This window comes from Buteo buteo, chromosome 13, assembly GCF_964188355.1.
Source record: "Buteo buteo chromosome 13, bButBut1.hap1.1, whole genome shotgun sequence".
Classification (NCBI taxonomy): Eukaryota; Metazoa; Chordata; class Aves; order Accipitriformes; family Accipitridae; genus Buteo; species Buteo buteo.
This window is the reverse complement of record NC_134183.1, coordinates 10,560,953-10,774,850: the sequence shown is the minus strand read 5'-3', so window position 1 is coordinate 10,774,850 and position 213,898 is coordinate 10,560,953. Positions and strand designations below refer to the sequence as shown.

Below are 213,898 nucleotides of genomic sequence, written 5' to 3'. Positions count from 1 at the left end.
AAAACACTGTTAGCAAGAACAAACATCTCTCTATTACTGACTCTCCTTGCTCTTCCCCTCTGCTACAGTCATCTGGTTCAGATTAGTCCTGGATAAGGTCCCGTTTTGCTCAGGGAACTAGGAGGGGAACTTGGAGCTATTTCTACTCATTTCAAATATGAATTGAATGTGGCGCACAAATGAAAACGCAATGAGCTCCAACATGTGAAGGGAATCAAAGAGACATGGCAGCTCCTCCCGGTGGAAAATCACTTCTAACGGCATGGGAGATGGAGGGTGGGAGCTGAGTTTCCCACCTCAAAGCGGTGCCCTCGGTCCCCAAACCCCAGGCAACCACCAGGACCCATAGCAATGACCCCTAGCAAGGGGGAAGCTGTGGTTGTAGTGTGGGTTTGAGGGAGAAGCGCAGTTTGGTTAGGCCAGGCCAGCACCGGGGTCTGGCGCTCCTCCGTACCGGCTGGGAGCAGAGGGTCCCAAACTGCTCTCCTGGCACCCATCATCTTCTCACCCCAGCGGGAAACTGCTGTTTTCTCCAGCAAGGAGGAGGGACAGCCTTCCTTGCTCACCTCCCCGGCGAGGGTGCCAGCAGCCTCTGCTAGCTGGCTGGGAGGAAAGCCCTCCTCTCACGAGCGGGAAAAGCTATTCCCAAGAAAAACCAAACAAGAGGGAGCCTCTCAACACCAGCAAGTTAAATCTAGCCCCTTCTTGTGGCTTGTTGTTTACATAGCGCCTGTTTATAGGCAGCTCTTGCCATAGCTGCTAATTTGATAGCATGTGATGGATCGGAAACGCTTTGCAGAAGATGACAGAGAGAAAAACAGCCGTCGCGTCAGAGGCTGGAGCAAAGCAAGAGAGCCAGGGGGAAGAGCTGTTTAGATTTGGGGTTGGTGTGTTTTGGGGAGATAAAGAGATAAATATAACATATTGTGTGTATATACATATAACTCCCTTGGGGTACTCAGAGCTTGACCCTGCCTGGTGTGCTTCTTCCATACGGGTAGGTCGGTGGCTGCTGCAGCACTTGAGCATCGGGTGTGTGATGCAAAGTGCCCACGCAGCAACACCGTCTCCCGCAGCAGGACTTGCCGCAGTGAGGGGCGAGCTGCCTGCAGCCAGGCAGCAGCCAGGAAAGGACGGTCACGTACTACAAGCGAAGACCTCAAGTCCCCCGGCCACAGGAGAGTGATTCAACGCATGCCTGAGCTCCTGATGGCAGCAGAAATAAGGATGTGCTTGAAGTTAACTACATGTTTGTGTGTCCTCCCTCGGGGTCACTGTCTGGAGGTGGGTCTGAAGCAGCCCGAGTTCATTGCAGAGTAGCCAAGGTGTGAGTTACCTGTAAAGGAGTTGCGGTTCTTTTATTTTTTTCACTCTACCCAAAGAAAACTGTGGTTATTCAGGTGTTGAGATGGTGTTTGCAGCCCATCAAGCACTCTGAACTCAGCTTCACCCGGTGCCAGCTAGCACAGAAAACCTGTCCCTCAGCGGGGACACTGCACCAACATCTCAGGGAGACAGATTTCACTGGAAACACAGAGCTGATCTCCACCTTTGAACCTGTTTCACCCTGTCCCTGGCTTTGCAAGGGGGCTGCCTGTCCCCACCTGCATTTCTCCAGCTCAGCAGAGCTGCTGGCTTGCAGCAGCACCTGTCACCAGGCTGGTGGCTCCTGCGGTGGCTCGTCACCGTGTCCCACGCTAAGCATTTGTGTGGTTTCAGGCATTCCTTCTCCTGCATCTCAGCACACCAGTGATGGCTGTGACCTGTTGGCTCTGGGCTAGCTGGGGTGGAAAACACCCTGAGGTCAGCGGGTTTTTCCAGGGCTTTTCAGGAGGTGACCGGGCTCTTGCTGCTAAATGAAGGGCTTGGGCTGGGGGCACAAAAGACTTTAAAATTATTTTTTAAAAGAAGCCTTTTGAAAGTGTTCGCAGTCTTTTGATGGGCTGGGCATGTTGTGGGTTTGGTGGCTCGTGTCCCAGCAAGGATATTTCCAGTGACCTCTCAGATGCGCAGCTCAAAGACAGATTTGCATCTTCTCCCGTGCAGCATCGCTCTCCATGTTGATGGCTCTGAAGCTTTTCTGGCTCAGCCTCCCTAACCCAACATGTGCCACGAGGAGGTCTGAAATCAGATGGCTCATTCGGGTACCTGTGAATGGGTGCTGGCTCCTGAGCTTGGGCAAAATGCTGCTGCCCAAAGGATGTGTGAAGCCTCCATCCTCTTCGTGAGACACAGCGATGTCCTTCCCCCTCTTCTCCTATTTACAGAGGAGCTCCTGGTGCTTTGGTCTCCAGCCAGTGCGGCTGGGTTCCCCAGGGGCACATGGATTTGCAGGCACTGAAGGACTGGCATGGATCAGAGGCAGCGCTGTGAGCTGAGCTTTCAGCATCTCAGTTTGCTGTCAGCTCTGCTCCCCAGCTAAACCTTTTAAAAAAGGCCTGTCCCGTGCCTTGTGCAAACCATGACCTAGCCCTCCTTTCTGAAAATACTTCCCAGCTTCCTTATTTTCTGCCCATACAGAGTTTCTTGGTGGAAAACCAGAGGGCTGAGCATCAGATGGTGCAGAAGAGAAGCTGGGGTCTTCTGGAGCTCTTCCATTGCTCCCTGCTGGAGGAAGATGAACCTGTGGGGTCCCAGAGCAGCTCTAAACCTAAACCCAGGCAGGAGAGATTTAAATGAGCAATAAGTGGGAAAACACAAGGTGATTACAAAAATCCTGCAGAAACCAGCTTTTCCCCCAGCCTGACCAAGGTGAGAAGCCCTCCTTGCATGGGCGGCTCTGCTCTGTCACCGTTCCTCAAAGCCAACATGTTCCCAACATGTTCTCCCCATCCTCCAGCTCCGAGGCAGAGCTGTGGCTCCCACCGCGGGCTGTGTGTTGTGGTAACCCCCTGTGCTTCTCTCACAAAGCTCCTCTCTGCTTCTAGTGCCAATGGCTAAAGCACAAGAGACCAGAGGGACAATATTGGGTTAAAACCATGCACCGAGGTCTCTCAGCTATCTCCTACAGAGGACGTTCCCAACCCAGCAGCATTTGGGTACCATGGGCCCCAAGAGCTGTGGATGAATCTCAAAGAGGTTCCCAGGGTCGTAATATTGTCCCCTATAGAGAGAGGCTGGGTGGACATGGGGGAGAGTAGCAAAAAGGACAGGGGGGTGCAGTCCCCTCCCAGCGGGGACCCGAGTTGAGCCCCTGGGACCATACGGGGAGCTCATTTCCTAACCCTCGTCAGCCTGGGTCTTCCTGGCTAACCACCGCTGCTCAGACAGGCAAATGCCTGACACAGATTTTGATTTAAATGGAGTCCAGATTTAAGACTGCACTGTCACATCTCCTGCTGGGGAAAAACATACATTGAATTTGGAAACCCAGAGGATACAGTGGCAGATCAGAAAGTGGCCAGAGTTGGGAGCTCTCCTCGCAGTGCAGAGGGCATGGAAATGGGACTCCATTTTAAGCAGAGCATCCTGGCAAGAGTCCTGAGCTGTGGGAAGCTAGCCTGGGCAATTTAAGAAGGGTTTTCCATAGCTTGAGTCTGTTGTTTGGTGAATGTGTTTGGCAGTTGTCTCCAATATGCATTTTAAAGGCAAACCTGAAACGCCTGGCCCACTTGCTCTTTTTCCTCTCACAGCACGAGCATCCCCAAGTCTCCCTGGGCTCAGGAGCGGGGGGGGAGGGTGTGTGTGTGACACTGTCGGGGTGGGCAGAGTGACCAGGCCCCCTCAATCGCTCCCACTGACCTGTGTGGGTGACCTGCCAAGGATCCCCACAATGATCACATCACCAGAAATGGGATCTGCTCCCCAGCTGGAAGACCCCACACAATGCTTGGGAAAGGGGCTGGAGAAGCAGCAGCTGATGGGAGCCCACCAAAGCTCCTCACTCCCCCTAGTACCCCCAACCTCTGCACCACTCACCCCCACCTGCCATTCCCACCCAGTTTGCCAGGACAAATTGGAGAAGGAAAATGCTGAGAAACAAGCCCCGAGTCAAACACTTCTCCAAGCGGCTTTTGTGTGTCACCTTCCTATGGCCCTTCATTTTGGGGGTCCGAGCCTGGGGTACTGCAGCATTTTTAAAAGGTTGAGCCTGCAGCACTTTGCAGCATTTTGGGGGTGAGTCCAAGGCACACCACAGCGTTTCTGGGGTGCCAGCCTGGGGCACTGCAGCATCCTTCAGGGACTGAGCCCAGGGTGCACTGCAGCATTTTTAGAGGGCTGAAGCTGGGGTACCACAGCCTTTTGGGGGGAGCTGAGCCAGGGCCACTGCAGCATTTTGGGGGACTGGGTCCAAGATGGACTGCAATATCTTTCAAGGGTTGAGTCTGGGGCACAGTGCAGCATTTTGGGGGGCTGAACCCAGGGTGCAGCACAGCATTTTAGGGGGCCTGAACCTGGGATGCACTGCAGACATTTGGGGAGGGGGGGCTGAATCCAAGGCACACTGTTACATTTTGGGGGACAGAGCCCAGGACACACCGCAGACATTTGGGGGGGTGGAGGCTGAATCCAAGGCACACCATTGCATTTTAGGGGGGCTGAGCCCATGGTGCACTGCAGCATTTTGGGGGACTGAAACCAGGATACACCCCAGCATCCTGGGGAGGCTGAACCCAAGGCACATAGTTGCATTTTGGGGTGCTGAGCCCAGGACACACTGAACATTTTGGGGGGCTAAACCCAGGGTGCACTGCAGCATTGGGGGGGGGGGCTGAAACCAGGATCCACCTCAGCATTTTGGGGGGCTGAGCCCAGGACACACTGCAGTATTTTGGGGAGGTTGAACCCAGGTGCACCGCAGCATTTTGGGGGCTGAGCCCAGGGTGCACTGCAGCATTTTGGGGGGCTGAACCCAGGGTCTACCTCAGCATTTTGGGTGGGCTGAGCCCAAGGTGCACCCTGCCTTTTGGGGGGCTGAACCGAGGGTGCCCAGCAGCATTTTGGGGGGCTGAACCCAGGAACCACCTCAGCATTTTGGGGGGCTGAGCCCAGGACACACCACAGTATTTTGGAGAAGCTGAACCCAGGGTGCACCGCAGCATTTTGGGGGGCTGAACCCAGGAACCACCTCAGCATTTTGGGGGGCTGAGCCCAGGGTGCACCCAGCCTTTTGGGGGACTGAGCCCAGGGTGCACCGCAGCATTTTGGGGGCTGAAACCAGGATCCAGCCCAGCATTTTGGGGGGCTGAGCCCAGGACACACCGCAGTAGTTTGGAGAAGCTGAAAACAGGGTGCACCGCAGCATTTTGGGGGGCTGAACCCAGGACACACCCCAGCATTTTGGGGGGCTGAGCCCAGGGTGCACCGCAGCATTTGGGGGCTGAAACTAGGATCCAGCCCAGCATTTTGGGTGGGCTGAGCCCAGGGTGCCCAGCAGCATTTTGGGGGACTGAGCCCAGGGTGCACCGCAACGTTTTGGGGGGCTGAGCCCAGCGTGCACCCCAGCATTTTGGGGGCTGAAGCCAGGATCCACCTCAGCATTTTGGGGGGCTGAGCCCAGGACACACCACAGTATTTTGGAGAAGCTGAACCCAGGGTGTACCGCAGCATTTTGGGGGGCTGAACCCAGGGTCCACCTCAGCATTTTGGGTGGGCTGAGCCCAAGGTGCACCCTGCCTTTTGGGGGGCTGAGCCCAGGGTGCCCAGCAGCATTTTGGGGGGCTGAGCCCAGCATGCACCCCAGCATTTTGGGGGGCTGAGCCCAGGACACACCGCAGTATTTTGGAGAAGCTGAAAACAGAGTGCACTGCAGCATTTTGGGGCGCTGAGCCCAGGACACACCCCAGCATTTTGGGTGGGCTGAGCCCAGGGTGCCCAGCAGCATTTTGGGGGACTGAGCCCAGGGTGCACCGCAACGTTTTGGGGGGCTGAGCCCAGCGTGCACCCCAGCATTTTGGGGGCTGAAACCAGGATCCACCTCAGCATTTTGGGGGGCTGAGCCCAGGACACACTGCAGTATTTTGGAGAAGCTGAACCCAGGGTGCACAGCAGCATTTTGGGGGGCTGAACCCAGGAACCACCTCAGCATTTTGGGGGGCTGAGCCCAGGACACACCGCAGTATTTTGGAGAAGCTGAACCCAGGGTGCACAGCAGCATTTTGGGGGGCTGAACCCAGGAACCACCTCAGCATTTTGGGGGGCTGAGCCTAGGGTGCACCCAGCCTTTTGGGACGCTGAGCCCAGGGTGCACAGCAGCATTTAGGGGCTGAAACCAGGATCCAGCCCAGCATTTTGGGTGGGCTGTGCCCAGGGTACCCAGCAGCATTTTGGGGGACTGAGCCCAGGGTGCACCGCAGCATTTTGGGGGCTGAAACTAGGATCCAGCCCAGCATTTTGGGGCGCTGAGCCCAGGACACACCCCAGCATTTTGGGGGGACTGAGCCCAGGGTGCCCAGCAGCATTTTGGGGGGACTGAGCCCAGGGTGCCCAGCAGCATTTTTGGGCCGAGCCCGCCCCACCGGCAGCCCCGGCAGCACGGGCGGCCGCGTTTGCCCTCTAGCGCCGGCCGCTTCCCTGCACGGCGGCCGCATCCTGCACCGGGCCCGCGGGGGCGGAGCCTGCGGGCCCCCAGCTCCCCGGCTCCCCTCTGCCCTTGGGGGTTTTGCAAAACCCACCCGGCAGAACCCGGCCCCGCAGCGGGACTTGCGCGGGGTGCTGCGCCGGGCGGGTACCCTGGGGAGGGCTCGCCCCCCCCCCCCTCTTCGCCCCGGGGGTCTCCCCGCTTTGCCCCCAGCCTGGCCAGCCCTGGAGCAGCTGACCCAGAGCAGGCCAAATCCCACCCGGCTCTGGCACCCCACATCAGCTGAAGCCTGTGCCGGTGCCGGCCGTGGCGGGCACCCGTGCTGCAGTGGGGTGCTGAGCTGGGGCTGAGCCAGATCCAACGGCGTGACTCTGTGCAGGACCAGGGGTGAGAGAAGGTGCACAAAGCCACCACAATTTCCACTGAAGCCGTGAAATAATTACAAATTTTTACCAAAATGCATAGCGCTCTCCCCCACCACCCCTTATTTTAGCGGCGGGTGGCCAGGGCTTGCAGCATCAAGGCTGACCGCCTGTGTGCTAATGGGATGGGGTGCTCAGCCCTTGCAGGCGACGGGCACCCCGGCAGCGTGCCGGCACAGACACAGGGCTGTGACAGCATCAGATGGGACAGGACAGCACACGACGCGCAGGACACGCCAGGCAGAGCCTCGGCAGCGATGCACCACAACGCCGACCAGCGCCGCGTGCCTGGCACAGTGGCTGTAAAGCCATTTCCATTCCCTGAGCTTTTTACAAATAGTTTGGAGCAGAATAAATAAAAGCAAACAACGCGCCGCTGGGGAAAGACACAAAGCATGACCAAGGAGCTGGGACGGTGGGGTGCGTTTCCAGGGACCAGCAGTTTCATCAGCTCCGCCGGAGCTCAGCTGTATTTTACACATGGTAGTCGCTGATCCCAAAACTCATGGCAATGGAGGCCGCAGGGGTGCTTGGCCGTCTGCAACCTCCCGTGTCTCAGTTTACCCAGAGGAAGCATGGAAGCCGCTGCCCTCCAAGCACTGACTCTGGGCAGGCACAGGGTTTCTCCAGTGCTATGGGTACATTGGCTGAACAATACTTCACACCCCAAAAATAAAAATTTCTGAGCATCATTGCTAGCAGCTATGTTTATTTGCTAAATGCTTATTTAAACACATGCTTTTTCTGCCCAGGAGGAGAGAGTTTTGGTCCTACTGCCTGCAGACCCACGGCCGAGCCGGGGAGCGAGGGAAGGCGACCCTTTGTGTGTAACACGTGGAGAAAGTGCATCAGCTTTCACCCCTCTTGGCAGTTTTTAAGAGGCTGTTTGACCCCTCTCCGGTGCCAGAAGCGCTCCCTGCCCACCCACACATGCTGCACACGTTTCATGCAGCTCCGGGTTAATTTTCTGGCAAATGTCAGCCAACCCTGTTGGAAACGTGGGTTTGGGGCTGGCGATGGAGAGCCCGCTTCCGCGGGGTGACTCACGCTGGAAGCATGGCCGTGTGCAGCCCACCTCTCAGCCAGATACTGCTGCGAAAAGGTCTCTCGCTGCCGCTTTGTACCGGTCTTGTCTCCGATTCTCCTCCCCTGCTTATTTTCATCACCTTCTGCTGCGGTTGCTGGTAGGAGAGAGCCTGTCGGAGAGCTCAAACAGGGAGGTTTTGGTCAGCTTTGCTGGAGCATGGGCGCATGTCACGAGCTCTGGCCGTTCCTGTGCTCAGCCCCAGCTGGGCTGGAGCCACCTGGGTCTGATCCAGTGCAGCAGCTGCCGGAGCCACAGCTGGCCCCAGATCCTGCCCTCTCCCACGGGACGCACCAGGCAGGGTCCTCCCCTCTGGCACCCAGGGCTGCTTCATCTCCCTCTGTCCCCCGTGTCCCTGTCCCCAGGGCTGCTGAGGGAGCACCCCAGCAGCTTGGTGCTCCGTTTTGGGGCTGCAGCAGGAGTGTGCTGTCAGCTGTGAGTCCAAAGATAAATGAGCTCATCAGGCTGCAAGTGCTAATTAGCAGTCTGTGCTTAAAAGGGTTGGAGCTGGACCAAGGGCAGTGTTTTGTTGGTGTTGCAAGAAGTTGTGATGTCCTACAGCTTCCCCTGGTGCAGGAGTCTGTACTGGAGAGACACCAAAATCTTTCTGCCCAGCTTTGCACCCAGAGCTAGTGTCTTCCCAGGCTGGATGCATGTCTCTGTATGAAGGCTGCTGTGGGGCTGTGTTGGAGGACCCTCTGCCTGGGGTGAGTACTGGGGTCTGTGGCTGCTCGAGTGTGGAGGGTGCTGTCCTGGTTTGTCTGTGGCTGTCAGCAAAGCTCAGCCGTATCTCTAACAAAGCCTGCTGGACCCTACCAGGTGCTGCAGCACCCATGGGTCCCAGGTGCCTCTGAGCACGTTGCTGTTGGGGTCCTGGAGGTCCAGCCTGGCCCCGATGTTGGTTATCTGCGTGGATCTGCCCATGGGCTCTGCAGAGGCAGCTTCTCCTCTGAGCAACACTTTATGGTCTTGCTGCTCTAAGTGGTGTTAGAGAAGGCTGGAGTGAGCTGTTAGCTCTCGCTCTGGGGGCTCAGCTCTGGAGGATGCTGCTTATATGGGCATGAAGTTACGTGACTGTTGGCTTGCTCCTGTATGTGCTACTTAAATGTATCCCTGGGCTAGTGAAATGAGCCCTGTGCATGTCCCCAGGCTCTGCAGGCTCCTCTCTGGCTCCATGCAGGGTGAAAGGGAGCTGTTGACCCCCTCAGATGAAGTCAGGCCAATGCATCTCCTCTGCTGTCAACATCTCAGCTACTTACTGGAAATACCCATTTCATCTCTCAAATAGGAAACCTTGCTATGTAGAGAGAAATGCCTTAATCTCCATTCTTGACTTACTCTGAATTAGCATGTACCTCTGTTTTCCTGGCTCAAACACTACCTGTGGGGCAAAAACCCCAGTGTGACCCTTGCTGGTGTGTGTCCCCCCTCGAGGTGACCATGACCACAGGGCTGAGCATAGCAAGCTTTGGCAGAGGCTGCCGCACCCCAGACCAGACGTGAGGTGATGTGCCGTGCCATGCCCACGTGTATGCTCCGTGGCTGGACACCACGTGGGGCTGGGGACGCCGAGCAGCCCCAGGAGGTGGGACATCCCCCTTCCTTTAGCTGGGATCATCTCTGAAGGGCTTTGGGGTGCATGCTATGGCCCAGCTGCTGGTACAGGGTGACTTCCCATGATTTCCCTTCCAGTGAGCATGAGCGAGCCGGTGCCGTCCCCCCGCAGAGGAGCAGGCAGGGGAGAGCTGCCTGCAGGCAGCAGGGGAGCCAGCACTCTCATTTTTTACGTATTACATGCTTTTCTGTGAATAAACTTGGGAGTTTTAATAGCAATATTGTTTATCTGTCTGTGAATGTGCACACACGTAGGAGGAAGAGAGCGGAGGGAGCTGAAATGACAAAATAAGGAAATTTGGGGATCAGGGACCAGTTGTGCTGATAACTGGGTTGTTGTCGCTGTAGCTGCTGAGGACGCTCTGTGTCCTGGTGAGCTTGTTAGAGGGTCCTGGCACGGGGATGTGAATCCTAAATCTTAAACAGCCTCACCCTCCCCAGCAGTGCAATAAACTGGAAGGAAATGGAGGGCACAGCCTGCCTGCCCTGCACAGAGAGCTCTTGGGAATGAAAAATGGGCTCTTAATTTCAATCTTATGCCATCCTTTGCAGGGGAGTCAGGAAAAGGCTGGTTCTCCAAAATGCTGACCACTGCTACCTTTGCACATCATTCCCCCAGCCCTGAGCTAGGAGAGTTTTGCAAGGGAAATAAAAGCAGCTCAAGCATGAGAAAACCTTGCTGCCAGGCTATGGCAGGTTCACTTCTGGTGTTGGGGAGTCCAGAGCAGCCCCCCAAATGCCAGAAATATCTGCAAAATTTCTTTTTAGAGTGTTCCAGCTTTGCTTTATATTTCTCCTGCCCAGCCACGCAGTGGATAGGGGGATCTGGCTGCAAAACAACTTGGGTAACCATAGGGCTGGATCAAAAGCATTTGTGTTTGGTCCGGGCCCACTTAACACTTCAAAAGGTGATGAAAAGGGGTTGTGTGCATGTGTGTGAAGTGAAAAATACTGTAAAAGATTCCTCTTTTATAAATCCCCACAGCTGAAATGGGGGCCTGGGACAGACAGGCTGCCAAGTGTTGTGGAGAAGAAACCAATCGACCCGCTCTGGTTTGATTTTTCTAACAGACCTAGGCGAGCACAGCAGCAGAACAATAATTTAGAGCTCCCCTAAATGGTTTTCAGGTGTGAGTAGGTAGCATAACATGGGCTATAACACTAAATGAAAGGAATGGTTTTGCTTCCATAAATGTATTAACAATACATCATACTTAAGAGCAATAGAGACTTGGCTACATAAACCGAGATTTTTTTACATGATAGGAGTATGGAAAAAAAGTTGAAGTAGTAATTTTACAGTTGAGAGGTCCTGTGGTGATGGTTATAGCAGGGTTTCTGGACTGGAGAGATCCAGCCAGGGTCTGGATCTGGGCTGCTCAGGTATCAGCAGCATCTGATGGATGCAGGTTGTGCCATTTGAGTGCGGTCCACATGCCGTTGTAGTGTGCTGTGCCAGGATCACTGTGGAGCGCGGTGAGATGTCACCGCAGCCCCTGCCTGGACACCCTCCGTCCCTGAGATCTTGCTGAGCTTGGAGCTGGTGGGTGCAGCATCTCCAGCAAGGACCTGACTGGTCCCAGTGAAAGGCGGCTGCTGGAGGAAGGGTCCCTGGCTGTAACCTTCCCCAGCTTGTCATGCAGGGGCTGCAGGATCATGCCAAGGGCTGGGTGTTGCCTTGGCTCCCTCTGGCATGGGGATGGGAGTGGGATTGGGGTGAAGGCTCTTCAGCCTTTGGCACAGGAACCAGCTCCTGTTGTGTTTCTAATACAGAGCCGACCTACAAGGACCTGCTCCCTCAGGGCTGTGGGTGTCCCACCTCAGCAGTAATTTATCAAGTCAGGCAAAGCTTGCGCCTGGGCTCCCTGACTCCCTGCAGTCTCCAGCCGGTGTTCGTGTAATGCTCCCGATACAATTCTGACGGTGTTGGGGGAAAAAGCACCTTTAAAGGGTTTGGCAAGTCCCTCTTCATTTCTAGAGCAGGGGGAGTGAAGTGTCTGGAGGTTTCATGACATCATTCGAGGCTTTTTTCCCTTCCTCAAACAATAAACAAGTACATTTGCCATGGGCCTGGCTTCCCTTGCCCTGACCACCTGCACAACGTACTGCATCTAATGAAACACATGTTTTCCCAGCAGTCTGGCCTGGAGGAAAATGTCTGCAAAATGACATATTCTTCCAGTTACAGTTTGCAAAATTGTATTTTTTATTTTTTATTTTTTTTCCCTAAAGTGCTAAATATAGCCTCCTTGAGTCAGAAGTGGGACCACTTCTGCCGGCTCAGGGTTAGGAGGTAGCGGAGTAGAAGATGTGCTGCAACGCTGGCAGCAGCCGTGGAGGAGCAGGAGAAAGGAGGAAGTCTGCTTTAATATGGGTAGTGCTTGCGGGGCGATGAAAGTTGTCTTTCCTTGTTACATGCTTAATTAAAAAGGAAGCAAAGGGGGTACTTGTGAATTCTCACGTTCAGCTGAGCTTGGAGGCTGAGCCGAGGGGCCCTCCCGCCGAGCCCTCCCTAGCGTGCATCGGCCCATCCCGCTGGAAAAGGCTGGTTTTAAAAGCGAACGACGTGGAAATAATTAAAACTCCAGGTTTATAAGATGACTTCGAGCTTTTTAAATCTGTAACTACCAAAAGATGTTGAGAACTTTAAAAAATGCAGTGTCTTACCAAGAAGCAGCTGAAATGGAAGGAAGAGAAAGTTGGGACGTGCTGTAAGCAGTCGGTGCCGCTTTGTAACTGGAGCATTGGCAGAAGTGGCTGTGGGCACCGATGCCTTGGGTTTTGAGGGCTCTGGAAAATGAGATTTGCTGAGGTTGCTGTTAAATTATAAAACATCCTTTTTCATCTGAAACCTAAGTTGTTTTTCATATTAGACACCAATATCGACCCGTGTGGGATGAGCAGCGTGTGGCACTCAGCTGTGGTTCACACCGCGTTTTGTTCCATCCCAGCAGCATCCTGACATCAGAAGAGGTGCCTTATACATAATACTTGACTCCATCACAAATATGGCATGCAGATGGCATAGAAAAATCTATATGTCCACTGAAAGAAAGATCTTAAAACCTGCTTCCTGACAGATTTATTTAGTTTATGAAGGTGGTCATTTATTAAAGGGCTGCATTCGGTATAAGTATCTTTTGTGAATAGAATCATTTTTCATTTGTCATAACTTGGAAAATACAAAGTAGACAGCCTGTTTTCTTTACTTTTATTTCATTCTGATGCATGAAGTCTTTTTAGGATAGGATTTTATCAGTGGCGAAGAGATTTTACAGGTGCCTGTGCTGTCTGCCTGGGCTACTCTGAGGACAGGCTCCCCTGGAGCATCCCTGGGCTGGGTCAGGGGCTGTCCCCTGCTTTGCGACAGGCTTGCAGAGGACCACCAGCAGCAGGATCCAGCCGCTTCGGGAGGTCTGGGCTGCAGGGAGAGGTAGAGGGCTGCAGACCCGGGGTGAGATCCAGCACCGTCTGCCAGAGGATACGCTGGAGTTTGGTTTAAAACAGGCAAGTTGCCAGGAAGGTGGGCAGCCCTGGGGACTGACTAATCCCTGCTCTGCCCTCCCGAGTGGGTGCCAGCCCGCTGCAGCTGCTGGCACGTCCCTGGTGTGTGCTGGCGGGGAGTTCTCTCTGTTCCTAATCCGTCCCAGGCCCCGGGCTGGTTTGGGCAGCAAAACATCTTTTTCTTGTTACAAGCCAGGGCAGGTTTCTTGCTGATGCTGCATCCTTCCCCATGAGCCGGCATTTCTGTGACACTGATTCATCCCCACTTGCTGAAATACAGTTGCTTAACCATCCCCGCCTGGCCCCGCTCCTGCCTGGCCCTGAGAGCACTGTCTGGGGACAGTCCCAGGGGTGTGATCCCCAAAACAGGTAAGTGGAGAGCAGGTACAGGACCACCAGGCAGCAGGGGCTTTGCAAGCCCTTCTAGCCATTGCAGGCAGGGCTTCTGCACGTGCCACAACTTGGAAACTGATAATAGTGCAACTTGGAAAATAATAATAGTGCTAAAATAACATGTGGGAAGGGGTGGGAGAAGCCAGAGGAAGCTGTAGTTTGGGAGCTTGAACTAGGTTTGAAAAAAAAGCGGGGGGAGCATGAGTACAGACACCCATGGCTGGGGGGTTTCTTGCCTGCAGCTGTTATAGTGAAGGGGTGACTCTTCCTCCCTCCCATTGCATGGCAAAAGCCATGGAGGGAGCCAAAATCCAAGCAAAGGACAAGGGAAAAACTTAGCAACGCTGTTATGTGATTTTAAGCAAGTGATGGAGTTAAACCTTCAGTGAATTCTTAGACAGAAGCAGGAGCGAGCAGCTCTGATGCTAGTGTGGTTTCAGAGCAATCTTGTCCCTGGGACATCTCTGGACTGGTTTTATGGACTGGAGGGAGGAAAAGAAGCCACCTGCTTTTTGAGGTAATAAGTTCCTTAGCCTGAAATATTTCTCATGTGGATCTCTAGAATCTGCAAGGCATTGTTTAGACGTCAAGACTGTTTCAGTGAGAGCCAGTCTGATGGCGGCAGCTTTAAATGCTGTCACATTTTCCTTTTTTCCATTTTGCTTGGTTCCTTTAGTTGGATGCCTTCTGATGGTGTTTCCTGCTCTGCAGACAATGCTGCATGGCAGAGCCGCTGATGCTCCAGCCAGCACAGGCAGCCAGGGGACGGTGAAAAGTAGGGTCAACGTTCTCTATAAAGAACTGGCTTTCCTGGGGGGGAAAAAAAATTCTGAGAATGTGCTGGTATTCAGCTTTGGAGTAAAAGCTGATTTCATTAACAAAGAAAGTACCTTCTTTTGGTTGATCTTTACTTAAAAATCCAACTTTCAAATTCTTTGGCAGAAGCAGAAAACTTTGCACTGACTCTAGCATCAAATCTAAAGCAGTGTGAGGATGATGCTTTTTGTCTGCCTTGCTCCGCTGCCCCAAACAACTGACCGGGTGCAGCTTGGCACAGTGTGGTCATGACCAGGCTGTCACATCCAAGGTCAATGTGCATCCCCTCTGCTCTCACAGGAGCTGCAGCCAGGGAGGCTTCTCCCTCTCTCTCTCTCCCCTTGTTTTTAAAGCTAATCACTGTTAAACATTGGCGTTTTCAATACATGGGCAGAGTTTGCATTGTGCAAGAGAGCATTTGGAAACAGGAGGCTCAACGCCATTCCCAGCAAAGTCCCCTGGCTTCAGAGACGATGGCCAAAGGGCCACTAAATGCAGCTGAACTCACACCTCCATGCTTGAAACTCAGAGCAGTAGAAAAGCTTTTGACTTTCTGACAAACCAAAGGGGTACGAAGCTGCTTGCAAGCAGATTCATAAAAGGAAATCAAAGAGGGGACACTTTAAAATCCCTAAAGGACCATGTGTGAAGGTATTTGCTCTGTAACGCTAGTGGTGGGGAGGGAAGAGTAGAGCAATTTGCCTCTTGGGAGACCGCACGCCAGGGACATGAAGCACCCTGGGATGCCCTTGCAAGAGGCAAAGCCCTTTCCGCTTGCTCCATTGCAGGGCAGCTGCTGCCAGCTGCCCCACCGGGAGTGAACCCTCCATCAGAGGATGCTTAAGTTGATGCAGGTGATGAATCAGAGGGCAGCAGGGATCTGCCACTGGTGTGCAAACATTACAGCAGAGGAAATATCCTGGGCTGCCACCTCGGCACAGGGATGCGGCCGGCTCCCGGCTGCTGGACATCGGTGTCAGCAAGGCAGGGTACCACGGCACTCATCCTCTGCAGGAGCACTCGGCTGGTAATGGCCTTACCAGAGCACGCACAGCAAAACAGAGCACTCTCCAGATGCCTGGAATGTGTTAAGTCTGTCTCCAGAGTCTAAAAATGGATCATCCTTCCTTTTTTTAGAGAGGGCTGTCTAGAAAATGCCAGCACCAAGTGCCCCTGGAGTCAGGTGAATGGGGAGCTGGGGATCCGGTTTTGCTGCCTTATGGCATTTCTGGTTTGGGAAGGCATTTGAGCTGCCTGGAGGAAGTGTTTTGCGAAAGTATGAAGGCTTGTTATAGCAACCCAATTGCGTCTTGGAGTGGGTAACGTGCTTATTTTCTGCAATGGACTGTTCTGGAGAAATGACCAAAAATATTCAATTCCTAACCTGCATCCAGAGGAGCAAGAATTCCCATTAAAAGCGGTGTGAGGGCTGGGCTCACCCTTTCAATGCCGCGGGTCTGGAGGGCTGGTGTTGGAAGCTGGCATGGAGGCAAGCAACAAGGAGGAACTGGTGGGATTCATGCCGTGATGATCTCGAGCCTCAACCAGATTTGAGGTCAAACTTGTATTTCCCTTTTCTGAAGATTTTGAATCCCCTCAAAGCTTGTGCTAAGAGAGGCTGTTACACCGTTTTCCTTTAAGAGGGGAGAAAAACCACATTTTGGTCTTGGTGTAAAAACTCACATCCCTTTCCTTAACCCTGAAGCACGTTCGGCAAAACCACCAAGTTCTGCAGGACCCGGCTGGGTGATACTGCCAGGGCACCATCCCCACCCTGAGTCCATCAGCTGTTTGGTTTTTTTTTCTGCCACCCTGTGTGCACTAACATTATTTCCCCCCTTGGTAGGGCCAGTGAAGCATGAAGCTGTGGTGGTGCAAGTGATACCCCTTGTGTAATCCCTGGGGAAATGTGGGGAGCCGGAGCAGATGGTGCGCGGGAGATGGATGGTGCACGGAGATGGATGCAGCACCCTTCTCCTGACTGTGCCTCCCCTTTGCACACAACAGGGAGGAAAGCAGGTTTTAAAAGCCTTTTTTTTTTTTTTCCCCCTTCCTTTGCAAAAGATTTTGTGCTCAGAGTTACTTTTACCATCACATATTTTCCCCTCCAGGAGGTTCAGCAGCATATTAATCAAGCTCTCCTCTGATGTTGTGATTTTTATGGACTGCCAACTGCACACAGCCAGTTTGGCATCTCCTCTGACAAATCAAGGTTTAAATGGCTTTACCATTACATGGTAATGGCTTAGCTATGTGTGTCACTTTGGTAGAATTAAACTGGACACCCCCAGCCAGACTAGAATTCATACTGCACAGCGATTGCCTCCAGACAGGGAGGAATTGCTACATGCGGGCAAATGGAGGTAGCAGAAACCTGCAGCTGTGAATAGCACTGCTGTGGAGCAGGAGATAAAATAATATTCATAATAGATAGCTCAGAATAGTTACGCAAGAGGGTTTTTTCTGCAATGGAAAATTTCCCAGGGGAAAGAGTCTGTTTTGATCATGGAGGTATTTAATTTCTTTTTCTTGGTTTGAGAGGGGGTTAAGTGCTCGGGATGCAAGGGCTTTCCCAGGGCCTCTCTGGGGTGATGCACTGAGGATGCACAGGGATCCAGCCAATGCTGGACACTTCAGCCTTCCTTATAGAGCGGGAAAAAACCCAACCATATGATTTATTTTTGTGTGTGCTATATGTGTGGAAGAGGTGTGAGCAGGATCTAGCCTGCGCTGGGGTACCTGGGAACTCGTCTAGACAGTGTGTGCCACGGGTCAGGCGGAGAATTCAGACCACAGTTACTCAGCACAAGCTCTGCCCCAGGGGATTCATCCTAATAATTCATTATCCAGGCAGGGTGGATGTTTGTTCATTCAAAGTAAGAAATAAACAGGGAGAGACTAAATAAATAGAAAAAAAATACGCTGGCTAAGTAAGCAAAGAAATTCCTCGGTAGCAAACACTTCTTTTATGGTTAGGGGTCTGTAAATACAGCACTGGGAAAGCTGCTTGAATTGTGAAGTCACCGCAGCAGTGCCAGACACCTGGGGAGCCTCAGGTCCAGGGTCCAGCTGGGAGAGGAGTGACCTTAAATATAGGGGGGACCCCATCCCCGCAGCTGCTTCCTTGGCCCCCTGCAGCACCGTGGTCCCCTCAGGGGAGGCTACAGCTCTCCCAGCTCCCTGCCCTTGCCATCAGGTCCTGGGGCTCCAGCGATTCTTTCAGCAGGGTTTTAGCACACTTCAGAAAGCAGCTTTCGGTGTGTAAAGTCATCTGTTCAGAGGTGGATGTTTATGCTGGGTGCCGATTGCCAAGACAGCAAGAAACACCCGACAAGGAATGTCTCAGCTATTGATTTTTGTGTATATATTTTTGAAAAAAATATCATTTGCCGAGGCTTTGCTGCCTACCTCAGCCCGGCACCGCTGAGCCCCCGTAAGCCCTGGTCCAGCCGTGAAAGCCTTTGGCCCCAGCACAAGCTTGGTGGCATGGAAGAAGAGGAGCAAAGCATTTTGGCAAGGGCTAATAAATACAGCTTATGCTAATTGAGTGCTGGGAGTTAAGGGCCAAAGTTCTTCCAAACACAGCAGGGGTGCCAAGTGTCTGCTTTCCGGAGGTTAAATTACTTTGCCAACGGGTCTCTGCAGCACCACTTCACCGGAGGAGTTTCTCTTGGGTTAGCATATATTTTATCCCGACCTTGCTTCTGGAGTTGGGTGTTGCTCGTGGCTGCCTCCTCCTCGGTTCCCCCGGAGACCCAAGTGGATGGGGTTCTGTGCCCGCCGGGAATGGTGAGTGCACATGGAAGGACCTGGCAGCCGACACAGGATGCTGAGAGCAGGAACACCAAACTGTGCCGGCAAGGAGTCAGATGTTGAACATGGGTCTTGTAGCATAACTCAGGATTTTCCTGCTTCCAAGGATGCCCTGGGTCCCGGCTCAGCATCTTTCCCTCCTCTCCCAGGCTCTGGTCTCCCTCCACTCCCCTGGACCAGGCTGTATCCAGGGTGATCCAGCTGGGACATTGCTCTTGTCCTCGGGGTAGCGCAAGTGATGGGGAGAACCTTGGGGCACAGAAATAACCCTGGCGTATCCCAAAGTGGGAAACCTTTGGGTCACTCCCCCTGGGCGCTGCGCTGGCAGGGCAGGGGAGGCTCTCGCCTTCCTAGTCTTGTGCTCTATAGAGATGTAACATTTTTCCTGGCTTCACATGAATCTGACAGTCTCTGGGAGAGGCTGGCTTTCTGTTTACATCAGCTTTTGTTTTGGACAACCAACTCTCCAGAGCTCTGAGCTCAGCGGGGCTGTGTGACGGCCAGGCATGACGGCACCACGTGCTCTGCTGGCCTGTGCTCGCCCTCAGCAGACCACTTTGAGCTGCTCCCCATCACCCAAGGGTTACAAATCTGCTCACACCTGACTGCACCCACCCAGGGGTCTGAGCATGTCAAGACCCCCAGGGAGCTGCTGGTAGTCCGGCTTCACACTGCCTTTTCCCTTCCTGCCATGCCAGAACTGCTGGCGGGTGTAATCTTGACCCCAGAGCCAGGTCTTGAGCAGGATTTGGTGCTCGTGAACTGGGGAACATGTGTAACCTGAACATCCAACCTGCACCCATCCTTCCCCTAAAACTGGAATAAGGACCCCTGGGAGCACCAGGTGCATTCTGGACCCTCCACAGCACCATCACCCCAGGGCAGCTTGCGATTAAATCCCCGCATAACACTGTCAGCCCTTCCTCCGTTTATATTAGTGAATTAGGGATTTTGTTTTCATTCCTGGCCTCTGTTTACATTCCTTGTATCCTAGCTTAATTCTTCCAAAACTCCAGAAGCAATAGCATCCAATACATGACACCCTCCAAAAGGTCAGGCACAAGGAGGCATCTGCTGCAGAGAAAGGCTGAAGTTTGGAAAAAATGACCACACGTGGGAAAACCTACAGTGAACTGCTGGGATGACTTCAAAACGTAGGTGAGGAAGGTCAGGCAGCCAGTGAGTCAGTAGCACGAGCTCATGCAGGGTTTGGAGGTGTCAGGGTGAGAGCTTGAGCTGGGACTCGGATGCATAGATGGAGGTTGAAGTTAGTTACTTGTAGGTTTTTCTATTTAAGTGGTGCATGAAGGCTTGCCTGGTTCAGCCATGCAGCTTGTGGTCATCCTCACACAACCTGCGAGGGCACCATCAGTGCAGTATTCCCCTTATACAGATCTTATAAGAAGCCCACCCAATGATGTTAATTTGGGGAAGACACAAGATCTTCCCTTTGGGAATGGCTCAGGAATGGCTTGTGTAATTCCCTGACAAGATCTGCATCCAGATGAACTTACTGCCTGGGTTGAAACTGTCCCCGCCTGCTCTCTCCTGGCTTTTTACTGACTTGTGCCAGCATTTGCAGAAAATGCTGATGGTTGGGAAGGTAAAACCTTGCCTGGGGCTCAGGTGCAGAATTCAGCTCCTGGGTTATGCTTCTGTTGAAGAGATGGGGTGGTTTAAGCCCAGCAGTGTTTGGCCACAGAGCATAGATGACCTCCAATGTGCACAAGCCTTAGTTTGCACCTTGACACTTTTCTTGGAAACTGTCAGGCTTGGAGAGAAAATATGAGTTTTTTGGTCACAAACTTCTGACATCTGAGCCACAAGCAGAAACTTTTCTCAGGAGCCAGACTTTTTCAGGGTCAGAAGCTGAGGGCTGCCCTTCCTCACCAAAAGCTGTTGCTTGACTCTGTTTTGAGGAGGAAACTGCTTTGTTTCTCACTTTCTCCACCAACTTATTCCTGGCTGCCGGAGGGCCCTGAGGGCTCAATGCCACTCATCAGGTTCGTTTTGCCGCACGATTAACCTGTGGGGATGGGTCCTGCAAGCACCTGCAAAGCCCAGCATCCTGGCTCTCAGCACCCCCCTACCCCTCCATCCCCCAGCAAAACCCAACATAAAGAAAACCATCCCAAGGGCTTGCTGAAAGCCAGGCAGACCTCGCAGCAAATCTTTTCCTACCACCCTTCCAAGCGCTTGCGCGGGGACCGGCTGTTTGTTTGCAGCCGCGCCAGTCTCTATTGGAGATGGTTGGTGTGTCAGCCCCACGAGGAAGCAGCGTTGCCGGCCAGTCCTCATCCTCCGTGATGCTCATGTGCAAAACTGCTCGCCTTGCTGCTGCATTCATTGAGTCGGCAGCTGGGAGATGGGGAAAAAAAAACCAAAAACAAAACCAAAAACAATAGCCCTCCTTCAGTTGCCTGAGTTTGTGTTTCAGCCCGTGGCAGCATGTGTGGGACTCCCCGGCTGCCCCCAGCTCTGCGCCGCTGCAGGCAGAGATTTTTGGAAAGCGCTGCCTGGGCTGGATGAAACAGCACTGAAATGGGAGCAGGATCCAAGAATGAAGTGGGAAGGCAGCTCTTAATATGAGCCCAGCTTTTTCTTTTTACAGGATTAACATCATATGATGAATACATGAAAATTATCTTCTGTAGGCTTTTTAGACATTAAGGAGCCCTGCTGCTGAGTTTTCTGCTGGATGTCATGGGATGTCCCCATAACAACTTTTTGCAAGGGGTCGAAATACTAGTATTTCCTTGTTTTTTGTTTTCCCATCCATCACTTCCACTGACAGCTGTTTACATTTTGGAAGCATTACATCAATATTATCACAGCACAGCTCTTCTCCTTTGAACTCCTGGCATTTCTCGTTCATGTGAAGAGGCTCGGTCACATTAAGATGTCCGAGGGCTAATGCTGATAACTCGGCAGAGGAGGGGTCTGCAGAGCGATGCAGCCACAGCAGTGACTGTATAGTTTAAACCAGTTTTGCAGAAGATCAGTCAAGTAAGACCCCGCTCCCCTGCTATTGCAAGTTGGGTCCTATTTAGACTAATGACAAACCCCCACAGATTTGCAAGCTGCTTGCAGACAACCAGCAAAGAGAGACGAAGCAGAAGGGGTCTGATGGCCATCGCTCATGAAGCCAAAGCAGCTCCTGGGGGTTTCTCCTTTTGCTTTGCGGCACAGGAACCATAGCCGACACAGAGAAACCTCTCGAGGCCAGTCCTTTGGCAGGCGTGGAAAAGCAGATCCCTGTAAATCCGACTTTCCGCTGATTTCCAGGTCAGGGAGTTTGAGGCAGGAGGCAGCTGCTGCTGCTCAGTTTTCTATGGAGATTTTTAACTTCTGAAGTGTTGTGCTTGAGACCCCACTTGCTCTGTTTGGGGAGGAAGAGATAACAGGAGACCCAGGACCCTTTCTCTGGTGTTATTTTCCCCATCTTTCCTCCAAAACCCATCAAGCCAGCTGGTTCCAGTGACCTGCTTCCAAATAACCTCTCTGAAAACTGAAGCAAGATGCAAATTTCAAGATTATATAGGCCTTTTGTAATTTTTTTCTTTTTTTGTCATTAATAACTGGCTTGGCTTCCAACTGCATGGGAGAGTTTAGTTCCCAGGAAGGGATTTCCCCTCGCGTGCCCCGTCTGCGGCCCCAGGCCAGGAGCAAGAGCAGTGAGACTGTGACTTCTACTGAGCAGCCACTTCTCAGGGATCCCTCCCTCTGTGCTCTGGTTACTCTGTTTTAAATCTCATCTGTGCTTCCTGCCTGAGCTTTTTAATATTTCCTTTTATCCCCTAAAAAAAACTTTTTAACTTTTACCAAACCAGAAATGCAATTTGTTCTTTTCAGTTGCTGCTATCCTCTGAAATTCTTTTTGCTCCAGAGTTATATAGGGGAGAAAGAGCTGGGAAACATAGTTAAGAACTGAAAATACTTAATTCTGTCAAGCAGGGTTTTGCTGGTGGAAGGAGCACTGTACAAACAAGTTAGAGGATCCACATCTCTGCGCTGTTTTGGATCCTACTGCTGCTTTGATCTCCGTTCCAGACATGTGTCCTCTCCCGCCTGCAGACCCCAAATGTGTATTTTCAGGAGGGAAGAGGGGACAATAAAAAGAAACTGGATCTCCCAGACAGTCTGTTTCATCCAAGAGTGTCTCGAGTGGAGCTTATCTCCTCGCAGACCCCAAGCCATCTGACGGACACTCGGTAGACAGAGACATCGACACTTAGACCCACCTCAAAGATGTTCGCTCTCCGCTGGGTGGGAAGAGGGACAAAAACCCCATCCAGGACCTTCTCTTGCTCTTCTGCTTCGAGAGGAGGAGAGCTGGCACCACAGCGGTGGCTGCAGCGGGCAGACCTCTGGCTTTGCTTTTCTCCTGACTATGAGGTTGGTCTCACCAAGCTGGATCGCTGCAGGCAGCAACTGCAAGTGGAGATGTTCCCGTTCGCAAACAGGGCTTGGGCTGGAGGGCAGGTAGGGAAGGACCTCCTGGGTCACATCTATTGTATGGAAATAAACCAAAGACTGCATTTATCTTTTCTGCTTGGCAAAAGTGGAAGCAAGGCGGTGGCTGGTCCTACCTCCCCAGAGTGCCCCAGTTGGGCTGTGTGGTCTGGTCTGTGGGCACTTGGGCTGTGTCCCAGCCCCAAAGCCTCACCACGGCCAGAGCTGCTGGAAGCTTCCTCCCAGGCATCTCCTCCAAAGGGTGTCCCCAGCCCGGGGACGAAGAGGATGGAGGCAGAAAGTCCCACCCTAGGGATGCTGCTGTGCTTCAGGTATTTTGGGCTGCTTAGCCCAGCCCAGAGGTGACGGGGCCCTAAATGACAATGGTGACTGTTGTGGGGGCATTGGGGATACTGGCCCCAGAGCTGTGTGCAGCAGGAGCACCCCATCATGCCTGAGGGTGGCCCTGGCGGAGGGGAAGAAAACACTCATTAGCAATTTTCCTCTTGCTCCCTTGCTGTTTGCTTCTCAGCCCGGCTCTCCTGGGTACCCATGCCAGCGGAGACGTGCTCATGCCTGGGTAGGTGCTTGGGAAACTTAAGTGGTGTGACCAGTTGCCCCAGGGCTACATGGTAGCCTGTGGCATCACAGCAGTCTCCTCGGTGCCGTGGGCACTGGCCCTGCTCTCTTCCACCCCGGGGGGTGGCATCTGTGCGGAGGTGGTACCTGGGCGGAGGTGGTACCCGGGCAGAGGTGGTACCCGGGCAGAGGTGGTACCCAGCTGGAGGTGGCATCTGAGCAGATGTAGCACCCAGGCTTAGGTGGCATCTGCCTGAGCAGAGGTGGCACCTGAGCAGAAGTGGCACCTGAGCAGAAGTGACACCCAAGGGGAGGTGACACCCAAGCAGAGGTGGCATCCCAGCAGACGTGGCACCTGAATGGAGGTGGCACCCCACAGAGCTGGCACCCCACAACCATCAGTGACCCCACGCAGACCTTTCATCACCAAGCCCCCATCGGGGTGAGGGGTCCCAAGGGGACCCCAGTGGGGTACCACAGGGAGAAGACCAGGGTGCTGCTGTGGGGTTGAAGTTCCCAGCTGGCACGGCCCTGCTGGGAAGCCGATCCCTAAAGGGTGCCGCGGCCGCATGAAGGCTGTCCCCTCTCCCGTCCTCTCCTGCTGTACCTCCTACAAGTTTCGCTCGTCCCTCCCACTCCCTCCCAATGCTCGCCTTCTGTCAGGGAGCCGGGAAAGGCTGGGGATAAGGAAAGGGCTCTGCGAGCGAGGCTACCAGTCTGGCTGGCTGCCTCCCACGGATGCTCGGGGCCGGGGAGCAGGGCAGCCGGTGCTCCCATGGACCTCCCCAGCGGGATGCTCCTCGCCTGCTCCCTCTGCCTCCTGCCCGGTAAGCACCCAGTCCCGCTCCTGCACTCACCCCAATTCCCCAGGCAAGGGGAAAGCAACCGGGAATAACTTTTGCTTGTTTGGGAAAGGTGCTGGAGAAAGCCCAAGGTTAATAAGGCTGTTGTTGGAAAAGTCTTGCCAGAAGCAGGAGGGAGGGAGCGAGGCGGGTGCCTTTGAGGCGGGTGAAGGGGAGTTGAAAGGGATGGAGATCTTTGATGGGCTCCCCAGGAATGAGCGGGCAGGCAGGCGGACAGCACGGCGTCCTCCCGGCCCCCCTCCTCGGCTGGGCTGCTGTTGGAGCGGGATTAGTTAGTGTTTTTCTGAAGCATCGGATGGTGGGGGAAAAAAATAATCCCCCCAAATAAAGCCAGACCCTTTTACCTAGAGTTAACTTTTGTGACCCACAGGTGGTTTGTCCTGTCGCACTTGAGGGGGCTGTGCAAAAGAAAATTGCTTGGGGTTAAATAAGTTAAGAGTGGGTTTAGGCAAGCATTTGGTTTCAGGAGGCGAGCCTGCAGCTCCCTCTCCTACAGCTCACTGGGTGCGGGACAAACCCTGCTGGGGGCTGCAGCAGGACAGGGGGGTTTATGCTTCTTGCTGGCCCCTCGCTGGCGTGCTCAGGCTCTCTTCTTGCAGAAAGAGACTCCCCGGCACTGGTCATTTTTGCTGCAATTACATCTGGCATCCTCCCGCACGCAGCCCAGACTCAGAGCAGCCAGTCTGGGACTGCTCGGTGCTGCAAAAGGGAAAAAGAGCTTTTCCCCTCTACCAGGAGCACTGCCACCAGCTCACGCCTCCCCGGCAGCCTGCAGTGCTTCTGCAACTGCAAACATTTCTAAACATCCTGATGGAAAAGCACGCCAGGGTGGGTTTTTTTTTTTTTTTACTTCTTTTATTTTTTTCCCCTTTCTAATTGCACTGCTGCTCGATCCTTTAAAGCAAGCCGCAGCGGAGCTGCCTTTCTTTGCTTAATAGGGAACATGTGTGTATGCCTTGCATGGCGGCGGCGAGCGTGGCGGGGCGCGGGGCTGCCTGCGTGGAGCTGCCGGGGCCGATCGCTCTGGCATGGAGATGGTGGCACAGACCCGGCCATGCTTACGTGGGCGACCGAGCCCGTGGGGTCAACTCCCCTTAAAGAGATGCTGCTTGTAGATATATGATGGTTATCACAGAGGGGAGTTGGGGGATGTGGCAAATCGGCGACTCCGCCTTGGGCTGAACATGGAAGCCCATGGAGCTGAGCATGGGAAATCCTCCGTGGGAGCGTTTCTGCCCACAGGGGTTTCTGCGTGCGCCTGGAGTAGCTGGCAATGCCGTGTGCCGGTGAGAAGGGTTAATGCTTCCAGCGCTCCGTGGTGGTCTCCAGACCAGGATGCGTTGTGGCTACCGGTCAATATATTTTGCTAAGGACTAATGCTGGTGTTTTGCCATCTGGACTAAAAGCAAGTTTGCGCGATGTGCAGGAGCCCCTGGGCCTGGGGCTGAGCTGAAAGTGCCAGGTTGGGACGTGCATCCTTGGGAATGGTCCCCTCACCATGCAGGCAGCGCTGTCTGTCCTGCCGCAAACCCTCGGGTGCTTTGCTCAAGGGAACCCCCCCCCCGCCTCTCTCCAGAGGTCCTGGGGAACCTCCTGCACGTGGGCTCTGTCCCCACTTTCGCATCGTCCCATGGGCTGGGAGTCTCCGGAGGCACCGTGGCGTCCTCGGCGATTGCCTGGTGATTATTCAGTGCCAAGGGAGGAGACGGGCGATGCCAGCACTTGGCAGCCGGTCCCCTTCCAGCAGCCACCTTGCAGGGTCGGGGACCCCAGCGCCATGCCTCCATGCACAGCCTGTCTTGGGGACAACCCAAGGTTTCCCTAAACTTTGGATCAGGCCAGCCTCTCGTCCCCGAGGCTTTGGTGCAAGCAGGGAGCAGTTCTGGGTCGAAAGCAAGAGAGCCCAGCCAAGGGGTGCTGAGCCACGGCTTGTTAAAATAAATGCATTCAGTGGCCACAGATCACCCAGTTTCTTGCTGACACCGTGCACTGGCAGGGAAGCTGAGGCTTCCAGAAGGATCCGGGGAGGATGCGCTGAGATGTGATGACTTCCCTTGTGTCAGACCATGCATCTGTTTTCTTTCACTGGTTTAGTTTTCCAGAGAAAGTAGTTGGCTCCTTCCCTCCCTAAAGGGTCACCAAATGGTAAAACCATCATGCTTGCTCCATGGGCCACGTTTGGGATTGTGCAGGTGGGTTCCCAAGGGACCCTCCAGTCCAGACTTTGATGGTGGGTACTTAATTTTGGGTGGCTGCACAGCCCCAACAGTGGGGCTGAGGGACTGCACCTCCCCGCCTACCAGTTGTCCATCCACTGGCCAAGGTTTGGCCAGGGAAGGTCCATTAAACAACCCCCCTGAGGTGCATGGGGCTCTGAGAAGCCACCCCCCCCAAAAAATGCCCCCCACAACCTATCGCTTTCCTGGCATCTCCCTGGGAAAGGGGGGGCAGAGACCTGCTGCTATTTATACCTGATGCCATTTGTGTTATTGCTAATGAATGCACTGCAAATGCATAATCAACACATTTCTTAGGGCTGCAAAAGGTGGCCATCAAATGGCTCCTTCCTGGCTTTTGGGGGGCCAGAAAGCTGGAATTATGGAAGCACAAGGTACTTGTGTAGCTAACGCCCCGGGGCTGTTTGTCAGAGATTTTGTGGGTAACCAGGAATGTTACAACACACGAGCCGTCGATGACTGATCCTCTGTTCATCCTCAGTATTCCCTGGCTCACCATCCACCGCTGCAGCAGCCACCAAACCCTGGGTTGTTTCCTAATAGCTGATGACAAACGCTGGCTTTGAGATAGCGACCTGGAGAGGAATTTGGTGCTTTCAGCATCTCATTCAGCAAAAACCGCTTGATAGGAATTAAAGCTAGAGGGAAGCACAGGGACGTGTGGCCCCCCTTGCTCCTTCTCGGGGCCTGCTGGTTTTTGCCCAAACACCCTATATCAAGCTTAAACGTTTTCTAGTTAAGACAAATATTTCAATCCTAAGAAAAGAAAAACTAATATGCATGGCAGATGGGTTGCAGAGGAGCATCCGATGATGCCAAAGCCCATGTGGTGGTGGGGATGGGGTCACAGGAGCCCAGCCCAGCGCTGGGTGGCCGGTGGCATCCCTATGGATGCTGAGGATGCAGGGGTCACAGCGGCGATGCTGGTGTCCATGGACGCGTTGCCCCATCGCAGAGCTCGCATCTCCTGCGTGGGCTTGAGCAATGAGAGAGGAAGCGGGAGCAAGAGCAGCAAGGCAAGTTTCAAAGTGCCAGACCGAGCTGTTTGACCCTGGCACACTCCACGTTTTTGGCAGATGTGAGTTTTCCCCCCACCACACGCTCCCGGGCTCCTCCAGTGAACAGTTTGCTCGTCCCTGCAAGAAAGCAAGAGCCCCGGCGTGGCATGTACTCTTCTTGTGTACCATTCATACCCTTTTCCTTGGGTCACCTGTAGTGTCCTCAAATCCCATGTGTCCTCCTGTGCTGCCCTGGGGACCTGCAGCAGCCCAGCAGCAGGCAAGCTGCCTTCACCCTGGGGAATTCAGCAGAAGAGCCCATGTGGATAGGGACATAGATTCTCATGGGCCAGACTCAGCCCCAGCCTTTGAGATGCTTCTCCCACTGTGTCACTGCCCCGTGTCAGCTCAGCCTCTCCCTAGAAACTCTGTCCCGAGCTGTGAAAGTGCTGGAGGGCAGAGAAACAGGCTGGGTTTGCACCATGCAGTCAAAAAAATTGAGTGCATTTTCCTCACTGTCAAAAAAAAAAGATATTTTCCCAGCACCTCCACTGTAGCTTGCATCTCCTTAAATCCCAAAGGTTTGAAGCAAAGGCAGCAAGCTAAAGCCCCAAACATCTCACGGCAGCAGAAGCAGACTTGGGGCATCACAACAAGTGCCACTAGGCTGCGTTACGGCACCTTCCGGGAGTCCCTTTGCCAGCGGTGAATCCGGTTGCCTGCCCAAAGGATGCAGGCAGGAGGCATGGGCAGAGGTATGGGCAGGAGGATGGTGCTGGGGCCCTGAGAGCATCCCCCTCCAGAAGGTTTCCTTTACAGGGAGGACTTATTTTTATTCTTTTTGGCAGGAAAGGTGGCTTTTATTCCCAGTATTGTTACCCAAATGTGTGTTATTTTTTTTCTTTTCAATATTTGACCTGACAAGAATCAAAAGTTTGGACTCAACAGAAGCTCCAGTTCAGAAAGGAGGTATTTGAGGCTTCCTGCCTTGGCAGCATCACAAGCAAAACATGTGGCTTTTGGTCACTTATTTATGACAGTGATGTCACTCCTGACAAGAAAATGAGACTCGGTTCTTCGGGTTGCTAAATCTCCTTGACAACCTCTCAAAAAGCTCCCATTAGTTTAAGCCAGTTCAAATATTCTCTGATTGTGTTTTTTTTTCTTACTGCCTCGAATGCACCCACATCTGTTGGGTTTCTGAAATTCCTCTCCTCTGCCATCCATTGCCTGGAAACTTTCTCCAGATCATTTTGCTTTTCCAGCCCCATCGCCTCCTCCGGTCCCCACTACCTGCCACGAGCAGGATGCTATGGCACGGTGAGCGGCACAAGCCCCTTGCAGCATTTCTCCCTGCTCCCCCCGCTTCAGACCTTTGCACTTAATGAAGCATTCTTGCTATTTATTTGGTGGTTTATGTTGCTTTTCATGACCAGCCTGGCTGCCTTTTGCAGGAGGCTACAGCTGCACAGTGGAGTCCTAAAGCAAGGAACCATGGGATGGGAGTCCCCAACTTGTCCCAGTGTTCCCGCTCCCCAAAAACCTCTGCTTGGGGTTCTGCAGTACAAAATCAGAGAAACTCTGCTGAATGCAAGAAATGAGGAGAAAACCCATCCTATCCTCTCTGACACTTGCTCTGCACTCAAGTGATGAAGATGCCTCTGCATTACCTGGAATTGAACCTTGCTTGAAATACAACCCACCCTCCCCAAAAGACCCTGTTCTTCCAGCCAGGTCCAGGGTGTCACCCCATCTCACTGGTGGCAGCAATGTGACACCCCAGGGTGCTCCCAGCTCCCCACGACCTCCCCCCCCTCCCCTTGCCCATCACTCCTCTCAGTGGCAAGTCCTGGCCTCTGTTTCTCCACTGGGTAACAGTTAACTCAGAGGAGGTTTTAATTTGTTTTGTAATGCTAAATAAGGTCAATCTACCACAAAATATGCTGGCTCTCATCCCCCCGTCTCCTTTTTTTTTCCCCCTGCTTTCTAGAATTTCTTTTTGTAGGATTTTAAAGCTCCTTACCTCAGCTCTCCTTGGCGAGACTCTGCAGTTCTCTGCTCATGGAGCCAATGTTGCAGACTTGTTCCTATGACTGCAAAAAATCAGGTTTATCCCTAACATTCCTACCTATAAAAACACTTTCCATCCTGAATTTTTCTGCCTGGGAAGCAGCATTCCCAATCTCTCCTGTCGACAACCCCTTTATGCCCCTATAAATACCAAACGTGATCCTTCTGCTGCTTTTAAAGCTGTCCTTAATAAGGATGCCAAGTTCTTTTATTTGTATGAACCATCGAGCAGCTACTTTCTGCCCAAAGGCAAACGAAGAGCCGGGATATCCTGGCTATTGGTATCCATCCCTGCAGCACCGTCTCTGACAAGGTCGTTCCCTGCTGGAACCTGGGCCGTGCCCCTCTGCTTAAGCAAACCCTTGGGGAAAATAATATTGTTGAGAAAAATGCACCTCCTCGTAGAAGCCATGAAGAGTTTGCACCCATGGAGGGTTTGAGTGTGCTGCTGGCCTGAGCCAAAGTGTGTGTGTCTCTGGATTAAGATGCGCGCCGGGATATCATGGGCTGATACCTGCTGGCTATGGGACATGGACCATGGACCATGGGGCATGGGTGGCTGCAGCGTTTTGCAGCCACCAGTAATAGAGGCAACGCAGTGCCAGAGCTCCTTGGCACAGATAATGCTCTTCCCCCCTGCCCGGGGGTGTTCTTTGCCCCCGGCCAATTTCTTCATTGAATGCACCCGGGGGGGGCATAATTTGGGGCAGCTCCTGCACCCATGGATGGGCAAAGGGGCATCTCCAGCAGCCACAAAACACCCCAGTCCTAGGGACACTCACTTGACACCCCCCCCCCATCTGCACACCCTGCTTCTGGGTCCAGCTCCTGGCAGAGGGAGGAGCTGCCAGACCAGTCCCCCAAGATTTGCTCCCTGACAAGCAAGTTGCTCTTGAAGGTTGACCCGCGTGGGCTGTGAGCACCGGGCTCCCCGGAGCTGGGATGCTGTGGCCAGGGATCCTGCTCCCACTGTCCTGCGGGAAGGAGCATCCTCCAGAGCAGCACTGGGGAGAGGACAAAGCCCCCAAATCACCCCATCCTGGCTTGAGCAACCATCCTCGGGGACATGCCTCTCCCTAGCAAACCTCCCAGTGGCACCGGCTTTTGCTTGCCCAGGAAAAGTGAATCCCAGCTTTGACTCTTTGGTACTGCAGAACCCTCGGGGACAGCAGGAGGTAGCCCATGGGGACAGCCAGGCTGGGTGATGGGCTCCAGACGGGGCACGCCTGGTGTGGCCACACATTTTCTATGTACCCCCAGCCCGTGGTCCCTTCTGGGGTGGGTGGTGACATGGTGATGGCCATCTCCACCATGAGCAGCTGCTGCTCCACAGCTGGAGGAGCAAAGCGTTGCAGAGCGGCATTGTCTGTCACAGGGGAGATGTCAGAGGGGAGGAGGGTGCTCTCTTCTTCCCTCCCCATGCCTGGCCTGGCAGCCCTGGCTTCAGCTGACTCACTTTTACAGCAGCCTAGAGGAGAAATGTGCCCAGGCGGCCAAGAAGGCTGATCGCATCCTGGCCTGTATCAGAAATGGTGTGGCCAGCAGGAGCAGGGATGTGGTTGTTCCCCTGTACTGGGAACTGGTGAGGCCGCCCCTCGAGTCCTGTGTTCAGTTTTGGGCCCCTCGCTACAGGAAAGACGCTGAGGTGCTGGAGCATGACCAGAGAAGGGCAACCAAGTTGGTGAGGGGCCTGGAGCACAAGTCTTATGAGGAGCGGCTGAGGGAACTGGGGTTGTTTAGCCTGGAGAAGAGGAGGCTGAGGGGAGACCTTATCACTCTCTACAACTACCTGAAGGGGGGTTGTAGTGAGGTGGGTGCTGGTCTCTTCTGTCAGGTGGCTGGAGATAGGACGAGAGGAAATGGCCTCAAGTTGAGGCAAGGGAGATTTAGGTTAGATATTAGGAAAAATTTTTTTACTGAGAGGGTTGTCAAACATTGGAATGGGCTGCCCAGGGAAGTGGTTGAGTCACCATCCCTGGAGACATTCAAAAAGCGAATAGACAGGGTACTTCAGGACATGGTTTAGTGGGCACGGTTAATGGTTGTACTCAATGATCTTGAAGGTCTTTTCCAACCTAAATGATTCTATGAAATACTTTTTCCTTTATCATAAACCAGAAACACACTTTTGCTTTGGTAGCAGGGGTAGGCACCAGCTCAGCGGCCCGGAGGAGCACGTTGGTGCCTGCCAGGGTGAAGCCCCTTTGAAGGTGGGCTGGGGAAGGGAGCTGCCCTCTAGGGCTTGTGCAGCTGTGGCCTGTAAACCCTAAATGAACCCATTTAAAGCTGCAACCTTGGGGCTGGCTACTCCCTAGAGGCTCAGTGGTGGAGAGACGAGCGCTGGGTGGCTGCAGGTGAGGTGGAGCTGGTGTGCTTTGGATCCTGCAGCCTCCTCTCCATCCTGGCTGGCTGTGGGAATGCTGTGCCACAGATCTGCTGTGATGGGCTAAAACCACCTCTGTTTCATGTAGGACCCTCCTGGGGCATATTATACAATTTGGGGGAGCAGCATTCCCAGGATAGTTGAGGTTGGAGGCACCTCTGGAGGTCATCTCATCCAACCCCTGCTCAAGCAGGGTCACCTGGAGCAGGTTGTCCAGGGCTGTGTCCAGTTGGGGTTTGATAATCTCCATGGGTGGAGACTGCACAGCCTCTTGGAGTGACTTGTTCAGTCTCTGACCACAGTACAAAAGTGTTTTCTCCTACCATCTCAGCACCTTGGCTAACAGAATCCTTCTCTTCTCTCCCCAGGGTTCAGCGACGCCTTCAACATTGACACCAAGAGGCCCAAAATCATAGCTGGCTCTAAGGAAGCGTATTTTGGCTACACGGTGCAGCAGCATGATATTGGGGGGAAGAAATGGTAAGTGAGCACTGCGCCGGGCTCTGAAGAGGAGGGGGTGTAAAGCAACCTACCCGAAACGCTGAATATCTCCTCCTGCCCCTTCCAACAACTGGTTTGGGGTGGGCAGTGCTGTGGCTCCAAGGGAAACTGAGGTTTGCTCTTGGTGATGCTGGTGCCAAGCCAGCCTGGGCAAAGTAGAGAATAGAAACCCTATTCCTTTCAAAAAAATGAGTTTTATGAGGGGGATAACAGTCTATTTTGTATTTGATAAGTGTATGGAGGGTGCTGTGCTATGGCTCCTGCCCAGCTGCCTCTCGGTGGTAGGTGCTGTGCATGGAGCTTTGCTCCAGGCAGGTTCATGGTTCCCCGGGGCCCCTCAGCCTCCGACGGTTGCTGGAAACCCATCTGGGTTTTGGGTTGAGGCCATCCCATTTTATGTAGTTTCCACCAAAGTGCCGCAGTCTGCAGAAGTGCTCAGACCTGGCTGTGTCCATCAGGAGTGCAAGATGAGACTCGGATGGGCTTTGTTCAGGTTTTGGGTTTCATGGCAGGTTTTGCTCCTTGCCAGGGCTGATCCCTGCTGGGGGATCCTGCACAGGTGTTGGCAGAGACCCTTGGTTCTCTCCAGAAGCACATCTGGATGCTGCAGTGATGAGGGCAGCTCAAAAGCCCATGAAATTCCCTGCAACTCAATTACTGTGGAGCTGAAGGATCTGCCCCATGGGTGGATGACAGCCAGGCTTAAGGCAGCAAGCAAACATGGAATTAATGCAGATGGATACCCCTGAAACTCAAAAATCAGACCTGTGCTGTCTTTCTATGACTTTTGCTGGTGCTGGTGGGGGGTGCAGGGCTGGACCCTGTCCTGTGTCCTCAAGCCAAGCTGATATTTCATTGCAAGGAGGAGCAGGGAGGTTTGACTTTAACCTTGGTCTCCCCTGCTGCCATCAGCACGGCCTGAAACCTCCCTGCTTGCTGCTTCCCTTCTGTTTAATGGAAGGTCAGGGCCACCTACCCAGGCATGCTTTGGTGAGCCTTTTTGCTGGCTCTGAGCCCCAGTTTCCCACAAGGATTGTGTGCTTTTCCCAAACGGTACCATGCATCCAGTTAATGGGGTGATGCTGATGCTGTGGCCCCTGTGCTGCATCGGGGCTGTGGGGGCCATCCAGGCTCTGGTGTTCCCAGCTGCATCCCGGGGAGCCATTTGCAATTAAATCCACGCTGATATTTGCACTCTCTGTGTCACTGTTTCCTTCTCCCATCCAGCAGAGACCCAAGTTAATATTCATAAAGCTTTGAATGGTGGGATAAGGTTCAGCTTTCCACTGGGATCGTGTGCTCTGGGATGGGCTGGGAAGGGAGGGAGTTACCTGGGGTGCAGCCCATGGAGCTGCCTCTGCCCCATTGCAGAGATGGGTCCTGAGCAGGTATTTTAGCACCCAGTATCCCCTCTGAAGTTCAGAGACTCACATCTGCACGGCAGTGATGAGCTTTTCCACTGCTTCAGCTCAAGACTGAGTGCAGGGCTGCTCACGGACGGGATGAGTCTTTCCAGAAGCGTGACCATGCCAGGGACCAGAGCATCCTCTCAGGGGCACATCCCCGTGGTCCTTAAGCAGGTTTGCACACAGCAGTCAGGTAGCTTTCTCCTATATCTGAACCCTGCCTGAGGCTGTGTCGGGGACCAGGTGGACTCTTGGGTTTCTTTTCATCCTCACTGTCCATGAACGTGTGCTATGGGACTGTTTCCCAGCTGGCCAGCTTACACATAACGAGCCAGAAGCCAGAAATATCTGGCATGGGACACAGCCCTCCACCCTTTCTTCGCTTGAGAACTTGGATATTTACCCAAAGAAATGCTTTTTGGGGGGGATAAAGAATTTTGGGCAGCATGACAGCACAACTGCTTGTGGCTGAAGCCACTGGAGCACAGCATAAACACGGCTGTTGAGTAGTTCCAGTAAATAAAGCAAATTCCAATGTCCCATGCTCGAGACCTGGGTAGTGACAGCTGATGTTAATGGATGATGTTACTCTGCTTGGCATGAAGTCTTCCATCCTCATCTTCCTTCATGTGATGCTGGAGCACATCTGGGCAGCACCATGTGCTTAATTTCTAAGGGAATCCATCCCTCACCTGCTTCTGTGCAGAGCCCAGGCATGTCTGTGAGATGGTGGGATGGGGACCATGTTCTCCAGGATAACTGATCTGATGCTTCAGGCCGTGTGAGCTCTTCATTTGCACAGACCTCTGCTGTGAAATATTTTTATATCAGGAACGGATCCAAAACCCCCCAAATCTGGTTATATTTGCCCTGGCTCCTGCAAGTGACTCCAGCTCCACAGAGCTGTCTGCCAGGTCAGGGCTAAGCCCAGGAAAGGCTGTTCAGAGATCACGGTTCTCCAAAGCAGATAAGGAACAGGAACTGAGTGTCTTTGCTATCACATTCCTCCCTGCCTCTGGTTCTGGCGAATATCCCTTTTCTGTAACTCATTTCATCCTAAACATGCTAAAAGTCTCCCCTTGGAGGAAAACAGTGTAACTGGGTGTGAATGACACGCAGGTGCCTTGCTCCAAAGTGATGGTGTGCCACCGTGCTCCTCAAATGACAAAAATTATATCCATAGATGCCATTGGTGGGAAACCCTCCTGGGACCACAGCTAAGCCTTGATCCCGAGGAAGGACTGTCTTTGCCCACCCCTGGGCAGGGCATGGATGCGGCTGAGCCTGTCCCATCCCTTGGCCCATCTTGCAGACAACCTGGCCAGGCATTTATGAGGGATCCAGTGCAATTCCCTCCTGCCCCTCGAGGTTTGGTTTCCCTGCCAGACAGGGATGGCAGCAGTAGCTAAGCCGTTGGGTGTTCAGTGTCTGCACAGGTTGGTTTTGCTGCTCTGCAGAGATTTCTGCCCAAAGTGAGCTCTCTGAGGGAGAGGCCCTGCAGAGATTGGTGGAAAACACCCTTTTTTTTTTTTTTTTAATTTTCAGCCTAATTGTAGCTATAGGTGCTGTTTTAGGCATGATCCTGGCTGCACCTCAGCAGAGGATTTGCAATTCCCATGCTATTTGGGGACTCTTATGCTTTTTCCTCATGCCTTCGAGCTGCCACTATCACTGATGGGGTGGTGAAGGGCTGGCTTCCCTGGGGACTGGCAAAGGGAGGATTTTTCCCCCTTTCCCAGCAGGACACTGGAGCAAAGACCAGCTCTGGCTCATTTTGGCCCTTCTCACATCTCTCCTGCCAACATCAGGCAGGACACGGCTGTAGTTTTTTCTTCTGTCGGTTCCTCTGCATGAAAAAAATAGATGTTCTCTGCACAGAATGAGTGTATGTATATACAGAAGTACAGCATCTGTTTGAATATGCAATTATGTTGTACAAAATGTCCATTAAATATGTGTACCCAGTTAAAAAATGAAGCCAACATGACTCACTCTGGTTAAAGGATAAATGACTGAACAAACAAAACATCTATAGTATAAACCAAGGACGTACAGAGTGAGCAGGATAATAATTGTGTGGAGCCTTGGCCAACCCCAGGAGCTGGCAGGAGGCAGAAGAAATGGAGATGCTAAGATGAAACCCCAGTTACTGGTAATGCAGAAACCAGACAAGCACCTTTGAGTATGGCCCTGAGGAGTTCAATAAAATCCACTGAAATGCAGAAGAGCTCAGAGAAACTAAATGGTTATCTCAGAAGCGTGGTTCATATAGGAGCGATGGTTATAACAAAACATGCAGCGACCCGGCTGCCAAATACCAAATGTGGAATCTGAGGACTTTGGCACCTATCCTTCAGTCTGAGTCTTTTAATGCTGCTTTTGGCTAGTGTAGATGGTTTTAGAAGGGTTTCAAAGCAGCTTTTATATATATATTTTTTATATATATATATGGATGTGTGTGTAAAGGCATATTTGAGTGTATACAAACTTATATATAATATTCTCTAGGTATATTTTTAGTCGTGACTATTTTCCTTTTTCTAACTGTTCGAGAAAGGAGCCAGGTCATTTGCCCAAGGGGGCTGTAATGGCAACACTGATAGTGGAAAATCTGGGAGGAAAGAATTCAGATTATTAAACTCCAGGGGAAAAAACACTTGGATATATACTGCTTGAAAATCTCATCGATTTGTGGGGTGGCTTTTCTCTGCTCACCATCTTCCAGAGCAGCAAGTAGCTTTCAGACCTCCCTTTCAACATTTTCTCTCCCTTTTTCATTAAGCTGGAGGTGCAACCCAGCTGTCTTCTCCAAGTATGTGAATGGAAAAAATGACAACAGGCTACCAAAACTCGTCCTAACGTGCAATGTAGCTTCGTACAGTGGCTGCCCTGCCCTGGAGCGCTCCCAATGCAGGCAGGGCAAGCAGTGCCAGGCATTACAGGGTCTGAGCATCCCCAGTGCCCAGGACTGGGCACCTTGGGTGAAACTTGGGAGAAATGGGAACTCCCCGTGTTGCTGTGCTTGGGGCAAAGTGGCCTGGCAGGAGTTGTGGCAGAAGGAGAGGGAGTTACTGTAAGGGCAGAGACGATCATGGTGTTGACGTGAAGTGGTGAGTTGGCTTGGAGCTGCTCCTCTCCCCCAGGTCACGCTTTGGTTTGTGCCATTTTGGGGGTATTTAAGGTGTGAATCACATGAGTCCAGGCAGGTTTGTTGCTGTGGATGGATTTACTTGGGCAAAATAAGTGTGTTCAAACATGCAAAGAGTTTCCACAAATGCACATGGGACATATGTCCCTCAAACGTGGAAGATCCCATCTGCGTTCTTCTCATGCCGCACATGGATGTTTGTGGCAAATACAAACTGTAATCACATTGAGTTTGGGGGAAAAATGTTCTTAGAGGCCCAACCTCAGGGGAAAAAGGGAAAAAAAGTTCCCTCCATCTTTCATCTCCCCTCTCCCAATTGCTTTTCTTGATTGCTCCCCATCATCCCATGGGCAGGAGCTGTGTCACTCCCTAAAGAAGGACAAAAGGATCCGTTCCCTCCTCCCACACGTGCACAGGAGGATGTGCCAACCACCGCCCTCAGCTTTCCATTGCCACCAGATGCTCCAGTACAGAAGCAGGAGAGGAAAAGGGGTCCAGGGGGCAGGTTGTGCCTCCACAGGGGGGACGGCAGCAGCCATGGTGCTCCACACAGCGAGTGCCGGGACTGCTGCCCCACACCGGCTTGTGTCTGCGGATTGAAAGTTTCCAGCTATGTAAAAAATGAAGCTCGAGAAGAGCTGGCTGTGGAAGGAAAGCCCTGGGAATAAACATCCATTAGCCTTCAGAAGCCGTAAAAACAATAAATATAGCATTCCTGAGCTGGCGGAGGCCAGGGCTTCGCTGATGCTGCTGGCGAGGTGGCATGGCTGGGGAGCGGGACCCCAGCTGTGCTGGCAGCTGGATGGGCTTCAAGGGCTACAGATCTAGCATTTGGGATGCTGGATGCTCCCTAGCTGCTCTCTCCTTCCTGAGCTCACGTCTCGTGCTGTCCTGACCCCGGTTTGTGGCAAAGGGGTGCTGTGAAGCCTTGGCACAGGATTTGGTCCCCTTGAACCTCTCCCTGTGCACAGTTCCCCACTGCCCTCAGCAAGAGTTCATCCTTGTAAGCACCCCAGGGCTAACTTCCCCCTTCCAAGGATCCCTGGAGGGGGGCAGCCCTGAGGCCCCATCCCTGCGGCTGCTCCAGGCACAGACATGACGTTTCCAGTCGGAGTGCGGCCAAAGGGAAAAGAAGGAGGGAGAAGAGAGAAAAATCTGCTTGGTGGATTTAAAGCTATAATTGTGCTGATCTGGAAAAACAGTTAAAGGGTTTGCTATTTCCCTACTACTGCGAGAGGCTTTCTTGGCTGTAATTCTCCTGTGGTTTGGCCGGTACCCGAGAGCTTGGATTATTTTGGTGAAAGGGTACATAACTGCAAAGCATTCCTCCGGCGTGGGGATAATGTCTGCTCCTGGCTCTCCCTCCCACCACGCCAGGGCTGCAGGCACAGTCTGGGTGCCGGGTGCGGGATGCTGTAGCAGCCCACCCCATCTCCTGTGTTCAGGGGTTGTCCCTTTTTTGGCACAGTATGGCCTTTTTTTCCAGAAAATCCCATAGGTTCTGTTATTAGCATCACTGAGCTCTTTGGGGCTGCTCCATGGGTTGGTCTGTCCTTGCCTGGCACCTTCCTGGAGTGCCTTGGAGGACATGGGACATCTGACATCCCCGGGGCAGATCTTCCTTGCCATAAAGCAGTATGGTTATCACAGACTCCAGGGTCAGTTTGCATCAGCTGCAAGGGGTTTTTTTGGTTTTTTTTTAGAAAGCATTTGGTCTAATTGGAAAAAGATATGTGGTCTCGTGTTGCCTGCTGTAGGGCTTGCAGGAGGACATCCCCTTGCAGGCAAGCCCAGGCTGCACTCCACTGACACACCCTTTCAGCCTGCTACCAACCAAGAAAAGGAAGGAAAAGGTTTGCCAGCCTGCCCAGCAAAAAAGCAAAACTGCGCTCGGCATTTTTTTCCACAAGGGACCCAAGAGGAGGCACATGCAGAAATGGGCATTTGGGCTGCACCACAAATCCAGGCAGTGGAGAGCAGCAGCTCCACAGCTTCTGAGCTCCCCAGCATCTCCACCTCACCTTCCCCACTCCAAGGGCCTGAAAATTTCCTCTGCCCCAACCCTGCGGGTTTACCCCAGGCTTTCCAAACTGCTGCGGCAAGAACAGGATTCCCTAACCTACCTTGTTTAGTCTGGAGAAAAGGAGGCTGAGGGGAGACCTTATCACTCTCTACAACTACCTGAAAGGAGGTTGTAGTGAGGTGGGTGCCGGTCTCTTCTATCAAGTAACTAGTGATAGGACGAGAGGAAATGGCCTCAAGTTGTACCAGGGGAGGTTTAGGTTGGATATTAGAAAAAAATTTCTTTACTGAAAGGGTTGTCAGGCATTGGAACAGGCTGCCCAGGGAAGTGGTTGAGTCACCATCCCTGGAGGTATTCAAAAAGCATGTAGACAAGGCACTTCAGGGCATGGTGGTGTTGGGTTGAAGGTTGGACTTGATGATCTTAGAGGTCTTTTCCGAACTTAATGATTCTGTTCTTTGCTTGCTGTGATGCCTGGGTGGGCTTCCCCCTCTGAGGTCCACCAGGACTTTTAAGAAGAGCTGGAGGAGGCACATCAAGGACAAGCTTCAGCAACCAGGCCCTTGGTACACAGAAGAAAATTGTCTCCTTGGTGTTTTTTAAAGCATCCTCATTGCACCTTAGCTTTAGCATCCAGGTGCAGCCTTAAGACCCCAGCACCCCTGCTGCAGTGAGACTGGGGGAGGCTAGAAGTGGAGGGACACCAAGTCCTGCCTGTGCCACCACAATACACGTGTGCTGCAAAATATCTATACCCTCACTTATGAAGATCTATATGGAGGAAGGGTGTCTTGCTTCTTCCCAGCCCATATTATTCACCCATAAAAAGGCCTTTCCAATCACATCATTATTTAGATTTGGGGGCTTGGGGCCCTGGTGTCAGAGCACTGAAGGCCAGCTGGATGGTGCTGTGATATTGGAGCCGGTGACCCAACGGTGCCTCCAATGCAGAAATGTGTCGGTGGGAGAACCCCCACCCAAATGCCATTAGCAGGTGGTAATGGGTGACTGGGGAAAGCATGAGGCACCTGGCGAGAACTGGAGTCACAGATCAGCGTTTGCTTTGGAAACCTCCAGAAGAAAGCCAGAGATTGCATGAATCCTGATGGACACGTGCAGCCTACAGAGAGCATCGATCAGTAGCTCCAAATGCTGCAGTGGAAACCCACAGCTGGGCCAAGAATCACTGATGGACCTCGCCTGTAAACACTTCCTTATTACAATATCCCTAAGTAAAAGGGAAAAAATTACACCAGGAAAAATAAGAAAGTATCATTACCACTGACCACAATATTCTGCGAGTTCCTCAGACATGTTTTGCAACACGCCCGTCGGCTGCTATTTTAAGGAGCACTCCGGTAATTTTGCTTACGGCGATGTCTGTGTAATTGCTGCAGCAGCACGTGGGGCTTGGATCCTGCTTTCCTCCATGTCCTGCTGCTGGGTCCCCTGGGGCTGTTCCCGCGATGTGGCCACTCGGTGTAGGGGGAGATGGTCCGCCAGGTCCTGCCTGGCCACGGGAGGGGTTTGCAGACGCGCTGTGGGAACGGGCTGTGTAATTAGGAGCATCCATTCCCGGCTCGACCCGGTGCACAGAACAGCTGGGTAAATTACAGTTGTGTTTATGTTTCATTTTGCAATGAGAGGGTTTGTTATAAAGCAGAGAAAACGTTGATCAGCCTTTAAAAAAACAACAACCGAGGGTGCTTGTGCGTGTCGGTGGCAGATGGACAGCCTCCTGCAGGCACTCCCTGTGCAGGAGCAGGAGGGGACAGGAAGGGACAGGGATGGGGACAAAGCCACATGTCCAGGAGTGGGTCAGGGTCTGGACCTGGTTGCTTGCACTGGGCACTGTGGGGTCAGTGGGACCCAAACCTCAAAGCAAGGATGCACTATGTTTTGGGAGAGAAATCACCTAAAACTCACCAAACATGGGGATGGAGCACTGCAACTGCTCTGTCATTAGTAGGTTGTCTATTAATTGGGGTAATATGGGGAGCACAGGGAGACTTGGGAGTGAGCAAGAGGCTCTAATGCCTCCACTGGGAATGCTTCTGCCAAGGGATGATTTATCAGGTATTTAATGGGCAAAACAATCTTGCAAATGGTGTAACACTCCCCTGCAACCACCACTAAATAATGAGCCTGAATGGCTCGTTGGCCATGAGTCAGCCCAAAGCTGGGTGCTGGAGAAGAGCCCCTCCAGAGCTGTGTGAAGGATGTCAGCCCAGAAGCAGCTCGAGGGCTGGAGATGATCAGGAACGGATCGGGGTGAGATGATGTTACGCACAGGAGAGAGGGATGTGAATGAAACAACCATGGACGGGAGGAGCATCCTCCCCTGGGTGGCAGTGCCAGGGGACATTGTCCCTCACCGAGGGTAATGGAAACCTGATACAGACAGTGCAAATACTTTCCTGTTGTAACCATCCTCTTCCTCCTCCGCCCCGGCCTTGGTTCCCGGGCTGGGTGAAACATCTTGCTGCTGCCGGGTGGGAAAGCAAAGGTTTGCATCGCTCCTGGCTTTGTGTGCTGTGCCTTTTCAAAACTGTTTGCTGAATGTACCCAGTTGATATTATTTAACACGCTGTTAACCCAGTGCACATCAGGACTGCTTGTTGGTGCTCCCAGACCCAATGTCTCTTCTCGCTGCCGACCTGCGCTCCTCTCCCGGATGCCTCAAGCTCCCTCCCTGACTGCCCCTGGCCCCTGGGACTGCTCCATAGAGAGACAAAAAAATTGGTTTGTCATCTTCTGATATCTCTGCTGCACCTCCCCAGGCTTTGGGCACTGCTAAGGGATTGATCTGGGTTTAATAATGCAATAGCCATCAACTCCAACTCCCTCTGTGAGACCATGTTGGAGGTCACCTGGCGCTCGGCCACAGTTCTTTGTCCTAAGTGTGTTTTTGCGGTGGCCCTTGGTCACCAACACGCAGGTTTTAGCTGCTCGTGGGGAGCAGAACTGGCTGGAGCAGCAGTCTGCCCATTGCTGCCCGTGCAAGGCGATGGGATCCTCACCATCAGCTGAGCTGTCCTGCATTGCCTGTGCTCTTCAGCGGAGCTGTCTCATATTTAAGGATGAAAAAATGACCAGAAATTGATGAAATGGTTTGCTAGAGGCTACACAGAAAGCTGCTGTCAGACCAAGGACTCATTTTCAGGTCCTACGTCCTCCTGTGCCACCATCTCATTGACTCCACCGCTGTTTCTACCTCTCCTTCGACTCCCACTAGGTATTTTTTTCCACTGTTGCCAATGTGGAGAAAAACATTTCAAAGTCCATTCCTCTGTCACACTCCTTCCAAGGAGCCCCGATCCCATTTAAAGTTTTCCACAGCTGAACTCTCCCTTTCCTGAACCTCCTTAATCACTTCTTCATCCAGTTCCATCTTGAATAAATTAAGTGCAAGTGAATTTGCCTTGCAGGAGATTAAGTGTCCCATTGATTGAAAAATCCTGTGAAAAGCATAGTTGCTTCTCCGTTCCTCCCTAATCCCTGCACTCCCGGATCACCAGCTAGACATACCTTCCTTTCCTGATTTCTTTCCATTTAATCAAAATATCTTAAGGCTCAAAATGAGCTTTGCAACCTCTCCGCAATGCACCCAGGGAGCCTGCTGTGCTGGGGGGGGGTTATTCCCTTAAAAAGTCCGGAATGTGCTGGATTTGGTGGACCCTTCAGCTGGGGTGTGGGATCATCATGCGTATGGGGCAAGGGGCTGAGCTACCTCTGGGCAAAGATGCTGGAGGTACACCCGAATAGCCACAAATTTTTAAGCACTCAACTCTGCAACAAATTTCCCAGGGAAATGCTGGCTTCTCCATCGCTTGATGCCTTCAAATCAGGGACGGATGTTTTTCTGGGAGATGTGCTCCAGCCAAACATAATTTTTTGGGTTCAGTACTGAGATAACTGGCATGATTTAATGTCTGTGACACAGGGAATTTCACCAGATAATGTTTTGACTAAGGGAAAAAAAATACCCCAATAATTCAATCAGGACCGAGCAGCTGTGACTCTAATTGTTTAATTGTTTTAGACACCGAAGCACGGCAGTGCTTGGGTTTTATGTTGCCCTGGCAGTGCGCATGCTGCTCATGCTTGTGTAAAAAAATAATTTAAAACAGTGCAAAAAAAATGCAAATTGAGCTTGACACATCATTTTTATGTTTGATGTGAAGCTTGCCCAGCCTGCAGCCACAGACACAGCCATCCCATCCCCAGCCCAGGCAAGGCACTGGAAGCAAGACCCAGTACGGGTGCTTTGCTGGCAAAGCAGAAATTGGGTTTCCACTCCCTTCACTGCACAGACAGAGCAGAAGCTCCTTGGGTATTTCCACCAGCAGCCTGGTTTTCCTTTTTTTTGTTTTTTCCCAGGATGAAAGTTAAAAATATGTCCTCAGACATGTTGCTCTGAGCAGTCTGCGCTTTTCACATTTCATCCTTTTTTTTTTGCTTTTGTTTTCCCCATAAGGAGTACATGAAAAGGAAGGCGAGGGCGGGCTTGTTTGGTTCTTATTTTCTTTTAAAGCTTCATTTATTGGCCAAGCCATGACGCAAGGGCCTGCTGCTTCGCTCTTTGCAGAGGGCTTTGCTTGTTTAGCATCAGGCCGGGGCAGGGGGATTGCAACCCTCCAGGGAATACGAGGGAGGAGATTTGGAGTGACCCAAGGGTGCGTGGGGAGGGGGAGAGCTGGCATGGAGCCAGGGATGGCTCTCTTCTGTGGCAGAATGCTTCAGTTGGATTTGGGTGGTTTGGGATGGGACTTTTTTTCTTTTTTTTTCTTAAGGAAAAAAAACACATTAGAGCACAGGTTTACAAACCACGAAGTAAAGGAAGAGGTTTGTAAGCAACCTGTGAGCTGGTGAGAAGAGCAACATCTCTGACAGCCGACTTCGGCGAACACTTACAGCATCCCTGAAACCGGCACCTTTCAAACAGCTGGAAAAGCCTTTTCCTGAGCTGCCAAGTTTCCGTGAGAATTTGACAGCTTCAGCTAATTAATCATTTAAATTTAACTGAAAAGGGAAAACAATGCCATTGTCTTTGGGAGAAAAAAATTCTGGTTTCATGAGCTTCACAACCCTTTTGCATTCATGGCAGCGTCTGTAAATATTTGGGCTTTCTTTGAGCTTCTAGCCCTGACGTAGGGCTGGGGAACTGGGGCAGTGGGTGGCTTGCCCTCGTGATCGTCTTGCATTTGAAAGAGATGCTTTGACCTAATAACCGCTGCTGTTCGGGAATATTTATTAACGGGTAGTGTGGTGATATTAATATGTGACTATTAATTACTGGGAAAGTCCTAGACAGGATTTTCTGCTGGGACCGGGGGCGGGGCACACCCAGGTGGAGCTGCTCCAAGAAGTTCCTGTTAGATCCCATTTGTGTTAAATTCTTCTTTGGGAATTGAGAATTAAAAAAATGAGAACATCCTCTTCTGAGGTGTCTCAACCTGTATTTCTTCTCACCTTCAAAGTCTTTTTCTCTCCCCCTCCCACATCCTTTCACTACATTTCACATCTTTCACCTTCCCCCCCGTCTCTGACCATGAGCAGACGGGCATTGATAGTGGGGCAGAGGCAGAGGGACATGAGCAAGGCTTCTTGTACAAGTCAGGGAGAAGGTACCAGACTGCCCTGAGCTTCTGGATGCTACTGAGGATGGCTCCAGATGTTTATTATTTTCCCCTAATTAATCTCCTCGTTAGCAATGAAGCTGTAAGACAGGAAGTACTTCCATGAGAATCCTTAAATGCCACTTAGATTTTGGAGCTTTTAATTTGGTGAGCAATTCTGTTTTATAGTGATGGAATAAAAGAATGAGTGTTTAGTGTCTTTGCAGAAGCGGAATTTTGAAAAAATGACCATTTCTGGTCTAACAGGGAACATCTGTGCTGGGGACAGTCGCTTTGCCAGCTGCTGGGTAGGGCAGTGCAGAACAAAAGAGGTCCTGTTTATCTGGCGATCCAGACTTGGACGGTTGCATCCACCGATAGGATTTTGCAAGCAAAAAAGCAATGGGGCAGATTTATTTTGGGCTAACACATTGGGAGCAGAAGACGCCAATAACACGTGTTTCAGGGTATTTTTGAACTAGCCTGGAAGGAATGGTCAAATTCCTCAAGTCCTGCTCTCCTCCTCCTTTGGTTTGCTGTTTTGTACTATTCTGGTCAAGTCCACAAGAAAAAGTGCAAAAAATGATTTTGATGTCCCGGATACACCCCAACTACACCCACCCTTGGTGGGTGCATGCATTTTTATCAGCTCCTCTTATTTTAAAGAACAGATAGATGCCCAAGGTCCTCACCCACCGCTGAGCTGGGGATCCTAATGTACTGCTCTGGGCTGCTCGCAAGTGAACAACCCCAAGTTGGAGCAAAACTCCTCCAAATTCACTTTTTCACCTTTTTAGTGGGGAAAATTCCCTGTGGATCCCAGCGTGAGTCACTGTCACTGCTATACCAGCTCGTTGCTATTCCTTTGGGTATCGCTAGGCAGGACTCCTTCCTACACATCCATGTCCTGAAGGCAATCCTGGCATGAAAAGGTTCCTACCTGAAGCAGCAGTGAGAATGGGCACCTCCATTCCCCCCACCCCGGGGCCAGCCGTGCCCACCACAGGACCTCAGACAGATGCTGAAGGTTTCGGTGCCGGTCATGAGCTGAGGTGGTGATGGGGGTCCCCTGCTCCTCCCCGTGCCATCAGAAAGTTTTGCAGACCTTGCTTGCTGCTAGAGATTTGTTCTGCCCCCGTTGCATCTGATGGGCATTACTTCCAAGCAATAGTGAGTCATCATCCCCAGCTTATTGCTGCCTGCTGTCGTGCGAAGGGGAAGTCAAAATAATGCTTTTGCTGCTTGCACTGAGTCAGGTCAGGGGAATGATGGCATCCCCCCAACAAGGGACCTTCTCCTGACACCTCTCAAACCATGAGCTGGGGATCTGGGCTGGGGAATCCTTTTTCCCAGGGCAGGGGGGTTCCCCTCTGGCAGTGGCTGTGGGTTTGTTCCCGTGCCTCCCATCCAGTCTCTGGGCACTGACGGACCCCTCTTTCCTACAGGCTGGTGGTGGGAGCTCCCTACGAAACCAATGGCCAGCAGAAGACAGGAGATGTCTACAAGTGCCCAGTGACCAGCGACACCCACAGCAACTGCACCAAACTCAACCTAGGTACTACAAACCCGCGGAACAGTGAGGGGAACTGGGCATTTCTAACATGGTGCTTTTTATCAGTGCTTTGGTCTGTAAAGATGCACCCTGTTGCGTTGCCCAGATTGTCCCCAAAAGCATGAGGACTGCATGTTTTAGGAGGATTTTTAGATAAGGAGTTATTTCAGGTGTTCACATTACTCCCGGTGCCGAGCTTTAAGCAGCGTTAGGGTACAATCAGGCAAATTGGAATAAAGTAAAAAAAGTTACTTATTTAATATAGCTTGAACTGGTTTATTAAATGATCAGGATAAACTTATCCATGGATAATGGTGCCACTAGCAAATACCCGACTGCACGTGGTGGTGTCTGTATTCCCTCTCCAGGGAATGCTGGGCCAACATGCCCACTGCAGCTGGTTCCCTGGACACAGATGAGTTTTGCTCCCAGCTTCCAGCCTGACCCTGCAGCTTTGGTATTTGGGGAATTATCACCCAGTCCCACCACCCCCAGGCCCCATCACTGCTGTCACAGGAGGAGAGACCCTGCGGGTGCCCCAGTCCCACAGACATCCCAATCCCATCTCCCTGGAGGGATAGAGCGACTGGTTTCTCAGGATTTCTCGGGCTGGAACAGCACCGACTGTGCCGACAGCACAATATTGCGATATCGGGATGTGCCCTCCCCTGGTCGGGGCAGTGCAAGGCACAGGGGGGACAAGTCCCCTTTGCTGCCCAAAGTGGGATGCCCAAAGGGCATGTCCCTGTCTCAGTGGGGAACATGAGAGCCGGGGACTTTCTCATGGTCCTGAGGAGCATCGCTGGGCTTTGGGGGCAAGCTCTGGGATTTTTTAACACTGGAGCAGCTGTTCTCACTTTATTTTTCATCATTATGAATCTGAACCCTCCTGGGTTTCTACCAGAGCTGATAAGGGAGGAGGAACTTTGGATCATCTGCAATATTTGATTGATTGGCTCCAAATCTTTTATTTTTTTAAAAACATTGTTTTCTTTTTTCCTTTTTTTTTTTTTTAATTTGCTATGAGAACATCAAGATTCTTCAAGGAAATCTCTCTCTTGTGTGTGTAAATTTGAATCTTGCTAAAAAGCAGTCTTTTTTCCATTGGAAACAAGTTTCAAATTAAAAGATCAGTTCCATGAGGACATCCTTTTTTATTTTTTTTCCCAATTAACTTGTCCAGTTAGCACAATCCACTGAGTAATCCATTGAGTAAAATCAGACGCAGAGCTGCCTAGTGGGGATGCCAAGCTGACAGGGAGCGTACAGCAGAGATGACTGTAGCGTGGAGAAGCACGAGCTGATGTGGGTCTGGGGCTCTGCCCCTGCCCTTCCCATGCCGAGCAGGCAGCGGGTGCAGGAGCTGGCTGGGAGCATCCTGCTTCCCACCGCAGAGCTGCGGTCGCAAGGTGCAGCGTACCTGGGTACCAGAGCAGGACAGCAGGGTGTCAGCATCTGCAGCCAGGATCCTGGAGGATTTATAATGTGAGCTAAAGCCCCTTTTTCTCTGGCTTTGCTGCAGCATGCATGCAGACAGCAGGTGAGAGCAAGCTCAGGGCGTGCAGGCGAGAGCCGGGGCTGCAGCCAGATGGTCCGCAGGGGAGCAGCGAGGGGTTGCTGGAAGGTGCTCAGCTTCGGGCTGAGCTCCTTTGAGCTCTGGGTTGTGGCGCTCAGTTTCTGAGCCTCCACTCAGTTTAAACCTCAGTAAGAAACTTCCAAAGGCCACAGGCAAAGAAACCAACCCCCCAATTTTACCATTAATTGCCTGATTTCCTCCTTCTCAGTTTGCTTCTCAGGCAAAACAGCAAAGGGGAGCCCTGGCTCGCGGGAAGCTGCGTTGCCCCCTGAAGTGGAGGAATGGCTGGGTTAGGCAGCATTCAAGTCACAGCTAAATGATATTGGCATTAACAGAAAGACAGGGCTGCCCTGGGGGCTGTTCCCAGTTTCTGCGCTGTGACATGGGAAACAAAAGCAATGCACAAAGATAAATCAGCCACTAAATGCCTGCTGGCCTGGCAATAAAAGACGAGATGCTAGAGCCACTCAGAGAGGTTTCTTCCTAAGGACTGACTACGTAAGAGATGCCGTCTCTGACTCACAGCTTAATTCCCTAGAAGACTTTTCTTTTTCTTGGTTGTGGCATCTAAGAAAAAAACCAATTCTTATCTTGACAACTGCTTCCAAAGAAAAGCAAAAGCACAAAGTCTGCAGTGTAAGTAGGCAGAGACAGCTCTCCTCCAGCTGTTCAGCTGGGTTCCCTCTTGCTCCAGAGATGCCAGGGAGCACCACGGGGACGTGGGCTGGGTGCCCAGCATCCCTGCCCGGCAGCCGTCTCTAACCGCATCCTCTCTCCGAAGGACGGGTAACGCTCTCCAACGTCTCCGAGCGGAAGGACAACATGCGTCTCGGCCTCAGCCTGGCTACCAACCCCAAGGACAACAGCTTTCTGGTGAGGAACGGGGGCTTCGGCACAGCCTGGCCTCCCTGCGCCGAGAGGTCGCTGCAGGGTGCATGTATATCAGCGTGTAAAGGCATGCGAATCCAGATGCATGTACAAAAGCATGTAAAGGCATGCAAATACACCTCTTTTTATATATGCTGTGTGCACCGTGGGGCTCAGAAACCTCACCTTCCATGGGGAAAAAGATGCCAAAGGAGAGGACAGCCTTGCAAAGCAGCAATTAAAAAGTGGCAGTTTTAAACCCATCCTCGATGCTTGATTTTCTCCCCCAGGCTTGCAGTCCTCTCTGGTCCCACGAGTGCGGGAGCTCCTACTACACCACGGGCATGTGCTCCCGGGTCAACTCCAACTTCAGGTTCTCCAAGACGGTGGCTCCAGCTCTGCAGAGTACGAGAAACAATCTGCCCTGCGGCTCTAACCCCGCCTTTGAAGTCAGAGGGAATTTCTGTTCTCTAATCGCTTCAGTCCCATTGAGAAAACAAAGCGATGTCAGTGTTTAAGCGAAGGCAAGAGAGCAGAGGAAATGGTTGCAGGGAAGTGATTCAAAGGGGGTTACGTACACAGACATCTGGTAAACATTTTCTTTTTGACTGACACCCGGGGAAGACAAAAAATACCTTATTCTTCCAAAACCAGAAATAAAAGTATCCAGAATATTTTATCAGCACAGCTAGGAAGGCAAAATAGGGAAAGAATTCAGACCTTGGCCACACAAAACAAAGAGCTCATTGACTGAAAGCTAAGTATTTGGGCCCAAATTTGTAAATTTGGATATGTGATTTTATTCTGAGGTATTAAATAAGCTTCCTGGCTTTCCTGTGGGTGGTAAGAAATTGCAGAAGCCTGTCCTGCACCGTTGGAGCTCCCAGAAGGTCTTTGCCCCAGCCAGACATGGGGCGTGATGCCCCAGTTCCATCACCCGTTTGGTATCGTTTAATTCTCATGGCATAGAGCAGGGCACAGGAAAACAGGACTTCTGGGGGACAGAGGCAGTAAAGGTAGAGCCCACCACCAAATTTTCAGTGTCACTTCCCTCTTTATGGCCAGAAGATGCTTTTAGCCCTTGCTGCGAAGGGTAATTGGGGTTTTTTTTGAGAGAAGGTGGTTAAGGAGCAGAACGTTACCATTTAGCAAGTGGGATGCTGGAGGTTGGCTCCTTTCCCTGGGTCCCGGGGTGGGCAGGGGATCAAGGTGGTGGCACACAGCTGAGGACCACAGTGGCGGAGCGACCCATGTGTGACTCCAGTCTGTGGATGCGCTAACCCATAAATGCCCACATCAGGTGAAAAGAGCAACTGATAAATATGTGTCACTGGGAAATTCAGCATCTTCTGGTTTTCTGCAACTTTTGTAAATAATGTTATAAAATATAAGCAAAATAGAGAGATGACGCTGAGCAATTTTCCCTACTGAAAACCAGTCAACTGGCTAAATCCTTCACAGCTCATACTGCAGAGCATAGCCCTGGGGTCCTCGCTGGGGTTTTTGGCTGTCTCGTTGCTGTGGATTTAATGGGAAGGGGAGGAAATACCCGACTTGCGTTATATGGCGAGTACAGGCAGGGCTGAGGAGTGACTCAGGCATAAAGCATTGCTCCGCGGGAGGAACAGAGGCCGGATCCTGCCTGCAGCAGGCCACTCTTTGAAGTATGCAACTATATTAGACCGGATAAAGGTCCAAATCTGAATCAGAAAAGATACCGCTGAGTGTTATTCTTAGAAAGTTATCCGGTCTTTTCTCGGCAGAGAGGATGCTTGTGGCTTCTCTCTACCTTATTGAAGCCCAAAAATCTTTATGAATGATTGAAATAAGATTTTTTTTTTCAAAGAAATCATAAGAGCAAGTACCTGACTGCAAGGAATGAAGCCATAAATCTCCCCTTTGCAAGCATTGCCAAGGTCTTTCAATAACACACTGCGTATTTTTCACAGGATGCCAGACGTACATGGACATAATCATAGTTCTGGATGGATCAAACAGCATATACCCTTGGGTTGAAGTTCAGCACTTCCTGATAAACATCTTGAAAAAATTTTATATTGGCCCTGGCCAGATACAAGTAAGCCCTTGCACAACTTGTGCATCCCTCCGTGTCATGCAGAGTCCTCTGGCTGTCCTCACGGGGCCCTTTTCAATGTCCCTTTTCTGCCAATATGCTGTAATTTGGGGCCATGCTTTTTCAAAATAAACTTTCATTGTATGGATATTAAAGCTGAGCCCATGGAAATAATGCTCACATTAATGTCCCTAAATGAGCTACGGAGAGAGCAGCACCCCACACCCCGACCAGGCATGGGGAGGATGAAATCGTACGGAAATACAGAAGTATTGTCCTGTGCCAAGGCAGCTTGTTGCAGCTGTGAAGAGCTCTCCATCCTCTTCCTATTAGTAACCGTGGGCTGATTTGGGCAGGGATTTGTGCAGGGATATCCTCAACAATTTGCACAAATAACCCCCTGTTTGGTCCCATCTAGAGATGCTGTGGGTCCACAGTGGGGCACAGCACATCTGCATCGCCCCAAACCTTTATAGCAGGGCAGGGGTGGCTGCACATGGGTGAGAATAGAAGTACAATTGAGCATTATCAATTGTCCCATGGAGGGAAAAACTGGAGGAAATGGGGACAGAGTGACTGATTTTTAATGGTGGCTGTTATTTCATGTGGTTGACAAAGCCTGCTCATTGTGTCGCAGGCCCTCACTACGCGGCAGGTTGTTGGCGTCCTTTGTGATGTTCCTTTAATTCCTAGGTCGGAGTTGTTCAGTATGGAGAAGATGTCGTCCATGAGTTTCATTTAAATGACTACAGGTCTGTAAAAGATGTGGTAGCGGCTGCCAGTCACATAGAGCAAAGAGGAGGTACAGAAACCAGGACTGCCTATGGGATAGAGTTTGCTCGGTAAAAATCGTTCACCTTCCTGTTTATTCTGATAACAAGTTTAAAATCACCATTTATTTTTCTTCCCTCTCTCCCCCTTTACTTTTCCTTGCTGCTTAGAAAGCAGGGGATACCGCCAGGCTAAGAATGCTTTTGCAAAAAGGCTTGGTCCTCAATTAATGTTTTACAAATGATGCAAAACTGCCCTGTCCTCGGTTGCAGCTGGACCAGAAGGAGGGCACAGGGACAGACTCTGAAAATACATCCTTTTTCTGAAAGCACCCCAGAGCTGAGCTCGCAGCCCCCAAACGTGACCCCACGTCTGCCCCAGGCACTGTAGTTCTTCTGCAGACCCCCGTCGGGTACCCAGGAGCTCGGTACAGCCGTGACCCACAGCTCCATCTCCTCCGTTATCTGGGACAAGTGCCTGCTCCTGCACTTTTTTTGCCACAGCCCGACCACTATTCCTGCTGCAGATTTAGGGCATTTTGCTGAATTAAAAACTCCTCTCCTGCAAGAACCCAGCCCTGTCGGTGGAAAAGTCCCCTTTTAAATTCCTAAAAGGTTTCCTGAGGGTCCTGCACCTGTTGCACCTCCCCAAGGGCTAGCAGCCCACCAAACACCGCTCAGTGCTTTACGATGAGGGCGATTGGGTGCGTCTCGGCAGCCGCGACGGTTTCGGCAGTGACCTGCCTGGCGAGGCTGAGCAGCCCAGGGCATCTCTTCAATTGCAGCTCGGAAGCATTTCAGAAAGGTGGCCGGAAAGGGGCAAAGAGAGTAATGATTGTAATCACAGATGGAGAGTCGCACGACAGCCCAGACCTGGAGAAGGTGATTGAGGACAGCGAGAAGGACAACGTCACCAGATACGCAGTCGCAGTAAGTGCAGGGGGACCCTTTCGGCAGCGAACGGCTGCAAAAGCTGTGCAGCGCTCGGCAGTGCCCTGTGTGCCCCAATGCAATGGGCCTGGCAGCGCAGCCCACCTCCACCACTCCCGGTGCATTTGCAGGGGTCTTTGTTGCTGGTCCTGCTTTTGCAGGAGGCGGTGGGATGCTCAGCTCTGGATTCAGCTGCCAGAGCAGGTGCTGTGGCTGGGGATAAGCAGGACCCTGCGTTGCACCATGCACCCAAATTGCATGAGGGGTGCCCAGCCTGGGCTGCCTGGAGGAAATACAGTGGCTCCTTGCTCCTCGGTTTGCTCCCACGATGGGGTGTCAGATGCCAAGGCTGTTGGGCTCCTTCCATATGGATACCCCTCAGATGCTTTGGGACGGCTCTCTCCATCGCATGAAAACCCAAGTCTTGCATTTCTATTTTAAACCTAGGTACTGGGTTATTATAACAGAAGAGGAATCAATCCTGAAGCCTTTTTGAACGAGATAAAATTTATAGCAAGCGACCCAGATGACAAGCATTTCTTTAATGTCACAGATGAAGCAGCACTCAAAGACATTGTGGATGCTCTGGGAGAAAGGATATTTAGCTTGGAAGGTGAGTGATGCTCCTCCCCGACAAATCCCGGCTGGCCAGGCTGCAGTGGGTTGCTTCAGATGTGCCATTGGTTCTCCATTTGCTGAATTTGAATGGGTCGCACTGGGGGTTTCCCTAATATCTGTTTGGTACAGCCAAACAGCCAGGGTCAACCCACCACACATACTTTGAATATCTTCATCTATAAAGAAGTGTCTTTATTTTGAGTGGTTTGCACCCCTCAAGCATCAGGAGCACAGATCCCCTCTCCTCCAAAGGACACCCTTCATTCTGGCCACTGGCATTTGCAGAGCTATGGTGACTCTGCCCTTTATAGCAAACCTTTGAAATTTGGTATGGGGGTCATCTGGGTGTCAGGATCTTTCTCACCCATCAAACTTTATTCAAACCCAGCTGGGCTATAAACAGGCAAAAACCACACATCAATTGCCAGGGACTCCCTGGGGTGGCAGACATTGTGGAGTTATGGGAATAATGTGAGGGTTTATGGTTTATTGGCTGAAATTAAATATCAGGAAATATTTTTGTTCTAAATGACAGCGCTTCTGTCTGCCTTGTGACAAGTTCATTGGTCTCCAAAACTATATTTATCTAAATTTCATAGGAAAAGCACATCCCGGGATGAACAATTGAAACAGAAGATGGAGGGCTTTCACTGAAAATTAAGCATCTCAGGGTTTGGGGGAATTTTGACCAAACCAGCTCACAAGCTCCCCACCAGTTTGCCAGTTACCTTGGTCCAGCCAGCCCAACAGTTCTCTGTGGAAGAAAGCTTCCCTGGGTGAGAAGCTTCACGCAGTTGCAATTATGAAGCAAAATCCTCTATATCCACATTTTTGTGTGATCTTGCAGCTAGAAAAGGAGAGAACCGCACCATGGCAGAGCTCCCAGTACCTATTAGCAGCACGAGTTTGTGTAATTGTGGTGATTTAGGGAGAAACAGGCTCATTTGTTGCAGCTGAGGTCCTTTGTGCTCCAGGTGGGGTAGAGGGGAATGCTCATGCCCTGCCAACCCACCAAGGCACCACTCAGCCCCTCCAAGAAAGCAAAGCTCACCATTAAATACAAATTTCCCTTTTTATTTTTTTTTTAGGAACTAACAAGAATGAAATCTCCTTTGGCCTGGAAATGTCCCAGACTGGATTTTCATCACATGTTGTAGAAGTAAGAGAGTAGATGTGGGGGGTATATTTTTGCTCCTGCCTGTGCAAGCAGGCACCCTGTGCTTTTTATCATCACCAGCCGCTGCAGGTGGAGAGACGGGTATTTGGGGCAAATTATTAATCGTGAAGCTAAATTGCTAACATGAGCATAAGGAAGAAAATGCTGTTAGTGCTGGTTTATCCCATGGGGAAGGGAGCTGCTGGGAGACCAGTGCTGTCCTTAGGACCAGCCTGCAGCAGCTCCTCCCAATGACACGACCTCTTGGAAAGGACATGCTGGGATGTGCCATGGAGGAAGGTGCTCATCGGTGGTGGGGTGCGGAAGATGGTCAGTCCCTTTCTGCCCTCTGTGGGCCAGCAGGTCCAAGCAAAAAGCCAGCAGGGATTTCTGCTCAGGGTTTTCCTGGGGAGGAAAAGTATGCTGAAAAGATATGAATGGGGTGGAAATATCATTCCAGCATGTTTAAAAATCTCTGTCTTTCTAGGTGTGCTTTAGAGAATGGTTTGCTTGACTTCTTTCTTTTTTTTTCTTTGCCATTTGTGAGATTTCCCACACACACACCCCTTTTCTGTAAAACGTGCTATTTCTGGGAGAGACCATTTGCTGGTTTTCTCTTCTGTGCTCTGCAGCCTCCAATAAGTATATATAGTCTAGGAGTTGGGCTTTGGGGACCCCCATATGTGTTCTCACACAAAACCAGCCCATTGGGTCCCCTCATCCATCTCGGCATGAATCGACTTTGCCCATATGGGCAGTGAGGGGGACGATTGCCTTCACTTGGCAAGAAATACCCTCAGACTACTTCTGCTCTCCCACAGGACGGGATCTTGCTGGGGGCAGTGGGTGCCTACGACTGGAATGGAGCCGTTCTGAAGGAAACCAGCAGCGGGAAGGTCATTCCCCTGCGGGAATCTTATCTCCAGGAGTTCCCAGAGGAACTGAAAAATCACGGAGCGTATTTAGGTAAGAAAGCTGAACAAGGCTCTGCTGCCAGGGCTGAATTAATGATTTTATGCTTAATAATAGGAAGCACAACATATTTCTCAAATGACTCATAGCAGCCAGCGCTCCCACCATAGGCATTACCATGCCCAGCTTCTTGCAAGCTCCCATGGGTGTGAGACCCGTGTTGCCCTTTGCTCAGGGATGTAGCGTACGTGAGCATCCTCACCTGGGAAGAGTCCAGCATCAACCACAGTGTGCAGCACAAAAGTGATTTAAATGCAGAAGTATCTCAGACACCAGCCAGCCCGGGTCATCCGCAATGCTTACTGGAATGGTTTAAAAAGCACTGATGAAATTTCATGCCTAGGGAGGAAATACCTGCTGGGTTAATCCATTCCATGTGCGGCTGTTGAAGCCCCAGAGTAAAAATATCAGCCTGGTTTGCAAAATGAAGCCTCTCTCTGGAGATGTGCGTGCCAGGCTGAGCTGCCCCGTGGCAGGGAGCAGGGTGGGATGCTGCAGGGTTGCCTGCCAGTGTGTTGGGGCTCTTCCCTCCACTGGGGACATGAACAGCCCCTGGACACGTGGCTCATCGCTTGGGGTGACAGCAGAGTGTCCCCCGGGCTCAGCTGCGAGCACCTGGAGTGGGGACATCTACAACTGTGCAAGGGGTACCCGTGACAGTATGTGGGAGCTCAGCTGGGCTCTGTCTTTCCCATTGCCTGGAGTAAGAAATCCAGAAATATTAAGGAAACGCCGGTGCCTCCTGCTGCGGAGCAGCCCGGCTCGCCCAGCGCCAGGACCTGGGGGTTTCAAGGCTGATGCTTGGCTTAGGAGTACAGAGACACCCCAGGTAAGGCCAATGCCCAGGGAAGGGAGTCCATAAACCCCAATAATCCCTGGAGATACTCAGAATTAAACAGGATGTGACCCTGAGTGATCTGATCCAGCTTCATGGCTGGCCATGCTTTGAGTTTCTAATAATTTAAGTAGCATTTAAAACTGACTGTGAATGTGCAGGAACCTGGAGTTTGAAAAATAGGATTTTGCAGCCCCAGCATTATATTCCTACATAAGCCCATCTGCAACCACAGGCAAGTGCCGCAGCCCAGTGTGCAATGTGTGGTGTCGGTGATCCCGGCATAGAAAATAACCCGTCTGGGTAGGAAAGAGGGATTGCTCAGGGTCATTTGCTTACCAAGGGTTACTTCCATAAGGACTCGTAAGCAACGGTCCTGATGGATTCATGGCTTTTATTGGACTATCAATGTTAACATCAAGCATCAGCAAAGTCTTTCACATTTGGCTTTGGACATGGTGTTGCCGAGGTCTCGAAGGAGCAGTGCAGTGGGTGCCACAGCCTCCTGGCGTGCACGCACCTCGCTAGTGTTTGTTTAACTTGATGTAAGCCATGAAGTAAAACACTTATCAGGCCAGGAATTGGACTTGTCTTCGATGAAAGAAGGATTTTGCACGGGGTTTGCCAGCTGCATTAGGCAGTGCCAAAATTTTTGGCACAGCTGTGCTGCTCAGGCTGCAGGTGGGACCTGAGCAGGCAGCTCAAAGCCCAGGGTCAGGGCACTAGGGTTTATTGGAATTACTTTATCTTTGAAGAAATCTGGGTTTCTAGCTTCCCGATCTGGGAGGTGGCCAGAGTTGTGTCAGCAGCTGGGGGCTAATGGAAAGCAGATCACCAGGCAGCGGCTGGGAGCAGCCAGGGAGCTGCTCAGCCGTGCTCACCCTGCGCCTGCCCCCCCCCCCCCCCCGCTTCCAGGTTACACCGTCTCCTCCGTCATATCCACCGAGCATGAGCGGATTTACGTCGCGGGAGCGCCCAGGTTCAACCACACCGGGAAAGTCATCATTTTCAGTATGCACAACAACCGAAATCTCACCATCCACCAGGCACTGAAGGGAGAGCAGGTAACGCCGGGGCACGCGCTGCCAAGGGTGCTGCACTGATTTTTCCATGTGGCATGCATGGTCCTGCATCAACCCCCCCCCCCTCCGTTCTGCAAAGTGTTCCGTTTAAATGGTTCAGCAGTGTAGTGCATCCACGGGCAGCTGGGGATGTCCTGGCTGTTGCTGCACCTGCAGCTCCAAACTGGGTGGCCGTAGCAGAGACAGGGCTTGAAATGTCCCCATCGGGGAGGGTGGCAGTGCCCCTGCGTGCCGGGAGCATTGCTCCCACCCCCTCCTCTGTCTCCTCCAGATCGGCTCTTACTACGGCAGTGAGATCAACTCCCTCGATGTCAACGGTGACGGCATCACCGATGTTTTGCTGGTGGGAGCCCCCATGTACTTCAGCGAGGGCAGAGAAAGGGGGAAGGTTTATGTCTACGCCCTGCGGGAGGTATGTGGCAGCACTGCGGGGGAGAGCCAGGGATGCCGCAGGGGCCGGGGCGTTCGGGCGCTAGCGTGGGAACTGTGTCCCCTCCTGTCACCTCCCCAGGGTCGCTCCAGGCTGCGCTCACCCACCAGCTTCCATCAAACATCACAGGGCACGGCAGCCCGGCCCAAAGGGAACAGAGCTTGGCAGCGCCTCGCTGTTGTGGCTGCTGCGAGACTCGAGGAGGATTTGTCTGTTTTCCTTGTTTATAAACAATCTCAGGGGGTTTGTTCGCTGCCAGCGAAGGGCGTCCAGCCTGTGCTGGAGCAGAGCCACCTCGTCTCAAGGCTTTGCTGCTCCCGGCCGGGTGAGCTTCCCGGCCCTGAGGAGGTGATGTACAGGGTGCAAGGCGAGGTCCTGCTGCTCCCAGCCCCGAGGAAGCGATGCACGGGCTGCAAGTGGGGTCTTTGCAACATGGGTTTCTCCATCCACTTTGCGTCCCCCAAAACTGTTCCCTTCAAGGGCACTCTCCTGCCCAGGGTGGTGGGGTGCGACAAGGTCGGTCCCTCCACCACGTCAGGGCACAGACGGAACATGTGCCATCCCTGTCCTCTGCCCTCGTGCCCAGCAGCACTCTGGGGCAGGACCAGCTTTCCTACCACCCTCAAATCTGGCTCAAAATGCAGTTTCTGAGCCAAATCCATCAGGATATGGGGCCACGTGGGGCGACGAGCGGGTTGTGTTCTATATCCAAGGCTGCAGAGCCCACCCAGAGCAGTGAGAGTCCCTGTATCTAAAGCACAAGTTTTTATGCAATTATTTACGTAGGTTGCTGTAAAAGGAAGGCAAAGCAAGCATGGGGCTGGCATGGGGCTCATCCCTCCCCAAGGACATGCTCAGAAGAAAGTCCTGCAGCCTTGGGAGAGCTCTCACCTCCTTCCTTAAAGAAATTGCTCACATATCGCTGCATCTTTTTTGCTTCCCTTTGAGGGTTTTCTCTTCTTGCCAGGCTTGCTGCTGATTGTTTTGGGGTTTGGGGTTTTTTTGCCTTTTCTCTTTGCCTGGCCCAGCAGAACCGCTTCGTTTCCAGCGGTGCCCTCGTCGATCTGCAGAGCTACCAGAACTCACGCTTCGGCTCCTGCATCGCCGCCGTGCCTGACCTCAACCAGGACTCCTACAACGACCTTGTTGTCGGGGCACCTTTGGAGGATGAGCACCAAGGAGCAATATACATCTTCCTTGGCTTCAAAGAGACCGTCCTGAAGAAGTACAAGCAGGTATGGCTCCTGGGTGCTTCGGTTGTCCTCGTCCTTCATCAGAATAAATGTCATTTGTGCCCATTTTAAGGACTGGTAGAACACAATAAATTCACATGCAGTATTGCATTGTTAATTATTATTGCCAGGTACTTTCTTTTTTGAGGGGTCCAAGACAAAGCAAACATAGGGTATGGAAAACATGCTTGAAATTAAGGGCAATGCTTAGCACTGGGAGCAGTGAATTACTCTAGATAAAATATTTCTCACACTTGGGAGAAACAGTAAATATGCAGAGTAAATTCAGCAGAAATCTCTGGATGGTGTCTCCAAAGAGAAACTGCTCTCATTCCCCAAAGAATTATCTTTGGTGCAATCTCTTGGAAAGGGGAACCTTCAGTAGCGTGGTGGAGGTCAGCATGGCAAACCCCTCCTTCACAGGTAGGGATGTTCCTGCTGGAAACCAGCCTGGATTCTCCCCTTTGCTTTTCAGCGGATAGCAGCTGCGGACCTTGCTCCAGGCCTGATGTATTTTGGATGCAGCATCCATGGACAGCTGGACCTGAACGAAGATGGGCTCGTAGACTTGGCCGTCGGCTCTTTGGGGAACGCTGTGCTGTTGTGGTTAGCTGTATCTCATTTGGCACCCTCCTCTGCCCAAAGCTCATTGCAATATGCTGGCATTTTTCAGGGGAAAACTGACGTCCCAACAATCTAAACTGTCTTTTCACAGTAACGGCTCCCTGTCTGGTGGGGCCATGGGATTTCAATGCCATTGGGCCCTAGAAGGATGTCAGAGTTGGTTTTGCATTGAATTTCATCATTAGTTCCCCAGGAGTTCAAATCAGTTAATTGAATTTTGGTGCTTTGCCCAGGCTCCCTCTGTTCTTATTTAATAAGAACAATTTAATATTTTCAAATATTGATTAATGTTTGGAAAGGCCCTTGAAGCTGTTAAGATGGAGGATAGCTGTACCCAGCAGAGATGGGCCACCCTGGGGTCTGCCTTGAAAAGTGCTATGTGCATGTAAGGGGCCAAATCCTGCTCTCGGCACTGACCTACTTCACTGGCATAAGCAGGAGGCAAATATGTGCAAGAGATTTTATTCTTCAAATGCTACATAGATGAGCTGACAGTAGATCAGCACGCTGTGGTGGCCTTTGGTCTTCCTCAACACCTTCTTGATGTTGAGAATAAGAGTGAAAAGGTGTGAAAAGGGTGAATCGGGAGATGTGGGAGACTTTTGGAGGATGCTGCAGATGGGTGAGGGCATCCCACACTACAGCATGTCTCTTGACCCTTGCTCACCCCACAGGTCCCGTAGCGTGGTCCAGATCAATGCCAGCATCCGCTTCGAGCCCTCCAAAATCAACATCTTCACCAAGGACTGCAAGCGGAATGGGAAGGATGCCACTTGCATGTCAGCCTTCATCTGCTTCACTGCCGTCTTTCTCTCAGCTCACTTCCAGACAGCCAGCGTGGGTAAGCGGCACGGCTGCTCACGCAACAAAAACCCCAATTCATGCGTTGTTTAGGTCTCCAACCCCGAGGCAGCGCCCGGCTTCTGCCAAGGGAAACCATCCAGGAGCTTGGCATGTCTGGATGCATGCACATTGCCACCCACCACATCCCTTTTTACCCACAAATTTGTCCCTATCCTGGCTGATGTAGCAGGGACGGTGGCTCTGCCATTAAGCAGTGCCAAGAAACACTCCGAGGATACAACCTTACCCATGTTGAACATCTTCTCTCACCTACACCCTGGGGCCAAGCTCTCCCGCAGCTGATCTGGCCGTGGTACGTGTGATGGGGATATCACCACCACCCTGCCAGCCAGTGGGACAGGAGGGGACGTGCCCGGACTATGTCCCACAGAGCTCATCCATCCTCCCCGCTGCAGCGGCAGGACACATCTGCCGACCATATGTGCATCTTTCCCTAATATCCTGGGGAATCTCTCTGAAGTTATTGGCCAGCTCTGCTATTAAGTCCTTGCATGTTGCTGTGACCCTGAGTCTACCCGGCGGATGCCCATGACGCAGGGGGAAGCAATAGTGGCTCAGCCCCTTGTAAACCAGCAGCAAACACTGTCGAAAGAAAATCGGGTCCTGAGCGAAGCCACAGGAAAAACTCCCATCCCCTAGAGCATGAATTTCAATTTGTACTATCGAATCCAGTGTTTTCCTCCTCCCTGCTATAACTGTGGAGCTTGCAGGACAAAAAGCTGAGTGGGTTTTCTTTATTTATTTAATTTTACACTTCTTTCTGCCCAGAAGAGCCACCCCGTGGACGGTGCATGCTGGGGCTGATGGTTGCTGTTTGCTTATGCACGTTTTGCATCACACTTGTGTAGTGGGTGCAAATCTCACCCTGCTTGGTGCTGGGCTGGGAACCTTCGGTTTGTTTTCAACAGCACTGCAGGAAGAGAATGATCTCCAGTAAAGCACCTAGAAGAGGAGAGTGCTCCAGGGTACAAAACCTCCAGAACTGGTACAGGCCAGCATGTGAATATATGAGGCAAATAATTATGTATCCTGCACAGATTTTACACAGTGTCTTGTATTTAAAGCTCCTCATTTGACCTGGAGAGTCGATGCTTTGCTAAAAAGAAATATCTGTTAGAAACAGGCAACGCTAACTATAACCTGATTTTCCTGATTGTGCCTTAGCGAGGCAGTAGGGGTTTGAGTGCCCAAAAGCCCATTCTTTGATCCAGTGTTGCTATATAGTGAGCATAACCCCAGGGAGAAGCCCTGAGGGTGTTGCTCTCCTTCCAGCGCTGCGGTACAATGCCACCATCGATGAGCGCAGGTACACGCCGCGGGCTCACCTGGACGAGAGCGGAGAGCGGCACACGCAGAAGGGGCTGGTGCTGCTTGCCGGGCAGGAGCGCTGCGACACGCTCCAGTTCCACGTCTTGGTGAGTGTGAAGGAGAGCAAGGCTGGGGTGTCCTCCTCTGCCAACCTGGGGGGAGGTGCTTTCCACATTGTGCAAAAATAGTGATGCCCCGGGATGCTGTCAGAGGAGCCTCGGTGGCTTCATAAGGCTGGAAACGAGCCTCATCCCCGTGCCTGGAAGTCTTCGCACTAGGTTTGATGTGGTCAGGGATGGAGCTGCCGGCATGCAGCAGCTGCTGGGTCCCTGAGCGCTGACTTCATTGCAGCCCCAGCTTGTGCTGTGCTCCTTTCCACGAGCTGCTAGCCGTGCCCTCAGGGAGGGCGTGCACTCCTGACACCCGCATCAGGCTGGTCCTCCTGCTCCAAAATTGGTGAAAACACATTTTTTCCGTTGGGAACCAAATGCCTCTGTGCCAGTCCGCGCTGCTCTCACCCTCTGCACCCTTCTAACCTTCTGGGTCCCCCTCTCTGGGTGCAGGAGCCAGCGAAACCCTCTGCATCGTTTGCAAGGAACAGCTGATGCACAAACCTGGCCAAAATCAAACATTCCCAGTGAATGATGAGAATATTGCAGAGGCCAGGGAGGGCCAAGCTGCCAGACTGGCCTGGCCCCAAGCCCTGGCCTGAACTGCTGTGAACTTCTGGGAAATTCGAGTCTGCAGCTCAAGATGGAGCTTGTGATTTAGCACAAGAAGCGTCTTGCTTCAAAGCATCTAACTGCACCCCGTGCGGCTGAGGCAATGCATGAGAAGAGCTCATAGACCTGCAGGAAAAGTGCAGTTTCATTACTGGCCAGATGAGCCCCAGGTAAGGGTTGCAGGACAGCTCTGTCCCCCCTGGGGACAGCCCCCACCAAGGAGCATCCACCTTTCAGAGCCAGCATCTCTGGGGTGAAACATTTCCAGCATCATCAGACATATACTTGTGGACGGCTGTTGAGCAGCACCACTGAGCTCGGGTTGTCCCTGTCCCTAGGTAAGGGTTAGCTGGGGAGACAGGATGATTACACACCAAGGATACTAGATTGCAAAGCTTTCATTTCATAAAATAATCACACGTGCCTGTAGCTCTGCCTTACCTTGCTCTCTGATGCTGCCCCTCTATAAGCAGGAGCCCTGTCCTCCTCAACGATGCTTTCTGTCCACCGCAGGACACAGCTGATTATGTGAAGCCGGTGACATTCTCCATCGACTACGAGCTGGAGCACCCTGAGAATGGCCCCATGCTGGACGATGGCTGGCCCACCTCGCTCAAGGTCTCGGTAGGTAGCAGCACCGTCCTCCCAGGGTGCCTTTTATCAGGCACTTGGTCAGCAGATTTATCTCTGGATGTAACATTTGCTTCTTTATCTTGGGGCTGCAATCCCTGGTCCTTCCCATGATAGCAATGTGTTGGGCATTTGCTGCAGCCAGGGATCACCGCCCATGTCCCTTCTCCATGGAGTACAACCTGGGGCACAAATCATCACTGAGCTGCTCTTGGTGTCCCCTTCAGGTCCCTTTCTGGAACGGATGCAATGAGGATGAGCACTGCGTCCCTGATCTGGTCCTGGATGCCAGAAGCGATGTGCCCAGTGCCATGTGAGTAGGTCACTCAGAGCATCCTCCGACCAATATCACAAACGGGGCGGGGGGGGCTCTGAAACCCAGCCCCAACCCACACTCCATAGATAATGGCATTGCAACTGGTTCTTCACCCAACACCACCACGAGGTACTCCTTGGGATCTCCACTCGCAGTGGGTCTCTGAGCCTCTGCCTGCTCCCTTCCTGGAACAAATTGGTGGTTTTTCAGAGAATCCACAAAACAACTAATATTTGATGCCATGGTGATGAGCCCCAGGGAGACAAATCAGTAAATAACAGCAGGGAATAAATGCAAGGCTGGCATTACCCACTTGGCAGTTACAAGCTTGACTCACGCAGCAGAAATAATTATACGTTACAACTCATTGCTTAAAGAGCTTTTAAAGGTTATCTAGGAGCGCAGGAGCCTGAACCTCCGCCTCCCGTCTATGGCAGTGGGCTCTGAACCAAGCTCATAGCCAGTGCTGCTACCTGGGGATTACTTGTATCCTGTAATTCAGCATTTATTGCTCTGTGTCTCCTGTAAAGCTCTTGGTCCTGAGGCTGTCACCCGGGGCTTGACTGGGAGAGGGTGAGGGCCCCCAGCACCCCTGGCTGGGCTGGGCTGGGCTGTGGGTGCTTGAAGTGAGCTGTAGGTAGGGATTATGTATGGATCTTAGTGGCTGGAGTCCTACAAATAACCATGGACAGATGCTGTGGTCTACTGGGGTGCCAGACCTCTAATTTGGTTCCTCCTGAAGCCTGTGGAGCTTTCCCGACAGCATCACTGGGAACTGGACCGTGCTCTAGAAAAGAAACCAATATGGAGGTGATTTCTGCCTAGAAAACTATTTTTGAGGTGACTTGTTGGAATAGAGCCATTCCTTCAAACTGGCACCCTGGTTGCCCCGCCTTTAAAGGCAGAAGGTGACTCTGAAGGTGGCACTGTCCTACATTTTCCTTTCCTTTTTTATTTTTCATAAAGAAAATAAATGCCCAAACACCCATCAAGCCTGCAAAAGCAGATGCTGCTGCCATTACAGAGTCTGTGCTGGTAAACTTGCCGGGAAAGAGATCTCAGCCAGGCTGAAACTAAATGCCAGCTTTACCCTTTGCTAATGGTATGGCATCTATTTTTTTTCCTTACATCCCAGCTGTACTAAGAGCTCCTAACTGGTTTGAGAGAGCTAGGCACCGTTAGCCAAAACTCACAAGCAAAACGATGGTCCACGGGAAGAAGTTGTGATTCCTCTTTCGGCAGCAGCACAGCACAACAGAGGGAGAGCAGGGATTCCCTTGCGCTCTCGTATGCACTGTGCACGTAAAAATCCCGGGGCTAGGTCCTGGAGCGGTGCTGCAGGCAGCGCTTGCCTGCACCACTGCGCTCCTCTTGCAGGGAGTACTGCCGCCGGGCTCTGCGGAGGGCACCGCCGGACTGCTCGGCCTTCACCCTCTCCTTCGACACCTCCGTCTTCGTCATCGAGAGCAGCAGGAGGAGGGTGGTCGTGGAAACGGTGCTGGAGAACCGAGGTGAAAACGCCTACAGCACGGTCCTCAACATCTCCTTCTCCAGAAACCTCCAGTTCGCCAGCTTGATCCCCAAGGTAAGGCTGCCAGGGGAGATCCAGGGCTTTCCAGAGGCACTTCTAATCCCGGCCGGATGAGAAAACTGTGTCCTAAACCAGAGCCCAAAAATGTCTCCATCCCTCATAAATCAGACATGTTTATGGGCTTAGTTTCTAAGCACTTACAGCCCTTTCAGCTCTTTATTTTGGAAATACAAAAAATGTTTGAATTTTAAGAGCCTGAAAGAAGGTCAAATGCAGATGAAATTATTTCCCTCTTTATTTTTCTACTCCAGTAGTTTAAAAATACTTGCTGCACATGGCCAAGTTCCTGTCAGGGATAAATTTTTGCAGCTGAGATATAACTCCTGGAAGTGTGGGCTGATAATGAGAACGTGGCCACAACTGAGCATCGAGCCGGACGATGCCGCTTCTCTACGGCTGTCCCCTGGATGAGCCCATTGTGCCCCATGCACTCCCACCCTCCTCAATATTTCACCCCCACCACTCGCTGGGTCTCCGTGCGATCCCTCCCTTTTCCCAGCGAGGTTTGGGAAATATGCTGATGCTGCCGAGCCCTCCCTCGTCCCCCCAATGACTTCATACCCACCCGCAGATCCCATGTCCTTCATTTGTTTTTCTACAAGCTGTGCCAAGGGAAAATTGTGGGGCACGTTGCCCACGAAATAAGAAAAATGCATTTTCTGAGACATTTCTCCAAATTACGTGAGGGGGAAAAACCCTACAATGCTCAGTAACAGAAAGCACCATGCAGCAGTGGTTGCAAGAAATATTTGTAGCTGGTTACAGAAGCATCACTGCTAACGGGTTCCTGGCTGCCGCTCCTTAAAAATAAGCAAATTGCCAACTGGAGGGGATGGATGTTTGTGTCAGAAGCTGTACAAAGACCCAAACAAAAGTAGCTGTGGACCCAGAAAGTCCATAATCTCAGCAGATGAGTGGGAGAAAGCTCCAGGCCATTGCTGATGGCTGTCAAGGCATTTTCCCTGTGGCTGGTGCTGGGATGTTTCGGCTCCTCGGTAGGATTGTCTGGTGGCAGCAGCTTGAACCGAGACCCTTGCGTGGTCTAACACAGGGCCAAAAACTGGAATAGCTCATCGTCTCATGGTGGGGATGGACACCTGCATGCAACCAGGCTACAACCTCTTGTAGGGTTGCTACAGCTTGGCAGTGGAGCAGGGTCGGTGTCACATCCCACCCCAGCTGTGCTTGGGCTTTGCGATGGGCAGGAGCTCCCCAGCCGGACTAGTGAGCTGGAAGGTGTTCAAGCAGCAGGAATGTAATTGTTGAGATGAGGAAATTAAATATTACTCCTTAGCTGGTGGCCATGCAGAATAATAGCTCATGTTATCTCTTGATGCTTCCCTGTGACTCCTCACCACTGAAAAATATTCTTCCTCCCAATTAAGTGCCAAGATAATCAAGTTCATTCATTCACTGCTGTAGCTAAATTTCTAAAGAGGATTTAAATCAGAAAGCTGGAAGTTGTTTGCTAGAAAAGCCTCTCTCCAGGAACGGCCCTAGAAATTCAGCTGCATGGGAAGGATTCCCAGCCTGCAGCAAGCAGCGTTGGTTGGTTGCTTGGTTGGTTTTGTTGTTTTTTCCAAAAGTTAAAGCCTGTTTTGAGCCCCACGGGTGCATTTGGTGCTTTCATAAAGAGCCAGGTCATGGGGCTCATGCCCAGTGTCACAGACACGTCGCGTCCTGTTCTAGGATGACACGGACATCAACATCGACTGCGTGATGGAAGACAAACACCCCAACAAGAAAGTGTGCAATGTGAGCTACCCGTTCTTCCGAGCCAAGGCCAAGGTAAACCTATTCCCTCCTGCCCAAGTGAGGCTTCACCCATGGGACAGGAGCCCTCTGCCCTGGCACAGCTGTGGGGCTGCATCCATACGTCTTCAGGCTGTGCAGCTTTGAACAGGATCTTTAAAGATAAACATTTGGTTTCTTCCCTATCTCTGTCTGTTTCTGGTGTTTGAAAGGCACATTAGGGGAGATGGGATGGTTAGGACACTGCCTTGATGCTGGGAGAGTACCAAAATGAAACCCAGCTCCTCCCAGTCAAAGAATTTGACTCCAGTCCTTTGGAGCAATTTAATATTGGCTTCAAGCCACTGATGGTAACTTCTTGGAGCTCCTTTTTCGCAGGATGAGGCACTCTTCCCTGCCTGAGAGGTTTTCCTTGCTCTGAACACCCTGGGTCCCTCCAGACCCTCCTCCAAGCCTGCCCAAGCCCCCTCAGGCTGGTGGCACCCTCCAAACCGCAGCTCACAGCGGTTCGCAGCGCTCGGGGTAAGCCCAGGTCTAGGGAGCATAATTTTTTATATGCCATAAAACCCTCTGCAAACATTACATGCAGCATGAAGGTGGGGAAGGAAAAGCAAGGAGATGCCGTTCTCTGCAGTCACTGGGGCTCTGTATGAAATCCCACCTGCCCATTCTGCACCCCCGTGGGAAAAGGGACCAATACAAATGGTATCTAAAGATAAAATCTTTCCAACCCCCTTATCCGCCTGAAGCCTTTCCTCGTCAGAAGCTTGATAGTGATGGATGAGCTCCAGGCACCTCGCTAGGCTTTAAAGCTCCCAAAAAAGCCCTCTCGGATGCCTGTGGCTGTACAAAGAGCGCAGCATCCTGACTCCCCATGACCTACGGGGGCTGAGAATGCATCTGCGTGGCATCAGGTAGTCCAGGTCTTGCCAAAACAAAGACAAGCTGGAAATGGAAATTTGGCCCGAGAACAGCAGGAGCTTTAATATTATACTCAGCTGTGCAGTCCCAGACAGTTTGAGGTCATTGCCACAGCTCTTGCAGATGTGACATTTATCACATTTTATTGTTGTTGGCCTCCCTCCGGCTGCCTTCCCCCGCCAGCCGACCCCGTGCCGCAGATGGGAGTGAGCGGCCTCTCACTGCAGGTCCCCCGGAGGGTTTCTCTTCCAGAGAGGGGCTGCTTGCTTCTCCAATCTCAGAGCAAAAAAATGCAATATGCAGGGCTGAGAGCAAATCCTGCAAATCCCTGGCATGGCCTCTCGTCTCCCTGGAAAGCTGAGGCTCTGCCTGAAGCCTGGCAGCATCTCCCAGTGGGATCAGGGGGATGCTTTCACCCACAGAGCTCCCGCACCACCCCTGGCCAGCACTCGGGTTTTGGGGTTTTTTCCCCCTAATGTTTTCTCCAATCTGTTTCCAACTTCCACAGGTAGCTTTTCGCCTGGATTTTGAATTCAGCAAGTCCATTTTCCTTCCAAGCATGGAGATCTACTTGATCGCCAACAGGTTAATGGTTGCTTTCTCCCTTGCACGCGTTTGTGAGGTCGACGGGACATTGCCTGCATGTGTTGGGTTTCCTTCTTCCATACCCATAGGTGATGCTGAAGGCTTTACTCGGGGAATAACCACAAAGAAATCTGATTGCCATGGGTTATTGCAGAGTGTGCAGCCCTATATTCACAAACCAGGCTATTTTTATTTATCTGTATATTTATATCCCTCATTTTTCTGTATATGTGGAAGCTGTGCAGTCACTGCCAGGCTCTGCGCTGAGCAGAAAAGGTCTCCAGCCACTGCGGCTTTCTTCATAGCCTTCACAACTGCAAATGCTCCCAGGAAAACTATCTCCCAGCAGCTTTGCATAATTCTCCTTGCTCACTTGCCCTGCGCAGGTAAAGTTTTCTGACAGCCAACTGAAATCTCATTAACATATTTTTCATTTTCATTAGTCGTGGTGGCAGAGAGTGGCCAAGGATTTGCTCTGCTGGGGCTGCTGCACCGCTTTAAGGCTGCTGGGTGTGAAACCTCTCTCCAAATATCTACTTTTATTGCCTTGTGCTAATAAAAAATGCAGAATAAATTTGCTTCTCTTTACACTTTGGCCAAAAAAACAAAAGTTCAACCCTTCCCCACCTGCTTCCCATGATTCCCTCCCCCCCCTCCCCCCCACAAAAAAATCAGAGGGGAGCCGGCTCCCACCTCACTCCCCGCTTGCCCCACTGATGTTTCAGTGACAGCGAGGAGAAGGAGAGCACCAAGGAGGACAATTTCGCCCACCTAAATTTTCACCTGAAGTATGAAGCCGACCTGCTCTTCACCAGGTGAGTGTTTTGGAACAGGACGCAGCTTTTAGGGGGACATGGCTTGCAGGGTGTCCTTCAGGAAAACCAGTACTGGCCCCATGGGAGCTGTGTTCAAACAGAGCCCAGTGCAAATGAGCTTTAATTTGGGGAATTTGTTTAGAAAAGGGGCTGAAGGAACTATAAAATCAGGGGCATCCCACTCAGTGGGCCCTTATAAAAATCAACAGCAAGGAGCAACAAGGTGCTGTGCTTTCATAATGTTTAAATGCACAAGTGTTATTAAAGAGATGTGAGGGCAATTGTTTTTTAAGGGGAAAAAATACTTAACGTTCGTAACATGTTACTAGCCAGCACCTGGGCTGGTAGCCATCCCACTAAAAATCATCTCACCAGAAGGTCAGCTGAGGGATGTGTGTGGAAGGTTTGGGCATCAACAGTAACTAAAGCAGAAAGCATCCTCGGTCCAAGGAGAGCAGGGAGCTAAGGCACAGATGATAATTTATTAACCTGATCATAAGAAAAAACGTGGACCCCAGAAGCACATTCTCTGGCACCACTTGCTGTAATTCTTAGCAGATTTTTAAGACCTTCAGTCTTTTTTTTTTTTTTTTTTTTTACACTAGAGGCAGTGGGGCACTGAAAATAAAACCATTTTAATACTTAAAATTTATGGGGACCAGGAGGATTCTCAATTTAACAAATATCAGAATCACCCTTACGGGAGAAGGGAGAACTTGGGGGAAAAATAACAGCACAAAAAATTCAAATTTGGGCACCTTGGAGGCAAAAAGAGGAAATCATTTCAAAGAGTTTTGGGGGTTTTGGGCCATGTGCCTCGTGTCATGGCACTGGTTAGCGTGCGTCCCATCGCAGCCGATCCTGGCCAGGCTCCCACAGGCACCCATCAATGCTCCTGGCTCCTTCCCCTCTTCTCCAGCTGCAAATAGAGATGTGATTTACCTCCTCTGATTTATACGTGACATTCAAACAGCTGACCAGGGTCTTGGATGTCTCTGTTATATTAAAGAGGTGAGAAGAATTCTACAAAGAAAGGGGAAAATACTGCAGAAGCAGAATAGCATGAAAATCCCCCATCTTTTTTTTGCGTGAGGTGGAGCCAGGTCATGGTTTCCATCTAAAAATGGGGCCAGAGAGACCACAAGTCCTCTCCTCGGGGAATCTGCCTGCGGAGAGGGCAGCTGGGCGTGGGGCTGCTTCATGCTCTGTTTGCTCCAAGCCCACCTCACGACTTGTCATTCTTTGTCACAACAGAATGTCAAGCTTGGACTACTATGAAATCAGGTCAAACAGCTCCCTGGAGAGATACGACAGCATCGGCCCTCCCTTTCATTGCACCTTCAAGGTAAGGAGGGGATTTTAAACCAGCTGAGGGACCCCCCAAGCACCATCCCGGAGGTGGAATGTGCCACAGTCACTCTGCTCATCCCCATCCCATGGGACACCGGCACCCCGGGCACATCCCTGTCCTCTGCCCTCGCAGCTGCAGAACCTGGGCTTCTTCCCTGTGGAGGGGGTGACCATCAAGCTCACTGTCCCCGTGGCCACCCGGGCGGGCAACCGCCTCCTGCTCCTGACTGAATTCATGGTGGACCAGGTAGGAAGGGGGTTTCATCCCTATTAAGCACGTGTGGGTCTCTTCTGCACCAGGGGTGGGGAGGGAGACACCCCACGGCGGGTCACCCCATCCTTTTGCAAACCCTCCCCCCCGTGCTCACACCTGCACAGACGGCCTTGGCTCATGCCCGAGCTTCTCCCTTTTGCATTCGCTTGGCTGGAAACAGGGAAAATGGTAGCGGCCAAAGGGTTTGGTCCAAATATTTCTCTGAGCTAGACCTTCCTCCAGTATGCAATGAATTCTTGAGGGTCTTGAAAGCATTAGCTGTGCCTGGGGCAAACTGGAGGTGTGAGTGACCATCAGAGTGGTGAGAGGGCTGGGAGCAGACCCTGGGGTACCCCGAGCCTCCCACTGCCCCACGTGCCGGTGATGGAAAGAACCCAGCACAGGAGACAGCATCTTTATGGATGGATTTGGCCTCAGTGGGGGCATTTTGTATTGCAGCTCTGGCAAAGTCCCCGTGTCACCCCTGCGCACGTGGCTGGAGTCCTGGATGGGGGTCTCTGCCAGGCTGATTTTTGCTGGGGAGAGGCTCAGCCTCCAGCACCAGCAAAGCCTGGGGGGTGCTGGGGTCCCCCCTGCTTCCACCAGGATGGGTGCTGAGCAAGGGGTAGGACGTGGGGAGGTGGCCGCCGTGGTCCCCATCCCCATGCTCGGAGCCCATCAGCTTCTCCCGCAGGAGAACGCGACCTGCAACATCTGGGGAAACACCACTGACTACCAGAGGACGCCCGCCGAGGAGGACCTCTCCCGCACCCCCCACCTGGTACGTGTCTTTGTGGGCCTGATCCTGGCCCCAGGATGAGCTCTGCCGCCCCAGGCAGCCCCCAAGCCAAAGAGAAAGCCCCCAGGATGGGGATGCCCCATGGGCACGGGGGAGGACGGGTGCATGGCCCCTCTGCTGGGGCTTGGATCTCACTCCCCTCGGTGTATGCCAGGGGAGAAGCCCAGTGGGCTTTTATCCCCTTCTCAGCAGTGATGCTCCCACACCACAAACTTCTCCCCTTGCAGAACCACAGCAACTCCGATGTCGTTTCCATCGACTGCAATGTGAAATTAGCCCCCAACGAGGAGATGAACTTGCACTTGCATGGCAGTCTGTGGATGAAGTCTCTAAAAGCAGTAAGTCCTCCCAAACCAGACGCACGGCTTTTGAGGAGATATCCCCCAAAGGAGCCCTCACACCATGATAACATGAGGTTTTTTTCTCTCCTGTAATTGCATTCCCTGCCAGGGAACCTGGGTATGTGTGGGATGAATTTGTTTTCAAATCCCATTTATTCTATTGGTGTGTGCATCTAACATCCCACACAGCACCTCGTCATGAGGAATTTAATCTTGAGCAGTCCTTTTTGCTGCAATTTAGCCACACTCACTACTTGACCTGCATTGTTCTCCCCCACGGATGCAGCACACAGCATCCCTGGCACAGGTGCAAAGCTGTGTTGGGGAGCAAAGCCATGGGGGGACACCCGGTCAGGGCGCTGGGTCCTCTCCCAGGACTGGTGCTCATGTCCAGCATCTCTTTGCGCAGCTGAAGTTCAAGTCACTGAAGCTTACCACAAACGCCGTTCTCCAGCGACGCTTCGGGAGCCCCTTCATCTTCCGCGAGGAGGACCCCAGCCGCCAGGTGAGTCCCTGGGCAGGACGGTCACACATGGACCTAGCAGCTTTGGAGATGCTGCAACACTCTGCTCTGACCCCAGTGGGGAAAAACCCTGTGTCCAGCAGAAGGGCTGGAGCAACCCAAGCCAGGCACCCAGCTCTGCAGAGCCTGGAGCAACTCGGTGCAGTTGTGGCCAGAGCCAGGCAGCTCTGGTCCCGGCACCACCAGCTTCAGCAGGGAAAACCTGAGCCAAATCACTGGTGTGTGGGGTGGGCATCCTCCCCAGCAGCTCCAGCATCCTCCCAAAGCGGGGGGATGCTCAACATCCCCACTATCGTGCCGTGTGTCCCCCTGCCCCATACCCTGCCCGTCCGGTTCATGCACCCAGCAGCAGCAGCAGCATATTTTGATGCTGTTTCCTTGCAGATAACATTTGAAATCTCCAAAACGGAGGAATCGCAAATCCCCATCTGGATCATCCTGGGGAGCACGTTAGGAGGTCTCCTGCTCCTGGCCCTGCTCGTCCTCGCGCTCTGGAAGGTGAGCAGCCCTTAAGCCGCGTGTGTTGGGGGCTCGGTGGAGACCCCCATGTGAGGAGGGAGCCCCCTGGCCCCCCAGCTCTGTGTCCACAGCCCCATGAGCCCCTCGGCACCACTGGACATCACAAAAAGCTCCTCTAACCTCTTTCCGCTTCCATATTATTTATATTCAGGGTCTAAACCTCCCGGCAATATCCCGTTAAAAGAGAGACGCTTCCCAGCAATCAGCTGAAGTAATGGTGGGGTTTTCTTTTGTTTCTCTTTAAACCCTACAGCTTGGATTTTTTAAAAGCGGGAGCCGCAGGCGAGCGGCGGAGCGGGAGCGGAGCACCCAGGGGCTGGAGTGATGGTGCCGGGGCCACCGCGTTCCCCCCCCTCCCCGCATTCCCTCCCAGCCCCTCACCGGTTACGGAGCAGAGGTTCGCCTCAATGCCGAGGGATTTGGGTGCTGAACTTGGGTTTGCATCGAGATGAGAGTACACCCCTTTGTGTGAAAATCACCTAAACAGGTCCAAAAGCCAAAAAAAACCAACCCAAAAACCCCACCAAAACAAACCACCCTACAAGTACCAAAAATCCCCAACTCCTACTTGTGGCCCCATGCCACAGCGACAGGAGCTTCAAACTGGGTTTGCAAGGAGGTGGCAGCAGTGCGGGGACGGAGGGGCCACCGAAGCAATGTGCCCTGTAACTTGGGGCAAACTATGGGGCTGCAAAAATCTATAAAAAATAATATCCTTTAAAAATGAGGATTGCTCGTTCCCATGGCTGGGCTGTAGCAAACCCCCGGGCTTTGCTGGCCACGGCTCTCAAACTGCGTGGCATTCGCTAATCGGAGCAATTGAGTGGAGATTTTAATTTGCCGCCTTCTTAATGCACTGAATACAAATGATAGCAAATTAAAGCACCTTAATGCAAATCTCCAGTGTCCAGCTGTACATACTTATTCTAAAAATATTTACCTGTTTAAGCAAAGGAGAAAAAAAAATTCAAAAATTAAAAAAAAAAAATCAAAAACCAGTTTGAAGTGTTTGCTACAAACTGAGCAGTTTTGAAGAGCTTGTGTCCAGCAAGAGTCCGCACGTGTATTATAATTGTACATACTTGGTGTCACGCAAAACCGGATGATCGGTGCTGTTTGACAAAAATCTTTCTTTTTGCATAACAGAATTATTTATGCTAATATTAATTTTATGGATGAAAAGAAAGCATATGTCCGCTGGATGTATAATGAAGTTTGTTAAATACTGTCCTAGTATTTTTTAAGGATTAAAAATACAGTATTTTAAAAATGAATAGCCTCTACTCCCCTTCTGTGCTAGCTCACTTGCACGGCTCGGCTGGGTACGAGGGGGGAGCTGCTCACACACCTCTGGGATGCAGCAGAGGAGAACGGGGCTCAGACATTCTCCACTTATTTATTGTGGGATGCAAGTTTTTTGCAGCCTGTTTTTAAAGGGATGCTGTCAGGTGGGATGAGTGGCCGGGGGTTGCAGCCTTTGCGAGCCCGGAGGAAGGCGTGCTGCAGAATCAGCCCCACTTATTGTATAAGGGGGGGTGGGGGGGATAAAAATCTCATTTTCATTGCTGGCATCCTTACCTTGAATGGGAGTTGTTAATGGCAGAGTTTCTGGCTGATTCAGGTCTCAGCTTTCCCAGGGGGCCCAGCTGGGGTGCAGGGCTACCCCGGAGAGCCGAAATGCCAGTGCAGACATCAGGGTGGGGGCCTGGGGCTCCATGAGTCCAGGGCAATGCTGGCACTGCTGGCGCTCCCATGGCCCCAAAGAGACCAAATTTCGCAGATTTGGGTTTTTTCTCCCTTTTCATGCTGAACCAATTTCAATTGCCTTACCGCTGTTGAAAGCACATAGGTTGCACGAGAACTACTGATGGCATCTTTCCAACCTTTTATTCCTAGGAAAAAAGTAACTAACCGTTTTTCAAGGCTTTGCCCAAAAGCATCTCAGCCCTCGGTGCTGTGAAAAGAGTGGCCGCTCGTCTCCCCCTGAGCCCCTGCACAGTCCCTCCCTTCCTCCCCAGGCTTTCAATACCTGCAGCACCAGCTGCAAGGAAAAGAGCTGAAGGTCAGCAAGGGCTGGGCAGGATCCTTCAGCAGGGCATCCCCAGGGACGTGGGTGCCCTCCTGCTGCTGTCCGCCTCCAGAGCCACATATAAGGACATAGACATATGTGTGTATATATATAGATATATGTTTTTTATGTACTCTCAGTCTCTCTCCCTCTACATGTGGACATATATCCTCCAGCTTTGGGAAACCATGCTCACAGGCAAGATGGTGCACCATCCAGGTTCTGCGTGTGTGTATTTACATATATGTGTATGAATGTGTATCTACGTATGTGTGTATATATATGTGTGTGTGTATGTATTTGAGAGAGCATCTCCGACCTCCAGATTTGGGAAGCTGTGATCACAGGGGCCACTGTGCACCCGCTATGATCTCTGTGTGTGTGTATATGCTTATCTATGTGTGGGTACATACGTATAGGCATATATATGTGTGCATGTGTATATATATGTGTGTACACATATATATATATATTTCTATACTGTCCCTGTATACACAGCTCCCGCCCAGAGTGTGGAGCAGCGGCTGTTGCCCACCAGTGCCCGTCCCCGGCGTGCGGCCGTACCTCTGCTGCAGCTGGATGGCTGGTGTCTGATAGCCTCTCTGTGCCCTCGCAGGAAGGAAAGCTGCACTTTTTCATTCCCATTCAGTCAAAACTCTCCAGAAACACAATTCCAATTCCTCTCTGCAGCGCAGGGGCTCAGGGAGGATGCCCACCCTGTGGGACACGAGCCCTGCTGCAGGCTGCTCTTTACCCAAACCGGGCGTGGAAGCATCAGCCCTTCTCTGAAAACACAAAGAGGGTTTGTTACTGCTGAGAACTTGGTTAAAGCTACTTGCACCGACAGCTTTTATCAATTTAACTTACAACAGCGCAGGCAAAGCAGTTGAGCTGCTCCACACTGGTACTTCGGGTCACAAATTTACGCTCATGCCCAGGGAAGCCTCGGTGAAACAAGCTCTCTTAAGCCGCCCCATCTGACCCCCTCGACAAGAGGCAGCTCTCGCCATCCTCAGATAAACTAACTCATTAATTCTGCACCTTGACATATCCTGACCAGGGCGACACAGCCCCAGCCAGGGCCTGATCCGGCAAACCCTGCTGTGAGCGCAGCGGGGGACGAGAGCAAACAGGCACCGCTGCCACAGCCAGGACGGGGCTCGAGGCTGTGGGGGTCCCTGCAGACCCACGTCTGCAGGGCCACTGGTCCCCCACCAGGCACCCTGCAGCAGCAACAGCAGTGGCAGGGCTGGTATGCAAGCCCTGCCAAACACAAAAAACTTGAGTCCCGTCATTTGAAAAAAAATAAAAAAGTGACTTGTTTTCAGAAAACCATTTTCTTTACTAAAAGCCAAGTGCTCTCCCCTGCTTGCTGCTGCTGAGGCTCTGAGGTAAAGTTGAGCAACATTTGCCTCCACAGAGATGCAGAAGCCTATGGGATAAGTGAAAACCTCAGCTTTTCATGCAGCTACACAATGCCGGGACCAGCTAGGGCTCTCATCACCACCTAAGGACCATGGTTTAAGCGCAGCTGACCCAAAGACAAGCATGTAAAATGCCAGCTGCAGCTCCCTCCATCTGTGGTGGCACTGCCCTTCTGCTCGGGCTCACATCCCTCCGGCTAGAGGGACCGAGATTCCAGGTTTGCATCCTACTGAGTGTGGGCTGGCCTCAGGAAGGTATATTTTTAAAAACCAGTCTGCTCTCCAACAGCAGCTCTCTGCACTGAGCCAGCTCTATAAATAACAGACCACCACCTGTGGGCACACACATGCCTAGTCCCTGGCAGAGGTGATGTCACACAGCTCCTTTTTCCCAGTGGAAGGAGCACCAGTGGGTTTTGTACAGATTTTTATCAAGAGCTTTAAATAACTCCCACAAAGACACCAACCGCACTCTTCCAGCTTTTAATGCTTGAAAAAGAAATTTCCAGACTAAGGAGAGGGATGGTCCTGGGACGCCAAGAGCCATGATGGACTTTGCTACATCCACCAGTGTGCAGAAACAGGCACCCACCTTTTTTTTTTTTTTCCTATCCCTTGGCCAAGAGGTTTTACTGCCAGAGTGCAGGCAGCAGAACAGCACGTCCATGACGCCACCTTCCCGGGCTGCAGACAAGCAGGAACCCGTCTTCATCAGGAACTGGGACAAAGACCAGGGACCACACCTGAGATGGGAGCAGCTTTAACATCAGCTGCTCCTTCCATAGCACAGACCTTCCCCCTCTTTATAAAAAGTGCTTTGCAATCTACTGACAAGAAGTTTTATTGCTGCTTCTGGTAACAGCATCCTCTCTCTTCAGGTCTTCACATACTGAAATCATCCCAGGAACAGCATGAACAAAGCAGAACCTCAGCAAATATCCTGCAATGGAGCCAAAAGCAGGAAAGGATCAGAAAAAAGCTACAGGAAGGGAGAAAGAAGCAGCTTTTCCACAAGGTCATTTGGTGTAACATTCTGTTTCTTATTAAAAAAGCAGAATTGTGGGAGGAGCAGCTTCTGTCACCTTATTATTACCTACAGATATTTCAAGCATGCACGTTTGTTCCAAGAACAGTTTTATACAGGTATTTCACAAGAACACAACACTTAGATAACCCCACGTCAGAAACAGATCCTGAGAAAAAAAGAAACAGTGCAAGGAAATACAGTCTTAATCAATGATACAGCAACTCGAAATGATTTCCAATCCAGAACGCTTTGTTATACAGCAAGCACTATGAGTCACTGCAAGTGTTCAGCCCTCTCCCCTCTTTCCCCCTCACTCTCCCAAGTCAAACAGACTCAAGGACCACTGACTCTCATTTTTAACTACAGGCACATCACAAATTATAAATGTGCAAGTGCAAAAAGGAACAGCAAGGCACCAGAGCCCTGTTTGAAGCACATGGCACAGGGTAACAGAAGACTTCTTTTCTGTAACACATACACACCAGTTCATATACTGGTTAATTTTTAACCGAGTCAGCTACCAGCAACTTTTTACTACCTAAATAATAACTACCCGGTACATGGTCTCAAGTTGTTCAAGTTTCAGGTTCAAAGCTTTAGTGGTAAGGGACACAATCCCCAAATGGGAGACTAAAAGCATTCCCCGGTTCTCGCGATAAGCCACAGCAACTTAAACATTTTTTTGCATTTCCAACAAGCAGGCTAAAAATCACCACTATAAATTCTCAGCAAAACTGCAGCTTTCCTGATGACTTCTGATGACCACATCTCAGCACACAGGACGAAGACATTTAGGTAACAATTTACAGAAACACTAACACCTTCCCAACCATTTGACAACATCCACTTGTTGCATTAAGGCCCCAGGCAGCCGAATTTAGCTTTGCCGTTTTGCCCGACCTTTGACTGCAAGAGTCATGGTTTTTTAAGTGCAGTAGTTCAACCTACCTGAGATACAAGTGACAGACACATTTTTCATTTTAGGTCCTAGTTTCTAGCAGAGCAAAGTTTGCAGCTTAGAAGACACGGTATTTCTGAAGCTTTTCCCTTGAAGTAGATGCAACAGCCAGGCTTATGGTACCGCACAATCCAAGCAGCGCTATTCTGCTTGGCACTAAACAAAAATTAACAGTTACAAGCTAATTCCACATTCAATGTTTATTTATTTGTAATACAAATAGAAACGTGTGCCCAAATCTCGCCTTAAAGTTCTACCCAGATTGTTTAAAAAAAACCTACAGAACATTCTTTCATCATCTTACAGTTAAAAAGCTGCATTTAAAATAAACAGAGTTTTCAGTAGCCTGTCAAAACAAGTGACATTTTACTGTCGGAGTATCTGCAACTTCTACCAAGGAGAAGTACTTTCTCAAGCAACAGCATTATTATACAATCAGTTGCTTACCATAAAAGATCTTATGATAGGACAATTTTTTAAAAATCAGGTTTCATAGAGATTTTCATAATGAAAGGAGTAAAAATCATGAAAAATCCTCAAGTCCAATTCAGGGAGGCACAGACTCCACGCTTATTGGAAAAGCCAGTTTCAAGCAGTTTCAAGGAAGACTCTCTTTGGCGACAGACTACTCCATTAGGAAGATACAGCATTTGGAATCCAAGAGTGCAGTTTTACATACTTTGAGTCAAAAAGGTGCATGTTGATCATTGAAACAACAAAAAACAAGTTAAAAGCATTTTGAAATGTTGGGACACACACAAACACAAATACCCTATAAATTTTCTAGGTATCCATGCATGATCTTTATATATGAGCAACTTAGCTACATAAAAAGAAACCATGACTCCGGTTCATTTCGGTCAATGTGCAAGTTCCTTTTTCAAAAGTTATTCAATACTTACTGTAGTAGTGTAAATGAAGAGCTTGATATTTCAACTGTTATTAGATGAACATACCATAGCTGAATTTAAACCTGTATTTCCTAACAGAGCATTCCATATGTCTGTAGCTGTTGATAACTGCTGTTCAAAACTTAATTAAAAAAAATAAAAATTTAAAACGTTACCAACGTCTTCAGCATTAACTGAAAGGCATAAAAAGATGGTGAGGTATGAGAGCAATGGACTGCTCTGTATGTCGAGAATTCACTTTTAACCAACTACCACATAATTTCTAATTGTCCTTTCCCACCTCACTCCAAGAAGTTTTAAAATTTGCAAAGCTACTGCCTCAGTAGCGCGGTGACACAGGCTTTCAGAGGTGCCTTTGTAAATAACTACCTAAAGCACTCGGCTGCAAATCGTAAGTGGAGATGTGTTATCGGAAAGAAAACATTCTGCACAAGTTACATTGGGATTCTTTTCATTTTGTTTACAAAAACAAGAGATAACGAAGCAATTCTTTTAATCAAAAGAAATTACCAAAATCTCAAACATCAGATTTGACTACAAGAAAATGATGTGGCTTTTCTCCCTGCCCAAGGTCTGCATGAGAACTGAGGCTGCAGACTGAATCCAGAGGAACCCAAAACCAAAAGAATAGAGAAAAACAACTCCATGTACACATAATGTATTCTGCTGTCTGCAATTGATGTCATCCCAGGATAGCACCACCACAAAAGATTTTATGTTGCCTAGTGAAACTTCACAAATTCTTCCAGAGTTCTGGGGATCTGGTTTTGGTAGCTGATGTTATAGATCCGTACTGCTCGGGCAGCCAGGCACTTGAGACTCAGCTTCATTTGAGTTTTAAGGAGTATTTCAGACACCCCTGTTGTACTTTTATCAAGAGGGGTTTTCTTCTGCTTGTTCGTCATGTCTGTATGAGCACCAGCCTCCACCAGGCTAATGATGATGGAATGCAATGTCAAGAAGTCACTGATGGGCCTGTGATATTGGACAATGATGTGGAGTGGACTATTCCCTTCATTGTCCACAGCGTTGACGTCAGCACCACAATCTAGCAAGAGTTTTGTGACAAGTGCGTTAGGAAAGCTGCAGACATCATTCGTGTGGAAGTCGTCAACCGGCGTACTGGAATTGACAGCATGATGCAGCAAACTAGAGCCATCCCGAGTTCTGGGATCGAGGTGAATCAGGTTATAAATCTGTTTGTTGATTCGCGACTGATCCTCTTCGCTGCACTGCGTCTTGGTAGAGATGCAGACTAAGTAGAGAAAGGTAAAAATGTTGCATTCGTAGTTGTCCATGGCTGTGTGGATGTCAGAGTCTTGGGTGGTTTTGATCCGGGACATGCCTTGTTCTATTTCCAAGACGCTGCACCTCAGAACGCTCTCAATGTCCTTGGCTTTAACAGGCTCATTTAAGTGTATCATCTGAGAAAAGACTTGAGCAAACCTCAGGAGGTCCTTATGAGTGTTCCTGTTGCCTTTTTGCCTTAGATGCAATGCATGAAGCCATAGCTTGATACACTGTTCAAACTCCATGTTATCTGCATAAACAGCCCCACGGTAAATAATGGGGTGAGAAACATCGATATTGTCTGAGCCCAGAATTCTTTCCCGCACAATGAGGCCCTCCATGTGAAGGGCATCTCTGTCCTGCCTAATAGACTCTAATTCCTGAGGAGTCCTGCATTCAGTCCTGTTTCCATAAGCTTCAATTTGTGGAAGAACTTCTTTTTCAATTATATTCTCACTGTCTCGGTACCTCTCCAGCATCGCTAAATATAAATAGTGGTAAGTCTTCATTATATCATAGTTTTCTCTGTCATTTGCAAATGAGGCACCCAGAAGTTCCAGAGCTTCAATCCGGCTTCTCCTATCACAGTCGGCGTGAGCAAGCAGCAGCTCTACAACATCAGCCTTGCAGCTCTCGGCAGCAACTTTCAGCGGAGTCATCCCATGGCCATTCACCATCATCGCCGCCTTCCACTTGACCAGCTCCCTCACTATTTCCAAGTGGCCGGCTTCGGCCGCGAAGTGCAACGCCGTGGCACCGCAGTGGGCTTTGGCGTTGGGATCAGCATGCTGCTCAAGGAGGTACCTCACCACATCCGTGTGGCCTTTGTAAGCCGCAATCATAAGGCAAGTGTTGTCGTACTTGTTGGCAATGCTGATGTTGGCATTGTTTTCTACCAGGTATTTCACAATGTCCAGTCTGCCATCGAAACACGCGGCCCTCAGGGGAGTCGAATTGGTCACCGTAGTGTGATTCACATTGGCACCGTGACTCACCAGCAATTTGACTACTTCAAAGTGGCCGGCTCCTGCTGCACACCAGAGAGCTGTGGCTCCATCAATGACAAAGCTGAAAATGTAAAGACAGAAACAAGCAGTTAAACTGACGCTCTTTCAAAAGCATCTTTTACAGCCAGCCAAGCAGTAGGGAACAGGCACGTACGCACCCAGCCATTAAAAAATATTTTATAGCCATCCTATTTTTGTACTTGAAGGAACTTACCCAGATAGCCAAGATAAAAGAATGAGGGACTTATCAAGCACACAGAACTCTCAAAGAAGCGTTAGAAGCTGAAACTTCAAAGCAGCCAGGGGATTTAGCCACATTTTGCACTAGTACTTCCTGGGCTGCTTTGGAGATCCTACCTGCAAGCTCCAGCCCTCAGCCTAAGGAGGTTTCAGGAAGAATAGTTACAAAAATTACCACTTCTTTGATGCCTTGTGCCAGAAACTGACACATTGAAGAAAGAGAGAAAACTCAAAATTGACATATTGACATAAAAAACCAAACTCAGACATGATTAACAGTACAGCTATACACTACACCAGCCCTGGCAGCAAAGCTGGCTGAAGAATTTCATATCACTTCACTCGTTCTCTCGCCCTGAGCTGCAAAACTGCAACCACTTCTGCTGCGCTGACACTTCTTGTTTGAGAGACCGCACAGTAAACCAGCAGTCTGGTTACTCAAATGGGACTCCAGGAATAAAAAAAGCAGAAGTTCTTCTGAGCCGGACTGTTTCAGAGATCTGTTTTACATCATAGCCTTGTAGACAGCTTGCTGGCACTGGTAAACAAGGGGACAGTTAACTTCAGCAAAGCATCACCGTTTCTTAAGTTGTTTTCATTCCCAAATACAGCACGTTGTGTAACTACAAAGCTAAAGGCTGATGTCCTTTCTGTTGTCCTGGTTTTTGAAGCAGCACTTAAATGTAGAAACAGGTGGTGTTCACATTGCAGAGAATACACACTTGAGGCACATCCCAAATCACAGAGGAGGGACAAATAACTTATTTCCCTATGTCCAAACAGTCACGTTTCCCAAAGTTAAAATATCATAAGACACTGACTTAATTCTAACTTTAACAGTGATTTTTATCATTTTATGAAGTTCTCACGTAGCTCAACAGGAATAGAAGTGTGGCTGTTTGTAAATCCAACACCTCTAGACAACACTCCAGAAGCCGTTTAAGAGCTCTGGCATACAGAGATGTCTACACCTTTAGTCACAGTAAGAAGTTCCTTGTTTTGTAAATAATCACACTAAAATACTTTTATATTAAAACCAGAGGAAAGTCAGGGCCTAGGATTTGTTAATGAACAGGAGGTAATTCATTGGTGCAGAGGTATATATTTACAAGTCAAAAGCCTGGAGCCCAAACAAGCAGAGCTGCTGTGCCTGTGCCACCTTATCCCAAGAACGACAATAATGCCGGGATCACATGCCGCCTCTCTTCTCACCAGGCTGCGACTCCCACTGTGCCCATTGTGTTTCAGACAACACCTCCTTTAATCTGCACCAGGCAGAGGCTCTGGCAAGCAGATCACCATCCCATCAAGGCGCAGCAGGAGAAAATTCAGCGGCAGAGGGGGGCTGACAGCCCTTCCTATCACTTTCTGTCAACAGAAACCCTTTCTTTAACTGAATTTGGGGCAGACCTCACCCTAGGTGTTCCCAACCAGTTTTTGCTTGTGGAAAAAAAGGGCTGGAAGAGGAAGAAAGAAAAAAAAAAAACAAACCAAACCACACAGGGAAGTCGGTTCCTCCCCCTTCATTCAGCATGTAAGAACCAAGCCAGTCTTTCCCTGGGCGAGGTGGAGCTGCACAGGCATAACTCCAGCTCATCAAGTAGGAACCAGATGAAAGATATCCACGGGGACCCATCACGATCTCTCGCTCAGTATCTGATGCGAGCTCTCCTCTTGGTGCAAGCTACCTGCAAAACCTGAAGCTGTTCAAAAGACCAATCTACCTTCACGATTAGTCAGCCTTATGTTGAAGGCCAACATATGGGCAAGAACTTGATGAGCACTGTAGGAGATTTTAAAAACAACATTCCTCTTTCCTTGTGCTGTGGCAGCACACCGCCTGAGGACCCAGACATCACAGCCAGGCTTCTCCCCAAAGAGTGGTATCAGCACCGCTGCCCCAGTCGGGTCCCAGCTGAGGGTCTGGCACCCCCTTCCCTCCCTTTCTTCCCTTCCCATCCTAAAATGTCACATTTCGCTCCCAGCCATCCCATACCTTGGCTGCCAGCAGCCAGGAAGGGATGTTCCTCGGGATGTCTGGGCTGGACACCAAAAAACTCTCAATTTGAGTAAAACAAGGCCCAGCTCCCGGTGCGCAGCTAGCACCTGACCCTGACCCGATGCTCACTGTCACCCGCGGCACAGAAATGTCACAGAAAAGGCCGTTTCAGCACAGCGAGAGAGAACGCGAGATGATGAGCTCGCTGAGGAGCTCTCTAAGCTGCGGCGAATATTATTCCGTCTGAAGTTTCAGGTGGAGGATCTCGGAAGGCCAAAGGCATTTTTACGGCTACAAAAACAACCTCCCTAACGCCAGCTGGGCAAACGACGGGGTCCTGAGCCCTTACACCGTGCCGGTACCGACACTGATTTCTGGTTGGGGCAGTGCCGGGCGGCAGCCAGCTCTACGTACCCGTCGAAGCGGACCGTGCCGGTCTGCTGGGTCTGCACGCGGTAGTGCTCGAGGAGCAGGCGGACCACCTTGGTGTGGCCGTTTCGGGCGGCGATGATGAGCGGGGTGGAGCGCTGCCCGCCGTGCTGGCTGACGTAGCCCAGCAGGTACTTGATGTCACTCTCGGAGCGGTTGAGGAGCAGCGCGGCCAGGGTCAGCACTCGCCCCTCGCTCGCCGCCTTGTACACGTACCCGGCCAGGCCCTCCATCGCCGCCTCCTCCTCCTCCCGACTGCGGCCCCGACGACCGGGTCGGCCTCGCTCGGGCCTACCGGCCTGCCCCGCCGCCGGGGCGGCCTCTCCCTCCGCCTCCTCCTCCGTCCTGCCTCGGTGCCCGGCGGGGGGCACATGCGGCCCCCTCGGGGCCAGCCGCCCCCCGGGCCCGGCCAGCCCCTGCGGGCCGGCGGCGAGGCGGGGCAGCCCCAGCGCCCACCGCCGCCTCACCCGTCCCGCGAGTCCCCGCCGCCCGCCCCGGGCCCGCGGCCCATCCCCGCCGCCGCCGCCGCGGCTCAGCTGTCCCGACCGGGGACGCGAACCCGCGGCCCGGCCGCCGGCCCCGCCCTGCGGGGAGAGGCGGGACCCGTTAGAGCGGCAAGGCACGGACCGGGACCGGGACCGGGACCGGCGCCGCTCCGCCGGCCGCAGAGGGCCGCGCCGCGCGCGCGCGGGGCACCGCTACGGGTCGCCGGAAGGGCCCTGCCGGGCGCGCGGCGGGCACGGGCGTCCGCCGCCGCTCCGCCCCCGCCGCCGACTCCGGAAGGGAAACCGGAAGCGCCGCGCCCTTTCCCGTTTCCCCCTCCGACCCCCCCGGCAACCGGCGGCAGCGCACGGACGTTCCGCCCCGCGGGCGGCTCACGACCCCGGGGTGGCGGGGACGAGGCAGCTTCCCCTCCCCCGGGCACCCCGGTGCTGCCCGCCCGCCCCCGGGGCCTCACGGCCCGCTGTCCGGCCGGAGGCTGCACGGCCTCTCCTAGCCTGCCCTCCTCGGGTGGCCTGGCACTGGGCCGGGCCCTCCCGGCTCGGGTTGGGTTGGGGTGGGTTGGGGTAGGTTGGTTGGACTGGGTTGGGTTAGGTTGGGTTCAGATAGGTTCAGCTGGGCTGGGTTGGGTCTGGTTCAGTTGGATTGGGTTGGTTGGGTTGGGTTGGGTTGGGTCTGGTTCAGTTGGGTTGGTTGGGTTGGGTTGGGTCTGGTTCAGTTGGATTGGGTTGGTCGGGTTGGGTTGGGTTGGGTCTGGTTCAGTTGGATTGGGTGGGGTTGAGCTGGGCTGAGTTGGGTCCAGCTGGGCTGGGTTGGTTGGACTGGGTTGAGCTGGGATCAGTTGGGCTGGGTTGGGTTTTGTTTGGTTCAGTTTGTTGTTTTTTTTAAAGAAGGGACCGGCAGCATTCACCGCCTCGGCCATGACTCCACCCCGACAAGCCTGTCGTGCCCAGTCTCAGCACACGCAGGAGCTTTGGCCTTGGTTTCAGGGACGCCATTACCAGCCTCACTGCACACGTATCAGCTTAACCGAGAGCTAAATGCAACCCACCTGCTTGGCCGCCTCTCCTTTCCTCTGTACAGATCATCTCCCAGAGACCTTCGGGAGGTGCCCCACGCTGTGACCGGTTACCTGAGACCAATAAAGGCCGCGGTAAGTAACGTGATACACAACCTGTGCCGCTGTCTGTTGCGTGGCATTGTTCTCAAGGGGATACGGTATCAGCCGTATTAATAGTTAATTTAAAATCATGCAACTGGAGCTGCAACTCTTGTGGAAAGTTTCATGCAGGCCGGGCTGTGCATTATGTATGGGAGCAGCAGCCCGGCTGCACGGCCAGCATTGCCAAAAGGAGCCCTGGAGAGGCGAGAGGGAAGCAAGTCAGGCCGCGGTCAGCTCTGCGGTGTTCAGTCAAGGAGGATCAGCTTTTAACAGCCACGTACGCATGTAAGGTACAGCGTGACAAGCAGGGTTCATGGTAAGTTTAAGTGGAACCTGTCTCCATTACCTCAACTATCTCCTCCACTTTTCAAGGATATTTTTTTTTTCCCAGCAAATCCTGCCCAGCTGCCACTCGTGTTCCCCCGTGGGTTAGCATGAACGGCGCAGAGAGGGTCCCTTGAGGAAGCGCCAGTGCTACCACTGGCCATCCCTCCTGGCAGCACCGCTGAGCAGAGGGACTGAGGTCTCTGTTCTGCAGCTTCTTGGAGCCTCATCAGCTTTGGTGGGTCCAGCTCGCTGCGGTCCGGACCACGATTCCTCAGCAGAAGGCTATGGCGCAGCTTCAAGTTATCATCCCCAGTTACCATCTCAGCAACACCGCTGCGCGCAGCCACGGAAACAGAGATGCGAATGTGTCGGTGTAGTTACTGCAGAGCTCCCAGCTCTGTGTAAGCCCCTGAGCTCCACCGTGCTCAGCGTCAACAGTCCTCGAGCTGCCCAGGAGCAGGGTCAGAAGCCAAAGGGTTTCAGTGCATCAAACCACTTAGTCTATCAAATCCCTGTTTCCCCTTAAACCAGCAGCACATCTTAAGCTGTATCTCCTCTCAAGGAGCTCTGCATCTCCTGATTTAGACCCTAAACTACAAGTCTCAGGGAGTGCAAATTAAGTCCCAGAGGGTGCAAATCCTTCCCTGCCTCACACTTTTACTGCCCATGAGTTGTCCCAACCTGACGGCATTTATCCAGGCAAAACGGGGGAGAGGGAGCAGAGCATGGCATCCACGTCTCCCGACTTATCGGAGTAACGATGTCCATGTGCTTTACGCCGTGCCGGTGCAGAACACAAGTTATTTCGTTCCAGGGGAATGGAGACGAGACCTGCCACACGTAGTGATTTGCTCGTGGTGATAAGCCAAACCTGTGGCAGAGCCAATGCTGTGCTCCACCACCTTATTTCCATCAAACCTCGGGCTTAAAACACTACAGTGATTGCGTGGGACGGGCTGTATTTCCCACCTCATACTCTGCCAGCCTTTTCCCACCTCCGAATCTCATTTTTCTTGGCCGGGTGAGGACTCGTACGGAGAGTACGCGGCTGTGCGTCAGGGCCGAGAGCTTTTCATCGAAAGAGCAATTAAGGAGTTAAATACCGTCCTTCTCCTTTTCCTCGATTTTAAACCCACCAAAGATTATCCACTCCTGCTTTGGAGAGGGAAGGGAAATACAATAAACTGCCCGCATTTTGCACGGGGAGGGGAAGACCGCCCCGGGCTGCGCTGAGCTGCCCCCGCCCCGCCCGGCCGGGGCGGTCCCGGTGCTACCGGCCGCGCAGCCGCCGCTCGTCCCCCGGCGCCGAGGCGGGGCCCGGGCGGAGCCGGGCCGGGACGAGCGGGACCGGGACCAGCCGGGACCGGGGCCGGGGCCGGGGCCGGGCGGGCACATGCAGGGCGCGGCGCGGCGGCGACCGTTCCCGGCGGCGGCCCCGGGCTCCCCCCAGCCCGCCGGGCCGCTCTACCCGGGCAGGTGAGCGGCGGGGACGGGGGGGGGGGGGGACGGACACGGGCACGGGACCGGGACACCCCCTCCCCGTTCCCCTCGGGTTCCCCCCCGCCCTGTTCCCCGGGGGTCCCCAACCCATCCAGCCCCGCTCCCCCCCAGGTCATCCTGCCCCAAGGTCCCCCAGGATACCCCAGCCCCCCCAGCTCATCCCCTGGCCCATCCTGGGTACCAGCACGCCGTCCGGGATGCTGCTGTTGTCCAGAGTATCCCGGCGGGTCGGGGTCCCCCAGACTCGTGTAGGGTTTCCCCACTCGGCCCCGCAGCCTTGTCCGGGGCATCCTGGCTTACCTGGGTTATCCCGGCTGGTCCAGGGTTTGACGGCCTCTTCCAGGGAGCCGCAACTCTCCCGGCTCATCCAGGGCACCCCGACTTGTTCAGGGTACAACCATGCTCCTCCTCCATCCGTCGGGTTTGGACCACGGGCTCGGGTGGCACGAGCTCGTGGCTGATCCGGCTGATGCCATTCTGGTCTCAGCACCACAGAAGAGCGATTCGTCCACTTTTCCCATAGGGAGGTGAAGGTCCGGTGGTGCTGGAGGGTTCTTTGATGGAAGGAGTTCAGCGGGGTTGGATCAGGCCTTGCTCTGCAAAGGCAGAGGAGGAGGATCTTCAGAGTGGAAGATGAAGGTGATAGTGTGTCCAGAGCATCCCTGTGGTTGAGTACCACCAGGCATCAATGCATTTTTAGCGTTCAGCAGAAGTGCCATGGGAGTTGAATTTTGCTTTGTCATGCAAAAGTTAAAAATAGTTGCACTTAATTCAGCACTTAAGCTTTTCATGCTGCTTTTGTGCTCACTTCTCAGCCAGGAAGAGCCTCCTTTCAGGGACATGCCAGTTTTTATTAACAATGCTTTGTCTTTCTGTACTGCCTCCTCCTCATTTTGGCGTCTCAGCCTTGTTGTTATTCCACAGATCCCAAAGCCCAGAGATGCACTGGCAGCCAGGGAGATACAGGTTTTGTGTGGGGATGCAGACCTAGAGTCTGCTTCCTGCCTCCTCAGAAACCTGTTATATGACTTAAGGCTGACACTGTCACTTCTGTCATCTCTAGGCATGGAGCAGTCAAGAACGAGGACACCTTCAAGACCTCCCCATTTCATTTTGATCTGTGGTTCTACTTCACTCTGCAGAACTGGGTGCTGGACTTTGGGCGTCCCATTGCGATGGTGAGTGTGGCAGAGGCAGGCATGCTGCTTTGCTTGCGGTCGACATATTTGGGGTGGAGGACAGGGAGGCAGAGCCATGGTGGTCCCCTGTAGACCCATGGGCTGTTTTCTACACCAAAGGGACTCCCTTGAGGAGCTGTCCTTGAGATGAGGACCACTGTGATGTACTGGTATAACTGGTACCAAGCGTGTTGCTCCAGTCACGGGGAAGTTATCTGGGAAACTTGTTCCAAGTCATCCATCCCTCAACTTGGTAGTTTCATAACAAAAGTTACCTGGAGAGGTTCCTGCTGCTCTTCCCCATACCTTGCCTGTATCTCCGGAGCTTGGGACTCCTGGTGTCCAGATTGTGCAGGGCAGAAGTGGCCATTGCCCTCAAATGTAATTTTTTATTGCTGGCATCTGCACGTGGCAGAGGGTTAACGGAGATCCACTGCTGCAGGACTCTGAATGCCTTGCTTGCTCGCTCAGCCACACAACTTCACGGCATTGTCTTTGGGCAGCACTGCAGGAGTGAATGGCTGAGATGTAAATATGCTGTGCGTTTAGCACTTACTTCCAGATTGTGCTTTTAGGGATGCTTACTGCAAGAATAGCTGCCCAACTTCGTTACTAACAGCTGCATGAAGTCAAGCTGACGATTAGAAAGCAGCAGCAGTCCAAAGCAAGAATTTTCTCCCTCCCTGCCTTTCAGCCAGTGATGGGGCTGTAATCGCGAGCTGGGTGGTGAGGATATACTGATGTGCTTTTTATTCCCCCCTCCTCAGATAATCCTACCTTTGGAGTGGTTTCCTCTAAATAAACCGAGTGCTGGAGATTATTTCCACATGGCTTACAATGTTATCACGCCATTTCTTCTGCTAAAGGTAAACCTTGAGGTGCAGGTGTTGCATTTTTTTTAATATTACTGGTGTAAAAACAGGCTAAGAGTTTGTTAGGAACTTGGTGAACAAATGTTAGTTATTCACAAACTCCTGCAAGTGAGCTGGCCCTACTGTACGTTAGAGGTTTGCCACTTCAGAAAGAATTTGTGATGCCACCTTTTAAAGAGCAACGCAGTGACCATCTTAATGCAACTCAATTTCCTGCATATACAAAGCAAATCACTTTCCCTGGGAACTCTGGATTCAGGAGGAGTCAGAGCCCTTCTCCCTGGCTGAGCCAAAGCGTATTTTTAGACAACATCCATCCATGACTTAAAAGATTTTATGAGACAGCTGGAACTATAGTAGATTTTCTGAATTGTTCAGAGCTTAATTACACTTGCTCTTCGACATTAGAATTGTATGTTTAGCTTGAATTTATCTTGCTTCAGCTGCCAGCCACTGGATCATATAAACCATTTTTGAGGTTAAAGACTGTCATATCATTAGAAATCTTCTTATATTAAATACTTAGCAGCCAGAAGATGTGAGAAAGCAATTATAAATATATTTTAACCTTCATTAGCTAGAAATTGAATTATGTCCTAAGATGTAAATTATTCTCTCTCTCCTGAGTCTGTCTGGGAGATTTTAAATGCCGGTATGGCCAAAAAGGAATATTCAGGATCGAAGTCCTTTGGGTGATGTGAAAGCTCTGAAGCTCAGTCTGACCCATCACAGTCTGACACAGCCAATTTCTGCAGGCTGGGTACTCATCAGGTTAAAATTTTCTATCTTGGACTTCCCTGGCAGCACAGCATGAAGGGTTGGTCCACAGAAAAAAAACCATTTGTTATTCAGGATGCATTTCTTTTGCCCAGTGTCCCCTCAAAGGACATGTCCCACTGTCTTTTTCCATCAGACAAGAGCTCTCCTGGACCTTTTGCTCTTCTTGTCCTCTCTGACTCCTCTGACATACATACAGCAGATACAGAGAAAGGGAAAGTTAAGCCTCAAAATGAAATACAAATAAGGAGCTTTTCACTGTTTATGAAGGGCTGCAAAGCTGATTTGGCAGCAGGGAGATAGGAGGCGAAGGTGGCCCAGCTGATCCTCAGGCTGGGCTGATGCTTCCCCCCTGACCCATGGTTCCCGAGGCCGGCTTGGCGTCCCCTCCAAAGCCTGAACCACTTGAGCTAGGATTTACATCTTCTGAGGTCTTCCCTGCTTTGCAAGCTGAGTGGGGAGCTCCTTTCTGGAGAGAAGCTCCTGCTCCTCGTCCCTAGCTAGGCTTGCAAGAGCTCACCCCGGGCTCTGAGGAACATCGGGCTCCCTGCCAGCGTCACGTGCCTGCCTCCACCCAGACCTAAGCAGACCATGAGATGGTACAGGGAGAGCTCATCGCTAAAGCTGCTGTTCAAAAGGTTGCCTCAACTGGTTTTGCTAGCAATTAGGTATTCCTAGATATGGGTTTAAACGCAGCTTCCTCTTTAGAAGCAAATACACAGAGAGGTGAGTCCAATTCCATTAGGAAGGAACTAAAAACCCCAAACAGTTCAACAAGAGGCCTTTGAAAATCATCCAGCAGAGAATTAGAAAGGAGCAAGTGTCTCTTAGCCAGGGAGTGAAGTGCATGTGCTCAGCTGGAGTGCTGCTGGAGGCTTTCCCTGCCACTGGAGGGCACAGCCAGCCTTGCAGATCCACTCAGCAGAGCAACTAGAGAAGGCAGTTGCTTTTTTGTTTCTCATTAATCGGTTTTGATCACATCTGGTGAAGAAATTGCTTCAAGTGCTGTATTAGAAGTACTGGATCACTGATTCGGCCTAAGCGTTGACTCAGGTTGTGGGTGCTGCTTTGCAGAAAGGTTTAACAAGGGCAAAAAATGTGGTTTTCTTGTTGCAAACAGGGATAAAGTGTGTATTCAAGCCTGAAAGCCACGTAGGCTGATGCAAATGTGTCTGAGGAGATGCATTTAGGGAAAGTAGCTGCAATCAGGGAAGCTCGTTCTGGTGCGGTTGCACCGCTTTCCCAGGGGGGAAAACTGTTTCCCTGCTACACCTGCAGCTTTCTGCAGGCCTCTTGCTTGGTTTTTTGATGATTTTTTGCAAAGCACCGTGAAGTCGAAGAGGGCAGAACTTGTCACGTATCTCTGCTGGTACCTTCTCACTGTTCAACACGTCTCTATGTTTTTTTAGCTCATCGAGAGATCCCCCAAAACCTTACCGAGATCAATGGTCTATGTCAGCATCATCATGTTTGTCATGGGAGCCAGCATCCACCTAGTCGGAGATTCCGTAAACCATCGCCTGATTTTCAGTGGCTACCAGCACCATCTGTCTGTAAGAGAGAATCCCATCATCAAGAACCTGAAGCCAGAGACACTGGTAAAGAGGCTGCATTTTATATAAGCACTTAAAAAATATATTAATTGCTTGTTCTTGTTCAGTAGCATCCAGTTCCCTCTGCCCTTTTAAATCTCTTTTTGGTACATTACAGATTGATTCCTTTGAGCTGCTGTACTACTACGATGAATATTTAGGTCATTCAATGTGGTAAGCAATTTACAGTCTATCTAGTGGCCTCAGAACGTAATACAAGGAAGGGCAGATCTGATCTGATCGTAGCTTAATACGTAAAAAAATAAAATGCAGCTGATGAGAGCTGGCTGAGGATAATGTTCTCATAGCCAGTGTGATTACAGTGGATCTCTCCCTTGGAAAATCACCCATTCCCCCTAGTTTTGTCTCCGTCTCAGTGATATTTCTAGGATGTAGCAGTTGTTTGATGGCCATAGGGGCCAGAAGAACGGCTCGTCAGGTCTCACCCCTCAGCCACCTTCCACAGGATACCCAGATAAAGAGACAGGTTACAGCGCAGGTCTGAGGGCTCCGCAGACTCCTTGGCTGTCACCACCCACATTTTTGCTCCTCTGGAGGTTGAATCCAAAACAACCTGACTCTGCCCAGTCTCTCTAGCCCTTTGCTCGCTCCCCTCCTTTGCTGTGCATCTGTTCAGTGACCCTCCAGCAAGAAGGAAGGGTTGCTCACATGGCGAGGCTAGTGCCACCCAGTAACAGAGACCATTTGACCGTGGTGATCCAGGGAGCTCAGTTAGGGTCTGATTTCAGCACTATCGCCCCAAGCCAATTCTAGAAATGCTTGTTCCAGCTGGACAGCGTGTTTCATCCAGCATGGCTGCATTTTCTGACCCAGGGGCAGGTAATGCTGGTAGGGCCCGCAGGCTGTGGCAGGTCCCATCAGCACCCTCCCGCCCACATGAGCAGCACCAGGCACTGTAGTTGTGTCCCATGTCCTGCTGCTCTGCCTGCACCGAAGACCCCAGGAAGGACTGTCTGGCCCTTTATCTGCTGCCAGATAATCCTGAGATTGCTCAGAGCAGAGGGAAATCTCTTCCCCATCAGGCTTTCCCGGTTTATTTATTTACTGTTCCTTGAGCGCTGTGAAGCAAGCAAATCCTGTCCTTTTAAATAAAAAAGGGCTCTGTTAGGTTCTTGAAATCCTGGTCCACGTCCTGCTTTCCTGCAGTTCAGCTTTTAACACAACACTCTTACACAGCCTCTTAGAGTCTGAGAGTGTAACAGATGCAATTGTTTGATGGAGCACTTGAGCCCAGCATTTGACCTAATCAGCAAACTTGGGCTTTTCCTGCCAGAGCCCCAGAAGTCGTCTTATCTGCAGGAGCACTCGGTGCAGCCAGGACATACAATAGCCCTGCACCAGGCACCGCCAGCCCTTCGTCTGTCATATGGACAGAGCAGTAATCTTGTAGCAAAAGCTGTGATGCTGGCAGAGAGGTGATGCCCTGACTGGCACCGCAGGACCCAACGGAGCAGGACCCCACACCGCAGTTACCCGCTGTTTCACCTGCCTGAGCACATGTGGTCAGAGCAGGCTGGGTGGCCTCTGCTTCTGCTCTTTCACCAAATTAATTCACGGGCTCAGCATAGGAATTGGTTATGTGCACAGTTTGGATTTGGGGGGGTGGCTGAAACACCTTCCAGGGTCACACCACCAATTGGAGTTGTTTATGTTTGTAGGTATATCCCTTTTTTCCTGATACTGTTTATATATTTCACTGGCTGCTTCACCCCTGTTGAAGAGGAGAGCAGGATGCCAGTGGCTGCCTTGCTTCTGATGGGGCCCAGCAGCCTTTATTACTGGTAAGTGGCTTCTGCCCCCTCTGCATGGGTGAGGGATGAAGAGGGAGTAATGCAGGCAGCCCCACAGCATGCAGGCAGGAGTTCTCCATTTCCCAGGGCAGAACTTGCTGTAGCTTCTGCTCTGCAGGTCTGGAAAATCAAATCAAATCAAATCTTGTTGAAATTTGTAGCTGCTTTAGCCTTTGCAAGCTGGGACAACTTCAGGGTCACCCCTCAGCACTCCTGTCCCTGCTCAGGGTGTTTTTTTTCAACGACAGTCAGTCATATTGTTACTGCTGGAGCTCCGGCTTCCAGCCTCCGTGGTACTTGCCGTCTGCCCCCCCACCAAAGGCTGCCGCTCATTGTGCTGTTAGACAGTTCCTCAATGATTTTGGGTGGGATGGTCACCCAGTGCCTGCAGCCCATCCGCCAGGTCTCAGCTTGTTGGTGGCAATGGGGATGCTCTTAGCAGTTGTCCAGGCATTTTACAGAGAGCCCAGGCCGCCTGTGTGATGCTCGGATGCTGCCTCCTCAGCTCACCCTGCGGGTCCAAATAGCCTTTTGAGAGAGGTCTTATTTATTTCCCATTTTCATTAGCCTCATCTTCCCAAACGGTTTCCCTGATGGCAGCCAAACAACTTTTCATTCATCCTCAGAGATGATGTTCTCTCTTGCCTGTGGCTTTGCCCCCTGCTGAGACTGGTTTTGTACAGTAAATTAATTTTTGATAGTCAAAATCATCAAGATGATTTGGTCAGTTCCCAGTTACCCCATTGCACTTCCTTTAAATATATCAGCATGAATCTGTGCAGTTTGTGTGCTAACGATTTAAGAACAAGGGAGTGTAATTCCTCCTTCCCCCTGCTAACACCCGTTCAGGACTGGCCACTGCCAGATACAGCACAGGGGGAGCAGTGGATTTTTGGACTAAATAAGCACAACATCCACAGGTGGGAGCCACAGTCTGGCTTTGGTTCTGCCTTTAAGCATCCCATTCACAAATCCCCTTTCAAATCCCAGACTGGGCATGCATTTCTTTACCCATTCTCTTAATGAAGCCCATAGCTCAGTTGTTAAATTAGTGGTAAGAAACGTGAAAACAAGTAACAGCTTAAAAGCTGGCAGTAGAAAGCAGCACAGCTTCATCTGTCTGGATGTAGAGTAGGGAGAAGGGGGAGATGTTCACCCCAGGTAAAGCTGGAAGTGCTGGGGGCTGCTGTCGCTCAATGCTTTCTCCTGGGGGGCACTAACATGTGTTTTTGCTTTGTAGGTATCTCGTGACAGAGGGTCAGATTTTCATCCTCTACATTTTCACTTTCTTTGCCATGATGGCTTTAGTGATGCACCAGAAACGCAAAGGACTTGTCCTGGACAGCAATGGGCTTTTTCTGTTCTACTCCTTCATCATAACACTGGTCCTCATTGCTGTTTGGGTGGTTTGGCTGTGGAATGACAAAATTCTCAGGAAGAAGTACCCTGGCGTGATCTATATCCCCGAGCCATGGGCATTTTATACCCTGCACATGAACAACCTCCATGCAGCAAAGGAAAGTTTATAAGTTTTGATATTTTAGAGTGATTTGAAGAAAAAAAAAAAAATCTAGTTTTTCTAATGTAGATGTATTTCAAATAAATTCCTGACCAACAGTAGCTGCAAGATGTATGGTATGTTAACTAGAGCTAGCTAGGGAGGGGGTGTTTGAACAAAAGGGAAAAATAGTCTTTCTGACTTAACGCTTTAAAGCCAGGGTCGTGGCAGGGGAGCCTCCCCTGGCTTTGCACCAGCCAGCCCTCACAATTGCACAATGCAGTTCCATGCTGGACTTTTTCGGGTGCTTAGGGGACAGCACCAAATCCCTCCCGTATCGGAGTAGGGCCGCAGCATCCCAGCCGCATGGTGGTCCACAGCACTGGCGAACACCCATCCCACCATCACCACCCGAGAGAGCATCCCGGCCTTTAACAGGAGCGGTTTGCTGGGAAGTCGGAGCACTCTCGCCTACCCCATGTCTTGGCGCAGAGAGGCGTATCCGCTTCTCCCAGCCAAGTAAACATGCTGGGAATGGGCTGAGCCACCCTACCTTGGATCTGAATGGCAGGTCTGCTCAGCCATACCTCCCCAAGAAGTCCTCCCAGGGTCCTGGCCATCAGTGCCTGCGCTGCTGAGCACAGGTGTTGTGCAGAAAGGGCCGGACTGGTGGCAGAGGCAGAAGGGCCAATTCCCCACAAACGCAGCCCGAAAAGAGCATCAGGCAGGGGGCTGAGCTCCAGCATCGGCCCCGTTCCCATGGGGTCTGTGCTGCCATCAGGTTCTGCTCCCGCTCACCACTTCTCCAGCCTCAGGTGATGGAGCTGAACTCCTGCAATGCCAGCTGCATCCCTGTGATGGTTTATGTCTATAAAACTTGTATTAGAGCCCTGTGTGACAAAATCCAAGTGGTAGAAGAAAAAAAGCTATTAGCAAAACATACTGAATAAAAATATTTGGTAAAAGTTGTGACTTGCATTTCTTTTTGAAGCAGCTCTGTTCTTTGAATGGAAAATCTTTATCCCATGAGATTTAAGGACCCTGAATGTGTCATTGTAACAGAGCAGGGTCTACCCTGGGAAGGGTCTGGTCCATGCTACAGTGGTCACTACGGCCACTAAATATTTTGTTCTTGGGCCTGGATCTCCACCACCACCTGGCATCAGGTACTTCATCCCCCTGCGCATGTGCTAGCCCTGCCTGCACAACCGCTGGGTTTCTTTTCTTCAAGCACCCGCAGATCCAGAGGAGGAAAGCGCCCATCCCGCACCAAGCCAAGCTGCTGGCTCAGCTTTTTTTTTGTAGGGGACGGGATGGGACAAAATTGTAGATTCATGTCTAATACTTGCTTTTCAATGTCTTGAATGTCTACTGAGTGGCAGAAGCCTAGTGCTGGAAGGGACCAGAAGATGTGAGCAAACACGGCTGTTTGTCTGAGCTAGTTCACAACAGCTGGAGGCTCTGCCTCCCCCACGCACCCAGCGTTAAACCCCAGAAGCTCTCCAGCACGCTGCAGCCCTCCCTCTCCCTCAGCATCATTTCCTCAGCATCCCCCTTCCAAGTCCCTCCTGAGGGCTGCAACAAGACTTGGCAGTCCTAGAGGCCATTTGCTCCCAAGCAGATTAGCTAAATAAATGCTAATAAATAAAAACTAAGACAATGGGGAGGTTTTTAAACCATCTCAAAAATCCCTTCTCCTCTCGGCCTGTCTGCAATGTCCCAGCTCCTCCATGCTTGCAGAGGGCATATCTAAAATCTCTTCCCCTGCAGACCCTCCAGGCAGCGCACAGCCGCATCGCCAGCGATGCCCAGTGCCCTGCACTGAGCTCAGCAAAGCCTGAATTAACTCCTTCTGCTGCCCACCAGCAAAACCCCTCCAGCAGCGAACTGCAAAGCTGTCAATGCCCCCGCACCCTTCCCCAGCCGCCTCACCAAGGCTGGGTTTGTCTCCCAGCAGCTAAGCTTAGTGCAAGGTGCGCAGCTCTTTGAGATTATCAAACCTTTTGTGTTTAACCAGCCTGATCCCAAACACCCTTAAACCCCCAGTCGAGGGAAGCTCTCGCCCCACTCCTCCTGACAGCATCGCTGCTCGGGGTCCCGTCCGGAGTCCCAAGGTTTCGGGGAGGCTGGGGAGAGCCCTTCTCTCCAGCGGCATGCGAACAGGAGCTGGGCTGGCAGCAGGATCCAGCCCCAGCAGGGATCAGGTCTCGTAGCCATAGCAGCAGGGTATTTATTACAGCCCAGCCGCACTCCACCCCGGGGCTGGTGGACTTTAGCCCTTAATCGAATAGAAAAGTAGCTGCAGACACCTCCGATCCCAACGGGCAGCATAAAACACAAGGAGGGCCCCCAAAATAATGGTGAGTGAAGCGTTTCGGCTGATACAAACTGCTGACCCCTCCTCATCCCATCCAGATTTTAAAGCTGTGTTGGTTTTTTTTTCTCTCCTTCTCTGCTTCATGCTACAGGCAAAATTTCTGTCCCAGGATCAAATTAATGGTATGTACAGTTTTATTCTGGTTTTTATTAGCAAGATCAGCTTAACAAATTTATATTTATATATATTATATATATATGTAAAAAATGGCATTTCCCCAAAAAGTGTCTCTGTCTAGGCTTGTGCTCCCCCCACTTCTCCTCCCAGCTCTTGAGGGGATCTGCTTGCTCTGAAACCAGGGAAATCTCCCAGATTTTGTTAAAACAGTGCTGGGCACAGGCAGGGCGCTGAAACCACCCACAGACCCACATGCTGGATTGCATCAAGACCAGAAGTTAACCAGCAACCTCCCAACCCCATAAACACGTCAGCCCTGGCCAAGCTAGCAGAGACCAGAAGTTTCAGGTGATCATTTGCTGTAGTGGAGGTTTCATGTATGATAGAATTAAAGGTGAAGGAGGAAGAGGAGGAAGAAGAAGGTGCAGGAAGTACAAATTCTCCTTGCGAGACACCAGGGCTGTCCCTGGGAAAGGGGACCCCTGCCTCAGACTGGAACAAGGAAGGGTTTGCTACGGGAATGGCAGAAGAAAGCTGAAATAAGAGTATTATTGCAAATCTGTTAATCTGCAGCGCCCTCGGGCTCAGCAGGATTGCTGCAGGGGAGGAGGCGGCCGGGGCAGGGGGAGGCCACGGCACCCACAGGGCCCCCCAGCACCCACCCACGGGGCCCTGGCACCCCACACTCACGCCTGCAAGAAGGTCTAGGGACAGAGAGGATGAGGAGGGGGGTGGAGGGTGAATGCACCAAAACAGGCTGATTTTTATTTCCCTGGCTGCTCTGCAGACAGGACTGTCCCCATGCAGCGCAACTTGCCCGTTAGCGTCGAGCGTGACGAGGAGGGAGCAGAGTGGGAAGGGAGGAAGAGAGACGGCAGCCTTATCTAGGTCAGCTGCAAGCCTTATTTATTTATTTGAAAACTGCGAAGCCAGTGTTTGAGGGGGAAGGGGAGAGGGTGAGCAGGCAGGCGAGGACCGCGGGGAGAAGCGAGGGAGGGAGATGCTGCAGTGGGATGGCGGCAGGGCAGGCGGGGCGCTCTGCTAGACTGACGCAGCTGGCAGCACTCAGACTGTCAAACGCGGCATTATCAGGTCTTTTGTCTTTTATTAAAATCCAGCCGGTGGCAGGCCGAGGCAGGGGCAAGTGCCAGACCCAACCAGCATCCTCCACTGCTCCTTAAGGCTCATTCCTTTAGCATCCTCTCCCACCCTTCACGAAGGCAGAGAAAAGTACTTCTTAACAGTATTCTACGTATTTGGAAGCCTGACTCCACTTTCAGACTTGCTTCATTAGGCTGAAGGACCCCAATTAGCTCCGCTATTCACAAGCCTGGATTTTAATTGCCCTTGGCACTTTACCCGGGGTCCTCCCCCACCGTCCATCATCTTCCTTGAAACAAGACACCCCAAACCAGACACAATATCCCTGCTGGAACCCTACCAACGCCGCCCGATCGGGCAACGGGAGAAGAAACGTCACTGGCAGTTCGATGTAATCTTACATGGCATAACAGAGTTTTGGTTTTTAATTAGAGTTCAAGGAATGTTTTTCCCTGTACGACAAGAAACAAAAAGGCAAGATAAAAGCCTCTGACCTGATGGCAGTGATGCGGTGCCTGGGAGCCAGCCCGACGCCAGGAGAGGTGCAGAGACACCTGCACTTCCACAAGATTGGTAAGCAAAGCGCAGCGGTTGCATATGAATAAAACACAGTGGATTACGGATGGAGAAATTCAACTTTTCTGTGGTCAGAAAACTACATGCAAAAACAAGGAGGCTTCCTGGAGCCCCAGAGATAATATTCACTCAATATATACTCAAACAGGCCAGGCAATGGAGCATAACCAAGAGCAGTCACGAAAACCTAGTCTGATGTGCTAGATGATGAACAAAGTCAATCCAGCATACAGATTAAAATACTGCCGTTAAAAAAGACAAGCTTCAAGAGCAGTGGGAGGCATACATATTGGTTATGGATTTTGAGGCTGGGAAACTGTCCAGTCCAATCAGCAGAAGTAGAAAAGCACAAAAAGATATTAATCTGCAGATTCGTCTAAATAAATTCAAAGCACAGCACAGAGACCAAAGAAGAATCACCAGATAAAGTAGGCTGGGCTAAAAATTCTGGATACGAGGTTTCAGAGCACAAGCCTAGCAAAGCTATAAATGGGTTTTTGGGCAGGAGAAAGCCCCCAGGAGTGGATCCACCCTGGTCCAGACCAGAGTCAGGCAAAAGGGAAAAAGTGCCCCAGGAAGGTGAACTGGGGGGAGAGGGAGGATGCTTACGTTTAGATGCAGACTACAAAACTGAGCCATTCCTAAAGAATCTGCTCTTATTTTTCCAGACAGAAATGCAGAGCTGGATTTCTCCACTTTCCTGAATATAATGTACAGGCAAATGAAGCAAGAGGAACCCGAGAGGGAAATCCTCACGGCCTTGTCCATGATAGACAGGCAGAAAAGAGGCGTCATCTCAGTTTCGGAGCTGAGAGCCAAACTTACAAGACTAGGAGAAAAGCTTTCCGAGGAAGAAGGTATTTTGCAATTCAAAAACGTATCAAATGTTCCCCATCTTCTTATATCCTTCCTGGTTTTCCTCTGTCGTCAAACCTGGGATCGGGCACTTCCAGCTGGGAAGCCAGGAAGGTCCTGGGCCAGCAGGACACAGCACCGGTGACCCTCGGGGGGAGGGGGGAGAAGGGATGGACCTCCCCATCACGCCCAAGACGTGCAGTGCACCAGGGCATTGCAACTTGCCGTCGTGTCCCCCGGTCCACCCCACCGGTGCCGGTCTCTTCCCCACGACAGCCGTACCACGAGCTTGTGCTGTGGTTTACACCACTTTGCCCACGTAAACGAGAGCCCCCAGCTGAACCCAGACAGGCGCTCAGAGCAGGCAGCGCTCCCAAAGCCGAGCCGAGCGCGTTAGCAACGTCAGCTCGCTGCAGCTAATTCGACTCACATGATGGCAAAGTCTCCTCGCCCTTGTCAGCCTTTGCCCACGCCACGATCGCTAAGCAGAGATTCTGTGCCTTGCAGAAGAGGTAAGCCAGCTGCCCGTTAACCAAGAGACCTTTTCCCTTTCTCAAGTTGTTTCCTGAACGATGATTTTTTTTACCCCGAGATGCTTCGCTGTATTTATAAAGCAAGCGCCTGTCCCACGAAGGGCCCTGGGAGAGCGTCCGCCCCCTCCAGCTGCAGGGATGCTCTAAGGAGCACACAGGGCACTGGCGGTTTCCCAAGAGCAATGTGAGCTCTGCGGCCAGCACAATTTGGAAGAGAGAGGGGAACTTTTTAATTAAGGTTCTTTTAAAAAAATTAAAAATAATTAAAAAAAAAAAAGTCCTCCTTGTCAGAAATTTGACCCCAAGGGGCACAACAGGAGGGAATTTCCAGGAAGCTGAAAGTGATCAAAACCTTTTAGACAGCTGATTTTGCTGTAGGCATTTTATGTATGTCTATAAACTTTTTAAATGCATCCCCCACTTTTCCAGCCTTCGCAGGCTACAGGAGCGGGCCCAGGCCTGCAGAAAGGCAGGGCAGTGCTCTGCACACCCCTCTGGCCCTCAGTCCTGGGGACCGGCTGTCCTGTCCCCTCCTTGCTCCAAACCACACCACCTTTGGCTTCTTCTCCAGCTCTTGCAGAGATTTCACCCCTCCAACGCCACTGCAGGGAGCAGGCTCTGGAGCTTTCAAATTGCTCACTCTCTGCCAAAGACAGCATTAGAAAATCCCATCGCTAGCTTGATACAGGCAAGGAATGAGTTTTACCAGGGTTGTGGGGTTTGTACAGACCCCATTAAGCTCCTTGAGGGTATGAGAACTGTCCTTTCTAATGTTAAAAGTAGTATTTAGATTTAATCAGAGTAAGGTTGATCTGATGCAGTCTCCTCACCAGCTTCACCAATGATACACCAACAAGGCATTTCTTCTGAGTGTTTTCTTCATTTGTCTGCAGCTATTTACATCTGAAAACACTTTCAGAGCTATTATGAGAGCTGAACAAACAGTGAAGACATAGAGACATTAACCCTAATTAAAGGCATCCTAGCAAGAATCACTATTAAATAAAGATTTGGGAGGTGCAGGGGGATTTCCCATTACTTTGGCGTATAGGCTGCACATCTACTTACAACTTGTAACAAGGCACTATAGATCCTAATGTAGGAAGCGATGCTTCTTCTCAACAAGGAATCTCCCCTTTGGCTTGACACACTGAACTCCAGCTTGCTAAAGCTGCTATAAATATTTGATACCAGAACAGACTCAATTTCATTAGCATCTGCAATTGTTCAGTAACTACTGGCACGTACCTTCATTTACAGTGGCTCCAGAAAAGCCTTCGTTTTTAGCATACTTTTAGCAAATGAGAACCAACACCTTTTTCTTCTGTGTTATTTTTAAATGTTCTGGAAAAAATTAATTATTTTTTGAATTTATGTTCTTAGAAGCATTTGATTACCATCAGGGTATTCTTTTTGAATGGAGGATTAGATCTCTTTGAAAGAAAGTTGTTGCTTACCTTACAGTAACAGCAGTTCTCGCAACAGCCCCTCATTTACCCCATGCTGTAACCAAATCTTCCTGGCAGCAGCTCCCACAGGGGCTGCGCTTACCCCCTATATACACTGACACCTGCCTGCAAACAGGGGCAGAGGGGAAAACAGTGTCTCATCCAGTACCTCCACGAACAGCAGAGAGAGGAAACAGGTTATGCTGCTCATAGAGACCTTCCACAACAACTTACAGTAAAACAGCTTTTTTTGCCCTAAACCTTCCCCCCTCCCATGACCTTCCCCCTGGATTTCACAACTAGCAACTGCAAAGCTATTATTCTGTGCTCCAGCACGAGTACTCAGAGTCTTATTTAAACAACCACAGCTTGTTCAGCCTGAACAGCCATTCTGGTAACCTCAGCCAAGTAGCTCACAAGTAAAAACGCAGACCAGCCTCCACCAACCTGCCCGGACCCATTTCAGAAAGGGAGAGCACTTGAGCAAGACCCTGGGTAGGTGACTCCAACCCATACTGGCATGAGATTATGGAGCATGACACCACGTATGATCCCTGTTTCAGTGGTCTATCAACAAGCTCTAAACACCTAGAAGGTGTCCCGCTAATTAATTATCAAACGATAAATGCAGGTATACAACCCAACAGCTTCCTCTCCAACAGACTGCCTGCCCCATCCCTCCGCACAGCATCCAGCCGCGATCCTGTTCACACGTCGCTGGCCCAAAGCAAAAGGGCAACCCACTTGTGAAACTGGACACGCGCCCCTCAACATTAGCAAGCATGCAAGCAAAAACCTCTTCTGGACTGTATTAGATACCTTATCAAAGGAAACTAACTGCTGCCTAAAACATTATCAAATAGAAGCTGCTGGGATTCTCTGATGTTTGTTTTAGCACCCACCCACTATATATGTTACAGGTAAAGTAAACAAGCAAGGGAATTCACCTCCTCTCCTGTCATCTGAAGGAAGATGGCATCTAATTCCCAGCAGCAGCTTCATTCAGCAACATTTAACTTTACTTTTCTATGTGTCATTTCTTACGTACTTCTATTTTATTGACATTATTTGACAGGAAAAACACCTTTTAATGGTTTAGCCTGTACAGAAGAGAGCATTTTAAGTTAGATAACTGCTATCACTGCCATGGCATTCCCAAAGCTGAAATGAAAAGCATCACTACCGCCAGGTGCCAACTGTACAGTTAACACATCTGCAGAAGTATTTTCAGTGACAGCCTTAGAGCCCCAGCTGAGAAGGTATTCTTCACTTTCAAACACTAAAGGCCTGCCAATATTAACAAACAGCACACAAATCTACCTAAAGTTGAGCACATAATCTGCATGAGCACTTAGTTTTGTCTAAATTGAACAGGGACAGGTTTGCTATTCAAGCCAAATAAGCCACTCCTACCAAGAGCAATGAAGAGCTGATTTGGACTAAATTTGTGAATCTTTTCCTTGTGGCAAAGAGATAGACATCTCTGCTCCAGAAAGTTACACAAGAACATCAAAGTGCCAACTGATGCTAGTTTAAAACTATCATCTGGATGGCACCCCCAACTGATCCCAGAAGTTATTACTTCTGAGAAAAATGATTTGAAAACCCAAATCCTGCATTGCTCCTTTTGAAGATCATGATATCCCTAATATATATGCCACTCAGACTTACATTTTTCTTTTACTCTTTCAGTTGATGACCTGCTAAAAGAAGCCAAAGTTGGACCAAATGGAACAATAAAATACGAAGAATTTGTCCGCATCATTTGTCTTCCTAGAGTTGACTACTAAAATTCAAAACAAGATATTTGATAAGAGCAGGACCTGGAACTTTTTTACTTCAGTTCTTCCTAGTTACTACCTGGACTCAGGAATCATCATTTGCCTTTACAAATCCTTATTTTGCCTTCATGATAGTGCTTACACTTAAAACAGGTTCCCACCCCATTTCTGGAGAAATGTTGTCACAAAATGTGAGCTGTTACTTAAATAAATTGAATGTAACATTCCCTTGTGTAACAGGTGTCATGCTTAAAAAAACCCTCTTATTTTAAAAAGGCATTTAAGTCTACAGATTGCAGCATAAATGATAACTTGTAGTTAAGGTCTCATGGTGACTGTGTTCCAAGAAGTCAGCATCACTCATAACCATTTGCTGCTTCCACACACCCAAGCCCAGGCACAGTTCTTTGTGTAGAAACACATGACCCGGGAAGCTTGATTATGTCACGACAGTGGTAAATTTAGTATAACTATGCACAGCTCCCCAGTATTCCTTGGATCCATGGTATGTTCCCAACCAGATGTTCCCCTGTCATGAAGTTGTCAAGTTAACAGCCCCACTTGCGGGGTGGCCACATCCCTGCTGACTATCCAGAGCAACAGGAGACAAGCAGCCACCGATTCTCCAACTCCCCCAGTTAGTGATGCTCACCGGCTGCAGAGGACAACTCCCAGTCTCCAAGCTCAGGAACAGTCTATGATCGCTGTCTCATTCCTCCCCTCACCTTTCACTCCTCCAACATACAAGATGTCTGAATTGTGGTACTTCTGTCACATTATTTATTAAGGTGCAGTATCTTGCAACGTCAAGTCTCTGTGCAGTTAAGCTGCCCCCGCATTTTGAGGCAACACACTGAAAATGCTGTGCTTGGTAAATGTATGTGTCACCAAGTTCTGGGCTAGCTGCCCAGAACACACTCCCAGAGACAGCCTGGCAGGGAAAAACAGAGGCCATGAAAATTCAGCTACTCTACAACAGGAAAAAAACCACCCCATCTCCCTTGCCTTTAGACTGATTAAAATCAATGGGACCCACAGCAGTCGTTACTGATCTTCTTCCATCTATATCCTGGCAGCCTTAACTAAGGTCCTCAGACTGGTATGAAATTCAGGACAACATACAGCATATTCTCTCTGGAGTGCAGAGACCATCCTTGCACAGTCACAGCCTAAGCAGCAACCTGTGAAGTACGCTGGAAGAGCACAGGTTCCTGCCATGGCTTCTACCCATGGGAGCCCCCTTCCCCTCCCTTCAGCTTCCCCTCCTTCCACCCATGCCTCTCCTTCCTTTTTTTAATTCTGAATCTTTATCACTGAAGCAACTAACTCACTCTTTGCTCAATTTATGAAATGACCAGCAATTAAATCATCACAGCCGTTTCAGACACAATGCATTTATCCCCTACTGAGGCACCCAGCACAGCCTGAACACCGCAACTAATGCTATCACCAAAACCATCACACATTGCTGCAATACTTGGAATCAGCCGGGACTGTAACTAGCACAAACTTGGTTATAAACTGAAAAAACAAAGCACGAGCCAATCATAACTCTTCCAAATCAGTAACAGTGTCTCTAGAAGGGTAAAGTAGAGATTATTCTCATGGAATATTATTACATGGGGTAAAAAACCACAAAAGATTAAATGACATGCTAAATGCTACGCAAGAAATGGAAGCAGACCCAGGATGTATCTTTCAGACAAATGGCAGTTTTGTGCCCGACCTCTCCTGATTCAGAGCCAAGCTGCAGAGCCTGCTGTTCTCAGAAGACAGCAGTCCCGGACTAACCCAGTAAGCTCAGACTTGGATCCTGACATGCTAAGATACTAAGCAAAGGCCCTCTGAACAGCAAAGGATCATGATTCAAGGGGAAATAAACTTTGCTTGATGTAAAACTGACACACCTTGTCATGCCTGTCTACTACATCCCTCAGTTCTTATATTAGCTCTTCCTACTCTACAGACAGAAAACAAAACAAAAACCCCCTTGTTTCTGTGAAAATTAGTTACAAGCAGCTCAATGCTCAGATAACACTCCAGAAAAACAGTATACAGTGAAATAAAGATAGGATTCACTAGAAAAAACAACAACAGGTTCCAAATAACAGCAGAAGATAGGATTTCCCTTGTAACTCTCTTCCCACTGTTCACAGCTAATCTCAGTGTTTGGACAAAAAACCCACCTACCTTGACGCTGAGCCTTTCCGCACTAGTGCCTGTTGGAGGTCTGCCCACAGCGTGGAGTTCAGTTTCTGCCCTCCGGAGCTGTTCCAGACCTTTGCTACAGAAGTACCAGCAATGAAGGCGAGCAAAAACCTCGGTTGCTTTGAGCATGAGCGTAATTAGCTTATGAAACAAGGAGTTCATTTAGAAGCATTTGTTTCCAATATGCATCAATAGCCAAATTACAAATGATCCAATACACAGCTTAATTCTTCCCTATTGACCAGAACAGTTGATTAACAAATCCTTTCAGCTGCAGACAATATAAAAGCTTGTATGTCATGGGGATTGATCAGCTCAAAATCACTTTGGATTACTCCAGAATGCATCTGTATCATAACAGGCAGTTACTACCCTCTCTGGGTGGGTAAACATTACCCAAATAAAAGCTAGCAAAAAGGAATCGCACTTCACACACACTCACAAAACAAAGCAGCATTGGTAGAGCTCAGAGAGACAAGTGTGAGACACTCCATGCCACAAAACGTTTAGAAGCAAAGCATTCCTGTTCAAAAGTGACCTTTGCAACTCTGAGTTCACAGAAAACACCCTCCTCGCCCCCCTTTTTTTCCCCCAGGAAACACAACGTAACTGAATGCTTTTTATTACATCTAAAGATTTCTACATAAACAGGTAACATTCAATAGGTAAACCATTTTTTTTTCCAATGCATATAATAAATATTTTCACTTGGTACTTTTATACAAACTGACATTGGTCTACTATACATTTTTAAAAGCCATTTACTGGTTTGGCATGCCGTATGGAAACTAAGAGAAAGTTTTAAGGCAATGAATGACAGATTTAAATTCATGGAATTAATGGTAATTTTAATATTCTGCTTATATACATTTTTCCCTTTGTTAATTAAAACAATTAACAGCAGCACTTTCGGGGACCACCAGCAATTTTCCCTTGTTAGAAATCTAAGCTCTGTTTAAAAAAAAAAAGAAAAGAAAAAAAAAGAAAAAAAACAGTTACACTGACAAAACAAAATCCTTTCTATTTAAAATGTGCTTAAAAACCTGAAATGTTAAACTGCAACGAAGAATTAATTTTCAAAACATTCTCCTCACAGTCCTTAGCTCTGCACTGGGAGGCAGGTCCAAGAGAGTCCAATGAAAATCTATCAGTCACCTCGTCCTTGAAAGGCTTATTGAATACTTGCCATGGAGAGGAAGGGGCAAGCCTAGAGTTGTTGTCACATCTATCATTATGGAAGGACTACAAAGTTTTTAACGCATGGCATAGGTTACAGTTTAACGTGGTTTTTCATCTTCTGAAGGATGCATCAAGTAATGCCCTCAAGAGCGATTCAAAGCCACTTCCACGCTGCTATTCAAACAGCTATGTGCTCACACCTGGGTGTGTATGTACATACAGACACACAGAGCTCTATACCTAACACAGACACACGTGTGCATGTGTGCACACCCCACTCCTCTAGTGGAAGAATTTGAGGACAAGAGACTGCTAGTTTAAGGATCACAGAAACTCTGCAATCTGCAGCGGATGGAGCAGTACCGCAAGCCAGGCCACCCTGGGTTGCTTTACTGCATCTTTGACAATATGTGAACTAACAGAGATTGAGTTTTGGAGCGACATTTGCAGGGAACTTGTCGAGAACTCAGACTGAGACTTCTACCAAGCAATGTTAACTGTGGTCAGAGGCACAGAGAATTATCAACTATAAAGAACACCCTAGCATGAAACAGGAATACTCACACAGCATATGGGATTAATACCACAAAGGAGGACTTAAGAACATTTCTGTCCCTTCTTTGTAGAGCAATGAGGTTAAAAAATGACAACAGTGAACTGAACAGCCTTCCTTCCCTTCAGGGTAACTTCTGAGGAAATGGAAGACGTCATCAGTTGACCTCACTTTCCAAAAGCTAAGACAGGCATAAAGTTGCCAGATTCTGTGTTACCACACACTCGCCACATTTAATTTTATATGTGAATTAACAAGATTTTAATACCACTGTCAAAAGTGACATAAGCTGTTCTTCAGGTCATCTTTAACAATACAGTCAATGGAAATGTTGCCACAATCATCGGTAAAACAGCCACAAGCTCTCCCAAATTTCTCTTAGGTGTTTCAGAAGCTGGGGACACGCATGCTCCCAGTTACACCGATGGCAGTTGTACTCCAGATTTACAAACGGTATTATAGCAAAGCATATGCTCTGAAGTTACCAGGTTATTTTTCATGACTAAAATGTATGAGATATATTCCTAGTGTAGGTTTAATCACTTCAAAATCAGACTGAGTTTAAAAAATAAGTATTTCCCATTTTCTATCCTTTTATTTATTTTTTAACTGACATTTAATAAATTATAAAATTGGTGTATGGTGAAATATATATATCAGCCAGATATGTATGAAATACACATGCATGGGAAAAACTATTTAACTCACTTTTAACTCACACACACAGATCTATAAATACATATATACACACACATATACATATAAACACAAACATTTGTTTTCAAAATTCAAGTCAACTATTTAGTGGCAGAGGGATGCTGTAAAAACACTAAAAACGATTTTGATGCCACATAATGTGAACCTTTCAAATAACCATACGACTGATCATACAGCAATACCTAATGCTACTTGGATTAAAGTTTTTTTTTTCTTTTTTCCTTTTTTTTTTTCTTTTTTTTTCTTTTTTAATCAATGCAAGATTTTGAGACAACTTCATAGGCAAAAGGTGGCCCTTGTCAATGCTCAAAGCAACTAGCTGCAATCAACAGTTTTGGACATTAAAAATTCAGACAAGAATCTGCTAATTTTAGTATTCCTTAACACTCTTTCCTGATAAACCTGTTACCTGCACTTTCAACCAGTTATAAAAATATTTTTCACACCAGAGGAAATATTTACTCTCTCTGACATGGACTTTGGGACACAAGAGAATCACTTCCTTCCCTCCCCCTTCTCTTACTTTAAAGAATCTCCTGAAAAACTGCATTCCAGCTATTTACACATTTCACTCTTTAATAAGAACGGATCAGCCCAAATGACCCATCAGTTCTAAAAAAAGATTTTCCTATGTCATGCACAACTTCAAAAAAAAAAAAGAAAAAGAGAGAGAGAGAAGAAACCAGGAAGTAAGTATGGCTCAAAGTTCAACGTAAGTGTACTGAAAAACCAGGGAAATCAAAATAATTACAAGGCCAAAAAGAGAAAACTGAATTTTGAAACCCACTACCCTAAGAGACTTCAATAGGTAGCAATACATTTGAGTATATGGGCTACAGGGAGGGGTTTTTTTATTGGGTCGGTTTTTGGTTTAAGAGACTCACATTGAACATTAAATAGTAATTCTGACAAATGTGAACTCAGGAGACACTGTACCAAGACCATTATCAGCTGCACAAACCATGCAATAGTGTGTTGGTATTTGTATTTTCTTCCTTTTGTTGACAAGTTCACTTTTAAGCAGAAATTTGATCTACTGCAGCTAAAAGTAGGTTTCTCCAGACAGAACAAGATAGGCCTCCACTCAATAGGCCATTCATACACGCATGGCTAATTTTAAAGCACAAGCAGTTCCACAAATTTAAAATTGAGACATGCTTAATATTTTGCTGATCAGGATCTTAAGTTATTTTAAAAGGATTTCATAGTAAGTTCTCAGAAACAAAACCCTACAGTCCAATGTGTCAATGCTTTTATTTGGGGCTAGATTCTATAAAAATTGTCCTGTCCCACATAAGCACAGCCAAGTAATTTCCTCAGCCTGAGATTTTATTGAGTCTGGCCCTCAAGAATAATTGGTGCACTAATGAGCTTGCAACATGCTTGACTAAAGCATGGAATTAAAAAAAAAAATCGTCTGAATAGAGGGTCACATAGAACCAGAAATGACAAAAAAAATCCTGAAACACCAAACCCACTCCTGAAAGGCTCTGTCCTGCAAACAGAGGGGATGCTGTGGAACAGTTTGGGTAGGGTTTATTCCGCTTTAAGCATAATAATAAATTCTGCACTAAATATGGGATGGGGAATTAGATCCCACCACCAAAGGTAAATGTCTCCAAGAGGAGAAAACACCCGCTCAACAAGTTTGAACTTTAGAAGTTCAGCTCCTTTTCTGTTTATGTTACTGTGAAGAAAATAATGCCATTTGTGTCCAAACTATGGGGGGAAAAAAAGTAACTCCATGACAAATGCACAGGTGTAAAATCTTCAGCATCCATAAAAATGAACTGAAGCTCCTTGTTTTTGTTAATTTTTTTTTTGTTTTGTGGTTTTTTTTTCTTATTTTTACCAGTGAGGCCATCTTAGGTTTATATACAAAAGTAAAACTGAAAATATACTTTTGTTCTCTGTACACATAAATTTTTTTCCCTAAAAAAGGAAAAAAACTTGTCTATGTTTCTAACATAAAGTAAAACCAAGCACAAAGATTTCCTCTGACGAGTTCATTTACTCCAAAAATCAGTCCAACGAAATAATGTCCGGTATGATACCAAAGATAGACGCCGTGTCCGTGCTGCTCCTACTTGCAACTGGATGACCATGATTCTCTCGCAGGCTGTTGGAGGAAACAAGACTGCTGTTACTGCCACTATTGCTACCATTTGTGGCTGGCAGAGAACTGCTTCCTCCTGCATTTAGCTGATCGAGAAACATCTGAGATGAAGTGTATGGGAAAAAACGAGAGTGTAAGAGTTCTTGATCATCTGATGCAGAAACTGCCGCAGCTGCAGCGGCAAGAAGGGATGTGTTGTAATGCTGGGGGGAAAAACAACATTTTCAAGTTACATTTCAGACATGATAGTTTTGATTCAGACCAGCACAAAAGACGGTATTTGTATGCTAAAGCTCTGACAGCTTCTGGATTTCACACCAGCCCGTCTACTCAACCTTTCTGTAAGGTAAGTGGACTGATGCAGTGAACTTCTACCTCTGCAGTCTCTGATTTCTGAAGCCAAAAGAAATTGGAAATACTAGTATTAGTAAGAGCAAACACTAGAAAGACAACAGTATTGCAAGACACCCAAACCAGTAAGAAACGGTAAGGAGCAGCACTCTTTTACCTCTTCAAAAAATGCCTTGGTGGAAAAATTCCCCAAAATTCAAAGAAACATTTTGCCATCCCTCTCCTCCGCTCAAAAGTCACAGACCAACCACAGCTGGTGAAACTATGTGCTAATCACTGTTGGTGGAGGAAAGCATACTTCTGTGAAAAACGCATTTAGAAATAGCACACTTAGTCCCATTAGATGGCAACAAGGGCTATCCCAAGTTATACTCTCTGCTGGGCAGCCCCTGAAAGGCAAGAACCTTAGCTATCAAGAGTCAGATTTTAAATACAATCTCTCTGTAGGGTGATTTTGCTCTTCATGTTTCTTTCCACTATGATGAAACATACATGCAGGCTATTCAGCCTTGTTCCCCAACATTTATGCACTGGTATAATTATGCTGTATCAGTGCAGCATCAGACTTCTGCACTACTTGTTTCAGAATAATTCTCATATGTATGTTTTACTGAATATCAAGATAGCTTTTCTGAATTCAAATTCTACAGTGCAGGCTCTGGTCTTAATTATGATATGACAAGTATCCCTCTACATTTAGTGCAATTCTCCTACTTGAGACTGCAGAACAGATATGAAGGCACAAGGGACAGGTGAGCTACCCCAGCCCCCTTCTTTTCTTGGAGGCACAGGAGGAAAAGTGGTCTAGTGGGAGGACTTGCCAACCCAGCCTCCTTTTGAGAATAACCTGCTTAGCTCCCAAAACTGGCAGAGCCAGCACTTATCTAGCCCATTTCAGTAAGTATTTACAGAAAGGCGGCAAACATGGTATGAACAGGCACGCAGCCTCAGAAAAACCAGAGAGCTGCCCCTGACTCTCTGAATTGTGTAAGGGACTGTCAAGAGTCCCAGTGGTGTGGCCCAGCACTGACACACGGCCAAAGTCAGACCTTTGATATGAAAAACTAAGGAGGTGGTTGGTGGACCTTCAGCCATGGCCGAGGGTCATTCCACAATACAACAGCAGCTGACTGAGCTTAACCCTCAGAAACTGAAATGTTTATATTTTGTTAAGGCCTTATCCTACACCAATATTTAGACAATGCTTATGTTTGGTCACAGTTTCTATGTGTATAAAATAAAGCTGCAGCCTGCTTGCATTTACACCTACATCGTGCATCTGCTCCTGCCTCGCCTATATATCCATGCCAGCAAGTCCTTCTCTGAAAAGAGTATCTGCCGTATGACTTGATTTTCCTTTACTTACCTGATTGTCTCCTGACAGGAAAGGGAAGAAATCTAAACCTGTAAAGAGCCAAAGAAAAAAAATTAAGCTTCTCAAAACAAAAAAGCACCTCCCCATTTTCCCACCATTTATTTTGAAATAAAACCAGCATAATACTGATGACACTTCAGATCCTCTTCACTACTGGAGCCTGCAAAACATCAGCCTTTTAAAACCTTAAGATATTAACCTAAATTTTCTTTTTTTTTTTTTTTTAAATACCATCTCATCCTCTGTGGATGCAAAATAATATTTTTCACTACTGGATTGTCAAACAACTGCACATTTGAATCCTTTTACAATAGTTATTATTGCTTGGAGAGCTGTACTTACAGCTATGAACAGTCAGAAGCTCACCTTGCAAGTCATAAGGCATAGGTGTCATATGGAATGGATGCCTGTAGTCTTGGATAAGTGATGTATTGATGTAGCTAGTGTCAACAGCAGGAAGGCTTGGTGTTCTTGACACAGGAGATGCTTGATGGGGTAAATTTAAAATGCTGGAAGAAACAAAGGCTTGTTACAAGCTTAAAATATAGTCTTGGCTTTAATGCTAAAAGAACAGCATTTGAATATTTCTATTGCTGTCCCACACAGGGTATGCCTATTTTCAGATTTAACACAAAGTCAACCTCTCAGTACACGTTATGAACTTTGTGACAGATGTCCAACAACCCCCCCTACTAATTTCAAAGCTTCACTAGAAAGCATCACACTGCTACAGCACCTCAATGAATCTTCTAGGGACTGGAAGGGGGGGAGGGGGAGGGAGTGGAAGAGACATGAGCATCACACGTTCCCCAAGCTTTCTTCTCACAATGACATTTTATCAGAAGTTAATGCAGTCCAAGATAATTGAAGTTTAGCAAAATTAAAAGCAAAGGAATGTTCGGTCTCAAACAGCAGAAACTGATAACTCCCACTATAAATGGTATTGGGATCTCTGCTATAAATATGTTACAAATACTCCTAAGCCAGGGCAAGACAATCCTAAAGGTATATTGAACCCCCCAAAAACACATACAAATCTGTATAACATCACAACATTTATACTCTACAAGATCATTAGCAATGGAAGACAGCCAAAAAGGTCTTGAAGAGTTTTAAGTGATCACTGAGTCATTTACATTACTGTAGTAGTAATCACTTCAACAACAGGATCCCTTCAGTTTAGCCTCAGTTTTCATCCCTACATGTTTATGTAACCAGGGTGCTATTAACAGCTTGGCTACTTAGGTGTAATCAGGTTATTCTGGCATTGTGTATTACTACGCTACTGGCAGTAATCACCGGCAAAACCCACACACTCCCATACCACACCCATGTTTCTCGTTGCTCTCTCTCTCCGTATGTGCTGCTTTTATATTTCTCTATGGAAGAAAAACATTTCCAGATTGGCAAAAAACATACTTGTAAGCCACAACCTTTTGTGCCATTCTATACTCGTTTTCACAAATGCAATTGAAAAACTGTATCATGTTACACACTTAACAACTCAAAGTTGTTATTCCAATCTTCTCAGGCCTTGTGACCCAAGATCAAATCCATTTGTTATAAGCTACTGAATCAGGATATAATCCAAATACAGAACTTTCTAGATACAATTTCTTTTGAAATTTGTTACTACTCTCCATCGTGAGTATATTCTCTCTGCACTGGCCTGCATATTTTATTCTCACCCCTTATTGTTTAACGGTGATGCTGGAGATATGGAAGGACAGCTTCTCTTTGCAGATGGTTCTTCCTCCTCTTCATCTGATGAGCTATCAATGGTTAAATCAATCACTTCCACTTTCTTATTTTTATTTGACTGTTGGTGAGAAGACACCTGATGCTCCAAGGAAGAGCTTATGCATCCTATACAAAGGAAGTCAACATTATAAGCTGTAGCTTACAACAACACTACAATCATCATAACATCACAGCTTATTATATGCCTTCACAAATAAAGCTTACAACTTAGAATAAAAGACAACAAAATTACATAACACTGATAAAAACTTAAAAGTACCATCAGCCCCAAACAGGTATTACTCAAGTAATCTTTCTCACAAATGATCATTAAAAGCTACAAACATACATGCAAAAATGAGCATTTCGAAAAGTTAAAGGAACATCAATATTTAACAGATCAACAGTATGACATTGAGTTCATACACCCCAAAACGTGACTTACCATCAACTCCATTGTAAGATGCAGTTACTTCCTGTACCTCCTTCTTCGATCTCATAGGAGCCCACGATCCATCCTCCTTAAACTGAATTTCATCACAATCTGTACAATACTTCAGGATTTCCATGAACAACCTGTCAATCAAAAACATCTCAGTCCTCAAAAAGAGCTTAACTCCTTTTTCTTCCTCCAATATCTTTACTAGTCAGTGTAAGTTTGAATTAGTGTTTAAAAAGTCAAAAGCTTTCATTGTTCTACCCTTCTCTCATCTGCTTCCTTGATAAAAAGGAGCCACTGAAAATTTTAATATTATCTAAAACAAAAATCTGCACATCCACTTAAAAGAACTACAAGAGCAGAATCCTGCAGAGCTCATGACACAGAACTCTCCATTTCCCAAAGCAAAGGAAGAATGTAAACTAGCATTTAAAAAAAACCACCTCCTCCTTACCCATATTTATCTTTGACAATATTTAACTGAGGAAGCCCATATCTTAAAGGAGTCTATATAACTGAGTATTTAAGGATTAGTATTTCCTGAAACCTCTTTGTAAGTAAGAGCTTCCTAACAAAAGCTGAGCATGGGAATCTAAACTTGCAGCCTCTTCTCCTAGCTGCATCTTCTAAAACTTTTAGGATCCTGGCACCACATCACTCCCAGTGGGAATTCCAGCTTTTGACCAAGACTATTCATGTGGTTCTGCGTAGGAAAGAGCTTTGGTTTAATTAGTGAGAAAGTTCACTCCTTCCCAGATTGAAACATTTTCTAGAAAGAACCTTCTCTTTAGGATGCTATAATTATATCACCTAATCTTCAACATCCACACCTGGCAACACAAGAAGAAATGAAGAAAACGGGCTGTTTTAATTACTACTACTCTTAGTCTACTATTTTAGGCTGGAACCCAGAACAAGGAACCCCACAGTTCTTTGATCCAAAGCAGAGGACCTATAAATCTCAGGGTCCGTGAATCCTAAGCAGCATGTGTGAGCCCCGAGTGTCTCTTCAAGAGCTTTTTGCAAGGCCTTAAAGGGGATCCCAAGCAACCTTATGCTTCACTGGGAGGTCACCAAAACGAAGCACGTACTCACTGAAAAGACTCAATCATTTGTGAGGTGGTTTTATGGGGTTCTATTTGTTTTGGGGGTTTTGTTTGTTTGTTTGGGCATTTTTTTTGTTTGTTTGGTTGTTAGGGGTTTTTGTGGGTTTGGGTTTTTTGTTTGGTTTTTTTTTGTTTGTTTGAGGTTTTTTGGGGGGGTTGTTTTTGGTTTTTTAGTAAAACATTCTGAGAGTATTCTCAGAAGTCTCTACTTGTTCTCTTCCTTTATCACACTTTGGAAAGAAGATTCCCATCTAAGGAATTAAAATGCAAACCCAGGAATAGATACTTGGTATTTCTTCATGGAAACGAATGCTAGATTTTATTTTTTTTTAATGTTTTACAGGTAGGCAGTACTAGGGAATCAATCTCTATGTCACTTTCTATGTATAGCAACTCCCCAAGTGTGAAATTGTACATGGAACTGTACATGCATTTGGGGTGGTGGCAGTTATTTATTTGATCTAACATGAATGTCTGCTATCAACCATGCCAGATTTGTGCAGTTGCTCCATTAAAAGAAAAGACAACGTGCTGTTTTCACCTTGCGATCCAAAAACAAAAACAAAAAACCCACAACCATCTTAGGCAGGATAGCTCAAAAATTTACCTAGGATTGGAAGGAATACCTTTCATTATTATTAACTTTAAGAGTTTGATGACCACAATTATTCCAGAGTACTGAATGAAGAGGTACCTGGTTAGTAATTCTTCACCAACAGCAAGGAAATGAAAGGATGTGGTAACTTAAAACAAGTCACAGCCAAATAACCAAGATGTCAGAGCACTATATTCTGTGCAGCACAGGAACAGTAAGCACAGAGTGTAAGGTACATCCTTCATTTTGATTCAAGTTTTACTTACCCATCAATAATGAGATGTTCATAGGGAGCCTTCTTGTCACAGACAGGGCAAACCCAGGTTGGTTTCTTTTCGTTCATTTGAATATACAGAGTGGCATCAAAACATTGCAGGTGTGAACAAGTCAGGGCCCTACATGGTATAGTTAGCCGCATTTTACCAAGCTTTAAGAGAAAAAAAACCCAAGATTACATCATCTTGGTATTAAATTAACCAACAGGGCTTTTCTGTCTGAAAATAGACAGAGTCGGGTTGAGTTTTACTCCAGAAAGAACTCTCATAAATCCAAGTTTTGATTAAAATACATGCCACATACACTGTTCCCTCCCTTCCTGTAGGTTTGATTATCGCATAAAAGAAAAAGTTACTAAAGATCACATTTTTAACTACATTTGATCAAGGAGGCTGAAGACTACATCCTTCTATATTCCCATAACAAAACACAGAGGGCACTGAGCACCTGTAACATACCAGTGTCCTGGACGAACCACAAAAAAGAATTGTTCTTCATTAGTATTTTAAAAGCTGATGAACATGGGTCAGCCCTCTCCTATTCACTTACAGTTAAAGTGTGCATTCAAGCTGCTGTCCATAACTCAGTCATCAGGGCACTACCAGAACTACTTGTTTAACTTTAGTCACAGAAGAAAGCATACAGAAAATGCATTTGCAGGATTATGGATCATTTCCTGACATGCTTCTCTAACTCCACCATTTTTCCTACGTTCTCCAAAGCACTGTCAGAAAGTGACTACTCACAAAGTAAGTCCCACCTGTTAACTATTAAGAAACTATTTTATACTCCTCCTGCTGTGATAAACAGCACTGCTACATATACAGTTGTGAGCTAACTTGAAATTTCACTCCCTGTTTCTTGTGTAAAGTACAATTAGCTGACTATCCTATACTACCATCATATCTTTTCAACACTAAAAAGGGCCTACAAATGTTAACAGAAGATGAGACAGGAGCAAATGAGTTCTAAAGTATGCTTTCTGATGGGGACTATCCTTTCCTTCAAGATTGTAGGAAGGCCAGGACAGCGAGATTTTGTAGGCCAGCACAAAGCTTCCACAAGTTTAATACAAAAAGCACAGTTGAGTGCTTAAGCTGAGCAGGTAACATAGGAGTGCTACGCACAGTGAGTGTTCAGGCTAAATTGTGGAACAGGAATATCTTAGTTTGGATTAGGTAAATCAATGCTAACCCAGACCATAAAAACATTAACATATGATTTGATTACATTGAATGCAAAATTGATTAGACAATGAAAGGCATTTCATATTAACCTGAAATAAAAAAAAGTTTTCTCTCCTCAAAAAAACCAAGCAGTTGTTTTCTGGCAAAGTCCTTACACTGCAAATTTAGGAGGGGCTTTAACTGACCATACTAAGGGTAAAAAGTAGGAATGTCTGAAGAAGACTTTTCCCACATTAGAAAACAACAAAACAATTATTTATTAAGAACTATTTATACTGAGTATTTTGAAGTTATATATATTTGACTAAAACATGCACAATGACTTCTTTTGAAAACCTTCAGCCAATTCTAGCAGTGAATAGTAGGAGGAACTGTTTTTAGTACGGCTTAAGCAAGCATCATGGTCATGCATACTGATTCTGAGCAATACAAGATGGGTGCCACAGGATGGCACTCAATCTCAGAATATCAGAAAACTAAAAACGCTATCAAGAACAAAGGCTCTACTCACAGTCCACTACTTCCTCCATGATGCTATTTTTTTTTGCATCCCCCATAAGCAGAAATCCCTCCACCCCATTCTCAGCAAATTCAGCTAGACTGCAGGATCTTGCTTATTTTTCTTCCCTCTGGCTCTCAGTCACTGTCACAAAACTCACCACCAGATGGGAGGAGAGCAGAGAACTCCCTGGGGAGTCTGCAGCTATGGTGGTGGAGAGCTCAGACAGCAGGAGGTGCTGTATGTGCCATGTGTTTGGCACCCCCTCCCCCAAAATCCATGACCAAGCACATTACTTCTATCACATAATCAACCCCCAACAAAGCAAGGCCCCCTGATCCATGTCTGTTATGAATTCTTATCTCCCAGATGGCAGGTCAATGGCTCATTTGTCTTTTGGGCACAATAAGAGTCTCCTTGTTCAGCAAGGATCAAGAGTAAGGGTACCAGAGATAAAACCTGGATGCTTCTATGTGATGCAACATAAGGAAGGTCGAAGACACATGCTGCAGGAATAACATAAATACCTGTCTCCCGAGTAAAAAAGCAGATTTAAACCAGAAACATTTTCACAAGGCTTTGGTATAAAAACTGTGGCTCTAATTTCTAAGTAGCAGTCTGATTTAACCAAAGCCATACACATGCAGATAGAATCAGCATACTCAGCGTTAACAAGTTGACATCTCCTTTCTCATTTTTGGCATTGAACATCCTGGATCAGTTCTGCCATACTGGCCAAGCTGTGTCAGAACTGACAAAAGAAAAGGTCATAAAAGAAGAGATGCATCCCAACTTTTGAAAAACTCTGTTTTCCAACCCTGTTACTGTTTTGATTCTTGCCTGTCGGCAGCCAAAGAAACACTGCATTGATTTCTTTTACAAGAATAAAAAACATTGCTATCCTTCCATGCTAAAAAATGCACCCAAAACAGGAGTTAAGGATTTGTAAACAAAGCTGGAAAACCTATGGTAAAATGCTATATTTGGAATTTTTGTTCAGTTAAATATTTGGTCCAGCTGCAGAGCCTGTGGATTTATTTATTTTTATTTCAAGGGAAAAAAAGAACATGAATTCAAGCGTTTTCCTGAAATACAGACTCAGTCCAGCCCCTTTGCCTGCTGTATCTTGGATAGATTCAGCCAATAGTTAAGGACAGCTTCTTTCTTCTCCATACTCCACGGTCTCAGAGGGAGAGCAGGCCTCTGTGCTAAAAAAAGCTCAGCAGTAATCCAAAACAAATTCAGAGGAAGCTGCCTCACTCTGCACTTTTTTGAGGGTAAAACAAAGGTTATAAACTCTAAACCTGCCACCCCCATCTGGATATGCAATTCCATTTATTTTACTGAAGTATACGCACGAGAGAATCACACCCGTAACAAATGAGACGGGAGAACAGCACCCTCACATTAACAGAGCTGAAGATGCGTCATTCTTTAATTTTTGGTTCTGCTGTTGGAGATCAAATCAGCACTTTCAATGTGTACTTTCAAAGCATAGACTGTCCATTCAAGCACTAGAAAATAACCACAAAATATTTACCAAAAAATCTTCCGTGAGCCAAATGCTTACAAATTGGCAAGTAAAAATATAGAGGCTGTAATAAAATTACATTCAGACCCAAGGACAGTCTGAATCATGCTAATAACCTTTCTATTCATAGGACAGGTTGAAACGTGCAGCCTCTGTCCCAATGATGGGATGGTACCCTTATCTCTGGTACCCTTACTCTTGATCCTCGCTGAGCAAGGAGACTCTTCGCAATGATGGATTACTGCAAGAGCTACAGTGAAATCAGACAGCACTGAATGAGGAACATACTGGAAAAAAAAGTCAAGTGTGAATGTTTTGTAGACATTATTAAAATGATACAGAGACAAATATCCTCAAAATAATCTGCTATAGACTTTGGTTTGTATGTCTATCAGAAAAGTAGTAAATTTTAAAGAGGAAATACTGACAAAGGTAGGACTTCTGAAGAGCTACATCCTAATGTCTGATTGCTGTTTTGTTTTTACACCTGGCAGAACTCTGAGAAAGCAAAATAGAATTTGACATATTTAGGTATTAGCAAACTTGCAGTCCTAAAAGCAATATTGTAGAGGATATTCCTGCTCTAATACTAACTTATCTGAATTGCAGTCTTCAGGGAAAAAAATGCATCGAAAAGCAGGGGGAAAAATGCATCTACAAGCACTGCAGGAAAACTTTTATCAGTAATGGAGGCAATCAAGACAAACAGAAATATGCCAGAAAACTCCCACAGAATGATCTATAAAGCAACATAACTGCCTGAAGTGGCAGTTTTGACTAATCAAGTACGACTGATGTAAAACTGTAATTCCAGAAGATGCATGAAGATTAATTTAAGATAATGAATTAATACATAGGCACTTCTAAACTCTTACAGTCATTTAATTCCTGCTAAGGGATTACTATTTTTGTCTGTATAGGAAACTAATTTTAAGTGGTAAGAATATTGTGCATAAAAAAATGACAAAAAAACCAACAGGACTATCATCGTGCTTTCTAGAATAACAAAGTACTAACACCACAACAAAAATTCAACTATAACAACTCAGCAAAATAAGCTGCCAGGTGTGGACCCAAAATACTTCAGTGTTCCAAATCTGCAGCAGTTTCGATGTGACACGTAAGTTCATAGTTTTGTAAGATTATAGGTTATGAGATTCTAAGTTTACAGATCTGGATTTTACTTTGTAAATGCAATCCCTGTATCTTTCTTGCAGATGAGTTTTATCCTCCTTATAAATGTGTTATTATTTAGTTAGCATCAATGTTGATTTGGAGAAAGTTTTAAGATTAAAGATCATGAAAATACCACATTTAAAGATTTAGAATAACCTAATACATACATTAAAAGTAACCACAATGTCAATTGTGCTTTTTACAAAGCAAAGCTTATATATATATATATAAAGTTTATCTTTACATTGGTAGAGTTTAAGAACACATTTAATAACTTAAGAAATAAGCTTCAATTTTCCAAGAATAAGACAGTTTTCTTCTTTAGGTTTCGAAAGTGAAAATTTCGTGTCAAGCTTGAACAGATTGAGCCAAACCAGGAAACAGACATATCCTTAATTTTGAAAAGAGGTTAAAAAGTTATACTGCAATAAAGATACTGTGTCAATCAATACAGAGAGCAAGTATTCTGAAGGTGCATGGTACTTGAAACAAGAGCACTAAGTTCTAAAGATTAAAAAAAGCGCACATAATATTAATATTGTGCAGTTTACCAACCATAACATAAACCCAGGTATAAACTACCGCTTATCTCTGCATCTGCTTGGTTAAAAAACAGTTAGTAGGTCAAGATACAGTAAAACTTTGCCACTTCCACATTCATTGGAACCATGTTCTCCCACTTCAAATTTGGAAAAAATTGTGTTTGAACAACCTCAAGGACACTGCTTCATTTCTAATCTAAGATTATTAAATACTCAATGTGTATACATGCATATAATCAACTTCAGTTAAAAGATGCTCAATTCTTTGACTAGAGATACTGGCTGAAGAGCTATTTGTAATAGTCAGATTCACCTACCTTACCACTGAGAGTAGTTTTATCACAATCAAGGACCCAAACTGCACACTCAGATGATCTAGTGACAGATTTAATGTATGCTTACATATAATTTTGAATAGCATTTTCAAGTTAATGGAATACTCATTTTTTTCAGGGGTATATCACGTGCTTAAGCACAGTGACAAATAACTTCAGCACTAGATCCTATCCCCACAAAGTTAACACACAGGTAAACCACAAGCTAACCTCTACCAAATACATGTCCCAGAACAGCCACATTTTGATCAGAATCAGTTTTGAGGGAATTAAAATAAAAACTTACTGGACAAAGAAGAGAAACTCTTAAGCTTGTTGTTGCTATTTCACTGTCTGGATCAGCAGTCAGTTTCTCTTTAACTGTTATTTGAAAAAGAAAAGGTTTATTTTACAGTTGATTTAAAACACAAATTGGATGACAGAGAAATAAAACAAGTCTGAAACTGCATGCTAAACTTTCAGTTTGCCATATCTACTGGAAGCAAGCATCAGTGACTATTGTTTCAGACTCACACAATAAACATGTAACGTAAGCAGTCTTTACTCTCTAGAAAGATCATAAACAACAGGATTTAAGAAAGCAAAAAGCAGGAAAAACTCATCTTAAACCAAGGTCCCTAGAAAACATATTCATACAGAGATGTCTCTTTTCATATACATGCAGCTTTGTACTTGACAGTTATTTAAAATCTACCAACAAGATGAGCCACATTGACTTGACTGTTATCTTTAAGTACATTAAAAAAATGTTAGTAACTCTCACATGGACAAGCACCACTGTAAACCTCTTAAATACTCATCAAGCAATCTGTGATTTAAAACTGAAAAGCAAGTTGAGAAATGGGAAATCAGAAGTACCCTGATAAAATTTGAGTTTTAAATAACTGCAGTGAAGTATTAGCACTTACAGAAGTCTTTCATCTCTACCCATCCTCTACTTTTACTTATAAGGACTGTTTTATAAGCAGTCATTTGGTAAACAAACAAGTCAGTTCCATGTTCCTCCTGCTCTATGAACCAGACCCACACACTCATTCTCACCTTGTATACACAGAGCAGTAGCCACCTGGCAACTCTCTAGATTTTTGTGCATTTAAATCATCATATGGCATTAGCACAAGCTAATGCCCAGCACTATATACCACTGGCTTTGTAGCATTTACTGGTGGACTAACTTCTTCCCTTCTGGAGAAGGTCCTGTGCTGTGTATAACCCACGTTATCTGAGCATTAAAAAGTATGACCAACAGCTGTGAGGTGTTGGTATTTTCACCTCCTCCCTGAAAAATAACATGCAGCAGTTTTTTCTTGCATTTTTATTACACAAACTTATACCAACATGCACTTGTCAGAGAAAACAATAAAGCAGCAAACCTCACACTTAAATTTGGAAGGGGGGTGGGAGGAGTATTGTGCTGGACACTCTCTCTCCAGGAGCTGACTCCACAATACCGTCCCAAAGGAACAAAAACTGTGTTGATGGAGACTTTCCTCCAGCATGTCAGCATCAAGGTTCAGTATCAGGCATTTAGTTCAGCTTGCATGAGGTACTGAATTACCAGTTAACTATATAAATACAGTTATTCTATTCTGAAGAAACAAAGGCAGTATGGCTGAACTGAAAGAGATTCTCTTGCATTTTTCCCTTCACAGTGTCAACAGGGTTCCTGGACTGGCTCCTAGTACAAACAAAGGCCTCTGAGTTTTTGAATTGGAACTGAATACAAAGAACACCACTATCAGATTCTCAAAACCCATAGAATTGTAGGAAGTCCAAACCTCAGTTAGTACAGTCCTATTTCAAATCTCCTTTTACAAAAGCTATTTTTCCTTTTTAAACAAGTAGTACATCAGACATACTTAGTGCTCTAGAATGATCAGGGTTCCGTATTCCTTTTGCTCGCAACCTCTGCAGTAACACCGTAGAGGACAGCTGCTTTACAAGATAGACTGCCATGGAATAGTTCTAGAAAACAGAACAAAAGATCAAAGTAAAAACTGTTTTAATCAAAAGACAGCTTGAATTTTATACAATGCTTAGGCAATTTATTACGTGATTACAGGGCACTATGTTTCTAAAGACTTTAGATGGCAGAGTTTTCAGACCAGAGAAAACCCATCATGCTTCAGAAAGTTCACAGGGCTGGAGTTTGAGATGCAACAAAAGTGACTTCACGCTTCACTGACGTTAGATTTAGCTGCAAACCAAGCTATTAAAACAGCACTTAGGACACTTTTGGAAGTTTTACATCTAACTCAGGACATGCAGTCTACAGTCCATTTAAGAAGGGTAATTTTACATCAATAGTGTTAGGTACTGCAGTTGTGTCAATACATTTAAGGGAAGCTGTCAGGTCAAATATGATCAATTTTTTTTTTTTAATAAAAGCTTATTTCATTTTCAAAATATGTAAATCGGCAGTGATGGCTCTTCAAAAGCAATACATAAAAAGATGCATCATCTGCAGTATTTCCTACTCAGTCTGGAAGCACTGTTGAACTTTCTTATTCTTATCTTCCTGCACTTACTGTCTATGAAATGCCAACTTCACTGCCGAAGCTTAACAGAAGTAAGGCAGTTAAAGAGTTCAAGAGTTCAGTGGGGCCAAGATGCACTCTAGTGCATCTAGCCAGAGCAGGCAAGAAGTCACCACTCCCAACTGTCTGTCCTTCCCCTCTGGAACAGGTTAGGTCACTTCCCCCCATCAGTCTCAACAGAACAGACCATGCAAATGTTCCTTATCAGCATCAGCAAAAAGCCATGGATGCTCACTTCTGCTACTACAGAAAATAATTTGGCATACAAGCAGGTCAGATGCAGACTGAACATCAACTCTGCCAGCTCCCCTGTAAGCAGGGTAAGCCTTCCCTCAAGGGACGAGCAGGAGTGGCAGAGTGCTCTTCCTGGCATTGCTAACTGATTTCAAACCACAGCCTGAGATTTTTGAAGCTCTCATTCTTCTTGTAAACTACTAACAACAGCAGGTAGTGACTGTCTTCCTAAAAATGTAACATTGTACTATGCATTCATCAGCACCATCCCCCTCTCCCCCCACTCCCAAAATGGAAAGGACAAAATTTGTGTTCTCATATTAGGGTACATCAATTACTTTTTGATATAAACAGCATTTCCTAAACCTGCAGCTGCACTCAAGGCTTCCCCCAGCAATTGCAATGTATGTTTCCACTAACAAAACAAAAAAGCATACAATTGTGACATCTACCATCCTTTATTTAGGATGCCATCAGAATCCAAAGATGGGATTTCAGTAATATATCTTACCATAAAATCACACAAATTGAAATAGCATCAGAAATACCACATTTTAAATATTTTATTCTTACAATGAATGCTTCTCACATCGTTAAAAACCACTACTGCTTTAACTTGTTTGTTTAATGCCTCAATTAGTATAGAAGTTAGAAAAATGCTAATTAACATTGTGAAATTATTTACCGACAGCTTGAATCTACAAAGCTAGGAACTTGCCCAAGGCATCTTGTACAGAAGGCTCTTGAAACAGATTGTGTAAAAATCACAATTATGACTTCAGGAAAGGTAGAGTACACCAGTTGAGACATGCAACTGACTCTTAAGGGAAGGGAAGGAGGGGAATTCAAATTTTGTACTATACAGGCACATCCAAATATAAAATAATTCCTCGCATTTAACTGTCAAGGTCTCAAACAATCACTTCAGGTAGCATTACATCTCGTGAGTGGGGAAGTTCTCAGTGGCATCTAATTCTCATGAAATACACTAAGAATCTGTCACTCTCTTCAGTTTTGTATTGTAAGCTAGTAGTTAGCCAATATGGTTTTTGTAACTGAAATATATATGAAGCCTGAGAAATGAGCTAGTTCACAAGAGACTAGCTTAGAGTCCATGCAGACTTGCAACGTTTCTTTTCCCTAAATCCTCTCTGGTATTCTTAAGCAAAACTGCAGTACTGTATGCAGAGTAATAACCAGGATTCATCAACTTGCATGGAGGCACTTCTGCAACATAAACCAAAACAGGTTCAGTTTTAAATGCTTATTTCTGATACCTGCAGTCCTCATTAGATAAAAGAAGGTTTAAAAAAAAAAATCATTCAGCCATCATTTATTCTATAATCTGAATGGAGACTGTTTTACGCTCCACAAGAAATCCATCGTGAAACACCATCGTGATGTTTTATAACTGACTTGTGCATGACTGGGCTGTAAGCATTTTTCCATGTTGGTTCAGGAATCCTGGGCTTTGCACACTGACAAATTCTTCAACAACGTTTCATCTCCGGACAAGTCTCAGGACTTCTAAAAACAGGATGGTTGCAATGGCAAAGCCACCATTTTTCAAGTACATGTTGACCCTGTAATGCTTATCTAGCAGCTTTTTTGCCATCAGTGAAAGCAGTGCACTAATTCATGGACTAATTTACTGAAGTAACTTTTTGCAGCATGTTCCAGATTTAATTAGTCCAGTGGAACATCAGCAATTCTATAATACCAATTGTAACATTCTCCCCACAGACACAAAAAAGTTATAAAAACATGACTTTTTAAATATTAAGTATAACTATAGCAGTTGTGAGAACAGAAATGTTAAAAAGGCAAATTAAATCTCCTGGGCCCTGTCGAGTCACTATGCTTTGTGTCCACATTTACAATTATAAAAGACCACTCTGTACTGAATAGTCACATGCTAGTTACAAGTTGAAGCCAAAACTAGGTTTGTCAAGTCCCTAAAATCAGGAAGAGCTTGAAGTCTGAAGTTAAGACAAACAAACAAACGTTTTATAGGATGCCTTGATCTTATTATCTGGGCCCTCAGTGAGTCACAAAGATAGGTGGGTGGGGGGTGAAGAGGGAGGGATCACACCAATTTGAGGGCTACTGATCTAAGGGAGCATGTCACATCTGCCTAGCATAAATAATACAAACAAAAGAAGGAACAGTCTACTGCTAAACCATTAAGTATTTTCTGCACAATTAAACTTGCTTATCTTTGAAATCTTTCAAACAGATGCCAAAGCAGAAACTAATAAGCTTTAGACAGCATTATGTACCAAAGTTACTTACTCTTCCAATCTCTGCAGTCCATGAAACAACAATTGTGTTTGGTACCGTCGTAGATAATCTGACGAGTGAGGTAATGTTGATTGGTCGGCTAGGTCGCTTTGGTTCAACACCATTTTTGGTTGGTGGAAGGTAGCCCTAGAAATCAAAGTATTTTTCCCCTCAGCAAAAAAAAAAAATAAATACTGCTTTCGCTTTCTTCCCCTCTCACCACAACCATGCCCCAGTAAAAGCTCTGTCTCACCTGAACCAGGATCCCTTTCCAATTTAAAGATATAGATATATATATATATATATATATAACCTACATCAGACAATAAAGTATCAGTGTTTTACAAGGCTTTTCTCCTTGCACTTTCCAAATCCTAACCCTGCCCACGGCATACTAAAAGGCACCTTTGCCATCTCTCCTTTCTCAGTACTGCTGTTCAACCTGCCTGGCTAACATTGCCCAGTCTAATCCTGTGCGCTGCACCAGTACTGTAAGCTGGCATTTTTCTCTTTAGTCCTGTTGGTCAGTGATGGTCTATTCCCTGCACAGATGACCTCCACAACAGAGTCAAATTTCAGCTAGCCTCACTGGATGTTTGTCAAACATGAAAATTTACTGTCATGTTTTTTGAAAATTAATCTTCTGGACCTACTGGTTGGCCTCCTGAGAAACAACTTACTTAACTCTTTTCCATTCATCTATCCATCTTCATTCAAATGCTCCAAAATGTGAAAACAAAGGTTAGGATAAATTCTAAGGCTAATTTCTGACAGTTCCTCATGATGCTATCCAAATATGTATATCAAAATAACATCTTACTTACTGGAAGGCTGCATGGTTTCCCATTTACTTTCACACACAGATTAGGTGGGAAGTGATCTTCTTGTGGACAACTGGTTTCTGATAAACAAAACCTAAAAGCAAAGAGCTTCCATCATCTTTCACTTCTAAAGTGATTTAAAGATCATCTCTTCCTAGCAGGAATTTTTTTTCCAGAATTACGAAAGCTCGACAAATCTTGCTAAACACAGTCCTCAAATTAGCTGTACAGATGATTAAGCAGGAAAGCCCCCCAAAATTACAGGTTTACATCAAGATGGCTGTAGGTTCCTCCTCAGATTTCTTGCATTCCTCAGACTGACTCTGACTCACTCAGATACAGGCTCCTGTTACAAAAGACAGATCATCCAAATTTCTTTCCTACCATTTCTCCAGCCTGACCTCTTGATAGAAGACCAGGGTTTCACAAAGGACAAAATATACAGTCTCTTCAACTGTCCCTCCTCCAACTTCAATAAATCAGACAGCTGTTTAGCCACAGCATCAAATGCTATCTTCTTGCCTATGTCAAGCCTCTCACTTAAGACTGTTTTATTTATTTACCTAAGTTCAAACAGGCTTATTTGCTGCTGGAACCAAAGAAAGACACACCCTTCCTTGTCCTATGAAATGCATGTAGGCCAAGACTGCAGACAATAGGCATTCAAAGGACCAAAAAGAGCCTCTCAGCTCCACTGGATTTCTTCCAGGGGACCTGCCCCATCCGCACAAGTGTACCATCACAGCAGGGTATAGCTATTCAACACAGCTGAGCCTAACAGGCTGCTGCTCTCAAAAAGGGGGAGCTACCTTCTGTTCCCGTTTTCCCTCGTGCCTGCTTTGTCCCTATGTCCACCCAACCCGACTTGCTGATCAGCAGAAGGTATCCTAACAAGCAAGACCCAAAAGCAATCACTTTCTGTGGGGCGAGTTAACAGCTCACCATGCAGACATGACCAGGGGGATGAAAGGCAAGACAGCCATCTTTGACAGGAGCAAGCTCTGAAGTCAGCTCTGCTCACAGCCCTCCGCAGAATTGCAGGTATACATAGGATTTAATAAACTTTGATACATTTGTCAAAGCCTCTAAAATAACCAACAGGTTAAGACCCAACCTGGTGATTCCCAAAATCTTGCCTCCCATTGCCTTGGGTTATCATGCCCAGGAAGTACTGTGTTTGACATCTCTGCTAGGAAAAGCAACCCTCCCTGCACATAGATTTTGAAGGCCCAGGCACCTGGAATCCGACAGTTGTGGAGTTAAGGAAGGGAGTGTACACACAACCTAAAACAGCTAACTGAAGAAAACCAGCTGGCTATAGCTAAGTACATGCAGTATTCTGACATGTCAGGTATCAGGCCACCAGCAACTTCAGGAAAGCTGCATGTAACAAGGACAATTAGTTAAGGCTGCCCTTTTCAAAGCAGCCAACAGCAAACTTTTCTAAAGAAAACAACAGGATAAGACTCTTCTCCATAAAGGAAAGCCTGACCTGCTGGGTAGCATGTATCTGCTATATTTTAAAAAACAGCAGCATCAAGAACAGGTGATACAAATACATACCTTAGCTGGACCTGTACTGTGAAATCACATTTGGTCCCAGAAATATCCCTAGAAACAACAGAACACAGGTTAAAACATACCGTTTACACAACAGGTTCATCAATATTCTCTCAGAGTTTGCTGTACATTCAATGTATATAAACCACACTTTCCGCTGTATATATAGTGTATACCACACTTTCCTTCTTCTGGTCAGTCAAACCACCACTCTCAAGACACACTAAAAGATACGCTTTTATTTTTCAAGGCAAATAAATCAATTACATTCCCATCTGTCCTCTACCATTTCCTTTTTTTTTGTATACTATAAAGAAAACTCTGATGGGTCACTATGAAGCAACACCTTTATAGTGAATAAACATAGAATTTGACAAAGGATCTGACTGATAGCGAGAAAGGGCTGCAGGAAGAAGAATTATGTATTTGTGCAGTGCTTGGTACAGGAGAAACCTGCCCAATACCCACTGGACAGTGGTGATATTTAATTCTCTCTTCCTCACCCTCTTCATCAGCTTACATACTGAGGGGAAAAGAATTCCCCAGAAGAGTATTCTCTAAGGCACTACACACACACCTGTGTTCTTTAAGATCACGTTTCAAAATGAAAGATATGGTAAGCTAGTTCCTTTTTTATTTATTTTTATTTAAATACTGTATTACTGATTAAACTCACATTGAACTGCTGATTTGCTGCACTTGTTGTGGCGTCAGTGCAAATGCAAAGCAGGTTTCTCGAAATCGCTGACTATTATCTGAGGCTAGAAGAAAACAAGAGATCATCACTTTAAAAACAGCAAATAGAGAGTAATTAACAGAACGATCTCCTTTCATTGAAGCATCTACATATATATAGACACACATTTTTATAGCAACCCCAATAGCACAACACACATTTTTTTCTGTAAACAACTTCAGAGTCAACAAGAAAGTTGCCATTTAAACCCTCCTGTAAATAAAAATACAATAAGCAAACTTTATATGCATATAACGTATACATTAAAAAAAGTGATCCAGATAACAGCAAAGCTGAGACAAATCAGCTTAAGACTTTCCATCAGTCATGGTAACTTAATGCTAAGTATTCTTTGATATTAAATTAAAAAAATTCTTAGGAATTCTCATCAATCACTTTTTTGCTTCCTTTAACACACAAGATCACAGATTAGCCTGTGAAAGTATACAGAGTGACTGAGAAATACAACACTTGCAACTTCTCACATTTCAGTAAGGTATTTTATGTAGTTAAATGCAGCAAATATATAACATGCAAACAACTCACAAGATATGCAAGTATGAAATCTTGTTTTAAAGTCCTTCAACTCTGTGCCATAGGGCTCCATAACAAAACAAACACTACTTAAGAATGAATGCACCTGCTGAAAATCAAAGTACTGTTAAACATCTCCAAAACAGTGCTTATTTTATCTAAAACATAGCCCTTCACCAGGGCTACAGGCACCATTGCAGTACAGAACCATACAAAATGGCAATGAAAATGGCTTTTTAAAAAAATAAAATAAAATATAAAAAAAGAGAAGCATCTCCCCAGAGAACTGTTCAACATGCTCATCAACACATGTAATGAAGTTATAAGAAGCTTGCCATTCAATTTCATTATTCTTAATAATTTTAAAAGGTTATGAATAACTATATTGTGTATTAAACACTCGATAAATTTATCGGGTTTTGTTTTACTATAATACACTTCCTGACTCATCCTTGAGTGACAGATGAGTGAGTACTTCAGGGTGATACTTCAGATATTTTGTTAAAAACAGCATGTGGTAGGTTGGAACCAACAATAGAATAGACACTGCCTTAGTATAAATATTAACAGCAGCAATCTCACAAAATTACATTTATATCTTTCTTGTATGACAATGCTACAAGATCTGTACATTTTATTACATTTTATGCAACAACCACATGCAGTTCATTATCACTTGCTCTAAAGCTAGATGGGCAAGAATACATAATATATACCAAACTGCAACTTTTGTGAAAATATTAGCAATAGTAGATCTTTCAAAAAGCATAAAGTTATATAAATAACTTTTTAAATTTTATATGTTTTTAATATATATGCATATATCTTTTTTTTCAATAATAAGTTCTACCGTAATGTCCAAAAGCATCATCTGGGCTAGGGTGCAGCATGCAGCCTCAAGTTTATGTTTAGTTAGACACTCATGCCTGCAGTACCCAGCACCTATTTTTATTTTAATACATTTTCAATTACATTTCTTCAAATGAGAAACACGTAGGGTTTCACAGGACAGCCAATCATGTTATCACAATATAAGAATTTGCAGGAAATATAAACACAATGTATACAATTAAAAATGAAAATCTGTTATAATATTTGGTCTTCAATGTAATTTTGTACCTATTTTTAGTTATAAATAGAAAGATCAGTATTATATACTGTAATCAACAAAAGATGAATTAGCAAAGTTAATGCAATGCAGACCAGAGAACTGAATAAATTCAAGTTATTATTTCATATTTTTACATGGTTAAATGTGGCCTTAATCTGTCGGGTTTATTTTCCTCCCATGTATTATTTGCTTTACCCTAGAAATTGTCAGCTTTGGCTTTATTAGAAAAGTTCTGGAAGGTCTTTGTGAACTTCTGTTGTGAACTCCAACATCTTTAATTAAAGGCCAAGACTGCTGAACATTTAACTAACATTACCTTCATTTAAAACTTAATTATCCAAAGAAGTTAAACAGCAGTTACCGAAAGAAAAAGTCTAAACCCAAATTTCCCAAGCAATCTTTTTCCCTTTCAACTGCTCATCTTTTTGCTTGTTTTGGTTTTGCAGCATCCCCAATCTAAGGAGTCAAGCAGGTAATACAGATTTTTGCAAGCATTAGAAAGAATGGAGAAGCAAAGTAACTGTTAGCAAAACAGCAAAGGTTCCAAAATGAAATCCTTTTCCTCTGTTCGTTACCGGCTGGTATTAATGCAAGACTTATTTTTGCTAAACAGTGATATGTGATCCTGAAAAATGGGTTTCTAACTTCTATATTCTGTTTCATCATGCTCTCGCATTGGACAAATTAAAGCATTATACATTAAAATGGCAGAAAATTAAAAAGTACATTCTTCAGTGCTGACATGGGAGCTTTCATAATTCCAGTTTTCTTCACAAGCTATAGTTCTAGCACATTTATAAGACAGTAAATAGCCTGTGTTTGAATCAAAAATTTTTGCAACAGAAATAGCCACTTCTAAGTCATAACTGTTAAAATACCACAGAAATGTAAGCATTACTAATAATTGCGTTGTGCACACTGCAGTCAATGAATTTTTTCTTAACTAGAATCCACCTAAAATGGAAAAAGGCAAGGAGGAAGGCTTTGGAGTTGAGGGGAGAATGGTTGGTTGGCTGGTTTTAACACTGTCAGTTTAGACTAAGAACAAAAAAGGCCTCCAATATTTCTCATGCTGACTATTAACTTCATATGCACTTGTCTTAATAACTGTAAGCAAAAGTCTATGAGCTGATAGATCAATGGTCCCCAGTGATCAGAATGTACTTTATCACATGCTGTTTGATGTTTTCTTAGCTGTAAAACAGCATTAATATACACATGCCATATTTTCAATACATTGCTTTTGTGTACAAGCAATCATTGTGATTACCACGGGAGCACGGCCAAATTGCAAAGAAGGAAGAAACAACTTGTTAATTAGGCAAAGATGATCCAAAAGCCAATCAAAAGATTTCAAAACTCTTGACAGATTGAGCAGTACAGACAGAGGAAGACAGACAAGATACTACGTTACTCTAAAAGAGAGTTACGGTCAGGCTCTTCAACTAGTATTAGGATACAGCTCTGCCCCTTGGACATATAACTACCAACCAGAAAAAGAGCAAATTTAATCACCAATTGCCCAATTCAGTGTGTGCTACCATATGCAAATCTAACCTTTACGAACAGGCACATTTCAGCCAATTATAAAGACATAATTTTAATCTTTACATTCAGCAGTACAATATTAAGAAATGGCAGGAACAAACTATGCAAAGAACAAATGGAATCAGTTTAACACAGACAGAAAACAACTTGTAAAAGAGGTCAGGAACAACAGTGAAAATACTAGGCTATCACATCTGAAAGCACAGTTAAGTTTTACAAAGGCTGCAGCGGTTAAAAGCATTACTTCATTTTCTAGCTTTCAGTTAGGATTCCACGATTGCCACTCTAACACCAACACACCAGGACAACCTCCCACCCACCTGTGCTGCAGGGAACCCAGCTCCCCACACTGTAATGGCATTTGCAGCCAGGCCGTGGAAAGGAAGGTTCTGCAAAATACACCCTCCAGTTGCAAAATCGTGGCAAGTTAATTGAAGTGGAGGTCAGTTAAATACTGCAAGGAAAAGTCAACACCTTTCATAAAGACTCTGTTTACTACACTTGAAAACCAACTGCCTCTTTATTTGCTGCCTCACATGCTATTGCAAACCAAGGCTGTGAGGGGGTTTGTCTTGGTGGGGGACAGGGGACATGGAAGGGGCAGGTTAAGGAGGAGGACCTTGTTCGCATATCTGGGGTTTGCCTAGGAGGAAGGGGGAAATGCAGCAAAAAAACCCAAAAGCATACTCTGAAGGGAGATGAGAAATGTTTTTTCTTTGTGGTTTTTCTCTAATCTTCTCCCATATGTTTTCATGCAATCTTTTTATACCCGTATCTACTCTTTCTAGATCTACTTACCCTACAAACAATGCATGAAAATTTCAACAAAACACATTAAAGAGCGCTAATTTAGCAGCTTTACTATTTAATACTAAGCTTCCAAGCTTATCTATGACTATAGAAACTCCTCTATTTCTAAGGACTTCAGATTTCTCAAGGCAGAAACATCAGAAATCTGGAATTTAAGTGTGGAAAAGCTAACAGATTTCTATTAATTCATCTGGTGTATCTGCTGTGTTTAAGAACACCAAACAGATCCTGGCAAGTCAAACACATCATTTACTTTTAAAGTTCTGGAGTATGATTAAAACCAGAAATATGCAAATATATAGTTTTATACAAGAAGATAATTTTGATGGCTAGAAACATGCAACCATGCCCTGCAAACAACTATTATTATTTAACAAAAGAAAGGCAAAAATAGATCCCCAATTGAAAACCAAGTGGATTAAAATAGAATTTATAATCTAACAAAGCTGGAATCTAGCCAGGACAACAGAGTTAATATGAACACCCTTAAGAAAGTTGCCAGTTTTGTGGGGGTTTGGGTTTGTTTGGGGTTGGTTGTTTCTTGGTTTGGGTTTTTTTTTTCATAACTATGAATTATTAAATTGTATAACCTTTTCTTTAGCACTCTCTGAATGGTACAGAGCCTGGAGGATTAGTCAAAAGTGGTTTATAGGCCACATCTCCATTGCCATCTCAGAAAGGAGGTACAATGCAAAAATGCCTAATGGACTTTAAAAAAAAAATATTTACATATAAAGAACAAAGGCACGATAATTTTAAAAAAAACCACCATGAATCACAAGCACCGCTTTACCTTGCTGCTAAAAAAAATCCTAAATAATTCAGAAATTTGAAAGGGCAGGTTTTGAAAGTATAATAAAAAGCTTTTCAAGCAGACTTATGTAATTAAATAGGTGTCAACATGAACAGTTTCAGACAAGCCGTATAAAATCCACTTCTCATCTTACCAAAATCTCACCAGTTTTGAGGGGGTGCTGAAGGGGGACGGGTGGAGGGGAGTATTTACTACTACTTCATTCATCCAACTTAAATCCAGAAAAGGCAATGAATAAAATCCATATTTTCTTCTAAACATGTACATATACTTATTAAAAAACAGCACAATCTCAGGTCCGTTGTCTCTGCAGGTCCCCAACATTAGTACAACACACTCTAAAATGCCTAAAACACTGCAAAAACATTACAGAGCAGAGTTTCTTCTTCAAAGCTCTTCTTTTTATCAATTCACTATCACCACAGTTTCCTGAATTATTTCATGCTTACCTCATTCAAGTAATGATCCAAACAGCACATGGGACTGGTACATATTAAGTGAGAGTGACCCAATTATGCCTTGCTGGTTGTATATTTTGATAAATATTTCACATGGGTAATGAATTTTCAAAATGTGAGCAAAAACTATTTTAATACATGACAGTATCATTCAGAGGACCAAAACACTTAAAATTCTATATGAATGTATATATACATATGTGTGTATGTATACAGACAATGAATATATTACTTATATAAGTAACAATAATGGTACTTAAAAAACATTTCCTAACAATTTTATTCTTTATTTTGGAAAAACCCTATAGCGCTAGAGTGAAAAAAAGAACACAGCTTGAGTGGCTGCATTTTCTACAGCTCTAAAAATATTCTGTTCCACCTCACCAGTACCCACAGCTAAAAATAGCCACACAATCTTTCTGCAGTAAAATACCTCTTGCTGTCTTGAGAAAAAGCCAGTCTCTAAATTTCCATTCAAGAACAGATACCTTAAAATCTTTAATGAAACTTTTGTTATCACATTGTTGAGGTGGTGATGCTTCCTAATGCAACTGCATCTGACCATCATACTGCCAATATACTAAGGTTAATCTTTTCTATCTATCATCACCAAGTGCAGCTTATTCAATAGTGAAGGGAACATGTTACCTTCTAATACAGAAAGATACTTGGACTAAAATTAAACTTGCACTTTACACTGCAGTAATTACCTAAGCTCAGGCCATGAGAAAAGCTATCATTGAATTGGCCTATTACCAATGATTTCCAATAGCACGTTTATTTCCAAAGGCAAAAATAATTATGTTAAGTAAGAGTATCAGGACTACAGCATATTTTTGCTACATGCTGTAAGATAAACAAGAGATATCTAATTGGTTATTCACTAACCTAATACAGTACATAATTTTCATCAGTTAAATTTGTCAAAATATTAGCCAGAGAAACCTGAACACTGTAGAAGTTGTCAACCCAACACATAAATAATTCTTGCTTATCTTCCCCAGATAGGTAAGATACCTCATTTTGTTGCAGCACAGGCATTTTGCTTTTTCTTTTAAACAACAGAAGGCATTGTATCAATTTATGTTCAATCCTCTTTCAAATATCACTGCTCCAAATTTAATACACTGCCTCCAAGCTACACCAAAATTACTGCATTTAGATTAAGGCACAGAAAATGTTTACCTTTTAAAAAGGTAAAATTCAGACAGGCTTTGAATTATGTTCAATTGCAGCAGAAGCCGGAAAATCCATTACACAATACTACATACACATAGCTCCTCATAATGTAGTTTGTCCACAACCTCTTCTATCAATCCTGAACAGGGTTCATTTATAAAACTGCTTTTGGACGTGAGATCAAATGCTTGTGTACAGTATAGTGCAATATCTGTATCTAAGCAGAAACCAAGCAGCTACATGGGAGAGAAACAATGAAAGGATACACCTTAATGGGGGATCTACAATATCTCGGGATGCATCATTAGCCCTTTTAAAACCACCGCAATTTATAAAGTTCCTGGGTAACGCAAGTGTTTATACATAAACACTTCCTTACCTTTAACCACAGCCTCTTAGCACCAAGCTCCTGCCATCTTCTAGAATCAAGTAGCAGTACCTTTTAAATGACTACCCACCATACCCTTAATTTCCTGCTGCCCATTAAATGCATCTGTAGTTTGTAGTATCAGGTCGGTCCCAGCTAGACCACTCCTCAGAGCCACCCTCTCCCCTAGAAGGCAGGAGAAGCCTCTTGCTAATCGCTAGAGCCATGTCAGACCAGGCTAAAACTGGACCCTTCGCCCTGATCAGCTGCATGGCAGCCATCTAAGAGCAGGGCTGAGGGCTGTGCAGAAGCACCGTGTGCCCTGCACAAGCTGTGGGCTTCAGGAGCTCGGCCACACCAAGCTCACATCCAACACCAAGAGAAATCCCAGATTCCCATTTCTATTTTTGTCACTTGCTTGCTGTGACATCTTGGCCATTTCACTTCATTTCAATCACTTATCACAATGGATGTTGTGTAACCTTAACACTTCAAAACTACTTGCAGGGAAGCATTTTAAAGAACATACAAATCATTCTTTCCTTGATAGCGGTGACTAGCTCTTAACCCACTTCTACAGGTTACAGCTGCACTACACTCACAAATACACTGCATTACTGTGAATTGACAATGCCACATTCTTCAGCTTAAACGAGATGAAAAACTGAACTCCAGTTCTGGTCAGTCTGCTGCATTTATCACTTAAGATCATTTTTAGGTTCTGTTCAACTTAAGCTTTTAACACTTAATACTCAGAAGGAATAGACAGAGCTACACCGGGGGTGGGAAAGGCAGAGAGTAAAGAGACGTGAACGAGCTTATTTGAAATAGTGCCTAAATATATATATGAAAATAGCCTGGAAATACTCCAAGGGCTACAATTAATTCATAAATATTACGTGTTTTATAACTCTTTATGATACGTTGTATAAACAGAATAGATCAGCTGGAAACTCTGTGCAATTGGACAGATATTTATGTTTCTTTTTTTTTTTAATCACTCATGTATTAGAGAATTTCTGAGCAATGAGGATTTCTGAAGACCTACAGTTAGTATTAAGGAACAATTTCATATGGACCTTCAGTGCCAGAACTCTCTGCCCTCCCAACCTACCTCTGTGGAGTAAATACCCACCTACCCCAGCTCTCCTCTCGCCGCTGCCCATCCTGGGCCCACAGACCTCCACTGCACATCTGTTCCAGCATTTTACCAGAGGGAAGGAACATCACTGGATCCTCCGTACTCTTAAGTCACTTGATTTCTTTAGACACCTAAACGTATGTCCCAGAACTCAACTGCTGCCATTCAGACTTGAAAATTTTAGCTTCTATTCCTAAGAGCACCAACAGCAGCTAAACACTCCAAATGGGCAGTACTAAAAAGCTGGCACTGCCATGTCCCTACATGGGGTATCCTGCTTATACTGCATTTTTACTCTCATGAAGAAAGTAGCAAGTTTTATAAGCCTAACAGGAAAGGCAAAAAATTAAAGTTCATGATTAGATAACAGAGTCCCTAGTAAGCTCTCTACCAGGATTAGCACAACCCATATCATCTTTTTCTAAAAGCCATCATAAAGGGAGATAAAAGTATCTCTAAAAGACTCCAAGTTACTGAAGACTTCCAAGTTCCAGCAGCATTTCCAACAGCTACTAAGAGATCTCAACATCTTGGTTGCAAGTGGAAATCTTTAAAAAATACGTATTGCAATAGCACAGCTTCCACTCTCATGCTATGTGAGCACCACTGCTAGGCCTCAAGCTCTCCAAACACTTAAAAGGGATACCACTCCAAGCTCAAATTGGTTCACTGATTATTAGTGGATTACTCACATGCTTTAAGTCAACCACATGGTTTGCCGTAATTCCTTCTACTAAAAGCTTTAATTAGAATCATAGAATATCCTGAGTTGGAAGGGACCCACAAGGATCATCAAGCCCAACTCCTTATCAAATTATCAATTATCAAAAAAGATATCCTAATTTGATCTTGGAAAGCAAAGTGGCTTCCTAGATCCATTCATATCAGAGCAGCAGTGTCTGAAAACATCCATATCCTGGAAGGTCCTGGAATTTGGGTGATCTCAGTTCTGCGCATGAGATTGAGCAATCAGCTAAAGCGAGCCATGATAAATTATACTCCTTTTCTTGTAGCGCAAGAGCTACCTGGTTGGTTAAAGCTCTCAAAAGAAACAGACTCAAGACTATGGAAAGATTCTCTATACATGAACTTGAGGCATACCACATGCAAATATAAGCTGAAGCCAAAAAAAGAAACTTAAGTGCACTGTAATTCTAGTTCAGCTACAGCACATGAACAAGACAGAACTAATATTTCAGCTTATTCTTGCACAATTAAAAGCTGTAGAGCCGGAAGTCAGAAAGCTCAAGCCCGAGTTGAGAATATAGTGTTTTGTTGAACTTCCTCCCACAAAGTACATTTAAAAAAATAACAAACACAGAAGACAGTAAAAGCATAACTTTCATATAAACCATGATACTGATTGCACAGAGCAACAGATCAGCTTGCTGATATATGAAAGGGAGAAATACTTGCCAAACAAAACTTACATAGTTTCCAACCTAGATTTCTAAGTGCACTGAATTGTTTAATTTTTCAATAGCTGTACCTTGAACTACAGTCACCCTAAAGATTTTAGTCAGATCAATTGCAAGATCTGTCTTCAAGAACACAGCGTGTCCAAGTTACCATGATCAATCACAGTCAAAAAGAAAATTTCAAGGTAAATGCAAGTCAGAAGCACAAACGCTGGTTAGTAAGCACATAATTCTTGAGGGCAGGCACCAGGGGTGAAATTCTGCTTATTGGAGAAACCCTGTTATTAGAATCCACAGATTAAGAAATTAAACTAAGACCTAAGCAAATCAAGACAAGCCTCAGTAGAGCCATTGGAAGCTCATTTAACCCGATGGAGCCAGTATCTGGAGTCTGGCAGCATGCTTTCTGTAAGTGATTGAGTCCCCCAAAAGCCTGATGCTTGTCTCCTTCCAGGAGGCTGTGACCTGTAGGCAAAAAATCTCGTTTTCCAAGGTTCAGTTCTGAGTTTCAGTGTTGTGTTCCATATTGCTCAAACCTGAAGCAAGCAAATAAATTGTAGGATGATCATCCGTATCCCAGTCAGACAGTTTTTAAAAGAGTAGCACAGCCCACAGCCTCTTTAATCCTTTAAATTGAAAATAAAAGGTTAATTTCCCCTTACAGGTAAGTAAAGACCCATAACCTAGTTAAAATGTTTTTTGGAACAACTACACAGCTAAAGCAATTAGGAATGACATATGCTGTAATAAGAAGTATTTTTAAGATGATGTTGAAGTATCTAATGTCCCTTCCATAATAATCTGGCAGAATTTTGGTACTCATCTCGTAGTGAACACACTTCACCACACAAAAGAGATGTTATCTGTGTGTTAGCAGTTACTTCTAGAAAATTGGCCCTATGCTTAAAAAACAACCAATTAGCAGCATCTGTGCACTGGGGGCTGAAAATAGGGGAAAATTAAGTGAAAGCTGCAGCTTCACTTCAGAAATCAACAACCAAAATTTTCCTATTTAAAGGAGTTCCTATTCAAAAAACAACAGAGAAGTCACAATAATAAGGCAACTTTCATATATTCCATCAAGGCCAAACTGGATAGCTTTTCCTCAAAAAAAACCAGTCATATAATCACATCAAATCGTGGTTAACCATAGGGCAGAATGCTCAGACTTTTCACTAGCACTGCAAGAGCTCAGTGTACAGATCCATCTACCAACATACATTTTCAGAATATAGAGCATTCCTAGTTGGCTTGTACACAAAAACATCCAATGTAGAAGCCTTCTCAATTTTGCAATAAGGATGACTAATAAAATATGGATCAAATTCGACAGCTCCACTAAACATGGACAGATAGCTCTTCGTCTCAGATAAACAAGCCCAACTGACAGCATTCTTGGGAGTAAAGAAAATGCTGTCATCTCCTGACAGCACAGCCAGCATAACCATAATTGTCAGTATTAGCCACACAGCTCTGAAAGAGCTATGCAGGAGTCATGTACTTGAAACACTCGGAAGGAAGCAAGAGACTCTGCTATCTGAGCAGAGTAACAGCAGGAGGAGAGTCCCACCATCAGCAGGGCCTAGCTGCTATTTTCAGTTCTTCAAATAAGAGCAGGTTGAGGTAGCATAGGCTGAGTTTACGAGTTCAACTAGCTAGGCAAGTCTGCTCTTCTGCAAGCATCCTATTCACTGCTACAAGTTGTATGGGCTACTGTAAGTCAAAGAAAGTTAAAACAAGTTAGCCAACGGCCTTCTAACCTTAGCTTGTCACACATGCTTCAGCCAGCCACACTCAAGTAAAGATCCTCAATAGCTGTTGGTGAGAAGGGTACAGATGGATAAAGCACCACATTTCCTCCTTGCCATGAATCCAGCCCAGCGAGCAGTCGGCATCTCAATTTTAATCACAGTTCAGAGCTACATTTTGAGGAAGCAAGTGTATGAAGGTAACATCCATTTCCTCCTTTTGTTCTTGACATTAAAAATAATAGTTAGCAAATTTAATTTCCTTATCTGTTATTCACATTAACTTGTGTACTACCCACCTACGTAAAATATTTGGGTAGAGAATGCATGTTCAAGTGCCCTGCTATGCAACTCCCTTCCCTAAGCCTTCATCAAATTATTGTTTTTCAAATTAATAATCACTTCTTGATGAGGCAGAAGACTACTGTAGCAAACCTTCCAAGCAATTCCACCTTGACTTGGGAAATACCAGGCAGAATCACATCCAAAGATGTGCTTTTCCCAACTTTTACATAATGACTATAATTTCAGAAGAAGCTAAAGATCCTCAAATCAGTGGAAAGAGCACTCATTCTCTCTTTCACACATATTTTTTTCTTTTCCTGTAGGTTCCATTTTAAGCAGGGAGATAATTATTCAAAACCTCACATCAGGTCATCAGTTCATTCTTGCAGTAGAGGGAAACAAAGTAAATTCTGAAGTTTCTTATCCGTACCCCATGAGGAATCTGATAGGAAAAAGTAAGCAGGAGATGCTGAAGCACTGGCCAAATGCCAATAAGTAGTTCTGAGTGTTTGTAATATGCATCTGCCATTTGAAAACAAAGCCAGGGAATCTAGAAATTTGACATTTGAGGAAATCCACATTGTTTGCAGCGGTGACAAGGACACCCAAACCATTTGGGGCAAATATTCAACAAATCATTTAAGACTTTTTAGTTAGAGTACCAGTAACTGTATAAATGGAAAAAATTAAAACAAGTCTGCTCCACACTTGCATTTAAAACTGCTAAGCTGTATGCGCAATTGCTCCAAGTTGTTTTGGAAGCGTATAAAGCTGCATATCACTGGTTATTAATCCAACAGGTTTTTTCATTAACATATATATATTTATTACTCTAAAATACCTTCATGACATTTATAGTTAGCAATTTTACAATCTGTAGCAACATTACTTTCCACTACAAAAGGAAACAACCAACCATTCCTCATATGCATGGACACTGAAGTTCTCTCCTCTCCCAAAAGCACAAGAAAAAAAAAGCTTTCTAATAGTATTACTTTGGACAAACAGAAAGACATCTGCAGACAGGATTCACATGCAAAAAAAAAAAAACCCCAAACAGACCCTCAAGTTAATTGAAAGGACAGAGATTGCTTATAGAGGTATCTGGTTGGAATTTCACCCACTTCCATTTTCCTACCTTGACACTCAGAGTCCACAATGGGGAAAAAAATGTATCCTATTGTATATAAACTCCTCAAGCCATAAGACATGACAGGGCGACAATTATGATCTCTTCATTTGGGGCCAGTTTGTCAGACATGGAGCTGACAGCAAAGTGTTCTTACCACATCTAGGAATAAATGCATACCATAATTCCCGCATTGGAATGTCTTATTGAAATTACAGCATTATTTTTAAGTATTTATAATGTAGAAGTGATGGAGACACATACTGAGTACCTAATTATCCTGTACCACCAGCATTGCCTAGAATGCTTATTAATCAATTAGGTTTTAGATTAAAGCTAAACAGATACAGTATACCTCTTAAAAGAATACCTGAACCAGAAGGTTATCAAAAGCTATCTGGTTTTCCCTCAGTGTCTCAGTTATAACAGTTAAAACAAAAAAATATGCAAACAACTGTGCAACGTACTTCAGAAATGTGCAGGCCACCATCACCACTCACATATCAGGCCTCCTACATCCCTGTAGCTGTTCAGACTGTTAATGTAAAGTACCTGCTCATTTCTGTTTACAAGGGATCTCTTTCGCAAAGGACATTTTTTTCCACTCACCCACCATCTCCCCGTATCTACTCTCACAAATCTCCTCCTACCAGCTATTCTCACAGTGAATCTTTTCCAAGGTTTCAAGACAGCAGAGGTTCCAACACGCAAGCAGCCCCTCCAGAAATCAACGGGACTATTGTATTTAAGCAGCATTTTAAGAGTATTAAAAGTTAACCATGCTGTTAAGTGCTACATGGAGTCAGAGCCAGAAAAATCACACATTGTTATATAATGCTCTGTAAGCATCAGATTATTCTCAGCAGCTACACAAGTGATTTATACCTTAATACAACAGACAGTTTAAAGAAAAGTAGCCACAACTGCAAAAGAACCACAAGTCTTCCTAAACTCAGATATTCAGGCTGTAATAGATCACAGCAAGTATCTAGCCTGGCATTCTTTCCCAGCACAGATGAGAAGATTTTGTGGGCTTGACAGATTCGGGGGTATTGTTATTTTGTTTTTTTAAATAATTAAGGTCTATGGTTTATAAGAACTACTGAAAGCAGACAGGTTTTTTCCTTTTTCTATGGTTTAGTTTGTTTCTTGTAAAGTTGTTTCTTTCAAACTCACCCCTTAGATATAACGGATCTTTGAACCATATTTAGTGGCTCAGCTAAAGCAACTAATGAGTGTTACGTAAGATGTCTCTCCATGTAGAACAATCTGTTCCAAAAGTTACCAAAAATAGCAATTCTCTAAACACTGGTGTGATGCAATATTTAACCAGTTACTGCATTAGCAGCTGAATTCATCCATTACTATTCAAAAAAAAAAAAAAAAAAAAAAAAAGACTTCAAATATTATTACAACATTTGCAACCTTACCTAGGCTGGTAGGTTTTATCAGCTCATCCAACAAGTCATAAAAAGGTAATTTCTGAAGTTTTATGTCAGGATGGACCGGGTGGAGCGCAGATGTGAGATGGGGGAGTTCCAGTTCATGTTTAGGTCCCAGAAGCGAAACAGGAAGCAATGGTGACGTGGCAGGGTGGCCATCGTAACTGAGCTGTGGAATGGTAGACGGAGACAAAGTTGCTGGCATGGAGCTCGAGTGTACGCTGGCAATAGATAAGTCTGCAGGTGTCATGATTTTTTGAGGGAACCTTCGCCTATAAAGTTCTTTGATTTTCATTTGTACAGCTGGACTGCAGCCAGCCTTTAACAAATGCAGTGCTTTTGTGAGAAGTTCGTGTTTTCGTCCGTGCTTGTTCCTTCCCGCGTAACCCAGAAGTACTTGCAGTTCAGAAACTCTAAGGCTCATAACCATTTGCTTAAAAGAAACAAAACAAAAAATTAGTATTCAAGTTACATCATCTTAAACACTAACATTAGAATGTGGCTTAATCCCATTAAGCATACAGTTTTTAAAGGCACACTACTATTGCTCTTCCTCCACTGATTATCCAAAATATAATGTAAAACAGTACTTGTTCACAGACATATATCTACTTCGAAAGTCTGTAATGAGTAATTTTTAAAGGGATTTCCATTTGCCATACACAATTCAGGACAGCAATACCGGGGGGGGGGGGGGGGGGGGGGTGGAACTGAGAGAAGGACAAGTTGCCAGTACAAAATAAAGCTTGTAAACATAACCATTTCCTAATCACTGTTCTGCTAGCAATTCTAATCTTAGCAAATTTTTTTACTTCCAGCTAGATGAATAGAGAGTCACATATCGACAATATCCAAATCTTCAGTACCTATACTTAAAAGCTGTGCCAGTCCTTAACTCTGGAACCCTACCTCATTTTCAAGTCCCTCCCTCACTTTTTGCCATACAGCATAACTAATCCACACAGGTTCAAAGGAAAGGAGAGAAATGACTAATGTTAAAAAGAGAGAAATTATAATCCGAGTTGTGTTCAACCACATATGATCATTACTGAATTAAAGGAAACTTCTTCCGATTCAATTTTCTTACTTCTCACATCAGAGCTGCATGTTCTGTTTTGGATGGGGGAGTAGGGCTTTGACTTCTATTAATTAGTTTCTTCATTTATACAGTCTTCTGCTGTCTCCCAATATGGTCTAATGAATCAAACTAGTAAGACTTGTAAACTGTTTCACTTCTTCAGGAACCGAGAAAAACACTATGCAAAGTAGCAAAACCAGCAATCGCCTGTGTGCACAAAGTACTTCCCCGCTGGTCAAGCAGAAGCCAGAAAGTCAACTTATGAGCCTAGTTTCTATTTTAAAACTTCTTTCAGTGCTTGACAGTGTCTTGTTTGCCATCACAAGGCCTGTGACACCAGCTGAAATGATATTCCCGCAGAATTTTGCATTCCCAAGAAACCACAACGAAGTGAAATGCCTAGAACTCATTGCCACGACCGGCTATCTGCATCTTCTGCATGAAACCATTAAATACCCTGAATATTTTGTAGTCAATCCCAAAAGATCAAATTCAAAATAATACTTGAAGTATATATTTTGGACTAAAACAGCTAATTCAGCATATCGAGGTTCTGCAATTTCCCAGCCACTGAACACTGAATAACCAAACTAGCATTTGCAAACTATCTTTGAAATAGAGTACAAATGCTCCCATCCTCTCCAGCTCTTCAAACTGTGCGAAGTATTCAGACACGTACATTACTCAAGTTATGTTCACATTAATTCTTAAACCTAAAGTGCTAATATTAGAAAGTACGCTATCCCTAGCTTTAGCAAAACCAGCCCAAAACTCCCATCAATTCCTCAAACCTCCAGCACCTGCAAGAGATCTTCAATGCACAGGTGTCCACAAGAAGTATTTCCCTGTACTGAAATAGGTCATCTTATTTAAAAGCCCTAAATTAGATGATTCATGTATTTAATGAGGTATGCACCCAGACAGATTTAAAATCTCTGGTCTCTTGAACCACACCAACAGAACTGAATAACCTTGCTGCAAATCTTAGATAAACCTTGCTACAGATTACCACAAACATTTCTGATATAACAGGAGTTTGCTGGCATTTTTTTTTCTGAATACCCTGAGAACCTACTTCACACTTTTAACTATGGGAGCTACTAATGAGAACAGGGGAGTTACTTTGTAAGAAACAGAGATGTCTTAAAAGAATAAGGCATTTCAGTTACAATCAGAAGTGTTGACAGCTGAAAGGAAAGTGAAACAAATAGATTCGAAACATGGAAAAACACTACTTATAATGCTTTACAAACATTTCTTCAACAGAATGAGCAGTTACAGCAGAAGGGTTTAAAGCCTACTACCATCACCATTAAAAGTCACTTCCTGAACAGCCAGAACCTCTCAAGAGTTTCATTCTGTTCTTGTTTTGTAATAAACTCACAGGCCTAAATTGCAAAAAACATAGAGGATTAAGAAATAATCGAGCTAACAAAGAAGCCCCTGCTACATGTTGGAAGTTTTCCATTTTTTGAAGGTATAGGCAAATTAGAAACAAGCATACAGAAAGCAGGGTCTATCATGTAGCCAGACACACGACCCAAAACAAATAAAATTCCCCAGATCTTCCCCACCCTAGCGCATTCCTTACAAAGGAGGACAAGAACATTTTTATTTGCAATGTTGAGGGCACTAACAGATACATCAAGTAAAAATGCAGTCATGAAAAAAACCAGCAATAAAGGCTTGAGGGTTTATTACAATTTCATATGTCATAGGAACCTTTCTGACACAAATATAAGTAAAAAGAGGCAATGCCTTAGAACAAATGCCACACACACACACACACACATCCATAGAGTTTTGCCAGTGGATTGTGTCAATCAGTGGCACGGGGAAGCAGAGCCCGACAGACAGCCGTGCTGGCAAAAGTCTCTCACGTTGCTGCAATCTGAACATGAAAATTCCTCTCCCCTCCTCCAACACAGTTGTGTTTTATTTGAGGACACAGTCCAGCTCTACCAGCAGAAGTGCCTCTGCCTCTACGAGCACTATCCAGGCTACAAGCCCTTGGCCCATGTCACACTGGTACCCTAATCTTAGAACAGGCAGGATAATTATAGCAGGGAAACAAACCAAGTGCTGTCAAACACATAAAGTAAATACATGAAAAAGCTGCAATTTATAATTTTTTTTCCTGTCACATCTCACCTCATCACAATTCAAACCCCTTGCTGGCTTAGTTACACTAGCAAAGCTGAAGGGCAAAGACACAAAGCGTTTTGCTTCATGAAATCTTGCTTTTTTTTTCCTGTTGCCTGAAGTAGAGTAGTGAAAAGATCACTCTCAGCAGTACACCTGCATCTGCAGCAAGCTACAAAACCCACCACAAAGAGTCTGTCTCCCAACAACATCAAATATCCACAATGCAAGTAACTGCCCCTACCTCTGGCTGTTTATCAGAATTGGCAAAATGTTTTGGTTTTTCTTTCTTAACACGATAGAAAGTAACAAAACAACAACAACAACAAACCCAACCAAACAAAAATAAAAGGATATACACAGCTACCAAGGACAGATTGAAAGATAGCTTGCAAACTGCAATTACAGATAACTAGGTGTTTAGTTACGTGTTCACATACGGGCAAATACATGTTCCTACAAACCTCACACTAGTGCACAAGAAATTGATGCTATTTAGCTATGAAAAGGTTGAGCTACTTGCCACTTGCCTAACTTCAGTAGGAGAAACACAGCAAGCTGACCACAAGCCAGTTTCAGATACAACAAATTGCAGTATCAAGCACACTAGGTGTTCTGATGTCGTGCGTTTTGGTACCTGTCATATCTAGGCAATATCTAAAATTCAAAGAGAGGGTGAGGACAGCAGAAAAACTGCTATAAGTATAAAAAAGTATGAACAAGCTTTACAGAAACTCCACTTATCTCAGTTTAGCAGAGTATTTCTATTTTGACTCACTGTAAAGACCTTCACAGAGTTTATAAGGTAACTCTAATCTATAAACATGCATCTGACATTTCCTGCTCGACAACACAACACAAACATGTGTTCCTCCGCAAAAGCTGCATTAGTCATGGGGATTGCTTGGTTCGTTATATACACTCCCGCTTCAGCCCACGTCCCCTCACCCAAGGCTTTTGACCACAGTCCATCCTTCCCAAAGCCACCAGGGCATTTTGCTGTCTTATGATAAATCACCTAATTGTATGTGTCAGGCAGGAGATCCACAGAAGCAAAGAGGCCAGATTATTTTCCCACCTCCCAGTTGCTTGTTTCCAAATCTGTGCCACTTTTCTCCTGTCGGATTGTGTGAACTCAACCATTTGATGCAGTTCATGCTACAGCCACATGAGCAGGTGCATCCCCCTATTTCTGCGTGTTGAGAAAACATTCTCAAGCAACTCATCCATGCCTACTTCAGACAACCAATAAGGTTTGGAAGAAAATGGCTTAAGGATGCAAAAGCAATCCATGGGTGGCATCCTACATCATCCACCTACTTCTCTCCTGTGACTATCAATAGGAAAGAATGTTCTACCTACAGCGCTCTCTTTCAAAAGAGTTAGTACACTTTTTTAAAAGCTAACAGATATGAAAATTGTTTAAGTCCCCCAAACCAAAAATTGCATGTAGACACTTATGAGGTAAGGAGGAACAAGAGTTTTCTCCAAAAAAATCCACAAAAGGACTACTAAATAAAAAGCATCAGGCTGCAGCATCAATGAACGTTTTGTAGCTCCTGACTCACCAAGTTCTCTCAATAAACAAGCGTGTCTGGTTGGAGTGTCTATGCCACACAACAGGACCATTCTGCTTTGTGAATGCTGTTTAGGCATTCAGAGTAAATACTTCACCAGGAACCTTAACTTGTACCAGAGCAACCAACATTAAGTGTCATTTACTTTGATTTCTCTCTGCAAAGAAAACAGCAGAGAGAAATCTTTATTTTTAAAGAATGGCTTTCCACACAAGCCCAGTCATTTCACCCATCAAGGAAAGATGGCCAGGCTGGACAGTTTTCTGGCTAGAGAAGTCCCATCGTTAGCACAGGTCAGGTTAACAGGTCAGACCAAAGAAAACTGCTTTCAAGAACTGGACCTTGTCTCACTTATCTATGAAGGCTGGGAATTAAGTTTAAAAACAAATAAAATCTACATGTTAGTGCCTCTAGATATGAAATTCCTTTGATAACTCTGTGTGGTGGGCCTCACTGGCACATAATTCAGAGAAGTGCAACTAAAAAGACAAGCGGATTCAGGCAGAAAACATCATTCTAGACTGGAAAATACGTGGGGGCTAAAACACTGGTTTGAAATGCAGGAGACAAGCTGTAAATCCCGCTGCTCAAGGAAGGATCAGATACAGGTTATCTGCTGAGATCCAACACCACAGATTGTGAGCCTTCACCTTTTTTTCCCATTTTTTGAAGGGAGGGACTTGCCTGACAGGTGAAAACCAGACAGCGAAAATTTATCATAAATACCAGCACCACAAGGTACTGTCTTCAAAACAGCATACTCATCCATCAGAGGCAGCGTTAATAGTTCCAACAATTTGATTAATGCTTTCTAGAAAGGGTATTTTTACATCCCCAGTAATCAGCCCCGGGATCTATCTGGAGAATTTAACAAGTTATTTCCGGATGTTTATGATAACTAGAAGCTGTGAATAAGCTCCAAAACACATTCAAAAGATTTGCCAGCACAACAAGAAGCATTTGGCTAGGTACCACACCGCATTTTGTGCCTAAAGCTATACAACAGGTCCTCCACAATTCTCTAAGCATTAACATGAAAGTTAAAGGGGAAAAAAAGAAAAGAAAAAAATGACCTCAAATGCTACTCAAAAGATGGATGAAGAGAGTAAGTAAAAGGAGAAGGAAGAAACGAAAAAACAGATAACGAACAGGACATCACCCATTTATAATCAGCAATTTAACACAGTGACAGTAAACTTCTTGTGTTACTAGAGACACAGTGCTTAGCAAAAGTTTGCTAACAGTTTCAGAAATTAAGAATCATTATCACAGAAGAGGGCAAGCACTGCAACAAGTCACTTCAAAGGAAAAGCGTAAGACAGAAAACCTTTCTGACTACACCCCTGTACTCTTTTAAAGTCTTCACCACAGGAGCCTCCACGCTGATACCCTGCACAGCACCTTCGGCCCCAGCGTCCAGAGGGATCGGCTCCGGCTACAGTTTGCATTAACAGTGTGCACACATTCACACTTACAAAGCTCAAACACCATCTTCAAGGACGACACAAATGGAAATTTACCCCTTATGAAACGAGGAAACTACTATTCAAGGAATTCCAAAATGCACTTTAAAAAAAAAAATATCAGAATTGTTCTTTTTTCTAATAGAAGCGACTAGGAAGCATTAGATTAGTATGGAAATGGTTTTGAATTAATCTCAGTATGCCTCCAACACCCAGCTGTAAAAATACAGGAGAGTTCTTGCATGCTATGAACAGCCTCTTTAACCCCTGATATAAATCTTTGGAGAAGAAAGCTATACCTGAGCTACATGAGCTCTCTACAGTTACACAGACTAAACTCTTGGGCTCTAAGACATTTAAGATTTGTGAAAATGGGAAATCACGAAGGCAAAAATATTCTCATCTTTTATGAAGGCACATTCCCTAGTCCTAAATTCTATCCGCAAGACTCACACAAGGAAGCTATCAAGGCTAAACTATAAAAATTGAAGTCAGTCTACCGAAAATCTGCAAGAGGGAGTGAAACAACCAATTCATGGAAGCTCAAGCGCCTCGATGACAGGCTGTAACTTCCTGCATTTGTCTAATGCAACCAAAACACTCAAAGGTTGAAGTCACCGTAATTCAAAATGGAGGGGAGGCAAAAGCACAGAACAGTCATAAATATCCAACATACTACAACCTTTAAGGAGGCTATTGGTTTTCATAATGAAAACCTCGTCTGTCTCCTAGAGTGGTATGTACAATGTTTTGGCAAGCAGGGCAGCACTAAAAGAATAGGTACAAACCAATGGCAGGTACAAATATTATTTGCCTTTTGTTATACACGCAAGGAGACAGGTCTTTTCTTACTCAAAGAAACCCTACATTTACACAGTATATCAGTGCTCATAAAGAACACGTCACAATTGTATGACCAAATTTAAGCATTCGTCTAGCTGGCAATAAAAATAGATTTTAATGCATTAAAAATGCGTCAACAAAATTATGTCCATAGGTTGCAAATGCCAAAAATAGCCTGGACTGACCTACTCTTCGTATCTCCACAGATGTGGGCTTCCTTAAGGTCAAACACTATATTCATGATTTTCACCAGGTAACATATTTCTTCCCATGCTAGCAGAGAAAGTACACTATAAAGCTTAAGTCATCAGGTGTTATTTACTTTGGCATCCTCACAAACAATATATTTCCTTGCAAATTATATGGTTGTGTATCTGTTAATATAAACATTATGACCCTTGAACCAGCCTACCCAAATGATGAAGCTTAGATTCAAGCACCTGCTAACACTAGGGATCTCTGGCAGTGAAGTGATCACCTAAAAGCTGCAACAGTTCAGTCTAAAGGGCTGCTGAACTTGAGGTCCTGCAATTTCCCACTGCCATCCTTCTGTATTCAGTTCATGTAACAATATACCAAGTATACCATAACCACTTAACTCTTAATTCCACAGATCAACTAGTACAAGGAACATTTTTCTTAACCACTCTTGGCAAACATTGCTTGCTTCTATCTGTTATGCTGGTAAAACTTGACTAACCTCAAATTTAGTAAGTTTTAGTTAGGTCAGAGCAATGCTGTTTCATACATGAACACAAATCTAAGCTCTCCTTCCAGCCCACAGTTCAGGGGCCTCCATCTAATCCTACACCAGTGACGCTACCAAGTTCTTAGAGATGTCGGTGGCTTACTGGAGACAAGAAAACCCACAGTGATAAAAGAAAGAAAATTCACTGACAAGTGGAAGGATGTTGCAAAAGAAAACAGTACGACAGCTCTAGCCCCACTGAACTGGCTGCTAGTAACAACAGGCAGGCCGAGTTTGGAATTTTTAATATAATCCTCATGTGCTAAAAGTTGTCCTATGTTTTTTACAGATGTCTGTGGTATTTTGCTATGCTATCATACATGTGAAATATCTTTGAAAAGCCTTGACACATATAACCTGGCAAATTAGTGTAGGCAATTGCTCTCCTAGACATCCACTCCACCCCTTTCCCTAGAGGTTATTTCCTCTGGAAGAGAGATTGAGCAGAACCGACTGTGTGCCCACGTACCCAAAATGCCACTTCAGTGCCTGAACACTTAAATCTCTGGCTTTTTTTTTTTTTTTTTTTTTTTTTAATATGATGGCTTGCAAACCACATTGTGACCTGCCCTGCCTCCCTGGCTGCACATTAACACTGCTGTAGCAGAGAAGTGGGGCAGGCAGCTGGTGCAGTAACTTGCTCAAACTTCAAAAGCTAGATTTGTTGCAGAAAGTCTGCCAAGACTTTAGTCACGTCTAAATTGTATTTGATTTAAAGTAAGTCACATTTTATCTTAATCCATAACAAAAGTTTTACTGTTCTCAAGAGATTTTATTCACTAGGTGAACTATATTATTACTTTTGGTATTAAATAAGGTTGCTGACACAGTAGTAATCTTCATTTCAGTTCTTGGAGACTCAAGTTTTTTTCAGCCACACTCAACTTAATTGTCCTAGTGTATTTATCTTTGCAGATGGGAATTATTTGTACAGAGCTACGCGCTAGCATGATTTTCATGACAACTAATTGCAGAAATACTAGTTTAGACAATCTCTGGATACAAAACAATGTGCCTCTCTAAAGACAAACAGCTTACACCTAAGGCTAATAATGAAGACAATTATTTTCAGCTATTTGGGAGAGGGTCATTGCCAGACAAATTTACTTTTTATTAAGAACGTTCTTATCCTTAACTAAGCCTTTCAACTGGCTGACAGAAAAGCTAATTCCTATGCAATAAGCTTCAGCGAAGCCCAAGCCAGCCGTAGACACAGCTGTCCAAAGAGCTTGCTAAACACAGTATGTCCTATTATAATCTAACAAATAACACAAAAGGTCTACAGCGGTATAATCAAAATACAACAACTTATACAGCTCTCAGTAATAGTCTGAAAGATTGTCTCTTTGTATAAAAAAGAAAAAAAATTAAGACCAAGAAATCTCAGCTTCTGGAAGCTATACAAGAGGTCACAAACACACATTTATTTCCCCTCCCTCAGGGATTTTAAAAAAGAGAACATTTTAAAATATACAGTTAAAACAAAAGCAATGGTTACATAAACAATTTGACTAATTTGGGATTTACAGATAGGGAGTCTACTAAATGAGAATCCTTAGAGCCGTTCATTTTCAGCAGAACACTAGAGAATGAAGCTCTAGTTACTTTCTAAATATCTAAAATACCTGCACAAAACACATGTAGCTTTTGGAAGTCAGTTTTGAAGGAAAGCTGGAGAAGAATGTACCTGGAATTCAATGAATGTACTTACATTGCAATATGGATAAAAAGGCAGCTTCCACAAGCAGCTTACAGAACCTCTTAGCAGCAAGACATACAACAATTTCAAGATCTACATTCCTATATTCAGTGTTCGATGTTTGCTTGCAGCAGTTATTTAAATCTCTACTGCATCAACAGACACTATTTCTTTGTATGTGTTAACCAACTTAAGCATCACTTGATTAAAACAAATTATTGCCATAATAAATGCATATTTTCCTCCAAAATTAAAAAAAAAAAATATTTCTGCAGCTTACAGAACTGTAAAGCGATCTATTCTCCACATGCCACAAATTACCACCTGGTGCTGAAGAGTTAGTTGTCCACTAAAACCAAATAAACTTTTGCTATTTAATTAGCTTCAAATGAGGTAACACTTCAGGATAAGAGATTATACAGTCAAATATACCCAAAACACTTCTAGATAGACTATCAACTTTTTTTTCCCTTCATTTGTCCGATTTTCTAGGATGCAGCACAGGAGACAGACTATGTCATCACTGACTATTATTCTGGTATCTCAAAAAGTTTTAATTAACAATCATATTAAATTTGGATACTGACTTGCAAAGTACTGAACAGCAGGCTGAAGCCAGTATATAATTGAATCTCATTTCCCTTAAAAGTAACCAATTGCTACATTAATGCCACGAGAGAAGGAGAACTAGAAAACTGGAGTTATCTGTTCACCATTCTCACTTTAAAAAAAAATATTTTAAAGCCAAAATGGCACGTGATAAAATTTGTGTTTTCTTTTAGACTTTGAAGCAAACCTTCTCACAAAATTCTGTTCTGAGGAATGTATCCCCAGGCTTTGTGAATTACACCTAAAAAGAGCAATTCTGAGACGCTGAGCTCCATCACACAAGCAGGATCTGTCCACAGAGCTAAGGACAGCAATGGCCGTAACTCTGACAGGCCCACAGCTGCCATCAGCCTTGTCACTGGGTACCATGTTACTAGTATCACCTTCTTAATACACCGTCTCACAAGATGCATGAGAAAGTTGGTAGAGCTTTTATCTGTAACCACAAGAGTATACAAAAGACCGCAACAATAGTTAATAACATCTAGAACAAAAACTGGGGAGGAAGGAAAGGCGGAAGGAAGGGAGAAGAACTGGAAAATTAAGAGATCAGATAAAACATCAGGTATGGGAAATACTCAATAATTTATCATTAAAATATTTCCCTTTCCAAAGGAAGAAACAGAACACAAATGAAATAAATCTGCTGACAACAAATACCTATGAAATACACTGCCCAAACACCCTATTCCCTTCTAATACTGGTCCACCAAAAATAGTAATTTATTACTACTAACAATTAGTCTTAATTGTTATCACAGAAATAAGCAACAGAGCCCAAAGTTCCCACTGTGCCAATAAGCTGAAAACAATCCATCAAGCAATCATACTGGCATTCATATAGTCTTCTTTTTTTAAAAAAAAAAGCTAGTCATTCTGCACATAATTTATTTCACAAGGTCCTCAAATTCATGTACAGAAATTACATAAGGAAGCCAAACCACATACTTCTTTTTAAGTAGTCATATAGCAAAGTCATCGAGATGAATTAAAAGCTTGAACAGTACTAAGAAATCTTCCTTTTACATTACTGTTCCTCAGAGTATCAGGTAAAACACACTACACGTACCACGTATCTTCTCACTAGTTCTGTGAAGACTGCCTAACCATGATGGCATGAAACCAAGGGAACCCCCAAGTTTCATACATCAACGTTCTCATAGCATAGATTATCATCAATTGGCGTCTACTTTGATGAAGTATTAATTTCAAGCATGTTCTAGTGAAGCTCTTCAAAATCACTCCTTTAGTGCAGTTTTTCTAAGTCTTCATACAGTGCAGGCAAGATAAGTGTTTTCTCTGTTCAAGTCTTCCTCCTCTTTCAGGAGGAAACACCCAATCTCTTGCCTTTCCTCTACTTATTTCTGAAACACAAGCCATCGTTACAAAGCAGAGATGATCCTAGTTCTTTGCACTCTGCTTGCTTAGTCCTAGTCCTTCCTAGAAAAAGCTTGTCTTAGATGTTTGCTGTAGACCAAAGGACTAAGACTCCTTTCTCTGTTCCTTAACTGCTGAACACTTCTCTGCTTCCCGTATTTTATCTATCAATATTGCAGTGGCCATAAACAAAAGGATGCAAGACAGGCAATGTTTGATAGAAAGTAATACTTTTTATTATATTTAGAGAAAGAATTTGCACATCTGAAATGTTTTTCAACCATATCAGTTGGTCTAAGAAGAATTACTATCTCTTTATATTTTATCAAAGCATCTATCTGTGAACCAACAGGTTCAGGTTTTTAGGCACCAGTCTAAAAGCAAGATCAAGAAATAGCATTCACATGTTTACATGGCCCTCCCAGTCATCAACTTTCATCAAGTTAAGAGATAACTGCATATGAAATTCAAAGTTGCTAAACACAAAGCAGTCAAAATTGGAAGAAAACCTAAATTTTGCATGTGTTTTTCTCATTAGGTAGCTGATGGTTCAGGAGAGGAACTTGGGCATCGCTACAGATTAAGAGCTCTTCATGCAGCTACAGCTGAATAAGCATATTTGCAGGGAACTAGTAGGCTAGACAACCTTGGAAGGTCCCTTCCAGCCTCAGATTCTGTGGATAAGAGTATTTTTCAGAACCGAAGGCAAAGTCAAAGAAGGGAATCAAGAACTACAAATGAGATATACAACATATCTGGTCCTACAGTCACTCCAAAAAGGCAAATAATTGCAAAATACATACTGTAAACCTCAGAAACATGGGCAGAGGTAGACAGGAGAAGAGGGCATCAATGTGGGAATGCTTCGTCAGTGGAACACGACTACCTATGACCACTCTAGGAACACAAAGGGCTATGCAACCAGATCAGAACACCACCCCGTAAAATCACTCTTATCTATGCTAGCTCATTTTTTCTCTCAACAAGGTATCTAGAATAGAGAGTAGCCACATAATAGCAAAGTGCTAGCAGGAAAACTATGCATGAACCATATGTAGCCACCCAGTAATTCAAGAAAAGTAAGTTTTTCAAACTCTGAAGAGCTATTGTCTGTCGCAGCACAATAGGAAACACAAATTATAGGTCTGACTATTTATAGAAAAGTTAAATGAACACGAAAGCCTAATTTATTCCTAACTGTACAGATGCATTAAAAAATGTGATTATTTATTACATGCAACAATATGACATAAGTTAACATTTACATCACATATTGAGACAGATCAATTTTGAAGTGCCAAAATACATTCATTATTGCAGAAAATAAATCAGTAGCTGGATAAAAAAAAACTTCTGTCACTTGTCCAAGCCCAGGTGAAAATACTGGCAGTCAGAAGTTCATGTCCCATTTCAAAACTCTTACTATGTCAGTACTCAACCTAGTTCCCACAGAGAGCGATTTAGGATCCTAGGTCAGTCAAGTTAATGAGACATGGATGACTTCTTTGGCTGCTACTCACGACACTAAAGCATCAGTAAGACTGTCAAGAATCACACTGATTTCATTCCAAGTACTAGCGCAGCTTGGAAAGAGAGCAACGGGGCAGCAGCAGTGCCAAATGCTGAATGCATATCCTGGGGAAGACATCTAAAAGAGGCATGGGGACAAAGAAAGAGAAAGCAGGAAGCTCAGTTTTTCATATCACCCACAACGACTGGTTTCTTCTCACTATGTAAAAATGCAAAAAGATGATGGAATAATAGGAGAGGAAGCAGACCTTCCTGCTTTTCTTCAGCATTCAAAAGAGGATTAAAAAAAAAGTTTCAAATGACAACAGGCAGCCAGAGACAAACTGAGAAGATGCAATTTAGGCAAGGCCTAGACTCCTGACAAAGCTGATCCTAACTCCACAATCCTACTTCACCCCTCAGAAATTGGGCTACTCTGTCCTTCCTCCTCCCACTGCTGTCCACACCAGAAAACTGTATTTTTACATGTATTAGCTGCATCGTGTTACCTACAGGCTGGAAGACAAGCATGCAGTGCTTAAGAACCCATTAGCTCACAATGATTAATCCCAGGACAAAACATTAAGAGCGCGTTAGAAAGCTAAGAATACATCCTTTATGCAATACTTTCCTGGCCCACATATAGCACAGACAAGGCCTATAGGAATATTTCTTTCACAGTCACACTGGCACGTTAAGGAGAGATACTAAGGACGCTTGCTCAGTGGGAAGAGAGGTATTTCATTTCCTGGTGCCATCAGTTTTACACACTGTCCCTCTCCTCACCACCTCATCCTTCAAGCACTGTATTTTTCTTATAATCAAAGTAAGACTGAATTCAATTAATCTATTCACACAATAACCCCTGCCCTGCATGGAAACAAACTGCTTGATGGAATGAACGTTTTTATAAGCCAAGTTTCAGCCACACCTATGATTTAAAATACATGAAAACTATTGCAAGTAAACTCCAAAAACGATACTGCATTTAACTTGGCTTCAGCCACAAGAACAACCAGTATTGAAAGAGCTGCCTAAGAAAACTTTGATAGCAAAGTTAAAACTTCCATGGAAATCCTGACCAAGTGAAAACAGAAAACGTGCAGTGTTTCTGCAGTACTGACTGCAGATACAAACACTCCCTTACTTTTCCCACCCTGCAGTGAGCTGCCTCCCCCCTAACTCCCACACCACTCGCGGGGCAGAGGGAGGATGCTGCTCCAGTCACTGCTCCTTTTCATCCTTACTGACCAAACTATTGCCCCACCTCATTAACCACACTCATCCAAATCCCACTCTGAATAGGAATTTGCATATATATAAGGCTTTTGCAGCTCATTAACATAATTTGAATGACTCTCACATGTTCATGAATTTATACTCTGCCTGTCCCTTTTTACATATATGGGCCAAGGGACAGGGGCAGGGGGCAGATTATTTAGGATCTCATGACAAAACGAAGCATTTTCTGGGTTTCAGCCTAGCATTTTAGTACGAAGTGTATTCACCCTTTTGCCTCCTGATAAGACTCACTAAGTAACATATAGCTCCCACTTCCAGGTAAGGATGTTGTAAGCATCGTATCACTTCACAACCTTGCTCAGCCTCTATGTCAAAAGCAAAGGCCAGTCCAGTACTGGGGAAAAAATAAAAATAGAGGCATCAAGACATCAGTCATGCACAAGCCCAAGGAATGAAGGAGTCATTGCAGTTAATCAACTAATATTTAGCTTGAGCCCTTTACTAAGCTATGTGAATGTACTCTGAAAAACAAAGGCACATTTTTAGAAAACTTTTCTAGTTAACTGAACATAAGAAACAAGTTTCAACACATCTCTGCTTCCCCTTAAAACAGCTTGGCACCACCTCAGAGTTCTACATATGTTTAAAAACAACAGAATAGTACAGGTCAAAGGAAACTATGAAAATCCAGTCCGCACACACAAGCTGGATATTCTTACAGCATTAATACTGTTCTTTTAAAAAAAGCAGCCCATAGATCCTTAGCTTGCTATTCAAAGTTCTTCTATTACCAATGTTTCCGAGTTGTTCCAAGACCAAACAATAGAGGAAGGTCATGCATGGAGTTCTGCAAGGGCCTGTGCTGGCACATGTAGCTTAACCTATTCCTTAACAACCTAGAAAACGAAGTGATCAGTGGGGTGACAAAGTTGCTAACAATATGACGAGGTTGTAAGGATGAAGGCAAACTGCAGAATCAGTGAGACCTCAGTGACAGAGCAATTCATGTACATAAATGTAAAGTGATGCCTATGGGGAAAACCAGACCAGACAGAGCTAGCTTTACATATAAAGTGATGGGCTCTGGGATGACCTTTACCACACTAGAGCAAGCTCCTGGGCCCAAGATAAACAGACATATGAAAACATCAGCTCAGTAGCAGTCAAACACACAAATCATTGTTAGAAATCATTAGAAAGGGAACAGAGAGCAAATGAGAAATCATTATACACTATATAAATCCCTGGTTCACCCAGATCTCAAAGTGTCTCAAGGTTTTGATGATCTGATCTTAAAAAAATATATATATACACACACACACACACATATTAGAAGTGGAAATGTTCACAGAAGGATAACAGAAGTCCAGCATGACTTCCCTAATTAAGAAATAGCAAAAGCTAAGACTTTTCAACATAAAAAAATAGAGAACATGGGCACAGATATATGACAGCAATCTAGAAAACCATGAACAGCACAAGGAGAGTGGACAGGGATCAGCTCTTCAGGCTCTTTCATTACACAATATAGTGACCAGTGGATGAAGCTGGCTGGAATCAGGCTCAAAACAAAATGAGAAGGATCCTCACACAGCAAGCAGCAGAACAACAGAAATCCCTACCAAAACACTGTGAACAAAATAAGCTTATATAGGTTCAAGAGGAACCTGGACAGGCAAGTGGCAAATAGATTTATTATGGCTTGTCCAGCTAGCAGCCCCCATTGCATTCAGAGGATTGAGCTGAAAATAGCTGGAGACCAGGAGAATATTGCAGGGAGGTGACAGTTATCTCTCATACTTTGTCCTGTTTTCATTTTTCCCTACGCACTCACTTCTGGAAGCTGTAGGAGAAAATACTGAGCCAGATGGACCCTTGGTCTGAACCAGTACAGCTACTTTTACATTCTTAAGATTCAGTTTATTATGCTTATTTATTTTTAGCCATTTCCTCAGTAACCCAAGTGACATTGTCAAGAGCCTCTAAAAACGTTACTTCTCAACTGGAAGAGTCAAATTTTAACACCAAAGAGGCAAAAGTGGAAATTAACTGACTGAAAACCTGTGTGTACACCCTTTAGAAAAACATTATCTAAAATACTTTTAATTCAAACTGACAACAGTTCTGATACTTGATTAAAAAAATTTGAAGCCCTGCCATCAAGTGGCCTCAGCAGATTCACTGACGAGATACTGCTAAATCGACACGGAACCTACAGAAAAGAACAGCTTTGTTTCTGTACCGCTGCTGAAGTTTCTACATTTCTTATTTTGGTGCAATATATTTATAGGTGCACTAACAACTCCACAGATAGCCTTAGCAGAGCTGTCTCTAACAGATTTTTCAATAAGATGAAAATCTACACAAATACTTGGACAGTTTCAAAGACTCTTATTTTGCACCAGGGAAACAAGATACAACATCTGCACAGAAGTGAGATCATTTTGTCAAGGGAGCCTCAAGAAACAATATGAGAAATTAATGTATCAGAAAACATTCTCATCCACACAACTTTTTACAACACACTCCTGTGGCTCAGATTAGAGGTTTCACCTGAACCAAACACGTTATCCCTATTGTATTTGGCCCCTGCTTATATCTGCTTTTTAAAAAAATAAATACTAGTGAGCTGCACCTATGCTAAACTGCCAAGCAAAACTATGTTCACTGCTATTTCCATTCTATACTCTGTTTTGCATGTGAACTAATAATGGTTTCATTTGAAAAGCTGAACAGCGCGGCCTTGCTAAGTTCAGACCCTGCTCTACACAGAGGGCACGAGGAACATCTTGCAGAAGACTGTACATGAAGGTAAGCAGGAAGTTTCAGCCCCAATTCTCAAATGACTGTCCCGCTTTAAGGGACAGTAAATTTCATGTGGCTGGACAGTGAAAGTAAGCTATCTGCTTACACAGAAAAAAAAAGCTGAGATGCTCTTCTTAAGAAAAAAGATGCACTTTCTCAGGAGGAAGCTCTGGCACTGTCACATGCAAAACAAAGCTGGAGGAACCTTGCATAGATGGCTATGCTGATCAAACCAATATGCAGAAGGACCAAGATTAGACTAGACCAGTGAAATGACTCCCAGGACTACCAGTTGTTCTGCAGAGATACACAGAGTCAATTTTAATCCCAGAAGCAACTAGGGATAAATTATTTTCCTAAACTCTGCCTTTTGGCTCAGCTGCTGATCTGCCCCCCTTTGGGAGCCTCAAGAACAGCAGCATCAAGCAAATACACAGTGAAGAGAGCCAAGGCTGAAATCTGATGCACCTAAGGCACCCTATTGCAAACAACACCACCTGCATACAATGGATCCTACAGCTGCTCAATAATGAGCTGTACAGTATGGAAACGTAAAGCCACAATTGTGGCTGGCAGCTTGAGTACGTGCCCAGTGGAAGAACCACTGTGAATACAAACCCCTACAGCTTCAACATAAAATTCTAGTGTACCTAAAGCACCCTGTAGTTTTACACTTTGTCATCTCTGGAAGAGAACTGGTTTTTTCCTAGTATAAACCCATCTTAGAAAACTGGGCCTCTAATCTCAGCTCTGCCCAAAGATTATGACTTAACTCCTGCCCAACACAAATTTCTGAGAACATTTATCACATATGTTTGCACGCTCGAATGGCTGTGGCCACAAAAGATGCATCTTCAGGAAGTGAAGGCAATGCTGCAACCAAGCAGAGTAAGGAGACTGAGCTCAGTTTTCCATCTGTTTAATAACCATGCATTTAATGGGAGAGAGGGAAAGAGTGGGAGAGCTTGGTATACCAATTTTCAAAATGGACAAGAATCCTATGGAGCCTCCTGGTGAAGAGATGCCTACCTACTGTCTGTCATCATCTGCCCTCAGAAGATTCACTGCTTTTGAAAGCTAATTTTTTGAAGCAACCTCCACCTTTTCCACTGATACCAGTCAACAGACTCAGGAACTACTTTTGCACATTTCTGAGGATGTTAAGGATTTTGTGATACATCTCCACCAACAGAAATCCACAGGAGTAAAAAATCCTCAAGAACTACATCTGTAGCATGGAATCATCTGCCCAAATCCCATCCCCAAACAAGCTGCTGGTACCTTATTGTCAAAGATGTGAGGTACAGCAAGATGATCTGGCAAGAGGCTGGGGGAACAGGGCTTATTCAGCCTGGCAAAGAGAAGGCTTTGGAGGAACCTAATGGGAACCTTCCAACGTGTGAAGGACATGTCCAACATTTTCTCATGTCACTGAGAAAACAGAGCCATGATCTTCACAGAGGTCCACAGCAGGAGAATGTGAGACAACAGGCACAAGCTGAAATAAGAGGTTCAGGCTGGATATAAAAAAAACAAAACAAAACTGTTTTTACCATGAGAACAGTTAAGCCATGGAAGACGTTGCCCACAGAGGTTGTGCAGTCTCCATCCTTGGAGGTTTAAGACCAGACTGCATAAAGTCCTGAGTGACCTGTTCTGACCTCATAGCTGATCCTGCTTTGAGCGGGAGGTTGGACTGGAGATTTCCCAAGGTCCCTTCCAACCAAAATTACCAAACAATCTATGGTCAGGATCAAGGGAGCAACTAGATGTCAAACTGAAAATAACACCAAGAAAAGCTAACAGGAGAGTCCTACTGAACTCTTGAAGAATTCAGCACAACAAATCATACCTGGGCTGGAAACTGGGGAAAAAGCACTCTTAGTATACACTACAAACATGCAAGGCATAGGGAAGAAAATATCTACAGAGATAAAGGGATGCTTCACAGCTTACTATTCTGGAAAAGTTGTTGGCTGCGTATCACCTCCAAAGCAGAGCAGAGATTGAAATTCCCCCTTTCTTACTCTCTCCTGCTCTTAGATGTACTTCTAAGATGGAAAATGGCAACTGAAGCATTACCTACAGCCCATGCAGCCCTAGCAGAAGCAGAGAGGAGGCAGAACTCATACGTGTTTATTAGCATGTATCCAGAAAGCTCATTACCATTTCCTAAACAAAACAAGGGAAGTTCACTACAGAGCAATCTTCAGTGATGCACATAAAGCAAGTAGCACTTACCTGCCTTCCACGCTAAATAAACTTTAGCATACCCACAGAGTCTTTGCTCTCCTGTAGAGCCTAGGACTCTATCCTTACCAAGCAATGGCTTTAAAAGGCTTCTTTTCCTTCTCCAATAATTATCATGCCACTTCCTATATAAATCTCTTGTATATCATCTCCTATAGACATAAAGGTCAAGCTTAGGTTGACCTTTGGTCTAATTGTATACTAGCTTTTCACTTCTTTGTTTCGCATATTCTAGACAAGCCCCATAATACCCACCTTCTGCTAATTCTTACTCTCCCCTAGTCTTGGAATACAATGCTTGCTTACAAAGCGCTCTGGTATCCCTCCAGTATATGCTAAGGGACAGAATATAACAGGGGAGACATGGCAGTACATCTATACCCATCCCTAATCCCAACAGGAAAGTAAGATTAAGCAAATTGCTGACAAACTCCTGGATCAATACAGCTGCAACAGACGCAGGAGTCTCAGCAAAACAGTAAGAAAAGAAATGACAATAGAAAGGTCTGTACCACAGACACAGAGACACAGCACACAGAGAACAATAAAATAATGTTACCTGGTTTAATTTGGTTCTGGTGGCTATTGAAAATTTGGAAGATCAGAACAAGGCTAGGTAAACTAACATCTCCCGTCCCCATCTTCAATTCTATATATTCTCATTTTCAAAGGTTTAACATCTACTTTTTGTTGTAGCCCCAAAGCTTCTAATTTACTTTGAAATAGCCAAATTTTACAGCAGTGACTAGTTGCTCAAAATGGCTTTGATAGTGTTGAGTAAAATCACAGAAATAAGCACCCTTCTGTAAGCTACTGGAGCTCCTCCCTTTAACTAGCAAAGAATCTACTTTTAAGAAAGGCATTTATTTTCATGAACAGACCACCATCGAAGGTACTACATGCAATTTTTGCATCATAAAATCCAATCATCTTCCTTTTTAAAAGCCCAAGCCAACACTCCTAGCATTTATTGGTCTACACAGAGCTGGAATAGTGACAGAGCAACGAGACAATCAATACCTGAGCTTGATCAAGAGGATTCCGAAATTCAGCTGCCCAAGCGTGTGTCACAGCAGTCACCCAAACAATACATTTTCCCTTTTCTCCCCCCTAAAGAACAGGGCAAAAATTTCTCTGTGATTCTTGCAGGCATATTTGTGTGTTAACCAGAGGTGAAGTTCTTACAGGGGACAGCATGAGCTGAGGCAGCTGGACTACAAAAGACACACAAAGTATTTATCAACAACTTTTTAACATAAAAACCATGTTTGCATTCTTCACTGAAATTGTGGCTTTCAGAAGGCTTTTACTACTTATTATGGAGGGCGATAAAGCATTTGTCCATTAGAAGGGCACCTGTAACATCTTTCATCAAAGCAAAATTTTCTACAGTGGAGGCACAGCAGCAAAATTAAACAACCATTCCTGAGACAACTTAAGGTTTGTAGGTAGAATTCTTTCCTTGTGGAACCAAAGGGCCAAACACCAGTATCACCATGTAAGAGAAAAGCTGCAAGAGATCCAATCCGTTTTCCAGCCACAAATCCTCTGGGACACTGGGTGATCCCAAGGCCCCACAAAGTAACTCTTTCAAAATGTTGATTCACAGCAATAAAGGTACTATTACTTCAAATTCAATAGTTTCAGCAGAGACCAATGAACCCCACGTTGATGGAGTCCACCAGCCAACTAACCCTGATGTTCAGTCCCAAACTCACTCATGAGTATTACTACAGTCAACAAGGATTACAATAGAGAAATGCAGCAGCTAGGCACTCCGAGGATCGGAGAGAGCTGGGGGTATCTCAGAACAATTACAGGGAGCACTCGTGTCTCACGTGTTTGGAAGTTCTGTTTTGTTTTTCACTATAATGGCACTAAAAAGAAAAATGATCAGATGTTGACTTCTACGAGAACCGATTACAGGAACTAAAATCCACCACGCCAAACACATTAGTGACAAGTCTGCACTTATCTTTGTGCTCTATATGAATGCAGGTCAGAGTATAAACCATACCAGTCATCTACATCCCTATAAATAACTGCAGTATCTGAAGATATCTTAACCGTCTACACCCTGCTTCATGGGATGCTTTTAAATATTTGTCTTATGTGTCTGTCTGATCCATAAACATTCTTATCAATGGCCAAGCAGTCCTGAGCTCTTCCACTCCCTAGGGTAACATTTTTCTCTTATTCTCACGGAATAAAGCTAAATAAGATGCATCTTCTACCCGCTTCTTAGCTTCTAAGCCTTTTAACTGTAAATTCTAAATACTTTTATAACCAAAAGAGAAATTAACTGTAAATCCATTAAAAATAACTACTATGAGCTACAGGTTCTTATACCTTCCTTCCTTCCTTCTCACAAGTGTCAATGAACAAGAATTTCACCTGCACAGGCCTACAAATACTTCCAGGATGGCCCCTAATGTTCGTGGGGGGTTTATACTAGAAGTGTGCTGACAGTATGTTTACGTGTACACAACATGCAATCTGTTTTTTATTGGCAATAAAGAAGTGTTATGGATTGGGGCTTTGACAGTTAAGCAGTGACGCACAGCTGCCAATTTTATTTATCCGATATCTGCAATCCAGTGTTGAAGACCAAAAGCTCAAAAAAGATACCTAGACCAAAATACAGTTAAAAATACAATTATACTGACATACAACAAATTACAGGCATGAAAATAACGTAATCCATGGACTGAGATAACAATGAGAAGTGGATTATATTGACTTTAATCACAGAAACACGCGACCCCAGCAACTTAAAAAAGGATTAAGCAAAAATAGCTCATAATACAGAATAGTAAAATTCTAATTGAACACTGAAATAGGTAGCTTACAATTATTAGCATTGACAATGCAATTTAACACAACTGCATTTCCATACCGGAGATGCAATTTAACACAACTGCATTTCCATACCGGAGATCCATTTGTCACTATTACCACCACCTGGAAGCTGTGCTACTAGCCTCTCCCCCTCAAAAAACTGCTTCCCTGTATTTGGGGGGGGGGGTGGTATTTCCCAACTGAGTATTTTTAAATGGTTTGTTTTCATCACCATTGTGTGGAAATGCTATTATGAATTTTCATTCAAACTCTTGGCTCACTTTTTTTTTTAAGTATAAATTGTGTCTAACAAGAAACACACCAGGGATCTCTTCAATCCCCAAAGGCACTTTCTTAAAAGGAGAGAGAACAAAGGAGAAAACCTCCCAGCATGTGCTTTCCAAACCAGCTTCTTAGGACAGTATCAAGAATGACAATACTAGAACATAAGCTTTTCTTTTTCATTCTTTGATCCATGTATAATTGAATTGATTATTGCAAACTGTGTAATGATTTCCAAAAGACTTGAGTAGAAGGCAAAGATCACAACAATCTAATAACCAATTTAAAGAGATGTAAGAAATATTGAAGGAAAGATTTAATCACTCAAGTGTACTCCTTCCAATTAGAAAGAGCTTTAAATAGCTTACCTTGAGATAAATTAGAGTCTGTATGCAATTATACAGGAATAGTAATTAAGATGAGGAAAATTCACATATGCCTCAGCCTATAGAGTTAGGGAGGTAATCCACAGAAAAACAGACTTTCGGTTACCTTGTTTCATCAGCAGAAATGAAAACATACTGGTTCAATTTATCCAAACCTTCAAGAGTCCCAAAGAATTCAGTAACCTTACAAGTCTGGGATCTGCAAACTATGTTTGATTTATCTGATTTTTTATTCCCAACAGGACAAACATTCTCAAATGGGGCAAGAGACTGAAATACTCTTGATCATGGTAAGAAAATACATTACAGGAAACGCTATTTCATGATTTAGAATTCTATGAAAATTATGGCAAGTAAGAATGATCACTGTTTTTCTGGAGGAAGCAAGAACTTTTATTTCATTTACTTTGTGCATTTGGTAACACCACCTGTTATATCACACTCCCCAATTTATATGTGTGTACATTACCCACATATACCCCCATGGTTCTTTACACAGGAAGGCAAGAAAGTTTTAGAAACTTGACTAAGTTTTTCTGACAGACTATATGGCAAGGCAAGTGAGTTACTGTGCAATTATTACATTTTATTTTAGTTTTTAAAGGTCACTAAATCTGAAATCAATGCCATTTGCTAATTAATGAGAGGTGAAAAGACTTTACCTAAGAAAATTAAAACCATTAAAGGAATTCACTGTTCATTCTTCAAATAGCAGAGTCTTAATCACAAACCCTCCCTCAGTTACCTTTCGACTTTCAAAAAAAGAAAGAATTTAAAGACACGTTTTCTGGGGATGCATTCCTGCTTAAAAATACCCATTGCACCCAACTACGATATAACAGCTTTCCATTAGCCACATTTTTCCAAGGAGCACTCACTTCATCCAGTACCTAATAACTGAGCTGCACTACTTCTGGAAAACCAGTATGTGACAGCTACAAACTCTAAGCAGAAATTTCATGCCCCCTTGTCTTTCCCTCTCCTTCCTGACAGAGAAGGACACACCCACACACCTCTTTGTACAGTCTAAAGAAAAGAAAATAATGTATTGGAATTCTTCAAAACATGAATTTATGAAGTAACTATTTTTTTATGTAAACTGCAAAGCCCCCATAGCTACCAAAAAAAACCCAACAACAACTTTTCACAGAATGCAGCGCTACCATCCTACAATCCCAGCTTGCAAGCACCACAACATATCCTGAGCAGCAAAGTGAAATTGAAAATAAACGAGTCAGTTTGGCATTTACCCTTCAGATCCCTGAGGCAAAAACAGTACTTGAAAGAAAAAAAATAAAAATCATAATTTCTCTCTATCGGTTCTCAAGAAGCAGGTTTCTGAAAGGGATAAATAAAGAAGTCCGAGATGACAGGGAGTCACAAATACACTTCTACAAAAGCTCCACCTGTAAAGCTGCAGAGAAGGAGAAAAGGAGAGGCCTCTACGCTACACTTGTGCAGACCAATGGCACTCCAACCTGAGTATACCCACCCAGAGCCTGGAGGCTCCACGATGGACAAGAGGCGAGGCTTCAGGTTTCAAAGCTCCTAAGATCAATAAATTGTTGATTTTCATAGTAAAACTAGCTCTCTTCTCTTTTAACTCTATTTGAGTCAGTCTTGCTTGTAAAGGCATCACATAAACCCAAGCTGGCTACTGTGCATCAAAAACTCTTAAAGTCAGTTACCAAAACGCACTACTCCATTTGCCACACTAAGGTTAACAAAAGTTTAACACTGGAATCACATCTCAACCCTTTACCTCATTATGTGGGAAGCACAATTTGAAGAAAAAAGGCTTGGGGACAACACAGCTCAACCAACAGACTCTGCAAGATTCCCAGAAAAGCAAAGGACAGAGGAGGATTTAAAGGAGAATCTATTTATCCTAACCTGGCAGACACAGACCCCCAAAAGTTAGAACACGCACAAGATTTTATACTTCTTTCCATCCTGACAGCTCTTTAAGCATCTAAAAATGAAAGCACAAGAAACCTTTGATACACAGAAAACTAAGACCTACCGAAACTCTATGGAAAGACAAAATATTTCCCTAGTCATACTTTACATATTCTCTAGTTTGCGTTGCACATTTAATACATTTCTGATTTGTGTCTTTCTCTGTATTAACTTAAAAGTATGAGACAGAAGCCCTCCTGATGAATAACGACCCTATGACAACCACAATGAAATTCTCAGACTTTTATATACATCGCCAGGTGTGCAAGGCAGACTTTGCACCCACACACACCTTGTCAAAGTGACTGGAAAGTTTTCTGGGGTCTTTTTTGTTGGATTTTTTTTTTTTTTTAATTGGTGCACAGCATGCATACCCTGCCACCCACTATTCCACCACTACTATTCATCAAAATACCTGATGGGATGCGCTACCTTTCCTCCACCCCGGGCAGACTCCCATCTAACCCCCCCTCCCCGCCCAGCTTCACCCACTCGGGGAGCTGTAACTTCGCTCGAGGGTGCTTCGGAGCACCAGGTTTCGATGCGTTTCGCAGGATGACAGGGACAGCCGCAAGCTTAACATCACGTAACTCCTCAACATCTGCTTGCGACGTCCTTTATTTACCGGGGTGGGAGCGGGGGGGAGGTAAGCGGGGCTCCCCCGGCAGGTCCCCCCCCTCCCCCGCCCAGCCGGGCGGCGAGGGCGCTCGTTAGGAGCCGGCCGCCTGTCAACGGCGGGCAGAGCCGTTCCTCGGGGCTCCCTCCCCGCCCGGCGCCGCTGGCGGAGTCCCCTGGAAACTTTGCGGGGAGCCCAGGGAACCGTCCCCCGCCTCGGGGGCGGCCGAGCCGCGCTGCCCAGCGCTGGCAACTCCCGGGGGCTCCCCCGGCCGTCGTCGTCGTCGCCGCCGCCCTCACCCCCACGACGGCCCGGCCCAAGCCCAACCGCCCCCCTCCACCGGCCCTGAGGGGAGCTCTCCCCCGCTGCCGCCCGGCGGGGCTGCCCGGCGGAGAGCGGTCGGGCGGGAGGCGAGGAGAGCAGAGGAGAGGACAGCTCCGCTCCCCGCCCCGCTCCGTCCCTCAGCCCCCGCTGCCGGCGGGGCGCCGCCGCAGCCACCCCGGCGAGGCAGCGCCGCGGGGCGCCGCACGGCGCCAGCAGCGGCTCGGCTCGCCCCCGGAGCGGAGGGGAGCACAGCCCCGGCGGCCCCGAGCGCGGCAGCGAGGAGCATCGCGAAGGGAATTGAAGCTGCGCTTTACCTTTAGTTCCGCACTGTCCGCCATCTTGCAACTCCAGGCGCAGGCGCAGTGAACCCCGCCGGGACACCGCCCCCCCGCCGCCCCCCCGCCGGCACGCAGCGCGCAGCGTTTGAATCGCGGCGCCATTTTGTCCCTTCTCTGCGTTCCGCCGGGCGGGGGGTCTCTGGCGGGGAGCGGCCTGCAGGATTCCTCCCCTGGGCTGCGGGCAGCCCTGAGTCTTCGGCGGGGGATCTCCGATCCGCCCTGGGGGCAGCGTGTCGCCGCCGCTGCCGCCCTGCCTGGCAAGTTTCCCCGTGGTAGCGCGGCCCCCTCTGTCCCGCTTTCCGCGCTGCTCACTCCGTGAGGGGAACGGGGCGCTGAGGGGAGAGCGCGCAGCGTTCCCGAGGCCGGGCCGCTGAGGGTGCCCGCGCCCCGCATCTCCTCAGCTGCGCCGGGTAGAGCCCCCGGCTGCCGGGGGGCCTCTCGAATAGGGTCACCAGAGGGAAGAGGTGGATACGCATTCCTGTAGTAATAAGTTGATTAAAATTGGAATTTGCAACTCCGCTTCCTGCTACTTAGTCCGCAGCTATAAGTGCCTTAGGAGTGGCACAGCACGGGACTAGGCTGGGGTCTCTCAGCGGGCGCCTGGGTACCCCGCTCTCCCGACGAGAGTGAGGCGGAGCGGGCCGGCCGGGCTCCGCCGACGCCGAGGGTGAGTGCCCGGCTCCGGCCGAACCGCTCTGCTGGGCCGCGGCGAGTGGCACCGCGGCTGCAGGACCGGCTGGGAGAATGTCCTGCCATCAGCCGTCCTCCGGCTCCCGATTTGTACGAACAGCAGCACGAAGCGGGAAAGGTTAAGTTTTTATTTCCCTGAGCTACTGCAGAGGAAGTTCAGGGGATCAACGTAAGCTTGCCCGGGTTTTCCTCATACTTGGGAAAAGCAATACAAGTGTTTTTAGGAGGGCCTACAGAATCAGAGCAGAGCTTTTGGATCCAAACGCGCCCGTGTCATATCATTTTTGAGTAAAATGTGGGTTCTTGCAACAGCAGACCAGGTAATGCAGAGGAGAAAAATATATACCAAAAATGCTACTGGCGAGATTACTTCATCAGTTGTGGAGTTGATCGGCTTAAATACTAGCATTTAAGTCACACACCTTAGCTTGATTCAGCTTCCTTTTGCCTACGTGTTACTCTATTATAATTACAGATTGCCATGATGCTTTCTCCACTTGGCCTTTGCCTTCATGCATAGGACAGAAAAAATTTGTTGTACACCATCAGTATTGTACATCCTTTTAAGTGAGAGAGGTACAAAATTTGGTCTTTTTGTGTAGCTGCTACAAAATTCATCATTGTACATTCAGAAAGCACTTACTTATATTATTTGCATTGCAAGACAAGCATTCATGTCCCCACTCTGCAGATTAAAGAAAGCATGCTTGAGGCCACACAGGGAATCAGTGGTAAAGAAATTACCACTCATGATTATTACTGAATTATAATTTATGTCTCCCGTATGACCTGAATAGTTAGCCACAATTTAAAATTAGGTAGTTTCCATTGAGGGAAGAGTGTGATAGTGGAATCAAATATCTTTCTACTAAGTAGCTTTTTGATACCTGTTTATTGGTAAGAATAAAGTCCTGTTTAGCTGTTTATTGGTAAGAATAAAGTCCTGATTCTCTGAACAAAGGAAAACAACCCACATCTCTTTCCAAACATTTCATTTCAAAGCATTTCACCCAGAAACATTCCCCAGCTTTGTCTCAAGACCAGATTGACAGAAAACCCGGGTGCGTCTTTTGACTTTGTGCTGGTACCCGTCTTTCTTCTCCAGGTCATGCGCACATCCCATTTCTATTGCAAATATGCCAAGTATCCACTGTTCTCATTGATTTCTCTTACAGTTATTGGTGTTCAGCACTGGCATATCAAATGAAGCATTCAGAAAATGAGGAGCAATTAGAAAAGGCTGATGAGTAATAAGACTCTGATACTCTGGCTTAATACTGCATGTAATGAAGACTTATCATAGTGTCTAAAATGCTGGTTTTGGGAGGGGGCAGGGCGCTAGGCAAGATATCTAAAAAAATAAAAGTCAGATGACTACCCAGTACACCCACATGTACCATAATTAGCTGATCTATTTCAGTGGTCTGAACCAGCCCAGTTTAGAATACTTCATTTTGAATGATGGAATATGTTTAATAATCATGATCTAATATGATCTATGAGTTTGTGTCTAGTTTAAAGAATTTGGCAAAAGATCTATAATCATATAAAGACAAATCCTTTTTTTTTTCCCAGTTGCTTTCTCCCCTCCCCCCCCAAAAGGGGTTTGCTGCACAGCAAATAGCTTTTCCTCTGCTTCTTCACTTCCTACCAAATTCAGTGGGATGTGGACATGTGCTTAAGTGCTTTGCTAAATCATGGCATAACACTATCAAACCTGACACATGGCCATAAACCACAGTGTCCTCTTTCAAAACTTGCTTTAAATAAAACAGGCTGAGAATGTCTTCAGATACATTAAAATAAGGAAGCAAACTAGAAGAGAGGATACAGAATATTCAATTCAGAATGGTTCACCCTAAATACTGTTAAGTGTTTTTACAGACAAAGCTAATACAGGCCATTTATTTTTCGGTTTGGACTTCTGATAGTCACTTCTTCTTTAACGTGGTATATACTTTAGCATGAAGAAGGAACTTAATGTGAAAAGCAATCTGTGCTTCTATTTTTAGACAATTATTTACATGTAATGAAATTTTGTTCCTCTCTATTCCTGAGACTTAGATGATGGTTTCTTTGCCAAGAAAAGACTTTGTCAACACACAGTAGTTTTCAAAGGTGCTCTCAGTTGCTCCAGCTCTGCTGCAGCTCTGTCAGTGATGGCAACACTCAGGTCTGTCACAATTCTGTCTTCATTTCAAAAGGACATGCCCATCAAGTAGTGCAACTGAGGTGCAACTGGAGCAGGGAACACCTCCAAAATAGGCTTCCAGTTGTCAGTCACCTCTGTTTCTGAGCTAAAACTACAATATTTTTTCTTTTAACCTTTGGAGGGTGGGCAGGAGAGAGAGAAAAATGAAGATCAGGGTTTTCCTCAACCATTCAAAGTTTTGATATTTTCAGTTCCCAGTTTTCAGAAGGTCATTTCCCCCTTTTTGCTATGTTGCAGCAAAATAAATGACTTCCAGAATATACCTTCCACCCACATTTCTTCTATTTTCCTATTCTGTAACCTCCCCAAAAATATACTGTGTCACGTAACTCACTTGCTTAAAACCCTGTTCAGACACAATAACATTTTTAAAACAGATACTCATTTTTTCTACTAACATGTTGTTTTCATTAGTCCAAGTCTCCAAGACTTTTCCATCTTTGTCTAATAGTCCAAACGTACTCTCTGCTCAAAAGTAATGGGGGACATTTTTGATCCTGAATATAACTTAAGTTGTTTAACAATAGATTCTCAGTGACTCTGTTTCTTGATAGAAAAACGTGACCAAGCCATTAAAAACATCTTTTATTCCTGAGATTGTTGGAGGCATAAAAAACTTTTAGAAACGTCACTGAAATAGCCTTTTCTGGGGGAAAAAAAAAAGTCATAGAGGCACATTTTAGTGAAAATTACTTGGCTGTATGTGAAGGAAATGGAGTAGCCAGTATATCAGATAAAATAAGTTCATTTCATTCTTTATAAGCTATATACGTGGCATTGCTCAATATGCTGCATTAGTAAGTTCAGCAATGTTGAGTGACTGAGAGTTGGCTGGTAGACACATCTCCCCCTTAATTCACATCCAAGTGCAATATTATATTAAATTATATTATATCATGCTATGTTACCATCACCTCTCGAATTTGACCCAAAACAAGGGCTGCTACTTGCTTAGAAAAGGAAGATTCATTACATCTTTGCTGACTGCGTTATTAAAATTTACAGAGGGGGAGTTAATCACATAAAATCCTAAATTAGGGAAAGATACTGGACCATTTTGTTAATGTCACCTCTTTTATATCCTTAGATCTCCTGGTATAACAATGGTATTGCAATATGGAAAGCATATGTAAATTAGTTACTATAATCTTTAATTACATATGCAGCATTACAGCATGACACATCCCAGCTTTATTTGCCTATTTCCTGTTTTTTCAGTTCTTAAATATCAACTTGCCTTATTGCTGTACACATACCAGTGCGGTTTACAACACCAAGTACTCAAAGCCTACCATGGCCATGGTACAAACTCTTTCCCCATTGCAATTTTTGCAAATCTTTAAAAATTTTAATGGCACTCCTTGATATTTGAATGCCTGTATATTGTATTGCCTGTCTGGAATTACACATTCCAAGTCAAGCTCAGCTCCCTATGTACTTTACTGCTATACAAAGCATTGCAGCTGCAAGACAATAGTAATAGACACAACAATTAGCCCATTCTTTAAAACTATTTGCTTAGCCTTTTCCGCTCCAATATCAATGGGTGATATGTGCTTGCTCATAGCGCTCCACTAATGTTCTTAAGGCCTGTCCTTCATAATTAAGCTATTCTATATTTGGACTGAGTCAAATGAAGTATCTGTCATGTCAAAAGGAGGCTACATTTTAAGGTGAGGATGAACAGAGCAAAGTCTTCCCGCTCGTCTCCCTGGGGGATCAGCCTGCTGCGGCTGCCCAACCACACTGCGCACAGCCTACGGATCGCAGCGATTGTTTGCTTTCTGCCCGGTGCTTTTCAGGTTTTGCACCTTCATAGAGCACAGGTGCAGGAAAAGAAAAGTGCCTGGATGACCTCTGAACCAACCACAGACGTATCATGCAAAATGCCATGTTTAATTTTATACACAACGACAGTAGTCTCAACAGCAAAACTCATTTACGCTAGAGTTTTATGTCATAGGGGACTGCCTTCTGTGTTGAAATGAGGCATACGTGTTACAGGCAGTCCAAGCTAAGAAGGTAACAGCATCCTACTGGCCTTGCAGCATTCATTTTAACTTACCTAAAATTAACTTCTGTAACTTTTACCCCAGGACAACTGTCACTGTTGAATGGACCTAGTTCTGTATGTACCTTTGTTCACTTTTCTCTGGGCTTTAGTTTGAATTGTTATCTTTTTCTTTTTTTTTTTTTTTTAATTAAAGCTGGAATAGTTTATTCTCTGAGAAGAAATGGTCATTCCAGAGGTATTCATCTACACTTGTAAAAGCATTTCCTTTGGCTGAGTTGAAGTCAGATTTTTTTGTCAACAAAATTCCACTTTGCTGAATCACAATTGGGATTTTTTGTCATTAGCACCCATTTTCATAATGTGTGCATGCAGTACAAGAAGAAAGAGTAAAATGCAACTGCAACAGGCCATTGCCAATCCATAGTGAGCTGTGAAGTGCGTGGTGCTGTATCAAAGCCAATACCTAGAGTGTCAGATGCTTCAGAATCTTGAAATTGGCCAAGAACTATTCAAACAGGAGGACAGAAAACTACAGAAAGCTACATCTATTTCCAAAATATCTGCAGAGAGGTGAGGCAGACTTTTAAGTTGTACAGGCTTACAGCATCAACAAAACCAGGTTTTGCCTGCGACAAACTCTCATTCCAATTAAAAGTGATTATATGTAAGATTGCAAGGTCCCAGTGCTTAAGAAGTTACTTTGTACAGATACTAAATAACTCCTAATAAGCAAAGTTCTGTGAGGAAAAACAAACAAACAAACAAAAAAAAAACAAATCCAAGGTGCTAATTTTTCCAGAAATTTGATTGAGAGTAAGTCCTTGTTATGATGTTCCATGTTACTCCCCCGCTTCCTCCGCTCACACAGTACATGTAAAATGCTGACATTTTCATACAATCCTAATTTATAACAATTTTGCATGGGGCATCAGTCACATACAGGGATCTAGAAAAAGACAGAGACCTGTTACAATTTGAGTCTCTTTCCTCCTCCCTGTCCTACAATTTCCATTATGGACCACACATGGAAGTAATGTAGGCAGTATAGGAGCAGATTATGCTCATCTTCTCCAGTTCTTTAGCTCTCATCTTGCCTAAAGTGGTTCAGAGTAGAGGTGGATAAAAAGCTGAATAAAGTGCCAGCAGCTAGGCTATGCCTGCTGGCACAGAGACTGTATCTGGTATGAAGTACTCACATCTTTATTTTTTTACCTAATCACTATTTCTAAAGAATCACTTTAGTCATGGGAACACTGTAAATAAAGCTGAGTTCCAGTAGCAAGCAGAGTTCATTTCAGATGGCTCATATGAAAACAACAGAGATAATTATACTGTAGTAATTACCTGAAAATTATATGTATGTTGTTTTTCCACCAGTCAATACTGCTATTTTTGAACTTTGCATTGTTCTCATGGATTGCTGGAGTCATGCTGTCTCTAAATGGTCTTCTTGTCTCATCATTAACTTAGCCTCTGGTTTGGGGAGAGTGTTTTAGAAAAGCTTCAGCTGCAGCATGTGCTATTTAGCTCAGACCTTTCATGCTCACTTGCACTCTCCACCACAATATATCCTCACCTGTGCTGCATTTGAGAAAAGGTTTCCACTTTAATAGTCTTTTGAGTATGGATTGTAAGATTCTGACTCTCCAATAGGACTCCAAAACAGCATCCAATTAAGATTTACTCTTGCACATTAAAAGATACTGAAAATTCACCCTAGTCCACTCAGTACCATTAATAACTATAGTAATTCTGATTTTGAAGAGCTTTCTTTTTTCACCTGTCCTGGGTGTGGCATGTTATCGTTGTCTATTTTTTTGGTTTAAGAGCAACCAGTAAAAGCACCTGACAAAGGCAGGCAAGCACTGCGCCAGTGAGTGTCACACCCCACTCCCAAGAAGGGAATGCTGTCTAGCAGCAAGAACAGGAGAATGGGAGTCAGGAATTTTTGGATCAGTCCCAAACAGACTCTTGCCACATTACCTGATTTTGACCAAGTCATGGGGTAACATGCACTCAAAATTACTCCTTTGTGAAATGGGGATGATAATAATAGGTATCTCTCTGGACTGCTGAGAGGAAATTAATTAACATTTGGAAAGCACTTTGAGATTCTTGGATGAAAGATGATGGAGCTGGAATGCTGGCAACATTAAAATAAGTTGGAATAATGTTAATATTTATTGCATACAGTGCTTTCATCTTCAAAGCTCTTTACTAATGTCAATGAATTAACAAAGAAAATATTAATAAAGATCATATTTACCCATAAAATTATTCTCCCAAAGCATATATAAATAGATCTGCCTCCAGTTAAAAAATACTATTAAAAGAAAACCTAACCACCAACTCCACTATCATGCACTAAATCCCTAGTAGTGCTGTCCATAGCAAACCTACTTCGAACTACAAATTATTAGTTTATACTTTTAACAAGGATAATTGGACCCTAAGCCTAATCCAGCAGCACTGAAGTCACTGGGAGTGTATCACCGATTACCAGGGGTTAAAAATCAAGATGGCAAAGGAAGAAGGAAGGGCAGTGGTTAGAGAATACTTATGCTGTGCCAGAGAGGCTGTGCAAGGCTGTGGTGAGCAGGAGGTGACATTTCTCTCTGCAGGAGGATATTGTGTTTAAGTATAGTTTGTTGTGTCTTTGGAGTAAGCTACAGAGAGCTGAGAAACATACTGTATCACCAGGAGAGATATGCAGCAGCCCTAGATATTTCTCAGTCAACGTATAGAATTCAGGGCATCCCAGACTAAACTATCCAAATCCTGCTTGCAAGGAATTGCACACTTCTTCTTTCCTTTTTTTTTTTAAAGTATATTCCTACTGACACAGACATGACTATCACATTATCACTGGGAAGCAAAGCCCAGCAATTTACTGAAAACCAGTACATGAGACAGTCCTTCCAAGTGCATTATCTGCATTGATTTCAAACCGTGCTTGAAGAACAGCAAGGGACCTTTCCCTTTGTGTTTCATTTTCCAGTCACCTTCCCCCTCGCAGTCTCTTCAGCTGTAAAGATAAATAAAACCAGAGAAAAAGCATTCTGCTGTTATTTCCTCCCCACCCCCAGTTTATTTTGAATTAAACATGGTTTCATAGGTCTCCTTCGCTACAGCAAATGCAGAGAGTTGCTGGCACTCTCTTCGGTGATGACTCGGATACATTCCAGAGCATAATGGGCTATAATAGATTTTTTAAAAATCTATGGTGCACTTCATAGACTCTGGAGGTCATTTTAGGCAGCCCATCAATGTTCAATATAAATATTTCTGTTCAGCATGTTCTCTGCACACTGATCAGAATTATGCACTTGCCAGATGTGTGTGCCACAAAACCAAAGCCGTTCTCTATTTTCTCCAGACTTACTGTGAAAAAAAACACATTATCTGTGAAGTGTTTTGTAGCCCAGTCTTGTCAAGACTGTTACTGTTTCTTCAGAATTGGCTGAAGGCTTTACAAAGTTATTCACAGATTAAACTGTCCCAGTTAATCTGCTATACAACGTTCAGGCAGAGCTTCAAATATGTTTGGGTTTGGATAGAAATCAAATGTTACCTTTGGGAAATATGCTTATTATTAGCATTAGACATGGCTTTTGGTTTACTTCCAATAACTTTGTTGAATTATAGGGGTTTTGTTATTGGGTTTTCTTTGTGTCCTGTATTTATGTATCATGGTTGGACAGACACTATTTTTTAGCATTTACTGTTTCTAGTGCTCCCAGAGCTATCAGAGAGATTTGCAAACCTTAATTATACTGCGTAACGCCTAACACATGGCAAGGATCCAGTTAAGAGCATACCACCTCTCTGATGTGGTCTCACGAGGGTGGCACATTTAGGCACAGGTAGCATTTTGTAGGCTAGAAAAAAACACATGAGCAGGAGACAGTATTTCTATTAACAAATATGCCATAGCTGCAGAAAAGTGTTTTAATGACAGACAAGACTGACATCCAGACAAACAGCCAAGGTCTTTTTCTCACCATGTGATCTTTTCATAATCCTCCATTTCTCTCCTAGATCAACAGGTTCCTCTTTATTTGTCATTGTCAGCTCTTAGCACAAAGAGCCTTTTGTCTGTAGCTCTGACCCAAACACACAAGACTTTTTTTTGTCTGTTCTTGGCCATATGCTTTCAAATGGACTAATGGGTTTCCAAGCTATAAAGCAGAACCTTGACCCCAGAAGGGGAGATGGTTGTGTGACAACATCTCTCTGTTTTGACATCATAATTTATCCCCGCTGCAGCTCTACTGGCAGCACAAGCTAGCGAGTAGACAGCACAACCCAGGAAAAATACTTGAACCTGATCCGCTCTAAAGCTTGTGCTATGGATACCGACGCTGGAATCACAGCGGCGGCAGCTTCTGACGCCAAGGCTCAGAGCAGGGAAGACCCGAGCCAGTCAATAGCTGCCTCTTTATGTCCTCTTCTACTTCATTATCACTGGTGTGATGAAGCTATCATGCCTCCTTTGTAAGGCAGCACATGTTGCAGCAGCAATCACACTAGCCGTAAAGCCCAGAGGATTCCTGCCAGAGCCCTGCCACAGTTTCCTTGTGCTCTGTCATTCAAAGTCCTGTTATGGATGCATTGCTGCATCCAAGGACATCACTCCAAAAATGCATTGCCGAGGGAGAAACTGATAGACAAGAAGAAAAACTTATTTATTTGCCCTGTTGTCTCAATTTGCTGGACTACTTCACCATGTTGCACTTAGCCTGCCTAATTAAGAAGGGTGGAAAAAGCTACTGGTAGCTTGCATGAACCGGGCTAATAATATTCTGCATTTAACACAGTATGAAAAAAGTTCATACCCTTTAATTGGCACTTGTTCTGGACTATCACAGAAACTCTTTTGTTTTCCAGTAGAAATAGCTCCAGAGCCAAATTCCTACCTGTTTCTTTCAGGGTGCGTCTTTGCCACATCACATAATATGGTTTTGCTCAAGGTAAAACTATCCTGGAGCTTCAAGGGTGGCTTCTTAAAAGACATGGTGGGGTGCTGAGGAGAGGGAGAACCTGGTTCCAATTTTTTTTCTCATTGCACTTCTTTCACCAAAGATTTGCATTTGACAAATCTGTTTTCCAAAGACCAGGGGGCTGTGTGACCATTTTCATTTGGGAGCCACTTTCCCATGTGTTTAACAGAGCTTGTGGGATTTCAAAAGCGAAGCCTCACCGTTTGCTGGTGCTCCAGATGAGGGAAGAGAAGGAAAAGAGCTTCTTATCTCCCCATTCAGCCCTTATCTGAGCCTGCCAGCTGGGTCGCGCTGGGGTGGCGGCGAGGGGGAGGACAGACAATGTCTACGAGGAAGCAAGCACAGAGCTACATAAGCTCATGAGAGAAGGGGGAAACCTGCACCCAAAAGCACCTCTTCCGTCACAAACTGAAGGGAAGAGAGCAGCGCTACATGGCCTAGAGCTGCCGTCACCTGCACAGAGACAACACCAATAAGTTCTGCAAGCACAAGAGGCCACCGACATGTTTTTAAACGATGTTATTGGCACCCTCCCACACAGAAACCAACCGAAGTCAGTAGTGTTGTCCGCCGGAGTACGGCCTCGAAGGGTCAAGCCCAAGACAAACAGCATTGTACCATACGCTGTCTGGCAGGCTGGGAAACAACAAAGACCAGCCTGTGCTCAGCCGTCCTTAGCAGGGCAGAACGGAGCACGCAGCGTTGCCACACGCTCCTGGCCCTCGAGCTTTGCACCAGCGGAGCAATCTCTCCGAAGGCCCTGGGTTGCATTTTTCCCTTACCGACACCACTAACCATCCTGAATGTACAGCATCGGCTTCCCCCCAAATTCAGGCTTCGACATTGTGATGTGCGTTACTTTGGGACAGTGTGAGCCAAGGTTACCCAAGATGGAGCCACCGTCTCCGAGTCACAAGAACAAGTCTTCTGTGATTTCTAATATGTTAAAAAAAAAAAAAAAAATCAGCCAGAAACATGACAGAATTTCTTTCAGAACCTCTGTTACATGAAAATGAACACTAAACCTTTTCATTTACCTAAGATTTCTCTCTAAAGAGAAAGACGTACAATTTGTTCAGGACTAGCTGACAGATGGGAAAATTAAGTCCTCCGTTATTGTTCCATTTGCTGGATGCAAAAATACTTAACACTTACAGAGGACTTGGAGGATGGGAACTGCTACAGAAATAGAAGCTCTCCGGACAAAAATTAGAGACAGAGATGTCCAGGTCTGATCCTGGAAGGTGCTACATGCTTTTGGCTAGTCCAAAAATCAGTCTTTTTCTTAGCATTCCTCAGCGATTTTCCTGTGGTAAAGCAAAGGAATAAATGGGTGAATTTAGTATTAGACCTAAAAAGGCAGAGTTGCACAAGATCCTTTCAGTTTGACGTCTCCACCCAGCAAACTCTTTCAAAACAGTAAGTTCTCTCTTTCAGTTGAAATTTCCTTTTTTTTTTTAAAGTTGGAAGCCTTTAACTGAAAGGTCTTTTTTTTCCTCTACTAATGAAAATAGGCTATTAATACTATTTTTCCCTTTTTCATTGAAGATGTCCTGCAGTTTTCTTCCATCTGGGAACCAAAATTCTTTAAAATGATACCAAGAAATAATTGGCACCTCTTAGCCAAATCGCTCAGAAACAACCAAGCAGTCGGTCCTGTGATCAAATCTGGGCTCTCTCGAACAATGAATAACGAATTAATGGGACATTATGGAGCAGACTTGAGGCCAAATTCAGTTCTGGGAAGAACGGTTATTACGGAGCCGTCATACCAGTGATGGTCCCATATGGCAACTGGGGCCAGGGCTTGAGCCAATGTAGAAATCAACTGTATAAGAGGCTAATAGCCAGAAAGGGGATTTAGAAAAACAAACAACCAACCCCCAGCAATTCCCAATTTCTTCTTCCATGCACAGCAGCGGCATGGCATTGCCTCATGGTTTAAAGCTCTGGGTCTGGTTTTAGGTGCTCCAAGCTGTGGAGTGCCCATGTTCAGGACACCGAGTACCACAACAAATGGGAGTAAATTCTCGGTTTTCAATTGGAGCCTGTTCCTCTTTATCAGCAGGTGGAGTTACAGAGCATTTACTTGTGCACAGATTCTGCTCTGATTACAGGCTGTGAGCAGCGAGGCCTGTTACCAGCAATGCAGCTTCACAAAAGCATGGGAAAAAGCCATGTTCCTGACACCCGAGACCTCTCCCGTGGAGGAGTCCAAACCCATCTCTCATGTGCCAATACCCTGGAAAACTCTAGGGATGGTGAAAGGCTGGAGAGGACGGCCAGGCACCCACCTGGTTATTCCCTTGCAGAAACCCTCGTGCATTTGCAATTCATCTCAGGCATCCCTTTAGGTTTTGCTGAAGTGATGGTCCTGGAAAGACAATTGCATAGTCTGTTGTTAATCAGGTGGTTTACTGTCATTCCCTTGGGACACATCTTAGGACCACATCTTACTTGCCTGGCTTACAAGAAAAGTCACGCTGAAGGTAGCAAGAGTCGCAGGAGCAGGGCCTGACCATCCACCCCCTCCCACACCCTTTGCTGTGCTGCCCTTGAGTTAACAGCCGCTTGCAGATTTCTTTAGGAGAAACCCTGTTTGCACTTTTAGCCTTTTTACTGTTCTTTCAAATATTTCTTTGCCCATGGACATTTTTTTGGGGGGGGGGAAATTTCCCAATTTAAATCAAGTCCATTGTTTTCACTAAAATGAACTACAGAAAGATTTCGGAACATGGTTGTGATTTGCCACATCTGTTATTTTTATGCATTGTTTTCATGCCAAGAGTTTCATAAAAGGTGTTATATAACCGCATCGTATCACATAATTCAACATGTTTCCACAATTAGGAGCCCACGTGAGCATTTAAGCAATGATCTTGCCTGGGGTTTTTATGTTTCTGTACATCTTTTAGCCCAGCCAGCCTGAGATACAAAGATGAACTGTGACTGTGGTTTCCTCCTTTCTCCTACAGTCTCCGCTGTCATTTACTGATGGCCAAGTTCATCTGTGATCCGTGCTGCATGGATCACTGCTACATTTGCATTTAAAAAATAAACTTATATTGCTTGAACCCTGTGCACTGTGTAACAGAACCAGCAGAGATTTATCCCGTGTTTACATGTAACTGGATCATCTCTCTTCAAGACACTAATAGGTTCATTGTTTCCCAAATATTGCGAGAGGACCATTTATCACATGAAAAGAAAAATGCATTTGCACTGAAAGCTACTGATGGGCAGTTGGATCTAGGGCTGGAAAAACAATGGTAGAAAACAATTTAAATGATTAAACATAAGACTGCTTCTGCTGTTCACTTGCGAGCAGCTCTCCTCTAACACTTAGCGCTGAACTCCAGATGACTTGCACAAACCCAGCCACCCGTCCCTGTAACCCTCCTGGGGACAGTCCCGTATTTCTGAAGTCTCCCTCCTGTAAATGCAGAAGTATGTGGTATTGTTGGGGCGGGGGGAGGTTTGGAAAATGGGACCAAGCCTGCAGAGCCATCACCGATCACAGCTCAACGATGTCCTAATGCCTCCTGCTGCTGGTGAGAAGGGCAGGTAAGTGACAAATGAGGAGGGATCCTACGGGAACCACAGCATCTTTTGCAAAGACCACTCATGGAACAATTTTGGAGGATCTCAAAGAAGTTTGCAGACATGGGGTGCCATCCAGGCAGACAGGGTTCAGCATGGAGCCCACTGGCACTCTGGATGCTCACACAGCCAGGTGGCTTCAGCTCCATTGCCTCTTTTCCCCACCACCTTCCCCAGTTTAAAAAAAAATAAAAATAATTAATGGTTGGCCATGAAATCAATCCAGAAATATCTACTCATCTGTGAAGAGAGATGCCATTTCTGGAAGAATCCCCCAAAGGAGATTCTTCTACATGTGAACAGCAACCAGGAGTTTGGGTCTGACGGAGCTTTGCCATGGAAGGGATGGGTTTATTAGGACACACTCCACAGTTTTGCCGTAGGTGAACCACTGAGAACTTTGGAAATTTCCAGCCTGGCACTGCTTTAAATGAAAAACTCCATCTTGTTCTCCTGGGTCAGATATTCTGCATGCAGTTTCTAATTTGGACCACAGCTCTGGAAAACTTGATTAGAGCTGTGAAAACGGAATTTTTATTAGGGAGAACTGAGCTCTTGCCAAGGTTTATTTTTCAAGGGAGTAGGACCTAATCCTAGAAGTTGTTCCAGGGCTGTGCTGTTCTGGATGCCCTTGCAATGGTTTATGGCAATTATGCAGCCAAACCTGGATGGACTGGTAATGTTTGCTTTGGACAAGTTGCTACAGATGGCAAGCAACTGCAAATGTACTTCTCAACCTGGTACAGGCATCACTGAGAATGCGTTTTCTCTAAGTTGGTCTTTTTTCTCTTTCTCTTTTTGTTTTTTCTTCATTTTTACACAATTAATATGTTCCCAAATCCATACTACCTAAAAACAACTAAGCATTTAAAGGTATGCAGAGAATAGAGAGTAACTTATCTGTGTTCAGACAGAAGCCTGTTAGATGTAATCACCGGATAGCCAAATCTCCTTGCCAGCTTTCAAAGCTCAAATTTCTGCAAAATCAAATATAAAACCCCTCTTTAGGTGGATGCTTTTCAGGGAATAGCACATCAGTTTCCTCGAGGGAAGCCACAAAGCTTATGGCGTGGAGTGACCCTCTGGAGGGAGCTTTACATCTATACAGCAAGCAGTAACCAGACTGAACTAAGCCATAAATCCAGGAATGCATGGGAAAAGAGCAAATTAAAATGTGCTATACTTGGCAGGTTCCTTTGCAAGCGTAGTACTTGTGAAAGGTGACATTAACGGCCCTAGCAGCTGAAGGCTGCTCTTTCTTCCAGAGCTGGGGTAGCACAAGCAGGAGCAGCAAAGGCTTCCCAAAAAGGTGCTCCCATCCTCTCCCAAAAGGGCTTTGCCTTTGGTGTAAGAGCTACTGCAGCACTGCCTGCCTGCATCCTCCTGGCTGGCGCAGCCGTTCAGAGCTCACTGGTGGCAATTCGGGACAGGTTTGGCATGAAGAACCCACCACCAAGATACAGCAGGGATGGGGGCAAGGGGGCCTCGGGGACCTCAAGACCCCCCGTAGGGCACCTTGGCTGGCAACCAGCAGAGCAGGACCAACGCTCCTCCAGCTCTGCATGCAAGCGCTGTGCAATGCATCGTGCCCACTGCTCCCTTCCTAGGCTACCAATTATTTTAATTGCAACACAAGAGAAGTGGCTCTGGGCAGTGAGACTGCCGGGGTGAGTCTCCTGAGGACTGATCATCCCATCGCTGCCTCCAGCACATGATGGACTGGAAAATATCCCTTCTCCAGCACAGGCACTGGTCCCCCCCACCGCCCCCTCCCCAGTTAATCCGCCTGCATTGTGGCAATAGCAGCTCAATTCCTCCACAGAAAAATAGCGAGACTTAATTTGTTAGTGTCAAATTATACCTTTGGATGTGCATGTTCAGCTCTTACGGACTTCAGTGGAAGCCTGGCCTTCACACAGGCAGGCGTGGGCCTTTCGTGTTTGTAGCATGCTTTGAAGCTGGGCTGGTGTTAGGAGGTGTGAAATACTTGGGAGAGGCGAGCTCGCCCCCCTCGCCAGCTCCGCCACGGTCAGGCAGCGAAGCGAAGCGAAAACAACAGGCGCGATGCGGGAAGTCTGATCCCACAACTTCATTAAGAGTCAGAAAGGAGATCAAAGGAAAGAATTTTCAGCTTAAAAAACATAAGGGGGGAAAATATGTTTTAAGTTTCCAACAAAACCACAGCGTTCACTTTGTTACATGAAAATAAATGATTTTGTAAGCAAGGCAGAGCTACCCTGCTGTACGCTCTTCTGTCATCTGCACAGCACAGAAAGTCTTGTTTGCACCCAAACCTCCAACAAGTTAATTAAACCCGTGCCTCCTTGCATGTGGATGCTCCAGCCTGTTTACATACAGCTCCTTGCTGTCCTGTCCACAGCTGTCCCTAACATACCAAAATTAAACCCAAAGGACACCAGCCATACATGCACTTCACTGCACAAATTAAACTGATTTACACAACACACTTAAGACGAAGGAGGGAGGAACCTCCAGCCAGGCAAGGACTAGACACACACCTTGTCCCCAGCCCCTTGCAGCCAGATCCTGAAATAGCTGGGATTTTTTCCCCTAAGAAAGAGCTTTTTGAGTTTGCTGAAGTGAGGCTGAGGCAGCCAACAGCTCATGGCACATTTTGGTCACAACTGCACATTTCAGGTCCGCTTCAGCCACCTGGGCAAACAAATGTCTGTGGTGCCAGGCAGGCAGCACCCAGGGGACCGGCCAGCGTCACTGAGGGGCCACTCTGGATCATCTCCGAAAGGTCACAGTGATGCTGATGACTGGGAAAAAGCAAATATGACACCCAGCTGTGGTCTGGGCAAGGAGGAGGATCCAGAGCGGTGCAGAATGGTTGGCCTCACCAGCATCACCCCGGGAAGGTGACGGAGCAAATCCTGCTGGAAAGCATTTCCAAAAGGCTAAGATGACGGCAATTGGGAACAGCCAGCACAGGGTCCCCAGGCACAAATTGTTCCTGGCTGACCTCTGTGATGAAAGGGCTGGCTCTGCGGATGAGGGGGAAGGAAGGGGGTTTATTTGCCTCGACTTTAGCAAGGCCTTTGGCACAGCTTTCCATAGCATCCTCATAGCCAAAGTGGTGAGATACGAACTGGATAAGAGGGCTAGTAGGAAAATTGGCCAGACTGCCAGGCTCAAACGTCGTTTTTGGGGTACAAAGTCCAACTGGCAGACGGTGAGCAGTGCCATCCCTCAGGATCAATATTGTCCTTATTAGCCACCTGGATGATGGGACAGAGTGTTGGCAGATGACACCAAACTGGGAGGAGCAGTCGATGCTGGGGAGGACAGGACTGCGATTCAGAAAGACTGGGGCAGGCTGGAGAATGGACATGGACCTTGTGAAGGCAAATGCCGTGTCCTGCCCCTGGGTTGGGATAAGCCCACGTGCCAGTGCAAGGTGGGGGTGACCAACTGGAGGTCAGCTTTGCAGGAAGGGACCTGGGGGGTCCTGACGGGCCAAGATGTTTGGGGGCCAGAGCACACAATGTATGGGGAGATGTGGAGGGATTTGCATTTGTCCAGCCTGGAGAGGAGAAGGCAAAGGGGAGGTCTTGCTGCTGTCTGCAAATCCCAAATGGGAGGGCACAGAGAAGACAGAGACAGGCTATTCTCAGAGGAGCACAGTGAGAGGCAACAGGAAACATGAGAAATTCTGAGTGGATGATAGAGAAAACCTTGGGGTTTTTTATCATGAGGGAGGTCAAGCACTGGAAGTGGAGAGAGATCGTGGAGCTCCTTCAGATATTCAAGTCTCAGCTGAACACAGCCCTGAGCAACCTGATGGCCCAGCTTTGAGCAGGGACTGGACTAAAGCCACAGTTCCCTTCCAGCCTGGATGTAACCTGCTGGTTTCCAGACCCACCCTGAGCCTGAATGGTTGTTGGAAAAGGGAACATGTTTTCCCTGTGTCTCTGCACAGTACTCACTGGCCCACAGTCCAAGATAATACATGCTATAGGGATAAAACAGCATTGAAAGAGCACGCTCAAAGTCAGATGAGTCATACAAACACATCTTCCATAAAGCATGCCATGCTAGCCCAAGACTAGACAACACATTTTCAAAAAGGTTGATCAGGCGATTATTTTTCCTCCCTGTCACCAACAGCAGAGAGTCCCTTGAAATCAAAGAGCTATATTAAAAATTAACACTTTTTAGATGCTTGCTGCCAAGTTCTTTGTACTTAATGATTAGACTTTCCAAGCAAATGTGTCTTTTGATGATACAGTTGGTGGAACCTAAATAATCCTCAGGGAGGCAAATTAAGGACCATTTTCTTCACTTTTAACTCAAGTGTTAGCCTTCTTAGTGTTCACCCAAGTACAGCACTATTTCTCTGGTACTGCTCCGTAAATCTGGTGAAAGCCTTATGCATTTACTAAAGAAGAGCCTGTCCTCACTTCAGGACAGAGCAGCTTAGGTTACATGTAACAATACCACTGGTCTAGTCCCCAGAATCAGGTCTGTGAACTCCTGGTCAGCCTGGGTCTCTCCTGACACCAGGATTTCACAGGAAAGCTGCTTTTTTCCTCTCCCCTGGGTTGTGGGGGGTCAGCAAACCTGCAAGGGACACACGAGCCCCTCAGGACTGCCCCCCACCCGTGGCACCATGCCACCTGAGCACCCCAGCCCTGCACAGATGGGACCGACATCCACCCGTTGCTCGTTTCCTTCCCCTCAAGTCCTCCAGCGGAATACCGTGCAAGCACTTTTTTACTTACTGATGGCCACCATCCCACATGGTAGCAGCAAGGCCCATGTCCCTAAAGTCCATGGGGACAGTAAGTGCCCGTTTCTTCTCCTGTCCCCAAAGCCGTTGCTTCAGGAGGGACTCGACAGCTTCACCGCTGCAGGTCCATCTCGCAGAGTGGCGATGGCTGAGCTCTGCCCAGCTCTCCGCCGGGCCGCTCTCCCTGTGCCCCCCACCCCAGGCTCAGACTTGCCTTCTCAAGGGGTAATTTTAGTCGTTTCCATGGAAGTTGCACAGAACCTCAGTTCGAAAACCAGACAAACTCCGTCGAGGAGCTCTGCGCAGAGCGGAGCTGGGAACGCCATCTCCTGGCGTCCTCTCAATCCGGCCACGCTGCCGATGGAGAGACAGCCCGTATCCGAGCTGACCCCGCTCTGCACAAGGTCAACGGTGGTGGTTTGGGGCCTGTGAGACACCGATCGAGTGGGTCCCCGCCGTGCTCGGCACCCGGCGTGTGCCGTAGCGGTGCGGTCCCGCGCGATCCCGTGCATTCACACCTCAGTGCAAATACCCGGCCTAAACCCGGCAGCTGATGGGTCGGGCGCTTTCCACCGGAGAGCATCTACCAGCCCCTGAGCCCACCCGCGCTCCAGGGTGATCCCCTTCCTGCGAGTAAAGCACCTCCAATTCAACCCCAACTCCAGCGGGATGGCTCGAAGCACTTCTGAGAACGAGAGGCCAGGCTCCATCCAGACGCTGAGATTTTAACGTGGGGGTCTCTGGCATTTGCACCCCTGTTAAGAAGGGAGCTGCTCTGCAAAGGGGACTTTCGGCTCAGAGGCAGCGTGGCAGCGAAACCCAGAGCAGACACCGCTCTGTCACCAGGAGCCATCGCGTCCGCCTGCCTCCAAATAAACAGCCGTGCGTACAAGAGGAAAACGGCATATGGGGAGAAGCTTTGGCAAGGCTGGAGGTCTGGTGATCAGCTCCTTGGAGCTGCTCTGCCACTGGCCTGAAAGAACAACTCCATCAGCTACAGCAAACAGACCTTCTGCTTCCCCCAATTCAGAATTCATCACAGGCTCAAATACAGACACTCCAGGCTTTTTCCTGCTTTAATTATTTAAAAATCCTAACTCTGGTTGTTTATTTTCAGGGGCTATTACTGCATTCAACTATTTTAAGACTGAAAAAAAACAGAACAAAAAATTTGAAGCCTTTCCTTCATTCTGCTGGTAAAGTTTAATTCACTCTAATTATTTCATATTACTTAGACTATAATAGTTTCATAATTTCTAGTATATTAAGCACTTAATATGTTGTGTCATTTGAAGTCGCATATTAAATTCAGCAAAGTACATTTTAATGAGAGCTTAAGTAGTGTGAAAATATTAATACAACATAATAGTTCATTTTTGCACCCACATTGCTGCCCATGCACAGTGTGCCCAGGCAGGTGAGCGCAGGGGAGGCCAGACAACCTTGTGGGCCAGAAAGCTGCTGGGGAAAGCACGGCTCCGGCAGCCCGGCACGAGGAAGGTGGGAGCTGGGAAAGCACCGCACAGCAGAGCCTGGCTGTGGGCCCTGACCAGGGGCTGGGGTCCAGAGCGAGAGTCCCTCCGAGGTGCGGCAGTGCCAGTAGCACGGCACGCTTCCCCCCACAGTGCCAGCGGACGTGGCCAGGTACCGGGGCCAAGTTCCTCTGTGGTTCCTCCACAGGGTCACCCTGTGCCACCTCCAGCCCGCGAGGTGCCAGCAATGACCCAGCTGGAGCAGTGCAGAGGAACATGCGAGGAAAGAGGCTCAGCTGCTCCCTTACAAGCTCCAAAGAGGCCCAACTATTTCATTCCCCCAGGCAACCCACCTCTTAGCTTGCAGAGCTTGACTCTACTTTTTTATTCACCTCTTTATCATCTCCCTGGTCTACACATCCCTTCCCCATCCCAGCAAGGTGATCCCTCTTCCCATAAGCTTACCTGCATGAAAGATGCCACCAGCAACCTCAGCCCCACCGTTCCTGCCCAGGGTCACGTATCGCAGACACCTGCAGCTCACACAGTGCAAAAGGGTGCCTGTCCCCAAACAGGCCACAAGTGTTTTGCCTGATGCTCGGAGAAACAAGGAGAACCCGAGAAAGTCAGCTGCACTTCCACCCCAAAGGTTTTGTAACCTTCAGCCCAGGCAATCACATTCACCTGCACCAGCTCTGGCTCGGATGGTCTTCCTCACCCATAGGTGATGGGGGCTGCTGCTATTGCTCCAGCACAGCTGATCCCAGGGTCAGGCACCCACTGCCCCGGCCCTGCCGAAGGGAAAAAGCCACGCTGACCTGCTGAGGGGGATAATGCCTAATAAAAAACACAGGGTTTGATCGGGGACTTACAGGGGGATTTAGGCTGGGAGGCACTCTAGAGACCCCCAGCCCGGAGCTGGTTGGCGAGAGGAGCTGCTGGGCAGACAGGGACCCCGCTATGCTGGCAGGATGCGGCCATGCAAGAGGACCCGGTGGCTGGAGGACCCGGCCCCATCCCTTCGCAAAATGACCCCGCGGGGTGCCGCCGGATCAGGCCCGGCGGAGCGGGGGGGGATGCCGGGCCGGAGCACTGTGCATCGCTGTGCCCCCCCTCCCGGGGCCGGGGGGGGGGGGGGGCTGCACCACCGGCTGTGTCCACGCGGTGGCAGCCCAGGCCGCGGAACGGCCGCTGCTCCGGCTAATGAGAGTCCCAGAAACTAATTACTACACATCCGCGCTGCGGAACTCCCGAGGACGGCTCACACCGCAGCAACCCCGCGGGCAGCGCCGGGCTGGGCAAAGCGCAGCCCCCCCGCCCCCCCAGTGCATCCCCCCGGGGCGGTCCCAGTCCCCGGGATGCTGCCGGTACCCGCAGCTCCGCTGCCCAGCGCTGCGAGGTGCATCCCCCCCCCCCGGTCCCGGCCCCCGCAGCCCCGTTGTGCTGCAGAACCGCCGTGCAAGGTGCATATTCCCCCCCCCCCAGCTCCCGGTGCGCCGTAAGATCGACGGTGGGACGTGTGTGTGTCCCCCCCCCCCCCCGGTGCCTCCCGTCCCCGGAGCGCCCCAGGACCCCCGTGCGAGTTGCATCCCCCCCCCCCCCCCCCCCCAGCCCATCGAGATGTCGTGGTAGGTTAATCCTAGGCTGAAAACAGGTATTTAGGGCTAATAGGTGTGCGAGCACCTCCACACCCGCTCTCAGAGCTCATTAATGTAATACTTTCATGTGTGAAACGAGCATATAAATGGGCATTAATGAGCTCCCGGCTGCGGAGCGGAGGAGGAGGGAGAAAGGAGAACTTCGCAGGGGAGCGGGCAGCCCCCAACCCCCGGGGCTGCGGCGCCCGGTGTCGGCCCAGGGGGGGCCGTGGGGGCCGTGCGAGCCCCTCCCGCGGCGTGCCCGGGGGGCGGGAGGGACAGGAGACCCCCGCCCCCCGGGACAGCCCCACGGACCAGGCGGCTTCTTAAAGTCGGTTTTTATTAAAGAACCAAAATCACGTACAGAGGGGTGTCTCCCCAGAGCGGGCGAGCGTTGTTCTGCCTCCGGAGTCGCGGACCGCCCGTTAAAGTGCTGTTACATCCAGAAATTTACAAGGGGGTGGTGAGGGAGGAAGGGGCCCGGGGGGGGGGGGGGGAATAAATATACATCATAAATAAATAAAAATCCAACAAATACTGTACCAAGAGAATCACAGTACATTTATATCCATTGCACATAGCCACTTTTGTTTCCAGTCTGGACAAGGGTCGAAGAAGCGGACACACAGGGAGGGAGGGGGAGAGGCGGAGCGGGGGCCCCCGGGGGGGCGCGGGGCGCAGGATGGGGGGGGGCCCGGCTCCCCCTCCGGCCGGCCCGGGGCCGCTCCCCGCCGTATTGCCAGTCCGAGGAAAGCCGGGCTCCGAGTCCTCTATGTACAAGTGTCTCCTCGTGGAAATGGCTTGTGTGGGCTCTGCCCGCATGGCTTCGGGGGAAAGGGGGGGTCCGGAGGTGGGGGGGCGCTCACTGGGGCAGCAGCGGCGGCTTGAAGGAGCAGTTCCCCGTGCAGTGCCGCGGGGTCAGCATTTTGCAGGAGAAGTGATGCAGCGCGTCGTGGGCCTCTGCAAAGCGACGGAGCCGTCACCCCTGGCCCCCCCACGCGGGGATGGGTGGGTGTCGGCCCCCCTTAGACGTCTGTGTGTCCCCCCCATCCTGCCCCGGTACCTTTCAACTTCTGCTGGATGGCGTAGCGCGCTTTCCTCTCCTGGTCCAGCTCGTTGCACAGCGTATCTGGGATGGGGGGAAAGCATCACAACGCGCCGGGGCGCGAGGGGGGGGTCCAGGGAACGGCCGCCCCGTCGGGGATGTGCTGGGCCGAAGGGCATCATGCTCGTCCGCAGCACGGGGACGGGGGGGGTTGGACGGGGAACGGGGGGGTCGCGATGCGCGCAAAGTCGGGCATGGCTTCCCAGGTAATTTTACGCCTCGGTTTTTAATTTAGCCCGGGTGGAAATTGCTGCGAGAGGGGAAGGTTCATTTGCTCCCGTGTAATGATGCCTCGCAGCCGTTTGCGGGGCAGCTCGAAAGCCCAAGACGAATCGGAGTGCACGGAAAGGTATCGATTAAAAAAAAAAAAAAAAAGCAAGGAAAAAAAAAAACAGAGCGAGACAAAAAGGAGATAAAAAAATAAAAGTAATAGTTGCCGGATGGCCTCGGCCAGGCCTTACCTCGGACAATCTGCAGCTGCTGCACCATCTCCTCCCGATACGCCAGCTCCCGCTTCATCTGGTCCTGGAAGTTATCTGCGGGGGCAAGGGGGGGTCAGCACCACTCCCCGGCTGGGGCAAGGCGGGGAGGGGGGGGGGCGGGAATCGCCGGTACCTTTCAGGCTCTGGAAGTCCCTCTCCAGCTTTTTCCTCAGCTCCATTTGCTCCAGGACCAGTTTTTGTAACTCATCTGTTTAAAAATACACGGCGGGGTTGAGGGGAGCCCGCACTTTTCCATATGGAGGCGGCTCAGCGCGGCGCTAATCGCATTACGTTACATTAATCACAGGAGTTAATCACTCCTGCAGAAAACACAAATACCTCGAGCCGCGGGGAGAGGCCGGGGGGTCCCGCCAGCCTCCCCCCACCTCCCCCAGCCCCGCAGCCCCCCGCCCCGCCGCGGGACGAGCGCCCGCCTCACCTCGGGCCAAATTTTCGATGTCTTTTTCCACCAGCTGCGTCCCGGCGACATCCATGCCGAGGCCGTCCTCTCCTACGGGGGGGACGACGACGACGAGGGGACACGGACGGACACGGGGACGGACACAGAGTGCCATCAGCCCCGCCGCGGGGGGCTCCGCGGACCGCGCATCGCCCCGCGGAAGGGCCGCGGCGGAGCGCGGACCGGCGCTTACCTCTGTCGGTATTTACAGGGCTGGGATGCGAGACATTCCTTTGGTCCTGATAGGATTTTCTGGTCTCTAAATCCTCTGCCGCGGAGTGATTGTCTTCTTTATCTTGCTCTTAAAGTTAATAAACCGATTTTCAACCATAAGCAATGAAAGTATGGTCCTGATATATCCTTAATTACATAATTACGGACAAAGCCCTCGTTAAAACCTTCTTAGCGGACATCCTAATCGCTTTGCTATTGGAAAGTAGCTTTGCCCCACCGTGCCGGGCGCGGCCCCGCCAGCCCATCCCCGCCACACCGGCCGCGTCCGACGGCGGCATCTCCGAGCCCGGGGAAGGGGGCGGGGGGGACCAGGCCCCGTCCCCCATCCCGAAACCGTTTGCACTCGTTTTTTGTTTTTTCTGCCGAAAGCCCCCAAAACGAAAGTGGCCGCCCGGGAGCCCCCCCGGGGCTGAGCAGCCGGCGGGGGGCGACGCCCGGGGCCGCGCCCTCGATGCGCACCGGCCTCCCGCCCCCTCCGCCCCCGGGCCCGATTTACCCTTCGCCTCGGGGGTGCAGAGGTACGCGGCCGGGGCTCCCAGGGAGGCGGTGGTCTTCAGCGGCTGCAGGTGCTCCCCCCTGTCCGGCGCGTACACCTACAAAAGAGCGAGTCAGGGCGGCGGGGACCCCGGGACCGGCCCCGCCGGGACCCCCGAGGGCAGACATCCCCCCTCCCGCCCGCACCTCGTAGCCGCCCCTGCTGCTGCTCCGCTCGGGGCTGCCGTCGGGCTGCTGGCCGCCCTCCTGCGCCGCCGGTTCGCCCGCCTTCTCCTCGGGCCCGTCGGCCCCGGCGGGCGGCGGTTCCTCGGTACCGGCCAGCAGCCGGGGCGGCGGCGGCTCCCGTCCCTCGGGGAGAGGGGCGGTGGCGGCGGCGGCGGCGGCATCCTCCTCGTCGTCCTCCGGGAAGCGGTTGGACTCCACGTCCACCTCGGGCTCCTCGGCCGTGTCCCCCCCGGGGGAGAGCGAGCGGTAGCTGGAGCTGCCCTCGCTGAGAAAGTCCGGGGAGAGGTAACCGGGGCCGCGGGGGGCCGCGCCGCCGTACGCCTCCCGGGTACCGTAGAGCTTGGCGATGCTCTCGGCGTCCTTCACCACCGGGCGGAAGGCGGAGAGGTAGCTGCCCTTCCTGGGCAGGGGCAGCGGGGGGAGCAGCGCCTCGTCCCCGGAGCGCTCCTCCTCGCCCGCCGCCCGCGACAGCGCGCTGGGGCAGCGCTCGCCCTCCGTGCCGGTTCCCTCCTGGGGGGTAGCGCTGCTCCTCCCGCTGCCCGACGGCTCCGAGCCCTCCAGCTCGCCGTGGCGGCCCGACAAACCCGGCGGCGGCTCGGCCGCCGCCGCCGCCGCCGCCGCCGCCGCCGCCACCACCACGGCCGTGGCCGCCGCCTTGGCCTGGCTCTGGGCCGGGTAGGGTGGCACGGGCAGGCTGCCGGCGGCCGGCCAGAAGACGGGGAAGGAGGGGTAGACGCCGGCGTCCTTGGCGGCTCCGGGCTGGTGGGGAGGCTGGGCCGGTTGGTGCGGGTGGGGGTGCGGGGGTCCCCAAAACATGCCGGGGGGCAGCGCTCCCCCCTTGCCCGCCTCGCCGCCTCCCGCGCCTCCCAGCGCGTCCTCCTGCTTTTTGGGGCAGAGTCCGAAAGCGGCGGCGGGGAAGCCGTAGGGGTGGGGGAAGAGGGGCGGCGGCAGCTTCTGCAGCATCCCGAAGCCCTTGCTGGGCACCGGGATCACCGGGTAGCTGCGCACCGCCCCCGCCCCGCCGTGCGCCCCCGCCGCCCCGCCGTGAGCCGCCGGTAGCCCCAGCGCCCCGCGCTCGCCCGCCGGCTCCTGCCCGCTGCAGCGGAGGCTCTTGTGCGCCGGTGCCAGCTCGGGACCGGCGGGCGGCGGCGGGTGCAGGGCGGCCTTGGCGGCCGGGGAACCGGCGCCGGGCCCGCCGGCGGCCGCCCCTTGCAGGGAGAAGGTCCGCTTGCGGGTGCCGCCGTTGAACATGGCCTTGACATCCTCCCAGGCGTGCGACAGCTCCTCGGTGGCCGTCTTGTCGCTGAGCTTGAGGTGCCGGCGCCAGGAGTTGAAGTTGGCGGCGTCGGGCTGCGTGTACTTGGAGTCCGGGGTGCGGTGGGAGTGGAAGATGAACTTGTTGGGGGAGAAGTACATGCTGCAGTAGCTGCACTTGATGCACTTGGCGCGGGAGCTGTTGTAGCGGGCCGGGATGAAGCTGCCCCGGGAGCCCCAGGCGCACTCGTGCACCACGTCGAAGGCGAAGTTCTCGGGCAGCTTGGGCGGCTTGTGCTCGCCCAAGAAGGACTTGCAGAGCCGCTCCGCCTCCCGCTTGGTGATCATGCCGCAGCGGCGGGAGGAGATGGGCATGGCCCCGGCCCGCCGCAGGATCTCCAGCTGCACCGGCGTGCACTGCACGCAGGTGATGCCCAGGGCCACCCGCCGGTTGTGGATCTCATTGTAGCTGTAGTTCTTGAGCAGCGTGTTGGAGATCTGCGCCAGGCACAGCCGCTCCTGCCCGTCGATGACCAGGGACACGATGGGCACGCCGTACAGAGAGGTCTCACCCACTTGGTTGGGCTTGAGGGTATTGGAGCCCTGGTACGGCTGCAGCTCTTGCTTTGAATTTGGGGAGGAGCTTGCATCTCTCCCATTTCCCATCTGACTGGCGATCGCCTCCATTCCCCCCCAAAACGCCCCTGCAAAACAAAATCGGGGAACGGCGCGGGTTAGAAGCGCTCCCGGGGCCCCGCCGCCGCCGCCGGCCCCGGCCCGCTCCGCTCCCGGAACCCCGCTCCGCGGACCGGCTCGTCCCCGCTCGCCGCTGCCGGCCCCGGCCCGGAGCACAGACCCCCCACCAACCACCACCGCCCCGGGTGCTGCCGCAGGACCCTCCCCGCCGCGGGCCGGCAGGCCGGCCGGAGAGGTCTGGCGGAGCCGTAGCGCATCCCCCGCGCCGCGGCCGCCGGTACCGAGCCCCGCTGCATCCGCCGCCGGGAGCGGACCCGCGGCTGAGCGGCTCCGGCAGCCCGGCGGCAGCGGCCGCCCGGGGCAAGGGCGTCCCGGGGGGGATGGGGGGCGGCACCACCCCCCCCCGCAAGCTCCCCCCGCTCCGGGTCCCCGGGAGGTGCCGCGTCCCTTCCCTTTGTGCCGGCTCGCCGAGCCGTGCCGGGCCGGGCCGGGCCGTGCCGGGCCGGGCCGCCGGTTGCGGCGAGCCCCGGGCGGGCTCCAACGAAACGCGCCGGAGGATGCGACCGGCGCGTCCCGAGGCGCCGGGGCCGGGGGCCGGGGGTGGGGGTGGGCCGAGCCCCGGGCCGGGCCGGACGGGCCGAAACTTGCCGCTCGGTGCCCGGTAGCGGGCGGAGCGGGGCGGCGGGGGCGGCTGGCCGGGAGCCCCTTTGTCGTGTCTCCGGCAGGCGATTAGGAGCGGGCGGATTAGGGGGCCGGGGCGGGCAGGACCCGCAGCACGTAGCAGCAGAAGGGCAGCAGCGAGCCAGGCAAATTGGCTTAGCGGGGAGGGCTCACGGCGGTAAGCCGCTTCCGTGGTCATTACACAAAATAACGGGGAGCGCCTCCCGAAAACGCGCCCCGTTACCCTCTCCCCCCCTACACCCCCCCCATCCCCTCCATCCGCCGCTCGCTCCCACTTACCGCGCCGCGGAGCCCGGCTGGACGTGCAGGCTCTCCTCGGGGCTAGGGGCCGCAGCCCGGCACCGGGGCCGCCATCCGCCGGGGGGGCCGGGGGGGCGGGAGCCCGGTCCCCACCGAGCCCTTTACCGCGGACAAACGCCGGGACGCGGGGCGGGCGGGCAGCGACGCGCCCTTCACCGACGCCTCGGGGCCGCCGCCCGCCCCGCCGCCGCGTCCGCCCGGGCGAGATGCAACAAGAGCGAGTGACCAACCGCGCCACCGAGGGAGGATCCGGTACCGTACTTGGAGACGCTGCACATTGATCCGGTGACAGCTAAAATAACGGGAAGACACACCCACTTAGCACCAGCATATTTACATTAACTGCCTCCGGGACCCCGCGGCCGTCAATCACCGATGCGCTCCAGTCAATCACGGCGCGGCTTTAAGGCACGGCGGAACGGGGAGGGAAAGGGGGGAGAAGGGGGGAGGTTGGGGGGGGGCGTGGGGGGCCGCCACCGAGCGGGGACCCGCCCGGGCTGCCCGAGGTAAGAGCGGGGATCAGCCCCGAGCCGCACCTGCGCGGGGCTCCGCGCCGCTCCGCGCCTCTCCGCGCTTCGCCCCCCCCCTCCCCTCCCGCGGTGTGGGCATCCCCCCGGGGGGGGGAAAGCGATGCTCGTTGAAAGTTTGCGTGGAGAGAGGGCGGCAACGAAAAGAGGAGCCTGGCGGGGGTGGCGGAGGGGCCCCATCGAAATCGGGGATGCGGTGCTACCGCGCATCCCCCGCCCCCCCACACACCGGGATGCGCGCTCCGCCGGCGGGGCGCGGGGGGGGGAACCGGCACCGGGGGTGAGGGCGGGGGGTGGACATCGGGGCGGCAACGAAAGCGCCGGGAGGCGAGGGGGAGGGGGGGCGCGCCCGTGTTTTTTCGTTTCCCATGGGGACCTAGTCCACGCCGGCAGGACCGGCGGCCACCGGAGCGGGGGGGGGAGCGGGCCCTCTCCGGTGGCCGCCGGTCCTGCCGGCGTGGCGGGGGCCCGTAGCTGCGTCCCTGCCCTGGTTGGGTTCCCGCATGCAGCGCTCGTCACGGCCACGTTAATTAAACTGTAATTAATCATCGCGTCCGGCCGCGATCGGCGCAATTACACTGATCAAACAGAAGTTAATAACGGCGCGGATCGCCCCCAGCTATCACTTTTGTGTGTGTGTGCCCCCCCCCCCCCCCGCCTTCCCCGCCATCACCAACGGCACCGGGAGGATGCGGCGGAGCCGGCGCGGAGCGAAACGCAGGTGCGGAGCCACCCATCTCCTCCGCGCTTCCCGCACCGCCGCTGTTGGACCGGCCCCGGTTCACGCTCCCACGCGGGAAAGCGGCCGCGGCTCCCCGCGGGACGTCCCGTCGGGGGACGGGCGGGGACGGGGGGGGACGCGGACCGGGTGCTGCCGACCGGGCCTTGCGGCGCGGCCTTCCCGCAATGATCGCAACCCGAGCCGGTAATTATTCCTCGCCTTTTAATTATTTATCTCCCCCCGCCACCCCCACCCCCCCACCCCCATCCTCCAGCCAGGCAGGAGCGCGGTGAGACGCTTCCGCGCTGGGGCCGAGCCCCGCTGCCCCTCTCCCCGCCGGGTTTGAGGTGATCCCCCCCGGTGTTAAATACCCGCAGTGGCTGCGGAACCGTCTGCGAAGCCACACCGGGCTGCGAAGCACCGGGAGCGGGCGGCGGTGCGGACCCAGCCGGTACCCCCCTCCCCCTTCCCGGGGCCGCTCCTGCGGCGACACGTCGGGGGTTTCGGGGGGGGGGGGGGGGACGACACACGGACGGGAGGCTGCGGCTCTGCCCCGACCCCCCCCTTCCCCGAGCCGTGCGGCTGCCCCGGTTCCCGCAGAGCTCCTCCGGTGCCGGGAGCGGCGGAGCCGGCCCGCGGCTCGCCCCGACGGCGGTGCGGCAGCGCGGAGCCCCGAGGCGGGGACCGGCTCCGGGACCGGCCGCTCCGGTCCCGCCGCTCCGGCTCCGGCCGCTCTCCCCGCCGGCACCCCGCTCCTCGCAGCCGCCGTATCTTTTAACAGTTGAATTGACTGCAGTTTTTGTCAGTTAATTAGGTTTAATTTACATAATTAGTACAGTATAAAGAGTATTGGGGATAATCAGGAGGTACGTCTCGCTTACTGTGTAAACACGGATTCGGAATTAAAAATCAGATGTAATTAAGGCGTGTGCGCGCGGCTTTTAATTGTAATGAATTTCTAATTAACGCTCAACGATCGCCGCACGCGAGAGCCGGGACGTTTGCGGGCTCCGCCGCCGCCCCGACCGCCCCCCCGGGGGCCGCCGAGCGGGTCGGGGTGCGCGGCCGCGGAAGGGGCGCGGAGGAGCGCGGCGGGGTCGCGGCCACCGGGGGTGCGGCGGCCAGCGCGGTGCGCCCCGACGGGACCCCCCCCGCCGCCCCCCCCCCCCGCTGCCCCGGGCCCGTGCCGCTGGCAGGCGAGGCCGGCGGATAATTTAGGTTAAAACTTAGGGAGCCGTGTCACGGGTGTATAAATAAATAATCACGCGGGGACGGCCGCGAAAGGCCCCTCTCTCCTGGAGGGCTGTGCCGAGATTGCCACATAAATCACGGCGGTCTAATTCAGTGGAAGTTTAATAAACGCCTCCTATTGGAAATGAATGTTCCCCATTTAACAGTTGTATCAGCACCATATAAAACCATGACCCCAATAAATTTAATTTTAGAGGCCGATCAATCCGGGCTTCTCTCTATCGATCCGCAGCGGCTCTGCGCCTTTACAGCCTCTTCCGCGGCCCTTCCCGGGGAGGCGGGGGGAAGGAGCGTTTCGATTAGACTCTTTATTAGGAAAAGATTGCTCCGAGAGGCCTGAAAATTAAACGGTGACATTTTAATTACTGGACATTGACAGAGGGAGCGGGTGGTGGCTCTCTGCAGGCCGGGCACACACCGCCTGACCCGGCGTGCTCAGCCCCCGCGGAGGGCGGGCAGGGACAGGCAGGGATGGAGGGGGAGTCGGGACCCCCCGGGGCTCCTGCTGTGGGACCCCCGGAGAGCCCACGGGGCCCTCTCAGTGCACCCCAGGGCCCTTTCCGAGTGCCTGAGCTGTGCATGCCTGCCCCCCGCCCCGATGCACCCCCCTCTGTGCACCCTGGCTCTCCCACCATCCACCCCCCCCCCCCCGCATCTATGCATCCCGGCCCTCCCACCATGTTCCCCCCTTCTGTGCACTCCACGACGCCCACCGTGCCCCCCCCCCCATGCACCCTCTGTCCCCACAACACACACCCTGGCTCTCCCCAGTGTGCAGCCCTTGATGCGTCTCAGGTTCCCCACTGTTCACCTCCCCCCAGACTGTTGTCACCTCCTTGTCCCCTGTCCCCCGACCCCCCACCCCCCCCATGGCAGTGCTGCCCCTCACCTTTCTGGCCACCCAAGCCCTCCCCATGCCGTCCTTGCTGGCTCTAAATCTGCCTAATTTCCCTCAGCCGGAGCAGCTGCGGGGCGGCGGGGCTACGGAGGAACGCAACGTACACGATCGATAGACATGACTTTATTGATTAGGTTAAACCAGCACCTTCCCGGAGATGGAGCGGGATGAGCCGAGGGCAGCAATTAACTCTGCCTTCGCCCTGCCAGGCCGTGCCGTACCGGGGACAGTCGGGCACCGCGACCCTCCAGGATAGAGCTGCACTCACCTGTGTCCGGGGCCCTGCCAGCAGCTTTGTCTTGGCTGCAGAGAAGTTTTCCTCCTCCTGCCTGTAAAAGCCCCCAGACATCCATTTACCATTAAACATCTCCCGAGCTAACCGGCTACTTATAAACCTTGAACTTTCACTGCAGGACTCGGCGGCGAGAGCAGCCGCAGTGGGTACCGGTGAAGCAGCAGCCGCTCCAGTAGCCGGTAAGGCTCAATCTATAAATCCTGTCCTTAGTGCACACTTGTAGTTTATGGCCATACCCGTTTCTGAAGGTAAAGCAGCCCTGGGTCAGCGCAGCTCCTCGGCAGCCGCACCGCAGGGCTCCTTGCTGCAGCTTCCCACAGGGAAAGGCACAGACCTCTGAGCTTTTCTTTTCTTAAAGCACAACCTTCCTTCTCTTCAGTGTGACCAGAACGCTTTAGTATAGTTACAGGTTTTAAAATTTTTTTTTCCCTATTAGACTTTCACAGACCAGGCTGGGCAGCCCGGTGGTGCAATACCGGTGAGCTGGGGGAGAAGGATGAGGCCAGCAAGTTCAGGGGACGGTCCCCCCATCCCTCCAGATTTCTACCTCATGGTGCCCGTGAGCCCCCCCCAGCCTGAGGGGTCCCCCGGGGAAGGCTGAAGACAGGTTATCCTAAAATAACTGCTATAGCTCGGGACCTCACCATCATGCAATGGGCCCCGGCTCCCCCTCCCTGCCGGCTGTCCCCTCGCAGGGACATCATGCCCACCAAGCTGCAGCATTTGGGCTTGGGCTGGTTCCTGCCTGGGTGTCTGCAGGACAGGGGGCAGCCCCGGGATAGCAGTGGGGCAGGGACCCGGCTGCACGGGGCAGGAGTTACCCACAAATAACCTTCCATGGCTGAAGAGGGTCTCCTGAGCACGCTCCAGAGAAGCTGAGAGGCCAGAGCTGGTTTTTCTGCAGCTCTCAAAGAGCTGGGGTCACCTGTGATGTGTTCGACTCAGCCCCATCAGCCCACCAAAGCCTGCATGGGCCGGCTCCTGGCAGCTGAGCGAGGAGGGGGTCTCATGAGGGTGTTGTTGTCTATCTTAAGTGTTTCTCTCTGCTGGTTGCACATCTTAACGGGAGCAGGAGGAAGAGCCTCTGCACAAAGATGCTTTGTCCCCAGGAGGCTGAACAGCCTTGGAGTCCTCTCTGCATTGGGGAGCCCCCCCCCCAGCAGAGCTCCAGCTTGGGGTGTCTTGGCTCTTGCAGCCCCCTGACCCGCCTCCTCCCTCCTCTTCCTTGCCGGCCGAGGCTGCAGGCTCCCTGGGGGGGACTGTCCCAGGTGCACCTCCCATGGGGCTGGGTGCTGATGGCCCCCCCTGGGCTGTCCTGCCCGGAGGCAGCGCTGGGCAGAGGGAGCACAGTTGGAGCCAGAAAGCCGAGCGAGCCGGGTGGCTGCCCCGGTGGCATTGCCCCCCTCCCCACCCACAGCCGAAGTCCCTCTGTCACCAAACAGTTGTCTCTGTTGTGTGCTCCCAGAGCCTTTGCTCTCAGTCAGCCCATTTTGCTCCCTGCAGGATTAGGGATTTTTTTTTTTCCCAGCTAAGACCCAGATTCCCAGGTTTTGCTTCAGACATGGCTCACATGCTCCCTGCATCGTAGAGCTGGAGGGTCCCTGCGGTCCATCCCTTTTCCGTTGATGTCTCATGGTAAACTTTCCCTGCAGGACCACAAAGCTCTGTGAGGCAGGAAAACCCATACGCCACTCCCAGATTCAATTCTCCGCTTTGCTTTTATGCTCTTGGATGTCAAAGGGATCAAACGAAGATGTTTCTAGTGAATGCTCAGTTATTAATGCTAGCCATCACTGGCTGCTGCCGTCCCTGCTCAACAGACGTTAAGCCCAGGGAGAGGGATGGGTCGGGGACTGCTCGCAGCCCTCGACGCCGCAGCCCGCTGTAATTCCCCGTTTCTGGTTTCTTTGCCAGACATATGCATGTGTACAGACACATACACACAGAGACATGCACACACAGCTTTTCAGGCTGTTATTCGGAAAACAAAGACTGACACTTTGCCTTTGGAAAGCTGACAGCAGGATGTATTTGGCCACAGGATACAAGAAAGAAAAGTATTTTCTAATTCCGTGCTCCGCTAAGGGCAAACTACCCCAGGCTCATCTCACAGGATAAGCTTTGCCTGGCAAGGATCACAGGCACAGAAAAACTGAAAATATTGCAAGTTTTGGCACAGATGGGACATAACCAGTTCTTCCCAGAGCCCGTGAGCTCCACGTACACACTCCCATAGGAGACTGGGTCTATCGGTACCACCATGGCTGAGGTTACAGGGCGAGGAGACAGAGCAGTGAGACTGGTGTGGGGCTGCTGGTGGAGTCCCTAAAAGAGCTGGTGGGACTGGGGAGGATGGGGAGGATCACTCAGCGCATCTACAGCATCCACTGCTGAATTAATGTGTTCGTTATGCAACCCCCCCCATGCCATCTTCTGAGCAGGACTCAGCTGCAGGGTATAATATTGCTGCATTTTCTGTAAGCTTTTCAGCCAAGAGATGCCTTGATTCAGACTCCAAAAACTTGCACTAGGAAGGAGGAGAGAGGGACAATGTTCCCAGGCAGCCCGAGCTCGGGCGCAGCTCCCACCTGCATGGAGAGCAGCAGCGCTGCTGAGCCCCTTTGCAGCACCCAGCGCTTCCAGCCCTGCCTGGCAGCCAGGAGAATCTCCCTGCCAGTTCGTTTCCCAGCCCCGGAGAGGGGTTTCAGGGCCAGGATGATGTTACACGCGAGGCTGGCGGCAGATCGTGGGGCACGTTTCACGTGTCTTGGCGATCTGAAAGTCACCTCTGCGTGCACACAGCCCCGGCACTGAGGCAGGATTTTCTTAGCCCAAATACAGCACAGCAGCCCCCACTTTGTCGTGCTGCTCACAGTGCTGCACCCCAGGGGATCCCTTCAGCTAGGTTTAGGGGGGGGACCCTGCACCGCATCAGGGTGCTCGACAGCAGGCTCACCCTGGCTCTTGCTGCCCTGGTACAGACATGGGGTCAGCAGGCGCTTGCTGCAGGGAGAGAAGCCTGGGCTGGGTGCGGACCTGCTGGGGAGCTGCTTGCCGTGGGTGGGGGCAGCCAGTGGAGCTAAATTTGCCCAGATCCTGGCCCAATTTTTATTGCCTCCCCCCTGCCCCATGCCTTTCCTCTTGTTTTTGCCCCTTGGTGCTGATGGGTGGTGGTGAGAATTGGGCTGAATTGCTTTAATTGGGCTCTGTGAGCACAGACGGGTTTGCACACGTGCCCGCAAAGCAGGGCCAGGATGCGGGTTGGAATGGGAGAGCAAGGTGCTGTGCCGGGGTGTGGGGGGCCCAGCAGCCCCCACACAGCAACACAGACCGGGCTGTGGGTGTCCAGACCTCCCACGGGGACCCACCACCCAGAGCCACCATCTCCAAGGCAGGAGGTGGCAGTCTGGGGAGACCCCACCTCGCTGCTGCTCGACACTCGGCGTGGCAGCACGGCTGGCAGAGCTGAAGAGGAACTGGGTTTTCCCCAACCTGCCCACTCTGCTCTCTCATCCAGCCCTAATTCTCCCCAAACGGCGTTAACCCGGCGCTGGGAGTGGAGCGGGGCAGAAGCGGTGCCACCGAGCAGATCCCCGGCCACTCGTCCTCCTCCTGTCCCCCGGCTGCACTGAATTCAAGGACTTGGGGAAGGAAAGATGACAGAGGCCCCAAACCTCCCCCATGATTGCGGATTGATTAAGTATACTGATGAAGACAGCAAGGTTAATACGCATGCCAGTGAATTATAACACTGTCAGCCTGTTCGCCAGGAGATTTTTCACGTTTCCATCAGCTGGCATCCTGCACAAATTTTCAGGGTGACGTCTTACCCTCCCGACCTCCCTGCCAGGGAAAGTGAGAGGAAAAGCCTTGGTTTTACTGACTTTTTAACTAACTCCAAGGGAGAGACTTTTTATCCAGAGAAAGCTAATGCAAACTGTTAGAGATAAATAAATGGAAGAGCTGCCTATAGTCTGGTTGGCTCACAGGGAAGAAATTTGTCTCACTTTAGAAAAAGGACCTGGAGGTATGGGGGCCGTTGAGTCATTCATTGTACTGTTATCTGCCAGGGAGGTTGTGACATCAGAGCAATTAAGACAAACTTTAGTCTATAAGTTCATGCCTGCAACCTCTATACTTCAAAAGAAGACAAACGATCCCTCCAAGGAAGGAAACAAAGTCTTTTCCAGGCTGCTTCCAGAGTAACATCTAGGATTTGCAGTGGTTCAGGAGGAATTTTTCACCGAATTGGGTTTTTTTTAAGCTGCTGGTATATAATAAACTACCTGAGCTTTTTTTTTTTTAGCAAAAGTTTATTTCTAATGCTAAGATAAGCAAACAAAAGCCCCAACCTCCTCCCCCACCCAAGGCACACACACCAACCCTGCCTTTCATGGTCCTCTTCTCTTCTGTGTTTTTTTTTAATATGCATCTTAACATAAGGACTGATTAAATCTGTGTCAGTCTGTTGTGGAAATGTACACGGAAACTGCAGGAGTAAGAAACACAGCAGAGACATCGCAATTGTTCTTCTTTCCTTTCTGGTAAGAGCAAACCTGGGAGCCTTTGCTTGACCCAGCTGCACCCATCGTGCAGCGACTCTGACGTAAGAAAATAAGCGATCAAGGTAGAGCTGAGAAAGGCAAGACGCTTCCAAGCAAGCTGCGAACTGCTGTGACAGTAAGTAAAACCCTGCAGCCTGTTCTCTGGCCACGAGGGCAAGTGGCACCCCACAGCTTGGGCCCCTCTGTGCAGCCTCTCTTCCCGCCCCCCAAGCTCATGGGACACTATGCAAGCCTGTGCCGTGGCCCTCGGCTTCCTTGTGTGGCATGGGCAGAACCTGACGCCGTGTTGCTGCTGTTCGCAAACTCCCCATGCTCAGGGCTGCTCTCCCTTTGCAGCCAGAGGCCAGCAGCCCATGGCGACTGTGCGTGGCTCTGGGGCTGCCAGCTCTGGCTGGTGCTCACCCAGCGGCACCCCTACTCCCTGTTGAGGAGAGTGCTGTCTTCTTTCACCTCACCTCTTTCCACATCAGCAAAACCTTTCTGTGCTTACGGATCAGCCTGCAGTGCCTGAGCATGGATGCTCTTTGCACACACCAGCTTGTTGCATGGTCTTTCTTGCTTGGCCCTCCCAGTAAACCTGAGCCACAGCAGCAGGCGACTGGCAGCAGAGGCACCACCGCTCATTTGATAGCGTGATGCTGATCTCTCTGCCATGCTTTTCCTCTGGAAGGGCAATCCCTCACCTCCTTGCAGGATGGGCAAGTCCAGATACTTTTGGTTTTTTTCATTCTTTGCTTTTGTTTTACATTTAAAATCAGCATTTTGTGGATGTCTGCACTCAAAGACAGCCAACAACTCCTGCTGAAATCCTCTGAACACTCAGCGTGTCATTCATACAATAGCAAAAGACTAACAGTTAAAAAATACTCTGGAGCCAGGAAATATACAATACATTCGATAACAAAAAAATATAGATATAAAATACTTGCTTTAAGGCTGCATACAGTTTAACTGAAGATAATCTGAGGACATTAAATTGCTCAGCAACAAAAGAAATGTGGGAAGAAAATCCCTTAATGTGGTGTTGAGGGAAAGGCAGCAACAAATATCCTGAAAGATTTTGTTGATGCTTCTAGAAAATATTTTTAGTAAAATATGATCCAGAGAGACTGAGAGTCCGAAGCGTGGGGCTGGTGCTGCTAGTCCAGGATGAGCTGTTGTCTTGTGCATTGCTGTGAGCCAGTCCAGCTCACTGTGGTCCTTGGGTCGATCGCCGTTCCTCAAGCATCCTGCACACCCACATGGACACGACTTCTGCATTCCCATCGTTGTACTGCACGATGAATGGGTGGCCCTGGAAAGCGGGATAGGTAGACTTAGCCAAGATAAACACAACCCTTCCTGTGACCCCCCCCCCCAATTTTTTTTTTTTTAATTTTTTTTTGAAAAAATACATTAGAACATCCTGTGGTTACAGTCATAAAAATGCAATAAACCAGTGATTCAAACCAGTGAACTTCCTCTTGGATCCATGCTATCCACGTACATCGTTCATACAGAGAAGGGAGGGCTGGGGGAACCCAGCCTCTTTACTGAGGCCTTAGCCTAGCACTCCTTGAAAATACCATTTTTTTTTAAATGTTTGATTAGCTCATTGTGTTTTGAACCAGCTCCTTTCTAGGATGGCCTGCCAGGCTGTTCAACTTCTAAATGATGTTTTGGTAAAAAGATATCCTCACAAAAACACTAACCTACTGGTTTGCTTGTAAAGATCTGCGATCTCTTAAAATTTCTCTCTTCAACAGCCCCCTTGTGCAGCTCGTTCACGTGTATTAATGTAACATGCTCCTTTGTCTAAAAGAAAGCGTAAGGGCAGTCTGCGCTTACAACATGGACTACTTCGTTTGTGGGGCAGAAACTGAACCGTCCCACTGGGCATATGAAAACACGCAGCTGTATGAATGCCACATTCGCTTACCTTTGCGCCCTTGACTTTTATCAGTGGAAACCTTATGCCTTACCCTGTGCACAGGCATCCCTTAAATAGATGGTCCTACAAATTACCTAGGAAAAAACCAATATCCCTCCAAGTGTTGAATTCCTTTTATTACTCGGTCACTGAGCTCTGTGCCTGCAGATGCAGCAGGACCAGGCGCCAGGCTCTGAAGCACTCACAGCGTCCGTAAGGAGAGGGATTTGTTCATGCACATACATGCTAGCACATGTCATTTGGAGTGATCAGTTGATACAGAAACGAAAATATCACCTAAGTATAACTGAAGCGGGTCTTCATGAGAAGCTATTGTGGGAATTAAGTACAATGGAAAGAGGGATAACTATAAAATATTCTCGGCGTGAATTATATGGCTACTGCAGGTGCTGGAAGACTGTGTCTTAGACACCTTGGAAAATCAGAACAGCATCTCAGGATGAAACAAAAATATGGCCCGCAATTTCAGCAGCCAGCTTAGGCAGCTCATGTCTCAATCTGGCCACATTCCTAGAGATGGGAACATGCCATCTTCAGATGAATCTCAAATGAAGTATAAAAATCCACAGGAAACCGAGTACGGCAATTACATAAATGACTGAAAGAAAGCAATCGCCAGGAGAAATCATCACAGATGATGAAAACCTCTACTCCAAATCACTCAAAAGCAGCTCAGTTTTTGCAACACTAAACTTCATAGCTCTTGCAAACAACGCCTGAAAGGAATCAGAGTAGATCTGTCGGGGAGCCTTTGGGAAGGGTGACGTACATGTGGGAATTACCAGCGTGCGCAGCCTGACGCCAGCCGTGGCGGTGAACAACAGCAATCGGCACACGGAGAGCGAGAGCGGGTCTGACGCGGGGCCCGGGAAGCCTGGTCGTTGGCTGGGTTAGGATGGCACCGAGCGGAGCGATGAAGCAGCACCAGGCTAAATAGAGCACAATAAATCCTCGCGGCATCAGCTCCAAGCAATAAAACACTCTGTGGGCCAGGGCCAGCAAACGCAGGAGCCACGGGAATAAAATATGCCATTATCTTCAAGAATTATGGAGGAAGCGCGAGACACTGTTGCTTCAACTCTTTGGGATGGCCGGAAATCTCAGCTAGAACTTTGTAGGGAGAAATCTGAGATGTGGAGAGCCCTTCTTCAGATCTTACTGGGACCAGCTCAGTTGCTTTCCCAGTTAACCTCATAGAGGAAAGATGGAAGGAATACTCTGGTGGAGTGACTTCGCTGAGCAAGAAGCCCACCACGAGGAGAACATGACACACCGACTACGCCATGAAGTTCTACAAATGTCTCAAGTGGTTTATTCCGCCACACTAGCTTCAGATGCCCTGAAAGCTGCTGAACAGCCCCACGCCTGAGTTTCTTTGCAGCATGGGCCCCTGCCTGCCACAACCCCAGGACTTAGCAGAACAGCAGCTTTCCCTCTCCGTGTGTGCATCCATGGGACACTGGCTGCACCTCCACAGGCTTTTGGGAAAGGCAATGCAAGGAAGGGGCAACGCAAGAGTCGTCGCAACCCAAGCCTGCATATGTGGAGCAGAGCCCAGCTCAAATCTTATCTCCCATCTCAGCAACTTCCTGGCACCCAACACATCAACTTGAAAAGGGTCCTGGTCCAGCAAGAAAGACGCTGTCGCTCTGCTGCCTGGATTAGCAGAGGTGCCGATGAGCTCTGCCATGTTGTGTTTTAAGCTCAAAGAAAACCAACACATAGCAATCTCCATGCCAGTAGGGTCCCCAAACAGGCAGCTACAGGTCCCTGTAGCCCATGAAATTAGCATATTACTTGGTCTTTATTTCCTCTCACACTGCAATCTCTGCTGTACTCCCTTGATGGGGAGCACTGCAGATGTGGCTCCTTCTCCATGTAGATGGAGGAACACCATAGTAAGAGGCAAGACAAAGCTAATAAACACATAAAGGTGAACTCATCAATAGTTGTTGGGAGCCAGTTCTCATTTGCATTCATCTCAAAGGACTAATTCCCACAATTAAACTAGTGGGAGTTGAGGTGGTACAGCCTGCAGACTTGAGACAAGAGGATATGGTTAAAAAAATGTGAGGGAGAGACCCTGAAAGTGGGGAAAAAAAGAGAAGTAAGTTTGCCTGTAAGCTAATAAAGAGCTGGGAGGTGATAGGAGACACAGCTGCACCAGTCAGGACATTTAGTGGCTTAATCTCTCAGCAATGAAACAGATTTTACTTTGGAACTACTTAAATGAAACTTTTCCCCATTCATTCATCAGAGTGTAAGAGACCGCACAGGTTCATGGCCAGACCTTGGCAGAGAGAAGATAATTTAATCTAAACAACTATAGTCCAGTCACCTCCCAACAAACCTCACTGCTGATCATCAGTGAGTATATGAATAATTTCAACAGCTGCTGGCATAACTGCATTAGCAAAACCCACAATGTAGAAAGGTCTGTTATGATCTGCTAGTGCAAGAACTACACCACAGGCAGAGCACGGTGCTGGTGACTGGGTGTGCAAGACGTACTAGGACCAGTCATACCCCACACGTGTTTCTTCGCCAGCGTTCATTCATTGCCCTGCAATGTCTATCGCAGCAACAGTTGGTATTTCAGCCCAAACAGGGAGAAACTACGCTCATGGGTTTCCTCTCCATTACCAGCATGAACAGGTCAGGCTGGTGGCCTCCGTTCCTTCTTGGATTTCATTATTTACCAGGTGCACACAATACACAGCCTTTGGGAACGCCTTACATTTGCACTGCAGGCTTCAACCCAGCAGCTGCCCTGCTTTTTTCCCCATGGAAAGCGTTGGCCTGCTCAGTCTGTAACTCAAATTTGAAATGGGGGAAAAAAAAGCCACACCAAAAGCCTACAGAATCTAAAAGACACTGCAGTGACTAGGATGAAGCTACAACAGAAACGGCACGGTTGCAGTCTGAAGAAAGCTCGTGAGTTTTTCGATGTAAAGCTCCTTTTGTGTGAAAGCCCACATACGTGTGGATGTGCACATCCCACAGAAAACAATCACTGAGATGCCGAAGCCTGCAGATGCAAGATCACCCGACTCCTGCAAATGGGAGGCTGCAGTGCGACTCTTGTGTGATTACAGGTTTCCAAAGCAAAGTCAGTTCAAAGAACTTGCTTTCCCCTTCTCAGATTTGTCAGTGCTTCCCACCAGGCTCGAGCTGCCAGCCCTTAATTTTATCTCCAGGCCTTTGAAATTGTGGGCAGCTGCTACCTGCCATTGTAATCGACCTTTCTGATTTTGCTCTTTGTAACTGCTACAGAAATAGATGTTTTCCCCCAATATTCAATTTTTTGAAGCAAAATTGCTTCCTTTCAGTCATTCTTAGCTGTAGACAGTAACTTTAAATTTGTCAGAGAGCTCTGAATTTCCCATCCAGGTAGATGTGTGTGTGCTCACACTCAGCTGTTGCTTGGAAAATGGTCCACCAAGGAAGAACAATGTATCCAGAGGTACCAGAGTCCATTGGAGAGCTTTGAGGATGGCAGCAGACAGTTCAATGCTACCAACAGAAGATGGATGATCTTAAAGTGATGCATGTAAGTACACAGATGCTTGCGGCACTGAGCATATGGACAATGTCTTTTTTCTTCCAACACCTGGCTACTAAAAATCTTTAGCTTTGGTCTTGAATGTCTAACATCAGGAACAACACTTAAAGACAGACAGCACCCTTCTTTTTTTACCTCCTATTCCAGACATCCCACATATGTTTGGGTTTCATCATTTTACTAAAGAAATTCAATCTGAAATATTCCTGGTTTTACTTGGTTCCTACCTATGAAAACAACTCAGAAGAGGGCACGGTGGGGAACCCAGTGACAGGAGTCCTGGAATTTATTCCCAAGCTGCCACATCCTTTCCAGCGTGACCTTCACAAAGCTGCTTAATGTCCCTCAGCCTCATAGTTAAAAAGGGAATAAATGAGTCTGCTGTCTCACAAGAGTGCTGTGAGAATCAGTGCAAGCGTGGTTTGTCCAGCACTTCAGTATTTTGGGGTGCAAAAGGTGCAAGAGTAAGGTAAATGCTTATTATAAGCCAGTATCCTAGAAGTAGCTGTTTCAGCTCTTAAACAAAACAACGGTCAAGGACAGTAGTGAGAACTAGGGAAAAACAATCAAGAGCCCACAGACAAGGAAGAGCAGATGCATTGGGGCAATTAAAAAACAGCTATTAAAGCCAGTCCGCTTCTACCATGAATCTCCTTTACGATGGAGAGACTCCCCGCAGAGGAGCACATCTCACACCCACTATATCCTTGCATTTAAGCTACTCACAACATGCAAAGCGAAATTGCAGGCTATGCAAGGTTGAAAACATCAGCTAGCCATACTGCTCACCCTATTTGCTTTGTTTTGTGAGGTTATTTCACTGAAGCCTGGGGTTTTACACACTCACTTTTCTCCCTAGGAATAAGTTTAACTTGAAACTACTCTTTAGACTTCCTCTGTTTTTAGATTATACTGCTCTAGTGAGGATTTTTCTCAGACTGAAGGGATGTTTTTACTAGAAGCTGTTTTTCAGAATCTGGTGGTTGTTTTTGTTGTTGTTGTTGTTTTGTTGTTTTTTTGTTTGTTTTGTTTTGTTTTTGTTGTTGTTGTTGTTGTTTGTTTTAAAATAAGGAATAGGAGAACAGAGATTTCCACCAAAACTAAGACTAGTGTCAGTGGGACCTGTCTTTACAAATCTGGGTGGACAGCCCATGGCATGTTGAGGTCAGGCACCAAGAGCAAGGAGGTCACAAGTGGCCCAAGGATGTGCAATGTCCATGGACGGCCTGTGCTGAAGTCTACGCCAAAACCACTTTGCTGCTTCTAATACCTGACCTTGCTAGACCACATCTTGCTCAGCAGCATCTTGCCTGCTGCAGTCATGCCTGCAACTGCAATAAAAAAAATACATCAAAGAGCAATACAGAACTGTGGACAATGCACAAGTCCATCAAACTTGGCTTTGGTCTGCTTACAGCAACATTTGAAGTGAAAATGCAGTACAAACTATGTAAGAGGGACTTGCGCCTGGCTTAGCATCCAGATATGTCTCAGGAAAAACATTTAAGATTTCCTCCAAAGTCTCCAGCCACTGTCTCTTCTGCTCTTAGCGACTTCTCCATAAAGTCACCCTGACGGGTTGTCTGCATTTTGCCACTATTCAGCATCTAGTCCCCCATTTCCCCCTTTTCAGGCATTCAGAGTACTGCAACCATTAATGCCCGCAGTCCAAAACACGCACACGTCAGAAACCAGAGCCTGAAACTGGAGATATCTTTGGAAGGGAGAGTGGAGAGAAGGGGCAGGGAGATTAGACAGGGAGGGAAGGAAGGAAGAAGGGAAAAAAAACCAGGTAAAAATCAAAACTGCTAAAGGACAAATGCAGCTGCACCATTCCAGGTCTAGTGCATGCTCAGGCTGCAGGATGGGCCTGGGATAAATTGTGACCTCAAGAAAGAAAAAAAAATGAAAGTCACAACAGCTTGGGCACTATTAATAAATTCTGGCCACTGAGTGTCTCAGCCACAAATAAAAGTCCCAGCCCTGACTTCAACAGTGAGCAATATCTTCTAAAACAAATACAAGCAACCTGCTGTATTTAAATATTCCCATACAGATTTATTTTGCTTTGCAAAGTAACACTGAAAAAAGTTAAATGTGTGGAAGCTTGAAATGTGTCTTCTGTTGTAGCAGCCGGTTTCTCATTGCCCCGGTGAGATTAGACTCTCTGCTCGGTGTGGTGTGCATGCTTTTTTTGCAGCATCCATCCACCTGTTTTTTTGATGTGGGGAAGTTAGCTGGCTTCCAGCACAGATCAGCCCTGCATTCACATCCCCCTGGGCAGCAGCAGTCGGGGTGCTGAGCTGTACCCAGCTCTCCTGCTCCAGCAGCACGCTAACATCAGCAGAGAGCACAGCTCTTCTATACTGGCACTTACGTCCACTGTGAATTGGCAAGTAAGAGATTGATATTAAACCTTCCTTAGTAAAATCACTGTAACGGAGACTGTTCATGCCCTACCAGTGATGGTTCACCCAACATTTGAGTCTCAGTAATGTGCAGGAGCTCACTGCAACACTGACAGGCGTAATCACGGAGGGAAGCACGACAGCAAGGAAAGAGATGCTCATGAGAGAAGCCTGAAGGTATCGTGGGACGTCCCCATGACAGACCTGATACCATCCCCACACGTTTCATATTTGCTCAGACTTCTATGCATGTTCATTACAAAGCAGTAACCACCTCCTTGCCAATTCTTAAATACCCAGCCTTAAAAATACCTGGCAATCAGTACGTCCAGCAGACCCAAGCAGCAGAAAATAGGTTGAAAAGCCACCACCGAACTGCTTCCCCATACTGGCCAGGTACTGGCCTGCCTTACCCTGGCCAGAGGTTTGGCTCAGTAGGATGCACAGCTGCACAGCGAT

The 213,898-nt window shown here is 47.7% G+C and overlaps 8 protein-coding genes across 15 annotated transcripts in view; 4 read left to right on the top strand and 4 right to left on the bottom strand.

Annotated features, from left to right (window-relative positions):
* The first annotated feature begins 23,863 nt into the window (after positions 1 to 23,863).
* ITGA11 (integrin subunit alpha 11) lies at positions 23,864 to 77,977 on the top strand. Of its 3 annotated transcripts, none has more exons than XM_075044667.1 (30): positions 23,864 to 24,024; positions 32,117 to 32,228; positions 45,890 to 45,999; positions 48,354 to 48,445; positions 48,730 to 48,844; positions 50,389 to 50,516; positions 51,207 to 51,355; positions 52,069 to 52,213; positions 52,661 to 52,826; positions 53,920 to 53,990; positions 54,809 to 54,953; positions 56,710 to 56,858; positions 57,148 to 57,288; positions 58,335 to 58,541; positions 59,014 to 59,144; positions 59,837 to 60,003; positions 61,299 to 61,441; positions 62,570 to 62,680; positions 62,914 to 62,999; positions 64,380 to 64,587; positions 66,283 to 66,381; positions 67,775 to 67,851; positions 68,577 to 68,666; positions 69,921 to 70,011; positions 70,150 to 70,263; positions 70,964 to 71,050; positions 71,296 to 71,406; positions 71,819 to 71,914; positions 72,317 to 72,430; positions 76,822 to 77,977. In XM_075044667.1, exons 1-30 carry the CDS (start codon positions 23,973 to 23,975, stop codon positions 76,834 to 76,836), a joined length of 3,522 nt encoding a protein of 1,173 aa, XP_074900768.1. In that variant the 5' UTR covers positions 23,864 to 23,972; the 3' UTR covers positions 76,837 to 77,977. The 3 variants fall into 3 exon arrangements, with proteins under 3 accessions (XP_074900768.1, XP_074900766.1, XP_074900767.1); XM_075044665.1 differs by lacking the exon at positions 76,822 to 77,977 and adding an exon at positions 72,705 to 73,731; XM_075044666.1 differs by lacking the exon at positions 76,822 to 77,977 and adding an exon at positions 72,705 to 73,730 and having other exon boundaries at positions 58,338 to 58,541.
* A 136-nt stretch (positions 77,978 to 78,113) lies between these two features.
* Positions 78,114 to 84,379, bottom strand: FEM1B (fem-1 homolog B). Its single transcript, XM_075044668.1, has 2 exons — positions 83,790 to 84,379; positions 78,114 to 81,197 (listed from the first exon to the last, which is right to left on the bottom strand). Exons 1-2 carry the CDS (start codon positions 84,035 to 84,037, stop codon positions 79,562 to 79,564), a joined length of 1,884 nt encoding a protein of 627 aa, XP_074900769.1. The 5' UTR covers positions 84,038 to 84,379; the 3' UTR covers positions 78,114 to 79,561.
* LOC142038554 (uncharacterized) lies at positions 84,176 to 86,836 on the top strand. The gene is made up of 5 exons (XM_075044014.1): positions 84,176 to 84,368; positions 84,415 to 84,861; positions 85,196 to 85,458; positions 85,587 to 85,783; positions 86,006 to 86,836. The coding sequence occupies exons 1-5, from the start codon at positions 84,176 to 84,178 to the stop codon at positions 86,169 to 86,171; spliced, it is 1,266 nt and encodes a 421-aa protein (XP_074900115.1). The 3' UTR covers positions 86,172 to 86,836.
* Positions 86,837 to 87,057: 221 nt separating this feature from the next.
* Positions 87,058 to 95,987, top strand: CLN6 (CLN6 transmembrane ER protein). Its single transcript, XM_075044670.1, has 7 exons — positions 87,058 to 87,270; positions 88,358 to 88,472; positions 89,240 to 89,338; positions 91,531 to 91,719; positions 91,832 to 91,887; positions 93,393 to 93,515; positions 94,765 to 95,987. The coding sequence occupies exons 1-7, from the start codon at positions 87,188 to 87,190 to the stop codon at positions 95,051 to 95,053; spliced, it is 954 nt and encodes a 317-aa protein (XP_074900771.1). The 5' UTR covers positions 87,058 to 87,187; the 3' UTR covers positions 95,054 to 95,987.
* A 1,317-nt stretch (positions 95,988 to 97,304) lies between these two features.
* Positions 97,305 to 104,039, top strand: CALML4 (calmodulin like 4). The gene is made up of 5 exons (XM_075043893.1): positions 97,305 to 97,382; positions 97,491 to 97,521; positions 99,050 to 99,190; positions 99,862 to 100,050; positions 103,722 to 104,039. The coding sequence occupies exons 1-5, from the start codon at positions 97,380 to 97,382 to the stop codon at positions 103,817 to 103,819; spliced, it is 462 nt and encodes a 153-aa protein (XP_074899994.1). The 5' UTR covers positions 97,305 to 97,379; the 3' UTR covers positions 103,820 to 104,039.
* Positions 104,040 to 106,624: 2,585 nt separating this feature from the next.
* Positions 106,625 to 170,089, bottom strand: PIAS1 (protein inhibitor of activated STAT 1). 2 transcript variants are annotated; one of them, XM_075044663.1, is made up of 14 exons: positions 169,949 to 170,089; positions 143,876 to 144,320; positions 129,844 to 129,928; positions 129,171 to 129,218; positions 127,611 to 127,701; positions 126,799 to 126,933; positions 123,595 to 123,700; positions 122,022 to 122,095; positions 116,456 to 116,616; positions 114,495 to 114,625; positions 113,998 to 114,175; positions 112,676 to 112,818; positions 112,301 to 112,338; positions 106,625 to 110,786 (listed from the first exon to the last, which is right to left on the bottom strand). In XM_075044663.1, exons 1-14 carry the CDS (start codon positions 170,072 to 170,074, stop codon positions 110,490 to 110,492), a joined length of 2,058 nt encoding a protein of 685 aa, XP_074900764.1. In that variant the 5' UTR covers positions 170,075 to 170,089; the 3' UTR covers positions 106,625 to 110,489. The 2 variants fall into 2 exon arrangements, with proteins under 2 accessions (XP_074900764.1, XP_074900765.1); XM_075044664.1 differs by having other exon boundaries at positions 106,625 to 110,586; positions 169,949 to 170,021.
* Positions 170,090 to 192,212: 22,123 nt separating this feature from the next.
* On the bottom strand, positions 192,213 to 196,597 carry SKOR1 (SKI family transcriptional corepressor 1). Its single transcript, XM_075043891.1, is given in 9 exon segments — positions 192,213 to 192,310; positions 192,414 to 192,479; positions 192,917 to 192,991; positions 193,071 to 193,145; positions 193,377 to 193,448; positions 193,591 to 193,698; positions 194,128 to 194,224; positions 194,313 to 196,471; positions 196,474 to 196,597. Coding segments are annotated over 9 exon segments (2,874 nt in total).
* Positions 196,598 to 206,414: 9,817 nt separating this feature from the next.
* Positions 206,415 to 213,898, bottom strand: part of MAP2K5 (mitogen-activated protein kinase kinase 5) — a 140,286-nt gene continuing 132,802 nt past the window's right edge. For all 5 annotated transcript variants that reach the window (XM_075044661.1, XM_075044657.1, XM_075044658.1 and 2 more), the window contains one exon: positions 206,415 to 206,833. In XM_075044661.1, the coding sequence (XP_074900762.1) occupies positions 206,729 to 206,833 (105 nt within the window). In that variant the 3' untranslated portion in view covers positions 206,415 to 206,728. The remainder of the gene's footprint in view (positions 206,834 to 213,898) is intronic.

What these genes read in the sequence shown, in the direction of transcription:
- ITGA11 (XM_075044665.1), top strand. Translation starts at nt 23,973, where the DNA reads ATGGACCTCCCCAGCGGGATGCTCCTCGCCTGCTCCCTCTGCCTCCTG. An exon ending in CTCCCTCTGCCTCCTGCCCG is followed by an intron (nt 24,025 to 32,116) that starts GTAAGCACCCAG and finishes TTCTCTCCCCAG; the next exon opens with GGTTCAGCGACGCCTTCAAC. An exon ending in TCCTGAAGAAGTACAAGCAG is followed by an intron (nt 58,542 to 59,013) that starts GTATGGCTCCTG and finishes TTTGCTTTTCAG; the next exon opens with CGGATAGCAGCTGCGGACCT.
- FEM1B (XM_075044668.1), bottom strand. Translation starts at nt 84,037, where the DNA reads ATGGAGGGCCTGGCCGGGTACGTGTACAAGGCGGCGAGCGAGGGGCGA. An exon ending in GGCACGGTCCGCTTCGACGG is followed by an intron (nt 81,198 to 83,789) that starts GTACGTAGAGCT and finishes TTACATTTTCAG; the next exon opens with CTTTGTCATTGATGGAGCCA.
- LOC142038554 (XM_075044014.1), top strand. Translation starts at nt 84,176, where the DNA reads ATGCGGCCCCCTCGGGGCCAGCCGCCCCCCGGGCCCGGCCAGCCCCTG. An exon ending in ACCGGGGACGCGAACCCGCG is followed by an intron (nt 84,369 to 84,414) that starts GCCCGGCCGCCG and finishes GGGACCCGTTAG; the next exon opens with AGCGGCAAGGCACGGACCGG. An exon ending in TGAGACCAATAAAGGCCGCG is followed by an intron (nt 85,459 to 85,586) that starts GTAAGTAACGTG and finishes TCTTGTGGAAAG; the next exon opens with TTTCATGCAGGCCGGGCTGT.
- CLN6 (XM_075044670.1), top strand. Translation starts at nt 87,188, where the DNA reads ATGCAGGGCGCGGCGCGGCGGCGACCGTTCCCGGCGGCGGCCCCGGGC. An exon ending in GGGCCGCTCTACCCGGGCAG is followed by an intron (nt 87,271 to 88,357) that starts GTGAGCGGCGGG and finishes TGTCATCTCTAG; the next exon opens with GCATGGAGCAGTCAAGAACG. An exon ending in ACCTGAAGCCAGAGACACTG is followed by an intron (nt 91,720 to 91,831) that starts GTAAAGAGGCTG and finishes GGTACATTACAG; the next exon opens with ATTGATTCCTTTGAGCTGCT.
- CALML4 (XM_075043893.1), top strand. An exon ending in GTCCCAGGATCAAATTAATG is followed by an intron (nt 97,522 to 99,049) that starts GTATGTACAGTT and finishes GTTTTTAATTAG; the next exon opens with AGTTCAAGGAATGTTTTTCC. An exon ending in AAAGCTTTCCGAGGAAGAAG is followed by an intron (nt 100,051 to 103,721) that starts GTATTTTGCAAT and finishes TTACTCTTTCAG; the next exon opens with TTGATGACCTGCTAAAAGAA.
- PIAS1 (XM_075044663.1), bottom strand. Translation starts at nt 170,074, where the DNA reads ATGGCGCCGCGATTCAAACGCTGCGCGCTGCGTGCCGGCGGGGGGGCG. An exon ending in CGGACAGTGCGGAACTAAAG is followed by an intron (nt 144,321 to 169,948) that starts GTAAAGCGCAGC and finishes GTTTCTTTTAAG; the next exon opens with CAAATGGTTATGAGCCTTAG. An exon ending in GAGTTTCTCTTCTTTGTCCA is followed by an intron (nt 116,617 to 122,021) that starts GTAAGTTTTTAT and finishes TTTCTCTTAAAG; the next exon opens with CTTGGTAAAATGCGGCTAAC.